The 288,358-nt window shown below is 41.8% G+C and overlaps 3 protein-coding genes across 6 annotated transcripts; 1 reads left to right on the top strand and 2 right to left on the bottom strand.

Annotated features, from left to right (window-relative positions):
* Window positions 1-24,495: 24,495 nt before the first annotated feature.
* On the bottom strand, window positions 24,496-107,166 carry dnajb6b (DnaJ heat shock protein family (Hsp40) member B6b). Of its 2 annotated transcripts, XM_078424899.1 has the most exons (11): window positions 106,983-107,166; window positions 92,857-92,954; window positions 75,337-75,446; window positions 73,405-73,467; window positions 69,652-69,756; window positions 67,632-67,751; window positions 65,538-65,679; window positions 63,552-63,622; window positions 39,944-40,156; window positions 33,661-33,750; window positions 24,496-25,971 (listed from the first exon to the last, which is right to left on the bottom strand). In XM_078424899.1, the coding sequence occupies exons 2-10, from the start codon at window positions 92,919-92,921 to the stop codon at window positions 33,668-33,670; spliced, it is 972 nt and encodes a 323-aa protein (XP_078281025.1). In that variant the 5' UTR covers window positions 92,922-92,954; window positions 106,983-107,166; the 3' UTR covers window positions 24,496-25,971; window positions 33,661-33,667. The 2 variants fall into 2 exon arrangements, with proteins under 2 accessions (XP_078281025.1, XP_078281034.1); XM_078424908.1 differs by lacking the exons at window positions 24,496-25,971; window positions 33,661-33,750; window positions 39,944-40,156 and having other exon boundaries at window positions 62,875-63,622; window positions 106,983-107,161.
* Window positions 107,167-129,377: 22,211 nt separating this feature from the next.
* On the bottom strand, window positions 129,378-247,343 carry ube3c (ubiquitin protein ligase E3C). 3 transcript variants are annotated; one of them, XM_078424867.1, is made up of 24 exons: window positions 247,268-247,343; window positions 244,822-244,922; window positions 237,951-238,004; window positions 233,252-233,326; window positions 232,671-232,817; window positions 230,997-231,112; window positions 228,627-228,784; window positions 225,292-225,454; window positions 223,682-223,914; window positions 223,184-223,338; window positions 221,843-222,030; window positions 204,543-204,629; window positions 199,945-200,105; window positions 197,107-197,339; window positions 189,219-189,323; window positions 186,377-186,464; window positions 183,042-183,139; window positions 179,587-179,719; window positions 172,704-172,951; window positions 155,806-156,018; window positions 150,128-150,316; window positions 145,587-145,653; window positions 140,547-140,677; window positions 129,378-130,699 (listed from the first exon to the last, which is right to left on the bottom strand). In XM_078424867.1, exons 2-24 carry the CDS (start codon window positions 244,885-244,887, stop codon window positions 130,529-130,531), a joined length of 3,279 nt encoding a protein of 1,092 aa, XP_078280993.1. In that variant the 5' UTR covers window positions 244,888-244,922; window positions 247,268-247,343; the 3' UTR covers window positions 129,378-130,528. The 3 variants fall into 3 exon arrangements, with proteins under 3 accessions (XP_078280993.1, XP_078281010.1, XP_078281002.1); XM_078424884.1 differs by having other exon boundaries at window positions 244,822-244,914; window positions 247,268-247,313; XM_078424876.1 differs by lacking the exon at window positions 247,268-247,343 and adding an exon at window positions 247,156-247,241.
* A 33,769-nt stretch (window positions 247,344-281,112) lies between these two features.
* Window positions 281,113-285,125, top strand: mnx1 (motor neuron and pancreas homeobox 1). The gene is made up of 3 exons (XM_078429440.1): window positions 281,113-281,587; window positions 284,296-284,456; window positions 284,841-285,125. The coding sequence occupies exons 1-3, from the start codon at window positions 281,113-281,115 to the stop codon at window positions 285,123-285,125; spliced, it is 921 nt and encodes a 306-aa protein (XP_078285566.1).
* The last annotated feature ends 3,233 nt before the right edge of the window (window positions 285,126-288,358 follow it).

Raw genomic sequence — 288,358 nt, 5'->3', positions numbered from 1 at the left:
AGTGAACACTACCAAATACAATGCTAATGAATGTAGTGTAAGAAAATAACCGCAGATGCTCGTACAAATCGAAGGTATTTATTTCACAAAATGCTGGAGTAACTCAGCAGGTCAGGCAGCATCTCAGGAGAGAAGGAATGCGTGATGTTTCGGGTCGAGACCCTTCTTCAGACTGAATGCTAATTAATGTATGTATAGCCCCTGAAATTGTTGGAAGAATTTTTGCACATTTCTTCTTTGGTATATATTTTTTACTCTGAATAAAGTTTATTTTGATTTAAAAAAAAGGCTGGGACGTTATTCGTTGGAGTGCAGGAGACTGAGCAGTAATGTTATAGAGGTGTATAAAACCATGAGCAGAAATGATAGGGTGAATGCACAGAGTCTTTTACCCAGGGTCGGGGAAATCAAGAACCAGAGGACACAGAATTAAGGTGAGAGGGGAAATATTTAATAGGAACCGAAGGGGTGACTTTTTCCACTCAGAAGGTGGGTGGGTATATGGAATGAGTTGTAAAAGGAGGTAAATGAGCCAGGTTCAATAATAATAATAATAATAATAATGCATTTTATTTATATAGCGCTTTTCATATACTCAAAGACGCTTTACAGAGATTTTGAGAACATAGGGAAATGAATAAATAGATAAATAAGTAAATAAATAAATGAACAGAGAAAGGAGACAGAAGGTGAGGTGACCTTCAGTGGTTGAAGGCAGTACTGAACAGGTGAGACTTCAGCGATGTTTTGAATGTGGTGAGTGTGGAGGAGTCTCTAACGGTTTGGGGTAGTGAGTTCCATAGGGTGGGAGCAGCGATGGAGAAAGCCCTGTCCCTCCAGGATTTGAGTTTGGTCCGGATGTGGGGGGATAGGAGATTGGCAGCGGCAGAGCGGAGGGTGCAGGTGGGAGTGTGCCTGTGGAGGAGGTCGGTCAGGTAGGATGGGGCCAGGTTATGGAGGGCTTTGTAGGTTATGAGGAGGATTTTGTACTGGATTATCTGGGGGATGGGAAGCCAGTGGAGTTTATAAAGGACGGGGGAGATATGGTCAAGGATCGAGGTGTGTGTGAGTAGACGGGCAGCGGAGTTTTGAATGTATTGAAGTTTATTGATGATTTTTGAGGGTGCGCCATAGAGGAGGCTGTTGCAGTAGTCCAGACGGGAGGTGATGAAAGCGTGGATGAGGGTTTCTGCAGCTGTGGAGGAGAGGGATGGACGGAGACGGGCAATGTTTTTGAGGTGGAAGAAGGCTGTCTTTGTGATGTGTTTGATGTGTTTGTCGAAGGAGAGGGTTTGATCAAGGATGATTCCAAGATTCCGGATGTGAGGTGAGGTGGATACTGGGAGACCATCAATGTTGAGGATGAAGTTTTGGGTGGATTTGGTGAGCGTTTTTGGACCAATGATGATGATTTCAGATTTGTTGCAATTGAGTTTGAGGAAGTTTGATTGAAGCCAAGATTTTATTTCAGTGATGCAGTTTGTCATTTAATAGCATTTAAAAGACAGTTGGACGGGTACATGGATAGGAAAGGTTAAATGAAATAAGGGCCAAACGCAGGCAAACAGGGCTAGTTTAGATGGGGTACCTTGGTTGGCATGGGCGAGTTCAGCTGAGAGGTCTGTTTTCATGCTGCATGACTCTATAACTATACTGATACCTTAAATTAAAGTTAATCGAATTGAAGACAAATTATTGACCCAGTTGAAGATTGGTTAGACAGGGGTAGGCGTAGAGTAAAAAGAGTATTACTCACATAGGAAGAAACTTACAAGGGATCAATGCTGGAGGCTTGAAATTTCATTATATTTATTAATGGCTTAGATAAGACAACAGGGAACCATATATATCTACATTTTCCAATGACACAAAAATTGGTGACATAATAAGTAGTGTAGATAAGAGCATAAAATTACAAAGAGACATTGATAGATTATGTACAGATAAAACAGTGGCAGATAGATTTCAGTGCAAGTGAGAAGAAGGCCATCTATTTGGATTAGAAAACATAGATGCAGGTATAATTAAATGGTAAATATCTGGAAAAAGTGACAGAATTTAGGGCTCTAGGTAAACAGATTATAAGGTATATTGTTCAGATGCAAAAAATAATCAAAAGGCAAATTGAATGATATCTTTTATGTCTGGAGGACTCGTGTGCAAAGGGAAGCTTTTCTACAACTACACAAAACTGAATTTGGTACCTTAATCATCTGAACAAGATAGTAAAAAAAAGATGTATTGACCTGGGAAAGAATGCAATAGCAGAACATTAACTGAGCTCCAAAGGTTAACTTATGAGAAACATTTGGATGAACTAAATGTAAAGGGTTAAGAAGTGATTTAACAGAGGTATTTTGCGATTTTCAAATAAATTGATCTCTCTGGATTGAGATAAATGTTTTCAACTGGTGTGAGTCTAGCACATGAGGGCAGAGCATTAAAATCAGTCAGATGAATCAAGGGGAATAGACAATAGACAATAGGCAATAGGTGCAGGAGTAGGCCATTCGGCCCTTCCAGCCAGCACCGCCATTCAATGCGATCATGGCTGATCATTCACAATCAGTACACCATTTCTGCCTTCTCCCCATACTCCCTGACTCCGCTATCTTTAAGAGCTCTATCTAGCGCTCTCATGAAAGCTTCCAGAGAATTGGCCTCCACTGCCTTCTGAGGCAGAGAATTCCACAGATTTACAACTCTCTGACTGAATTTTTTTTTCCTCATCTCCGTTCTAAATGGCCTACTCCTTATTCTTAAACTGTGGCCCCTGGTTCGGGACTCCCCCAGCATTGGGAACATGTTTCCTGCCTCTAATGCGTCCAATCCCTTAATAATCTTATATGTTTCAATAAGATCTCCTCTCATCCTTCTAAATTCCAGCATATACAAGCCTAGTCACTCCAGTCTTTCAACATACGACAGTCCCGCCATTCTGGGAATTAACCCAGTGAACCTACGCTGCACGCCCTCAATAGGCGAAAAGGAGAGTGAATTCAGAAAGGCATATGTTTGATAGTGTGAAGCAAGTTAATATTAAAAAAGTGAAGATGTTAGATATCTTGAAATGCATGTGTGGATAAATCACCACGGTCAGATGAGATTGCCAAATTTGAGGAAGGATATTCTTGCTATTGAGGGCGTGCAGCGTAGGTTTACTAGGTTAATTCCCGGAATGGCGGGACTGTCGTATGTTGAAAGACTGGAGCGACTAGACTTGTATACACTGGAATTTAGAAGGATGAGAGGGAATCTTATCGAAACATATATGATTATTAAGGGGTTGGACACGTTAGAGGCAGGAAACATGTTCCCAATGTTGAGGGAGTCCAGAACCAGGGGCCACAGTTTAAGAATAAGGGGTAGGCCATTTAGAACGGAGATGAGGAAAAACATTTTCACTCAGAGAGTTGTAAATCTGTGGAATTCTCTGCCTCAGAAGGCAGTGGAGGCCAATTCTCTGAATGCATTCAAGAGAGAGCTAGATAGAGCTCTTAAGGATAGCGGAGTCAGGGGGTATGGGGAGAAGGCAGGAACGGGGTACTGATTGAGAATGATCAGCCATGATCACATTGAATGGTGGTGCTGGCTCACAGGACCAAATGGCCTACTCCTGCACCTACTGTCGATTGTCTATTGAGATCTGTCTTGTTGCTATGGGAAACAAGAGAGGTGATTGCTGAAGTCCTGAAGGAAACTTTGCACCTTCGTTAGCCATGGGCACGAGGCCAGAGGACTGGAGGACACCTGATGTTGTTCATTTACTTAAGAAGGGCATCATAACGGATGGAGTATAATCTGAGCCAGTTTGAGGCATTGCATTTTGGGAGGTCAAATATAAGGAGAAGGTATACGGTTGATGACAAGACACTTAACAGCATTGATGTGCAGAGGGCTCTAGGGGTTCAGATCGCCAGCTCTTTGAAAGTGCCAACACAAGTAGATAGAGTAGTGATAGGATGTATGGTACGCTCACCTGTATTGGTCCGGGCATGAAGTATAAGAGTTTGAAAGTCGTGATGCAATTCTGTAAGACTTTGGTTGGGTCACATTCGGAGGATTGCATGCAGTTTTGGTCTTCCCACCACAGGAAGGATGTGGGGGCTTTGAAATGGGTGCAGAAGAGGTTTTACCAGAATGCTGCCTGGATTAAGTGGTATTAGCTACAAGGAGAGGTTGGACAAACTTGGATCGTTTATTGGGAATGTGGGAGGTTGAGTGAAGACCTAATAAAAGTATATCAAATTAAAAAGAGGCATGGATAGGGTAGACAATCAGAACCTTTTTTCCAAGGTAGAAATGTCAAAGACTAGAGGGAATAGTTTTAAGGCAAGATGCAAAGTTTAAAAGAGGGTAAATGTTTGACACAGAGATGGTGGGAGTCTGGAATATGGTGTCAGGGGTGGAGGTGGCGGTAGATACGATCATGGCATTTAAGAGGTTTTTAGATAGGCACATGGATGTGCAAGGGTTGGGAGAATATGGATCACATGCAGGCAGATAAGATTAGTTTATCTTGCAATCCCGTTCGGCATAGATGTTCTGGACCCATGCATGGGCTTATTCCTGTGCCGTTCTTTTCTATTGTTCTATAGTTAACCAAGGTAATCCTAGACATGTTCTCCATGGGGAAAAGGGATTTGCCTGCCTACCCTATCTACTTCTCACATAATTTATATATTTCAACCTCCAGTGTTCCAGAGAAAACAATCCAAGTTTGCTATTTAACATGATGACCACAGCGGATGCTTAGACATGATTTAACATGAGCTCAATGGATACTTTTGTGAACTTAAGCCTGTGTTCTTCAGAAAGACCTAGATATAAATGCAAAATGGTGGAGTAACTTATCAGCTCAGGCAGCATTTCTTTTCTCTTTTCTCTGGAGATGCTGCCTGACCCGCTGAGTTACTCCACCATTTTGTGTCTGTCTTTGGTATAAAACAGCATTTGCAGTTTCTGTTTATTACCGTCTAAATATATATGCGTTTGTCTGAAAATTCTTCTTGCATAAGGAAAAATCCCTCAACAGAGAAGTTCCAAAAAGCTCTACACCCACAAGGCCAATGTCCTCTTGTATTTCTTTGATGTCTTCATTACCTTTCCATGTGTGCAGGTGTCACAAGAGCCCAACATCATCCAAGTCGTTGTGTTTGAATGCTGTAAGATCTTGTGGCCTGGAGAGAGTAGATGCGGAGAGGATGTTTCCAGTTCTGGAAAGTCTAGGACCAAAGAGCATATCCTAAGAATAAAAGTAAGTACCTTTAGAAAGGAGATGAGGAGGAATTTCTTTAGTCAGAGGGTGATGAACCTATGGGATTCATTGCCACAAAAGGCTGTGGAGGCCAAGTCAATGGATATTTTTAAGGCGGAGATTGACAGATTCTTGATTAATATGGGTGTCAGGGGTTACGGGGAGAAGGCAAGAGAATTGGGTTGAGGGAGAAAAATAGATCAACCGTGATTGAATGGCGGAGTAGGTTTGATGGGCCAAATGGCTGAATTCTGCTGCTATAACATGAATTTATGAACTTGTGGATACCGTACAGCAGCAGAGGTAGCAGGAGTGGCCCCATGAAACCCTGAGGGTGAGGTACATGCCTTCAGGGTTTTGGTTGGTGGTGCTGCAGAAGAGACAGATGGCCCCTTTAAATAGCCACGTTACAAAGCAGCCACTTCAAGTAAAACATGGGCCTGCAGGGAGCAGGGAAAGTCTATCGCTAAAATCCGAGCGGCAGAACAACATGTTCCAGTATCTCTCGCATAAAATTCACAGCTCTGCAAAAAAGAACAGAACAGAGGCAAGAGTGTTGAAACATTATTAGACTCAGCATTCAGCATGATAGGAATGTCCAGGTTCTATAGCTGGTGTAGTGTTAGTCAGATTGACAACAGTTTGTTGACACCATTTTGTAATTTGCCGACCCACATTCACTTCACTGCTAAAAATGAAGTGTGACAGGATCCAAAAATTCCTTAAATTATAAGAAGGTGAATGATGTGAACATCTATTCGGGCTCAATTTATGAAGGCTTGGTTTGTGCCTCCGTTAAGTCATAGAGCTGAGAGAGGTGGAGGTGGAGATAGATGAACCCAACGTGCACAGGGCATGGGTTACACCAGAATATAAACACAATGTGTTGGAGTAACCCAGCAGGTCAGACAGCATCTGTGGAGGGAATGGACAGGCGACATTTCGGGCTGGGACCCTTCTTCAGACTGATTGTAGTAGGCGGGAGAAAGCTGGAAAATAGATGGGGGTGGGGCAAGCTTGGCAAGTGATAAGGGGATACAGATGAGAGAGGGTTCAATTGGCAGATGGGTGTACAAAGGCTGGAGATGAAAAGGAGATGAAAGGGTCTCAGATTAAGAAAGAGGAGATGAAAGGGTCTCAGATTAAGAATGAGGAGTGAAATGCAAAGCCAGAGGAAGTTACACCGGTTCCAGTTCGTGATGTGGGAATCACATTGTCCTCCAATAGGAAATGATGGGTTTTCATGTTATATGATGGCATCGAAGTATTTATTGACGGTGCCGAAGTAGAGATGGTTGAAAGCATCAAGTTCCTAGGAGGCCACAGTTTAAGAATAAGGGGTAGGCCATTTAGAACGGAGATGAGGAAAAACTTTTTCAGTCAGAGAGTTGTAAATCTGTGGAATTCTCTGCCTCAGAAGGCAGTGGAGGCCAAGTCTCTGAATGCATTCAAGAGAGAACTAGATAGAGCTCTTAAGGATAGCGGAGTCAGGGGGTATGGGGAGAAGGCAGGAACGGGGTACTGATTGAGAATGATCAGCCATGATCACATTGAATGGTGGTGCTGGCTCGAAGGGCCGAATGACCTACTCCTGCACCTATTGTCTATTGTCTATTGAGTAATTATCACCAGCATCTTGTCCTGGATGGGCCACATCAAAGCAATAGCCAAGAAAGCACACCAATGTCTGGTTACGTTCTAGTTCCTACGTCATACTTCCTTAGAAGGCTTTGGAAGTTCGGCATGTTCCCAACAACTCTCACCAACTTCTACAGATGTGCTGTAGAGAGCATTTTATCAGGATGCATCACAGCATGGTTTGGGACCAGCTCCATCCAAGATGGCAAGAAATTGCAGCGAATTGTGCACGCAGGACAGAGCTTCATGAAAAACCAACCTCCCTTCCATTGACTCGATCTACACTTCACACTGCCTCGGCAAGACCACCAGCATAATCAAAGATGAGACTCACCCCAGTCACTCCCTCTTCTCCCCTCTCCCATCTGGCAAGAGGTACAGAAATGTGAAAACGCATATCTTCAGATTCAGGGACAGTTTCTCCCCAGCTATAATCAGGCAGCTGAACCATCTTATCATCATCTAGAGAGCAGTCCTGACCCACCATCTACCTCATTGGAGACCCTCAACTATCTTTAATCAGTCCAGTAAAGACAGTTTGAAGGTCTCCAATGAGGCCCTCATGGCGCCAAGATTCGTTCTGGTAGGTCTTTCGGTCCAGGGAGTTAGAGAATCAACAGACCTGAGAGGAGATTAAGAAGAGCACGGTTAGAGTAAGAAATGCTGCTGTTGGAGTAGAGATATAAAACAGTGGAACGATTGTAATGAATTATTGCAGATCGACTTCTGGGATCAGCACACAAGGAGTCACCTGGCTTTGGCGCCATCTTAGGTGCATTACCAAGTTATTGGTAGGATTTCAAATAAATTGGGAACAGAAACAGAAGCCTGCTGAAGTGTCAAGCAAGAAATTAAAAGGCTTGTGAGCTGCATACAAAACCTTGGCAGTACAAACAGAAATGTGAGCTGGATGTCAAGTAAGACTATACATGGAAGAAGCTGATCCTGTTATAACCTCGCCTACATGTTGCAATGTTGGCAAAGCTGGGGATCTTCCATGCCAATGCTTTCTACAGACACAAACTCCTGAAATTTATGCTGCCCCCATCTGGCACACACCTCAAGATTCTTGGCTTCTTCCTAACATTCCCACTATCACGGAAACCAGTCTATTTCACTCCACATGATAGAAGAAGCTATAGAAGCAGGTGCAATTATGATTTTCAAAAGACATTTGGACTGGTATATGGATAGGAAAGGTTTAGAGAGCTATGGGCCAAATGCAGGCAAATGGAACTAGCCCAGAATGGCAACTTGGTCATCATGGACAGGTTAGACTCGGGGGCATGTTTCCATGCAATAGCGCTCTATGACTCTATATCAAGAAATGACTAAGAGCACTGGATGTAGTAACGTTGCAGGACCATACAACTGTGGTAGTCAACTCTGGCACACAGACCAGCTGTGCTGGTCAAGGCACATGCTCTTGAACTAGCTGTGCCTCGAACCAACTTGTACCAGGACAGTTATGACACTGATAATGTAAAAAAGGCCCCAGGTAGGTCCATTGTACAAAAAGCAGTGTAAATCCAAGCCAGCTAATTAATACAATCATCACTAAAGTGATAGAAGCCATAATCAACAGTACTACCAGTCAAAGATAGACACAAATAGCTGGAGTAACTCAGTGGGACAGGCAGCATCTCTGGAGAGAAGGAATGGGTGACGTTTCGGGCCGAGACCCTTCTTCAGACTGAAAGTCACGAGAAAGGAAAACGAGAGATAAAGACGATGACATAGAGAGATAAAGAACAATGAATGAAAGATATGTAAAAAAGTAACGATGATAAAGGAAACAGGCCATTGTTAGCTCATTTGTTGGACGAAAACGAGAAGCTGGTGCGATCAGTCAGCACACTCACTAATAACCGTACCTTTGTAGCATGGTTTAGATTTTGCCAAGACCATTCATCTCTAGACCTCATCACAGACAAAGAGTGATGCTGTGTGGAAGCAGGCCCTTCAGCTCATCTTAGCCACACCAACCAACATGCCCCATCTACACTCGTCCCACCTGCCTGCATTTGGCCCATATCCCTCTAAACCTTTCCTATCCATGGAACTGTCCAAATGTTTTTTAAATATTGTGATGGTACCTGCCTCAACTAACGCCTACAGCAGCTTGTTCCACATTCCTAGCACCCTTTGTGTAAAAAAGTTGCTCTTCAGGCTTCCTATTCTATCTTTCCCCCCTCACCTTTAAATTATGTCCCCTGGTCCAAATATGGACCAAATAGCTGAGTTCTAGAGTTGATGTGGGAGTGACTGCCCTCGACAGCAAGGTAATGATTAACTGTGTGGCATCAAGGTGTTCCAGTAAAAGTGAAGTTTAGAAGGATAAGGGGGACCTCATTGAAACTTACCGAATAGTGCAAGGCCTGGATAGAGTGGATGTGGAGAAGTTTCCACCAGTGGGAGAGTCTAGGAAGAGAGAGCATAGCCTTAGAATAAAAGGACGTACCTTTAGAAAGACGAGGAGGAATTTTGTTGGTCAGAGGGTGGTGAATCTGTGGACTTCATTGCCACAGACAGCTGTGGAGGCCAAAGCATTGGGTATTTTTAAGGTGGAGATTGACAGATACTTAATTGGTAAGGGTGTCAAAGGTTATGCAGGAGAATGGGGTTCAGAGGGAAAGATTAATCAGCCATGATTGAATGGTGGAGTAGACTCGATGGGCCGGATGAGCTACATCTGCTCCTATGACTTATGAACTTATGGAAGTGCATGGACATCAAAGTGAATGCACACCAAAGACTGAAAAAACATGGCAGATAAAGAACTAGAAATCAATCAGCACATTCCCAGATTATCACTGTTGGAGTTCTTCGGGACAGTGATCTCGGCCGAACTATCTTCTGCTGCCTCCTCAATCACCTTCGTTCTATCATAAGCAAAGTTCATCGATGACAAAAGGAAGTTTACTGACGAAACAACTGAAGATAGTTGGACCAAGGAAATTTTTCCTAAAGAGCACCTGTAATGATACCCTGGGATGGAGATGATTGACTGCCAACAACCTTTATGTCAGGTACAGTTCCAGACAATGGGGGCTTTTCTCCTTGTAGACCTCAGTTTTATCGCAGCTCCTTGATATAACACTCGCTTCACTTTGTGGAATTTGACATCTTAGTTCATATTTGGACCAAGATTGTAATAAGGTCCTGATGAAATCCATTCAGTAACCTAAACTGTCCTTCCAGGTGAGACAGAGATCCACCTGCACCTCCTTCCATTGCTTTTGTTGCTCTTGAAGTAGCCTCTTCTACATTGGTAAGACCAAACACAGATTGGGCAACTGTTTGCCGAGCACCTTTTCTCTGTCCACAGTGGCCATCTGGATCTCTCTGGTAGCCAGCCATCTTAACTCCCCTCGATAAACGCAAAGTGCCAGAGTAACTCAGCAGTCAGGCAGCATCTCCGGAGAAAAAGGATAGAGGAGCTTCAGGTTGGGACCATTCAGACTAGGGGGGGGGGGGAGGGGGTGAAGTACAAGATAAGACCAGGATTAATCAGGGCTGGCGACAAATGACCCCAGGCAGGGTGGTGTCCTGGTAGGCCTATTGTTGGCTTGGGTAGATGTGATCTCAAGAGGTTAAACAACTAGGGTAGAGGAAGAGGGCAAAGGGGAGGGGAGGGAAGTGTTAGTAGAAGTTACTGAAAATTAAAGAATTCAACGTTCATACCACTGGGTGGAAAGCTACCCAAGCAAAATGTGAGGTGTTGTTCCTCCAATTTTTTCATGTGGCTTTATGCTGGCAATGGAGGAGGCCCAGGACAGAAAGGGAATCCTTGCCATTGGGAAGAAGGTACAGGAGCCTGAAAACTTTAAAGTCCAGGTTCAGGAACAGCTTCTTCCCTACAGCCATTCGGCTATTAAACATTACAACCTCAAATAAGCTCTGAACTACATGGACTGTTATTGCACTATTATTTTTTTGGGGTTGTGTAATTTGAATGCCTGTTTAGCGCTTTTATTGTTGGACTGTGTTTTTGGGGGTTTTTGGGGTTGTGTGATTTGAATGCCTATTTAATGCTTTTATTGTTGGACTGTGTTTTTGGGGGTTTTTGGGGTTGGGTAATTTGGGTGCCTGTTTAGTGCTTTTATTGTTGGACTGTGTTTTTGGGGGTTTTTTTTGGGGGTGTAATTTTGATGCTTATTTAATGCTTTTGTTGTTGGACTGTGGGTGATTGAATTAACATTTTGTTCAAGATGGCCGCGCCGTTGTGTTTGGCTGCCTGCCACTGTATGTTTCTTTTTTTTTCCTAGTCAGATGTGCAGCACTTTGGTCAACGTGGGTTGTTTTTAAATGTGCTATACAAATAAATTGACTTGACTTGACTTGACTATTATCGGGGGGTTTTTGTGTGTACGTATGTGTGCGTGCATGTGTGTGTGTGTATATATATATATGTGCATTTGTGAGTATGTGTATATATACACACACTGAACTTTTTTTTCTCTCTTGTTTATTATATTGTTTACAGTGTACTATGTTTACATATTCTGTTGTGCTGCTGCAAGCAAGAATTTCATTGTTCTATCTGGGACATATGACAATAAAACATTCTTGACTCTTTTGAATGGTAAGGGTCCATTCTTGGCATAATCCAGTGCCAGTGTGAGGCCAAATGTAAACCAGAGGAACCACACCCTCAAGCAATCTACAACCCAATGGCATGAACATTGAATTCCCCAATTTCAGTTCACACACACCCGCTCTTGCCCCACTCTTTCCCCTCCTATCTGTCCTGGTCCTCTAACACACATTTTTCTTCCCACAATATCATTATGCTCCTTATCACCCTGTTCATTCATCATTGCTCAGCCAAAGCTGAAAGCTTAAGCTGTTTAATAAATGTCTAAAGCCAAGACAGAAGCAGATCATTTTAAGTTAAATGGAGCTGTCTGGACAAATATACAATGAGTATTTGTCCATTTTACGATCAATTATTTTTGCTGGTCTCAGTTCCTAGTGTGTAATTTTGTTGCGGCCCCTGCATTTATTTTATTTGAACTTTCTCTCTAGCTATAGGCTGGAGGGAAAGTTTAAATAAAACATTCTGCAGTCTAGTTATTTCTCTTTTGCCCCACAGTTGTACTATAGACAATAGGTGCAGGAGGAGGCCATTCGGCCCTTCGAGCCAGCACCGTCATTCAATGTGATCATGGCTGATCATTCTCAATCAGTACCCCGTTCCTGGCTTCTCCCCATACCCCCTGACTCCGCTATCCTTAAGAGCTCTATCCAGCTCTCAATGCATTCAGAGAATTGGCCTCCACTGCCTTCTAAGGCAGAGAATTCCACTCATGTAAGGTATGATTTGCCTGGATGGGACACAAAACAGGGTGTTTCATTGTATCTTGGTGCACATGACAATAAGAAACCAATGCTAAAATCATTGGGTGGCACTGTGGCGCTTACAGCGCTTTCGGCGCCAGAGACCCGGGCTCGATCCCGACTACGGGTGCTGTCTGTATGGAGTTTGTATGTTCTCCCCATGACCGCTTGTGTTTTCTCCAAGATCTTCGGTTTCCTCCCACAATCAAAGACGTAGAGGTTTGTAGGTTAATTGGCTTTCTATAAATATAAATTGTCCCTAGTGTGTGTAGAATAGTGTTCATGTGCGGGGATCGCTGGTCGGCATGGACTTGGTGGGCCGAAGGGTCTGTTTTAGCAGTGTATCTCTAAACTAAACTCAACTAAAACAAATCAAAATTGCGAAATGACATTCCGAGCAAAACTGTGGTAGTACCATCAATTCAAAGGCTGTAGCCTCTCAAGAAGATGACTCTCCATCTTCTCAGAACCATTAGGGATTAAATGTGAATTCTGTGAGTGAAAAATGAACTACCCATCTCAAGGAACATCAATAATTATGAAGCAGAAATGTAATGAGCCGGAAGACAAAAAATGTATTTCATTTAACGATTGATACAAATTCTAAACGTCACTTCCAGCATGGCTGCTGAGGCAGAAGAACTCATTTGAAAAGTATCTGGGTGAACATTGGAGACGTCATGACCTACAGGGTTATGGACCAGGAAGTGAGACTAACGTAAAATTATTTTTTGTCCAGCATAGACATGATGGGCTGAATGGCCTCCTTCTCTACGACAAATTGCCATGATTCTATAATTGATTGATTGAAAGATACAACATTGAGACAGGCCCTTTGGCCCACTGAGTCCATGCCAACCCGTTCACACTAGTTCAATGTTATCCCACATTTGCAACCTCTTCCTACACACTAGAGGCAAGTTACAGAGGCCGATTAACCTACAAACCCACATGTCTTTGAGATGTAGGAGGAAACCGGAGCAGACGGAAGAACCCCACGCGGTCACAGAGAGAACGTGCAAATTCCACACAGACAGCACCTGAGATCAAGATCGAACCCAGGTATCTAGTACTGTGAGACAACAGCTCTACCAGCAGCAATACTGTGCTGATATCATATCATATCATATCATATATATACAGCCGGAAACAGGCCTTTTCGGCCCTCCAAGTCCGTGCCGCCCAGTGATCCCCGCACATTAACACTATCCTACACCCACTAGGGACAATTTTTACATTTACCCAGCCAATTAACCTACATACCTGTACGATCTTATGAATTCAGTTAAAACTGACACTCTTTCCACCAAAAATAATTTAAAATGTGGTCTTCCATTTAAAAGATTGATGATTGGAAAATGTTTTTCATCAACGCGATGCATCCAGGTGATGGTCCTTCTAAACCTCCAGTTTAAATTCCCCACCTCCAGTTTAAATCCCATTTGGAATATTTTGGACCAAGAACCAAGACTCTCCAAGTGAGTTTGAAGCATTTGAAGGCTCTGGGCATGTACTTTCAGGAGTTTAGAAGGATGAGGGGGGATTTCATTGAAACCTGCCAAATAATTAAAGGCCTGGATAAAGTGGACATGGAGAGGATGTTTCCAGTAATGGGAGAATCTCAAGCTCGAGGGCACAGCCTCAGAATTAAAAGACATACCTTTAAAATGGACATGCGGAGAAATTTATTTAGCTAGAAAGTGATGAATCTGTGGAATTCATTGTCACAGACGGCTGTGGAGGCCAAGACATTCAATAATTTTAAAGTGGAGTTTGCTAGATTTTTGATTAGGAAGGGTGTCAAAGGTTAACGCAGAAGGCAGAAGAATGGGGTTGGCAAAGGAAAATAGATCAACCATGATTGAATGGTGGAGTAGACTAGATGGGCTAAATTGGCAAAATTCTGCTCCTACATCTTATAGTCTTGTGCTCTTATGGAGTTGTTATTTTAAGATCAGACCTGTGTCGGCAAACGTGGACTCTCCTCGCCATGGCTGAACACAATCAAACAACCTACATTTCATCCCCAGTCACGTAGGGCTGCAGGGCATTAAATTTGACAAGACAATTCAGAACTGGCTCAGTTGCGCTACCCCTGCTAAATTCATTCTAAAAACCTTCGCCATGATCACAGAACATTGCCAGAAAATCGATGCTTCTGGGAGACACTTCCCGCCCAGAGCGGGAGCTTCTGCATCTCGGAGACTGTTGGACTCTGTGAAGGAGTTAAACGGCTCGGTGACGCATCTCAGTATTTCACTCTTGATAAATGATACACACCTAACATGTCAGGATAATAGGGAAAATAAATTGTCAAGGGGAAGATGATGGATGTGAAAATAGGCACGGACAATGTGTACAGTGAATGGAGAGCTCCATTGGTGCACAATATAACTTTCCTTGCCTCACAGCTCAGCTCAAACTGATATAGTCATAGAGTCAGAGAGTCACACAGCACAGAAACAGGCTCTTCAGCCGAACTCCTCCATGCCGACCAAAATGGCTTATCTACACCAGTCATATTTACCTGTGTTGGGCCCATATCCCAATGTCGTTATAGGACCTGCCTCAACTACTTCCTCTGGCAGCTCGTTTCATATACCCACCATTCTCTGAGTGAAAAAGTTGCCCCTTAGGTTCCTATTAAATATTTCCCATCTGGCCTTAAACCTATATTCTCTGGTTCTTGGCTCTACCGCTGCACCAATGTGACACCCCTTATCATGTATCTATACACTGTAAATGGATCGATTGTAATCATGTATTGTCTTTCAGCTGACTGGTTAGCACGCAACAAAGGCTTTTCACTGTACGTCGGTACATGTGACAATAAATGAACTAAAGTTTACTGTTCATTCCTATTTACTCCAGGCTGCATGTGGTAGCAGCCCCTCCTACCCCCCCCCCCCCCCCCCCCCCCAGGCCCCAATACATTTTCCAATTTCTTCACTCTGAGCTGCTGTCTAGGTACATCTTGCTGTTTTACATTTTGAATTAATTAACTATGATTAAGCCAAACATTTAATCTTCTTTAAAGCCTTCCTTGTAATTCTGTTTAAGAAGACCATGCACAAGGGAGAAGCTGAGGGGTAGGATTCATACATTGAACCCAAAAAGCTGACAGGTAATAAGAGAAAACCTTCCACAGAGAGGGAACTGGAGCCCCTGCAGTTAATGTACACCAAGGGATTGACTGATAAAACTAATTTTTACCTCAGTAAAATGCTGTCATCTCCGTCCAGCACTCTAAGGAAACTGGTGATGGTGTCAAACGTTAGCTGTGCAGCTAACTGTTCATCAGACTCCTAGAAAAATGAATGATCCTGCCATAATTCTGGATCTCTGCATCAGTCACCTGGACAATGCACCTGAACAGGATGCTTTGAATAATTTTGCAGAAAACGCTTTCTGTTTTCCAGGACGAACCTTATAACAAAACCATAACTATTCCCACTCCAATTGTCACAGGCTGAGCAAATGGAACTCATGAGAATCTGAACAATCATACAGGACTCTGAGAGGGGGTTTGAAAGGGTGGCTATTTCCTCCATCTCGAAAGTCTAGAACCTGGAGACATTGTTGCAAATGGGCGAGCTACGTGTCTGGAGTATCCCGGAGCTGAGGCCAAGTCCTCCAGCAGGCCCAGGTCGCCCGCCCCCGGTCCGAGGATCCGTCAGGCAGGCCCAGCTCATTCACCCCGGACTCTGAACTTGGTCTACGGAACCTGCGCCACCGAGAGCGAGGAGGGACCTGCAAGCAATCGCCGAGAGCAAGGGGGGATCGTCGAGAATGAGGAGGGCCGCCAAGACAAGGAGGACCACTGAGAGCTACCTGGCAGGGGGGCCGCCGAGAACGAAGGGGGACCTGGTGGGCAGGCAGCCTTCTGTCACGTGCGGCGGTAAAAATCGTAAATTGTCCCCCGTGTTTGTGCTAGTATAATGGCGATCGCTGGTCGGTGCGGACCCGATAGGTCAAAGGGCCTGTTTCCGCGCTGCATCTCGAAACTAAACTAAAAAAAGGCTAGGGCTCCATTGCAAGATTAAGTCTAACCATTGGAACCTCTATTATGTATGTGCAAGAGAATGAAACTTATCTAGTGAACATGGCATTTGTGGTTCCTGTGATGTTTGAAAGTCATTGCTTTTAGCTTTGTGAATCCTAGATAATAGGATCTTGAACATCCGCCTAAAGTCCTAAGTGCTCATTGCTACCAGATGGCTCATAACAGTTTACTTGATAATGTTAGACAGTGCAAGCAGCTCGTGCTCGCCTTCTTCTAAGACAGTATTTCTGAATGCGATTACTGTCACAAAGTGTAAATGGGAGACTGAATTCAGATTATTTCTCGGTAAGTACATTGTATTGACATCACAGCCATTAATCCTCTTCTGCAACTGCCATTACGGATATTGGCAACTGCCATTACTGAATGCTGACAGCTGGCAACAGTATGAAACCCCGCCTAAAACAATACATGGTCCCCGATACACACATCACAAAACCATAACCTAGTGGGAATCTTGAACATTTATCTTAAATAATACTAAATAAGAGGGAGAGATTTAAAACTTCTAATGTAATCATGGGGCCCCCGGGATCATTGCAGGCAGTTCATCTTTTTCAGTTTATGATCTCCCTGAATCCTATTAAATCACTCCCACATATTTTTGGTTCTAAGCTGATCAGGTATTTCAGATCCTGCAATATGCTGCAAGGAACATGGGTTTTGTGTCCAATTTTCGTCACCCTGCTCCAGGAAAGCTGGAAAGAGTGCAGGGAAGATTAACAAGGATGTTGCCAGGACTCCATGCCCTGAATTACAGGGAGAGGTTGGGCAGGTTGGAACTTTATTCCTACAAGCGCTGGAGGCTGAGGGGTGATATTGTAGAGGTTTATTGAATCATGAGAGGTGGATCTTTTTGAGGCGTATAAAATCACACGGGCAATAGATAGGATGAATGCACAGAAACTGTTTCACAGGGTTCTAGGGGAATCAAGAATAGGTTTAGGTAAGAGGGGAAAGATTTAATAGGATCCTGAAGGGCAACGTTTTCACACAGAGGGTGGTAGGTAGATATATATATATATATATATATATATATATTGTAAGAAAATAACTGCAGGTGCTGGTACAAATTGTAGGTATTTATTCACAAAATGCTGGAGTAACTCAGCAGGTCAGGCAGCATCTCAGGAGAGAAGGAATGGGTGACGTTTCGGGTCGAGACCCTTCTTTATATATATAAATTTATATACAACAAACCGCCACAGGAAATAACCGAGGCAGGTACATTACCAGCATTTAAAAGACATTTGGACATACATGGATGGAAAAGATTTAGAGGTATAGGAGCCAATACAGTTGGTATGACTGTATGGCAAATCAAATTCCTTGTATGTTTTTACATACTTGGCTAATAAATTAATTACAATTACAGTACAATACAATAAAACATGGATAAATGAGACTAGCTTAGATGGGGCATCTTGGTCGGCATGGATGAGTTGGTCTGAAGTGCCTGTTTCTGTTCCGTGTGACTCCATGACAATCGTTATGACTCTATGCTATCTGCCTTCATTTCTTCCATTACGTGCTATTAGCTTAGGGAAAATGGATGTCTGGTAGAATGGTGATTTTATTTACCGGGTGAGTGATCCACAGAACTTCCTGATGTTCCAGAGTTGTGACCACAATTCTTGATGAGATGGAGGATCTAACATTGGTACTGGTTTATTGTTACTGGTACCCAGATAGAGTGAAACACTTTGTTTGCATGATATCCAGCTAAATCATACCATACATGAGTACAATTAAATCATACTTGAGTACAACAGGTGATGCAAAAAGAGAAAGGAAACAGCGCAGAAATTAGTGCTACAGCTATGGGTAAAGTGCGGATAAAAAAAGTACAAGGACTTTAACGAGGTAGATCGCAGGATCAAGAACATATCATTCGGTTATGAGAGGTCCATTCAAGACTCTGGTAACTGCGGGGAAGAAGTTATCCTTGAATCTGGTGGTACGTGCTTTCAAGCTTTTGTCCCTTCTGCCCATGGAAGAGGGGAAAAGAGGGAGTGACCGGGATGTGAGTAGTTCTTGGATGCTTTCCCAAGGTAGCACTAAATGAAAATAGAACCTATGGAGGGGGGTGGTGGGAAGTTGGTTTACATGATAAACTGGGCAATTTCCACAACTCTCTGCAATTTCTTGCCCAATAGGATGCATTCTATGATGCATCTATAGAAATCTACTAGACCAAGTGGACCCATTGGGCCCAAACCTCTCCTACATTGGTGCAGCACCCTCTCCTCTCTCACCCCCCTTCCCCTCCCCCCTACTCCATCCCCCTCAACCCCCCTTATCCTCCCTTTCCCCCCCTCCTCCCCCTCCCTCCCTAGGAGATAGATTTAAACTTTAAAATGAGAATAAAAAATATAACACCGATTTCAATGAAACTTCAATGAAATGGTGATTAAAGTGGGCCTAAAATTGTCACGCTATCGTGTACCGTTTTGGCTGTAGTTCAGGAACAAACAAACAAACAAGAGTTTTAGTATATAGTCATTAGAGCCATCCCAAATATCTATGGTCTTCTGAGGAAGTAGAGGTGTGCTTTCTTGCCTGTAGTGTCAATGAAATTGGACAGGGACAAATTATTGCTGATATTTACACCTGGGAACCCGAAGCTCCTGAGCATATCCACTTCAGCACTATTGGTGTAGACTGGTATTCCACCCTGCATTTGAAAATTGACAAACTAGCCCCTTCATTTTGCTGAAATTGAGGGAGAGGTTGATATAAGTGCTGGAGCAACTCAACGGGTCAGGCAGCATCTCTGGAGGAAAAGGACAGGTGATGTTTCAGGAATAAGTGCTGGTGTAACGCAACGGGTCAGGCAGCATCTCTGGCGGAAAAGGATTGGTGACATTTCGGGTCGTGACCCTTCTTCAGACTCTTCTGAAGTCTATAGTAGGGTATAAACCTGAAATTTCACCTATCCTATTCCTCCAGAGATGCTGCCTGACCCGCTGAGTTACGCCAGCACTGTATGTCTATATTTAGTAGAAACTAGCATCTGCAGTTCTTTGTTTCTACATTGAGGGAGAGGTTGTTGTCTTGGCACAATGTTACTAAGCTCCTTCCTATATGTCAACTCATCATTGTTCGAGATCCAGCTGTCATCTGCAAACTTGTAAATGGAGTTTGAGCAGAGTTTAACCACACAGTTGTGAGTGTACAGGTGGTTTTGTAGGTATATGAACACGGCCTTGTGGGGCTGCAGTAGAGGATTGCTATGGACAATGTTTTGTTGCTTATGAATTTGGATGGAATTATAGTGCTAAAAATGAAGATGTAGTCAATGAATAGAAGTGTCCTTTTTATCCAAATGTTCCAAGGATCAAAGTAGGATCAGGGAGAAGGCATCTATCATGGACCTGTTAGGATAGTAGGCAAACCACAATGGATCTAGGCTGTCTGGGAGGCTGGAGTTAATATGTGCCATGACCAGCCTCTTGAAGCATTTCACAACAGTGGATGTTGGAGCCACTGGACAGTATTCATTAAGGCCACTACCGTACTTTTCGTTGGCATTGGGGTGATAGTGGTCTTCTTAAAGCAGGTGGGAACCTCATAATAGAGTAAGCCACAGTTAAATATGTTTGCAAATACTCCTGCCAGTTGGTTCATGCAGTTGAGGACATGGCCGGGCCTTTATCTATGCATGTCACAACCTTTAAGCCACTTTTATATGTGTAAATGCCCTCACTTCAGACACTTTTCTCTCTCTAACATCCCTCATTACACCATTAAGCCTCTGCAACTTAACTCCAAGACACCCCTGGTCTCACTCTATCATAGATTTCCCTTTATATTATCTATCGCTTCTCCACCTCTCTGCAACTTAAAACCAACTTTTTTCATTTTCTCAGTTCTAACAAAGGGTTTTCAACCTGAAACATTAACTCTGCTTGTCTTTTTACAGATGAGGCTGACTGTGCCCAGCATTTTCTATTTTTATTTCAGATTTTCAGCACCTGCAGTATTTTCATCTTCAGTTCTTGCAGAGCAATTTTTCAATTTTCATGAAATATATTTTAGGTTTTGCACACAGCATTGCATTGGTTTCTAGACCAATCTGTTTTAATCTGAACTTTGTCACAAGAATGGGTTTACAGGCAGTGCTTGAAGCCCTCTGGTGGGCTATGAAGGAAATGCAGACATATAATGGGAAAACATAAAAAAGAAATGCAAGTTAATTAGAGATTTATGAATAAGACATTGGGTCTTCTTAACACATCTATCAAGATCGACCTCTTGCTATTCCTCTATTCTGCAACTAGTTTTTTCATAAATTGTTTTTTTTCCCCCTGATGTTCATCCCAAATATTCAGTTATTTATGAGATACAGTCTGAAGAAGGGTCCCAAGCAGAAACTTCATCTTGTCCATTTCCTCCACAGATGCTGCCTGGCCCACTGAGTTCCTCCAGTACTTTGTGTTTTGTTAAGTCATTTTATGCCTCAAGAAAAAATGTTTGCATTAGTCCAAGTTACATTGAAACTCTTTCCTCTTGGAACTTCTATGGGTTGTTTTTGGTTGTGCAAAGGACTTGGGGGTTTTTTTTGCACCATTGTTATGGTTATTGATTTATTGAATTTTTGTTTACTATATATTACCTATGTATATAGTGTTTATAGGCCTGTTATGCTGCTGTGAGTAAGCATTTCATTCTTCCTATTTGTCAGTACATACACTTAAACACTTGTCTCTTAATCAAGTAGATAAGGCCATTTGGCCTACTCTGGTATTCAATTAGATCACAGCTGACATTTTACCTGAGTATCATTTGCCTGCATTAACAAACTTTCCATAATTCCCTCACTATCTTGTCCTATGCCCACTGTTTAGTTTTAAATGTTTCTCAGAGCGAATTATTTTCATGTCATTTAATGTTATGATCTGTGAATTACCTTGCAGACAATTCTTCCCAGAAGCAAAGGCCAACTCTCCAGTCTGACACTTTAAGCCCTGCTCTGTCTCATCACTGTCCATCATGATTGCCCTCCCTCTACCTTTTGTTCCACTAAAGTGACTAAGTACCTCAGTGTCTGTCCAGTGGTCTGAAGAAGGGTCTCGACGCGAAACGCCACACATTCCTTCTCTCCTGAGATGCTGGCTGACCCGCTGCATTACTCCAGCATTTTGTATCTACCTTCGATTTAAACCAACATCTGCAGTTTTCTTTCCTACACCTGTGTTCTGTTGGCTTTATAAATAGGTTATCTGTTGGTTCCACGAAGACTGTTGGATTTCCATCTGTTTCATCCTTCAGGATCTCAGCACCAATGAAATATGTTGACTGCTTTTCCCTGATCAGACAACCTCTGGTGTACCTTGTCTTACTCCAGAATTGAAGTTTAGTCAGGCCCAGCATAACTCCATGCTGACGGTTCGCTAGGTTGTTCTATGGTGATCGCGTTTACCCTCAATATTTCATTTTCTTAGAATGTAAGAAATATTAATTAATTTATCATGGACTGTCAATTTATCACTTTTCACAAAAAAAATGTCAATCACCTGTTTCCTCCTTTGTGTCCACTGACGCCTTTATAATAATCATACGATAAACTTTATTCATCCCCAGAGGGAAATTGGTCTGCCAACTGTCACAACACACAAGGTACACAAAAACTTGAAATTAAAAGCGAAAACAAAAAGAAAGACAAGCAACTGTAGGCTGGCTGCCGTGTGCACAGCGCCTTCACCGGAACAAATAAACACAGGTTTATCCCCTGGGCAGAGGATTCTTAATTAAAGTGCCCGCCCCCCCGCGCGGTCCCCCTTAGTTCTCCCACCATCCCTCTTGGACGTCCGCCCATGCCGGGTCCTCCATTGTTCTTCACGGGGGTCCCGTCACGCTGGGTCGCCATTGTCTTCCCCTCCCCCCCCTCACCAATCATCAATCCTTTGTGAATTGACTCACTAGCTGTTCTAAAAATTCTAGGCCTAATAAATGTTTTGCCTGTGAGCTTGTTGATTTAAAACCCATTCAGTTCAGCAGGGACTTGCATCTCATTTCAATCAAATGCCTAGGGCCCAATATTTTGGGATGGCATGTACTTCAAGTCTAACTTTAAGATACTTTGAAAAAGCAAGTAGGCATTCAAAGCATTTCCTATCTTCTATCGATCAAGATTATTTGCACATTTTTTCTTACTATTTTCCTATCACTCCTCCTGTTACACTAGTAATGAAATAAATAATTTTGCGTATTGTTGTTATCTTTGTCACTCTTTTCTGCATGACATTGTGTTTATCCTATGAGCCTTTTCTCTCTGCAGGATTGACAGAGATCATATATCATTTCTGTTTCATTCTTAAAATGTCTGTTAATCTATTTCAGGTCAGACTTGTTTAGTCACTGCTCTCCGCATAGGCCGTGTGCGCAGTATTACTCTTTTAAAGACATTGCACTCATCGTCTCCTCAAATGTTGATCAACATTCTCTTGCAATCCATTTGTCTCAAACCCATTACTATTCAGACGCTGCTTTTGCCCGCAGTGCATAGAGCTGGCCTGGTGCCATCATCTGAGCTCGGCTCATTAACGTCTTATTAAACAGTTCTTGGCACACAGCATACCAGGGTCAGCTCATTAATGTAAAACTACTGTACTGCTGCTACAGAGCACACCAGGGTCAAGACTGCCGACTGACCCTTTGTTTGCAGCAGAAGAGAAATGATCCGAGCGACTCTTCTACCATTTTCACAGCTGTGGCTGCCATTGATTGGCATCTCCACCGAGACCAACCCAAAGCATTTGTGTCATTAAATGGCCTGATAAATCCAGCAGGTACTAAATTTTAGACCATGAGACTGCAGATCCTGGAGTCTTAAGGTTGATAAAAACATAGGGATGTAATGCTGAGGCTTTATAAGGCACTGTTCAGACTGCATTTGGAGTATTGTGAGCAATTTTCGGCCCCATTTCTGAAGAAGGATGTGCTGGCATTGGAGAGGGTCCAGAGGAGGTTGACAAGAATGTTCCCAGGAATAATTTGCTGGAGTTTAGAATGGACGAGAGGGGACTTCATTGAAACTTACCGAATAGTGAAAGGCCTGGATAGTTATCGGTCTTATTTCCCTCTCTGCTCTTATATCTGAGGTATTGACTGAAGTCTGTGAAATATGACCAACTCCAGTTAAACCTGGAAGATGACAAACATGAGACATGTGGCCTCTCCGTAATACTTAAATGGACGAAATACGTCCTAAAATAAGGCTATTTGTCTGAACCCTGTCCAATCCACACTTCACGCTGCCTCATGAAAGTGATCAACATAATCAAGGACACTCATGTCTGGGTCATTCTCTCTTCTCCCCTCTCCCATCGAGCAGAAGCTTGTTAACACGTACAAGCAGATTCTTCCCTGCTGTTTTCAAAGGTATGAACGGTTTTCTCTAAAACCTAAGGATACAGTCCCAATCTATCTTATTATGGCCCTTGCATTTTATTTTACCTGCACTTTCTCTTTTGCTGCAACACTGTATTCTGTTTCTCAATTTCCTTTCTATTTTTGCACTACCTGTTTTACTCATGTATGGTCTGATTATATGGTCTGAGGGCGGCACGGTAGCGCAGCGGTAGAGTTGCTGCTTTACAGCGAATGCAGCGCCGGAGACTCAGGTTCGATCCTGACTACGGGTGCTGCACTGTAAGGAGTTTGTACGTTCTCCCCGTGACCTGCGTGGGTTTTCTCCGAGATCTTCGGTTTCCTCCCACACTCCAAAGACGTACAGGTATGTAGGTTAATTGGCTGGGTATTGTAAAAATTGTAAAATTGTAAAAATTGTCCCTAGTGGGGTGTAGGATAGTGTTAATGTACGGGGATCACTGGGCGGCACGGACTTGGAGGGCCGAAAAGGCCTGTTTCCGGCTGTATATATATATGATATATGATATGATATATGATTCACCTGGATAGTACAGGAAACAAAGTTTTGCACTATATCTCACTACGAGTGACAAAAATCAACCAAACCAAAAACCAAACCCTGATAAAACCAAAAATGGTCAAGGTGGTCGTATCCATTTCAAGATACATAGATTTAAATTACAACAAATATTTTACTAAATCTTTGTCCTGGCATTGTAAAGTGGACACTTTTGTAGGGCCAAAATCTTAACCAGAACAAGTTTGAGATGAAATTTGCATGGCTTTGATTTTGTGGTGTATTTTTTTAAAAAAACATCAGAGACATTTTCAAGGTTTTAATTTCAGAACAATGGGACAGACCCCTCTTTACTGTACTTACAAGGATCTGCAATCCAAGTCTCCAGCAAGTATTCAGTACATTGATAAGCAGAAGGCACAGTCATACCAAATGCATAATAAAATCCAAAAGTGGAAACTAAATCAAAGCACAAGCTCCCTCTTGCAGCATTTCCAAACTGATATTTAACAGAGTGATTTTCTACATTTACATAATTTTACCTTCACCATGTGCAGCTCAAAGTGATACCAAAGTACCAGAGTTTTACCTAAAATGTCCCTGCAATAATGAAAATCTTAATTACTGGTGGTGTTTGCACAGGAACAAATCACTTCTCCAAGTGATTACCAAAAGCATTTTGATACACCAATAAAGTGATGGAGAAAGGCGTCAGCTCAATTAACAGTCGTGAAGTAACAAACGGTGGAGTAAAATAACATCATCTTTATAAGAATGTAAATAGAAAGTAACATTACACCATTAAAAATACTAGAGAAGCAAATCCAAACTATAAAGCTTATTCTTAAAACAGAAAGCATGCACGTATGCATTCCTGTGTGCAAAATTTTAATTTTACTTGTACTAAAGTTGAATTGGCGGCATTCAGTGAATCAAAATGTTATGGGATTAAGCTCCATTCTGGAAATAGATTAGTTACATTGTGCACAGTATTGAGGTGGTGCTAGGCTGTAGGAGTTGCAGACCTTTAGCGGAGGATATTAAATTTTAGCCCCAATTAATACTTAAACAGATAAAAACGATCCCATGGCACCATCTGAAGAGGAGCAGGTACCCTCATTACGATCAGAGAACAGATTTATAATTGGTTCTTGAATTGCTCTCTATGGGACCTTGTGCATAACTGGGCTATTGTTGGTTGGTCTTGATAATAAGCACATTTTGAAAGGACATATAATCATTGCAAACTGCTTCCTGGCTATTTGAAAAGAGTCTTTCATTGTTTTTCAAAATCTTGAATCTCTCTACACTGACAGCATCTTCATCGAATAGACAGCAACGGGGATTCACAGAGGTGGCCCACCACCATCTGTTTGTGGACAACCGGAGTTTCCAACGATGTCAATAGTACCCACATTCCAAGCATGATTTTTTTTTAAATGCACATTCCTTCTATTAAACTTGCACAAAACAGCATGCACAAGATCCGTCAGATATTCAACTCGAATTTCTACCATTCAATTTGTTTTGTCCTTCTCATACAATCTTTTCAAACACTGGGAACATTTACAGTATGATTAAAAATAAGGTAATAAGCAAAGGGTTACAGCACAAATAGACAAGAAGTCACCACACATCATTACTTAAAAGACGATCTATTTTTATCAACACTGCAATTTATTTATGATTCTTTTACTTTCCTTTAGAATATTTTTAGGGAGGCTTCTCTTGCACTTGTGGGAGCTTCAACCACATCACGATTTATTCCAAGTCTGCCTTGACCTATACGAAAACATTGTATGACAGGAAATTACATGATAGCTTGTGCAAAACTTTGCTTCTAAAGTTCTACTGGTTTAATCCTGAACCCTGAATCCTGAACTACTTTTCATACATTTTAGATTTCCCCAGGGCAACTTTGTGTGTGGGTGTATTTTGAAGATATATCTTAACTGAACCTGTGAACTATATGATGTGTATGGAGTAATGAAGAGAAGAGGAGGACTTGAGTGGAACACTGCTCTTACTTAGAAGTTGGAAGCAGTTTTACATGTTAACTGTGACGCGCCGTACAGAAAATCTGTTTTGAACTGATGCCAAAGCTGATAACTGAACACACAATACACTGGATTTATAACAGCATCCTTACACCATTGAAATGCCCTGAAGCATTTTATATCTGCTTTCAAAGGCACCTGTTGCCAAGCCACCAAAGGTGATTTTAAACGCTTTATCAAATATGTGGATTTTGTACCTCAGAAAAGATGGTAATGTAGATGGGCGGATACATTTAATGAAGGAATGCCAGAGGAAGCTACAATGCGATTGCCAGTATTGCAACCATTCAAATTGAGAATAATCAAGCTAGGATTAGAAAAGCACAAAGATCCTGAAATGTTCTGGAAAAGAGATGCCCTTGGTCTAACTTCTTTTTCACTTTTTGACAAAAATTTAGCTAGTCCCGCTTGCTTGCACCTGGCCCACATCCCTCCGAACCTTCCCAATCCATGTACCAGCCCAAGTGACTTAAATATTGCAGTTGTACCTGCCGCTACTCTTCCTCTGGCAACTTGTTCTATATATACACCACCCTCAGTGTGAAAAAGTTGTCCCTCACGTCCTTTTAAATCTTTCCCCTCTCATCTTAAACCTATGCCCCTAGTTTTAGACAATAGAACAGGAGTAGGCCATTCGGCCCTTTGAGCCAGCACCACCATTCAATATGATTTTAGACTGCCCTATCCTGGGGAAAAGACTGTGGTGGTATCGATATGGTCCTCATGGTCTTATATACCTCGCTAACGTCACCCCTCAGCCTACTATGCTCCAGGGACAGAAAATCATTATTTAGCTTTACTTATAACAAACTTTCCAGAGATAACACCTTTGTAAATCTTTGCTGTACCCTTTCCAGTTTAATGACATCCATCCTGCAGCAGGGAGACCAAAACTGTACACAGTAGTCCAAATGCGATCTTGCAAACATTTTGTACAACTGTAACATGACAGCCCAACTCCTACAGTTAACACCCTAACCGATGCAGGTAAACGTGCCAAATACCTTTTCCACCACCCTGTCTACCTTTGTGGGCACTTTCATGGAACAATGCAGCTGCACCCATGCGTCTCCATGTTCTGTCATGCTGACCAGGTCCCTACCATTCGTTGCCTAAGGCCTACCCAGGTTTGTCTTACTAAAATGCAACACTTCCCATTTATCTGGATTAAACTTCACCCTGCCCCATATTCCCAGTTGATGAGGATCCTGTTGTAATCATAATCACAATATCACCAATTGTAGTGTCTCTGAAAATTTACTAACCACGCCACCTCTATTCACATTTAAAACATTAATATAAATAATGAGCAATCGATCCCTGTGGCACACCACTTGTTACAGGACTCCAGTCTGAAAAACAGCCCTCTACCACCACCCTCTGTTTCCTCTGTTCAAGTCAATTTTGTATCAAATTGACTAGCCAGACCAAATAGTCTCCCATTCCTTCTCTCCAGAGATGCTGCCTGACCCGCTGAGTTACTCCAGCATTTTGTGTCTACCTTTGATTTAAACCAGCATCTGCAGTTTTCTTTCCTACAAATATTATTCAATAAACTTGCGGGCTAGCCCCAAATAAGATTGGTTCTTTACAAAAGATCGTAAAACCCACTAAGGGAGACTAATCTGACCTACACATGACTCCACCCCAAACACTGTCCAGTCACTCTACACCTCCATCCCCCATCAGGAAGGTCTTAAACCCCTCCGTTTCTTCCTCGACACAGAACCAGCCAATTTCCGCCAATTTAGCAGAGCTGGTCCTTACCCTCAACAACTTCTCCTTCGACTCCTCCCACTTCCTCCAAATCCAAGGCGTAGCTATGGGCACTCGCATGGGCCCTAGCTATTCCTGCCTCAGGGTACGTCGAACAATCATTGTTCTAGGCGTACACTGGCCCTAACCCCGAACTCTACCTCCGCTACATTGACGACTACCTCGGTGCTACCTAAAAAGGCAATACGGGGAGAAAAGATGAGGTACGAGGGTAAGCTAGCCAATAATATAATGGAGGATAGTAAAAGCTTTTTTAGGTATGTGAAGAGGAAAAAAATAGTCAAGGCAAATGTGGGTCCCTTGAAGACAGAAGCAGGGGAATTTATTATGGGGAACAAGGAAATGGCAGACGAGTTGAACTGGTACTTTGGATCTGTCTTCACTAAGGAAGATACAAACAATCTCCCAGATGTTCTAGTAGCCAGAGATCCTAGGGTGATGGAGGAACTGAAGGAAATCCACATTAGGCAGGAAATGGCGTTGGGTAGACTGATGGGGCTGAAGGCTGATAAATCCCCAGGGCCTGATGGTCTGCATCCCAGGGTATTTAAGGAGGTGGCTCTAGAAATTGTGGACGCATTGGTAATCATTTTCCAATGTTCTATAGATTCAGGATCAGTTCCTATGGATTGGAGGGTAGCTAATGTTATCCCACTTTTTAAGAAAGAAGGGAGTGAGAAAACGGGAAATTATAGACCAGTTAGTCTGACATCAGTGGTGAGGAAGATGCTGGAGTCAATAATAAAAGACGAGATTGCGGAGCATTTGGAAAGCAGTAACAGGATCGTTAAAGGCAGCATGGATTTACGAAGGGGAAATCATGCTTGACTAATCTTCTGGAATTTTTGGGGATGTAACTAGGAAAATTGACAGGGGAGAGTCAGTGGATGTGGTGTATCTCGACTTTCAGAATGCCTTCGACAAGGTCCCACATAGGAGATTAGTGGGCAAAATTAGAGCACATGGTATTGGGGGTGGGGTACTGACATGGATAGAAAATTGGTTGGCAGTCAGAAAGCAAAGAGTGGGGATAAATGGGTCCCTTTCAGAATGGCAGGCAGTGACTACTGGGGTACCGCAAGGCTCGGTGCTGGGACCGCAGCTATTTACAATATACATTAATGACGGATGAAGGGATTAAAAGTACCATTAGCAAATTTGCAGATGATACAAAGCTGGGTGGTAGTGTGAAATGTGAGGAAGATGCTATGAGGTTGCAGGGTGACTTGGACAGATTGTGTGAGTGGGTGGATGCATGGCAGGTGCAGTTTAATGTGGATAAGTGTGAGGTTATCCACTTAGGTGGTAAGAATAGGAAGGCAGATTATTATCTGAATGGTGTCAAGTTAGGAAAAGGGGACGCACAACGAGATCTGGGTGTCCTAGTGCATCAGTCACTGGAAGGAGGCATGCAGGTACAGCAGGCAGTGAAGAAAGCCAATGGAATGTTGGCCTTCATAACAAGAGGAGTTGAGTTTAGGAGCAAAGAGGTCCTTCAGCAGTTGTACAGGGCCCTAGTGAGACCGCACCTGGAGTACTGTGTGCAGTTTTGGTCTCCAAATTTTAAGAAGGATATTCTTGCTATTGAGGGCGTGCAGCGTAGGTTTACTAGGTTAATTCCCGGAATGGCGGGACTGTCATATGTTGAAAGACTGGAGCGACTAGGCTTGTATACACTGGAATTTAGAAGGATGGGGGGGGGGGGGATCTTTTTGAAACATATAAGATTATTAAGGGGTTGGACACGTTAGAGGCAGGAAAGATGTTCCCAATGTTGGGGGAGTCCAGAATCAGGGGCCACAGTTTAAGAATAAGGGGTAGGCCATTTAGAACAGAGATGAGGAAAAACCTTTTCAGTCAGAGAGTTGTGAATCTGTGGAATTCTCTGCCTCAGAGGGCAGTGGAGGCCTATTCTCTGAATGCATTCAAGAGAGAGCTAGATAGAGCTTTTAAGGATATCGGAGTCAGGGGGTATGGGGAGAAGGCAGGAACGGGGTATCGATTGTGAATGATCAGCCATGATCACATTGAATGGTGGCGCTGGCTTAAAGGGCTGAATGGCCTACTCCTGCACTTATTGTCTACCTCCTGCACCCATACAGAACTCACTGACTTCAACTTCCCAACCAATTTCCATCCTGCACTCAAATTCATTGGGCCTTCTCCCTAGTTTCTAGATCTCACCATCTGCATTACAGGAGACAGACTATGGACCGACATCTACTACAAACCCACTGACATCCATAGCTACCTAGACTACACTTCCTCCCACTCTGCGTCCTGTAACGACTGTATCCCCCACTCCCAATTCCTCCATCTATGCCGCATCTGCGCACAGGATGAGGTTTTCCATACCAGGGCATCGGAGATGTCCTCATTCTTTAGGAAAGGGGGGTCTTCCATTGTAGATGAGGCTCTCACTAGGGTCTCCTCGATATCCCGAAGCTCGGTTCTTGATTCCCCCTCCCCTCATTCGTAACGAGGATAGAGTCCTCATTGTCCTCACCTTCCACCCCATCAGCTGTCGCATACAACATAAAATCCTCCAACATTTTCACCACCTCCAACGGGATCCCACTACTGGCCACATCTTCCCATCTCCACCCCTTTCTACTTTCCGCAGAGACCATTCCCCCTGTAACTCTCTGGTCAACAAATCCCTTCCCACCCAAACCACCGCAGGAGATGCAACACCTGTCCCTTTAACCCCCCCCCAAGGACTCCGACAGTCTTTTCAGGGGAGGTAGAGGTTCACTTGCACCTCCTCCAACCTCATCTACTGTATCCACTGTTCCAGGTGTCAACTCCTGTACATCGGCGAAACCAAGCGCAGGCTCGGCAATTATTTCGTTGAACGCCTCCGCTCAGTCCGCCTTTACCTACCTGATCTCCCAGTTGCTCAGCACTTTAACTCCCCCTCCCATTCCCAATCTGACCTTTCTGTCCTGGGCCTCCTCCGTTGTTAGAGTGAGGCCCAGCGCAAATTGGAGGAACAGCACCTCTAATTTCGTTTAGGTAGCTTACACCCCAGTGGTATGAACATTGACTTCTCTAAATTCAAATAGCCCTTGCTTTCCCTCTCTCCATCTCCTCCCCCTTCCCAGTTCTCCCACCAGTCTTACTGTCTCCTACCACATTCTATCTTTGTCCCGCCCACTCCCCGACATCAGTCTGAAGAAGAGTCTCGACCTGAAACGTCACCCATTCCTTCTCTCCAGAAATGCTGCCTGTCCCGCTGAGTTACTCCAGCATTTTATGTCCGCCCCAAACAATATGGTTATCTCCTAATAAACCTCTCAGTCATGCAACTTCAGCGGGCCAGGCAGCATCTCAGGAGAGAAGGAATGGGTGACGTTTCGGGCCGAGACCCTTCTTCAGACTGATGGACTTCTTCAGCTGAACTTCTTTAAACAGCTGGTTTTGTTTGGGACAAAAATAACATAGCATTTGGCAAACTGACATTTCCCAGCCAAGAAATCCAAAGGACGAGAGAAAGGAAACAGTTTTCATTCGAGGACAAACATGAATACTACTTTCAACAGCTATGAATATTGAGAGCCGACAAGGGGAGGGACGAATATACAGATAGACAGGTAGTGGAATGCTTTCCCACAGAAGGCTGTAGAGGCCAAGTCAGTGGATATTTTTAAGGCAGAGATAGATTCTTGATTAGTACAGGTGTCAGAGGTTATGGGGACAAGGTAGGAGAATGGGGTTAGGTGGGAGAGATAGATCAGCCATGATTGAATAGACTTGATGGACCGAATGGCCTAATTCTACTCCTATTGCTTATGACACCTGGAGTAGGTCACAGGCAGGATGTTGTTTCGCATGTTACTTACCTATATTTTCATCAGGGAAAGTATGACACAGTAAGAGAAACTTCCATGGCAAAGATAAATATTTGCAACTTCTCTTACTGTATGCAACCCCCTTTCAGATACAGTTGTCCTGCTCATGCCAAAGACTGAATTTAAAAATGGCATGAACTGGCAAAAATCTGACCCAGTTCTGAAACTCTAATCAGTCAAATAACACAAAGAAGATTCCAGCTAATAGTAAAAGGAGGAAGCAAGCAAAGTATGCCAAAAAAAGATCTGTTGTGTCCACAGGCAGAAACATTAATGGATTATTGAAAACTAATCGTTTGATCAACCCAAAAGAGAAACAACAAGCTGCACAGAGGGAGGAATAACCCCTTTTAGTAATCCACTGGTTAGCCCATGCACACAAGATTTTTTTTTTAGTTTAACAGTTGGTCTTTCATTAAGCAGTTAAAAGAGTGCACAAAGACATTTTATAAACATATGCTAACATATGATAACCAGCATATTAAATATTGAGACAATATTAAATACGAGGTTATCAAATTCTGCAACATGTCACAATATTGAGACCTGGTGCTGCAATCTAGGCTCAGTACTCGAATATCCACATGTAATGGAATGGGGCACAGCTGCTTTCAATTTTGCACCTGCAAATGAGAAATGAATACAACATGCTCGATAGTTACTGTACTGAGGGAACAATTTAGTTTGCCCTGTTTCTAGCAGAATATATTCATGCGTGTTCCAGAATATCAAAGACTGGAGACTAAGTTGTGTGATCTTCGCATATATCTTTTAGGTTAAGGAGCCAGAAGGTCAATATTGCAGACCACAGAAGAAACATTTTTTCAGATGTTTGTAAAAAGTTCATTAGTTCCATCTAATCTTGGATGTTATTTATATTGATTATAAATATATATTGTTAGCTAACATATTTCTCCCTTTCCCAAAAGTCTTGCCCGTGATTCTCTCAGGAAGGCAGTGAAAAGCACTTTCCCCCCTTGTTAACCCCATTTAGAAGAGGGTGTCCTTGATAGAGCAAGATCCCTGTGTAAAGATATTTGAGCATGAAAGAAAGAACAAATTTACATTTATACAGCACCCTTCATATCTCAGTGTGTCCTAAAGCACTTAGATTGATTGAATAGTTTTGAAATGTGGTCAATGTTCTACTGTAGAAAATATGGTGGACATTGCAGGGCATGAGGTCATAATGAATTGATTATCCAATAATCTATTTTAATGCTATACACACAGCATTCAAGGTACCAAGGACAACTTTAGTCTATAAAATAGCTCTGAGGTCTTTTATGTCCATGAGAGGACATTCAGGGCCTTCGTTTGAATGCTCACCACAAAACGGCACCGCTGACAGAACAGAACTTCTGCCCACGAGTCAGAGTCATATAGCATGGGGCAGCATGGCTGGCATGGACAAGGTAGGCTGAAGGGCCCTTTTCTATGCTGTATGACTCCATGGTGTGGGTGCTATATAAATGTAATTTTTTTTTATGATCCGAGGAGAACTAGCAGAATTGCAAAATTTTTAAAAATGGTATAAAGTGGCTTGCTTGATCTTTAACCAAGCCATATGATTATGAGATCAGAAGGGAGATTCCATGAACTATTATTACCAATTGCAAGCACCGAATCAACACCTAAATGTCATCCCACCACTTTTGGAATCCACCCCAAAAACTCCCAACAAAAATAGAAAAACACTCATGCTCGGTTACTTTTAATTCACCTTTGGTAAAGTTAACAGGAAAAATAATTGCATTCTGCTGGAGTTCAGAGATCACCCACTGCACCTTATAATTAATGATTCACTTTTGTTGGCCGTTTCTTCTTCATCTCTTCCTTGTGCCGTTGCTTCCTTCTCTTCCCACCTTCTCTTTGGCCTGGGAAAACAACATTTTATTACCCAGCCAGTCAGACATTAAATTTGTATCACACAGACACAACAGAGGACTGTATCACAGATTACCAGAGAAATTTACCAGATAAGGTGGTCAAAAAGGCTTTTGGCACTTTGGCCTTCATCAGTCAGAGTATTGAGTATAGAAGTTGGGAGGTCATGTTGCCGTTGTATAAGACGTTGGTGAGATCGCATTTAGATTATTGTGCCCAGAACTGAACACAATGTTATAGGAAAGATATTGTCAAGCTTGATAGGGTTCATAAAAGATTTACGAGGATGTTGCCAGGACCAGAGGGTGTGAGCTATAGGGAAAGGTTGAGTAGCTTGTGTCTCTATTCCATGGAGCACAGGAGGATGAGGGGAGATCTTATAGAGGTATACAAAATCATGAGAGGAATAGATCGGGTAGAGTCTTTTGCCCAGAGTAGGGGATTCAAGGACCAGAGGACAAAGTTTCAAGGTGAAGGGAAAAAGATTTAATTTGAGGGGTAATTTTTTCACACAAAGGGTGGTGGGTGTACGGAACAAGCTGCCAGAGGAGGTAGTTGAGGCTGGGACTATCCCATCGTTTAAGAAACAGATGAAATATGTACATGGATAGGACAGATTTGGAGGGATATGGACCAAGCGCAGGCAAGTGGGACTAGTGTAGCTGGGACATTGTTGGCCGGTGTGGGCGAGAGGCGCCATTGTGTTTGGCTGCCTGCCACTGTATGTTTCTTTTTTTTTTTCCTAATCAGATGTGCAGCACTTTGGTCAACGTGGGTTGTTTTTAAATGTGCTATACAAATAAAATTGACTTGACTTGACTTGACTTGACTCTACGCTGGAAATATTTAGGTCAGACGGCTTCAGTGGTGACAGAAACAGAGTTAACATTTCAGCTTGTCTTTTAATCAGAATTCAGAAAAGTTAAAAGATTTTAGCATAGCTTTATATTGCCGAGAAAAAAGGGAAGGCTGGAGAGTTCAAAAGTGACTGTGTGCGAGAGTGGAAGCCTGAAGAAATTGAATGACACAGGAAGTGGTGATGTCATCTGAATAGACTGGCAAATAACAAAATGTATATCTGCGGGTGGTGAAAATAGATGAAAATCTGAAATTACCAGAAAGGAAAGGGAGAGAAGGAGCGAGACTAAGAGAAAAAGAGATAATAAACCTCAAGGAGATACAGGACTGGAATTAGTTATTAGCTCTAACTGTTGAATTCAGAAGACTGTTATATTCCAAGTAGGGGATAAAATACTGTTCCTCTGTTAGGACATTGTGCAAAGCCAAAGACACAGAATTGAGTGTGACAATAGACACAAAATGCTGGACTAACTCAGCGGGTCAGGCAGCATCTCTGGAGAAAAGCAATAGGTGATGTTTCGGGTCAAAACCCTTCTTCAGACTGGGAATCAGTGCGGAGGGAAACTAGAGGTATGAAAAGGTTCAGAACAAATCAGAGCTGGCTCCGATGACCAAGGAAAGATGGAGCCCACAATGGTCCATTGTTGGCTGTGGAAGAGGTGATATCGGATGCAAACAGTGGGTGATGGGGGAGGAGGGGGGGGGAGGGTATGTGTGTGTATGTGTGCAGTGGTCACTTGAAAATAAATAGAGTATTGACAGTGGACATGGATCGGAAAATTAAAGTGACAGGAACTGTAAATTCAGTCACCCTCACATAGTAAATGGAGGTGTTGTGCACAGCAATTACTCAATCTACGTTTGGTTTCAGTGTTTCCAGCATTTTCTGCTTTTTAATCCAGATGTCCAACAGTTGTAGCATTTTGTTTTGTAAATCTTTTCACACTCATTTTAAGTATCCTTTCCAGATGTGTCAGTGCAGGATAATTTACTAGTTCTGTTGTTCTACCCCTTTGCCTTTGGCCAAATTTTGTTTTGGATGTATGCATGGGAGGGTAGGAGATTGATCAAGTAGGCCAGTCAGCCAGCCAATTTGAACATGGCAGCTGATGGCAATGCATTTGCTTTTTAACCATCACCAAATGCCCGTGCATCAGCAGAGAAGGTACCCTGCTAAGTTGTGAAAAATCTTTATTTTTCACTTATCAATTCGAAGCCGAAAGGAAGGTGCGGCAGTACACTATAATCCTGTGTAGCTGATTTGGATTACACAGGGGCTGCACCATGGCACAGCAGTAGAGCAACAGCCTCACAGCGTCAGAGACCCGGGTTCCATCCTGACCACCATGTGCAGTTGAAGAGAAATATGCTTACATTGAGAATGGTTGGCTGGGGCTCCTTAAACTTAGGTTGATATTGCTGTAAAATATACAGTGCCCTCCATAATGTGTGGGACAAAGATCCATTATTTATTTATTTGCCTCTGTACTCCGCAATTGTGAGATTTGTAATCGAAAAAAATCACTTGTGATTAAAGTGCACATTGTCAGATTTTGGTTTGGTTTCACCTTGTAGAAATTACAGCTGTGTTTATACATAGTCCCCCCATTCAGGGAACTATGATGTTTGCTCAGGTGTGTTTAATTGCCTCCTTAATGCAGGTATAAAAGAGCTCTCAGCACCCAATCCTTCCTCCAGCCTTTCCATCACCTTTGGAAAGTTTTATTGCAGTTTATCAACATGAGGACTAAAGTTGTACCATTGAAAGTCAAAGAAGCCATTACGAGACTGAGAAACAAGAATAAAACTGTTAAGAGACATCAGCCAAACCATAAGCTTACCAAAATCAACTGTTTGGAACACCATTAAGAAGAAAGAGAGCACTGGTGAGCTTACTAATCACAAAGGGACTGGCAGGCCAAGGAAGACCTCCACAGCTGATGACAGACGAATTCTCTCTAAAATAAAGAAAAATCCCCAAACACCTGTCCGACAGATCAGAAACACTCTTCAGGAGCCAGGTGTGGATTTGTCAATGACCACTGTCCGCAGAAGGCTTCATGAACAGAAATACAGAGGCTACACTGCAAGATGCAAACCACTGGTTTGCCGCAAAAATAGGATGGCCGGGTTATAGTTTGCCAAGAAGTACTTAAAAGAGCAACTACAGTTCTGGAAAAAGGTCTTGTGGATAGATGATACGAAGATTAACTTATATCAGAATGATGGCAAGAACAAAGTATGGAGGAGAGAAGGAACAGCCTGAGATCCAAAGCATACCATCTCATCTGTGAAATGTGGTGGTCGGGGGGTGTTATGGCCTGGGCATGTATGGCTGCTGAAGGTACTGGCTCACTTATCTTCATTGATGACACAACTGCTGATGATAGTAGCATAATGAATTCTGAAGTGTATAGACACATCCTATCTGCTCAAAACATTGGCCGGCGGTTCATTCTACAGCAAGACATGATCCCAAACATACTGGTAAAGCACCAAAGGAGTTTTTCAAAGTTAAAAATTGTGAAATTTTGAGTGGCCAAGTCAATCACCCGATCTGAACCCAATTGAGCATGCCTTTTATATGCTGAAGAGAAAACTGAAGGGGACTAACCTCCAAAACAAGCATAAGCTAAAGATGGCTGAAATACAGGCCTGAGCATTACCAAAGAAGACACCCAGCAACTGGTGATGTCCATGAATTGCAGACTTCAAGCAGTCAGGGCGGCACGGTAGCACAGCGGTAGAGTTGCTGCTTTACAGCGAATGCAGCGCCGGAGACACAGGTTCGTTCCTGACTACGGGTGCTGCACTGTAAGGAGTTTGTACGTTCTCCCCGTGACCCGCGTGGGTTTTCTCCGAGATCTTCGGTTTCCTCCCACACTCCAAAGACGTACAGGTATGTAGGTTAATTGGCTGGGTAAATGTAAAAATTGTCCCTAGTGGGTGTAGGATAGTGTTAATGTGCGGGGATCGCTGGGTGGCACGGACTTGGAGGGCCGAAAAGGCCTGTTTCCGGCTGTATATATATGATGATATGATGATGATGATAAACATGACTACTTTCCATTACGTGACATTGCTGTGTCTCAAACATTATGGTGCCCTGAAATGGGGAGACCATGTATAAGCACTGTTGTAATTTCTACATGGTGAAACCAAAATGTATAAAAATGGCCTTTATTAAAATCTGATAATGTGCACTTTAACCACATGTGATTTTTTCTGTTACAAATCTCAAATAGTGGAGTACAGAGGCAAATAAATAAATAATGGGTCTTTGCCCCAAACATTATGGAGGGCACTGTATTTTTAAGTTGGCCAAATCTAATGGGCTTGCATAGGTATCTTCACACACACACACACACACACACACACACACACACACGTGCCCTCAGTCTCTCACACTTCTCTGGTATGCCCAAGTGTCCAAATGAGCCTCTCATGCTCTGTTTTCATCAACAACAAAAAAAAGTCTGTCCCTTTTCTCTTATATCACAGACTCACTGGTCCTGTGAGATAGAGGTAGATTTTTGAATCAGGGATTGCATTGCTTTAAGTCCCCACTGAAGCAGAAAGCTATTTTGAAAGCTGCAAAGGAAATTGTAAATTTAGGAGTAATCCTCATTTATGATTTTAAAATTCCCTTAATCACAGCAAGCTCATTTCTCTCAGCACAGCACACCTACCTGGCAAAAGCAAGGGCTTTGCATAAGATCAGTTCAACTAGGATTACATTAAATTAAGAGTACAGCATATTTTGCTTGGGCAGTTTACAACAGCAGTATGAATATTGATTTCTCTAACTTAAAGTAACCCTTTGCTCTATTTCCGTCCGTCCCCCATCCTAGTTTCACTGTCATCCTGTTGAGTTTCACTGTTTATATAACTCGTTATCACCTAGCCCACAGCCTACAACGGACCAATGGCTCCAGCTTTAATTTATCATTGTTACTTTTTGCATATCTTTCATTAATTTGTTCTATATCTCTCTATATCACCATCTATAATTCTTGTTGCCCTTTCACCTGATTTTCAGTGAGAAGGGTCTCGACCCGAAACGTCACCTATTTATTTTCTCCGAAGAAGTTGCTTGACTCGCTAAGTTACTCCAGCTTTGTGTGTCCATCTTCAGTTTAAACCAAAATCTAAATCTGCTGTTCCTTCCTTCACCACGAGTCAAGTAACTCAGGCAAGAAAACGGTCAACACAAAGGCTAGCGAGAAATATGAAATACACTCTCTCTATAGAGTGGGAATTCTGGAAACATTCGAGCTGTAAAGATTGAGATATATACACATTCTACTATTTCCAAATTTTTTAACTGGAAATTATATGCAAAGGATATACTCCTGAGGTTGCTACACCAATCTGACTTCCCAAAAATCAGCATTACAATGATTTTAGAATGGAAGCAGGAATTGAGAATACTGTAGCATTCCTGGAATCCAATAGGCACAATTAAATAAAACCTCAGGAGAGATTCAGATATAATTTTTCAGAAATGTGACTGATTTTCTGCAGAGTGCCTGTTATTGATTGGCCATTAAATCTTTATTTTTAAAGAAATAAATCCAGATTAAGTCAAATGATTTCAGTTCAATTAGTCATACATACAGCGTGGAGAAACAGGCCTTTCTGCCCAATGCCCACACCAATCAACATGCCCCATCTACACTAGTCCCACCTGCTTGCATTTGGCCCATATCCCTCAAAATCTATCCTATCCATGTACCTGTTTAAAGTTTCTTAAACATAGCGATAGTACCTGCCTCAACTACCTCATCCGGCAGCTCGTTCCATATAGCCACCACCCTTCATGTAAAAATGTTACCCCTCAAATTCCTATTAAATCTTTCCCCCCTCATCTTAAAACTATGTCTTCTGGTTCTCAATTCAAGAATTACGGAAACATTTGATAAGAATTGTAGAATTTATGACATCAAAGTCCATTCAGTGTGACCTGCCTCAGAACATCTTTGAATATCTGTGCTAGTCTCACATTTTGAAGATATTTCAGAGTGCTTTCTGCACCAGAAATTTCTCCAAGGTCTATTGTATTTCTTCCTACACTAGTACTTACCACACAACATTGAGATATTTTTGCGCACCGTTAGTTCAGTATCAGTGTTCTTTTCAGTTTAAATTAGGACTATCCATGGAATTGATGGCCTTGTTTGGTTACCAAAATAAAATAAGGCCAGAGGTAAATTTGCCTAGATGAAGGATAAAGATGCCGAACTTATCGAAGAAACTACTTTCCCATTTGATCCCAATTGCTCAATGTTTTTCTCTCCCACGCCCTCTCCCTTGCGTTCACACCTGCTGTGTTGGAACTGGCTGCTTCCTCTGGGATATTGTAGACCATTGTTGGTGACCCAACATGTTCATCCTCTACAACGTGATACTGGTAATTGTGTTTTGGGTATGACATGGAAAGCTGGCGTGCGGAGTGGCTGTAAGATGAATGACTTGGTAAGGCCTGCTGTCCTCGCTGTCTAAGTTCTGTGGCAAAGGCATGTTCATCTTCAACTCCTAAAAGAGAGAGCACAATGCAAATTCATCAACACAATTTTACTAATGTAGAATTATCAAGCACTTTCTAAAAGAATAAGTCATTTTGCATTTCTCCTTTGCCTTTGCAGCCGAGTAAAAATGTTAAGTGGTCAAATTTTATTCAAAGTTGATCACAAGATCTAGAGATAAGAAACAGCAGATGTTACAATAAAAAAAAGACAAAATGCTGGAGTAACTCAGCAGGTCATGCAGGATCTTTGGAGAACATGGATAGTGACATTTCATGTGGGACCCTTCTTTCAGACTGATTGCAGAGGGGAGTGGGGTGGGGAAGTTGGAAGGGTAAACTGGAGAAAGTAACTGCTGGGTGATCTCAGTGCGCTGAGCAACATCTGTGGAGGGAAAGAAATTGGGTCTTGACCAAAAGGTGCAAAGGATCCTTTGGCAATATTTGAAGAAGAGAAGTTTTCGAAGGGTCTTGCCAATATTTATTCCAAATTAAGATCACAAATAAATAATTAATCTGGCTATTATCTCGTTAGATTTTGTAGGGACCAGAGAATAAAGAAAGAGAGGTCAAGTACATGGATAGACAAGGTCAAATGCTGGCTAATGGAACTAGTGTAGATGAACATCTTGGTCAAAAAAGACACCATGATGGAGTAACTCAGCGGATCAGGCAGCATCTCTGGAGAACATGGATAGGTGACCTTTCAATTCAGGGCCCTCCTTCAATTTTTCAAACTGGTGATCGCTGAGTTACTCCAGCACTCTGTGTCTTCTTTATTGTAAAACCAGCATCTGCAGTTCCTTGTTTCGACATCCTGATCCAGTTGAGCGGATAGGCCCGTTTCCATGTTGTATGTCTCTATGAAAGATCTGAGTGTTTTGATTCCCAAAAAGAATATGATTATGAGAAATTGGAAAGAGTAGATGGAAGTAGATAGTGACGTTTCACGTGGGACCCTCACAAACTGATTCATTGTGTCCAGAGCTAAAAAGATACCTACACTTGAAATGAGGAGATTTCAGTAAGCAAGTGGTAAATCTACAAAACCCCCTCTAAGAGGACAGCAATTAGACAGCACTTTTTAGAAGATTAATTCTGGAATCCAGATTATGGTGTATCATACATGTGAGGAACTTAAGGTCCTTGGGTTTAGGTCTCTGGAGTTTTTCTTGTCTCATACCTGGATGTTACAGGCTTATTGAAAGAATTTGATGCCTTTGAAACATCAATAAAGTCATCATCATTACGTCTCTTGCAGCTAGCTAGATATTTCACTCATCCATCTCCATTACGAGCTACTCCCCTTCACATAGAACCATGCAATCCGTAGGAGATGCTTCATATGCCTAGTAACTCCTCCCCTTCCAGCCCTGAATGGACACAGACCAGATAAAGCAGCAATTCACTTGTACCCCTGTCAAACCATGTTCAGTGCTTACAATGTAGTGTCCTCCACTTTAGAGAAACCAAATAGAGATTGTGTGACCACTTTGAAGAACACCTTCGTTCAGATTTTAGCTGCCCATTACATTAATTCTCCACCCCATTTATTTTCTGGACTTCTCAATGTACATCACTGTTCCAATGAAGCACAACAGACATTACAACATTAACATTGCATCTTCTGATTTACATACTACAGCCACATGACAACAATAATTGAATTGATTGACAGTCATAGCATGGAAGCAAGCCTTTGACCTACTGAGTTCACGCTGACCATCAATCACCTGTTCACACTAGTTCCATGTTTTCCCACTTTTGCATCCACTCCCTCCATACTAGGGGCAATTTTATAGAGGCCAACTTGTCTTTGGGACATGGGAGAAAACCAGGGCTCTTGGAGGAAACCCAAGGAGGGTTTCAGGGTCACAGGGAGAACGTGCAAACTGTACATAGACAACACCTGAAATCAGGATTAAATGCGGGTCGCTTGCACCGAGGAAGCAGCTCTATCAGCTGCGCCACTGTGCCACCCTTAACAACTTCAACAATATCAGATTACTAGCCAGTTTCAACTTCAAGTTATCAACTAAAATATGAATATCCTTTCTTTTCCACAGATACTGCCCAATCTGATGTGTATTTCCGGCATTTTCTGCAACTTTCACATTTTGTGCAATTGTAGTGTTTTGTTTCCTCACCCAAGATTTTCAACGTTTTCCTTTTTTTTCTATCTCCTACTTTGTTAACATTCATTATCTTTAATTACATCTCCTCCTGGGACATTACCTGCAATTTACAAGGCATCACTACATGTGCCATCACTCCGACATTCCTTCACCAGTGAATTGCCCACCTTCGATGGCCATCAAGGCATTTCTGACATTTCCTTCAAATGAATCTCTATCCTCTTTTTGCTTAAGTGTTATAAATCTTCAAAACACAAAGTGTTGGAGTAACTCAGTGGGTCAGGCAGCATCTGTGGAGGGAATAGATTGAAGGAGTTTCAGGTTGGGACTCTTTTTCAGACCAACCACTTATTCCCTCCAGAGCAGCTGCCTGACCCGTTTAGTTACTCCAGCACTGTTGTTCAAAATTCCAGCACCTGCAGTTCCTTGCGTCTACAAAGTCTCCCCGTGTGATTTATCCTATCTTAAAGGAACTACATAACCATTGTTGGGTACATTCTCAAAATGCCAAATCCTGGTGTTTTATAGAGAGTGTCTGCACCCTAATGGTAAATGCTTGTTAGCTAAATGCCGTATGACGCTTGCTAGATCCTAGCAACCATTTGCAAGAAGAAAATACACACTAAATACACACAGACTTGCTGGTGGGATATGACAATGTACTAAACAAAACTCACTCCACTCTTCAGCCTAAAGAGAACACACAAAACAGAAAATGCTCCAAACACTAGGCAAGTCAGGCAGCGCCTGTGAGAGGAGCAAATGAGTTAACATTTCAAAGTCCCTCATCAGATCAAACTATTATGGGTCTCTGTTTAGAAACAAAGGAATAATAGTAGTCCATTCAGTCCACTAATCTTTAACTTGAATTGTGTTTCACTCTGTTATGCAAGTAAAAATTAAGTTATTTAAATACATTTGTATTTATCCACCTATTTAGGCTAGGGTAATCCACAATAATCTGGCCTAACCAAACCACTCATTAGTTCCCAGTGATTTATCAAATTTCAGTTCCAGTAATTTCCCGATAACATTTTATTTCCACTAATGCAATTTTTTTTCTGCTTGGGTAGCCTGCAAACCAACAGCATGAACATTGAATTCTCCAATTCAAATAAACCCCTGACCACACTTCTCATTTCCCGACCCAAACATCTTCTGTCCATTTTCCAAAACAATTGCTGCCTGACCTGCTAAATTCTTCGAGCACTTTATTTTTGGATGCTGAAGCATGTTGCCTGTAGTGGGGATGTCTATAATTTTTATGGAGCTTTTTGGTGGAGGGAGAAGAAAACCTTGTTCCAATCACATTCCAGCAACCCATGTCAGAAATACTTGTTATGTGAGTGAGCGAGGAGTCAACAATGGATGATAATAGGGGATGTAGGTGAAGATAAGATCAGGGTCAGTACAATACCCAAGGCTGAGAGTCATAACATAAAGACCACACGTGCAAGTTCGTAGATAGTCTCCGCGATCTGAACACTGCAGAGATTTACTTTCCCTTTGTTCCAAAACTGTGAAGGTTTTACAAAATAATGAAATGGAGAATCCTAACAGCCAAATCTATTGGGAAACTTGCTCTCATTAACTCTGCATCCTACCTATCAATACAGCAAGGACACGGAAAAGCTTTTAAAACCAAGTATCAGTACTGAGAAACAACAATTAAATCCTAACTCCACACTTTAGGGAAAGTGATGCTTATTTTGTGAAATCATCAGAATGAACTTTGCTCTCAGTAAATATAGAGAGATAATTTCTATGTGTTTCAAGTACTTCGTAACTGATGCATTGGATGAATATTACACATAATGAATTGATGTTGCTCTGGTGTCGAGAAAATATATGCAAATAAGGTACGAAATTGTCAGATATACTATTAAACAGGGTTGACTAGATTATGCATAAAACCCCACACAACCTTTGCATAGCAATGTACTACTAATTAACCTCGGAGACGTTGCTTTAACTTGAAAGGCAGCATGCTAATGAGATACGATTTCGTATCACTCAAAAATCTCAAGTAATAATTCAGTTGTCTATTAAAATTGCACTTGCATTCTTAGCAAAACAATAGCGACTTATCCTATGCCATACGACATTTAAATTAAAATATAGAGCACACAGAGAATATAAAGGCAATTTTGCATTTCTGAAAGGTGAGGGAGGACTATTATATACACAAATAATTAGTTTGGAGCTGTTCCAATCAAATTCCGAATGAAACACAGGGAAGGCACCACATTTATACATTTCCGATTTCAACTATAATGCAACCTAACAACTGGAACTTAATTGTTGTAATTCACAAAATGCTGGGGTAACTCAGCAGGTCAGGCAGCATCTCAGGAGAGAAGGAATGGGTGATGTTTCGGGTCTAGACCCTTCTTCAGACTGAATTGTTGTAATTTATGTTATTTATTCACCAGCCCTATTTGTATCTGGAAACTGCATATTGTGCATGAACCAATTTGTCTCATTGAACTGGTTGCTGTGAATTTTACAGATATTTGTTGGCTGACAAATTTTCTTTTTTTCATCTTGACTCTTTCCTCTGCTGAAGGCATTGGTTTCCCGTTGGATACTATTCTATGGGGACAGGCATCATCTACCGTGCCCTCCATAATGTTTGGGATAAAAACCCATCATTTATTTATTTGCCTCTGTACTACACAATTTGAGATTTGTAATAGAAAAAAAATCACATGTGGTTAAAGTGCATATTGTCAGAATTTAATAACGGCCATTTTTATACATTTTGGTTTCACCATGTAGAAATTACAGCAGTATTTATACATAGTCCCCTCATTTCAGGGCACCATAATGTTTGGGACACAGCAATGTCACGTAAATGAAAGTAGTCATGTTTAGTATTTTGTTGCATATCCTTTGCATGCAATGACTGCGATTCATGGACATCACCAGTTGCTGGGTGTCTTCTTTGGTAATGCTCAGGCCTGTATTGCAGCCATCTTTTGCTTATGCTTGTTTTGGGGGCTAGTCCCCCTCAGTTTTCTCTTCAGCATATAAAAGGCAAGCTCAATTGGGTTCAGAACGGGTGATTGACATGGCCATTCAAGAATTGACCATTTTTTTGCTTTGAAAAACTCCTTTGCTGCTTTAGCAGTATGTTTGGGATCATTGTCTTGCTGTAGAATGAACCACCGGCCAATGAGTTTTGAGGCATTTGTTTTTGAACCTGAGCAGATAGGATGTGTCTATACACTTCAGAATTCATTATACCACTACCATCAGCAGTTGTATCATCAATGAAGATAAGTGAGCCAGTACCTTCAGCAGCCATACATGGCCAGGCCATAACACCCCCCGACCACCACGTTTCACAGATGAGATGGTATGCTTTGGATCGCAGGCAGTTCCTTCTCTCCTCCATATTTTGTTTTTGCCATCATTCTGATATAAGTTAATCTTCGTGTCATCTATCCACAAGACCTTTTTCCAGAACTGTGGTTGCTCTTTTAAGTACTTCTTGGCAAACTGTAACCTGATCATCCTATTTTTGCAGGTAACCAGTGGTTTGAATCTTGCAGTGTAGCCTCTGTATTTCTGTTCATGAAGTCTTCTGCTGACAGTGGTCATTGACAAATCCACACCTGACTCCTGAAGAATGTTTCTGATCTGTCGTACAGGTGTTTGGGGATTTTTCTTTATTATAGGGAGAATTCTTCTGTCATCAGCTGTGGGGATCTTCCTTGGCATGCCAGTCCCTTTGCGATTAGTAAGCTCACCAGTGCTCTCTTTCTTCTGAATGATGTTCCAAACAGTTGATTTTGGTACACCTAAGGTTTGGCTGATATCTCTAACAGTTTTATTCTCGTTTCTCAGTCTCTTAATGGCTTCTTTGACTTTCATTGGCACAACTTTGGTCCTCATGTTGATAAACAGCAATAAAAGTTTCCAAAGGTGATGGAAAGACTAGGTGCTGAGAGCTCTCATATACCTGCATTAAGGAGGCAATTAAACACACCTGAGCAATTGCAAACACCTGTGAAGCGATGCGTCCCTCCAAACATTATGGACACTGTATATTGTCCATTTTACAAGGGTAATTCCATAAAGTTAGTTACCCACTACATTTCCATAGAAGCTAAACAATATGGACATTGTTAGTTTTCATCCTTCCTAACCCATCTTCAGCCTTTGATAGTGTTGGTCACAATCGACCTCCAATTGTCTAGTCATTAATATTGTCCATGTGTGCTAATGATGCTAGACAAGATAACCATTTTCTTCCTATACAATGGGATGAATTTGGAGCCAGAGCCAATCATAATTGTATAGGATGAATAAAGGTTAAATTTTGATGGGTATTTATGGAGTTCTCACTTTCTTTGTAAATGTAGTGCATTGATATAATGTTAATTACAGTGAAAACAGTGAGTGTCGGCAATAATTTCTCCCTACGTGGTCTATGAAAGGCTGCTCGGTATTTACTGCTAGTCATTCAAGCATACACTGCAGCAAATCTCACGCTAAACAAACATTTCCTTGGCAACCAACATGCCATCAATTGAAATGAGATCCACATTAACTAGTAAAAATTGTTCCTGCGGTTGCTGCCATTAAAATCACAGGAAGTGATTAATTTACAGGAAGTGATTAGGGGAGGGGGAAGGAGGGGATGTAAAAATTGTAATCTAGATAGTAGATTCTAAATTGATAATGCAGATTGTGGACTGCAATGGGCCCAGCACGGAGCTTTGTCAACAGCACTGCTATTCTTCTTCCACAGTGAAAAGCTGCACTTTACTCTCACCTACTGCATTATGTCTCAAAACCAGCTAGTAATTCATCTGATCCTTATTCCCTGCCTCCAGACAGTCAGGCAAATAAAAGTAAAGACAAATGTTTAAATGGGTATACAGGTTGAGCTGACATCTCACAGCAACAATTAATCAGGTATTTTCTATGCCAGTATTGCCAAACTTTACAGAATGGGGAGAAACAAGCTTGTAAAATACCGTGATTCCAAATCTGTCTCCACAAAACATGCCTGGTGTCCTTGGTGTTTCCAGTATTTTCTGGTTACATTAAAACATTAACTGGCTCAACAAATGCACCAGAGATTAGGGCTCATGTATTTATATTGTGGTCATGTGCACATCTCTGAAGTAAAGGGAGATAACCAACTCATGAATACTGAAAAAATATTCATTTAAACAATACATTCGCTAAGGGCTAAGGGCTTCTGAGTAAGGGCAGTAGAACATAAGTTTATGGGCTCCATTAGAACAATCACTGAAGTGCTAATGGAATTGTAATAGCTCTTGCATAAAAGCAGATAAAAGCGCATGCATATCCAAAGGTCCACTTGTGCCTCCACAGTTGGTATGGACACGTCAATGTAATACACTTCACATATATTTGGAAATTAGGACAGACTAAAATCTTACTCGTGTAATTTTTATACCGTAATGAGGTTTGTGAAGAAATACAGCATCAGGTAACATAAAATTTCAACCATACATATAGAGGTTGCATAATAATTCCTACAACTGGAATTGTCAGGACAGGTTCATTGTAACAATGCACATGGTTAAACACGATCAAAACCCTGCAATTTCTAAAGCAACTACTGCATTACATGTTGTCCTGATTTCAGTACTGTAACAGTGGCTGCCCTGAGAAAAGATTGTTGTCAAACTAAGTACATAATTCTGCAGCAGACTATGTTATTTACTTTTGAAGTTCTTGACCTCAAAGCTGTCTCACATTAATCTTTCCATAGCAACATGAAACAAAAAGCTAGTGGGATGGGAAATGTGCCAGGGGGAGGTGGAACGGCTTCAGAGGATAAAAAAAGAGATTTTCGCAGGTTTATTTTAGCAGATGACAGTGAAAATATGCAATGGCAAAAATGGAAGGTAACGATGGATGAAATGCCCTGGGACAAAAAAGTAAAATAAATGCAAATCTATGGAATAAAGGGATGTAAAATCTGATATAAATATTAATTAGCTTAAATTACAGTGCAAACAAGGGCTAGTCTGTGCTGATTTAATTTCATGTCAACAGTTCCAATGTTTTATGAAGCAAAGCAGGTACTTGGTTTTAGTGCGAAGGATCTTGACCCCATCTTTGCAAACACCATGCTATAACCATCCCAAGGGAAAGTTATTCCTCAGTGTTTCCCACAGCAACACAGATTAAAAAGTGATGACTTATCACTCACAGGTGCTCCAAAGCATAATTCCACTCAGCTGAACATAGGCACAATGACAAATATCATGTCAAATTGCCCACAATTATACCAAGCCAATTAACCTACAAACCTGTACGTCTTTGCAGTGTGGGAGAAAATCGAAGATCTCGGGGAAAACCCATGCAGTCACGGTGACAACATACAAACTCCATACAGGCAGCACCCGTCGTCAGGATCCAACCCGGGTATCCGGCGCTGCAAGTGCTATATGGCAGCAACTCTACCGCTGCGCCACAGTGATTAATAACTGGTGCCAAATACTTATCTTGCAAATTAAGTTTCAAATCATCGAGTCAGAATGGAATGTGTTATTTTGGATTTGAACATAGCTTGCATATGTACAAAGTGGTTCTGCTTTCACTTACAAAAAAATCACACTACGAAGGAGTTCACCAAATGCAAGTGATTTCTTGTATATAGAGTCAGAGTGAGACATTGCGGAAACAAGCCCTTCGGCCCAACTTGCCCAGACCGGCCAACATGTCCCAACTACACTAGTCCCACCTGACTGTGCTTGGTCCATATCCCTCCAAAACTGTCCTATCCATTACCTGTCTGTTTCTTAAACGTTGGGATAGTCCCAGCCTCAACTACCTCCTCTGGCAGCTCGTTCCATACACCCATCACCCTCTGTGTGAAAATGTTACCCCTCAGATTCCTATTAAATCTTTTCTCCTTCCCCTTGAACCTATGTCCTCTAGTCCTCAATTCCCCTACTATCTATCCGATCTATTCCCCTCATGTCTGTGACAGGTGATGCTGCAGTGCAGGAATAGAATTTGTATTGCTAGAAAGACATCCAAATCATCTGAACATTCCTTGGACACATCTAGTCAAGTGGCGAAGTCGCCACCTTTTGCGTTACCTTGGACTTGTTTTTGTAATTGTGTTTTGGCACTCATGTCTTGTTTTACACACTTTTCTTTTCACTGTATTGTATAATTTTGTGTGTAATTTTTATATGATGTTATGTTGTCTGAGGCACAAGCCTGAGATGCTGTGAAGCTTTCCATTGTACCTGTACTTCATCTATCTTGTGCATATAACAATAAATGCTACTTGACTCAAAAATCCCATCAATACTGCACTAAAGCAACAACTGTGATTTTTAAGGTCAAGTCTCAGGAATGCGACTTTAAACCAGCACCATTTATATTAAAGATTAAACTTACCAATGAGGCGCAGCAAACACGTCACAATTTCTGCTGTGATAAGTTTGCTATTAATTACTTGTTTTGAGAATGTAAGAGTTAAACACTGTGGCACCAATTTATGGTGAGGTCAAGTATAGCCCACTAAAGTAAATGCACGTGCTCTGTCCAAAACCTTTGCTGTGAGAATAAGCTTTTTCTGCTCTTTTACTCATAAACGTACAGCTTTGAAAAGGTCAGAACGTTCTGTGGAATTTCCTTAAATTCATTCATTAGGGAAAGGATTGAATATAATTTAATTTTCATTTGAGGTGTTTTCAACAGTAAGAAACATAACTATAACCTGGTACAGTTAATTCGAGTAATGATTACAATTACATCATATTTTAATCCTTTTGTTACAAGTAGAAAATCTTCCTGCCACTCTGTACACATGGGACCATAAAATGTAATAAGGTGTAATTTAAACAGAGCTAATGTATCGTTTTCAATAAAAATGTTCAAATGCTTAACTAAATAAACACATCCTATTGCAATCTGTGCTTGATTATGCTTACAATAAAGATGTGCTTATGATTAATTTCATTAAAAATAAATCCGATTTTTCCTGGTACACTTGCTGAGTCACAATAAAAATAGATTCAGTATGCTGCTGTTTAGAAGATTTTGCCGTCCACAAACTGACCAATGTACATGCCCCACAACACTTCAGAAGAATTAAATGTGTGAGGGTTCATTAAGACGTGCCCGCACTAGTTTTCTGGTTAGAACATGAACACAATTGTTTGCTTTCTGTAAACATTATTATCTATTGTATGACCCTGTCTTGTTTAGCGGAGTATTGTTGATACTTTGCCACCAAAAAGCCTAAAAAAAATTCAATGTCAAAGTGTAAATGAGTAATAAATCCATCTACAATATTACAATTCAAGTCATAGAGTCATATGCCAAAGGAACAGTATATGCTAACCTCAAGCACCCATTTACACTAATCCCTTTTGGTTTTGTTTTAATTTCTCCCCCAGTTTCATCAATTTTACCCAAATCCCACACCTCATCTACACATTAGGCTAATTTACAGAGGCCAATTAACCTGCCTAAGATTGCTGGAGCTGTGAGACAGCAGCTCTTCGAGCTGTGCCACTGTGCTGCCACAAACAGATAAAGGGAAATAATGGTGAGGTGAGGGTGAGTGCCCGAGACATTAAAGCAGCTTGTGACTGAGTGTGCAACACTCTATGTCTCTGTTAACAGCACATCTAAATGTACAGCTTACGTCATATATATTCAGATCTAAACTTAAAGATGTCAAAGTTTCAGCGAGGAGTTGACATCATAAGAGAGCACATAAACTATGTTTTATTAAATATAGAGTCAAGTCAATTTAGATCCAATGATGATGAAGGAATTGCAATATATTTTCAAGTCAGGATGGTATGCAACTTGGAAGGGAAACCTGCTGGTGGCGTTCTTGTACGTTCTGTTCTTTTGCAGAGCAATAGTTATAGGTTGTCGAGAATGACCTAGGTGAATAATTACAATGGTGATAATAAAAATGAATGTTGCCAATAGTACCAAACAAGCTGTCTGCTTTGTCCCGGATAGTCAAGCTTCTTGAGTGCTGGAGCTATACTCTTTCTCCCGATTTGTGCTTTGTAGATAATGGAAAGGCTTAGAGTCAAGATGCAAGTTACTGCAGGATCTTTTTACTTGTTTTTCATGTTCACCAGTTTTGCATCTAATTTCATATAGGAACACTTGGTGTTTCTCCAGCAAAACTGAAGATAAACAATTGCATCATTTAGGCTCCTGGAAAATGCATAATCTTTGGAAGTTTACTTATTTGCATGTTTTTTGCAGTGCCTAATTCACATGTTTGTTGCTGCTTAACTGAAATGGGAAGAAACTGAAAATAAAGATTAGAGTGCACTAGGCTTTTCACCAGAACAGAAAAATCTAGAAGCAGTGCATCCCCTGGTGGTGCATCCCCTATGTTTCTAGCTTAGACCTTTCTGTAGACAATTTTATCTTTCAGAGAAAAATGTAAACTTTAAAGACAAAGTTCAGGTATTTGTGGAGTATCAAAAGAATGGTATAACAATCCTTTGTTTAGAAAGGAATACTGTTGAGGCATAATAATTTCAGAGGCTTTGAGAGGAGAAAACAGAATTGATAAGTTGAAGATTAAAATTTATCCAGATGGTGTAAGTCATGTTATGGTCAAAGCCACAATTCAGAATATGGGAAGGCTTAAATGTTATGACATTTATCTTATGTTCATGGCCATTGGTACAAAACTATTACCACTGAACTATCTGGGGCATTTTACCCTCAAGATGATCCACTGTAAAACTAAGTAAACTATAGCATCCATGCACAAAACCTAAGAAAACTATGGATAGTTGTGGCTGCTTCCATAATGCTAAGAAATTGAAAATACGTTATTGAAATTGATAGCTAGTTTAGAGGTTCTTGATCATCACAACAGATGGACAATGTTTACTGCAGGAAAGATCCTGCAGACGTTGGGAAGACCCAAATAAAGTTTTTTAAATGGTAATCAAAAAGCAAAATACTGCAAACTTCTTAACATCTGAAATTTTTAAAAATCTGAAAATGCGGGAAATACTCTGTTCAGGTAGCATCTCTGGAGGGAGAAGCAGAGTTATTGATTCAGGGTAATGAACTTTCAGCATAACTGAAAAAAAGAACAGATGCTGCTGTACTGACCATCTCAAGCATTTTGTATTTTTATTTCAGGTTTTCAGCATCTCCATCTTATGCTTGGGCCCCTTCGCCCTACTAGATAATAATAATGATAGAAACAGCAAAGTGGGCATGAGTAGAGTAGGCCATTCAGCCCATCAAGCATTGAAGGCTGAGGGGTACATGTTTAAGGTGAGGAGCACCTTTTTCTACAGAGAATGGTGATTAGATGGAATAGGTTACCAGAGGTGTTAGAGGCAGATACATTTACAATGTTTAAAAACAGTTAGATAGGTACTTAGATAGGAACGGTACAGAGGAATACAAGCCTAATGTGGGATCAGCATAGGAAGGCATCTGCATGAAGACCCCATTGGGCTGAAGAGCCTTTTCCAACATTGTAAAGCTCTATGACATTCCACTACTTTTTTAAAATATTTCATCAGCCTGACAAGTATTTTCAGCTTTTTTTAAAATCTGAAGTATTTAAAATAATAATGTGATCAAGTCGTGTTAAAGTAGATTGCGTCTCTATGCCTTCCAATAACTTTCTTTTCAAAAGGATTGCTGTGTGTTGGTAAGAAAAAAATATTTTGCGCTTATGCAGAAACTGATGTTTTAATTCGTTCTACTTTGCATTACCATTACAGAATGATACAGATTTTCCAGTCAATTGATTTCATGCATTTCTAGGCTCTCCAATAAGAAGTCACCATTTAAAATCAGTTAGGTGACAATAGACAATAGACAATAGGTGCAGGAGTAGGCCATTCAGCCCTTCGAGCCAGCACCGCCATTCAATGCGATCATGGCTGATCACTCTCAATCAGTACCCCGTTCCTGCCTTCTCCTCATACCCCCTCACTCCGCTATCCTTAAGAGCTCTATCCAGCTCTCTCTTGAAAGCATCCAACGAACTGGCCTCCACTGCCTTCTGAGGCAGAGAGTTCCACACCTTCACCACTCTCTGACTGAAAAAGTTCTTCCTCATCTCCGTTCTAAATGGCCTACCCCTTATTCTTAATAAGAAGGGGCTAGGAGAAATATGGTTTGTTGGTGCATGAAATAAAGTACCAGAATGTTGAGGCAGTCAAATCATGAACTTTTGTTTAAAAGCTGGGCAATGGAAACTTTCAAGAACTATACAAAGCTGTAGAATGCATGGGAGGGAGACTTGGATTTCAACACAAAGAGTCAACAGATTATACAGTGCAAACTTGTTATCTCTACAATAACCTAATCTAAGTGCTATATTCTTAGCAAATAAAACTTTTTTTGTTCACATTAGACTGCAAGATATTCTTTGAAGATTTAATATTTGTACTGTGATGATTAAAGAGTTAAAATTTGTACATACAATAAACTGTTGCTTGAAATCAGTATTTAAGTGAATTTCATTTTTTAATAAAATGGTGTCATTTACAAAAAGTATGAAACCACAAATATTCTAATTAATCCATAATTCTATATGCTTCAATAAAGGCATTTAATTTCAAAAACCTTGTGTATATTTATAATTTCAGTACTGTATTGAAGGTAAATTGAAATTGGCCTATTATATACCACCAAAAAAAATGGATGAGGGTCAGAGACAATAGAACATTAAGTACATCCAAAGGCAGCTTCAGAATATACTTGCCAAAGAATTAAACCCATTGGCCTTTAAACTTATTTCCTGGTGACAAGAATACAATTCAACACTCAAGTCATTAATGGCAGGCAGATTTCTTTTAATTCTACTGTTCTCCAGGGTGTTGTTGTGGTTATGTTACTAAATGGTAACTCAATGGTCTAGATTAGTGATCCAGAGATACATTTAACAATAGCAACAAGGGAAATTCAATTAAAAAATGAAATTGCAAGCTTGTATCAGTAGTGATGACATGAACAAGCCATTTTCTCAAAGCTCACCTATTTCTCTACTTTCCTTTAAGGAACGGAAATTTGCGACACAGTAACACTGAAATAACTCAATTTATTCAAGCAATATCGGAAGAAAAAAGAAGTCAATGTTTTGGGGTCAGTGACCCTTTCTAGGTGCTTGGGCAAGTAAGGGAATTACAGCTTTCAAAGTAAAAGTGAGGAGCTATTCTCACCTCCTATGAATGAAATGTAAAGCTCAAGTAATTACACGAGAACACACGAAAATCGGAGCAGGAATAGCCCATCAGTACCTTCGCCTGTCCCACCATTTAATCTGATCACTGCTGATATAAGCTTCTCTCAACTCTTTTGTGCTATTTCTCCATGCCCCTCGATCTATCAAAGATTTATCTACTTCCACTTTAAATTCTTTTAATGATCCTACTTCCATTACCCACCAGGGCAGAGAATTCTAGAGATTCACCACCTGTTGCAAGAAGAAAATTCGACATACATTAATTTTAATATAACTGGCCATTTATCTTGTAGTTTCTCATGCTGTTGTGGACTCTCCCACGGGTGAACACACCCCAACATCTATCCTGTCAAGCTCCTTTGGATGTTATATGTTAGAATAAGGTCACCCCTTATTCTTCTGAAATCACAATCCACTCATATCAGGAATTAGCCTGGTTAATCTCCTTTGCACTGTCTTCAATTATACTTTTTGTTTTAAGAGGCCCAAAAGTGTACACTGTACTTTCAGGTTAGGCCTCGCCAACACCTTGTACCATCACAACAAAACCTCACTATTTTTAAACTCCAATCCTTTTGCAATAAAGGCCCAAATGCCATTGACTTTCTCAACTACTTATTGAACCAGCTTGTTAACTTTTGAGATTCATGCATTAGAAACACCTAGATCCCGCTTCACTCCACTCACTTGCAGTCTCTCCCCATTTGGATAATAATCTGCCGTTTGATTTCACTAACAGAAATGCATGAAATCACAATGCCCCACATTAAACTCCATTTGGCAATCTTATGCCCAGTCACTCAAATTTATATTCCATTGCCGAATCACAATTCTGACCACAATGTACTCTTCCATTTATTTTCACATTGTGGCATATTTGGGATCTTTACATACAGTTCCTTCCACCAGGTCATTGTGTACATAGCAAACAACTGTGATATTATTTCCGGCATGAAAATAACCCATTTATACCAACTCTATTTTCTATAAGATAGTCAGCTTTGAATCCTTCTAACACATTTTCTGATATTAATGCATTAAATGCATTAATTGTCAAATGCATTTGAAAATCTATGAATCTTTCATTAAACCATGTTGACTAGGTTTAATTACATTGGGCTTTCCTCAGATTATTGACTCTGCAACTAACACATGCATTGAACCAAATTTGGTACAGAACAGTTCAACATTTGTGAATAGTGCCCAATCGCAAAGAATGCCAATATGAATCTGCCTGAGAATATTTCAAAACCAAACTCAACCCCACTTCTGTGGGAACACAAAAGTTAACTTCATGGTAGGATTCAAGTTTCAGTTCCATCCAGCTCTATATTTTGTTCACGTGCAGTGGTTAGCGACAAAAAGGAACCGGTTGCTCAATTCCAGATAGACATTAAGACTCCAATGTTTACAGGGCTGGGTTGAGCACACACAGGTATGAGCAAGCTGCATCCTCATTCCTACTCTCCATATTACGAGGCAACTTAATATGTTAAATTCAAAATTTGTTTGAACTGCCTTCAATGCAAATTTTAACAATTTGTTTGCTTTTCCGCATTTATTTTACGAAATACCCCAAAGCACTTATTGAACCTAAATTAATGAAAGTGCCTATAAAGAATGGTTGTCAGTGGCATTACGATGGTCAAACTAAGCCCACCACAGTACAGGGTTGGTTTAAAGTACAAGATCTCGCCTCCTTGCACATAAAAGCAGAAGGGTCCCAACCCAACATGTTCACTGCCTCCGCCGATGCTGCCTGTCCCACAGAGTTCCTCCAGCACTTTGTTTTTTGTCTCCATTAAATAGTTTTCACAATATTGATTAGAATATTAAACAGTGGACAATTATCTGAAAGGTTTATAGATTGTACATTATTTTTGTTTCTAAAAGTTTATGCTGAAAAATTATCTATTGTTGTCTAATTTAGTTGATTGACCAAAAAAAATATTTCTAACTGCAGGAACATTTGGATTTCAAAAAACATTGCCTAAAATTCAGACATTTTTGGACAAATGGATCAATCCCAAGGTTGAGACAGCTATTGAATGTAAAAGTAAAACAAACTATTCAAATGCAAATCTTTTAAATGCAGATTATTGGTAATCCAAATTAAATTATCAATTTAAGCATGCACAAAAAGATGTCATGTAGTATTGATAGTCAATTACATAAACATTTGAGAATTGGAACCCAGAAAACATGCTCAACTCTTTAAATCAGCCAATACATCAGTATAAAGGAACAGCATGGATACCTGGATCTTGGAACTTCACTTATGCATACAAATGCACTTGTGCCAGGAAAATTCTTACATTGCACTACTGAGTGTGATAAGGGACTGCAATGTGCACCCATTGAATGCCACAAGAAATCACCCAAGGTGGCTGAAGGGAACTACCACATCAATACTCAAAAGTCACAAAAATTGCAACAATCATTTAATGTTATCGGGAAGAAAATAGTTTTGAGGTTATGGATTTCTTTACAGTTCCTTGCCATTGACAGACGTATAAAAACAACCTGGCTTCAGGAAATGCAGTCCTGTCATACCAATCTGGCGATTTCTTCCCCACTTGCTAAATCTGTTTAGCATGACCACGGATAGCATATCCCACTTGGACAGTGTATTTAGACATCAAAATGACGATAAAGTGTATCAAAATAAACTGTGGATTGGTGTGCGGATTAGTTAAAACTGGAATTTGTCATGATAGCTTCAAGTCAGTTGGATGTTAATCCAAGGAAGCAAGGGATGAACACAACAACCCTGTTCTCATCAATTGCTGTAGAGATGGTTGACTGCTTCAAGTTCCTCATCTTGGTATCACCTGCAACCTAATCTTAACTCTTCACACAGATACAGTAATCAAGAAAGCACATCAACGTATTACTTTCTTAGGCATCTCAGTAGATTTGTGGATTCCCTCGGATGCGCCACAGAAAATATTCTGACAGGACGTGTCTCGGCCTGGTTTGGCAACTGCTGTTCTATTGACTGTTTGAACATGCAGAGTGGTCAACACTGCTCAATCTATCAGAGGCTTGTCCTTTTATCACATCCAGTATTCAGCTGTGTATTGCACTTGGAAAGCTGGAAGTATCAAGAATGCCTATCACCTTGGCCACCCCCTTTTCTCTCTTCTAACTTCTAGAAGATACAGGTGCTTGAAAGCTCAGACATCCAATCTTAACAGCTTCTTCCATATTGCTATCACAAGCCTGAACCAATCACCTCGTCCACTTCTCAGATGTGCTGCCACTTACACTTACCTCTACACATTTGGATATTCTTTTTTGTACTTTAATATTTGCACCACAACCTTGCAATGTTATGATGGCTTGCACTATAATTAGGTACAGTTTACAGAGCTTCCTTTAAACACGGTATTTTAGGGCACCCTGGTGTATATGACAATCTAGTCTAAATCCTGTCAACAACAATGTTTTGATTGCCAAGCTTCACACGACAAAGGCAATGGTGATATTGTTCATAGCTTTCCAGATGGCTTCAAAATCTGTCAGTGTTGTTACTTTTTCTTTAAATTGCAACTCGAGTTGCACCTCAATCCGGTGACATTTAGCATGCAACTGACACTAGTTATTTATGCAAAAAATATTTGAAAAGGAAAGGAAGCGTGTGCAGTAATTCAGTGTGTCTAGGTCCACAAGTAGTGCTCAGGCTACCACAAAAGCAAATAGTTAATTAGGAAGCATAGCTAGGCTGTAGCAATACAAAACAGAGCATAACAGTGAACAAGATTTGGGTTATGATACATCACGGATACTGGAATTTAAATTCTCTTGAAAAAGTCAGATGGGTGGCAATTGTTAAATTTATACCGAGGTTACAATTCCCTGGTTATCATAGTGGATTCATAGATCATGATCTTTGACCTTTGGCCAAAAAGGTTAAATTATGAAGGACGCGTTATCCTAGAAACAATAGAAAATAGGTGCAGGAGGCCATTCGGCCCTTCGAGCCAGCACCACCATTCAATGTGATCATGGCTGATCATTCTCAATCAGTACCCCGTTCCTGCCTTCTCCCCATACCCCCTGACTCCGCTATCCTTAAGAGCTCTATCTAGCTCTCTCTTGAATGTATTCAGAGAATTGGCCTCCACTGCCCTCTGAGGCAGAGAATTCCAGATTCACAACTCTGACTAAAAAGGTTTTTCCTCATCTCTGTTCTAAATGGCCTACCCCATATTCTTAAACTGTGCCCCTGGTTCTGGACTCCCCCATCATTGGGAACACGTTTCCTGCCTCTAACGTGTTCAACCCCTTAATATTTTTATACGTTTCGATAAGATCCCCTCTCATCCTTCTAAATTCCAGTGTATACAAACCTAGTCGCTCCAGTCTTTCAACATATGACAGTCCCGCCATTCCGGGAATTAACCTAGTAAACCTACGCTGCACGCCCTCAATAGCAAGAATATCCTTCCTCAAATTTGGAGACCAAAACTGCACACAGTACTCCAGGTGCGGTCTCACTAGGGCCCTGTACAACTGCTGAAGGACCTCTTTGCTCCTATACTCAACTCCTCTTGTTATGAAGGCCAACATTCCATTGGCTTTCTTCACTGCCTGCTGTACCTGCATGCTTCCTTTCAGTGACTGATGCACTAAGACACCCAGATCACGTTGTACGTCCCCTTTTCCTAACTTGACACCATTCAGATAATAATCTGCCTTCCTATTCTTACCACCAAAGTGGATAACCTCACACTTATCTACATTAAACTGCATCTGCCATGCATCCGCCCACTCACACAACCTGTCCAAGTCATCCTGCAACCTCATAGCATCTTCCTCACAGTTCACACTGCCACCTAGCTTTGTATCATCGGCAAATTTGCTAATGGTACTTTTAATCCCTTCATCCAAGTCATTGATGTATATTGTAAATAGCTGCGGTCCCAACACCGAGCCTTGCGGTACCCCACTAGTCACTGCCTGCCATTCTGAAAGGGACCCATTTATCCCCACTCTTTGCTTTCTGTCTGTCAACCAACTTTCTATCCATGTCAGTACCCTACCTCCAATACCATGTGCTCTAATTTTGCCCACCAATCTCCTATGTGGGACCTTGTCGAAGGCTTTCTGAAAGTTGAGGTACACCACATCCACCGGCTCTCCCCTGTCAATTTTCCTAGTTACATCCTCAAAAAATTCCAGTAGATTAGTCAAGCACGATTTCCCCTTCGTAAATCCATGCTGACTCGGAACGATCCTGTTGCTGCGATCCAAATGCTCCGCAATTTCGTCTTTTATAATTGACTCCAGCATCTTCCCCACCACTGATGTCAGACTAACTGGTCTATAATTTCCCGTTTTCTCTCTCCCTCCTTTCTTAAAAAGTGGGATAACATTAGCTCCCCTCCAATCCACAGGAACTGACCCGGAATCTATAGAACATTGGAAAATAGTCACTAATGCGTCCACAATTTCTAGAGCCACCTCCTTAAGCACCCTGGGATGCAGACCATCAGGCCCTGGGGATTTATCAGCCTTGAGTCCCATCAGTCTACCCAAAACTTTTTCCTGCCTAATGTGGATTTCCTCCAGTTCCTCTGTCACCCTAGGATCTCTGGCCACTAGAACATCTGGGAGATTGTTTGTATCCTCCTTAGTGAAGACAGATCCAAAGTACCGGTTCAACTCGTCTGCCATTTCCTTGTTCCCCATAATAAATTCCCCTGCTACTGTCTTCAAAGGACCCAAATTTGCCTTGACAATTTTTTTCCTCTTCACATACCTAAAAAAGCTTTTACTATCCTCCTTTATATTATTGGCTAGTTTACCCTCGTACCTCATCTTTTCTCCCCGTATTGCCTTTTTAGTTATCTTCTGTTGCTCTTTAAAAGAGTCCCAATCCTCTGGCTTCCCACTCTTCTTTGCTATGTTATACTTCTTCCCTTTTATTTTTATGCTGTATTTCATCAGTAAAGGGTTAAGGGTTGATATTGAGCCTATCATTAAAGGAATAAAAATTAGGCAGAGGATTTGGGAAAGTTACTTCAGTAAAGGTGCAACATTAAAATGAGATGGGCCACAAATTGTGATGTGAGGAAGCACTCCTTTGCACACATACAATCTGGAAATTTTTCCATCGATTAAACTGTTCAGTTGGTAACAAGAATATTGATAACTGGAATAGGAAGGTGTAAACAGGTTGCACCTGAACAGGTGGAACCATATCCTTGCAGGGAGGTTGGTCTGTGCTACCTGGGAGGATTTAAACTAGTGATAGTGGGTTTGGAACCAGAGCAGCAGGTTCCAACGGAAGGACCCAACGGAAAGTAGAGGTTATGGCCAGTAAATCTGAAAGGGAGAGGTAATGAATATCATTAAGCTGATGGGCTGAAGTTCATCCACCGAGACATTATGGATAGAGCTCAAAAATAAGAAAGGTGCAATCACTCTAATGGGATTATACTTAGGCTTCCAAATAGCCAGCAGGAGGTCAAGGAACAGATATGTAGACAGACTACAGAGAGATGCAAAACCAACAGGTCTGTTGTAGTGGATGACTAATTTACCCAATATTGACAGGATTTGTTATGTGCATCCTTGAGTTTCTTGAAAGAATACATGGATAGTCAAACTCAAGAAAGGGCCATTATGGACCTTGATTGAGAAAATATAGGCTGGCCAGGTGACTGAGGTTTCAGTGGAAAAGCATTTGAGGATCAATAATCACAACTCTAAGTTTTAAGATAGCTATAAATTAGCACGTCTGCACGTGAGGAAATTAGTAAATTGGAGCAACATTACAACATTATTAGACAAGACCTGAAGAGAGTAAATTGGGAGCAGTTGTTAATGGGGAAATCCACATCAGTCTTTAAAAAGACCAGCTGATCAGAGTTGTTCGTATAAGAGAAAGAAGATATAATTCACAAAATTATATGCTGATGAGCCCCACTTCAGTGGTAGGGAAGTTATTAGAAGGGATTCGTCAGGATAGGATTTACTTGCATTTGGAAGAGAATGGAATAATTAGGGACAGTCAGCGGGGCTTTGTCCACAGCAGGTCTTATCTTACTAACGATTATTTTTTTGAAGAGGTGATGAAGGTGATTGAGGATGTGGCATGGATTTTGGGAAGACATTTGATAAAGTTCCTTATGGTAGGCTGACCACAAGATTAAGATGCATGGGATCCACGATGACTTTATTATTTGGATTCAGAACTGACTTACCCATAAGAGCGGTCAGTAGGAGAAAGATGTTATTTTAGCTGGAGGTCTGTGACCAATGATGCTCCGTGGGGATCTGTGCTGGGGCCTCTGTGATAAACGACTCGGACTCAAATGTAGATTAATTGCGGGAAGGATGGGGAGGGCGCATAACATGTTTAACCGGAATGCTGCCTGGACTAGAGGGTATGCTGTGCTGTTCTGGTTTTTATTCAAACACAAAACAAATGGCAAAATTTGTCATCTTCTATGGAACAAATTCCATAGAAGAAAGAAAGGCAGCAAAATATTTTGGTATTATTTGTCACTCATCTACTGAGACTATAAAGAATCAATTGAGTATTTTTAGTTGCTCACACAATTCAAGAGAACTATTAAAATTATCCAATATTCCAATAAAAGGGTTTTGTTTTAAAGCTTCATTCTGTGCCAGGAAATGGCACTTGCTGAACATGCTGTGATCACGATTGAAAGGGGATGAGTTTAAAGACAACCTGGTCATTTGTTTCACAAAATGCTGGAGTAACTCAGCAGGGCAGGCAGCATCTCAGGAGAGAAGGAATGGGTGACGTTTCGGGTCGAGACCCTTCTTCAGTTTTGTGAAATAAATACCTTCGATTTGTACCAGCATCTGCAGTTATTTTCTTACACTACCTGGTCATTTGTATTCAGCTCTGTTTATTGTCTTGCGACACTGAATTAACATTAGCCACAGCTACTGAAAGTGTTGCCCATTCAATACTCCAGATATTTGGACCTCATTTTATTATGCAGGAGACCAATTAATGGTTGTGCAAAGTAATACCTCCAATACATTTTCCATGTATATTAATATATCGCTTCCACGATTATTTAAATATTACACGGGAAGACCATTAATTACACAAGATACAAATGACATTAGTCATAACTACCTATTAAATCTTTATATTTGTTCAAATGTTATTTCATCTTTAATTCCTCAAATATACATTCCAATTTCAAACCCCCTCAACCGACATGGTTATTTTTCCATGTTCTGATAATTTAAAGAAATTAAAACATTTTGACAACAGTGGAAATTATTTTCTACAAGGCAATCAATTGTTCTTTTAAAATCACATTAGGTGATTGTAAGTACTGTACACTAAGACAGCTACAAATAAAATGTGCAAAAAACTGCAAATAAACCAAATCACCACATAGACACATTATATTTTTCCATGCCCTTTTAATGGTTGTGCCACAAACATTTTCATGTCATTTGTTAACAAATATCAAGATTTCATTTTGCCAGCATCAACATGTTAAGTTGTCAAGTGTGATCAAATTGTAACAGCTTAAATACTTAGAGTTCCCAAAACATTTTTGATGTGGCATACATGCAAACTAAAACCACAAAAAGATGCAATTTAAAGCAACAAAAAAAAACGCAAACTACGTCATTAAATATTCTTAATTATATTTACTGGCAAGTACAAAAGAGCGTTAGAAAATTTTAACAAGTCCACAAGTTAGACACTAAATTGCCTTAATTTAACTGGAAATATTTGGACTGGAGAAATCTTAGATTCACAAGGTAAATATGCTCAATGAAAACTGTTATACAGGAAAGTGCATCAATAAATTTGTAATACAAGACAACTCAAAAACCAAATGGTCCTATTCTGTGGTCCCGTCAAAGTAAACCGTCAAAAGTATGGCATAAACATCGGATTATTGGTGCCATGAGCAGCAGAACTAAATTTAACTAAATGTACACATAATGTAAAGTTCTTTCAAGGATATTCCCAAAACTCTTCCCCATGAAAGCTCATCCATTTTCATTTGTTAAATATGAGGAACATTTACTTGTTATCCAACCGCAGTAGCTGCTCCTTACCATTTATTTTTACAGATTTTAATTGGCCATCTTCCTCTTCTTCCACTCTTTCTTGGCCGTTTTCTATAATCCTAGAAGTTTAAAAAGTCAGGCATCATCAACTACAAAAATACATTTTGAAAATTCATTGATAAAAATAGGTAATAAGTACTTTAAAAAAATTGATATTCCCAAACACTCAATGAATAATGAGAGATTAACGTATGCAAATCCGCTTCGTAGAGGAAAATGTACATGAATCAACCAGATGGTCAGGTTACCAGATCAGTCAGATTATTTTAGATGCTTGTACAATAGGATTAATTGATAATTTTGAGGTACACTCAGAGACATGGTGACTTGGAATAAGAAGGCGGCTGAAACATAACCAAGACGTCAAAAATGAAATACCTTCCATTTAGAACAGGCGTCAAAGAGACGAAAAATGTAAAGTTAAATACGATTAAACTAAAGGTTTCAGAGAAGCTAAGGACACCAAAACACCTGCTCGACACTGCAAGATTCAAAACGACTTGGCACAGAATTCACACTAATTACAATCAAATAAAATCCCCTCGTTTTTGGAATGGCCCCAAGCCCTTTAAAATAAGCAAATATGAAACTGATATAGAAGAAAGGAAAAAAGTGCACTATGGACTAAGTTGGCCCGACATCAGTAATGATGAGAATTCTGAAATTCATTAGGAAAACATAAGCCATCAAGATGGTTTTGAGATGGAAATCATGATACATTTGGTTTTTGAGCATGTGATGAGGAACCAGTGGATCTAGTGTATTTACATTCCAAAACACATTGGATAAAGTGTCAAGCAAGATATTTCATCAATGGCAGAATTCACCAGAGTACAGATGTAATATACCAGTTGTTGAAGAATTGATGAATAGAACTGATTTATGGTAAAAAAAACAATCCAGTTACTTTTAAATAGCTGGCTGCAATTAATAGAATATTGCAATGATTAGTGGGCATGGTCTGCATTAATTATTTTGTTAAAGTGATGAACACATGGCCATGTTCTTTGGTGAAAAAGTCAAATAGGAAATCAAGCTGTGATAGGTAGTTGCCAAGAGATATCTATGAGTTAGGAATATGGCCATGGTGGTAGTGAGTGGAATAGGTAGTTAAATTCACTTTGGTAAGAATAATACTCAAGCAATTTTACTTTTCCTAAAAAATGGGGATCAACTATAGATTGTTCGAGCTTTTAATATCTCCTCAACCAAATGATAAAGTTAGCAAGGTAATGCGAAAGTGAGCATTGACCGTTACTATATGTAGAGCAATAAGTTATGATAAATTTACAATTGCAAATTGATTTGGTGTAGCTACACTTGGAATTCTGCTTAATGTTTTAGTCTCCTTGCCCCAAGAATACTCCTGCTTTACAGAAAGTGCAAAGATTCAAAGCTTAATTCTCAAATGGAGAGAACAGTGGAACAAGGCTACATTCTCTGGAGTTGAGGTTAAATAATTGACACACAAAGTTCTGAAGGAATTTGGCAGGGTGAAGGCGAGTGCAATTTCTTTTGGTGAAGAGCTTAGAATTGAGGTGCACAAGAAAGAAATCAGATATTTAAGGCACGAGTCTAGAGGAATTTCTTCACGCGGAGGAGTATGAAATTTTTGGAATTCTCTACCCAATAAGGCAAGGTTAATACATACTGGGAATACAGGGAAATGGAAGGAGGTCTAGTCAATTAAATGTTGCTTGCATGGAACCAATTATGTCACCTAATGGTGGAACAAACTCAAGGGGCTGCCTGGCCCACCTCTGCAATGTTCAATGCATTTATTTTCTAATGCAACTTCTTAAAATAACAGGCAAAAGATACTGTTTCTCTGGCCTATTGTTTTTACTGAAATCAAAACAAAGCAGGTTTGGAAGAGGAAAGATAGGCTTTGCAAAATAAATTTATTTCAGTAAATCTCATCAGAAAGTTCAGAAATTTAATTTTTCATATTCAATAACACAAGGTTTAAAATACCTCTTGGTGGTGACTTTCCTGCCATTAATAAATTTTGTCGATGTTGATACGGATCGGAAATTACCCATTCCACTACCTCCAAACGAAGAAGAGGAAAATGATGCTGTTCCAAGATTTCCAAATGAACCGAATGAAGTAAAACCTATAGAAACAAGCAGACAGTTATAACACTAAAGAACCATTTCATTAAATTGAAATGTTCTCTGCAAGTTAATGTCTTTGTTACAGGATAATAAAAAATGAAATTTAAATTCAGATCAAATGTGTCATTTAACAAAACGGTGCTCTGCCTCTTTTGCAGTATTATGTGCAATTTCAGTCTCTTTATCCGAAGAAAGATGCCCCTACCATGGAAACAGTGCAGCAAAGGCTCACCAAGCTATTCCCTCGAATAGCAGAATTGATAGAGATTGGGTCAACTTTGCTCCTATACATTAGTTTGGAAGGATGAAAGGGAATATCAGAAACCTAAATAATTCTAATAGGACTGGATAGTCCAGATGCAGGAAATGACAGGGAGTTAAAGTCTACATAAAAATTTAAGCCCAGGAAAAAAAGCCCTTCAGCACACAATATCTGCGCTGAACATTATGCCAAGATAAGCTAATTTCATCTGCCTTTACATGATCCATGGCACAAGATAAACTTATCTCAGATAGACAAAAAGCTGGAGTAACTCAGCGGGACAGGCAGCATGTCTGGAGAGAAGGAATGGGTGACGCTTTGGGTCAAGACCATTCTTCAGACTGGTTAGGGATAAGGGAAACGAGAGATTTCGACAGTATTTAAAGATTTTAAAAAATGTAAAGATGAGGGGTAAACCTTTTTTAGAGTGCCTTGAATACGCTGTCAGGAGTGAGTGTTGGAAGCAGATACAATAGTGGCTTTTAGATAATGCCGCTTTTCAAAACTTAAGGGAGAAGTTGTACTCCATTTTAAAAAGTTGCTGTCTTCTCACTGTTTGCCATTTGAATTAGACCTGTTCCACCAGTTAGTTTTAGCAGAGATAGACACAAAAATGCTGGAGTAACTCAGCGGGACAGGCAGCATGTCTGGACAGAAGGAATGGGCGACGTTTCAGGTTGAGACCCATCTTTAGAAACGTCGCCCATTCCTTCTCTCCACGGATACTGCCTGTCCCACTGAGTTACTCCAGTATTGTGTCTATCTTCGGTTTAGACCGAAGTTTGCAGTTCCTTTCTACACCGTTTTAATAAAGAGCCTGATTAAGAACTTAATTCCAAGAAAATAAGAGCAGTAATTAAAATAATCATTGGCCCAGTTTGTGTCCACATATTTTTCGTCAGCTAGGTCAGACACAATGAACAACTTAGGTGAAATATCCATTTCCGATCAAAAATATCTGATATGCAACAACTAAATTTGATTTTCTAAAAGCTGTCAGCATCAGCTTCAAAACTGAGAGAACTTTATGAAATAAAGGTCAGAACTACATAACTGGCTGCCAGTGGCTAGAAACATCAAAAATAGGTGCAGAAAGCCATTTGGCCCTTTGAGCAAGCACCACCATTCAATATTATCATGGCTGATCATCCTAAATCAGTACCCAGTTTCTGCTTTCTCCCCATATCCCTTGATTTTGTTAGCCCAAAGAGTTATATCTAACTACTCTCTCTTGAAAACATCCAGTGAATTGGCCTCCACTGCCTTCTGTGGCAGAGAATTCTACAGATTCACAACTCTCTGGGTGAAAATGTTTTTCCTCATCTCAGTCCTAAATGGCCTACCCCTTATTCTTAAACTGTGACCCCTGGTTCTGGACTCCCCCAACATCGGGAATGTTTTTCCTGCCTCTAGCCTGTCGAGACCCGTAGAATTTTCTATGTTTCTATAAGATCCCCTCACATCTTTTTCAAAGTTCCAGTGAATATAAGCCCAGTCGATCCACCCTTTCATCATGTCACATTAAGCAGTGAGAATTTGCTCTCAAATACAAATCCATGTGTATATTATACTTTGTGTTCTTCATTATGTAATTTTAAACATTGAAGAATTATATCAATAGCCAAATTTCATAGTTCCCAGTGTGTTTGCATTATAAGAATATTTATATTTTATATAATAAATATTTACCAGTATCAAACGCAGGAAATCCACCAAATGGAGAGAAGAAAGGCCCTCCGCCGCCCCTGTTTCGCTCGCATCCCCGTCGACCTCGCCTTGGTCCAAAGAAATTGTCAAAAGGATCGTCCACTATTACAAAATAGTAATTGACAAAATTACAAATTTGGTTTAAATATTTTACCATGTCTTGAATTATACAAAGTTTTTTTTAAAAAGCATAATATTTATTAAACAACTGCATCAGCATATTAAAAATCTTAATCCCATCCCGCCAAGATGGAGCAAAAAAAAACGGAGCCATTTGCTTCAGTTATGAGGGGCATAAATAGGGTAGAATCTTTTTCCTTCAGGGGGGAATCTTTTTCCTCCAGGGAGGAAATGTCCACTACTAGAGAGCATAACTTTAAGGTGACAGAGAGAAAGTTGAAGAAAATGGGCAGAGAGTTTTTAACAGAGTGGTAGGTGGAATGCACTGCCAGAGGTAGAGTTGAAAGCAGAAACAGTAGTGTTGTTAAGGAGGCTTTAAAATAGGTATGTGATTATGTATGGTATGGATCATGTGGAAGCACAAGGGATTAGTTTAATTGATATTATGTTCGGCACAAACATCATGGACCAAAGGGACCGTTCCTATTAAATTTTCTATTATTTGACATATTGAATTAACTTTTGGACAAAGCTAAAAAAATTATCACCTGGCCATAAATGCCCTCCATAAGAATGCAGTGAACTACCTCGAATTGTCAGTCCTATAGCCAAGGTTATATCAAAATGTAATTGGGCAAGGAATTATAGCCAAGGAATTATATCGAGCAGCAAGAGATAATAAATTTTCATTTCTGGATAGTGTATAATTTGATAGGACGAGGGGATAGCAAAGAATCACACTGTGTCTTAGATGACATCACAAATGAAAGGATGGCAGGTAGAGTACAAATATGGGGAACTGTTGCCCACTTCAGAAGGAAGAATATAAAGGCAATCAAGTGTGGCAAAGTTAATGAAACTTGGAGTTCAAGGTCCTTATAAAAGACAAAGTTGACAGCAAGTAAAATGGAAAAGAAAATGGAAAGTTGGCCTATTGCTTAAGGTCTTAGGAAGACTACACCTGAAGCACTGAAAATAGTTGCGTTATTAAGGATATACTTGTCGAGAAACCAGTGCAGAAAAGATAAATGAAAGTAATCTTATTGAAACAAAAGATCCTGAGGATAATGCGCAGGGTAGACATTTTGCTGGTGGGAGAATATGGGACAAGGGATTGAGACACAACATAACAATCACCTATCAACACTGAGAATGAATTTATTCCCTCAAAGGTTTGTGGAATTCTCTATAACATAGCTGGGTACTTTTTTGTCATAAATGAGAATTACAGCTGGGATAATGAGGGAATCGAGAAATTTGGGTCATCTATCCAGAGAGCAACCTAAAGTCAAGAACCAGAACAAAATGTATTGAATTCCATCCCAGGTTCACAGGACTGCATAACATACCAATGCTCCTATTTTTTAGGTAAAGAAAATGATGCTCGCACATCAGAAGATCATTACAAACCAGTTAGGCAATCCAGCTGTACAAAATACATTTGATAAAACTTTCAAGTATAGTTCCAAATGTTCCAATGAAAGTTACAAAAATTTCAAACACATTTAAACATGAACAAAATGAATAGAATTTATGCACAAATAGATAATCATTCATCAGTAAAATATTTTATCTGTTAAGCAAATTCCATGCACACGATCAGGTACCAGAATTGTCTACAATTAGAAATTAGTTAACTCATTCTAACACAAATCTTACAAATAATGCCAAGTCTAAAGGGCAAGAATTAGGTTAAGAATTACAAGTCATTCTTTTTAATTTAGAAAGAAGTTTTTCACCATTTTACAACTACTCTCTTAAGAGACTAAATAAAATACTCAACTTTAATCACTTACTCTGGGAAATCTTGCCCTCAATATTCAAATATATATGCACGTTGTAACACTTGCACTGCAAAGATTCATGCTGATAAATAACTTACTGAAGAAATCTGCAAAGGGATCTCTTCCTCCAAAGAATTCCCTGAAAACATCTTCAGGATTGCGGAATGTGAAGCCAAAGTCAAAGCCTTCACCATAGCGACCACCTGCATTATTTTTTAGGATAGAAGGTAAATGAAAGGATAGGAAATAGATTATATCACTTCATGTATTAAACATTAATCACTAACTATTTATATTGCTATTCTGTTCAATCGGTTAAATAACCATTTGAACTTAAATTTCAACGTTTTCATAGATTTAAAAAATATTGTTCTACTTCATGCATAGTTTTAAATATGATAAACCACAAGGAAAAAGGTTGAAATAGTTAATAAAACAGTACACTTCAGCATGAAGAAACATATCCAAAATACAACGATGTTTGGCTGATATTTGTGATTGGGCTTTCAAAAGGTGTTAAAAGCAAGCACTGGTTGGGAGAAAAGGTTTCAATTCTTTTTGCTTATGCTGGAGAGAAAACACAGCACATTAAGCAGCATTATTGTTAAAATAAAAGGAAAATGCTTTAAAAACAGCTTGATATCCAGCACAAAATGGCAGATAGCTGCAAGTTTAAAATTGCTTGTATTTATACTGGAGCACTTGGTCCCTAATCTTACAAGAGACCAACATAAAATTTAGTCTTTTCAGCAAAATGATGAACTTAAATAAAATCAATTCTTCAAATGCTGGCATATCCAAGTATCATGAAGCAAGACAAATAAGGGAAAAAAACACCCACAAAGCCTCAGTGTTTTTCAATTGCTAGCTGCAGGAGGATGTGTTCAGCATTGCTATAAACTGATTGAGTAAGCAGAACAAATCAGATTGACGAATTCTGACAAACTGCAAACTAGTATGTGAAAAAATAACATTATTTAGTCAAATCCAGATGATTGGGATATGCACCAGATCGATACAAAAGTTAAAGTTCGTAGTTTTTTAAATTTTAAGAAAATGTAAATTCTCAATCATCTTTTTTATTCAATATGTCAATATTTTACATTTTCTTTAATAACAATTGCACATGTAAGATTTGAGAAGTTTTCCCTCATTCTGCAATCAACACCAAACCAAAGAGCTGCAGTTTGGACATTTTAAACGGGAGACTGGGGCTGATAGCAGAGAAAGGCTGCGGTCAGTTTACCAAGGGATGTCACAATCTGTGGGTCCTAAGATGGCTGCAGGACCTCGTGACCAGCCACAAAAGTAAAAACCTTACAGCCCAGTCTCTAGGTTTCTGCAAAGCCACGGCCAGAACAATGGATGGGTATTGGCCATGCAGAAACCTGCGAAACCAGGTCGAATTCCAGACACTGGGGGGCTGACATCAGCATACTCACAATGCCCCAAGCCGACCTACACAGTTAATCTCGTTAAGGGGGCACAATAGCCCATAGAAAACTACCTGGTAGGTGATGGGAAACCAGTTAAACCCATCACCTCGCAACGAAATACCAATTAACACCGTCTGGCCATCCCCGGTACCCCCGGACATAAGCGCAGATCAGAGAGAAAACTCAATACATATCTTTTAAACAAAGAGATCCCGAGATCTGGCGGGAGATAGGACGGGTCAGAATAGTATAACTGGCCACGACTTTTGGGTTTTAAAGTCAAGAAGAAATACTGCAAGAAGAAATACGGCAAGAAGAAGCGAAGTGCAAGAGAGAGGAACCGGCACGCAACTCGAGAAGAAATACTGCAAGAAAACCTGCAAGGAACGCAAGAAACGGAAGGAAGAAACTCAGGGGACAAGCACGACCCTCACGGAAAGCAGCGGAGAAGCAGCACGAACAGCCAGTAACCCCAGTAATAGCCCCATGGTGAGCATGTACCCCGATCCTGCATATCCTGGACCTAGTTTATAGAGGGGAGGGTGGTTTGAATAAACGTGGGTGTGTAAAGGAATATGTGTTGGCCAATTTTGCGATGTGTCGTACGTTCCCCATCTTACAGCCAAGAAATGTCTAGTAGAACTGTGTCTAAGTATTCGTGTAGTGATGCATATGTCGTTTAGAACTGTGTCTAAGTATTCGTGTGGTTATGCATATGTCGTTTAGAACTGTGTCTAAGTATTCGTGTAGTTGTGCATATGCCTAATAGAACTGTGTATAAGTATTCATGGACAATAGTCCCAAGCGCTCAATAAAAGCCTTTTCCATTTAAACCCTGGTCTTCAAATCTGGTCTGGTTGAATTTTTCTGCACTATAAACGCTCCTGCATCTAAGTCCAGTGTCTAGAACCGTAGGGGGTGAGTGGGTCGAACCACTCACGGGAACCAGTGTGCGCGGCCTGGTCAAGGGATCAGAGCAAGGCACGGGGACCTTAGATCGGGCGAAAGCTCGGCGCAGAAACCCCTTACACACAAGCAGTATTGATGCAAAGTTGTTAAGATATTGGACCAGCCACAACTCAGTCATTGATTCAGGGATAAGAGTCTGAATCCCATCGATGCATCCAAGTATTTACATTTTCCCTAAATTTAAAAAAAGAGGTTCAAGAAGAGTGACACAAGATTAGCAAATTATTGTAAATTTCCTTACTAATTGACCTAAAGGGAAATAAATTTTCAATTCTCAATTGACCTGGCCTTTAAACAACTCCAAACCCACCAGTGCTTGATTTTTACCTGCCTCTCACCTTAGGAGCAATGCGGGAAATGCATTAAATGCTGCACTGTCAGCAACATTAACACCCATAAATAAAAATAACTCAACTGTTGATCCACCAATTCTGCTTCGGCTGCCGCAATTAAGACTGACAGCATTCGTTGCAGAGCAGCAAGAAACAACTTGATTCAACTTCAAGATACCTATACATAACTGTACGCTTAAGCATTCCAAAGATTCCTGGCAGAATTACTCCATTTTAGTGGTGAATGCCGACAAAAAATGAAAACTCTGGCCAATACCTTAAAAGTAGCTTGTATTTAGAGCCATTACTCAATGCACTCTAACTTCATCAGATTTATTGTTACAGTATCAAACTGAAATGGAAACTTTCCTTCTCTCAATCAAAATCTACAGTGATCTATGAAACGTGAAGAAACTATTACTAGTGATCTATTTAATTTGGAGCCAGGAAAGATCTAAAAACCATTTTTTAAAGTACTGTAATCTGTAAGATTCAGCCAATATCATTAAGATCAATTGCATAAATGTTTACTTATTGTTGGTTGCAGGGTTGGGGTTGGAGGGAGGTGACCGTTATCTCCAAATCAGTGTTGAACTCTCATGCATGACGCAAATAAAATAAATGGTAGGTTATGACACGGATGGTTACGCACTATCCTTGCTACCATCTCTTTTCCCGCTTTACTTTCCAACACGAATTGAAAAAAAAGTTCAAAAATGCCCATGAAGGCTTCAAATCATTGAACAACTGCACCATGGTTCAGTGGTTTCTGCACCAAAAATTAGTGCATCCCATCTGGAAGGAATACCAGCATTTACTTACCACGAGACCACAAAAATCTTACATTCAAGTAAATTAATTTTTAGACTAGAATTCAAATTAAAATGCAAGTGCAAACTCATTCTTTCATATTTGAATTGCAATAAGATTTAATTTCTACATTTATCCAACATTTTCCTCCCCCACTTTCAATTTCTGAAAATCCTGGCCAAGAATGAAGCTATTCCAACAGGACAAATAGCAACATTTTCAATACATACTGATTTCAGTACCATGTAAAACACCTGGCAACATAATGATTTGTTAATGATTTCAACTAGGGCTGCTGGCTTACCTCCACCACCGGAATTACTTAAGCCTTCTTTCCCATATCGATCATAGATATCACGTTTTGAAGCTGTGTTAAGAAAAATAGTTTTAGTATTGTAAATACAATGTTTTTAATTTATCAAAATTTTAAACAAGTGAATTTTTTTGCAAGCTGTCAATTATTGCTATATTATTACATTAACACTCATTGTATTTAAATGAAGCAACAGGCTTACTTTGCTGGCTGTAGCCAATGATTCTGCAAGAAACCACTGTTTAGGCATTCAAATGGGTCCCGTATTCACGCATGAATGTCGAGAACCTGGAACTTACTGATAGATGGTGCCACAACTGTCACAATGCTCTGCTGCAGGACATGTAGTCCATCAACGGGGTCTGGCATTGCTAAGATTTCACACTTTATGCTTGGGAAAATCACCACCCAGACACTATGCCAGCTTAAACCTGACAAAGGATCCGAGACCCTTTTAATTCATTGGGGACGCTTGGCCTGGAAAATAGGAGACAAATGGGAAGGTTTATGTTCAATTGTTTTGCTTTTTTTAAAAAAATGGTTTTAATTATTTGCAGATGTGGTTGCATGTTTTTGGTTTAATTAAAATTGAAGTTTCCAGTGTGTCTGGATGTCAGACCTTTAAAAACAACCCATAGTTGCCAAAGCTTCCCACCCCTCAATCTCCACCCCCACCAACATTCCATGGGCAGGCCTTCTAATTGCATTATTCAAGATCTTGTTGCTGTTCATGACCTTCACCCTGCCACTCGATTGTACAGAGAGCTAACAGGATTAGCCCTCTGCAACCAATTCAGTAAGAGGGACAATAGAAGACTAGCTTTGCATTGGACAAGATGTAGCAATATCTAGCCACAGTGGTATTTGGGTTCTGACATGCAGAAATATTCTAAGATCATGAAGAATAGGCCATTTGGGCCCTCACGTCATCTTCACAATTCAATGCAATCATGACTGATCCAACATTCCTCTTTTCTGCCTTTCCCCCCATAACTCGATTCCTTTACAGATTAGAAACCTATTTATGCCAGGACTCTGCCCCAAGGAGTCGTAAAACCCATCTCAACTGTCTTAATGGGTAACCCCATATTCTGATACAATGCTTTCTGATTCTAGACTCCCATTAAAGAAAACAAACTGAAAGAACATGTAATCACAGGCAACAATAATAGTCTATCAAAGATGAAGAAAGTTACCTGCGAAAGCTTGAAAATGCTGCACATTTCGACAGCGATACAAGGTATGGGTATAGTGGTCTTTTGGAGAGCTGCAAACTATGGTTGAAGTGACATTGCTGGCCAACTAATTGGTAGGAGCCACAATAGAAGGGACACCAGTCTTTGTTCATTTGGGAGCACAGACAAGCTTCTTTAAACATTGCAGAATATTGTTGTATCATGACATTCAAGATCAAAAATAATTTATCTTGCTGCCAAAGCTTTGAACATTTCCAAATGTTTTCATTTGAAATTCAGAAGATTTTACAGATGTTACTTTCATTCAAGGGTACAATATAATTTTTAAAAAAAACTAATTTTAACCACAAATAAATGGAATCCTTCCATGTTATTATTTGACCTTAAATCAAATATTTTCAATGACTCTCGTTAAAGCAGTGCTGGGGGTACACAGGGGGTCAGGTAGCATCTGTGGAGGCATGAACAGACAACATTTCGGGTCGGGACCCTTCATTAGACTGAACAGAGTTTAACATCTGCAGTTTCTTACTTTTCAACTTCTAATAAATCATAGTCCAAATTACACCACATTGTTCTTGGTTAAGTATTTCATTCTTAATAATGGAATGGAATACTTTATTGTCACATGGGACTAGGTACAGCAAAATTCTTTGCTGGCATATCCAATGTATACAAATAGAAGCCACCTGTGGCGTTGACAAAATTACAAAGCACTAAAACTTACAATCAGAAAGAACTTCATAGGCTTCTGAAAGTTGTTTAAATTTTGCTTCAGCCTCTTCCTTGTGGTCAAGATTCTTATCAGGGTGCCATTTCAGTGCCATTTTGCGATATCTATTGAAAAATGTGTGCAATTTTTAACTTTAAAAATACTAAACATTGTCATTAAGCGTCTACACAGTCTAAACATAATTTGTCGTAAAGGGTCTATGCATAATAGACTTTGCAGTCAACATACAACTTAACTAGTAGATAAATAAAATGCACCGCACACAATATTAGGACACAAATTTGTCTAAAACAGTAGAAAACCTGTATTAGTTGTCTTCTACTGCAATAGCGAATTCTTAGAATGCATTACACAATTTTCAGTTGGGAAATAAGCGAATGCTTAAATTCGCTAATGACTGAAATTACCATAACTCAAGTAGCTCAGCTGTTGCAATGAATAATTTCCAGTAAGGTAACTTGCATTGGTGACTCAGCAATGCAATTTTACTATACTGTTATTGCCACCTTTTATGACAGATGTTTACTAGAAAATCCAGCAATTTAGCAATACCCATTAGAATTTTGATTGCTCTAATCAACAATGCTGCTAAAGTAGATACAATGCCCATAATGTATGGGACAAAGACTCATCATTTATTAATTTGCCTCTGTACTCCACAATTTGAGATTTGTAATAGGAAAAAAAATCGCATGTGTTTAAAGTGCACATTGTCAGATTTTAATGGCCATTTTTATACATTTTGGTTTCATCATGTAGAAATTACATCAGTGTTGATTCCTAGTCCCCCCATTTCAGGGCACCATAATGTTTGGGACACAGCAATGTCATGGAAATGAAAGTAGTCATGTTTAGTATTTTGTTGTATATCCTTCGCATACAATGACTGCTTGAAGTCTGCGATTTATAGACATCACCAGTGGCTGGGTGTTCTCTCTGGTGATGCTCTGCCAGACCAGTATTGCAGCCATCTTTAGCTTATGCTTGTTTTGGGGCTAGTCCCCCTCAGTTTTCTCTTCAGCAAATAAAAGGCATGCTCAATTGGGTTCAAATCGGGTGATTGACTTGGCCACTCAAGAATTGACATTTTTTTAGCTTTAAAAACCCCTTTGCTGCTTTAGCAGTATGTTTAGGATCATTGTCTTGCTGTAGAATGAACCGCCGGACAATGAGTTTTGAGGCATTTGTTTGAACGAGCTGATAGGATGTGTCTATACACTTCAGAATTCATTATGCTACAACCATCAGCAGTTGTATCATTAATGAAGATAAATGATCCAGTACCTTCAGCAGCCATACATGCCCAGGCCATAACACCCCCACCACCATGTTTCACAGATGAGGTGTATTGCTTTGGATCTTCGGCAGTTCCTTCTTTCCTCCATACTTTGCTCTTGCCATCAATCTGATACAAGTTAATCTTCGTTCTATCCGTCCACAAGACCTTTTTACAGAACTGTGGTTGCTCTTTTATGTACTTCTTGGCAAACTGTAACCTGGCCATCCTATTTTTGCGGCTAACCAGTGGTTTGCATCTTGTCGTGTAGCCTCTGTATTTCTGTTCATGAAGTCTTCTGCGGACAGTGGTCATTGACAAATCCACACCCAACCCCTGAAGAGTGTTTCTGATCTGTCGGACAGGTGTCTGGGGATTTTTCTTTATTATAGAGAGATTTTTTCTGTCATCAGCTGTGGAGGTCTTCCTTGGCCTGCCAGTCCCTTTGCAATTAGTAAGCTCACCAGTGCACTCTTTTTTTCTTAATGATGTTCCAAACAGTTGATTTTGGTAAGCCTAAGCTTTGGCTGATGTTTTATTATTGTTTCTCAGTCTCATAATGGCTTATTTGAGTTTGATTGGCACAACTTTGGTCCTCACGTTAATAAACAGCAAAAAAAGTTTCCAAAGGTAATGGAAAGAGTGGAGGAAAGACTAGGTGCTGAGAGCTCTCTTCTACCTGCATTAAGAGGGCAATTAAACACACCTGAGCAATTATAAACACCCGTGAAGCCATGTGTCCCAAATTTTTCTGGTGCCCTGAAATGGGGGGGACGGGGACAAATCTCAAATTGTGGGGCACAGAAGCAAATAAATAAATTATGGGTCTTTGTCCCAAACATTATGGAGGGCATTGTATTTTGTTGCTGGATGGCACAGTTAATTGCAGTTGCATGTAGTACAACTCAGCAGAGTTGTTACATCTACCAATACTGTTACATCTACCAATCTGGTTTAACCAAAAGTACTCCGAATACCAAACTTGACAATGTTTGCTTTGGGGCTTTGGTCTGGCTGCAATAAAAAGGCGAATGAATAAATAGCAGTTCACAATGATTGGCAACGGAAACTAGTTAATAGTAAAAAACAACTCTAGTAAATTTAATTCTGCTTTGTGATAACATAAAAAATGCTAAGATTTCTACAACATGACAAAATGTTGGCCAGTTGCCCTGCACAAGACAAGACATGTCTTTCAAGTAAACCAAACACATAAAAGAATGGAATTCAGTGTATAGAGAAGCAGGACTAAAATAAGTACAATTTCTACATTTTTGAATGCAACAACCTGCTTTTATACTTTCAAGCAGAATCTCAGCAAATCTGAAAACCATAATCAGTTACAGGAGCAATACAAAGAGACTAATTACTCTAACAAGAACAGCCGGAAAGGAATGGGAACGACCAATGCTAGGTTGAGGGAAAGAAGAATGAGTCATTTGTTCTAATAAGAATTTTGATTGATGCTCCCTGTCAAAAGGGAATTGCAATGTTCGGCATGGCTCTTGCAGCTGGAGTAAATGGAATGTTACTTTGCAAGATCTAGATAACTAATATCACAATACAATTTGTTTTTCAATTATTATGGAAACTTAACCCCACTTCAGCAAAGTTCAATGATTTAAGGGAATTGACATTGGTAGAATGGAAATGTTGACAATGGGTTCTCTTAGAGAAAGGGAAGGTAGTTTACATTCTTGCACATTCAGGCACATTCTTGAAGGAAAAAAGGTTGGGGGGGAAAAGGTGAAACCCACCTTGCACATTTAGGCTTCAAATAGGTTCTCATCTCACTAGGCAAGAATAGATTCTGTTTTTATCACCAACCTACATATTCCAAATATTCTTCTCCAACTTCTGCCACCAACATGTCATCACCAGACATATCTTCCCTTTCAGCATTCTTGAAGACCTCCTCTACAATTTGTGTTTCTTCATTTGTTTATATCCACCAAAATTCCCTCACTTTCTCTTGGAGGTTTCACATGAGCTGCAGGAAATAGGGATATCACACCTATTACATCTTCACTTCCCCAGATATATAGGAGTCGACACCTGGAACAGCGGAGGTGGTGCAAGTGAACCTCTGCCTCACCTGAAAAGACGGTCGGGGTTCTTGGACGGAGTCGAGGGGGGAGGTAAAGGGACAGGTGTTGCATCTCCTGCGGTTGCAGGGGAAAGTACCTGCGGAGGGTGATGGTTTGGGTGGGAAGGGACGAGTTGACCAGGCAGTTGCGGAGGGAACGGTCTCTGGGGAAAGCAGAAAGGGGTGGAGATGGGAAGATGTGGCTAATAATGAGATCCCGTTGGAGGTGGCGAAAATGTCAGGATTATGTGCTGTATGCGACGGCTGATGGGGTGGAAGGTAGACAAGGGGATCTCTGTCCTCGTTACAAATGGGGGGAAGGGGCGCAAGAACGGAGCTGCGGGTTATCAAGGAGACCCTAGTGAGAGCCTCATCTATAATGGAAGAGGGGAACCCCCATTCCCTAAAGAATGAGAACATCTTCGATGACCTAGTATGGTCTACCATCAATTCAGGCAGAACGGCTGGGAATAACCACTGGAAAGATCATTTCAAAGACTCGCCTACCTTAGCCATGTCAAATTATGATGTTTGCACCCTGTACTGACTGTACAAATGATTAGTGAGTTGTACCTCACAAAAAAGAAACAAAAAACCTTGGGAACAATGATATCCCTACAGACATTCTAAAATTGAGCAGGGAAGTGCTCTCACCACAAATTCACACAGAATTTCATTGTCTACATCTGGGAAGACTATGATATGTCACGGTATAACACATTCAAGAAAGGAGACAAGTCTCATTGTGGCAACAATACACAAATCTCCCTACTGTTAGCCAGAGAAAAAGCATCACCAAGTCCTTATTAATACCAACATCCAACAGAAAAACAAATTCCCCTCAAATCTGGTTATCCACAGAATTTGCCACCACCTTTCACTTGTTTTCTGATGGCATGCAAGCAATGACCTTAATGAATTAGCCAAATAATAGTGCCAATCCCAAACAGGATTGCATGAATGGAGAAACAACAGAATGCAGATGTTGGTTTACAAAAAAAGACAAAGTGCCGGAGAACTCAGCGGGTTAAGTAGCATCTCTGGAGAAAATAGATGAATGACATATTGAGTGGGGATCCTTCTTCAGGCTGACTGTGGTGGGGAGAGAAAGCTGGAGAAGACAGGCAGGACAAAGCCTGGATACAGCTGAGGGAGATTTGCTGGTGGTTGGATGTCCAGAGATGAAAAGATAAAAAGGTGACAGACAAGGACAGAAGAGTTGAATATTATGAAGCCAGAGGGAGAAATATGGGTGAAAAGGAGAAATGGGTGAGTTTGTAGCTCAATTACCTAAAATTGGAGAATTCAAGGTTCATACTGTTGGGTGTAAGCTATCCAAGCGAAATACATAGTGGTAGACAGAAAGATAAGTATGGGAATGAGATGGGGAGTTAAAATGGTTAGCAACCAGAAGATGCAACAGGCCTCGACAAACCAAGCGCGTGTTCGGCGAAACTGTCACTAAATCTAAGCTTGATCTTGCTGATGTAAAGGAGGCCACATCAGGAACACCAAATGCAGCAGATGAAGTGGAAGGACACGTGTTCCATCTCCTAGAGTTGCAGGGGAAAGTAACTTGGGAGGGAGTGGTTTGTGTGTGAAGGGATGAATGAACCAAGCAGTTGCTGAAAGAGTGGTATCTGTTGAAGTGGGAAGGGGTGGTGATGGAAAGAGGTGTCTGGTCGTGGGATCACATTGAAAGTGGTGGAAATGTCAGAGAGTGAATATTAATGCCTCAGCTCATTTACAACCTCTCGTCACCTACAAAAATCCTGTGGGAGAGGAGCTACCACATAGACTAATGGGGAACAGGGAAAACTAAAAGCCAGAACTAAGTTCACCCAAATCTTAGTAGTCAAGCTGCAGTATGCAGATGATGTCTCTATTTGAATGCCTTCACAGATCTAACTCCAACAACAAAATATTGCTTCCTCATTGGTAAGAGAAAGCACGAACCAGCTGACCTAATTGCAGAGCATCTGAGCCATGTTCACAATGCAAAGCCCCAAGCCCCCAGGTGCATGCCATTTCAATTTCCTTTTCCACATCAACTTGTACCCTGTCCATCCTTAGCTTTCTTCAAAGTCAGGGTGACAACAAACTAGAGGAACAATATCTCGTATTCCACACAAGGCGTCAAAAACTCAAATAGTATGAAGACTGAATTTTCTAATTTCAGGTAATGCTCCCCTCCATTTGAAATGTTCTCTCTCCTTCCAATTCTCCACCAGTACTTTGACTTTTTTGTCCCCTTTGCCCTACTGGCTCCATAAGCCCACCATTCTACGCCTCCTTGGTTCACCAATCACCACTTCCATTCTCTTTCCACTAGTTACCTCCCCTCTCCACTCAGTCCTGACGCAGGGCTTTGACCATTCCTTTCTACCCACAGATGTTGCTTGACCCACTGAGTTTGTCCAATATTGTTTGTTGCTCCTATTTGAATCTATTCCTATTGTACAACAATAGCCACCAAATAATAAAGACGCAGCCCAAACCCCTGGAAACCATGGACTGCGTATAACATCTTAGAAGTCACTTTTCAGAGAAGGCAGGCACTATGAAATTCATTGCCTTCAATGAGCTAGTACAAATGAGGGAAAGGATATTTCTTCGACAAACACATCCTTCGACAAACACATCAAACACATCACCAAGACAGCCTTCCACCTCAAAAACATCGCCCGTCTCCGTCCATCCCTCTCCTCCACAGCTGCAGAAACCCTCATCCACGCCTTCATCACCTCCCGTCTGGACTACTGCAACAGCCTCCTCTATGGTTCACCCTCAAAAATCATCAATAAACTCCAATACATCCAAAACTCCGCTGCCCGTCTACTCACCCACTCCCCGATCCGTGACCATATCACCCCCGTCCTTTACAAGCTCCACTGGCTCCCCATCACCCAGAGAATCCAGTACAAAATCCTCCTCATGACCTACAAAGCCCTCCATAACCTGGCTCCATCCTACCTATTGTTGGACTGTTTTTGGGGGTTTTGGGGTTGTGTGATTTGAATGCCTATTTAATGCTTTTATTGTTGGACTGTGTTTTTGGGGGTTTTTGGGGTTGGGTAATTTGGGTGCCTGTTTAGTGCTTTTATTGTTGGACTGTTTTTTGGGGGTGTAATGCTTTTGTTGTTGGACTGTGGGTGATTGAATTAACATTTTGTTCAAGATGGCCACGCCGTTGTGTTTGGCTGCCTGCCACTGTATGTTTCTTTTTTTTCCTAGTCAGATGTGCAGCACTTTGGTCAACGTGGGTTGTTTTTAAATGTGCTATACAAATAAATTGACTTGACTTGACTACCTGACTGACCTCCTCCACAGACATACTCCCACCCGCACCCTCCGCTCTGCTGCTGCTAACCTCCTGTCCCCCCCATCCGGACCAAACTCAGATCCTGGGGGGACAGGGCTTTCTCCATCGCTGCTCCCACTCTGGAACTCACTACCCCAAACCGTCAGAGACTCCTCCTCACTCACCACATTCAAAACATCGCTGAAGTCTCACCTGTTCAGCACTGCCTTCAACCACTGACCATCACCTCACCTTCTTTTTCCTTTTCTGTTCGTTTACTTATTTATCTATTTATTTTCTTCTCTATGTTTTAGTAAACCCTGTAAAGCGTCTTTAAGTGTTAGAAAAGCGCTATATAAATGTAATGCATTATTATTATTATTATTTCAGACCACTGATGTGATACAAACCTCATGATCAACCAAACAGTAGTAATACCTACCCTACTGCACGCTTCTGAATTACCTATCGCAACCCCTTCAAGATACTCAAGATATTACCATTTTAACTCCATATGTCACATTACGTCCTTCAGCATATTAAAATTTTCCCTTCATCGTCATCCAGGAACTTCCGATGCTGGGAAATACGATACCCATTTACAATTTTACTTGCCAAGCTTAAAGACCAATTATCCAGTTTGATCCTCCCTCATCCACACAAGTTGGTCCGCTATGGAATTATATTTTGACAATGAGTATTAAGTGGAAGTGGATGGATTTCTCTCAAAATAGGCTCTCCCTTAGAAAGACATGGATCATCCAAGTAGAACCAGAATTGGCTTGCTCATTGAAGTTAATTGGATGACTTAAGTTATAGAGTGTGGAGAAAATGCAACTACAACACTAGGGATAAATCGTAACAACTGGTAGAGGCTGATAAAATGAAAATATTTAACTGAAAAAATGTGTAAGAAGGAACTGCAGATGCTGGTTTAAACCGAAGATAGACACAAAAAGCAGCAGTAACTCAGCGGGACAGGCAGCATCTCTGGAGAAGTTTCGGGTAGACCCTTCTTCAGACTGAATAAATGTCTTGGCTTTGGTTTAACGAAATACACTGATGAGCCAAAACATTATGACCATTACATTAGCAGCAGATCCTTCAAGTCCTGTAAGTTACGAGGTGGAGCCGCCGTGGATCTGACTCGTCAAAGCACATCCCACAGATGCTCAATCGTATTGAGATCTGGAGAATTGAGGCCAGGGCAACACCGTGAACACTTCATCATGTTCGTCAAACCATTCCCAAACAATGTGTGCAGTGTGGCAGGACACATTATCCTGCTGAAAGAGGCCACTGCCATTAGGGAATACCATTGCCATGAAGGGGTTACCTGGTCTGCAACGATGTTTAGGTAGATGACACGTGTCAAATTGACGTCCACATGAATGGCCGGACCTAGGGTTTCCCTGCAAACCATTGCCCAGAGCATCACACTCCCTCCACCGGCTTGTCTTCCCACAGTGCATCCTGGTGCCATCACTTCCCCAGGTAAATGGCGCACACGTACACGGCCATCCACGTGATCTAAAAGAAATCGGGATTCATCGGACCAGGCAACCTTATTCCACTGCTCCAAGGTCCAGATCCGACGCTCGCATGCCCAATGTTGGTGCTTTCGGCGGTGGACAGGGGTCATCATGGGCACTCTGACCAGTCTGCGGCTACGCAGCCCCATACGCAGCAGGGTGTGATGCACTGTGTATTTGACACATTCCTCCCGTGAAGGTTTCTGTGACATGTGCTGCAGTAGACCTTCTGTAAGTTCGGACCAGACAGGATAGCCTTCGTTCCCCTCGTGCATCGATGAGCCTTGGACGCCCAACACCCTGTCACCGGTTTGTGGTTTGTCCTCCTCGGACCACTGTCGGTAGGTACTCACCACCGCTGACCGGGAGCACCCCACAAGCCTTGCCATTTCAGAGATGCTGACCCAGTCGTCTGGCCATAACAATTTGGACCGTGTCAAAATCGCTCAGGTCTTTACTCCTGCCCATTTCTCCTGCATCCAACACATCAACCTCAAGAACTGACTGTTCACTTGCTGCCTAATACATCCCACCCCCTTGAAGGGTGCTATTGTAACAAGATAATCTATGTTATTCACTTCACCTGTCAGTGGTCATAATGTTTTGGCTCATCGGTGTATTGGAGCAAGCAATCTGAGCAAGAAATCTAAAGGGTAAGCAAGCAACGTTTTCACCTTGGCACAAAATGCTCTAGTAACCCAGCGGGTCAGGCAACATCCCTGGAGAAAAAGGAATAGGTGACGTTTCGGGTAGAGACCCTTTATCAGCCAGTCAGGGTGGGGACACTTGAGGCATCACTTTACCTCTAGCGTCCCCATCCCTGACACAGTCTGATGAAGAGTCTCGACCTGAAATGTCACCTATTCCTTTTTTTACCAGAGATGCTACCTGACCCGCTGAGTTACTCCAGCATATTGTTTCTATCTTCAGTGTAAACCAGCATCTGCAGTTCCTTCTTACATGTTTTCACTTAGCAGTCAGACTCTGTAGATCTATTTCAAAGACAAGATACGAAACCTTGCTGGACAGTTCCTGGTATACCTTCAGCCAACTGGCAGACCAAATAAAATCAATGGAGTTGTATGATGCACATGTAATTTTTTTTTAAAACACCATTCTAGTAACCAGAGAATCAAGTTTTATTAATGAAATGAAACTTATGAAAACAATATTTTGGATTTCACAGCACTTCGATGGGGTCTTGGCAAAATCCAATTTACAGGTAAAGGAGAAAACAAAAGACTAACACAGCCAAATGGGTTGATACAACTCAACTACCAAAGGAACTGCCTCACAGCAATCAGGGTAATCAGGGTTTAATTCTGACATCAGCGCTAACTGTGGATTTTGCACATTCCCCTGGACTCTGGGTTTCCTCCAGGTGCTCCAGTTTCCTTTCATATCTCAGAAATGTGATGTCTCATTAGTTAAACGCCACTCTAAATTACCCCTAGTGCAGGAAGGGTAGAATCTACATGGTAGTTTATGGGAGTGCAGGATAAATAAAATAGGTCAAGAATTAGCACAAATAACAGGAGGTTGATACGGACTCTGACCAGAGGGCCAGTTTCCATGCTGCACGTCTCTGAATCCAAACATAGATTCATATGGATTAACATGGCACAATACTGATTTCAGTCAATATGTGTCATCATGGTTAACATTAAGGTCACAATTGCTGCAGTAGAAAAATAACACTGTCCAGGGTCAGCTATACCGCTGAATGTTTTGTTTTTTATTCTTTCATGTTGCTGAAAGCTGATAATGTATCAAATGAAAAAAAGTACACCAGCACAAAATTCAGAGAAAGAAATGGAAGCAAATGGTTAGTAGCAAAAGACTGCTCTACCTGGTATAACACAATAATCAGTGCTGGGACCCTTGATGTTTGTGATGTGCTTTAACTTAGATAATATAATAGGTGTGATTGGTAAGTTTGCAGATAACATAAATTTATGTTGTTGTAGACAGTGAGAACACTCGACTGAGACTACAGTATGATATTGACATGGGCAATGATGCATTTGGGAAGGTAAAATAACTGTAGGAACGACAGTGAATTGCAGGCCCCTAAGAAAATGAACAGCAGGACCTTGAGCTTCATGTTCAGTCTCCTGAAGATGGCAGCAAGACGAAGGAGCTAGTTGTCGACTTTGGGAGTTTGTTGGAGTACATGCCCCAATCAGCATCAATGGTACCGAAGTGAAAATAGTTACAAGCCTCAGGTTCCTTGGTGTAAACATTACCAATGATCTGTCATGAATCAACCACATTGAAGCAACAGGCAAGACAGCTAACCAATGCCTTCATCTCCTCAGGAGACCGAAAAAAAATCAGCCTAGCTCCAATAACTTCTACAAGATCAGCATCTTCCTATCTTATCAGGCTTCTGAACTGTCCTTTCCATTTGCTAGGGTGTGGTCCAATTCTCCCAACCTCATTGCAGCCATTGGACTTTGGCTCTGGAACGATTGCGCTATAATGCTGATAATTTTATTCTGCATGCTATCCAAACAAATAAGATACAACAAATAAATATATTCAAACCAAACTCAAAATACAAAAGGTAGAGCAAAGGGAAAGATAAGGGTTTTCACTGTACCTTGGTACACATGACAATAAAACCTAACCATAAAGGTGGTAAAAATAGCACACGGCATGTCTGGCTTCATCAGCCGTGACAAAGAATACAAAACTTAAAACATTATTTTATAATTTTACCAAACATTCATCAGGTCACAACTGGGCATTAAGCAGTTTTGACCACCACACTAAAGGAAAATAGTGACTGCCCAAGAAGTGACAGAAGATTAAGAGGATGTAGCCTGGATTGGAGCATCTCTGTTTATAACAAGAAATTGAAAGAATGGGTTTATTTGCCTGCAGCAGAGGAAGCAAAGGAAACATAGAAAATAGGTGCAGAAGGAGGCCATTCAGCCCTTCGAGCCAGCACCGCCATTCATTGTGATCATGGCTGATCCTCCACAATCAGTAACTCGTGCCTGCCTTCTCCCCATATCCCTTGATTCCACTAACCCCTAGAGCACTATCCAGCTCTCTCTTCAATCCATCCAGTGATTTGGCCTCCACTGCCCTCTGTGGCAGTGAATTCCACAAATTCACAACTCTCTGGGTGAAAATGTTCCTTCTCACCTCAGTTTTAAATGGTCTCTCCTTTATTCTAAGACTGTGGCCCCTGGTTCTGGATCCCCCCAACATTGGGAACATTTTTCCTGCATCTAGCTTGTCCAGTCCTTTTATAATTTTATATGTCTCTATAAGATCCCCTCTCATCCTTCTAAACTCCAGTGAATACAAGCCCAGCCTTTTCAATCTTTCCTCATATGACAGTCCGCCATCCCAGGGATCAATCTCGTGAACCTACGCTGCACTGCCTCAATTACAAGGATGTCCTTCCTCAAATTAGGAGACCAAAACTGAACACAATACTCCAGATGTGGTCTTACCAGGGCCCTATACAACTGCAGAAGAACCTCTTTACTCCTATACTGAAATCCTCTGGTTATTAAGGTCAACACGCCATTAGCTTTCTTCACTGCCTGCTGTATCTGCACACCAACTTTCAGTGACTGGTGTACAAGGACACGCAGGTCTCTCTGCACTTCCCCCTTACCTAACCTGACACCATTGAGATAATAATCTGTAGCCTTGTTTTTGCCACCAGTGGGTAACTTCACATTTATCTACGTTATACCGCATCTGCCCACTCACTCAACCTGTCCAGGTCACCCTGCAACCTAACACACTCTTCACAGTTCACACTGCCACCCAGCGTTGTGTCATCTGCAAACTTGCTAGTGTTACTTCTAATTCCTTCATCCAAATCATTAATATATATGGTGAATATGGTGAATAGCCCCAACACTGAGCCTTGCGGCAGTCCACTCGCCACTGCCTGCCATTCATAAAGGACCCCTTTACTCCTACTCTTTGCTTACTGTCTGCCAACCAATTCTCTATCCATGTCAACACTCTACCCCCAATACTATGTGCTCCAATTTTGCTCACCAATCTCCCGTGCGGGACCTTATTAAAGGCTTTCTGAAAGTCTAGATACACTACATCCACTGGCTCCCCTTCATCCATTTTACTTGTCACATCCTCAAAAAAATCCAAAAGATTAGTCAAGCATGGTTTCCCTTTCATAAATCCATGCTGACTTGGACGTATCCTTTTACTGCTATCAAAATGCACCGTTATTACCTCTTTAATAATTGACTCCAGCATCTTCCCCACCACCAATCTCAGGCTAACTGGTCTGTAATTCCCCGTTTTCTCTCTCTGTCCTTTCTTGAAAAGCGGGATAACATTAGCTATCCTCCAATCTACAGGAACTGAACCTGAATCCATTGAACATTGGAAAATGATCACCAATGCGTCCACTATTTCTAGAGCCATCTCCCTGAGTACCCTGGGATGCAGACCATCAGGCCCTGGGGGTTTATCAACCTTCAGTCCCATCAGTCTACCCAATACTATTTCTCGCCAATGCAAATTTCTTTCAGTTCCTCTACCCCTCTAGATCCTCTGTCCTCTAGTACATCTGGGAGATTGTTTGTGTCTTCCTTAGTGAAGACAGATCCAAAGTACCTGTTCAACTCTTCTGCCATTTCCTTGTTAATAATAATAATTTCACCCGTGTCTGCCTTCAAGGGACCCACATTTGTCTTTGCTAATCTTTTTCTCTTAACATATCTAAAGAAGCTTTTACTGTCCTTTATATTCTTGGCTAGCTTCCCCTCGTACTTCATCTTTCCAGCCCGTATTGCCCGTTTTGTTACCTTCTTTTGTCCTTTGAAAGTTTCCCAATCCTCTGGCTTCCTGCTACTCTTTGCTGTGTTATACATCTTTTCTTTTAGTTTTACTCCATCCCTAACTTCCCATGTCAGCCACGGTTGCCTCTTACTCCCCTTAGAATCTTTCTTCCGCTTTGGAATGAAATGATCCTGCATCTTCCGGATTATGCCCAGAAATTCCTGCCATTGCTGTTCCACCGTCATTCCTGCTAGGACCCCTTTCCAGTGAACTTTGGCCAGCTCCTCTCTCATGCCTTCATAGTCCCCTTTGTTCAACTGCAACACTGATACTTACGATTTAACCTTCTCCCTCTCAAATTGCAGATTAAAACCAATCATATTATGATCATTACCTTTGTTACATGCCAGCTTTAGCTCCTGCTGCAACTTACACCCGGGCTACTATTTGGGGGTCTGTAGACAACTCCAATTAATGTCTTCTTACCTTTACAATTCCTCAACTCTATCCACAGTGACTCTACCTCATCAGTCCCTATGTCACCCTTCGCAAGGGACTGAATTTCGTCCTCACCTACAGAGCTACCCCACCTCCTCTGCCCACCTGTCTGTCCTTTCTACAGTATGTATAACCCTGAATATTAAGTACCCAGGCCCGATCCTCCTGCAGCCACTTCTCTGTAATCCCCACAATGTTATATCTACCAATCTCTAACTGAACCTCAAGGGCCTGTCCCACTTAGGCGATTTTAAGGCGACTGCCGGCGACTAGGCTGTCGCCGACAGTTCACCGGCCGGGGTGTCGCGGGCATGATCGTGAGGAGTCTTCCAAGAATCGTAGTGGATCTCAGGGCGTCGCTGAGAAATCATCTGGAGTGAAATTTCTCGGCGACAGCTGGCAAGTCGCCAGGTATCGTTGTTTATTGCAGGCGCTGTCACATGCCGTCCCCAGGTTTGTTAGTTTCTCTTAGATGCATTTAGAAGCACATAATACTAAAATAAGTAAAGTCATTTCAAGATACCATAAAATACTTGTGTTTAACCAATTTATTTACCATCAGGACATTTGACAGGTAGATTGGATGGTCAGGTAAGCGTAGGAATTTTTGTGATTTTTATGGCCATCAGCGATCACATTTAAAGTAGGCTCCCAACCCAGATATGCAACCCAGAAACCAGATATGCATCTCCCGTACATTTTCAAAGAATGCCCACACACGTTTCACAAAAATCCATTTAACCACTTTTTAAATTAAATTTCTTAATACTGCCATTAGTAAACTGGAAGTCAATCCAGTTTATGCCTTGTTACCGTGAAGCTTGGTTTTTAAGTAACCCATACAAGATGTTATAGTTCAAAACTCTCAAGTACTTACCGACTTGTCAGTGATTTCAGCGAAAATTAGGACACCGGAGAAGCATTGACAGCATGGGAATTTCGCGATGTTTCCAAAGACGGTGTAATCTCGACCTGACTCGGCATTGTCATGGTCATTGTCGCCGGGTAAAAGAAAATTTCGGCGATCTGCTACGACTTTGACAGTCGCCGGCAGTCACCTAAAAAAATCGCCTAAGTGGAACAGGCCCTTTAAGCTCATCTACTTTACTTCTTATACTTCGCGCATTCATATACAATACTTTTAATTCCTTACGCATCTCACCTTTCACATCGATTCCCATTACTTTTGGCCATACTCTCCTATCCCTTTGTGAGCTTTCTTTCCCGCTTATTCCAGGGTCATTAACTATCCCTTTACTCTTTCCTTTTAACTCCATCCTTGACTATCCCATTTTACACCCCCACCCTATTTAGTTTAAAACCACCAGTGTAGCAGTGGTAAACCTGCCTGCCAGAATGCTGGTCCCCCACCTGTTAAGGTGCAATCTGTCCCTTTTGTACAATTCCCCCTTACCCCAAAACAGATCCCAGTGGTCTAAGAATCTAAATCCCTGCCCCCCTGCACCAGCTACTCAGCCACACATTCAGGTCCCGTATCTCCCTGTTCCTGCCTTCACCAGGATGAGGAACAGGAAGCAAGCCGGAGATGACCACCCTGGAGGTCCTATAGAGGCATAAAAAATTAAGGGGGGAAATAAGTTGGTTTGTATGACATTTTCCCCTACAGAGGGAATGTTTAAAACAAGGCGGCACGGTAGCGCAGCGGTAGAGTTGCTGCTTTACAGCGAATGCAGCGCCGGAGACTCAGGTTCGATCCTGACTACGGGTGCTGCACTGTAAGGAGTTTGTACGTTCTCCCCGTGACCTGCGTGGGTTTTCTCCGAGATCTTCGGTTTCCTCCCACACTCCAAAGACGTACAGGTATGTAGGTTAATTGGCTGGGTAAATGTTTTTTTAAAAATTGTCCCTAGTGTGTGTAGGATAGTGTTAATGTACGGGGATCACTGGGCGGCACGGACTTGGAGGGCCGAAAAGGCCTGTTTCCAGCTGTATATATATGATATGATATGATAAGAGGACATGGGCTGGTGGCTAGAGGAGGATGGTCAGGTACAGATCTGAGAGGAAACTCCCCCCCACAGCACTTCAAATCTAGAATGTGCCATCCGCATGTATCTAGACAAGCACCTGAATCAAATGCAGGTAAATGAAACCAGTCTAGATAAGCACAGGCGAACCAAGAAAACATGTCTATATCGCACTTTTCCATAAAGCGAAACCACGCCATTTGCACATGTATCAAGAGTTGAAAAAAATTGGGACATTTACTTATTCTTCCCCCACAGATTCTGAGTTTGCAAACTTTTTGGCATTTCAATTTTTTTGGTGGCAATTAGTGATTTCTCCCAGATGTCTTTAACCTTAGGGTCACGTATACATTAGGTATCGCTGTACTGTACAAATGTGATTCTATGAAACTAGATGTCCAACTCATTTAATCAGAATGAAGAACCGCACGTCAAGTTAAGTTTATTGTCATATGCACAATTACAGCGAGTTACAGAAGCTATGAAAATCTTTGTGGCACAGAAATGGTGGTAACAATTAATGTGCTAACAAATAATTTATTATTTGACAATTGTTCTGTGGGGAGGTTGGAGGCATAACTTGCTCAGTATATTATAGAAAACTGTTGGGTGTATTTTGGAATTTGCACAGGGTAACACAAGTGGGATCATGAAAACATTGGCATGGATTGAAAATGAGTTAAAAAACAAGCAGATATTTAGCTCACTTTCAGGATGGCATTAAATTAACATCATCATATTACATAGAATAGTACAGCAAAGGAACAGACCCCTTGAGGACACAATATTTGCGCTGAACATGTCAAGTTGATCTTAACTCAAACTGAAAGTAGACACAAAATGTAGAGTAACTCAATGGCACAGGCAGCATCTCTGGAGAGAAGGAACGGGTGACGTTTGGGTCGAGACCCTACTTCAGGCAGAGAAAGGGAAAGAGAAACAACAGAGATAGTTGCTGATGTAGAGAGATATAGGACAAATCAATGAAAGATACGCAAAAAAGTAACTATGATAAAGGAAACAGGCCGAGGTGAAAACGAATATAGACAATGAGACTCAACAATATGACTGAAGTTAGTACAACTTGGGTGGGGGAGGTATGGAGAGAGGGGGATGCAAGGGTTACTCATCCCAAACTGATCTCACTCACATGTACACAATCCATATCCTTCTATTCCTTGCACTTCCATGTGCCTATCTAAAAGCCTCTTAAATGCCACAATATTAAGAAACAAATTGCCATTTCTATTTTTATATGTGCAAAATTAGACAATTGTATTCTAAAAAATTGCAATACCCTTTGTCTGAAAAAGATACTAAGTACAAATAATTAGAAAGTCAAATTATTTGTTAGCCTGTGCCATAAGAAACAGTATTTTCTACAGCAGATGCTCAAGGCTCTGAATCAACAAACAATCGTGTTTTGGCCTGCTTAACCAAAGAAATTTGCTTTCAAATGGGTATGTAAAAAGATAAGAAACCCAAAATACCATAAACATCCAATGAGAAAACAGTGGGTAGAGTCTTAATTCTGCAGTCCGATGAGAAGCCAGCTAGTATATTCTTAATTCTTAAGGCGACTTGTTGGAAGAACTGGGGAGTCCAGATATCAAAGATGCAGGGTAAGGAATTGCTCAATCAGAACTTGCTTGATGCTTACTTATCATGTAAATACTTGAAATTCAATGGTCCAGAAAGCTTTATGCTGTGATGGTATATTTAGATTTAGTTTTTTTTTAAGCATATGCCAAATCCATTGGGGGGGGGGGGGGGGGGGGGGGGAGACTTCAAAATGAAGCACAAGATTCAGAGAAATATACTAAATTGTGCAAGTAGCTTAACAAGGCAGCACCTGCTTCATTTGAAGAATGTATTTAGAATGAGACAAGTTTGTTTTAAAGCAAAAAAATAAAAAGGAAGAGGATAAAACAGAGTACAAAGTTAATTAAACACTTACACAAGGAACCATTTTTTTTTGCCTTCTAAAGACTTGCTTAAAATCAGTCCAAGATGCTTTAACAATGTTAATATAAAATTAGCGTACAGTGTAGACTTACGATTTTTTAATTTCTTCCGGAGAAGCATTTTTGGGTACGCCTAATACCTGGTAGTAGTCCACCATCTTTAACGACGTAGTTCTTTAAGATGGAAAACCCTACAATGATAGAATTTAAAGTTAGAAATTTTATTTCAGTAGTAATGTATTTTTTCATCAGAGAAATAGGTTGACAAATTCTTAGCTCTTTCCATATCATGCATTGATTCAAAAATCAGTGGCAAAACCTAAATGTCTGTACAATACCTGGTCATGTCAGCACAAATAACTGCTATCATTTTGAACTATTTCAAGATCAGCATTTACTATCTCTCAAGCTGTTACCAACTTTATATTATTAAATGCAATTTATAATATTCTACTGAACAAAGATTAAGAATTTGACATTGCATTGAAACAACTAATTCCAGTAATACTGAAATATCTTTAAGAAATTCCCAGACTGTTCACTTAGAAGGGAATTAGAGTACAGGTGTTCCCCAGCTTACGATGTCTCGACTTGCGATAGTGCAAATGGCAGCGACCCGTAGCTAACCGCCGCTCACTTCAGGCCACGTGATCGCGTGTATTACAATGCATTTCGACTTGCAATACTTTCGGTTTCCGATGGGTTTCTTGGAATGGAACCTTATTGGAAGCTGAGGAGCACCCGTAACATAAAATGCAGAAAGGAAGAGGAACAATCAACCTAAAGCATAATTTTACATTAAATTCTAATGCAAGACTAGAAAGGCAAGTTAAAGTTAGGTGCACTATTGAAGAAAATCTCTTGGGCAAAGTAGAAGCACTAATTAATTAAGCAGCACTCAATGTAATCAATAGACTACACAAAAGATGAAACACCAGCATTAAAAATTAGCCACTCAAATCATACCTCAGTTTAACTTGACACAAGGGGCCGTACGTTTTGTGATACAAATAATCGTCCTGTGGAATTTATTGAACGTCTGCTAATTAATCAACATCTGGTACAAGTGCTTATTACTTTTCAAATTTATTAACCTTGGTGAACTCTGAAGTCAGGTCAATTGCCAACAAATAATTATTTTTATTTGCATCAATTGTGAACAGCTCAAAATTTGACTTCCACTATTACAGGAAATACCAAATTTATTGTAAAGCAATAAGTTGTGTCACTGCACCTCAAAAGTAACTCAAAGATCAAAGTACTCGAGCATGATTATGCCTAATGTACAGCGAGATTGACGAAACTGCGTGCAAAAAGGAATTTCACTGTGCCTAGGCACGTGACAAAAAAGTACCACTGAATCACACCCTTGTGTAATTTCTCCAGCACTTTTCCAAAATAAGATCACCAAAACGGAACTGATTTGTTGTGCGTTGATCGTGAAAATGCTGGGCACAACTACCTATCTAACCAAGCAAAAATATGGAACCTTCCATCTAGAACGTTCAAAAAGATGGCACAATGCTCTTAAGTATTTTCTTTGAAAACCGATCAAAAAATTTAATGACAAGAATTATAACTATGATATCAAAATGTTAGGTGGAATGCCAGTATAAACTAGGGTGACTGGTTATGACGTTTTCTTCATGACCATAAGTCTATTTTTAAATGATTGCTATGAATGAGATCGTCATTGGATGATAAGAAAACTAAGTGCCAAGGATGAAATTAGAACCGCAAGATATCTTGTTCTATTTATAAAGAGTTTGCAAGAATTCAAGCATGTCAGATAACATTTTAGGGAAGTAAATGTACAAGAGACAAATGCAACAGAACTCTGCATACTGCATACATGTTATTGGCCAGGCCTATGTGATGAAGCTTTCAATATTTGGCTCACATGTTATGAGCTCCCAGTTGTATAGCCATTCAATAGTGTTAATTAAAGTGCTTGCCAAACAGCTTTTGCCAGCATTAACAAGTGACACAAGAATTTAACATAGCAAAGAAGAGTGGGAAGACAGAGGATTGGGACTCTTTTAAAGAGCAACAAAAGTTAACTAAAAAGGCAATACGGGGAGAAAAGATGAGGTACGAGCCAATAATATAAAGGAGGATAGCAAAAGTTTTTTTAGGTACGTGAAGAGGAAAAAAATAGTCAAGGCAAATGTGGGTCCCTTGAAGACAGAAGCAGGGGAATTTATTATGGGGAACAAAGAAATGGCAGACGAGTTAAACCGTTACTTTGGATCTGTCTTCACTGAGGAAGATACACACAATCTCCCAAATGTTCTAGGGGCCGGAGAACCTAGGGTGATGGAGGAACTGAAGGAAACACATTAGGCAGGAAATGGTTTTGGGTAGACTGATGGGACTGAAGGCTGATAAATCCCCAGGGCCTGATGGTCTGCATCCCAGAGTACTTAAGGAGGTGGCTCTAGAAATAGTGGAAGCATTGGAGATCATTTTTCAATGTTCTATAGATTCAGGATCAGTTCCTGTGGATTGGAGGATAGCAAATGTTATCCCACTTTTTAAGAAAGGAGGGAGAGAGAAAACGGGTAATTATAGACCAGTTAGTCTGACATCAGTGGTGGGGAAGATGCTGGAGTCAATTATAAAAGACGAAATTGCTGAGCATTTGGATAGCAGTAACGGGATCATTCCGAGTCAGCATGGATTTACGAAGGGGAAATCATGCTCGACAAATCTACTGGAATTTTTTGAGGATGTAACTAGGAAAATTGACAGGGGAGAGTCAGTGGATGTGGTGTACCTCGACTTTCAGAAAGCCTTCGACAAGGTCCCACATAGGAGATTAGTGGGCAAAATTAGGGCACATGGTATTGGGGGTAGGGTACTGACATGGATAGAAAATTGGTTGACAGACAGAAAGCAAAGAGTGGGGATAATTGGGTCCCTTTCGGAATGGCAGGCAGTGACCAGTGGGGTACCGCAAGGTTCGGTGCTGGGACCCCAGCTATTTACGATATACATTAATGACTTAGACGAAGGGATTAAAAGTACCATTAGCAAATTTGGGGGGTAGTGTGAATTGTGAGGAAGATGCAATAAGGCTGCAGGGTGACTTGGACAGGTTGTGTGAGTGGGCGGATACATGGCAGATGCAGTTTAATGTAGATAAGTGTGAGGTTATTCACTTTGGAAGTAAGAATAGAAAGGCAGATTATTATCTGAATGGTGTCAAGTTAGGAGGAGGGGGAGTTCAACGAGATCTGGGTGTCCTAGTGCATCAGTCAATGAAAGGAAGCATGCAGGTACAGCAGGCAGTGAAGAAAGCCAATGGAATGTTGGCCTTCGTAACAAGAGGAGTTGAGTATAGGAGCAAAGAGGTCCTTCTACAGTTGTACCGGGCCCTGGTGAGACCGCACCTGGAGTAGTGTGTGCAGTTTTGGTCTCCAAATTTGAGGAAGGATATTCTTGCTATGGAGGGCGTGCAGCGTAGGTTCACTAGGTTAATTCCCGGAATGGCGGGACTGTCGTATGTTGAAAGGCTGGAGCGATTGGGCTTGTATACACTGGAATTTAGAAGGATGAGGGGGGATCTTATTGAAACATAAGATAATTAGGGGATTGGACACATTAGAGGCAGATAACATGTTCCCAATGTTGGGGGAGTCCAGAACAAGGGGCCACAGTTTAAGAATAAGGGGTAGGCCATTTAGAACGGAGATGAGGAAGAACTTTTTCAGTCAGAGGGTGGTGAAGGTGTGGAATTCTCTGCCTCAGAAGGCAGTGGAGGCCAGTTCGTTGGATGCTTTCAAGAGAGAGCTGGATAGAGCTCTTAAGGATAGCGGAGTGAGGGGGTATGGGGAGAAGGCAGGAACGGGGTACTGATTGAGAGTGATCAGCCATGATCGCATTGAATGGCGGTGCTGGCTCGAAGGGCTGAATGGCCTACTCCTGCACCTATTGTCTATTGTCTATTTTACCCTTCGAATGGATAGGGTCTGGAATAAACGGTAGGAGTAGCCATGATAGCAGATTTAATTGTCCTGTTCTGAAAATGGATGGATACATTTTTGAAAGGAAGGATGTGGTGACAAGGGAGTTGAGTAATCAGCAGTCACAAACCTGATATTCAAGCAATTTTGTTTTATCTCCCTTGGCTTCATTTATGTGCAACGGTCAGTAATGTTCTGCAACCCTAAAGCTCCTTCTGGCTGTACCATTATTCAGCAACATTCACTATCACAATCACAATAAAACTTTATTAGCCAAGTATGTTTTGCAACATACAAGGAACTTAATTTGCCATACAGTCATAACAATAAAAAGCAACAGGACACACAAAATACATTTTAACATGAATATCCAGCACAGTGACTCCTCCACATTCCTCATAGTGATAAAAGGTGAAAAAAAGTTCAATCTCTCCCTTCTTTGTCCTCCAGTGGTCGGGGGCTCTAACCTTCCGTTGACGGGATGATCTTGACTCCTGTAGCCGGCGGCGAGCTTTCCTCGTCGGGGCGATCAAGCTCCTTCATCCGGGGGGGGGGGGAGGGGGGATCTCAGCTCCCCCGCGCCGGCAATCTACCCTGGGTCAGGACCAGTCGAGCCTCGTGCAGCTTTTGGAGCTCCCAACCGGTCTCAACCCGAGACTGAGCTCTGATGTTAAAGTCCGCAGGCCGCATTGAAGCTTCGATCCCAGGCAAGGGATCGCAGGCTCAGATGATAAGTCCACGCCCCCACGGGAACTCAAGGTCAGTCCCAGGCAAGACCTCCGGCTCCGTGATGTTAGGTCGCAGAGCGACCAGAGATACGATCCGGAAAACAATCGCATCTCCAGCAAGGTAAGAGATTGAAAAAAAGTTTTCCCCGACCCCCTCACATTAAAAAAAAACAGAGAACATTTACACAAACTTTTAAAACTTACCAAAAATAACAGAGTTTGAAAAGGACAGACAGACTGTAGGCGAAGCAGCCATCGTGCGGCGCCCCCTGGTGGTATCAAGTCAAGTGGAGTGGAGATCATATATACAACTATGGGGAGGTACCAGTACACAAATCTTGCACTCAGCAGCATGACATGCACATCGACTTAGACAACACAAAATCAAATAATACACAAATTCTGCAAGACAGTAAAAAAAAAAAAGAAAAACAAGACATTTGTGCAAAACACAATTAGAAAACCATGTAGTGCAAGAGATGGTCTGTCCTGTAACATTGATGAGACAATATGGGTTGTGTGGGTCAAATGTATGCAACTTCAGGCTTCTGTACCTTGATACCTGCGTTCTTGAGGCAGCACTTCATATAGATGCTTTAGATGGTGGGGTGGGCTGTGCCTGTGATGGACTGGATGGAGGCCAAACATCTTGCTTCAAAGAGGTTTAAATGCTTAAGCTCATGTTTTGGAAGGACTTGTGTTTACATTTGCCGATCTTTCTCATCCCGTTGTATTAATACAACACCAAGCAGAACAGCATATCGCAGAGGAGATAGTTATATTTTAGTTTCAAATTTTAGTTTGTTGCAGCAGATTGGAGAGAGAATTCAATCAATTGCCTCTTGATTCAAACACTCAAAATAAGATTTTATTTGGATAGTTTAATTCAAATTAGATTTCATCTTATGATAGAATTTCAAAGGAATCAAGTTTAATAATAAAATTGAATCACATAGCAGCCGATTCCAATTGCGATTGTACCAGTTGTAGATCCTATCGCCAATCCAAAACTAGACACAAAATGCCGGAGTGACTCAGCGGGTCAGGCAGCATCTTGGAAGAGAAGGAATAGGTGATATTTTGGGTCAAGACCCTTCAGACTGATGATGGGGAGGGGGCGGGACAAACGGATGTAGTCGGAGACAGGAAAACTAATGGGAGAACTGGGAAAGGGGAGGGGATAGAGAGGGGAAGCAGCGAGTACCTGAAGTTAGAGAAGTCAATGTTCATACCACAGGGGTGTAAACTGCCCAAGCAAAATATGAGGTGCTGTTCCTACAATTTGTGCTGGGCCTCACTCTGACAATGGAGGAGGCCCAGGACAGAAAGGTCAGATTGGGAATGGGAGGGGGAGTTGAAGTGCTGAGCCACCGGGAGATCAGGTTGGTTGAGTCGGAATGAGCAGAGGTGTTCAGCAAAACGGTCGCCGAGCCTGCGCTTGGTCTCACCGATGTAGGGAAGTTGACATCTGGAACAGCAGATACAATAGAGAAGGTTGGAGGAGGTGCAGGTGAACCTCTGCCTCACCTGGAAAGACTGTTTGGGTCCTTGGATGGAGTCGAGGGGGGAGGTAAAGGGGCAGGTGTTGCATCTCTTGCAATTGCAGGGGAAAGGGTGGTTTGGGTGGGAAGGGACGAGTGGACCAGGGAGTTTCGGAGGGAACGGTCTCTGCGGAAAGCAGAAAGGGATGGAGATGGGAAGATGTGGCCGGTAGTGGGATCCCATTAGAGGTGGCAGAAATGTTGGAGGATAATTTGTTTATGCGACGGCTGATGGGGTGGAAGGTGAGGACAAGGGGAACTCTATCCTTGTTACGGATGGGGGGAGGGGCAGCAAGAGCAGAGGTGCAGGGTATTGAGGAGACCCTAATGGAAGAGGAGAACCCCCGTTTCCAAAAGAATGAGGACATCTCCGATGCCCTTGTATGGAACACCTCATCCTGGGCGTAGACGGAGGAATTGGGAGCAGGACAGAGTTTTTACAGGAAACAGGGTGGAAAGAGGTGTAGTCAAGATAACTATGGGAGTCAGTGGGTTTGTAGTAGATGTCGGTCACTAGTCTGTCTCCTGCGATGGAAATGGTGAGATCCAGAAACGGTAGGGAGATGTCGGTGATGGTCCAAGTGTATTTAAGAGCAGGATGGAAATTAATGGTGAAATTGATGAAGTCAGTGAGTAGCACCAATGCAGTCATCAATGTAGCGGAAGTAGAGTTCGGGGATAGGGCCAGTGTACGCCTGGAACAGGGAATGTTCGACGTACCCTACAAAGAGGCGGGCATAGCTAGGGCCCATGCGAGGTCCCTAGCTTTTTTCCTACCAATCCAAAACTATGGTATGACTATGTTGCAGGATGGACCGCTTTACTACTTTGTACAGTAGATGCAGTCACAATCCTCGATCTGACTTATGTGCCTTTGAAGTAGCAGCCAGCCATTCGGCCACTGACGCCTCATCCACCTTTCATTTCGGTCGTATCTGATCTCAACTGCCAACTTATCTGTAGAACTTTCATGCACGAAACATAGAAATCAGAGATGGTGTCCCACACTACTGAAGCACAATTAAAATGTTTGCCCTCAATTTTCAGATTTAGATTAAACCAAACCTGTGAATACACAGGTAAAAATTGATGCCTCAAACATAAAAGGATGGAGAAAGGCAAGATAATAGCTGGTGACCAACACCACTGTTGATTCAAAGCAACGGTTTATGCTGGGTACGATATTTTGACCAGATATTCCCTACAATTAAAGTGACCAAATAAATCAGATTTCTAAAATAACAATTTATGGGGAAAATGAAAGTCATCTGAATTGGAATCAAAGCCAGAGAACAGATACTGGATTTCGGCCCAATTCAGCCACACCTGCAGACGGCCAAGTCCCTCTTAACATTTCCAAGCCACATAAATGTTGCAATTGTACCCATCTCAATCACTTTCTCCAGCTCAGCACATTCCACAATTCCACACCCTTGGTGTAGCAAAAACTGCCCTTCAGATACTCATATTCCACTGACTTTATGTTCATGTTGTTGCACTTATCTATGCCTTTCACGAGTTTACAAACCTCCATCATCCCTCAGCCTTCCTTTGCCCCAGGTAAAACAGTCCCAACCTGTCCAGTTCTCGCTCTAAATCAAGCCCTCCATACCTGGAATATTCTTGTGAATCATTTCCACAACCTCTAGCTTAATAATATCCCCCATATAGTAGAATGATAAAAACAGCACAATACTTCATTCAAGTGCTGTCAAACCAACATCTTGTATTCACTACCTGTTTACCCATGTTGTCACTTTCAAGGAACTACGTACTTGTACACGTAGGTCTCTGTTCCACAACACTTCCAAGGGCCCCACCATTCATTATGTCCTGCCCAGTCTTAGCTTACCAAAATTATAGTCCTTTCCCTCAACCAGTTGTGAAGCACTGTAGTCTTGTTCAGGAGTAAACACAAATGTAAAACACTACTTTGCTGCACGGACGCAAACATCTTTACCCTTCACTCATCGTCCCATAAAATTCTCATGAGTTTTTTCCAATTACAAGAACAAGTCAAACAGTGTCGCAGAATGCAGTGTCGTATTGCAGACACAAGGATTTTTGTGACCTCAATAATTGAAGCATAACCTCTATTAATTCCCCTCGGCATTAAGCAACATTCAATTCTTATTAATATTCCTTATTTTCCCTTACAACAATCAACTTCCCCCTCCACATTCCAATTCTCCCACCAGTCACATGGATCAGAGGTAAGGGGTTACAATAGGCACTTAGCCCTACAGCCAGCATACTTTGAGACACAGTGAGAACAGAAGCACCAGAGGGAACCCCATGCACACACAAGAATAATGTGCAAACTCCACATGAACAGCACCCGGAGTCAGGATTTAACCTGCGTCATGGGAGCTGGTAAATAGTTGCTCTGCCCAAACTGCATACAGTAGCTGATACTGATCTTTTGTGGTTCATACTCTAGGACAGCTAGATCCTTGGATCCCAAGAGTTCTGCAATGTCATTTTTTGCATTTATGGTTTTGCAAGGTTATACTCAAATTGCCAGATCTTTGCCCTTTCACTGAAGCTAACAATATTCCCATCTCGTCTCCTCACATCATCTTCATAAACTTACTTACTCCCTTTCCCATCTTTGTGTTATATCTAACAATACCTCAAAATAGGTCTAAATAGAGTCTCAAAATAAACTACAGGCTCGGGGCTGTATGATTAATGGCACCAGTATTAATGGGATTAGTAATTAGGGAGAAGCCTTGAAGTGGGCAAGCCCCAGCAGTCAGCTTCACTGTTGGTGCATGAAAAGACAACAACTGGAAAATGGGGGAGGTCCAAATTGAGAATGCAAGTGGATACCAGTCTTCTTCATTCTTACCTCAAACCTGAGACGATCTACAATTTCACTCCTCATATTCAAATGCACACTCTTTCAACAATCGTCCTTGGGCTCACGGATCTGGATTTTAAGATTTCAAGTTTGCAACCTCCAAGAAATGTGCACTCCTTCCATTTGGGAGTTTCAATGAGCCCAACAGAATTGCTCTTCCATTGAAGGCTTTACAATTTGATGCCAAATCTTTGAAATTTCTCCCTACAATTCTCCATTTCACTCTAAGACTAGCAATCTTTCCCTAACCAAGTCTCTGGCTATTGCACCCCCCCCCCCCCCCCCCCCCCTATGGTTTGATTGTTATGTTTGGTAGTGCAGGTGAATTGATTTTGGATGTTTTGGTAGGAAGGTATACAAAAGCAGCTGCAAGTTAGGGAGGACCAGGGCTAAACTTTAACATGTCCAAGTTAAACTGGTTGACACAAGGTGGCTCATTTCCCATACAAAACTTGAAACAGATGGCCACACTGTGTCCAAACACAGATGTGTGAAATTCCTTGAAAAGAGGAGCTAGGCCTCTAGTTGTAACAAATATTTTTGTACAGAAGGATAGTTACTGTATGACATTAATCAGGACCACAGCCGTTTCCCAAACTAATTAGGATTTCTTCATTCATCCTCTCCACACCATTCCAAAACTAGTTCAAGCTTCCAAAAAGTTATTTTTTTTAATCGCGGGATATTACAAAGTAACTAAAATGTATATTGTATATATCATAACACACAAAGCTTTAGAATGGGGAGGTGTCACCCTGAGAGGATGAAGTGCAATCTTCTACTTTGTAGAATTGTGGCTTTAACTAGGCTATTTTTTAGATTTATCATATCATATCATATCATATCTATACAGCCGGAAACAGGCCTTTTCGGCCCTCCAAGTCCGTGCCGCCCAGCGAATCCCGTACATTAACACTATCCTACACCCACTAGAGACAATTTTTTTAAAACTTTTGCCCAGCCAATTAACCTACACACCTGTACGTCTTTGGAGTGTGGGAGGAACCCGAAGATCTCAGAGAAAACCCACGCAGATCACGAGGAGAACGTGATTTGAATGCAACATCTCTAAGTTTGCGGATGACACGAAGCTGGGTGGCAGTGTTAGCTGCGAGGAGGATGCTAGGAGGCTGCAGAGTGACTTGGATAGATTAGGCGAGTGGGCAAATGCATGGCAGATGCAATATAATGTGGATAAATGTGAGGTTATCCACTTTGGCGGCAAGAACAGGAAAGCAGAGTATTACCTGAATGGTGACCGATTGGGAGAAGGGGAGATGCAACGTGACCTGGGTGTCATGGTGCACCAGTCATTGAAAGCAAGCATGCAGGTGCAGCAGGCAGTGAAGAAAGCGAATGGTATGTTGGCATTCATAGCAAGAGGATTTGAGTTTAGGAGCAGGGAGGTTCTGCTGCAGTTGTACAGGGCCTTGGTGAGACCGCACCTGGAGTATTGTGTGCAGTTTTGGTCTCCTAACCTGAGGAAAGACGTTCTTGCCTTAGAGGGAGTACAGAGAAGGTTCACCAGATTGATCCCTGGGATGGCGGGACTTACATATGAGGAAAGACTAGATAGACTGGGCTTGTACTCGCTGGAATTTAGAATACTGAGGGGGGATCTTATAGAAACATATAAAATTCTTAAGTGGTTGGAGAGGCTAGATGCGGGAAGATTGTTCCCAATGTTGGGGGAGTCCAGAACCAGGGGTCACAGCTTAAGGATAAGGGGGAAGTCTTTTAGGACCGAGATGAGAAAACATTTCTACACACAGAGAGTGGTGAGTGGTGCCACAGAAGGTAGTTGAGGCCAGTTCATTGGCTATATTTAAGAGGGAGTTAGATGTGGCCCTTTTTGCTAAAGGGATCAGGGGGTATGGAGAGAAGGCAGGTACAGGCTACTGAGCTGAATGATCAGCCATGATCATATTGAATGGCGGTGCAGGCTCGAAGGGCCGAATGGCCTACTCCTGCACCTATTTTCTATGTTTCTACAAACTCCGTACAGACAGCACCCGTAGTCAGGATCGAACCCGAGTCTCCGGCGCTGCATTCGCTGTAAGGTAGCAACTCTACCGCTGTGCCGCCCACCGTAACTGGCTTGGTAAAATTATAAATTGTCCCTAGAATGTGTAGGATAGTAGTGTGCGGAAATCGCTAGTCAATAGACAATAGACAATAGGTGCAGGAGTAGGCCATTCAGCCCTTCGAGCCAGCACCGCCATTCAATGCGATCATGGCTGATCACTATCAATCAGTACCCCGTTCCTGCCTTCTCCCCATACCCCCTCACTCCGCTATCCTTAAGAGCTCTATCCAGCTCTCTCTTGAAAGCATCCAACGAACTGGCCTCCACTGCCTTCTGAGGCAGAGAATTCCACACCTTCACCACCCTCTGACTGAAAAAGTTCTTCCTCATCTCTGTTCTAAATGGCCTACCCCTTATTCTCAAACTGTGGCCCCTTGTTCTGGACTCCCCCAACATTGGGAACATGTTATCTGCCTCTAATGTGTCCAATCCCCTAATTATCTTATATGTTTCAATAAGATCCCCCCTCATCCTTCTAAATTCCAGTGTATACAAGCCCAATCGCTCCAGCCTTTCAACATACGACAGTCCCGCCATTCCGGGAATTAATCTAGTGAACCTACGCTGCACGCCCTCCATAGCAAGAATATCCTTCCTCAAATTTGGAGACCAAAACTGCACACAGTACTCCAGGTGCGGTCTCACCAGGGCCCGGTACAACTGTAGAAGGACCTCTTTGCTCCTATACTCAACTCCTCTTGTTACGAAGGCCAACATTCCATTGGCTTTCTTCACTGCCTGCTGAACCTGCATGCTTCCTTTCATTGACTGATGCACTAGGACACCCAGATCTCGTTGAACTCCCCCTCCTCCTAACTTGACACCATTCAGATAATAATCTGCCTTTCTATTCTTACTTCCAAAGTGAATAACCTCACACTTATCTACATTAAACTGCATCTGCCATGTCTCCGCCCACTCACACAACCTGTCCAGGTCACCCTGCAGCCTTATTGCATCTTCCTCACAATTCACACTACCCCCCAACTTAGTATCATCTGCAAATTTGCTAATGGTACTTTTAATCCCTTCGTCTAAGTCATTAATGTATATCGTAAATAGCTGGGGTCCCAGCACCGAACCTTGCGGTACCCCACTGGTCACTGCCTGCCATTCCGAAAGGGACCCATTTATCCCCACTCTTTGCTTTCTGTCTGTTAACCAATTTTCTATCCATGTCAGTACCCTACCCCCAATACCATGTGCCCTAATTTTGCCCACTAATCTCCTATGTGGGACCTTGTCGAAGGCTTTCTGAAAGTCGAGGTACACCACATCCACTGACTCTCCCTTGTCAATTTTCCTAGTTACATCCTCAAAAAATTCCAGTAGATTTGTCAAGCATGATTTCCCCTTCGTAAATCCATGCTGAACCTGCCTGCAGTCGGTGGGCCAAAGTGCCTGTTTCTATGCTGTATCTCTAAACTAAATAAGTAATGAATTTTATGGCCCTCCTCTAAACCTTTCAGTCACAAATGAAGTGATGAAAATTGATTTTTATAATGCTAATATAACATGTTTTCTGCAAAGTAAAAATAAGTTTTTCCATACGCTATTACAATACGATAAATGTTGCCGCCAATTGGAGCAAATTCTCAGCTTTGGAATCATCAATTTGTATCGACGTGGCTAACTGAGACAGTGGGTTTAAGTAGACGTCCCTGGGTTTATAGGAAATATTCAGATAGCTTGTCTCCTGATGAAGACAGAGATCCCGAAAAAGGAGAAAAAGAAAAACTCACTGGCACCAATTCCAATACCTCTCCATGTTGCCTGGATATTTATTTCCATCTCTGGAGACAAAATATCTACTGACATTTACAATAAACCTACCAATTCCCACAGCCACCTTAGCTGCACCTCCTCCCAACCAGCTTCTTGAAAGGCCACCTTTGGTGGATGGGAAGGAGCGGGGGTGGGGGGTGTGAAAGGGGTGAGATGGAAGGGGTGGGGGGTGGAGGGGTGGGGATGCTGCACCAGTGCAGGAGGTTGTGGGCCCAACGGGTCCACTTGGTCTAGTTATGTAATAGAAACACATTGACTAGAAACACAGGATCACCAGAAACAAGGAAAACCCATGACTGATTACTCACATTGAACAGTACAGCACAGGAACCGGCTCTTCAGGCCAATGTCCAAACATGATGCCAAGTTAAATTAATCTCCTCTGAACGTGATCCATATCCATCTGCCTATCCAAAAGCCTCGTAAACGCTTCTCTGCCTCCACCACTACTCTTGGCTTCCACCACATCCACCACTCAGGGCAAAAACAAAAGCCCCGCATGTCTTTAAACTAAATTGAAGTTTTAAAAAAAATCTGAAGACGGTACAAAAAGAAAATCTAGTGAGCTAGGCCAGTGAGAAGCAAACCAAGCAGATGTGACCTTTTCAGTTCCTGTGCGCTGGTGAGAAGAGGGGAAGCAGAATGAATAGACTTGATGACATAAACAACCGCAGATGTTGGGATCTTGAGGAAGAACGCAGAGTGCTGGATTAACTCAGCAGGTAAGGAAGAATGGGAGGGAGGGGGAGTTAAATAGACAGACGACGTTTTAAACCGGGCCCCTTATTTAGATTTGGTGGGGTGGGGGGGGGGGGCAGTGATAACACAAAGAGAGTTTAATCACCAAAGTCACAACATGGTTGCAAAATGGCCGGGCTGGCGGGAGGCCCAGCCTGGCAATCCCGTAAAGCCGAGACTGCTGCGGACGGTGAAGAGAATCGGCCGCCACTCCGCAAGTTGGGTGGGAGGGAGGGAGGGAGGGGACAGACGGACGGACTCGTCGGTGTCCCGCCCCAGGCCTGGTGTTTGTAAGGGACGCCAGCAGCCCCCCCCCCCCTTCCCCTTCTGCCACGAAGGACAACAGCGAGGGGAGTAAAGGCTGGTCGTCCAACGCCGGGCGGCCTGAGTGCTGGCGCCTGGACCTTCCCTCTTCCTCCTTTCTCCCGCTCCCATTTTGTCGCCCGGGCTCCCATCGGTGCAACGGTTGGTGCCGCGACACCAGAGGGGGGAGGGAAGACTCCTCGCGCTCACCTCCCGAGTCCGCCGCCGCCGTCCTCTTCTTCTCAGCAGCGACACCGCCACCAACACACCGTTTTAGTCGCCGCTGGTAAACGCCACGGAACCGTCCAGAAGCATCCGCCGGCAGCCAACGGAAAGCGAGCGGGGGTGGGGGGGGAGCGGGCGATGGGGGCAGCGACGAGCTTCTGTCCTCACTTCCGCCCCTCTTATTGCGTCGGCGTGACGTCGCCAGTGTAGTCGTGACGTCACCCGGGTGGTCGTGACGTCGGACGGAATTTTCTGGAAAGAAGAAAAAAAACCGCGCGGGGAAGGAGCCGCAGATCGATGCTGGTTTCACACACCGAAGGTGGACACAAACACGCTGGAGTAACTCAGCGGGACAGGCAGCATCTCTGGAGAGAAGGAATGGGCGACATTTCGGGGTCGAGACCCTTCTTGCCTTCTGCCGCCAGTGGGGATGGAAGGAGTCGATGATCCTCCTCACCCCTCCCTCCATCGTAGGTATTCTGCATTAGTCTCCAGTCCACTGTTGTTGCTGTACTTTCCCCCCTTCTGTGACCAGGACGGTGATGACCATCAATACAAGGAACTGCAGGTGCTGGTTTTCAAAAAAAAGACACAAGGTGCTGGAGTAACTCATGGGAGGAGGGAGGTGGTCAGTCAGCATCTGTGGAGGACATGGATTGGTGATGCTTTTGGTTGGGACCATTCTTCAGACAATGCCTTGGGTTAAAACTGAAGACAAACACAAAAAAAAGCTGGAGTAACTCAGCAGAGATCGGACAGCAACTCTGGAGAAAAGGAATAGGCTCTGTTTTGGGTCGAGTTACTTCAGCTTTTTGTGTCTATGTTAGGTTTAAACCAGCATTTGCAGTTCCTACCAACATACAATGTCATGGTTTACCTCAGGCATTGGAGAGGTTGTTCCAGATGTAGTCCAATACACAAGGGTTTCATGGCATGCCTTGGCTATGGGAGATTCCCATGTCTCAGCAACCACCTCTCATCAAAGGCAGACCTTGATGATGAAATTCAGCACCTCCTTCATTCTGCCAGCACAGATAATTCTGGTTGATTACTGTGCAAACACCTCATGTGGTTATCTCAAGCAGGAAGAAAGAAAGATGTTTCAAGATCCAGTCCTCAGATTGGCCCAAAACACAAGGTCCAACACTTGGTAGAGATCTAGATGACATACAGAAAATGTCTCAAGGCACTGGAAAAATAACTACCAACACAGGCTGTGGAAAGTCCTCCCAATTCACTGGAAGAAGTGAACCAACATTCCTCTTCCAGGCCAACATGCCCGGGGTTGAGGCTCTCGTTACACTCCTTTGCTTCATTAGACTGGCCATGGTTCAGAAGAAGATACAAAGTGCTGGAGTCGCTCAGCAGGTCAGGCAGCATCTCAGGAGAACATGGATAGGTGAAGCGTGTAGGAAGGAACTGCAAATGCTGGTTTACACCGAAGACGGACACAAAATTGAATAATTTATTCACAAAATGTTGGAGTAACTCAGCAGGTCAGGCAGCATCTCGGGAGAGAAGGAATGGGTGACGTTTCGGGTCGAGACCCTTCTTCAGACCTGCTGAGTTACTCCAGCATTTTGTGAATAAATACCTTCGATTTGTACCAGCATCTGCAGTTATTTTCTTATACAAAATGGAATAACGCAGTGGGTCAGGCAGAAAAGGAATAGGTGGTGTTTTGAGTCGAGACCCTTCTTCAGACCCTGACAAAATGTGTAGGAAGGAACTGCTGATGCTGTTTTACACCGAAGACATGACAAAATGTAGTAAGGAACTGCTTCTGAAGAAGGGTCTCGACCTGAAACATCACCTACTCCTTTTGTCCAAAGATGCTGCCTGACCTGCTGAGTTACTCCAGCATTTTGTGTCTGTTTCAAGTTGGGATCCTCTTTAAGATCAAGGCTATGTAGTTCACCTGCCTTACATCAGACTCCCAAAAGATACACTCTATTCACAGGAAGAAATTACCTGACAGAGGAAAAGATTTGAGAATGTGCTTAAAGTTTCCATGAAAATATGTAATATCCCCTCTGACTCTTGTCCCATGTCTAGGTGGAGAAGGATTTGATGAGAACTTGCATCTATATTGTATAAGCATACAGAAGCCCTGCCTGGAAAGCACTTCACTGAACCACCCACCTAACACATGACGTCTTAACTTGCCCACTTCATTTAGATTTATGTGTATCTTCCAAAAGGAGAAGAGAGAAAAGGGAATGACCTGAATAACAGGCATACTTGATGACATGACCGGCCTTCTGGAAGCAACGCGTCATTTCGATCGACCAGGTGGAAGGAAATGATGAGCATGTGATGGACTGGGCTGTGTTCACCATCTCTCTGTGCTGGTTACATGGCCGCATAGTCATGCGTATATGGGGGTAGAGCAAGGGACTGAGCCTATACAACCCTGAGGTTCAGGGTTGTGGAAATCTTATGACCAATTATCTATATTTTATTAAAACTTTCATCTTGTTTGTATATATATTTGTCCGTTTGATCCCGAAATACAGCCAAAACGGTACACGATAGCGCGAGAATTTTTGGCTCACCTTACTCACCATAGCCCTGGGGTGTGCATTAGTGCAGTTTCATACAAATTGGCATTATATTTTTAAAGTTATTGACTTTATTAAAGCTATTAAAGTTAAAAAAAATCATTTTTCCATTTATCCTGGCCATCAGCCGCGTTCAGTGTCACAATGAAACCCGCCCGAGTGACGGGAGTGGCGGCCAAAGAGGGGGGGGCGGGACCCGCCAGAATGACAGGAGTGGTGGCCAATGGGGGGGGGGTTGATGCTGAACCGTCGAGCTGCTGCTGAGCCGTCGAGCTGAAACTTGAATAAATGCGCTCCCCCCCCCCCAGCCAGGAGGACCGGCGCCCGTCCTGGCGTTCCCTGTGCCTGACCTTCCACTAGTGGTGCAGAGCAGCAGCAGAGGGTAAAACAAGATTGCCATCGTCGCCGAGCTGCCGCTGCAGGAGAGGTTTCCACCCAACGGGTCCACGGCTCGCTCTGGCCAACACAATGGCCGCCCTGGGCCAAGGTGAGTGGCTCCCTCTCCCCTTTTCTCTCCCCCCTTGCCCGCCACGGCCCTGGGGGACATGGGTCCACAGGTCATCAGTTGCGGCAGGGTTGCCGGGCCCACAGGAGAGGTTTGCACTCAACGGGCCCGCAGCAGAGATTTGAACCCAATGGCTCCATGCCCATCTTGTAACCAATTAAAAGTCTGCCAGTCAGGAAGTCAAGAGGCCAGTTGCACCAGGAGTTTAGAGATTACTTTATTTGATATTTATGGTATTGAAGGCTATTGTTAATAATAGCATCCTGACAAAGGTGATCCAGAGCTGAATGTTGTGCAAGGGAGATGGCGGCCTCCATAGACCTATCTTATTGGTAGACAAATTGCAAGGTCTATAGATTGTCCAGAAGATGTGGGCTATTACCAATGTTAATAAGGCACAAACAAACAAAGATAAAAACTTTTAAATCAAGATAAAACACAGGGAAAATGGGTTAACAAATTAGTGTGTGATAAATGGGTTAACAAATTAGTGCGTGATGAGCAGAGTTGCAGAGTTTTAGTGGTCTTAAGTATATGGAGGATGGAATGTGTGAGGTCAGGAATAATTTCAAATAGCCAAGTCTCACGATCATAAAGGTGTGGAAGTGGGTTTCAGCTGCTGGTTAGCTGGGACAAGACCAGCATTCTTAGTAATGCAATTGATATATGGTGTGAAGATCAAAAGGATTATATCTTGTGGACACTGAGATTGTGAGACATTGGGTTCAGTTTCAGTCAGTCTCCAACAAGTCCGTGGCTGTACAATGGAATTTTCAATGGGAACCAATGACAGTGACTTCAGTCACTAGGTTAGGTTAGAGGATATTTTTCCTCAATCATTATTGCATGTCAGACAAGTAATATGATATATAACGGACAGTGGAGGGTCATGCTGCATAAATTGATCTGATTAATTTCAGAAGTGTTTGGCATTTGCTTTCTTTATAAATGTTTTTCAATATGTTATGTTATTTGGTGCCACCTGGTGGATTCTCGCAAAATACATTTATAAATTGACTTGATGTTGTTCTCTCCAACACTTTCTCCATTTAAAATAAATATCTTTATTGCAGTTTTGTTTTGTTTGTTTTTATGTTTTGTTTGCTCTGTAAAGCGTCTTTGAGTTTCCTGAAAAGCGCTATATAAATTAAATGTATTATTATTATTATTAGGCTGTGTTCTGCAGCTGCGGCTCACCGGCAGTCTCTCCGTTTTTTTTTTGTTTGTTTTTTTGTCATTGTCGTTGTTAAATGTACGTTTTGTTTTATTTTTAACTCTGTGTATGTGGGGGGGTGGTGGGGGGGGTTGGGGGAAACCTTTTTTCAAATCTCCTCCTCAACGGAGATGCGACCTTTTCCGTGTCGTATCTCCGTTCGCGCTACGGCCTAACATCGTGGAGTCGGCAGCCTCCAGCTGGGATCGACCTCGAAGACTCCGGTCGCAGGGCCTGGACTTACCATCTCGGAGGCTTCGGCCGTGGGCCCTGCAGACCGCAACATCGGGAGTTCGCAGGTCCCTGGCTGGCGACCGGCTTTTGGGAGCTCCAGCCGTAGCATCGGCTTTCATCGGCCTGCTCGGCTCGGCCCTGGGACTTTCCATCGCCCGGTGGGGGCTTCAAAAAGTTGGGAGCCTCGATCACCTCGTGGCACCACGGGAGAAGAATGAGGAGGAGATAAGACTTTGCCTTCCATCACAGTGAGGGTATGCCTAGAGCAATCACTGTGATGGCTGTTTTGTGTAAACAATTATATCTGTGTGTCTTGTGCTTTTTAATGTCTACTGCCGGACCCTGACGTGAGAGGACGCTGGCGTTGTGTATTCGCCGCTTTTCCGTCAGGATAGTTTGTCTGTTTGTTTCTATGTTAATTGTTTTTGTAAAGCGCTTTGAGCATGTGATAAGGCGCTATATAAAATAAATGGATTATTATTATTATTATTATTATTAAAAAATTCAACGAGAATATTACTCTTGTTTGTGAAATTTTATATTTAGTTCTTTATCTGCACAATTCAAAACGACATTTTGGAAGAGAAAGAGGAGTATGGATCATGTGGAGGGGGCGCTGCACGATGGCTGCCTCACCTACAGTCTGTCTGTCCTTTTCAAACTCTTTTGTTATTTTTGGTAAGTTTTAAAAGTTTGTAAATGTTCTCTGGTTTGTTTTATGTTAGGGGGTGGAAGAGGAGGTCGGGGGAAACTTTTTTTCAATCTCTTACCTTGCCGGAGATGCGATTGTTTTCCAGATCGTATCTCTGGTCGCTCTGCGGCCTAACCTCACGGAGCTGGAGGTCTTGCCTGGGACTGACCTTGAATCCCCGCGAGGGCGTGGACATCATCTGAGCCTGCGATGTCTTGCCTGGAATCGACGCTCCAATGCAGCCTGCGGACTTTAACATCAGGAGCTCACAGTCTCGGGTTGAGACCGGTTGGGAGCTCCAAAAGCTGCACGAGGTTCAACTGGTCCCGACCCGGGGTAGATTGCCGGTGCGCCCCGATGAGAAAGGCTCGCCGCCAGCTACAGGAGTCAAGATCATCCCGTCAACGGAAGGTTAGAGCCCCCGACCGCTGGAGGACAAAGAAGGGAGAGATTGAACCTTTTTTCACCTTCTATCACAATGAAGAATGTGGAGGAGTCACTGTGGTGGATGTTCATGTTAAAATGTATTTTGTGTGTCCTGTTGCTTTTTATTCTTATGACTGTATGGCAAATGAAGTTCCTCGTATGTTGCAAAACATACTTGGCTAATAAAGTTTTATTGTGATTGTGATGTGTAGGCGGATAAGGTTAATTTATAGTTGGATTATGTTCGGCACAGACATTGTGCTGGAAGGGCCTGTTCTTGTGCTGTACTTTTCTATGTTCTAAGAAATGGAATTCCTGTTAAAAGATTGTGTGAAATATTGTTTCTTTCAGTTGGGCTCTGGCGCAGCAATTAGGTCAACGTGAGAACTGCAGGCTCTTCCACAGATACGGGCAGTGATGTGGATTCACCCTCAGTACCACATGTATCTTTGGATGAAATCCTTATGAAATGTAGGACTCCTTCCATACATCATCCTCAAGTAGCATCCCTTCATTAATTCCCTCTTCTGGTATTTCATAAGATACATCTTACACAACTGCTTTGAGTCAATGGACTGGTCCATTTTCAGGGAGGGGAGATAGGAGTGGTGTAGGGAATTAAAGTGGTGTTGGACGAACTTCATGTGCTGCATCATTCTTCGATGGACATTTCCATGTCCGCTACATCCGGTGACCAGCTGACGTCCAAAATAGAGATTTTGGAGGATCAAAATGCTCGCCGCCAGCGACCCACCCGCCGTCACCGCCGACCAAGCCCAACTCGACGCAGTCGCCCTGAAACTGCCAACTTTCTGGACCGCCCAGCCGCGAGTATGGTTTCAACAGGCCGAGGCGCAGTTTTATCTTCGCGAGGTCATGACTGACGAGAACCCGCTACTATTACGTGGTCGGTGCGCTCGACCAAGAGACGGCTGATCGGGTACTTCCTTACCTGCAGAATCCACCGGCGGCCGGGAAATATGGGGGCCTCAAGACGCTGCTGCTCCGTACTTTCGGCCTCAGTCGTCTGGAACGAGCAGCCCGTATTTTCAACATGGGCGGGCTGGGCGACCGGAAGTCCTCGGTCCTAATGAGCGAGATGCTCTCGCTCATGGACGGCCACCAGCCCTGCATGTTATTTGAATACACCTTTTTGCAGCAGCTTTCGTATGATATTTGCCCGCTCGTCGCAGGGGTGAATTTCCAAGACCCTCTGGCTCTAGCGGAGCGTGCCGATGAGCTGTGGCTGGCCAGGCGGGAGGAAGTGGGTGGATCGGGTGTCCACAGTGCCCTCTGAGCCTGCCGAAGAAGCCTGTAAAGGAGCATGGTGTTTCTACCATCAGTGCTGGGGCTCAGCGGTCCACCAATGCTGTATGTTTCCGGGAAGCGCTGGGGCCGGCTGCCGGTGATCACCGTGACGGTCGGCAAGATTCACCACCTATACTCCTGGGTCCAGTGTTTGGGCCAAAGATTTCTAGTGGATACGGAGGCCGAAGTCAACGTTGTGCCCCCGTCTAGGATGGACACGCGTGCTGGTAAGCGGGGGCCCTCATTGACCGCCACTAAAGGCAGCCCCATACGGACGTATGGCGGCTGCACCATATCCCTGATCTTTGGCGCTTGCCACTTTTCCTGGCCATTTACTGTGGCGGACATATACCAGCCACTGTTGGGCGCGGATTTCCTCCGGGTGCAATCTCTGTTGGTGGACATGAGGGACAACGCCTTGTCCATGCTTCTACGCTTGAAGCAATCCACTTGCGTCCGCTGTGCCAGTCCGCAACCTAGTGGCGGCGGTGGATAACATCACCCAGATTTTGGCCGACTTCCCAGCAAAGCAATCCTGACCCCTCAATTCAACTCAACCAACCCGAAGCATGAGGTTCAACACCATATTCTCACTTCGGGACCACCGTTTCCCCCCTGCGCCTGCAGACTAGCCCCTGACAAACTCCAGATTGTGAAAGTGGAGTTTCGGAAGATGGAAGCCATGGGAATTGTTCGATGCTCAAACAGCCCATGGGCTTCCCCACTGCACATAGTGGTCAAGATCTCCGGCGGCTAGAGGCCTTGTGGCGACTACGGCTGCCTGGATGACGCCACAATTGCAGACCGTATCCCATCCCGCACATTCAGGACTTCTCTGCCCATCTGGCTGGGGCTAAGTTCTTTACTAAGATCGACTTGGTCAGGGGATCCCTGTGCGACCGGAGGATGTGCTGAAAACTGCCATCATCACCCCTTTCGGATTGTTCGAATTCCTGCATATGCCCTTTGGCCTTAACTCCACGCAGGCATTCCAACGCCTGATGGACTCCGTGAGGTGGGTGCTCGATTTCATCTTCATTTATATGGATGACATCCTGGTGGTGAGTCGTTCGCGGCAGGAGCATTGCGACCACCTCCGTCTGTTGTGCCAGCGCCTCAACGAATTCGGGCTTGTGATCAAGCCGGATATGTGCCGGTTCGGCATCCGAGCCGTCGATTTCCTGGGCCACCGTGTGACGCTGCACGGTGTGGTGCCCTTACCAGACAGGGTGGAGGCCATTCGTCGGTTTCCACGACCGTCTGCAGTGCAGGGCCTGCAGGAGTTTGTGGGCATGGTCCAATTTTACCACCAATGTGTGCTGGCGATGGCAAGAATACTGCAGCCCCTATTCCAGCTGTTGTCGGGTAAGCAACGGGACGTGCAGTGGACCGACGTTGCCGTGGCAGCTTTTGAAGGGGCGAAAGAAGCAGTGGCTCAGGCGATAATGTTAGTGCATTCGCGGGATGACGCCCCCAGAGCACTAACCATGGATACAATAGACAATAGGTGTAGGAGTAGGCCATTCGGCCCTTCGAGCCAGCACCGCCATTCAATGTGATCATGGCTGATCATTCTCAATCAGTACCCCGTTCCTGTCTTCTCCCCATACCCCCTGACTCCGCTATCCTTAAGAGCTCTACCTAGCTCTCTCTTGAATGCATTCAGAGAATTGACCTCCACTGCCTTCTGAGGCAGAGAATTCCACAGATTCACAACTCTCTGACTGAAAAAGTTTTTCCTCATCTCCATTCTAAATGGTCTACCCCTTATTCTTAAACTGTGGCCCCTTGTTCTGGACTCCCCCAACATTGGGAACATGTTTCCTGCCTCTAACGTGTCCAACCCCTTAATAATCTTATACGTTTCGATAAGATCCCCTCTCATCCTTCTAAATTCCAGTGTATACAAGCCTAGTCACTCCAGTCTTTCAACATATGACAGTCCCGCCATTCCGGGAATTAACCTAATAAACGCATGCTACACGCCCTCAATAGCAAGAATATCCTTCCTCAAATTTGGAGACCAAAACTGCACACAGTACTCCAGGTGCGGTCTCACTAGGGCCCTGTACAACTGCAGAAGGACCTCTTTGCTCCAATACTCAACTCTTGGTATGAAGGCCAACATTCCATTGGCTTTCTTCACTGCCTGCTGTACCTGCATGCTTCCTTTCAGTGACTGATGCACTAGGACACCCAGATCTCGTTGTACGTCCCCTTTTCCTAACTTGACACCATTCAGATAATACTCTACCTTCCTATTCTTACCACCAAAGTGGATAATCGCACACTTATCCACATTAAACTGCATGTGCTATGCATCTGCCCACTCACACAACCTGTCCAAGTCACCCTGCAACCTCATAGCATCTTCCTCACAGTTCACACTGCCACCCAGCTTTGTATCATCTGCAAAGATGACTTGGGCTCTGCGGTCGGCGGCGTGTTGGAGCTGCCAACTTAGCCCGGAGGAGCGCAAGTACAGCACATTCAACAGGGAGCTGCTCGCCTTACACCTGGCGGTTAGGCATTTTCAGTATTTTCTGGTGGGCCGAGACTTCATCGCCTCTACCGACCATAAATCCCTCGCCTTCGTCAAGGTTGCGGACCCTTGGTCAACTCACGACAATCTCGGAGTTTACCACTAACATCCGCCACATCGCCGGGAAAAGTAAACTGGTCGGGGAGGCCTTGTCCCGTCCGGCTGTGGTAGCCGTTCTCAACGTGGCCCCGGGAATTGATTATTCCCCTTTGGCGGTGGCGCAGCTGGCGGACGAGGAGATGAAGGCGTACCGAACTGCTATCACAGGTCTGGAGCTCGAGGACTTTCCTCTGGGTCCAGCCGGCATCACCGTCCTGTGTGACACCTCCCTGAGGCAGCCGCGGTATGTTGTTACGGCGGCCTGTCTTCGGGTTTTCGACGCCATTCACGGTTTGGCCCACCCGTCTATCCGGGCGACGATGTAGTTGGTTGCTGCAAAATTTGTGTGGCATGGGTCGCAGAAGCAGGTCAGTCATTGGGCCCGGACGTGCATTGCATGTCAAACATCGAAGGTTCAGTGGTACATATGGGCACCAGTTCAAGACTTTGCAGTGCCTCGCCGGCGTTTCGACCAGTCCACGTTGATATCGTGGGGCCACTGCCTCCGTCCCGCAGCATCTCACATCTGCTTATGGTGGTGGACCGTTTCATGCGGTGGCCGGAGGCCATCCCGCTCATCGACACCACGGCCCTGTCATGTGCACGTGCCCTGGTGGCCTATTGGATTGCCTGTTTCGGGGTACCGCTGGACATTTCGTCCGACCGGGGTGCCCAGTTTACGTCAGAGCTGTGGTCCACAATGGCTCGCCTGTTGGGGACTCAGCTCCAACACTCAATGGCTTACCACCCCCAGTCCAATGGGTTGGTGGAACGTTTCCACCGCCATCTTCAGGATGCTTTGAGGGCTCGCCTCACCGGTCCCAGCTGGATGGATGAGTTGCCATTGGTCCTGTTGGGGATTCGCACCGCCCCAAAGGAGGACTTGCAATCTTCATCAGAGGAATTGGTTTACGGCTTTCCGCTTACCGTGCCCGGGGAATTTATTCCATCCGTGGGCGACCCCCCAGGAGTCACTGTCATCCATGCTGGTCCGTCTGCGGGAGTGGCTCGGCGCCCTGTCTCCTATCCCAACGTCTCGGCATTGTGTCACTCCATCGTATGCGCCTCCAGCTCTCGCCGACAGCTCATATGTTTTCCTTCGCCACGATGCACACAGGTCGCCCTTGCAGCGCCCATATGAAGGTCCTTTTCGGGTTCTGTGACATGGGCCCATGACTTTTCAGGTTCTGTGCCATGGGCCCCGCGACATGGGGGGTCGGCAAGAGACTGTGTCGGTGGCTCGCTTGAAACGGGCCCATTTGGACGTGAGCGAGCCAGTACAGGAGGCCCAGTCTCGCCGTCGGGGGCGTCCGCTGTCTCGGGTCCAACCTAATTCATGCTTACAGGGCAGGCCCCTTTTGCACGGGGACGTACGGACAAGGTCCGGCCGCCTCATTCGGCAGCCCATCCGTTTTTGCGCATCTGGTTCTGGGGGGGGGGGGGGGTCATGTAGCGGCCCCTGGTGGTGAACCACGCACAGTACATAACCTTTGGCTCGGGAGAGGTCATGAGGTGCGGGGGGGGGGGGGGGGGTACAGGAAGCAGGTGCGCGGCAGAGAGGGGAGAGAGAAGTGGTGTAGGAATTAAAGTGGTGTTGGACGAACTTCGTGTGCTGTTTCATTCTTCAACGGACACCTCCGTGTCCGCTACAACCTAAGAAACCTTGTATTATAGAAAATCGTATTATAAAAACAATCGTATCAATGGGGAGAAAGGTGTTAGGGTTGAGGGAGTTGCAGTCTCGCAATAACAAAGTTATTTTTCCCACAGGATAAAAAAAAGGGCTTAATAACTATAAGCATATTTTACTTACTGCAAACTAAAAGTACTAAAGGCTGTGTGCTACATTGTGTAATAGAGTAATCCATCACAAATGTCAATAGAAGCAATTGCTTTTAAATTTCAATAACCTGTGGTGAAAGTAACAGTTTGTTCTTTGGAGACAGACAGTGTGTTTGATTATTCTGGGGGAGGTGACATGGACAATTTTTTCCCCAGGGCAGCTTTTTTTCTGTTTATCATTTTCCAAAATAACTTTTAAGTAGTTCTCCAGTTCCCAATCAAAACTGCATTATAACCAATTAGGTCCACATGACGCCAATAGCATTCCATAGTCATCAATTGTGTTATATGCAATTCACGTTGTGCAGAACTAGCTGTACTGAATCATTTTGTCCCTGCCCAAAAACCCGTACTGATGGAATTTGCTGCAATTATAATATTCCCTGTTATCCTTGTTGAATGTTATATCTTGCATGAATGTTGTAGCCTTTATCTATTCACTATGGATGGCTTGAATGTATTCATGAAAGTTCATTTCTCTGACTGGATAGCACGCAAACAAAGGCTTTTCACTGTACCTCAGTAAGTGTGACCGTAATAAACTAAACTAAACTATTCCTGCCTGGGTGCTATTTCTTCATTTTGTTTTCTTTCAAGTGCCTTCTCTGAACTATCTCCTTTAATGTTAGCATTGTCATCTCTTTCCTGTTTGATAGTTGAATCTGGAGTTGACTGGCATTTCAACTCTTGTGTCTTTCCATTGAAAATTGAAGGATGCAATTTGGTCCTTTGAGCATGTTCAACAAGAACATGCTAAGTCAGTGCCCTGTTCCTGCTTTTTTCCCCATATCACTAAATGTCTATTGATTAGAACAATCTCTATTCTAACCACTCCCCTAGCAAGGGTCTCTCTTTACATCCCCTATACAGGTTCTAGAGCATAAGAAAAGCTAATTGGTCCCTTTAATCCTGCTTCACTGTACAATAAAATCATGCAAGATCCAGTGCTGCCCATTTCCCCCCACTCCCCATACTCGCTGATGTTCAAATGTCTGTCAGCCTCCACATTGAATACGATAAACTCTCGTTATAACCGATCATATGGGGGGGGGGGGGTGTATGGTGTGCATTATTGTCGATTGTTCGCTATAACCAAGTAAGGTATTGTATGTTGAAACAAACAACAGCAATTGCTGGTAAAGACACAAAGTGCGTGGGTAACTCAGTAGGTCAGGCATCATCTCTGGAGAACATGGATAGGTGAGCATCGGGACCCTTTTCCAGACTGATCTGTCTACTGATTTACTCCAGCACTTTATGTCGTTTCACCTTAAAAATAAGCACTGATGTCATTGGTCTGCATCAGCGAGCCCTTCTTCACCAGCTGCTGCAGTCTGGTTGACGTGGCTCTTATTGTGGCTCACAGTGTAGCCCCTGGGGACAGCGTTTTCTCCAGTCCGGCGTTACCTACAGGATGAGCTCAGTCACTGTGGGGCTCCCTCCCTCTCACAGACGCTGACATCTTCCAAGGTGGAGTATGACGATGACTCCAGGAGAAGAAAGAAAAGACGGCAGTCGAGGGGGGAGGCGACAAAGCGATGGCCAACAGGAAGAAGCGACAACTGGTGAGAGGGGAGGGTGCTGTCGGTGGCAGCAGCCTCAATAAAGCCTTGTCCCCAGGGGCTACAACATGAGCCACAACACCAGCAGCATCAACCGGACCGTGAGGTGGAGGAAAGGCTCACTGGTGCAGCATGCGAGCTGGGGGTGGTGTCGGCAGGTCCATCTGCTATAACTGAAATCCGTTATAAAAGGGCTCATTAAAACCGGCTTTACTGTATCTTCAGTTACTCTGCCTCCATAGCTCTTTGGGGTAGAGAAATCCAGACATTCATGATCCTCTGAGAGAGAAAAATCTTCCAAAAATCTAAAATGGTTGATCTTATTTTCTAAAACCTTGACTCCTAGTTTCAGAAAGCTCTGTTTAGGAAAATGTCCTGTCATCATCCACATTTTCAATTTAAGTGTCGCATTTCAGGAAATTAAACTACAATAGCTAGTAATAAATGGGAAGATACAGAGTTCAGAATATAATTCACAGTATTGTAGCACATAGACAAAGTCCAATATCCATAATGGGGTAGAGGTGAATCCAACAATACCCTTGCTTATGGAAGGACCGTAGAAAGGCCTGCAAACTCCACACAGACAGCACCCGAGGTCAGAATTGAATCCAGGTCTCTTGCACTGTGAGGCAGCAACTCTACTGCTGCACCACTGTGTCGCCCTAATGTGCAAGCTATTGAGAACAAACTGGATGAATTTGGAGCTAGACTCTTACCTCAGAGTCCTGAAGGACTTCTGTGTGCTCTCTTTTTCAGAGATATGGCTCACCCTGTCTTACCTGACTGCCATTCAATGTGAGAGCTTTTCACTACACAGATGAACCGCATAACGTCCTTCAGCAAGGTTAAGAGTGGAGGAGTCCTACGTTAGACTGCTATTTATCGACTATAGCTCTGCCTTCAGCACCATAATCCCATCCCACAAAGGGGGACCCAGTGTGGGGGGGGGGGGGGGCTCCGATCTCAAAGTGGGACCCAGCTTGGGGTGGGGCACTGAGAACTAAGGGAGACCCGGCGTGAGGGGGCTGCCGAGAACTAAGGGGGATCCGGCGTGAGGGGGCTGCTGAGAACTATGGCAGACTCGACATGGGGAGGCCACCAAGAACAGAGGAGGACCCAGCATGGGGGGCAAAGGAGCCGTAAACTCAGGGGGACCCGGAGGAGGGGACGAAAAAAAGGTGAGTACTTTTTGTAACTTTGTCGGTGCCTTTGTCGACTCGTTTTGGGTACTTTGTATGCAAAAACAAAGAATCGTACTGCTAACTAGATATAAGTGAAAAAGAATCATCATCTTCAGCATGCAAACTCATCTCCAAACTCCTGGAAATAGCACCACACTCTACCATTGGATCCTCGACTTTCTGACACACAAACGACAATCGGTGAAGATAGGTGATAACACCGCCTCCACAATAATTCTCAAGGATGCGTTCTCAGTCCCCTACAATATCATATCATATCATCATCATATCATCATATATATACAGCCGGAAACAGGCCTTTTCGGCCCTCCAAGTCCGTGCCGCCCAGTGATCCCCGTACATTAACACTATCCTACACCCACTAGAGACAAAAAAAAATTAACATTTACCCAGCCAATTAACCTACATACCTGTACGTCTTTGGAGTGTGGGAGGAAACCGAAGATCTCGGAGAAAACCCACGCAGGTCACGGGGAGAACGTACAAACTCCTTACAGTGCAGCACCCGTAGTCAGGATCGAACCTGTGTCTCCGGCGCTGCATTCGCTGTAAAGCAGCAACTCTACCGCTGCGCTACCGTGCCGCCCTATACTCTATACTCTATACACTGATGACAGAATGGCCAAATTCAACTTCAATTCCACCATTGTGATGGGCCGGACACAAACAATGACGCGACTGAGTAGAGGAGAGATGAATAACTTAACAAAATTGTGTCAGGATAATAACCTCTCCGACAATGTCAGCAAGACGAGGAAGCTAGTGATTGTTTTCATGAAGGGTGGTGGAGTAAATGCCCAATCAGCATTAGCGGTGCTGAAGTGGAAATGTAGAGAGCTTCAAGTTCCTTCGCATTAATATCAACAATCTGACATGGTCAAACCACATTGATGCAACATCCAAGAAGACACAACAACACAACTTCCATTTAGAACGGAGATGAGGAAGAACTTTTTCAGTCAGAGGGTGGTGAAGGTGTGGAATTCTCTGCCTCAGAAGGCAGTGGAGGCCAGTTCGTTGGATGCTTTCAAGAGAGAGCTGGATAGAGCTCTTAAGGATAGCGGAGTGAGGGGGTATGGGGAGAAGGCAGGAACGGGGTACTGATTGATAGTGATCAGCCATGATCGCATTGAATGGCGGTGCTGGCTCGAAGGGCTGAATGGCCTACTCCTGCACCTATTGTCTATTGTCTATTGTCTAACACCTCTACTTCCTTAGGAGACTAAGGAAATTTGGTAAGTCTCCAATGACTCTTACAAACCTCTACAGATCCATTATAGAAAGCATACTGTCTCATTGCGACACAGCTTGGTTTGGGAACAGCTCTGCCCAACACCGTAAGAAATTGCAAAGAGTAGTCGATTTCACCCAGTCCATCACACAGACCAGACTTCCCACCATTGACTCCATCTACACTTCACACTGCCTCGGAAAATCAGCAAATGTAATTAAAGATTTGTCCCATTCCTTTTCCCTGCTCCCGTCTGGCAGAAGATACAGAAGCTTGAAAGCGTGCACCACCAGACTTAGGTACAGCTTCTCCCCCTCTGTTATCAGGCCTTTCTACGGTCCTTCCATAAGCAAAGGGTATTGTTGGATTCACCTCTACCCCATTGTGGATATTGGACTTTGTCTATGTGCTACAATACTGTGAATTATATTCTGAACTCTGTATCTTCCCATTTATTCCTAGCTATTGTAGTTGAATTTGGCATGACTGGATTTATGTATAGTATTGTCTGATTGAATACCATGCAAAACAAAGCTTTTCATTGTACCTCAGTACATGTGACAATAATAAACCTAAACTTAAACTTTACAGAAACGCATAACCTCACACTTGTCTGCTAAATCCAACTACCATTCCATGGCCACTTCCCTTGTTGATCCAGATTCTTTCGTAAACTTAACCTTCCTCATTGTTCAGTATACAACCACAAGTGGTTGTTTTTTTTGTCATTCACAAATTTGCCAACCACATTAACTACATTATCATCCAAATCTTTCAGATAGATGACAAACAACAGTGGGCCCAGCAATGATCCCTGTAGCATATTTGGCTTCTAATCGGAAAAACAATCCTCCAATTCCATCCTCCAACTCCTTCCAGCAAAGCCAATTTTGAATCCAGTTGACCAGCTCATCCTGGATTGTCAAAGGCCTTGCTAAAGTCCATATAGACAACATCCACTGATCTCCCCTTGGTGCCTGCTTCAAAAACAAACATCAAATTTGTGAGACATGATTTCCCCATGCACAAAACTGTGCTGATTATCTCTAATCAATCCTTACCTATTCAAATGCTGGTAGATCATCTACAAATTTCCTCCGAAATCCCCTTTATCAACAACCACCATTCATGTTAGGGTCACAGATCTGTAGTTGCCTGGCTTATTCTTACAGCTTTTTTAAATGAAGGTACAATTTTAGTCCTCCCCCATGGTTAAAGATGATGCAAATAATCCCAGCTATTTCTTTCTGCATAATGCACAAAGATACACAGTCAGGCCCTGGGGATTTATCCACCTTAATAGTCTTTAAGACTGGCATCTCTTTTGTAATTTGGATATTGTCCAACACATCACCCTTGATTTCCCTCAATTCCTTTGCTTCCATTACATTCTCGTCAGAAAATACAGATGAGAAGTATTCATTTAACACCTCGCCCATCTCCTGTGGCTCGACACATAGACAACCATGTTGATCCTTAAAGGGGGGGGGGGGGGGGGGAGAGAGTATTCTCTCTCTCCCTTGTTCCTCTTTTGCTCTAATTGAAGCTCAAAGGGCAGGTATGCTGTGGTGGGTCACTCACTTTCTATTTGATTGGATCAGTACATTACCAGCAACTTTCAAGGTGCTCGGAAGATCTGGAACAAAACAGCTCATTCAATTAACAGCATCAACCATGTTCAACATTCATTCCCTACACCAATAGCACATCATGTATGCAGTCTCTCACATAAGCTACTCCGCCAACATCGGGAACATATTTCCTGCCTCTAGCGAGTCCAATCTTGTATGTTTCAATAAGACTCCCTCATCCATCTAAATTCCAGTGTATACAAGCCCAGTCGCTCCATCCTTTCAACATATGACAGTCCCGCCATCCCGGGAATTAACCTCGTGAACCTACGCTGCACTCCCTCAATAGCAATAATGTCCTTCCTCAGATTTGGAGACCAAAACTGCACACAATACTCCAGATGTGGTCTCACTAGGGCACTATGCAACTGCAGAACTCCTCTTGTTATGAAGGCCAACATGCCATTAGCTTTCTTCACTGCCTGCTGTACCTGCATGCTTGCTTTCAGTGACTGATGAACAAAGATCTCATTGTACTTTCCCTTTTCTTAACTTGACACCATTCAAATAATCCGCCTTCCTGTTCTTGCCACTAAAATGGATAACCTCACATGTATCCACATTAAACTGCATCTACCAGGTATCTGCACACTCACCCAACCTGTCCAAGTCACCCTGCATCCTCGTAGCATCCTCCTCACTGTTCACACTGCCACCCAGCTTTATGTCATCTGCAAATTTGCTAATGTTACTTTTAATCCCTTCATCCGTCATTAATGTATATTGTAAATAGCTGCGGTCCCAGCACCGAGCCTTGCGGTACCTCACTATTCACTGCCTGCCATTATGAAAGGGAGCCGTTAAACCTTACTCTTTGTTTCCTACCAAATCTGCCAACCAATTTTCTATCCATGTCAGTACCCTACCCCCAATACCATGTGCTCTAGGTTTGCCCACGAATCTCCGATGTGGGACTTTATCGAAGTCTTTCTGAAAGTCCTGGTACACTACATCCACTGGCTCTCCCTTGTCCATTTTCCTAGTTACATCCTCAAAAAATTCCAGAAGATTAGTCAAGCATGATTTCCCCTTCGTAAATCCATGCTGACTCGGAACGATCCCGTTACTGCTATCCAAATGTGCCGTTATTTCATCTTTTATAATTGGCTCCAGCATCTTCCCAACCACCGATGTCAGGCTAAATGGTCTATAATTCCGTGTTTTCTCTCCCTCCTTTCTTAAAAAGTGGGATAACATTAGCTACCCTCCAATTCACAGGAACTGATCCTGAATCTATAGAACATTGGGCTCGATGGGCCGAATGGCATAATTCTGCTCCTATTACTTATATTATCAAGGGCCATTTAGGGATGGTAATAAAATCTGAGTTTGGAATGACTCACTGTTCCTGAAAATAAATATTTTTAAAAAGTTACTTTTTTGAGAGCGGTTACAAGTTTATTAGCAGTTTGAAAAACTGATGAATGAGTTCTGCTCCTGCAACAATATGAACATTAACATTTCGAAAGGTTTTGGAAATGAAGCCTGGCATTATGGCCGCTCAGGTATTGGAAATTCACCCTTGCAAAATTTGCAAATCACAACACAGAAATTTGAGACATTGTATACAATTTCTCAAATTATGTGAAAAAGGTAAATAAATAAGCACAACTACTTTTTTCAACTTGCTTGTATTAACGCTCAGATTATGTGATTTTGTGTTATGAAAAATAATAATATTGGCCTTTTTCTAGGAACATAACCCCCTCCTCCCCACACGAAATGCTGGATTCACCGTACAGTTTTGGTGGAACCAGGATTGCTAGCTCATTGTGAACTAAAGTTTTGGGAGTAATCACACCATACAGGTTCGGTGAAGGAACAGACAGTTAATTTCCTGTAGCTCCCAGCATATCTTGAAAGTACTGTACTCATAAAATGCTAGGATAGAGATTCTAGTCAGTTTATCTCAAGTTAAATGCAGTTTGTGGATAGTTTATGTAATAATAGTAACTGCACTTCAGGAAGTACATTGTTGCCCCAAAAACACATCTTCAGAATTTAGACTTTAGTGATACATGGAAACAGGCCCTTTGGCCCACCGAGTCCGCACTGACCAGCGATCACCCTGTACACTAACCTACGCATATTAGGGACAATTTTATAACTTTCTGAAGCCAATTAACCTACCATCCTGTATGTCATTAGAATATGGGAGGAATCCGGAACATCTGGAGAAAACCCACGTGGTCACGGGGAGGATGTACAAACTCCGTATAGGCAGCACCCGTAGTCGGGATCAAACCTGGGTCACTGGCACTCAGGCAGAATATTATATTGAAACAAAACTGTGATAGAATGTTTCAAAAGTGGGATAACATAGAACTAATGTGAACAAGACGATTGATGGTCAATATGGACATGAAGGGCCAAGAGGCCTGTTTCCTTGCTGTATTTCTAAACTTAACTGATGTATAAGATGTAGAAACAAAGAACTGGGAGAACTGAAGTGTGAAGAAGTGTTTCAACCCAAAACATCACCTATCCATGTTCTCCAGAGATGCTGCCTGACCTGCTGAGTTATTCCAGCAATTTGTGTCCTAATGTACAAGATTTATATCTTGTTATTTTTTTATGATAATCTGCAGATCCTGAAAGATGTTATTTTTAAACATTCACTTAAAAATTGAGATTTGGTATTAGATTTTCTTTTTAGGAATGTTTCCATTATTCTGGTAAATCCTTGATATTATTGGATTGAAATCGGAAATATTTTTCACTTTTGTGGAAATGATTTTCTGTCTTCATGACATTCACACCACTAGAGGGCAGACACGGCTAAAGTCTTCAAAAAGATGACGCCATCCTGGCTATGCTCGCTTCTACCACCGGGAAGTTACAGGCATCCTCACCTCCAGGTTGAACATCAAGCTCTTGAACCACACTGCACAACCCTATCTCACCAACAAACTCTCACGGACTTAGCAGAGATTTAGCGTCTTTTGCACTACATTCTTTCGCTTGCGCTATGATGATCTGGCTGCCTGGTATAAGTGATAATTGTTTGCATTGTTTATTGTATATTTATTTGTTTGTGTTCTAGTCCCTGTAAAGTTGCAGCATTTAATCAGAAAACATCACAGCTTAGTTTGGGAACAACTCCATCCAGGACCTTAAGAAATTGCAACGAATTGTGGACGCAGCCCTGGCCATCTAACACACCAACCTCCCTTTTATTGATTCCATTTATACCTCACGTTGCCTCGGCAAGACCAGCACTCAAGTAGTCACACCCTGGCCACTCCCTCTTCTCCCCTCTCCCATCAAGCAAAAGGTACAGAAGTGTGAAAATGCACACCACCAGATTCAGGGACAGTTTCTTCCCAGCTGTTATCAGGCAACTGAATCATCCTACCAACAACCAGAGAGCAGTGCTGAACTATCTACCTCAGATGTCCCTCAGACTATCCTTGACTGGAGTTACCTTGCACTATTCCCTTATCATGTATCCATACACTACAAATGGATTGATTGTAATCTTGTATTGTCTTTCTGCTGACTGGTTAGCATGCAACAAAAAGCTTTTCACTGTACCCTCGGTACACGTGATAATAAATTAAACTGAAGTAAGAATTTCATTTATGTTTTCCAGTGCAAATGACAATTAAACACTCTTGGCTTTGACTCTTGTTTAAATTTTAAAATAGTCATGGATGCAACATCTATCCCTATACTTCCTCCCTCATCTGTCCAGGGTCCCAGACAGTCCTTTCAGGTGAGTCAGAGGTTCACTTGCACCTCCTCCAACTTTATCTACTGCATCCCGTTCCAGGTCTGGTCTGCTATATATCGGCAAGACCAAACGCAGACTGGGCAATTGTTTCCCTGAACATCTTCGCTCAGCCTACGTGATCAGAGTGAAGCCAAAAGCAAATTGGAGGCACATTACCTCATATTTTGCTTGGGCAGCTTACAACCCATCGGTATATTAACCTCTAACTTCAAGCAACACTTGATTTCCCCCTCTCCCCCATCCTAGTTCTCTTACAAGTTTGACTGTCCTCCTGATTAAAGAAGCTGCCCGGCCCGCTGAGTTACTCCAGCTTTTTGTGTCTATCAGCGAATGGAAACAAAGCAGGCTTGGCAGTAGGAAACAATGGCTCATAGAGAATTGTGACCAGTGGTGTGCTGCAGGGATCTGTGCTGTCCTCTTGTTTTGGAAGACAATGGAGGTGGCATGATTAGTAAATTTACAGATGACCCCAAAATTTATGGTGCAGTGAAATGAAGTCGTCTGAAGAAGGGTCTCGACCCGAAACGTGACCCATTCCTTCCCTCCAGAGATGCTGCCTGTCCCGCTGAGTTACTCCAGCATTTTGGATGAATTTTCTGAAGAAGGTTCTCCAAGATTTTTACTGGATATTGATTAATTGATATTGAGAAAGTTGTCAAAGGGATGGCGGATTGGATTTAACTCTGACAAATGCAAAGTGATGCTTAAACCAGGGCAGAATATACACAATGAGTGGCAGGGCCCTGAAGGAGTGTTGCAGAGCAGAGAGACCTATGGGTACAAATACTCCCCTGGAAGTGACAACACAGCCCTCCACTGGCTGAGGCATGGAGTAGAAGAGTTGAGACATTATGTTTATAGTTGTACAAAACATGGATTAGGCCGCATTTGGAGTTTGGATAGTTCTAGTTGCCATGCTGTAGGAAGGAAGTGATGAAACTAGAGAGGGTCCAGAAAAGATTCATAGGGATGTTGTTTGGATTGGAGTACTTGCGTTATCAAGTGACAGAAACCGTAGCCTATGCTACAACTGTAGAGTCAAGTTATTTTGTCTTTGAACAAAAAGCTGTAAAATAGCCCTATCATTCTATGCACTTTGGTACCATTATTATTTGATTTCAGTGGTTCAGGCTAATTTATTGATTCCTCATGTCAAAATGACATTTTCTTCTAGCTGGCACCAAGCACTGTAATTAAAAGCAAATTCACAATAAGGTTCTAGCCGAGTCAAAGATTAGTTGCAAATTTACTGTGTAATTTTAAACTGGGTAGGGAAGCTCAAAAAAATTCTCATGATTTGATGTACATGAGCTAAGGTTTACAGAGTTCATTTTGCAAATATAATAATAACACGTGTTCTTGGTATATAATTAGAACATGATAAAATTGAGAAAAGTCGGACTATTGACTGACATTATAAACCTTTAATCGCTTTTGGTAAATAGTTTGTGTGTAAACGTTGGATTAATTTATCCATGAGCAACAAATAATCTTCAGCTCCATTCTTCAGAATGGTGGAGTATTGACAACAAAACTGTACCTTAGATTGGAACATTTTGGGCCATAAAATCTATTTATTGAATAAATCACAGGGTCAAAATTTATATAGGCATTGCTAATTAACAATAATTAGTGTTACGTGTTAGGCTCTGTTGTATTTCTTCATATTAATGGAAAACATTATCCAATGCAACATTATTAGTTTGAATCTTAGTTTTCCATGCTGTTTTCAGTAATAATTTTTAAACATTAGTTCCATTATTCAAATTTTGTTTAATACTTGTTAAAGTTATAACTCTTAACAATAAGGACCATTCTGATAGCACAGTTTAATACACAACAGAAAACTGTACATATACAGAACAAAAACAATAGTATTCACAGATGCAGATAAAACATGTATTCACATCTCTGTTTACAGAAACTGCTGACTAAATTCTGTCTCAAACACATTTACCATGGCCTAATGGAACTATTTGTATGAGCAAGCTGAATTCTATTGCAATCAAGTAATCTCCGATCCACATAATATCTCATCCACTTAATGCTTTTTATTCAGAACTCTCACCGCAGTTATGCAGAAGGGCCATATAATTAATATAATGTCACACCATACAATTTTAATCTAGGCTGTAAATTGCAACTATGTTTTATTGGGTTCCATATTGGGACATAATTGTGATTTAAAACAGATTGTAAGAAATGTGCAACTTGTTTAAAAAAAGTAAAATGCAGCAGTATTACATGGTTTATGTGCTCCCACCTAACCATGATATTAAATGCAAGTAACCAGTATGAAGTTTAAAAAAACATCAGCCACATATTGCCTTATGAAAATAGGCTTCTGATGAACGCAGGCCTCCTTTAAATGCAAATATCTTCCATTATTATGGCTTGCTTTATTGCCTGTTTTGACTAACATATGACATTGGCTGAATCTTTGGTTAACGCCACACAACACAGGCTGTTTTACTGTTAACGCCAAGTGATAATTTAATCATCACATCTTACAGGCCACTTGCCCAGAATATAGCCACAATCTTAACAGTAAAAGCTCCCAATATACCCATATGATCATACATCCATCTGAGCTACGAATATATAATTAGAAGCCTCATCTTTGCAGTTCACTTCATTAAACCCCCCTTGATTCTGCACAATTCAATCTGTCCCTGTTGTGAGAACTTTGATTGTTGGTACGTGTAAGCACCATCCATCATTCTCAATCTTCGGTGTCCCATTTTCACTTCAACTTAGCTCAAAGCCTGCTGCTGATTCAATTGCGTAAAGTAATTTACTCCTCATAAGACTTTCATCATAAAACTCTGGAAGTTTCAGAAGGTTCATGCAAGTACTGGCAGTTGGTAAACGTTCCAGATCTGTCCCTCCATTGTGTATACAAAAAGCTGGATATAATTCCTAAAAATAAATTTAAAATGGGGTTAGATTATTACTTCAAATAACAATTTTGTTAATTCACAAATAATTACATTTAAAATCAAAGTCAATTCTAAATTAGTTTCTTTGAGGATGTCATGGAAAACTCTCAATAAGCATAATCTGAATATAAATTAAAGTTATAATTTGAGTTTTAAGTCAGAAACATCCTGACGTTCTTAGGATCATTAAAAGATACAAACATTAAAATACAAGATTTTTGAATGATAAAATGTTAAATGTTCACCAAAATTGTACAGCAAGCAGCATTCTGGAGATTATTTTTATACATAGCTATCACACTTGTGAATGCTGTTAATTTAGAAAAATTCAATCTAGTCCTTCTTAGATAGTTGAAGCTGTGGAAGCTGGCAGCTTTATCCTTAAATTTGTTATGCCAGGTTGAGGGAAACCATCAGGTTGATTATAGTTATCGATTCTCAGATTCTGAGCCCAATACAAAAGCAAGATTATTCTTGATAACAGAATTGAAAATCTTAAAATATTGGAAATGTTCAGTGTATGGAGGGAGTGAAGGAGGGAAGGAAATAATTTTAAAAGAAGCCGATAATCTTGCTTCAGAACTGGTAACCAGTTGCAAACCAATATTCTCACCCCACCATAAATCTGGAAAAGCTCGAAATGATTCTTGGATTTTCGTTCCCATCCGTGGATGAAAAGTGTAACAGCAATTCCAACAGCTTTTGTTAATTCAGCAATGTTAATTTTTGTGCTCATAAGTTTATTACTTTACGAATGTAAGCTTTCCTCATTGTATACTTGTTAGGTACTTCCACGAGTTCAGTTCTTGGTTATCCTTCAAAGGCTTAAAGAAAAGCTGACTTCTGTTTGTTCTTCGGATAATGGGTATCTTTCACTCTGGCTTCCTTAATTGACTTACAAACTAGGTTTTGCTGTAAGTATTAATGAAGGCACTCTGACAAAAAGCTCACTGATTGTATTTATATAGAACATTTGACCTTTTTCTGAAAATTGTTTAAAATCACAGTATTTGGAGAAACAATGTGCACATCAGTTCTATTTCTCCTGTCAGACACAAATTTTTCCCTTCCAGAATTTCACCTCAGCACAATATCTTCACCTTGGATTTGCTTGTGCAGTAAGCATCTGAAGGATGGGCTCAGCTGAATTATCTGATGAGAGAAACGCTTAATTTACTAACTGGAGTTCCAGCTTGTGGTAAAAGAAAAATCACTTAAATAGAAATACAGTAGTTTTGGAGAACCATGAAGAACTGCTCCCTGATTAATAAGACACCAGAAAGTAGAAGCTTTGATGCTTCGTGATGAGATTGATGTTTACAGAAAAGTCATGCCATTGTCAGCCAACTGCCTTTTGCAAAGTATTATATAATTGAATCAATCTTCACAAACTGATTTCTCCACATCTTTAACATACGTTAACCTAATGACACCTTCGAATTCCAAGTACAGAGGATTAAAAAAAAAATGTTTTCAAATTTAAGCCATCTTTGCTCATGTATCTAATCTTCAATTGACAGTTGAGAAGAAAGATGACAAATGACAATCACGGGCAGTATTGATTAATATAATTAAACAAAAGTCGTGAATTACTTTACAATTTGTTTAAATGGAACCCTCAACCAAATACCATTTGTGGAAACGAGGAAAATGATGTCTCTACAAATGCCTTATTAGTTAGTTCATGGTTGCAACAGCCTAAAGTTGGTTACAATCTCATCAGGATTACCCAGAAGAATGAGACCATATCATTTTCATTAATTCATCAACAAATTCACAAGGATCATATGATTTCTAAATATTTTTAAATATTTCTAAAATATGTAACAAATATTTAAGAAAGCGAGCGCATCAATTTGAGATGGCTACATTCAGCACAAAAAAAGTAAATCCAAATTTGAAAATGAATAATGCCCATAGGCACCATGATTAAGAGATATGGATTATATATAAGATCTTGCAACACCGCAGCCTTTAACATTTCAAGTTACGGGAGCAGAATTAGGCCATTCGCCCCATCAAGTCTACTCCACCATTCATTCATGGCTGATCTCTCTTTCCCTCCCAACCCCATTTTCTTGCCTTCCCCCCATGACGCCTGACATCCGAGGTAATCAAGAATCTGTCAATCTCCACTTTCAAAATATTAATTGACTTGGCCTCCACAGTCTTCTGTGGCAATGAATTCCACAGATTCCCCACCCTCTGACTAATGACATTTCTCCTCATCTCCTTGCTAAAGGTACGTCCTTTTATTCTGAGACTATGGTCATTTACATGACTCCATCATAAATAGCATCATAGTTCTTGTAAAAAAAAATCTTAAAACCATTCAACAGTACAACTAGCCATTTGCCTGCCTATTGACTTAGTTAACTCTCATAGCTTGCATGATGCTTTATTCTGGAACATATGATTTTCTGAAAAAGATTTCCATCATCTTCTAAAATGGATTAGCATTGACAGTGCTATTTCTTTTCTAATGAATTTTTGGACATTTATTGCACTTAATTAAAGATAAGGCAGCATTAGTACAGGGCAAAGTCAAAGTGCAGCCTTTGAGCAGAATGCTTATCAAGCAATGAAATGGCTGGTGAAAATAAATGCAAAGTACTAACAGCTAAAAATGGATGGCCTAGAAGCTTTATATGCTTGGCAGATTGCATTCTGATTCACAACATATTACTCTGGGTGCTGCAGTCTCCCCTGTGCACATATAAATCTGTCTACTGAAACTACACATCTTTCTTGCAGACCCTTCTTGCATAGTCTGCTGATGCTACCTATTCATCTTGGAAGATACTTCTGTTAATTTGCTTCGGATTTGAGAACTGGTAAGAGATGCAAAATTATTACAGAAGCACAAACTGGAATAAAGCACTGAAGCCAGGTTTATCTTAGTTTCAATTTTGTTGCTTCTCGAATTCAAACAGTGGGAGAACAACTTTTATATCAATATCACTAATTCCTATATTCCAGTAGCAGAATTACTGACCCATTCACCTGCCATATAATCTAAACATCAAAAATAAAAACATGTAGATGGATGAGCAATATAAGCCAGAAAGTTTGATATCTGATGAATTAACTGATCTCACCTGGGATAGACTTAAAGGGAGTAATGGAATAAGAAAAAAATCATACTAGGTTTTGAATAACAGTCCTCGTTTCTGATCACGAGCAGATCCTGATGCAATTTTTTTGAATTTCCAATATGGAATAAGTCTTTCCCCATTTTACAAAAAAATCTGAATCTTTGGGTAATAATTTCACAGGACAAAGGTGCCAATTACCTGAATATTCTGATTTGTACATCATATTTGGGATGAGATTGAGTCTTGGGGAAACTTTTTGGAATGCAATTATTGAGCTGAAACAAACTTTTTACATTACTGGAGAAAGATTTTTCTGCAAACTTAATTCCAGAAGCAAATTACAAAAACAGCCTTATAAAAACAAATGGTTCATGTAAAAATGTATAACACATGCATATTACCTGAAAAATGGCTGTTTCCCATACTAACGTAAATCACAATATAATGTCAAGGTCAAGAAAAGTAAAGTCTAACAAGGATCAACTCAGTCAGCAGAATACACATTTTAGATAAGGACAATTTGGGCATTTTTATCTGGTAGTTATTTGGAAGAGATTAGTCAAATACTTTCTAATGCAACTATTTATTCTTCTCGAATTAAGAGATTACCATCTGGCAATTTTATCCCGTTTTATTGATTTGTGGTATTAATTATAAGATCTATAACAGAATGAGAGCAGGAAAGACTAACAGTCCAGTCTTAGGTTATCAGACGCTGGATAAATAATGAGAGAAAGATATGTGCAGCACTGCACTGCATTGTAAAAATATAAACATTCAAGAACAATTCCTGACAGGCATTTCAGACTGAAATTGCTTCACATCTTTTATCTATAATTTACTGAAAATTCTTCTAAAATCACTGGTCATATAATACCATAAGAACAAAGTAAATTTTTGATGCTCATTAATGACCATGATTTGGGTACAAAGGGTCCACAATTTCCTAACTTGTCCATTAGATGCACAGAGTCCACATTTACGACAGAACATCTGTCGATATCCATTAATAAGTGAAATCAAATGGTTTTGTTCATTTCCTTTCTTCAATGTTAGCTTAAAAATTCTTAAACATTGAAATATTTTAAATAACTGCATGTTTTAAATGTTTCTCAACATTTCCAACCATCAGTGATAATTTGAAACTGTAAAATGCCCAACAACATAAATTTTTAGATGGGCACGGGGATAATCCAGGATTCTCAGAGACCACTCCGTTTTACGCAAGGATCTCGGCTGTGACACCTTTAGGACGTGGGGAACTGCGCAACTGCCAAAGATTGGTGCAGCTTTAATGACCCCATTGGAGATGAAAAAAGGCGTTAAAATCATTAACCAAAATAGTTACTCATTGTTATGTTTCACGGGCAGGAAGGTTCAAGTACTAGAGAACATGTATAAGGTGACTGACCACAGCAAAGGTAACAAAAATAATTTGTTCACCCAATGAGTTGGACACAAATTTCATTGCCTCTCAGGGTTATCGAAACGGTCGATAAAAGCTTTCAGAAATGAATTCAACAAATAATTGGTGAAAATATTGCAGGATTATGTTTGGGGGAAGAGCCAGTGAGCTCTTTTGCAAACTCACTGCAGACTTATGAGAGACAAAAACTTATTTGTATTGCATAAAGGTGTACTTTAATTATCTTGCACAAGCGTGATAATCTAAACACATCTGTGATTCAAAAGACAAATATTTCAATTTGGGGATAAACACAAAATGCTGGAGTAACTCAGCGGGTCAGGCAGCATCTCAGAAGAGAGGGAATGGGTGATGTTTCGGGTCGAGTCCCTTCTTCAGACTGATGTCAGGGGAGGGGGCAGGACAAAGATAGGATGTAGTCGGAGAAAGGAAGACTAGTAGGAGAACTGGGAAGGGGATAGAGAGGGGAAGCAGGGACGACCTGAAGTGGGAGAAGTCAATGTTCAAACCGCTGGGGTGTAAACTGCCCAAGCAAAATATGAGGTGCTGTTCCTCCAATTTGCGCTGGGCCTCACTCTGACAATGGAGGAGGCCCAAGACAGAAAGGTCAGATTGGGAATGGGAGGGGAGGTTGAAGTGCTGAGCCACCGGGAGATTAGGTTGGTTGAGACGGACTGAGCAGAGGTATTCAGCTAAACGATCACCGAGCTTGCGCTTGGTCTCGCCGATGTAGAGAAGTTAATAACTGCAAACTACAGAGCGGAGGTGCAGAACCTGGCGGACTGGTGCTCAGATAACAACCTGTCCCTAAACACATCCAAGACCAAGGAGCTGATCATCAACTTCCGTAGATCACACAACGGGGAATACAGCTCAGCAGGACCGGTTCATAGCAGCTATGGCCCTGGGGATGAAGCTGTTCCTGAGTCTGGAGGTGCGGGCGTAGAAGGCCTTGAAGCGTCTGCCCGATAGTAGAATTTTGAACAGACTATTGCAGGGGTGTGAGGAGTCTTTGTGAATGCTGGTGGCTTTTCTGAGGCATCGTGTGTTGTAGATGCCCTCCAAGGCTGGTAGCTGTGTTCCGATAGTCTTCTGAGCTCTACTGAAGAAGGGTCTCGACCCGAAACATCACCCATTCCTTCTCTCCCAAGATGCTGCCTGACCTGCTGAGTTACTCCAGCATTTTGTGAATAAACAGACCTACTTGAACCTTATACTGTTTTAAAACTGTTTCTAATTTTGTTTCACTGGGTTGTATAAATTTATACTGATTAGCTAATCAATTTATTGCATCATATGGAAGGCGCATTCCCAATCTCGTTGTACCCCTGTACAATGTCAATAAAGATATATTGTATTGTATTGAATCTGGAACAGCGGATACAATAGATGAGGTTGGAGGAGGTGCAGGTGAACTTCTGCCTCACCTGGAAAGACTGTTTGGGTCCTTAGATGGAGTCGAGGGGAGAGGTAAAGGGACAGGTTGCAGGGGAAAGTACCTGGGGAGAGGGCGGTTTGGGTGGGAAGGGACAAGTGGACCAGGGAGTTTTGGAGGGAACGGTCTCTGCGGAAACCAGAAAGGGGTGGAGATGGGAAGATGTGGCCAGTGGTGGGATCCCGTTGGAAGTGGCGGAAATGTTGGAGAATAATTTGTTGTATGCGACGGCTGATGGGGTGGAAGGTGATGACAAGGCGGACTCTATCCTTGTTACGAATACGGGGAGGGGGAGCAAAAGCGGAGCTGCGGGATATTGAGGAGACCCTAGTGAGAGCCTCATCTATAATGGAAGAGGGGAACCCCCGTTTCCTAAAGAATGAGGACATCTCCGATGCCCTAGTATGGAACACCTCATCCTGGGCGCAGATGCGGCGTAGACGGAAGAATTGGGAGTAGGGGGATATAGTTTTTACAGGAAACAGGGTGGGAAGAAGTGTAGTCAAGATAGCTATGGGAGTCAGTAGGTTTGTAGATGTCTCCTGTGATGGAGATGGTGAGATCCAGAAACGGTAGGGAGATGTCAGAGATGGTCCAATATATTCAACAGGATGGAAATTAGTGGCGAAATATCAATTTGGGGATATCATGAACTATGTTTTCATCCTTTTAATCATCATGCCAACTAATCAGAATCCAATTTTCAGTGTATAGTCCCAAAACTACTGCAAGCCTTCTGAGAACCTTAACGAAGCAACCATTGCAAGGCTGGATATCTTGGCATGCTGGTCTGCCACGGATAAGATGTTGCGATCAGGTCTAAACTGCATCTTTACTTCTTGCAGAAAATAAAATCAGTTGATATTTTACATTTCATAGCTTGTGGATACATCCAGCAGCTGGACTAGCACATTATCTGCCTAGATTGTGATCAACAAACACAACTTTAAAAAAATATTAACCTTAGATCTCCTAACATATGCATTTTATTTGAGTAAATTCAATCCAGTGAGCTTTTCGAAATGCCACAATTTTTCCATCCATTTTGTTTCTCGAAAATTATCTGGGGTATTATTAACTTTATAGTTTTGTAAACTAAGCAGTCTTTGAATTGCAATTGATATTTCATCACTTGGGTGACACAGTAGCGCAGTGGTAGACTTGCAGCCTAACAGTGTCGGAGACCCAGGTTCGATCCGGACTACAGGTGCTGTCTGTTTGAAGTTTGTATGTTTTCCTGTGACCGCGTGGGTGATCCGGTTTCCTCTCACATTCCAAAGACGTACAAGTTTGTAGGTTAATTGGCTCCGTAAATTGTCCCTAATGTATAGGATGCAAAACTGGGATAACATAAAACTTGGGGACAGCTGATCGTTGATGGGCTGATCGCTTTCAGGCTGCATCTCAAAGCTACACTATACCTCTATCCTTGCAATGCACACAAACTCCATATTGAAACATCTTTTATTAACCTGGATTTACAATACATCATGTAATTTGATTGGATTGATATCCACACCAAATAGCATGATTCTATTGCCAATCTAGTGGGAGCAAAGTGGGATTGATAAAAAAGTACACAGTGGCATCATAAGTAAACATCATAAAATATCAGAACACACCTGATATTTATCACTTGACTGCAGTTATTAATAATAACTCCTACATACAGCCTGTAAGGATCTCCATTGCACGATTAGTGTTTCGCTCAGTTTATATACTGTGATGAGTATTAATGCTCTAAAGAAAAAAATCCTTCAACACAATACTTTTTATTTCCATAATGCTTTAGCTTCATCTTCTAAAATTGCTCCATTGCTGTCAAGAATCACTAATCAGTAACCACCTGATTGCTATATGGTTTACAAATTAAGTTGAACTGCTGCGCATTTTATCCACGGAAGTGGACTTTGCATAAAATCCTCACACTGCCTATTAATATTTATTGAAATCCCAATGTGAAAAAAAGGCCACCTGCAGCAAAGGTGGAATTATCAATATTTGTTATTCAATTAAATCTGTTAAACTAGGGATTATTCCTTCCTCTTAGGTAGCCCCTTGGGATCAAGGATAGCTTCAATTCCACTCCTGTTTTCTGCTTTCTGAGACGGCTAATACGGCCAATATAAGAACAGCAGACATCTCTGCCTGCCCGAAGACTGTGCTGGTCCATTGAAGGCAATCGTGAATGCATCATCGATGACTGAGAGGTGGTTCCCAAGATATGTTTTGCAGCGTCTCACCATGAACATTTACTGCCGGAGGGATGTGTAGTGCAGAAGGGCAGGTCAGCAGAGGATCATGGTCTGGTAGACATTATGGCCTATCCATCAGTGAATGAGTCATCATAGCTTGGAGCTCATTCTCCAAGCAAGTGCGATGCAAATGTTATCTGCTTATTGTAATTTGACTGTGGAGGATTGGATGACCTTGGCTTTAGAGTGTAGTGTCCTAGGTTGAACATTTCTCATTAGTTCTAAGGATGAGTTCACTGCTGCAAGAATTGTTGGAGGCAAGGAGCAGCATTGCAGTGAAAAAGCCCATTTGAACATTGCATGTTATCGGAGGTCTGCAAAGCTGCCCCTAAATGTTAGAACAGTCTAATATTCACGACATACACAAGTGCTTTATATTTTAAAAATACATGGCTATGTAGTTATATTTTCCCATAATTACAGTCCTGACAGTTAAAGTGAATGTGAACTGACACCATAAGAAGGTTATACTAATCTGCTGAAATGCTGTTACTGCAAATAACTGTCAAGTGATTCATGAAAAGGTAGAATCCAACTGGATATAGCAGAGTACAGATAATTGACTATGTGACACTTGATACATCTGAAAGAACTGACATGCACTTTATACAAAAAGGAAAGAAACAATTATTGTCAGCGCAGTATGGAATAACCAAGCTTTAATCAGTTCACGTCGACTTTAATGCTATTATACAGTACTTACTTCATAAAACAAAACAATGAGATTGGGTTTGACAAGTGTTATACTTACATCACGTACTTTAAAGAAAAAAATAAAAAATAAGTACAAGACCTTTGCAAAAGAAAAAATGATACAATAACAACATTTAAAAGACACTTGGTCAGGTGCATGGATAGAAAAGGTTTAGAGATATGGGCAAAATGCAGACAAAAAAAGACTAGCTTAGATGGGGCATCCTTGTCAGCATGCACATGTTGGGCCCAAGAGCCAGTTTCCATGCTCTATGACTCAACGTCTGAAGGAAAACTCTAGTTCATATCCTAAACTGCATACATTCAGCATGAAGTCCTCTTTATCCTAGTTTCCCCACATGGACAGAAACCTCTGTGGAATTCCTAGCCTATTTCAAAAGTGACTCAGGACTGCATTAAGATATTTCAGGGTCAGTAACATCCGCTTGCATTCATTTACACCTTAGCCCAGAAATAGGAGTTGCGCAACGTTTCTCCTATTGGGGAAAATCCAGAACTCAGCCAGTGCTTCAAAGTGAAGGGTGGTCCATTTAAGACAAATGCACAGAAGAATTTCTTCTCCAAGCTCATGAACCTATAATTTAAATAATTAAGGAAGGCAGGTTTTCCTCAAGGCAGAGACAGGCAGAGTTTAATTATTCATTTTGATGCAAAATCTCAATTGAGATTTTCTCTTAATGGGATGCCAAAACAGCTGTGTGGCAATTGTACTGACTTCCATTTCCTTGTCAACTATGCAAAAGAAATGTCATTGGAATGCAACATAAAAAATTGCAAAGAGACAAGTTCTATTCCTATTATATTGCTTTAAAGAATAAAACATGAGAACTGGACCCAATTTATGAAAAAGTCAATGTATTCCCTGCAAGTGTAGAATAGTCATAAAGGACTTCAATTGTTACCTTGAATCCCAGCAACGGTGGTCGAGAGCAACTTGTGACAAACTTCAGTAGTTTTCGCTTTTCATCATTTGTGAAATTTTCTACTACATTCCAGAATATTTTAATAACTGCATGGTCTGCTGAATAGCCACCTACAAAAAGGGAAAAAACAGACAGTCATTCTTATTGCACAATATTTTGATATCAGATATCAGATTGCATATTAGAACATCCCTTCCACAATCTCAGTAAACATAACAGCCAATGACAGTCGAAGTTTTCTTCTGGAAATTGTCAAAACAAATCTCAAGACATTGTTTGTGAAACGTCAGAAATTAGTTGCTGCTGGAAAACAAAACTACAGATGGCGGATTCTGAAACATAAGCAGAAATGCTGGAAGAACTCAACATGTCTGCAGCAGGGTAAACTGAGGTAGCCTTTGAATGGCAATGTTAAGTTGATGATTTAATATAATGTACAGTGTTTCCTATACACATCTTACTATAACCTAGACATAAACAAATTAAGTGGTTTTAAAAAACATGGAATATATCGGCATGATGCAATTATAGAATATAGGCACCAAAACAGTTATTTTTCACAACTAATCTCAGTCAGCAATTTTGATCCAATTGTGTCTCCTTCTAATGTAATAAAATTGTATCTCCTATTATTACCCATACCTCTACATATATTTATGCTGATCCTTGAGGCAAATCCATAACAATAAATATGACATTGTTGCAGATAGGAAAAATTTGAAAGTCTTGCTATGATACAACAGATTTATAGTTTCAAATCGGAAACAAAATACTGATCCAAATAGTTATATAAACAATTGGAGGTCGCAACCACAAGGCTCATGCTATATTTTTACTGTGGTATTCATCTTAAGCATGTAAAGAAAGATGATAAAACTGTCTATGCTCTAATTTATCGTATACAAATCAGGGTACCCACTGACCCTCAATGACAAGCCTGTGATGGAACACACCATGTTCTCCACTCTCTGCAAGTTTAGTCAGATGAGAGCAGAGCAGTTGCCATTCCAGATTGAGATGCATCCCGTCAGAATACCTTCTATAGCGTGACTCCTTATGGACATGTGAAATCTTTTCAGATGCCTAGCAAAGTAAGTTTGCTGATGTGCTTCCTTGACGTACAGGTATGTAGGTTAATTGGCTGGGTAAATGTAAAAATTGTCCCTAGTGGGTGTAGGATAGTGTTAATGTACGGGGATCACTGGGCGGCACGGACTTGGTGGGCCGAAAAGGCCTGTTTCCGGCTGTATATATATGATATGATGATATGATCACTGTATCAGTGTGAAAGGACTTAGAGCGGTTGCTCATGACAAGGATGATAAGAAACCCAAAGCGGTCAACCATCTGGCAACCTTAGATCAGCAAACAACTCTTTCATTTTGCTGATGTTAAACATGAAGCTGTGGTTCTGACACCATAATACAAGATTCTCAATCTCTTTCCTGTATTCTTTTTTCAGCATTGTTGTTGACCTGGCCGAGAACAGTGGTATTATGAGCAAACTTAAAGGTGGAGTTGGTGTCGTGCGGGTAAGATACCCTACCCTCTCACTCCAATGCTGTATCCATGCATTTTTCTAATTTATTTATTTTTGACAAGGCTATCACTGATTGCCCACCCTGAACTTACACCAAATAAGATGCAGTGAACCTCCATCTTGAACCTTTGTCATTCATGGTGGTGGAGAGTTTGGGAACAGCTCCGTCCAAGAATGCAAGAAGCTGCAGAGAATTGTGGATGCTGCCTGGACCTCACACAAACCAACCTCCTTTCCATTGACTCCATTTACACCTCACGCTGCCTCGGCAAGGCCACCAGCAAAAGAGATAAATTCCAAAGATGAATGATAGCGAATGGCCTATATAATGATGTTTGCGGGTAAAAACTAAAGTCATCCGGCATCAGGACCAAACCAGATCATTATCTCAAAGGTAATTGGGGATGAAAAATAAATACAGGCACTGCCAATGATGCCTTGATCCTGAAAATGGTTAATGACTTACTGGTTCCTCTCTAAATCACACACCATCCCGACTTGGAAACATACTCTTCTTCCATCACTGCTTGGCCTAAATCCTGGAACTCCCAAAATCAATTGCACTATGGAAGTACCTTCACCAGAAGGACTGTGGCAGTTTAAGGCAGCAGCTCACCATCACCTTACTATGGGCAATCAATTCAGGCCTGTCAGCCGTATCCAGAGCACAAGAAAATGAAAGAGGAAAGGAACAGAACATTCAACCATTTGACCCTGTTCAAACAGTCTAAGTGATCTGCACTTATTAACCATCCAAATATCTTACTATTTCATCAGTTTTCCAATTAAAAATGACCAAATTCCAGCTGATAAATTGACTAAAAAATAAATTTGATCTCATCCTAGCATAATAAATATCAAGGTAGCCAAACATAACCAAAGACGGTGTTGAATTTCTATTTCTTTAAAACAATATATAAATTTGTCAAATTCACATGACACCACTTCATTAATAATGCAGTTCTCGACTCACAAGAGCAGTAACACAAGATTATTCCGAGCAGGAGGAAATTAATCAATGCTTATCAACAAAATTTTGATTAATTAAAAAAAGTTTAGTTCTTCATTTTTTTGGAGAACGCGTTCTTTAAATTCTAACTGTACTGCAATTTCAAATTAAAGCTTAAACATTTGCAAACAGGTAAGGAAAGTTTTACTTTAAAAATGTGATGAAGCAATGGACCTGATGATTCAAATTATAATACTCCATGTATGGAGCTTAGCAGAGTAACGTAAATAATTCTTCCAAATTTAATTTCTGCAGTTCAGAAAATCAGTAAGCTCAAATGCTAACAGAAGGAAGGTCATGTGAATTTAAGAAGGTCTATGAAGTGCCTTTAATTGCAAATCAGATTAATGCATACAGATAACATATTTCAAAGTCAGAATGGACATGTTCTTGTTATGAACAGAGAGCACTTTGGTTTTAACAGGAAAAAAAAAAGTACAATTTACAACCAATGGAAAACTGAAAACAGAAACCATTAGTATCAGATAAATAGATGCTACTTTTCACCAGATTAAAGTATCTTGAAATGTTTCGACGATGCTAACCATCTCAAAAAACAGGCACTGCAGTCACCAGTGTAAATGCTGTTTCACTGAATGCTGTCAACAGATTAGTTGAACACCCCTCACTCATTTTCCTTCTTCATTCATCACACCAACACACAAAGTAGAAGTACATTGCACATTAATGATTGAAAACATTCTTGCAAACAAGACAAATTCTGTCCTTAGCTGACTAACAAACAAAACCTTCTCAGACATGCCATAAAAAAGATTTCAAAATGGTTAGTCTGGTTATTTTAACCCTGACACTTAATCCATACTCATCAATCAGAGGAAGGTTACTTCTGGTTTAATTTTCTGTTGAGTTAAGTGCTTGATAATATAAAGGAATTAAAAATCCAACAGCAAATTACCCCGCAGTCCAAATACAGAAACAAAATGTGCCTTGTAAAGCAAAATAACTGCAGATACTGTGAATCTGAAATAACTATTAAAAAATGCTGTAAATACTCTACAGTTCAGGCATCAATGATTCAATACCCTGCATTTCCTATTTTTTGCATTTCCTTTCTTTAATTCAGTTTTTCTGAATCAGCATACAGACTCTCTCCCCCTCTACCACCCCCACCATCCACACTCATCTGTACTGAATGCAAAAACCAAGTCAAGGACATCTTCATATTATTGTTGGAACTATATTATACATAATTAATGAAATGTGATAATTTGAAATTGTGTGCAGTTTCATAATGAACATTTTCTTTGTATTCAGAATGTGACCAATACTGAAAACAAGATTTATCGGACACTCCCAATTTTCCACTTGAATATGAGGATTCATAATGACAATTTAACTATATGTGGTTCACTGTATTCCTTCGTATATATGTTGCACCATTGATAATATCAACAGCAAATTACTTTATTGTGTTCCACTCTCCAAGTGTCCCCAACCTTGTGCCCATCCCAAGGAAGAAAAATGACTTCAAGTCATGAAATGCCCAGCCCTCCATTCTCCATTTGCTATCAATGCTCATGATTTGCACATTCGCTGCTTCATCATTACTATTGCCACATTGATCCAGTAAAATTTAGACCTCATATTCATATAATCAGAATAGTCCCATTCCACAAATCCAAATTTGTGCATATGTGGCTCACAAATAATGGATTCAGACTACTCTCAAGTCAGGCTGGACCAAATCAAACACGACCAAGACTTACCCCTTCCAAGCTGAATATGCTCAGCAATCTATGATTAACCAGAAAAAAACCCAGCCTTCTTGAGGTTAAGGGCAGTGCTGAGCTGTGCTGAGGGTCGGCACAGGGTAGCATTGCTGTTTTACAGCGCCAGAGACCCAGGTTTGATCCTGACTACAGGTGCTATCTGCATGGAGTCTGTACATTCTCCTTGTGACTGCATTGGTTTTCTCTGGGTGCTCTAGTTTCCTCCCACACTCCAAAGACGTGCAGGTTAATTGCCTTCTGTAAATTGTCCTTAGTGTATAGGATAGTGCAAGTCTACAGGGTAATCATTGGTGGGCATGGAGTCAGTGGGCCGAAGGGCCTGTTTCCATGCTATATCTCTAAAGTCTAGCTTTAACAACTATCTTCCTCATCTCTCGTCTCTGCTACATATCTTGCTTGAAGAGGACATGGAGATGTAGAACCATGTGTCAGAGAACATGTAAACATGTGCATTTGTTTGCCACATGCAAGAGTTGGAGACTCTGGCATGAGAAGACAACCCTCTTTGGAGTAAGGTAAAAACATTAACTTGCATTGCTTATATCTTCCAAACAAGCATCTTCCATATAAATGCTTCAAGCACAAAGTTTTACAAAAACCATACATTTCTTTTACACGTCACATTTGCTTCTTTTATGCATCCCAGGTTTGATATTGTTTGATTCATTACAAACAACAAAAATCAAGAACCCATGGGCCACGTTAAAAATAATTCATACCTGAATAATTGGTGAAATTTTTCAGATCCTCCAGGTCGATTGGTATTTGTGCTCCAGATATCAAAACCTGGTGACATGAAAAAAAACTGAGGATTAGAGAAATAGTTTGGATACTACAAAAAAATAATAGCTTTGTAATACTCATTAGGCTTTTCATTCCTTGCAATTTTGAAGAAAAAATTCAGTAGTAATATACTGCAATCATTTCATTACAGCATAAATTTCATTCCATAATTCTCCTTTCTCCCTCTAGTTCTTTTGTTACCATTTTAAGATATCCTGTCTTCTCCTGGCATTTTGCATGCTGGGAATATTTTACAAATATAGTTCCCCCCCCTCCCCCCCTCCTCCTGCTGAAGTTTCTAACTTTGGCACATGGGTGCAGAAAAATAAACTTTAAGCATTATGGACTTTCATAAAGTATTTGACAAGGTCATTTGAGGTAGGTTGATCTAGAAAATCAGTGGGATAGATGACATAGATTACTTTCTTTTGCAAAGCCAATTTTGAATCCTGAGGGTAATGATTGAGGGGTGTTAATCTGAGAGTCTGTGACCAGTAATGTTCCTCAGGGATCTGTGCTGGGAAGTTCGTGATTAATATATGATGACTTGACTAAAATGTAGTTGAGCTGATTAGCAAGTTTGCAGATGAAACAAAAGTGGGTGGTGTAATGGATAGTGAGGAAAGTTGTCAATTATACAGCAAGATAAAAGAGTAAAACAGCCAGATAAAACCTGCTTTAAAAGGGCATCAATAATAACAGTGTGCAAGAAGCGCAAGGTGACATGCCTCCATAACTACCGACCGGTGGCACTAACGTCCATGGTGCGTAGTCACCATGGCACTAACGTCCATGGTGATTATGGCGCATATCAACTACTACCTCAGCAAAACACTGGACCCGCTACAATTTGCCTACCGCCACAATAGATCAATGGGGTGCAATCTCGTTGGCTCTCCAGTCTGTACTGGACCTCTTGGACAATAAAAACATACATCAGGCTGTTGTTAATGGATTACAGCTCGGTATTCAACGCCATCATCCCACCCCAAACCTGTTACCAAGCTCAGGGAACTTGGTCTCTATGCATCCCTTTGCAACTGGATCCTCGACTTCCTCATCAACAGAACACAATGGGTGCGATTGGCAACAACACTTCCTTCTTGATAACCATTAACAAAGGGACACCGCAAGGCTGTGTGCTCAGTCCCCTGCTCTATTCATTCTAGAATCATAATTTGTAGCCGGACGCAGTTCTAACTCCATCTTTAAATTTGCAGATGACATCACCAATGTTGGATGAATTACAGATAATGATGAGTCAGAGTATACGAGGGAGATCGAACGTCTGAACAACTTTTCTCTCAACGTTAGTAAAGCCAAGGAGCTGATTGTTGACTTTAGAAGTGGAAGGCAGAGGATCCACAAACTTGTCTTTACTGGAAAGAGTCAACGTTCAAGGTTCTAGGCATACATATCTCTGAAGATCTGTCCTGGACCCAGCGCATCGAATCACACAGGAAACACATCAGCGCGTCTACTTCCATAGAAGATTAAGGAGATTGGGTATGTCGATGAATACTCCCCTGAACTTCAACAAGGTGTACAGTGGGGACTAGACTGACGGATTGCATCATGACCTGGTCTGCCAACGCAAATGCCCAGGACCCTATATTGGCTTTTTTATTTATTGAACTTTGATTTTTGTTTGTCACGTTATCTAGAATACTGTGCTTACAAACTTCTTATCATTCTCGTCACGTTCTCTGTCAGATTCTACAAGTATCTGCGAATCCTGCTACCACACCACACACTGTATCCATCTTATCCTGCTGCAATTAAGAATTCCATTGTTCTCTTTTGGTAAATATAACAATTAAACACTCTCTACTCTCTTGAGGATACAGATTAGTCGTAAAATATAAGCGGCGAATGGACAGATGGAATTTAGTCTAGATCAGTATGAGGCATGATTTCAAGGTCAGTTTATTGTCACATGTACCAATTAAGATACAGTGAAATTTGAATTACCATACAGCCATACTAAAAAAAGCAACAGGACACACAACTACATAAAAGTTAACATAAATATCCACCACAGCGGATTCCCCATGTTCCTCACTGTGATGGAAGGCAATAAAGTCTAACTTCTTCCTCTTTATTATCCTGTGGTCTGGGCAGTCGAACCATTGAGGTTCCTCCTAAATCCATCTCCTCTCAGTTGCTAAAAAGCTGCTCCTCAAATCATGATGTGGTTTCTGGCCATTCAGAGACACGCATGGTATTATCTGGGTCATAAGGAAAATCCAAGAAAAAGCACAGCACAATTTTCATCATCATAGCCTGACTCTATCAATGAGTACGTGACAGTAAATTGTACGGCAACTTATTGAATTCCTTTTGGAAGTCCAAATACTGGCCGGAAACAGGCTCTTCAACCCAACTTGTCTCTACTGATTATAGATGTTAAACTACCCAGATTATGCAATATAATGCTTTCTATCTCACTACTTTCTTCAACAGGGAATTGTATTTAGTTTCCAATTTGCTGGAACTTCACAAGCAACCCATCCACAGCCTCTGCTTTTCAACCTCTAGGATGCAGGTCATTAGGTCCAAGGGCCTTTGTCCCAGAAGATAGTGATGGTTTAATATTCCTCCCGACCTCTTGCCCCTGAAGTTTCGTATTTGGGTTCCTTTGGTGCATTGTTTCAAGAGGACAGATATAACATGTTTGTACAAAGTGTCTGCATTTCCCTTTTCTCTTTTATGAATTCCCTAGTGTCTGTATCTTCTTATAATACTTATATTATAATAGCTTTCACTACTTTATACTCCATATAGGCTTATTGACCTCTCAGTTATTCTTATAAGAAAATAACTGCAGATGCTGGTACAAATCGATTTATTCACAAAATGCTGGAGTAACTCAGCAGGTCAGGCAGCATCTCGGGAGAGAAGGAATGGGTGACGTTTCGGGTCGAGACCCCTCTCAGTTATTCTTTGCTGGTTTCCAAAATCTTCCCAAACTTCTGTACACCCTTCCTTTTAATCTGATACCATCTTAAATTCTCAGTTAGCCAGAGATCCTGGGTATTTTTTCCCCGATTGAATATATCTATTTATTGCCTTTCATCCTACCATTTACTTTATTTTCACATTCACAACAGCTAACTCTGCCTTTGTATCTTTCAAACTGTTTAAATAAATACGCTAGTTTTAGGCCAAATTACTCACATTCAAACTGATGAGAAAGAGCCTTTTCATCATTCGTCCCCAGGGAGTCCTTTAATTTAACCGTGTCTCATGAAGTCATACTATCCAGTCAATCCTACTTCCCCGTTCTTTTCAACAAGCCTTTTTTTTCCATTCAAGTAGTTTATCCAATTTCCGTTTGCAAGTGCTATATCTGTTTCCTTCAACCACTCGAGCAGGGCAGTAAAAACCGCAATTCACCCAGTAAAATAAAACATCTTTGGCTTCGCTACCACTGCTCCTTTTGCCTATCTTGTATCTTTGGGTTACCTGACACTTATGCCACTCAGAAAATGTTTCCTTATTCATTTCATAGTTTTAATTTCCTACCATCTCTGCTCTGTGAATAGTTTCTAGGAATTGATTAACGTTAGCAGTCAATGCTATTTTATGATGAATGTTGCTCAGAAACATTCAGCATTTGAATACAATGTTTGAATATCATTCATGAAGTTAGAAAAACAATTGTAGCAGAAGAAACCTGCATCAGTTTCTAGAAACAATTAAATCAGATTTCAATAAAGCAATTCTGAATCTGAATCTGAATTCTATTTATTTTTGTCCAACCAGTGATGTAAAGATGTACCTATGGTAAAATAGGCATTCATTTATTCCCATAAAAATAACATATTCCAGAATTAAATTATAACATTTGTATCAAGATGATTTAAAAAAAAATCTTTAATTTTCATTGAAATTTCAGTGTCATGGAGTATGGAAACAAAGCCTTTGGCCTAGCTTGTCCATGCCGACTATGATGTGCATCTAAGCTAATCCCATTTGCCCATATTTGACCAACCCATGTATCTATCCACATGTTTTACATGGTGTTATTGCACATGCCTCAACTACGTCCCCATGCAGCTTGATCCACATATGGATCACCCTCTGCATGAGAGAGCTGCCCCCCCAGGTTCCTGTTAATTTTTTTCCCCTCTCACCTTAAACCTATGGGCTCTATTTCTTGATCTCACAATCAGGGGGGAAAATGTGCATTCATCAGATCTATGCCCCTCATAATTGAATACTCCTCTATTAGCTCAACCCTCAGCCTCCTGCACTCCAAGGATAAAATCTTAGCATGCCTAACTTCTCCCGATAACCCAGTCTCTCATTCTAAAATGATAAAAAAATACACTAAGTTTCTTCTATCAGAAGCCAATAAAGATTTCTCATGATTCAGGCAAAAATAAATGATATAAAAGGTCAAGTATGGTTTACCTGAACTTCTTTCTCATGGTGCAGGCAAAAATAAATGATAGGAAGTTCAAGTATGGTTTACCTGAAGCTCTTGTTGGTCAAACATCCTCAGCCACTCCAAGTTCACAACATTTGCCACACCCTGTCTGAATGCAAGGCAGTGTGGTCGAATCTGCTTGTTAAGCCTGTAGTCAGCAACAAGATGGATGTAGGCTATCCTGTTGGCACTGTTCACAGGAATATCCTTTCCACCTAGTTTCAGTTCCACCACCTGCATGCAAAAGGATCACAGTTAAAATTATGGAGAAGTATTTTAGCATTCAGTATCCAAGTGCTGTACTACATTTCATTTGCCTTCTAGTTTGGGAATATATTTTCTCCTTCAGCAAATGTTTATGAAGCTTGTATTTTAAATGTAAAATTGATATTTCCAATTCTCTGTAATTGGCTTTTCTGTACCAAAGCCTTGTAAGACCATCTATCGTCAAAAAAGTGGTAGAAATATATTTAGTGTCAAAGAACTAATTGTACAGCGTAACAATAATGCTTTTATACCATGGAAGTTCTAGTTGGATAAAGAAATAGGATAATTTATTACGTGTGTCATTCACCCACTGCATTGGTTTCATCTGTCAGACCTGTTACAGGTCTTTAAGTAAACATCCAATACAAGAGTTCCTGCCTCTCCCAACATTTTAAGCTGTGCTGTCACTGAGTGAAGATTTATTTTGTCATCTCCTCCTCAGCCTTCTATCAATTATTATAAATGCATCGTAGATGGATTTGCCCTCAATGCATGGAAAACATTTTCTTATTTACTTTGTCTGTGCCATCACGTAATTTTACACACTTCAACTAAACCTCCACTCTGTCACCAGTTCCAAGCAAAATAAACCCAGCTTTTTTCAAACTTTCCTCTTGGCTAAAAACTTTTATTCCTGGCAACATTCCTATATATTTAATCTGTATCCTACAATCAAATTAATCACATCTTAGCTGTGAAATAGTGAGTGGACCTATAAGGGGTACTTACAATGTGTTTAGTCTAACTGGTGTCGTCTACTGTTCTTGCAAAAGATCCCCGTTATATTTTGTATGTCAACATATATAAGAAAACATCCCGAATGCCTTTTTAAAAATCAAGTTTGAAAAATATTTCACGTTGAGCATATGCTCTGCTATGTTCAAGATCCGTAAACATACGCTTCAAAGTGCCTTTGTTCCACACACAACTCAACAGCCATCCACTTGTATATTCCCTCATCTTGTTTCACTTTTGAACAGACTATCCCATACTTCTCAGGATAACATTTCATGTGCCACCTCTGCCCAACTGACCCGACCACCTTCTCCATCCTACACTCAAAGGTCTTCCTTACGGAACACCCACATGGCCGCTTATTGTATCACGTAAAAACATTTTCTTTATGTCCCTGCCTTTAAGTCTAATATATTAAAAAATGTAAGAGATCAAGTACGAAATCTTCTGGAACCACACTGGTGACAGCCTTCCCGTCACAGAAAACACATGCCAATCACTAGTAAGATCTGAAGAAACCCTTTGTTTCCTGCCACAGAGCCAATTTCAGATGCAATTTGGCACTCTCACTTGGATTTCATGGTCATTTACATTTTTGACCAGCCAGTCAGCCAGCCTTCATCAAAATCCATGTCAGGTATATCAAAGGCACTGCCTTCATCATTATTCCTTTCTTTGCTTAAAATAAATTAAATCCAGGACATTCCAAAAAGCCGGACACATTTCCTGAACAAATCTATTCGGAATGTCCTTGATAGATTTGCCTCTTTAAATTAAAATTTATTCTGGCCCCCGAGAATTGATTCAAATGATTTGCCAAAGTTGAACCAACTTTTCTGTAAATATTTCCTTTCCCTTCTTTAAAATAATGACACGATGCTGGTAACTCTCCAATTCCATTGGCATCATTAAAAGCCAGGAAGAATTGAAACATTGCACTTCATGCCACCATAACATACCACCCCGCTTCTTTTATTTGACTGAGCATTTCATCTGGATTTGGTTACAAATATGCTGGTCTGCAAAATCTTTTATGTCTATCCAGTAATTCATGTTCATTGACGAAGTGTAAAATCAGAATCATCCCCTCTTCTGTGAAGACAAAGACAATTTTTTCAAGAACGGACCCCTATCTTTGCCTCCACATTTAGGTTACCTTTTCAGTCCCTTACTCTTTCCTCAGTTGTCCCCTTGCTCTATGTACTTCAAAAACATCATTGGATCTTCTATGATTTAACTTGCCTTGATACCATTAACTTTCCTTATACCCATTATACCCAGCAGAATGGGTATAATTTATTTTTCTCATTCTGTTCCTACATTTTCTATACTTTTCTAGACTTTCTGCAACATGAAGTTCTGTCTGAGATGCTTTTTTCCCCCCCTGCAGCTTGCCATCTATGGTCCTTATTAAAGCAACCCCACATTTTTCTCCTTGAATACAAATACCTCTCATTGCTGCAAGACATATCTTAATTTGGATATATTTTCAAAAAGTTACCGCCAATGTGAATATGATTATGCAAATCTGGAAACCTGTACTCAATTTACTATGTTGACCTCAAATTTCAATATTTATGCATTAAGAGATATTTATCCATTTGAGGTTGGAAACATTTGTGGAAAAAAGGAAGCTCACCACAAGCCAAATTAACTTTGAATTATATGAATCAGAATTATTTTCAGTGCCATAAAGATAAAAATTAGCAGGCCATTCAGTCTTCAAATAGTTTTTTATATAGTTAATCTCCATCTCAAAACCTGCTCTCTCCATATATTTTACAGAATAATAACAATCAATTATTTAAACGATTCATCAGGTGGACAATGGGACCATCATTCTTGATAGAAATTAACCCTTGGCTCAATGGAGCAATATAATTAAAATTCAATGCACATATTTTTAGAGTTGACAGGTTTTCTCGATTTGTTAATACATAGATTAGTTAGCTCATCCCCAACCAGGGTACAAAAGTCCAATCTTGTTACACAAGTGTAAATTTTCAAGAATTAAAAAGTGATTTACTGGCATAGTTGATGCGAGGCTGCTATTCCAAGAGGAGAAATGGCTCTGGTATGGTGTTTAAAACCATGTAGTGTTTAGATAAGAGCACCAGAAAAGAAAATAATTTGCAAGGCAACAACTGAAGGGCTGTTATTGAGAAGGCACAGACACAAGTGATTGCGAATTGAACCAGAGATTTAACCAAGGAAACAATATTTTTAATGCCATCACTCGTTTATAATTAGAATGTAGATACAAACAACTGCAGATTCTAATTAATACACAAAAGAACACCTAGTGCTGGAGTAACTCAGTGAGTTAGGCAGTATCTCTGGAGAACTGAAATAGGTGATGTTCCAGATTGAGACCCTTCTTCAGTCTGAAGAGATGCTGTCTGACCCGCTGGGTAACTCCAGCTTTTTTGGGTCTTTCTTATGCTGAGTTACTCCAGCACTTTGGAATTGAAATGCGCTAGGTGTACTGCCTCCCTTGTACCAGCATCAAAGGATGTATAAAGAACACAAAAAAGGAGGAGATTAAGCAGCCGGAGGTCGTAATCCTTTTTGCTACTAACAAAATCAGTGAGAAGTGATAGGGCTCTGCAAAAGGAATTCAAGGAATTGGGTTGAAGTTGATATGCAGGATCTGTGAGGTTGTATGGAAAATAGCAGAAGAATGTTTGGCTAAAGAGCTCGGAGGGAGGACTACAGATTTTCAATCATTGGGATTTGGGGCAGGGGAGACCTGCACAAGGACGAGTTCCACATGAACTGGAGGACCAGCAACATCCTTTCAGGGAGGGGGTGGCAACTAGAATGACAATGCAGTCGGTAGAAGATAAAACAGGCAAGTCCAGTGGAAAAAGTAGGCAGATATAGGAATTGGAGCATGGAAGGGTCATCTGGAACAGTAGTTAAACTAGAGAAGTGTGGATTAGCACATGGGACTTCAATATTGTTGCAATGATGGAAACATGGTTGGGACAAAGGCAAGTCTGGCAGCACACTTGCCTTTTAGGCAATAAGGCAATATATAGAGTGGTTTCCAAAATTCTATTTGAGTATATATAGAGTGCAATATATAGAGTGGTTTCCAAAGGAGAAGGGTTTTTTGCAATGCTGAACAGAAAGAGCATTATGTCAGTACTCAGGAAGAATATCTGGAGGATTGGCCAGAGATTACACCAGTAGATTAAGAAAGAAGTGGTCATTTTAATGGGGTTATACTATAGGCCTCCCAATTGTCAATGGGCTTATGGTATGCTTGCCTTTGTAGGCCGAGACATTAAGTATAAGACTACACGCTTCTCTTGCACAAAATGTCAGTTTGACAACACGTAGTGTACAATTTTGGTTGTCATTCTACAGGAAGGAGGTGGTAGCAGAGAAATTGCAGATGACATTCACCAAGATGTTGTCTTGAATGAAGGCTGTAGTTATAAGGAGAGATGGGGTGGGTTTATTATCAGTGGAATGTAGGAAGCTGAAGGCTGACCTTGTAGAGGTTTATAATATTATGAAAGTATAGATAAGAAGATAATCAGAATCCTTTTGCCTGGGCAGAGGTCTAGAACTAGAGGACACAAGTTTAAGGTGAAAGGGGAGAAATTTGAAAGAAGATTTGAGGGATTTTTTCCCCCACAAATTCATGACTATATGGAATGAGTGGCCAGAGGTAGTGGTAGAGGCAGATACAATTGCAACAAGTAGAGGGAAAAATGCTTTAACATACAGGTTTAAAATTCCTGTCATTGTAGAGTAAAGCAATGGCATGATTTACACAGGTTAAAGAAAATACTGAATAGCAATCACATAGGTTTATTTCAATTTTAAGCGCAACAGGTAAAGTTTGTTTCAGGAATTATGCTTTCCGTCCAATGAAATACATTTTCATGAAAATTTTGCTTGAACTAATCTTTTACTCAATAAATTTCACTTGCACATTCTGAATTACCAATATCAAACATCAAAGGTCAAGGCCACCATAATTACAGGCCTATTCAAACACCAAAGCCTTGCCTTTTTGTTTTCAAACACTGTGTGTGGATACAAGCTGAAAGGTCAAATTCAAATTACTTAAAAGTCAAGAGTCATAAAGAGAGATAGCATGGAAACAGGCCTTTGTCTTGAGTTAGCACTGACCACTAACTATCCATTTACATGTCATTCAATATTAATCCCATTTAATATTCTCCAACATTGGCAGAAATCCCCCACCCCACAGGAAGAATGGGCAATCTCCAGACAGCAACAAAGATCAGAGTTGCAACCAGTTCATCGGCTCTGTGAGAATGCAGGTCTATTAGTTGCACTATTGTGCTGCCCACATATGAACAGATAAAAATAAAACAAAAAAAATAGGTATGGGAATTGCAAAAACTGTCTGCAGCCCATTAATATGGTTGGAGCTCAAATTGCCTGATATCTGACAGCGGAAAGGGATAGTAACAAGAAAACACAAATACCATTGATAGCAGTTAATTGTGTGCACAATTACAGTAGATGCAGCCCATTGTTTTATATAGATATATAGATGTGTGTGTGTGTGTGTGTGTGTGTGTGTGTGTATGTGTAATATATTACACATTTCACATTTATTAACGTTCAAAAAACCTCTGCCAAAGTGGTGGACAAAGCTGAGCGCCATGAAGCTACTCTGCATAATCTACCTTGCCATCAGTTTTTGAATGGTGATTGAGAACATTTCTCGAACCTACCTGGGCCTCCCCAAGTTCATTGTTTACCACAGTAAAATTGAGACCAAGTTCTTCGACATCACCTTCATAGCTCTTCAGAAAGAGCAGGTTTTTGTACATTTCAGGATCCAGTGAGGCAAGGTGATGGATGTCAACATCTGCACTGGTGCCCAAGAGTTTTGACAGAAAGAAACTGGCAAAAGGAAGCTCTACCAACATGTTTTCATATAGGGCCTGCAATAAATAAAGAAAAGGAATTAACAATTCAACATCCCTTTTGTAATAAATAGTATTACAGCAAATAAACGGGAAAAGGTTTACAATCTTAGACATTCGGACATGTTAAGAGTTCATGACTTAAATCGTTAATTCTTCCTATATCTGCACATGCTATTTGACCTGCTGGGCCTTTTCTCTATTTGGTGCAGGGTACTTCATCTTCAGGGGTTGGCAGCAGTGCCACTTTGACCCTTTTACTGAACTAGTTTCATTGCAGAAATTAGCGGAACACTTAAACAAGAATATCAGTGCTCCATGGAATGGTTCACGTTAAGAATTCCACCTTGATACCAGCCGTCGTGGATGGCCAAGTGGAGGATTTTATTTAAATCAGCAATGATTTTGGGAGTCTTTCCCGCTCCTAAAATTAACTTTGAAGCAGAGTACAGAGCAAAATCCAGAAAAAATGGGAAGGATCTTCAAAACAAATCCTAGAGCTGCCACACTGCCCGCAACCCACGTAGCTTCCCATAAGCTATTAATCTGCATTATTTACACCATTTTAAGCCCCATTCTCGTAACCTGTAGTAAGGTGAAGATGACATTTTATAGTGTCCACATACATTAAGAAGAATGGAGGAAAACGCGCAAGATTCATATGCAATCTTGGAAGTTCAAAGAAAAAGGAACTTTTATTGGAATTACAAACCAAGCATGTGAGTATGATCTAAAGAGGAAATTTCAGAAGAACAGGAGCTCGAGAAGATATCTCTTTGAAAAAGATGTCTTGGCAATGGCAAGTTCTGTTCAAATAGATGGTGACGAAATGGTTTCCCCACAGCAAGTACCATGGTTGGAAGAAGCCAGGTATCTACTATGTTGTGCACCTGTATCGTGTCATGAACAGCTATGTTGGAAGAAGTAACAAAGCCAAGTGCGTATCGAGGATAGGAGAAGGCACCATGCACAGACATGAATGGCAGACACCAAGAGCAGCTAAATGTACCATTTTAGTCTATGGAGAGATGCTTATCTTTTGGCAATATGGAAAATTCAACCCAAGTTTCCTTCAAGGATTCCCTGAAGCAATTAGCTTTTCGAGATTAATTTTACCGACAATTGGAATTTCTTGCAACAGCATATTTTCAAAGTAAATAATGAAATTCCTGTTGATCTGAATGCTGGATTCCTGTATAAAACACGGTCACGAATCTTCAGCAAACTAGTTTTAGGTTGATTGGTACATTTATTGAGGTACAATGAAAAGCTTTGTTTTGCATGCTATCCAAACAGATCAAATATACCATACACAGATACAATAAATTACAATATGATACAGTTAACAATCTGTTTAGACTGTTCAGCATTTGAAACAATGGAGTAATTGTACAAAGAGAGATAGATCAAGGAAAAATGCTAATACAAGGACAAATAGAAAATCAGCATCCTTCGATCAGATTATTCCCTGTATAGACAGGAGAAAGACTGAAAGAAACACACCAGAAATCATACCTTTGATGCAATCCATTAGACTAAAACCAAAAAGAGAAATTTACAAGATAGGAGCAGCCTGCTTATCATGAAAATACCATGAAAGCAGAACTTAGAAATAGGTAGGAAAATAACTGCAGGTGCTGGTTCAAATCGAAGGTGGACACAAAATGCTGGAGCAACCCAGCGGTTCAGGCAGCATCTTTGGAGAGAAGGAATGGGTGACGTTTCGGGTCGAGACCCTTCTTCACACTGATGTAAGGGGAGGGGGTGGGACAAACAAAGATAGGATGTAGTAGGAGACAGGAAGACAGGGGGAGAACTAGGAAGGGGGAGGGTGTAGATCCATGTCTGGGAAGGGGGAGGGTGTAGTTCCATGTCTCCTAATCTGAGGAAAGACGTTCTTGCCTTAGAGGGAGTACAGAGAAGGTTCACTAGATTGATCCCTGGGATGGCGGGACTTTCATATGAGGAAAGACTGGATAGACTAGGTTTGTACTCGCTGGAATTTAGAAGACTGAGGGGGGATCTTATAGAAACATATCAAATTCTTAAGGGGTTGGAGAGGCTAGATGCAGGAAGATTGTTCCCGATGTTGGGGGAGTCCAGAACCAGGGGTCACAGCTTAAGGATAAGGGGGAAGTCTTTTAGGACTGAGATGAGAAAACATTTCTTCACACAGAGAGTGGTGAGTCTGTGGAATTCTCTGCCACAGAAGGTAGTTGAGGCCAGTTCATTGGCTATATTTAAGAGGGAGTTAGATTTGGCCCTTTTTGCTAAAGGGATCAGGGGGTATGGAGAGAAGGCAGGTACAGGTTACTGAGCTGGATGATCAGCCATGATCATATTGAATGGCGGTGCAGGCTCGAAGGGCCGAATGGCCTACTCCTGCACCTAATTTCTATGTTTTCTATGTTTTCTACTGTTGTGCATCCGGTCCATAATCCAGGCCGGGTTTTGTACTGCGTTATCCTGCGTTATCCTGGTGTTAGTTAGGAGACTATCCTGAGGGCTGGAGGTAACGGTAGCCAGCATCTGTACTGCCAATGATCTGCTAATAAAGGACTTATATACACTGGAGTGCCTCTGAATATACCCACTCACAAACATGGTGTCAGAAGTGGCCGTAATTTAGCTTTTTGAGTCGCCACCATTTGTTTCCTCAAGACTTTTGACGTCTCTAACCATGGCTGAATCTTTTCAGAAACCTGATCTACTTGTCTTCGACAGCAACATCGGTGAACGTTGGCGCACCTTCGAGGAGGATTACGATGTATTCATGGCTGCTGCACACCATGACAAGACTCCCCACGTACAAGCATCCATTCTCCTCAATCCAGCATGTTTGGAAGCAATCCGTCGGGCAAAACTGTTTGTTTACACTGAGGCTGTGCTGGATGTGGCTGGTGCAGTTACCACACCTGCCGAGAAGATTCATGACCCTGTGTGGCTTAAGAATACATTTCGGCAGCTGTGATCCACAGACTAACCTTATCATGGAACAGCACAAATTCTTTGCATGTGCCCAGAAACCGGGTGAGTCGGTTGAAGCCTATATAAACTCTTTGAAACACGCCGCGTCGAGTTGCAGATCAAGTCAAGTCAAATTTATTTGTCACATACACATACTCGATACTCGATTTGGTGACCTCTGTGATGAACTCACAAGAGACAGGCTGGTGTGTGGTATCACCAATGACAAATTGAGAAGGGACCTTCTGCATGATTGCGATCTGACTCTAGCTAAAGCGATCAGCACCTGTCGGATTTATGAATTGACAGATGTCCACTCAAAAACTTTGAGTGTCGTGCCTCAGCCTGTTTTCCGCATTGACTCGACAGGACCATATATCAGAAAGGAACATCGACCGTTCAAAGTGACACTAGCCCAGCCTGGCAGGTCTGGCATAAGATTTGTTAACGATTGCACTAATTGTGGTTACTCTCATATAGCCAAACGGGAGAACTGCCCGGCTTTTGGACAGATTTGTCATGGTTGCAAACGAAGAAATCATTTCTGGAAATGCTGCAGAAGTTCCAATACGATTGAGACAAAACAAGCTGTACATCTGATACACCCGGAGCCTTCACACGACTTATCTGATAGTGATACTATAAACTTTCCAGAGAGTATGCTTTCAGTGGATGGAGTTCGCCTCAATACACACTTAACGCCAGTTAATTAAACACAAAGATTTTATGGTCACATTAAAGATAAACAATGTGCCTGTTGTTGTGAAGATAGACACAGGTGCGGCATGCAATGTCATATCTCATGCCGAGTTTTCAAGGCTTCGCAGAGCTGAAGAATGAAAAACATGCGACACAATCCTCACAGCATACGGGGGAACAAAGTGCTTCCTCTTGTTCCTCTTGGAGTGGTGGAGCTACAGTGCCACCTCGCGGCACAATCGTACAATTTGCAATTCTACGTCGTTGATCGCACAGTCGTGCCACTCCTTGGCATTGATGCATGTATCGACATGGGACTGGTTTCATTCGGCAAGGCCGTGCATCAGCTTGCGCCAGTCCCAGACTCCACATTACGTATCCTCACGGACTACAAGGATCTCTTCAGCGACGAACTGGGCAGGCTGCCTGTCATATACACAATGACTATTGACCCGGTTGTGAGACCCGTGGTCCGCCCTGCTCATCACATCCCAGTCGCCATGCGAGACCAGGTTAAGGCAGAGCTCGACAGGATGGAAGCTCTGGGAGTTATTACTCCTGTTACGGAGCCCACTGACTGGGTGTCCTCGATGGTGGCCGCCACCAAGAACAAGAAGCAGGAGATACATATATGCATCAACCCAAGGGATTGAAACACGACCTCAAGCGACCTTATCACCCGATGCGCACTGTGGAGGAGGTGGCCGCACACATGGGCAAGGCGACAATGTTCTCTGTTCTCGACGCCGACCTCGTTCTGGCAAATTACCCTGGACCACAAATCATCTCTGCTCACTACTTTCAGCACATCCTTCGGACGGTACAGATTCTTGCGGATGCCGTTCAGGATTAACGCGGCCAGTGAAGTGTTTCAAAGCTCTATGGAGCAGCTCTTCGACAGATACCCCTGTGCGATTGTTGTCGATGACATTATCTTGGTGGGTAAGAACATGCAGGAGCACGATGTTAACTTAAGGAAGGTACTCAATCGTGCCAGGGAGGTACATTTAAAACTCAACCCCAACAAGTGCAGGTTCCGTGTCAAGAAGGTGAACTATGTGGGACATGTTTTCACCAGTGAGGGCCTCAAGGCTGATCCTAAGACAGCAGCCATCAAGTGAGATGGCAGTACCGACTGACGTCACCAGCCTGCAGAGGTTCCTGGGCATGGTGAACTATCTTGACAAGTTTATTCCTCACTTTAGCGAACTCTCCGCTCCACTGCGAGTTTATTCACAAAGACATTGCATGGACGTGGCATGAGCAACAACAGCGAGCTTTTGACACTCTCAGACACCTGATGTCGTGTCCTCCCACCCTAGCATGTTTTGACGTCAATCGACCAGTTACGCTGACCTGTGACGCATCCCAGTACGGCCTCGGCACTGCGTGCCTGCAGGATGGCCAGCCCATTGCTTATGCCTCAAGAACCATGACCGGACGCGGAGACACGCTACGCACAAATCGAGAAAGAACTGTTGGCGGTTGTCTCCGCGTGCAAAAAGTTCAAAGACTACATTTTGGGCAAGACTGATCACCAACCACTGATTTCCATACTGAACAAACCACTCCATGCTGCCCCGGCGAGACTGCAATGGATGCTGCTGCGTCTCCAAAAATACGACATTGCACTCATTTACAAACCCGGCAAGGACATGCACCTGGCTGACACCTATAACGAGCATGCTGCCGAGAAGGATTGTTTTGACGTAATGATGGTCGATCATCTCCCCTCGTCTTGTCTGGACATGTTAGTGGCACACACGGCGGAGGACGACACGTTGCAGTCACTCGCGTCCGTCATTCGACACGGTTGGCCGAGCAAGTTACATATGTTACCGCTCTCTGTACAGCCGTATTTCCCCGTTAGAGACGAGCTGGTTATCGAGAAAGGGTCATTATGAAAGGCCACAAAGCGGTGATCCCTGCCTCACTACGGCAGCAGTACTTTGACGCAATACATAGGGGCCACCCTGGCACTGAGGCAACGGTTCAGCGAGCGCAAAGTATGTTTTTCTGGCCTGCTATGTCTGACTACCTGCACCAGAGGGTGCAATCAAGTGCAGTATGTAACAGCTTGGCCCCGCATCAGCAAATGGAACCGCTTTTGCACCCGGTTCCTGATTTACCCTGGTCCTCTGTTCCCACTGACATTTTTGAGTGGCGTGGCAATCAACATCTGGTCCTGGTAGATTCCTAGTGGTTTGAGATCGATTTGCTCCGCACAATTTCCTCAGCGGCGATAATTCAAAAACTGGCAAGACATTTCTCGGTCCATGGGTCTCCTCACACCCTAATGTCCGATAATGCTGGTCAATTTACCAGTTAGTGTTTCAAGGACTTTGCTACGCGCTGGGATTTTAAACACATCACCGGCAGCCCGGAGTATCCACAGTTGAACGGGCTAGCCGAGAGGGCTGTCCGTACTGCCAAACAGGTCATGGAGAGATCCAGAAGAGCCGGGTCCGATGTATTCCTGGACCTCCTCAATCTCCGTGGTGTTTCACCGGTGATGGGTTCGCCGGCCCAACGTTTGATGTCCAGACAAACGCGTACCACCCTTCCTGTTGCAAGACACCTGCTGCAGCCCCGTGTTCACGAGCCCCAATCTGTTCAGGCTCAGCTGCAACATAAACGGCAGATCCAGAAGGCGTATTACGACAGGTCTAGCCGACCTCTCCAGCCTTTGTCGGAGGGTCAGATGGTCCCTCTGCAGACCCAGAAGGGTCATGATCGCCTGGGCGTAGTTAGTGGGACCTGCTAGATGCCACGGTCCTATCTTGTCCAATCGGAAGGAGGAACCTACCGGGGGGACAGAAAACACCTTCTACCGGTGAATGAGCCGGTGCCATCTCATCCGCGTCCGCATGGCTACACGCAGATGGCAGGTTACAGACCGATGGAGGCTAGGCGTCGGCAGACCACAAACTGGTCTTTACACCAACAAAGGAGTCGCTGGTGCCGGTGATGGAATCACCCATAAAATCGCCTATACAGTCACCCGTGACATCACAGGTGCAGACTCCAGTGCAAAAGGCTGTTGCGAGACCAGTGCCGTTTGAACCATCACCTACGGTGCTGCCACCGACAATGGGTACGGCGGAGGGCCTGTATCATACTCGTGCAGGACAGGTCTGTTGGGAGGATAATTTGTTGTATACGACGGCTGATGGGGTGGAAGGCGAGGACAAGGGGGACTCTATCCTTGTTACGAATGGGGAGAGGGGGAACAAAAGCGGAGCTACGGGATAGAGAGGAGACCCTAGTGAGAGCCTTATTTTTAATGGAAGAGGGGAACCCTCGTTTCCTAAAGAAAGAGGACATCTCTGATGCCCTAGTATGAAACACCTCATCCTTGACACAGATGCGGTGTAGACAGAGGAATTGGGAGTAGGGGATAGACTTTTTACAGGAGACGGGGTGGGAAGAAGTGTAGTCAATATAGCTGTGGGAGTCAGCAGGTTTGTAGTAGATGTCGGTCACTAGTCTGTCTCCTGTGATGGAGATGGTGAGATGCAGAAACGGTAGGGAGATGTCGGAGATGGTCCAAGTATATTTAAGAGCAGGATGGAAATTAGTGGTGAAATAGGTTTTCAGAGCTCTGGTCAATCTTTTAACTATATCAATGTTCAGATCTGTTTACAATGCTTTTCGTGCCTAGTCCTACAGTTATGCATAGCTGATCCCGTTCATACCCATCAGCTGCGGCTGATTTCAAGCTTACTGGTGACAAATTAGCACGGGTTCGATCCTGAATACTGGTGCTTGTCTGTACAGAGTTTGTACGTTCTCCCCATGACATGCGTGGGTTTTCTACGGGTGCTCCGATTTCCTCCCACATTTCAAAGACATACAGGTTTATAGGTTAAATGGCTTGGTATAATTGTAAATTGTCCCAAGTGTGTGTAGGATAGTGTTAATGTACGGGATTGTTGGTCTAAGTGGGTCAAAGGGCCTTTTTCCGTGCTGTATCTCTAAGCTAAACTACAATTCCACTGCTGCCGAAGATAGACACAAAATGCTGGAGTAACCCTCCAGCATTTTGGGCCAATCTTCGGTGTTAATCAGCATCTGCAGTTCCTTCCTACACGTTCCACTACTGACAATGGCCCACCGCACCTCATCGATACACCAGTTGGAGTCGCTGAATCGACAACAATCTGCTTCACCTGGTATGTAATTACAACTTTGAGCATGATGGAGACTGGCTTAATTGCGGAAATGAGGCTATTACCGTCTCAAGGATAGGGCATCCTCCTATTGTTATGAGCTGGCTTCCTGTGCGTTGCCAGTTATCCATAATTACCTAGGGATGAATTTCCACCTGACTAATATGCAGGTTGGTCAGTTTCCACATACACTGTGTCTAATAATTCCCATCAATTGTGCACATAGTGCCTCTCAACCTTAAATTTTCTTCCCTTTATATCTCTGCTGCTAGGAAACTTGGAAAATAGTTTAAAAAAGAAAACCTGAAACTTGTCTTTTTAGATGCCGTCCAGTAACATTTCTTAATACCTTGCATGACATCTATGATGTTTTTAAATACTGACTACTCTTTAGTTGTTGAACTCCACAAGAGGACAAGTACAAATTAAGAATTGTTTCTCTGTTCAATTTTGCATTTATCTGTTTGTCTTTAGACTTCAGAGATACAGCGTGGAAACAGGCCCTGCGGCCCACCAGGTCCGTGCCATCCAGAGATCACCTCGTACATTAACACTATCCTACACATGAGGGACAATTTACAGTTTGACCAAAGCCAATTTGTGGGAGGAAACCAGAGCATCCGGATAAAACCCATGCATGCGGTCACAGGGAGAACGTACAAACTCCGTATGGATGGTGCCCGTAATCAGGATCGAACCTGGATCTCTGGCACTGTAAGGCAGCAACTCTACTGCTGCTCCACTGTGCCTCCAACTGTGGTCTTGTTTTCTCAGTGTCCCAGTAGCTTTCAGTTCTTCTGCAATATACATTCACAATGTTTGTTATTTTTCAATTCCCCTAACAACCTTCGACAGCTTCTCTTTTACACGTTATTTGAAATTCTTTTGAAGTAACTTGTTTCCAGTCCAGCAGTGGGCTCTGCCATGACTATCGCGAGACTTCTCACTTTATTGATGATCACAGACTGATGCTTCCAAATGAGAGACTTGTGGATTTGTCACAGTTGGTGGAGCAGGCAGATAGCTTGGCATAGACAATAGACAATAGGTGCAGGAGTAGGCCATTCAGCCCTTCGAGCCAGCACCGCCATTCAATGCGATCATGGCTGATCACTCTCATTCAGTACCCCGTTCCTGCCTTCTCCCCATACCCCCTCACTCCGCTATCCTTAAGAGCTCTATCCAGCTCTCTCTTGAAAGCATCCAACGAACTGGCCTCCACTGCCTTCTGAGGCAGAGAATTCCACACCTTCACCACTCTCTGACTGAAAAAGTTCTTCCTCATCTCCGTTCTAAATGGCCTACCCCTTATTCTTAAACTGTGGCCCCTTGTTCTGGACTCCCCCAACAGTGGGAACATGTTTCCTGCCTCTAATGTGTCCAATCCCCTAATTATCTTATATGTTTCAATAAGACCGCCCCTCATCCTTCTAAATTCCAGTGTATACAAGCCTAATTGCTCCAGCCTTTCAACATACGACAGTCCCGCCATTCCGGGAATTAACCTAGTGAACCTACGCTGCACGCCCTCAATAGCAAGAATATCCTTCCTCAAATTTGGAGACCAAAACTGCACACAGTACTCCAGGTGCGGTCTCACCAGGGCCCGGTACAACTGTAGAAAGACCTCTTTGCTCCTATACTCAACTCCTCTTGTTATGAAGGCCAACATTCCATTGGCTTTCTTCACTGCCTGCTGTACCTGCATGCTTCCTTTCAGTGACTGATGCACTAGGACACCCAGATCTCGTTGAACATCCCCTCTTCCTAACTTGACACCATTCAGATAATAATCTGCCTTTCTATTCTTACTTCCAAAGTGAATAACCTCACACTTATCTACATTAAACTGCATCTGCCATGTATCCGCCCACTCACACAACCTGTCCAAGTCACCATGCAGCCTTATTGCATCTTCCTCACAATTCACACTACCCCCCCAGCTTAGCTGTGCTCCTTCATTATCTACTGTCTACTTCTGCATGAATCCAATTCATGGACTACAAGTTCTCAATGTCATCCCAAATGCTCTTCATCTTCACTTTGGGAACCCTTGGCTCACAACCTCAAAGATTTGGGGGTGAGGGGGATGGGAGGGGACGAGAGGGACTGGCTGGTCACTTTTTCCAAAGATTTGAGAACATCTTTGAATAATTTCCTCTACTTGGTAATCTCTTACTGTGACAATCAATTTCACAAATTTGTTGCTAGGCAAGCAAATGATACAACTTTTCCAATGGAGCCAGCTGAGCGTTGGGCCCTCAGTGATGAAGAGGTTTCGAGAGGGCATGGATAGATTCACTTAGAGCATTTGGAGATAGTGTTAGTGCTTTGATGTGCTACATTAAATTATCCAGAGTCTCAAAAGCAGAGTGGGGCAGGGATCATTGCTGCCCTGTAGACCATGGGCGCTGTAGCAGGTTGGAAGTCTTGATCTTGCTTTACCCTTTCCTCAGACAGTCAATGGCTGTACTGGCATACTGAAGGTGTTGATGAATTGTATTAGTTTTTGCCTTCACTGAGGTGCAACTCCTGAGCAATGGGAGGTGGTCCATATTTTCAAGGGTCTTATCTTGGTCCTTTGCTGGAGGGCCATGTTGTACAGCAAGGTCAGGTTGTAGAATGCCTTTGTTTTGCAGATGTTCAGTTCCCATCCTGTCACCTAATTCAGGGAACAAGTCAACGATGGCTTGGAGCCTCAGAAAACAAGATGACACGGTTATCTGTATACCACCAAGGTTTCGCGACCATAGTTCTTGAGTGGAGGTGACATAGGTTAAATAAGATGCTTGAGATCAAAAATATAGCTCTGAATCTGAATCTGTACTTCCACCAGTAAGCAGTCTTTTATCTGTCTCGTTCCAATCTTCATTCATATCTGAATGATTATGGGATCGGGATCTGAAACATCACCAAAACATTCCCTCCAGTGATGCTGTTTGACCAGCTGAGTTACTCCAGCATCTGTAGTTCCTCGTGTCTTCATTCACATCCACCCACTTGCACCTCTTCCAGACAGTTTAATTACAATTAACAAGCTTTCACTATTCTTTCAGCTGACACCTAAACATGTCAGAAGAAGAGTCCCAACCCAAATGTTGTCTGCCCATTCCCTCCACAGATGTTGCCTGACCTGCTGAGTTCCTCCAGCACTGTGTGTTTTACTCAAGATTCGTGCGTCTGCATTTTCTTGTGTCACCAAGACCACGTGTGTCTTTGTTTTTTCCACTCCTTTCCTCTCTTGCAACTTAAAACTTGTTTTCTGACTTTTCCAAGTTCAGGTGAAAGGTTGTTGTCCTGAAATGTTAACTCAGTTTATTTCTCCACAAAAGGCTGCCTGATCTGCTGGGCACCTTCAGCACTTTTTTTTTTTACTTAATATTTTAAAACTCCAATTTTTTTCTTTAAGAAAAGTCCTTTAATGGCAATGTGATGGTCCAAGTTATAAAAGGTGCACAAAAAGCAAGTCCTATCCTTTATCACTATGTGGTTTTGATATCTGTCAAAGAGTCAATGGAATGCAAAAGTAAATAGAAATTTAAGGATTGCAACTTTATTAAAACCTGCTGACTAGGCATTAAAGGTGAGCCACATGTAAAGTGAATTGCATCTTACAAAATACAAGATAAATCAACCAAACTGACCTGAAGGTCTTTCTAACTGTGAAACAGATCAAAATGCCATTACCACATATTTTGACTGCTTATTTATGCTCTGTCCAGCTGCCTGATTTAAAGCCAACAAAATGCAATCGCTACACAAACAGAATCAAGAATCATCTCTTAATGGAAAGTTTAATTGAGAAGTGACCAGCGACATGAGGTAATCCCTTCTGTTAAGATGGCTATAAAGACCTCAGTGCACTGAATCACACTAAACAATCACTGCACATGCATTAAAGTAAATTTGAATTAATTATGCTCCAATAAATATAGGTAGCAAGAAATCAATAGCGCCCTAAAAGGCCGTTTTTGCACAGACATGGAACGGTCAGTATTTACAATCCACGTCTTGTTTTTAATTATCAAAATATAATTTGTTTAGTTATGGACTTTGTATCTGACGTAGCTTTAAAGTAAATACTTCAAACAACTTAATTTTCACGCACTAAACTCTGTGCCACTTGTTCCACCCAACTAATAAAGCACAAGCTCGTTGGCACGGAGACACATTGGAATTTTTTCTATTGGCCACCTTAATATATTGCATCTCAATATGCACTCGCCAAAAGAAAATGAAGCTTTTAGTATTATTAGTTTTGTGTGAGGTAGATCATGCCTTGTGAATTTGATTAGGTTTTGACAATAACAACATTTAAAAGACATTTGGACAGGCACATGGATAGGAAAGCTTCAGATGTTTATGGATCATTTGTGGGAAAATGGGCCGAGCTTGGATGTGGCACCTTGGTCGCAATAGATGAGTTGGGCTGAAGGGCCTGTTTCCATGCTGCATGACTCTATGACTTTGGTGGGGAAATACAGATTAACACAAAGCTTTATAACAAGCTTTGTTGGGCAGCAACAAACTTTATTGGTGGCGCAGTGGTAGAGTTGCTGCCTCACAGCGAATATCGCGCCGTAGTCCCGGGTTCCATCCCGACTACGGGTGCTATCTGTACAGAGTTTGTATGTTCTTCCCGTGACTTGCGTGGGTTTTCTCCGAGATCTTTGGTTTCCTCCCACACTCCAAAGACGTACAGGTTTGTAGGTTAATTGGCTTGGTAAATATTAAAATTGTCCCTAGAAGGGTATAGGGGATTGTCAATGTGTGGGGATCGCTGGTCGGCGCGGACCTGGTGGGCCAAAAGGGCCTGTTTCCACGCTGTACCTCTAAACAAACAAAAAAACTAAACCAAGGATGAGACACATCCATTAATGTATTTACCAGAAGTCGTGACTGTGCATCATTAGTTGAAAAACTTTAACTTTTTTCAACCAAGTTTGAGTTTTTGTGGAGGAGGAACTTGTTCAATTGTGACAAAAAAACAACCCGGCTAAAGTCGCAACATTTAAGCAAAGTTATCCAACCATTGTTATTGAGACGACAAAATCTTTGTGAATTTCACAACTGCTACCATCTAACTTTTCTTTTGCAAATTGTGGAGAGGAACTTGCTCTTCATTTCTGGAGTAAAACCAATACTACTAAACAGCACATTTACTACATCGGTTGTTTAATTATATATAACTTTCTATCGTACTGAATAATTCTGTGTTGTTTCCATTGTCCTCTTGGCCATCAAGGGGATATTTATCTCATTACAATTACAAACTTTATGTAAGAGTATGCTGCGCTTTAAGGTAATGAGAGGAGATGTAATATTACTAATATGGCTAATTTTCAAAAATGTATCACGAGATTAGGATTAGGATGGAATTTTTCATCCTGTATGTTGCGAATATGATCGCAGTTTGATTTGGAATCACTAGCGTCAGAAATTGGACTAATGTACCTGTTCAAAGACTACCTTGTATCTGGTTCAAAAACAATGCCATGCTATTGCAGAACCCTTTCAGTTTCCTTCGCTACAAAGAAAAAAAATCCCTGCTTATCCAAACTCTCCCTGTAACTCAAGCCTGCAAGCCCAGGTAACATCCTGGGAAATCTCTTCTACACCCTTTCCAACTTAATGGCATCCTTCCTCGGGTTGGGAGACCAGAGCTGCACGCTCTAGTCTGTGTAATGTTGCATAGACAAATTAAAGAAAAAATGATAAAGGGAAGGCAGGCTAAAATGGCTAGTCCTGAAGCAGAGGGAAAGAAAGAGTGGTCCACATTTAATAGTGCCTTGTAGGCTGCAACATGCCGAAAAAATAAGTTAAGGTCTTGTTCCTCGAGTTTCCATTAGACTTTGTTGTAATGTGCAGGAGACTATTGAAGAGATCGGTGGGAATGGAAGAGGGATGGCAAATTAGAAGGCCAGGCAACCGGAAACTCAGAGTCACTCCTGCAGACTGAATGCAGTGGTTCAATAAAGCAATCATCCCATCAGTGATTGATTTCGCCAATGTGGATGTAAATTTTGAAAACCAAATAGGGGTGGAACATGAAGACCAAGGGAATTCTGTTCTTTCTGGGAGGAGAGGGGTTGAGAGCAAATGTACAGGAAATAAGCAGGATGTGGTCAAGAGGCTCTGTCTACTATGGTAAAAGGGAATCTACAATAACTTAAGGAAGATATTTAAAAAATACCCAAGCAGAATATTATCAGATCAAATATGATGGAGATGGATGAACAGAGAAAATGAAATGGTCCTTACAAAAGGAAGAGTGGGAGGAGGTATGGAGAATGATTTTGGCTAGCCTATTACCTGAGATGGAGACAGAGATCCAGAAATGGAATTGAAGAATAATTTTCATGTTAGCAATTGTGAACAAATGGCAATGTAGTAGAGCTATTAACCAACACGGGGATAACTGTTACACCTTAAATGAGCAGAACTAAATATTTACTAGATTGTGCAAGTGGCCAAGTATGACACTGAAGGCAACAATACAAAAATCAAACATGCTGGTCAAATTGTAATGACTTACAATGTAGGAATTGAAAATCTTTGAAACATATCCTATCTAACTTTCACATTTCAAAACCAGACCAGAAGCAAAATATTTAATGTTCACTTCATAAATGACAAATATTTAGGACTTCTGGGTTTGGACCTCCCACACAAATATCTACTTGAACTAATTTTGAAATTCCTATGTTGCACAGGGTTAATTGGGCTGATTTTTACAATGTTGGAATACTTACATTCTGTGATCTTCAATTTAAAAATTGAATTTTGAAAAAATTAACCTTTTCAATTATCTAGCCATCTTTCATTGTTATTTCATTTTTTCTACCTTCCATCTTTTCATGCACTTTCACTTTAGCCCTTTGCTCCCTTTACCCCTTCTATTGCATTTTCAAATTTATTGTCTTCACCTTTTCAAAATTTGATGCACAATGTTAACACTATCTTTATTTCTGAAATCTGTTTATGTAAAATATTCAAGTCATCCTCAAAGAAATACTGGAAGAAAATAGTTTGTTTTGCAAAGTACAGCACAAAAATGAAAATTTCCATCAAGAATGTGAAGAATTTCCTTCCAGAGGAAAGATGACACATTGGTTTGTATTTCAGCCACAGCTACAGGAATTCACTGATTTAAAAGGGTCAATTGAGGATAAAATTGAAATTCCATACAAAACTTCTATTCCCTCCTTCTACCATTTTTTTTTATCATCCCCTCCTGCGACTACTGAGGGATAGATTCAAAGTGTCTGCCCCCTTCTTTTTTTTTTTAAGTACCTTATGAGCACTGAGTTTAGGGTGCAATCAAAATTGTCCATCACCCAATATCCACTTTCAAGAGGTCACCAATCAAGACTTAAATCAAGGGAGGAAACCGGAGCACCCAGAAGAACCTTACGCAGTCACAGGGAGAATCTGCAAAATCCACAGACAACACCCGAAGTCAGGATCGACCCAGAGGCTCACGTGGCTGTACCAGTTGCGCCACTGTGTCATCCCTTATTATAATTTTACTTTTAGAATTGGTACGTTTAACTAAATCATTGTTTTAGTTTAGATTCAAAAGCTTAATGCAGTGGCACCATTGTTTCCATAGCTGTGAAGAGCAAAAACATGTAGACTGTATCCAACAATTAATTTAAAGTCTAAATTGAGAGGAAGCTTTGTCACCAATTTCTAATGGAGAACAAATATAATAACTAGTTTAAAGGTTGTAACTATAAAGAAATAAAATGAAATGAAAGGCATCAAATTTGTTTGCAACCATACACCAATATATGTTTCGCCTTATTTTTGCAATGTTTTAGAAATAAAACCTTCAGCAGTTTTTGTTAGTATTCGGGTACAAAATTAACACGTTGAAAGTAGTAGTTGGCAGGAATATAATTGGAAAGGTTGAGAGAAAATATGAACTATATTCAGTATTGGCACTGCAAACAAATTGTATTCAGGTAGAAAATCATGTGGATAAAAAGAATAGAGACACGTTGAAACAGTATTGGACTTTAGTCTTTAGACATTAGAGATGCAGTGTGGAGACAGGCCCATTGGGCCACTGAGTCTGCGCTGACCAGCGATTACCCCATACACCATCACTATCCTACACACGAGGGACAATTTACAATTTTATCAAAGCCAATTAACCGACAAACCTGCACATCCTTGGAGTGGAGGAGGAAACCGGATCACCCGGAGAAAACGCACGTGGTCACAGGGAGAACGTACTAACTCCTTACAGACAACAGTTCTAAAAACAACAGTTTCCCCAAAGGATTTTCAAAAATAAATGCAATAAGTTTATTTTTATTACTGCAAGCTAAAAATACTAAAGACTATGTAACCAGCATGTTTATGGGGCATGGGACAAAATCAGAGCACTCGAGAAACTCAAGCAAAGGGAGAACATGCAAACTTCATACAGACAGCACTGGAGGTCAGAATCAAATCCAGGTTGCACTACCTGATGTAACATTGTGCCACCTGGCCCATGTCCCCCCATCCTCCCAACTTACCCCCAGGTTTAGCAGGAGATAACCAAAGGCAATGTGAGTGAAGCCAGAAATGTCCCAACTACATTATCCAATTAAAAAAGGAGTTGATCTGGAAGTACCTGTTAATCTGCCAATGGTATATTAATGGGTTGAGTTAATTAAGATAGTGATAGGACTTTCTAAAAGCAAACCTGAAAATTGAATGGACTCCAAATGAAACAGTACACGGCACAGCTATAATGTTCCTTTAAACAGTGCCTGAACAATCAGCTTACTCCCAATATGTACTTGCAGCTGATTCTCTCCACAAAAAAAACTTGATTTTGAAACACACTGTATATTTTAAGAATGCAATTCTCACCTTTCCTAACATTCGTCCGAGAAAATAGTAATGCCTGGTGAAGTGATCCCCAACCAGCATTTTAGCTGCAGGATTCGGATACAGTAGCCCTTCATTCGTTGTTTTGAAAAATCCCTGGTTTGGGTTAAACCCAGTCTTCAGCAGTTCATTAAGAAACTCTCTGAATATTCCTCCACCATCAATTCCAGCTTCATCCAAACCATGTGCGTTTAATAAGTGAACACGTATTCGTTTTCTCAGGTCAGATTCTGGAAAAAAGGGCAAAGAATGAGTTTTCAGTAGGTATTTCACTCTTTTAAATTTTCAACAAACGTATACTTTTGTTGAAGTCACGAGTACTTTGGTTACATTTAAAACAGCAAATACTAGAAATCAGCTGTTGCCTATTCAAAACATTTATGAAAAGCTGTTTTAAAATATAGTTTCATTGTTTAATGTATTCATTATTTTTTAAAGAACCTGAATAAAATTTAATCACATTACGGTCCTCCTTCCCAGTGTAGATGATTAAATTGTCTTTTTGGGGGAATTTATCTTGTAACATGGAGGACGGCACATATCTGAAACATGCCTGCAGTAAAAGAAAATTTAAAAAACTGCAAATGCTGGAAATCCTAAATAAAAACAAAATTCTGGAAATATGCCAGGTAGCATCTATGTGGAAAAACTAACAGCTAACGTTTCAGGAACTGTCCAAAGGTCGAGGCATATCTGCACTCATTGTTAAATGAGCATACCTTGGCATTCAAAACCGATTGATTGAATTGATTAAAAGATATAGCATAGAAACTGACCCTTCGACTAGCTGAGTCCAAAGCAACCATCAAACACACGTTCACACAAGCTCTATGTTATCCCACTTTTGCATCCACTCCCCACACACACGGGGTAATATATAGAGGCCAATTAACATACAAACACATGCTTTTTTGGGATGTGGTAGGAAACTGGTTAATATGCTCTCTACCATACACCCTGTTGATATATAGTTCATTACCTCCAAATGCTTCCACAATTACTTTGCCAATTGGTGACTGTTGTACTATTTGAGGTAGGGGGAGGATTGTGGAGTTCAAGAAACAATCCACATTTTGAGGAAATATTTTCAGCGTTCAATTTTTACTTTTATATTTAATTAGTGACAATATTGCATAACCGAACAGTGCATTTATAGATTGGCTCTTAAACTGAATATACAAAGATCAGTAACTTGTTTCAAATTAAAAATGAGCAAAATATCAGATTTCTAGCAGAACTTCAAGTGTCAAATTTTTGAACTGTGTTTGCAATTGCAACCTAGCAAGTTCCACATTCTTAACTTTTACCACATAGTTCTGTTGGAGCAGCTAACCTAGATGCATTAGGTTAAGTTCACAAACAGGGGGGAAGGAGTCGAGGAAATTGTTGATGCAGCTGGAATTGGGATGGGAGGAAGTTTATTGTTGACATCCACACAGATCTGTTGGGGCAAAAGGCCTTGTTTCAATAGACAATAGACAATAGGTGCAGGAGTAGGCCATTCAGCCCTTCGAGCCAGCACCGCCATTCAATGCGATCATGGCTGATCACTCTCAATCAGTACCCCGTTCCTGCCTTCTCCCCATACCCCCTCACTCCGCTATCCTTCAGAGCTCTATCCAGCTCTCTCTTGAAAGCATCCAACGAACTGGCCTCCACTGCCTTCTGAGGCAGAGAATTCCACACCTTCACCACTCTCTGACTGAAAAAATTCTTCGTCATCTCCGTTCTAAATGGCCTACCCCTTATTCTTAAACTGTGGCCCCTTGTTCTGGACTCCCCCAACATTGGGAACATGTTTCCTGCCTCTAATGTGTCCAATCCCCTAATTATCTTATATGTTTCAATAAGATCCCCCCTCATCCTTCTAAATTCCAGTGTATACAAGCCTAATTGCTCCAGCCTTTCAACATACGACAGTCCCGCCATTCCGGGAATTAACCTAGTGAACCTACGCTGCACGCCCTCAATAGCAAGAATATCCTTCCTCAAATTTGGAGACCAAAACTGCACACAGTACTCCAGGTGCGGTCTCACCAGGGCCCGGTACACCTGTAGAAGGGCCTCTTTGCTCCTATACTCAACTCCTCTTGTTACGAAGGCCAACATTCCATTGGCTTTCTTCACTGCCTGCTGTACCTGCCTGCTTCCTTTCAGTGACTGATGCACTAGGACACCCAGATCTCGTTGAACATCCCCTCTTCCTAACTTGACACCATTCAGATAATAATCTGCCTTTCTATTCTTACTTCCAAAGTGAATAACCTCACACTTATCTACATTAAACTGCATCTGCCATGTATCCGCCCACTCACACAACCTGTCCAAGTCACCCTGCAGCCTTATTGCATCTTCCTCACAATTCACACTACCCCCCAGCTTAGTATCATCTGCAAATTTGCTAATGGTACTTTTAATCCCTTCATCTAAGTCATTAATGTATATCGTAAATAGCTGGGGTCCCAGCACCGAGCCTTGCGGTACCCCACTGGTCACTGCCTGCCATTCCGAAAGGGATCCATTTATCCCCACTCTTTGCTTTCTGTCTGTCAACCAATTTTCTATCCATGTCAGTACCCTACCCCCAATACCATGTGCTCTAATTTTGCCCACTAATCTCCTATGTGGGACCTTGTCGCAGGCTTTCTGAAAGTCGAGGTACACCACATCCACCGACTCTCCCCTGTCAATTTTCCTAGTTACATCCTCAAAAAATTCCAGTAGATTTGTCAAGCATGATTTCCCCTTCGTAAATCCATGCTGACTCGGAATGATCCTGTTACTGCTATCCAAATGCTCAGCAATTTCGTCTTTTATAATTGACTCCAGCATCTTCCCCACCACTGATGTCAGACTAACTGGTCTATAATTACCCGTTTTCTCTCTCCCTCCTTTCTTAAAAAGTGGGATAACATTTGCTATCCTCCAATCCACAGGAACTGATCCTGAATCTATAGAACATTGAAAAATGATCTCCAATGCTTCCACTATTTCTAGAGCCACCTCCTTAAGTACCCTGGGATGCAGACCATCAGGCCCTGGGGATTTATCAGCCTTCAGTCCCATCAGTCTACCCAAAACCATTTCCTGCCGAATGTGGATTTCCTTCAGTTCCTCCATCACCCTAGATTCTCCGGCCCCTAGAACATTTGGGAGATTGTGTGTATCCTCCTCCGTAAACACAGATCCAAAGTAACGGTTTAACTCGTCTGCCATTTCTTTGTTCCCCATAATAAATTCCCCTGCTTCTGTCTTCAAGGGACCCACATTTGCCTTGACTATTTTTTTCCTCTTCACGTACCTAAAAAAACTTTTGCTATCCTCCTTTATATTATTGGCTAGTTTACCCTCGCACCTCATCTTTTCTCCCCGTATTGCCTTTTTAGTTAACTTTTGTTGCTCTTTAAAAGAGTCCCAATCCTCTGTCTTCCCACTCTTCTTTGCTATGTTATACTTCCTCTCCTTAATTTTTATGCTGTCCTTGACTTCCCTTGTCAGCCACAGGTGTCTCTTACTCCCCTTAGAGCCTTTCCGCCTCTTTGGGATAAATTGATCCTGCAACCTCTGCATTATTCCCAGGAATACCTGCCATTGCTGTTCTACCGTCTTCCCTGCTAGGGCCTCCTTCCAATCAATTTTGGCCAGCTCCCGCCTCATGCCTCTGTAATCCCCTTTGCTATACTGTAATACTGACACTTCCGATTTTCCCTTCTGCCTTTCCATTTGCAGAGTAAAACGTATCATGTTGTATTCATGCAATAAATTCCAAGTAGAATCATAGAATGACAACAGTGCCATTTGACCCATTTCCATGCTGGATATTTCAACTGAAATAGCAACGACTAGGAAAAAAAAGTTAAACAGAATTATTCCTCTTTTTTCTTTCTGGGGAAACTGTGTTCTACTCATAGATGACATGGTATAATAATAAAGTTAATGAAGCTCTTAAATTTAGTGCCTTTTGCTGCTTGTCATTGCATCTGTGGCTGTCGTTCCTACCATATTTGAAGTAAAGGGGCGGCACACTGGCACAGCGGTAGAGTTGCTTCCTTACAGCACAGAGACCCAGGTTCAATCCTGACTACAGGTGCTGTGTGTACGGAGTATGACCGCTGTATGTATAGAGTATGCACGGAGAATGACCGGTTTTCTCCGGGTGCTTCTGTTTCCACCCACGCTCCAAAGACGCACAGGTTTGTAGGTTAATTGGCTTTAGTGAAAATTGTAAATTGTCCCTGTTGTGTATGATAATGCTAGTGTACCAGGTGACCTGGTCAGCGCGGATTCAGTGGGTCTAGTAACTAAAGTTTTCAACTTTAGGTCTATTATTCCTTTCTATAATGCAAATGTGGAATGTGTTACAAAATGCATGATTTGTAGCAAGTTATTTCTTGGATTCATTCTGAAAACAGCACACCCGCAGTGTTTTTAATCAACATTTTCTTTGGTAGCAAAGCAGACCATGCATGTTGAGTAGAGAATAATGTAGTTTGTTAAGGAAACTGCTGCAAATAAAAATGTAATCACAAAGAATGTGATTTAAACAAAGAGTTTCTCTCTTTGGGAGCAATTTTACACCGCCAAACAAAAAAAGGGAGCCAGGGGGAAAAGTATGTGTCAAGTATTAAACCAAGGCAGCTTCTGGAGAATGTTATTTAACTTGCACTGAAAAGAAAAGATTATTAGGATGACCACTGTCAGAAAAACATAAAGGAAAAAACATACACATTGGCCCAGGAGAAACAAGGAGCAAGGGAAATGTTATGGAGTAATTTGCAGGTGCAATCATATTTGTATTGGAGGCAATAATCCGGAAGTGCACAGCAGTTTCCCAGAGTTCAATACAAGACCTACTGCCTTTCTTCATATAAACTAATGATTTTGACTTCGGACCACAGGGTACAATTTTCAAATTTGCTAATGGGCAGAAATTGGAGGCAATGTAAACTGCGAGGGAGAAGTATCAGATGTCAAAGAGAGATGGACAGTTTGGTGGAATAGGTAAATGGGTGACATAGAATTTTAAACTATGAAATGCAAAACATAAGAACATTAAAAAAATGTAGTAGTCACCAGTCCTTCAAGCCATTGCGTACGATCATAGCTGATCTATGCTGGCCTCAACTTCTCTAATATGCCAGTTTCCCATAACTCCGTATACCTCCTTAATTTTTCAAATATTTATCTATAGCCACCTTAAATATATCTAATTAAATATATATCTAATGCTCTGGCCTCCACCAACCTTGGGAGAAGAGATGTCCAGAGATTCACTATGCTCATTCATAAAATTTCCATACACCTCAGTTTTAAATGATTGGACCTTTATTTTGCAGGCCTGTCTCCTTGTTCATGACTCTCACAAGTAAAAAAAAATCTCAACTTCTGCCCAATCAAGCCCTGTTAGAATGTCACATTTGAATAAGGTCTCTCCTTATTCTTATCAATTCGGTGGAATACAGACCCCTCTTCGAAACCCCAAGGAATAGAGACAGGTTACGTTTTGGAAGGAAGAATGAGAAGAGGCAATTTAGTCTAGATGTAATTAGAAGCAGCAAGATATCACAACTGGAGGTGTACATGTATACATTATTAGAAATATCATGGCAGGCTAAGAAAGTAGTTTTAACAAGAAACAAATGGAATCATGTGCTTTACAGATGCTGAACAATGAGAGCAAGATAATCAAAGTGAACCATTATACAATACTGGTTTGGCTAAAACTGGAGTATTGTGTCTAGTTTTGAGCATTTCACTTCAGGAAAGACTGAAGGCTTTTAAGAGGGCACCAACGATCTTTACCAAAACTATTTCAGGGTTAAAGAACTTGTTATGTGAACAGAATGAAGCAACTAGGATATTTTTGTTGAAACAGAACATTACAAGAAGGTCCAGAGGTACTTAAAATCATGAAGAATGAAGACAGTATTGAGAAAATGGGTACTTTGGTGGAGTCAATGTCAAGGAGAAGAATAATTAAGCGCATTGGCAAAAGAACCAAAAACGGCAATGGATATTTTTAAGGCAGAGATAGATAGATTCTTGATTAGTACAGGTGTCAGAGGTTATGGGTAGAAGGCAGGTGAATGGGGTTAGGAGGGAGAGATAGATCAGCCATGATTGAATGGCAGAGTAGTCTTGATGGGCCGAATAGCCAAATTCGTCTCCTATCCCTTATGACCTTATGATAAGCCCAATGGAGTAATGGAGTTTATTTTACATGTGGTGATCACATCTGTTAAGTCCATTTTTATTGAAAAAGGATGTAATCATTTTACTGATCAACGTGCAAATAATGTCAATTGTCGCAAGGTGTGTCACAAAATTTATAGCTTGCATATACATTAGAATGGATTGAGGTGTAATGTTTTCACATATTTAATTAGATGGCTGGAATTCAAAATAATCCTGTCGTTAATAGCGGGATTACACCAGTGCTTTGCAGAATGAAATAGATTAGCAAGCCTCAAATCAGTTTCGAAGAAGGTCAAGATCAACAAACAAAGCAATCCATTATTTGGCAGTTTGAGGAGATGGTGATGCAGAGGATTGCAGTGTCATTGATCTGTTCTTCTGAGGTACTGACACAAAGTATTACACAGGGAACATCAAGCACAGAACACCTTCACCAGTGTGTCACTTTTAAAAACTGCAACCACAGCAAGAACATTAAACACATTTAAAACACCGCTTATGATAACATCCCCAAAATACCTTTGGCAATTTCATTATTGTTTTATTTAATGCAGTGTAAATTGTTTACCCAACATGGCGAATTGACAAGATTAACTTGGTTAAATTAACACCTTGTTTTTACGTAAAAAGTATTTGACAATAAGGTGCAACCCTTCAAGGTCTTACCTACCATTTTCTGGTGATAACTTGTCATATGCATCTTCATAGATATAATTGCGTCGAATTGTGACATTGATCCCGTCTAAAAATGGCCCATCTCCTTGAACTTCCTGCTTATCAGCAAAGATCAATCTTTGGAAGATCTTAAAAAGAAATCACTGCAGGTAAAGTTAAGGAAAATTGACAAAAATATGCCAAATAAATACATTTGTCTAATTTGGTTCTAAAATTCGACTTTAGTCAAAGTTAAGTGCCAACAGCACCAATTAAGCCTTTTGATCGGTCAACTAAAATCTTCTACATGTGCCTAAAATATGAATAAATGAGTAGGTATGGTCACACAGACCCTAGAGCACACTCCACCATTCAAAACTATGGCTGATCCGATTTCAAACTCAAACTTCACATTCCCACCTACCCCTGATAACCTTTCATTCCCTCAACCCCACCTGCTCCATCCAACTCAGCCTTATATCCCATTCTGCTTGAGGGAGTTCCAGATATTCACAACTCTCAAAGACAAAATTCTAACCAAATGCATCTTAAATGAGAAAACTTTGTTCTTACAAAAAGTGGATCGTAGTTCCAGAGTATCCATTGAGGAAACATCTTCACCACACCTGAGAATCTTACGTTCCAATCAAGTAAATTTTCTCGAAACTGCTTTCAATGCTAACATCCTTCTCTAAATAAGATGACCAAAACGGTACACTATGTATAACATCGACAATTTCTTCCCCATACCCTCCCCCCTCCACACAGATGCTGCTCAACCCAGAGTTCTTTCAGAAGTTTATTTTTGGTTTGTACATTTTCAAACATTATGAATTGTTTTGGCATGATGCAAACTTATGTCTTTAAAAGTACAATGGCAATAATTTTAACAAAAATTAGACAATGATGCAATAGACCATAATTTAGTGAAATTATTCGAAACAACACAATACCTTCAATTGAAGGGCTACTTCGAGTCATTGAGTCATAGTGATACAGTGTGGAAACAGGCCCTTCGGCCCAACTTGCCCACACCGGCCAACATGTCCCAGCTACAGGAGTCCCACCTGCCTGCGGATGGTCCATATCCCTCCAAACTTGTCCTATCCATGTACCTGTCCAACTGTTTCTTAAATGTTGGGATAGTTTAACCAACGTTTAAGCCTCAACTACCTCCTCTGGCAGCTTGTTCCATACACCCACCACCCTTTGCATGAACAAGTTACCCCCTCAGATTCCTATTAAATCGTTTCCCCTTCACCTTGAATCCATGTCCACTGGTCCTCGATTCCTACTCTAGGCAAGAGATTCTGTGCATCTACCCGATCTATTTCTCTCATGATTTTATACACCTCTACAAGATTACCCCTCATCCTCCTGCACTCCAAGGAACAGAGACCCAGACTGCTCAACCTCTCCCTACAGCTCAGACCCTTCAGTCCTGGCAACATCCTCGTAAATCTTCTCTGAATCTTTTCAAGCTTCACATTATCTTTCCTATAACATGGTGAACATTATGAATATTATCTTTAGTGATGTTCAAACAATCAGGCAACATGCCCCATGTTAGCGGCAGTGACATTGATGCAAGTGGGGCAAAAGTTTGTAGGCAGAATCTGAATGGTCAGGGCAATTAAAAATCAGGAGCAGTAATTCCCCCAATTACTCCTACCAAGCACCAGAAAGTACAGAATGAGGAGAGGGCTCTGGATTCCTGCAGTACTGGTATTCGTTCTGAGAATGGTGTGACTCAGAAATATAGAAAGCAATTCAACTCTTCAAAAGGAATGACAGCAGAAAGATATGTTTTTGTTGTTGTTCCTGCTGTCTCCCTCATATCTCTTGATCCCTTTCATGCTAACAACCATATCCAACTACTTTTTGAACACAGAGGCAAGAGACTGCAGATGTTGGAATCCTGAGTAAAAACTGCTCGAAGAACTCAGCAGACCAAGCAGCATTTGTGGAGTAAAATGAACACATGTTTAGGGTTGGAACTTTTTTTTGAGATGCAGCATGAAAACAAGCCCTTCAGCCTACCAAATCCATACCAACCATCAATCATGCCAGCTCTGTTATCCCACCTTCTCATCCACTCCCTACACACTGGGGGTAATTTTAGAGGCCAATTAAATTACAAACCTGCACATCTTTGGGATGTGGGAGGAAACTGGAGCACCCAGAGGAAACTCACATGGTCACAGGAAGAATGGGCAAACTCCACACAGACAGCATGATTTGTAAATCAACATTTGCAGTTCCTGCTGTCTACATTTAACCCAAATTACTCAAAGCACTGTACTGTAGAAAAGAGAAATTAGACTCAAACTGCATAAAACACTCATTCGGATCCAGCTTTATCAATGTGACAGCGGAAGAGAATAAATAGACGTTTAAAGGCCATTGTTGGGAACAATCAGCCAAAGCTTCCATTGATCTGTTAAATGGTATATAAACCATACTTTCTTTTGATAGGATAATGGGCAACTGAATCCAATATCCCACCTGCACTCGTCTGGGTGAAGAGCCCATGAACATTCAGCATGACGGAAAATGTGATCTGCAGCAAATGGCCTTTTATGTTATAAATCTCTATGATTTAAAGTCTGGATACTTGAAATTACTTGGGAACGTGAATGTGCTGTCATGGATAAATGAGGTAAACCACCAAGCAATTTGTATTCATTTTAAGTCAGCCTTTTCAAAACTCTTAGCACCAAATTACACTTCCCTTAGCTTATTTGTAGAACAAAAACACGGTCACCCAAGTTTGTTTAGCGTACACCCAACATGCTTTTACTGTCAAATGTCTAAACATTAATGCTGTAAATATCTTGTGTAATTTTGCTGAAAATAACCTAGATGAAACACAAAAATAATCATATCAATTTATAAAAATTAACTGTTACATTCCAATGAAGAACACAACTGGTGATGGGTCTTCACCTTGAACTCAAATCTTTGTCCGCAGATGTTGTCTGACCTGCTGAGTGTTTCCAGCACTTTCTGTCTTTGTTTCAGACTTCCAACATCTGCAGTTTCTTGTTTTTCCTTCAGCTCATTCTAACCAGTGTATTCTAAAATGTACATCTGTTTGTCATTCAAACTCAGCTGCAGACAATATATATTGGTGCAATGGATTTTTAAAAGACGGAATTAGGATGAGAATAACTATGACATTAATTTAACCCTGATAATCTTTGGAAACAAAATGATTAATTCAATGAGATTAATTATCTCAGCTTTGTTGAGACAAAAAGCAAACTTTGAAGTGGAAGTTATCAATAAAAAATCAGAGCGAATTTTACAGAACAAATTAGCAAATAAAAGAAACAAAAAACATTAACTTGAGTTTTACTTATATTTAATCAAACATGTCATTAAATTAGTTAAAATAAATAGTAACAAAACAGTCAGACAACATTCAGAAAAAATACTAGGATGTAAACTTTTCAGCAAAATGGCATTTACCTTTACTCTTTCTTCAAATGGAACGACAAAGGGGAGTTCAGTCAAAATGGCAAGATGACGTTCTTCCGTTACTGACAATTGAGCTGGCTCCTGCCCAACTAAGAAAAGACAAACGATACAAGATGAGTCATTGCACCTAAAAGTTTATATTGGCAAATTGCAAAACACCCGACATGGCACTGGCAAATATGCAGGAATAAGTCAATATTCTGATGCTACATAAAAAAATAATCACATACACAAACCTGACTGGCTGTAATGCATTTTTAGGCTTTATCAGAAGCAAAAATCAAAATAGAAAATGCTGGGCACAGGCAGAGTTCACTGTGCAGGTGCCACCGTGACACACCTCAGAGCCGATGCTGCCGATATAGACCCGGGTTCAATCCTGATTTTGGGTATGTCTGCGTGGAGATTCATGTGGTGAAACAGAGTGTGTCACGGATACATAAGTGGGTGCAATTGGAATTTAGCAACAAATGAGTTAGATACATCTGATTGTATGATCATTCTATTCTATCGCTCAGTGAGCAAAAGGCAATGTGTATTAAGATGCTGAAGTGATCACACCATTTCTCCTGCTGAGTTACTCCAGCATTTTGTGAATAAATACCTTCGATTTGTACCAGCATTTGCAGTTATTTTCTTATACACCATTTCTTCTTGGTCACCAGTGGAACAAGGTAGTTCTGCCCACAGAGTTCAAAAAATAATTTGTGGATGGGAGAAGAGCATATGGAGGAGGAGAAAGGACTAGAGTGACCAGGGTGATGGGAGATGGTGTCATCTTCCATTCCCGAGTCCCATATTCCCCTTTCACCCTCCCCTTTCCGTCACATACACCCTGACAAAGACTAAGTAAAACAAATTGTTTAGCAAACCCCAATGACTGGCCATGTAAAAAAATAACAAAATCGAAAGCATCAAGCTACTATTCTTCCTTAGCAAGTACATTTTCTAATTGGTGTTTTTTTTTGTTTATATGAAGCAAAATAAAGTGTTCACTATTTCCAACATTAAGGACAGCAATAAAATAAACTCTGGAGAAAGAGAAAAGTACAACACCAACAATGAGGAATGAATTAATACCAAGTTTGAACAAATTATTTTTAATTATTTGCATTACCTATCGAAGCATATAACATAGAAAAATTAAAAATAGGTACTGTTAAGTCAGCATTTATTAAATATTTTAAATAACGTCCATTGGTGTGGAAGGGACCCTATTAGTGGGGTGACAAAGGGAATTCCAGGACAAAGAAATAACAAAGGTTCATCACATTTCCACATCAGAATAATGAGATTCGGGAGGAAAATTTGCAAGTGATAGCATTCCCATCTGCCTACTTTGTTTATTGTTTAGATTCTAAAAATTACAATTTTGCGAGGTAGTGTTGAAATTTTACCTTAATTTAACACTTTCCACCATGCTTAAATAGAAATATCATATTATGAACAATGTAGACAAAAAATGGGAGAAAAATACTTCTCAGTGAAACCTTTTACAATAACTCGATGTTACTTGCTCATTCGTGCAGTATAAAAAGCATTCAAACAAAAACTGCCTGTGTAGCAAAGTTAAACCACTATCTTACCACCAGAGCTCAATTATTCTGGTCAATTAGTCAATTTTATCTGCATTTCTCCATCAAGTTTCTATCTTTCACGAGAAATATGTTCTCTGCTGATCAATGAAGTCTATTTATCATTCTAGTGGCTGCCACTTATGTAAATGAAAAAGGGCAAACAAACACAGCCATATGTGCTTCAACAGTACTTTCACACTAATTGAGTTTATTCCATGTGGAGTCAAGTGGCATTAAACAAATCATACACACATTGTTATCTGCTTGTTTCACACTGTACTCTTCGCTGAATTGCATTCAAAATTCAAGCCAAAATATAATCGCTTTAAAGAAAGTATTTCAGAACCTCAGGTAGACTTGAAAATTCGCCCAAACCTACTTAAAATGTCTGGGAACCAACGAAAAATAATGCCCATGATGTATGAATATCAGATAAACAATTTACATTGAGGCAAATAATTCCTGTCTCTATTAGATTTATTAGATTACAAATGGTAAAATTTAATTTCATACTTATTCTAATTTTCTATTGGACAACAACTCAAAAATGCTTTATTAACCTACATTCTATTAAATCATTAATTTAATCCAAATTGAAAAGCCTTCCAAACTGAACTACTCAGAGAAATTACTTCATAAACAATGATATTGAGTCTGAATATCTTTGATTCACTAAATAGATAAAGATTAAGGAGACCATGTGATTCATACAATCCATCTTTTCAGGGGAAATATTTTTCTACTCTTTGTTTTAAATGACACCAGGATTTTAATCTCCATTACCTTATCACTCCAATTTAAACAATGTTTAAACTAGTTTGTACTTAAACAGTACCTTTGATGCAGGAAAACATACTCTAATAGCTTCACATAGGAAATGGTGCCCAGCCCCCAAGAAAGGAGTTTGCAAGAATGGTTTGGTAAAGTGGATAATTTAAGGATGATTGTGGACGTGCATTGAGAGGAAACAGGAATAACCACTGGAGAGGAAAGAAAGTGGGTTGTGCAAGAGGCAAAGTCAAACATATAGCCACCATGCATCTGCAAATAAAGGAGTGATAGAACAGATTAGGAGTGATAAATAGACAAACAAGAAATATAACAGTGTAAGAAAATAACTGCAGATGCTTTTTAGAGGGAGAACTGGGAAGGGGGAGGGGAAGCCCCCCTGACATCTTCCTGTCTCCACCTATAACCTTCCTTTGTCCCGCCCTGACATCAGTCTGAATAAGGGTCTCGACCCGAAACGTCACCCATTCCTTCTCTCCTGAGATGCTGCCTGACCTGCTGAGTTACTCCAGCATTTTGTGAAAGAAATATAGCAGAATTACTAACGACGAAACAGTAGAACTGAGAACTGAAGAAAACCTTTTCAACTCTTTTCTAAAAAGAGTCGCTCTCTTGATTTTGCCCTGCACTGACAGCCTCAAAATCGTGAATGTTTGTCTCATAATTGTATACATCAAGGGATGTTTTTACAGGACAGTTCTTTATAATATTTTGTTCTCTTTAATTCTGTTTTGATAATACAATGCAGACTCATTATCAACTGATGTTTCATACCAATTAGACACATCTACCTAATCTCTGGATTCCTTTAACTTTAACCTACCTAGTTCATCATCATTCATACTTCACTCATTCTAAATGAATTTATCACGATGGAAGTGTTGATAGCAATTTATGCAAACATTTAATGCCACAAATACCACCAACATAAATTATCTATGCCGAGAGGCTGGCAATTACCGTCTAGCGTTGACTGCAATGGTCCTATCCTTCCCATTCGACGCATCCTCCAAACGTGCCTGGCTGAGGGCACATAGAGTTGTGTGACCTAGTATTAAAGAGATGCTGACACTAAGTAATTGTTAGTCTTAAAACAATAACTTTACAATTGATATCTTTACTTTAAATGCCTCACAGGAATTCAAATTAGTATTTCAATAAAACACAAAATGTCATGTCAAATAATCAATTCAGTATTGACAACTGTTGACCACAAAATGAAAGCAATTAAGCTAAGTAAAATACTGCAGATGCTGGAAATTAAAAGCAAAAATCTTATAATACTTGTCAAGCAATATAGTGGGGAGAGCACAGACTTAATGCCTCAGATTGATGATCTTTTAACAGAACTGGCAAAAGCTGGATTTGACAGACTTTAAACGTATAGAGAGAGGGAAATAAGATCGAGGCAAGGGCAAAAAAGGTCTGCGACTGGCAGATTAATTAGAAAAGGGATAATGGTACAAAGCAAAATAGAGTGGCAAAAAGACAAGTAACAGGTAAAGAGCTTGGAGAAGACGAAAGTACGAATTACCATCAGTGGCAATAACCACTATCCAAAGTGTTTTGATTTATTTCATATGAAGTTCACAACTTTTCAAATTTAATGAGTTCAATGATTTCAGCTCATCACCATATGCCCCATTTTTACAGACAATGGCTACAGGCAATGATCAGCCTATTTTTATTCTTGCTCTGGACACATTGCAACTGCACGGTCCTTCACAATTAAGAGAGAGGATAATGTTTCAATGATTAGAATTAGGGATTAAGTTCTGGGGCTACCTGTGGTCGCCTAGTATTTTTTTAAATTGGTTGCTCCAGAATTTCTCAAAACCCAAATCATGCATGTTACAGCTGTAGACGACGTTTGTAACATTGCACCTGGAACATTGCATGCAATTCTGGTCATCATAGTAGAAGAAGGATGTGATGCACAGAAATGATTCACAAGATTGTTACCAGGACTGGAGGGCTTGAATGAAAAGCCCTACATTTTATACGGAGAGACTGGAACTGCTCTACCTGGAGCATTGGCCGCTGTAGGGTGATCTTATAGAGGCATATAAAATGATGAAGCGCATAGATAAGGTGGATGATCACTTTTTTTTCCAGGGTGGGGGAAGTCTAAAACTGGAGGACATAGGTGTAAGGAGAGGAAAAGATTTAAAGGAGGCTCAAATGGCAACCTTTTCGCACAAGAGAGGGGGTAGGTACATGGAATGAACTGCAAAAGGAAGTGGTAGGAGGCAAGTACAATTACAAAGATCAGAATACATTTGTGCAGGTATGTGAATTGGAAAGGTTCAGAGAAATGTGGGGCAAATGTAGGCAAATTGAACTAGCTTAGGATAGTAGTTTGGTCAGCATGGACAAGTTGGACCAAAGGACCCGTTTTGAAACTGTTTCACTCAGATTCAATTAAAATTACAGTTGAGCAATAGAAAAAAACTTCAGAGGATGAAAACTAAAAGTGCCGAAAAAACTTAGCCAATCAAGCAGAATCTGTGGATAGAGAAACCAGTTAACTTTTCAGCCAGCAATTCTGTCTGTCAAAAGGTCACTGAACCAAAACATTAACCTGTTTCTCTTTCCACTCATGCTGTTTCACTGACTGAGTTCCTCCAGTATTTCTGTTTTGAATAGAAGATATGGGCATTTCATTGGAAGGGCAAAGATCACTGAAAAGCTAGCAAGCAGGTAAAAACGTCAAGGATTCACTAATGGCAAAGATTAACAAGTTGGTTAAGCCAGGGAGCTTATTTTGGTGTAATAATGTGTGTATTTCTGAGAAGATCGCATTGAATAAATAACTAACATCGGCCTAGTTATCAAGTCATGGATTTACAGGGTTATCAACAACTAGCAAGAAGACCTGCAGCACCTGAGTGACAGCTGCATTTTCAAAAGATGCTCTCAAAAGTTCCTTATAGACATGACATCCATGTCAACTAATTGGAACCCATAGTTTATGACTGAACAAAACAGGGGAACATCATCCATATTATAATATTTGCTGGGAGCATGTGGAAACCCAGCGAAAATAATGGGAAGTGTGCACCACCTCCCAAAGAACAAATCTACCCAACTTGTTTAGTTTAGAGGTACAGTTTAGCGATACAGTGCGGAAACAGGCCCTTCGGCCCACCGGGTCCATGCCGACCAGCTATCACCGCACATTAACACTATCCCCACACCCACTAGGGACAATTTTTACATTTACCAAGCCAATTAACCTACAAACCTGTCCGTCTTAGGAGTGTGGGAGGCAACCGAAGATCTCGGCAAAACCCATGCAGGTCACGGGGAGAATGTACAAACTCCATACAGACAGCACCCGTAGTCGGGATCGAACCCGGGTCTCCAGCGCTGCATTCGTTGTAAGGCAGCAACTCTACCGCTGCGCCACCGTGACCACCAAACACCTCGGCCAATTTGTGGTAGTCTACAGATTCCACTTTGATCTCATCACCTCAGTCAACAAAACTGGAGTGGAAGCATGTCACCCTTTATCCTGAGGATCTCCAAGAAGAAAAATGTCATGAGTGAGTTAGTGACCATTCAATTACTGACTTTCCTCCAGTTTCGCATCCAGGTGGTATCGTGGTTGAATACTACTGTACCACTGGATGTGATACTGGAAGAAAACACAAATTCTTGACTGTTTCCATGCTGTATCTCTAAACTAAATAAAAACAAAAAAAAATGCATGTTATTCATTATTAATATTCAAAGTAATGAAGGAATTTTAAATTATATTCCTTAAAGTCCCTTCATCTATCACCCAAATTAACACACACACCTTATCAGCTCTGATATTAACTTGATCAGAAAGCCAGTGATCAGGAGGACAAAATTGTCTTCTTGTGTCTCTTGACTTGAGCATTTTCACTAAATTGGAGATCACCTGTAAGCAAGAAATAAAAGAACTTTGATTATATAATTCTGCTATGATTTGTTTCCTTTCCAAGCAAATGTTTTATTTCATTTGCACACTTCTGGCTACTCAATGGCTACTGGTCTTCTCTAACATCTAGTATACAAAAAATGTTCTGAAGTGCAAGAGGAATTGTGAAATAACAATTTTAAAACATTGACCATGATTATTTAATGTTAACTACGCCAACATAATGCAAAACCACTTCATATTAAACTTTTGACAACCAATTATCTTCTGCTTTAAAAAATTCAAAGACTTGCCGGTTAATAATTTAACACTCACCAACAATATAGCGCTTTCACCAAAAGGTCATTATTTGTGTGGCAGCATGCCATCTTATTTTCTTCCACATCCTTCTCCCCCCAAAATTAACGTCAAAACCAAAGCACACCCCAAGCACTGAATACTCACATTCAAACTCTCAGAAACCAAAGGAAATCGCACTGCTCATTTAAGTATGGCTGAAGTTAACTATCATGCTCATTCTATCCTGAGATTCCTTAATGCTACTTTGAATGGATCTGGGATTTTGAAATGAGCCTTTAGTTTATTATCATGTCCTCTCGAGTCAATTCAGGGAAAATCTTTGAAAATTAATAAAACTTGAATTTTCTCCATGTAATTGTTAAGTGGTTTTCATGCTACAACCAAAAAGGTTGAGGTTAATAATTTGTTTCAGGAAGAATAACGACACCCTTCGCTGGATAACTAAGTGTAGATAATCAATGCAGCCATGCCAGAATCATCCACTCACCAAGAACAAATAAATTACCATTGGTAATGAATATCCATTGACCCCTGCTGTAAAGTTCAGGTGAGGACCATGATGTTACTCCCAATGGAGAATGTGCGGCCACACTACCTTCAAATATAACAAATGGCTAGATGGACTTTGAACTATATCAAGGGTGAAGAGCAATTAAAAAAACAGACAGAAATGAAACTGAATATTTGCAACAGTGATATGCACGTGAAAACAAACAACAAATATTTTCTAATACCATTTTGTCAAACTGATATTCATTATCAATGGAAAGTACCATGCCATCTACATGAACCAGAAAGGCATTTGTCACAGATTTGTGCTAACTGCAAAATAACGAAACTAAGAATAAATTTCAATGCATATTTGCTGTTCCAGTAAGTTCACAGCTTTGCAAAGAAAAATAGAAAGTACAGCACTTTGTGTGCGCATAATAATTTATGATGAACACTCAAAACCTCAATAACTAGTTCTTACTGCAATACCTGTATCAAAAATATGAAAAATACACAGAATGTTTCTATGTTTCTAATTAAATAGAATATAATAACCAATTTATTATATTTTCTACAAAAAGGTTTTAGTTAACTTCTAAGTTCCTATTACAGATAACAGATTTTGAATTTTGAACACTATAATCTGAAGAAAGGGCATAAATCCACATTGTTAACTGTTTTGCAATGAATGAACATGATCTGCTAAATACTTCCAGCTCTTTTTTTAAAAACAAATATAGGATTAAATGTTGGATTAAAAGTATGATACGTTGTACAAAGTAATTATGGTCTATCCAAGCATAAAGATTTATAAAAAACAATAATCTTCTTACACCTCAATTACTTTTGATTTGGATATTACCTTAACAGGCTGTCATTTAAACAATTTAAGTGACAAATGCCTCCAATTGTCTGCAAATGACTGACCATATCAATTAGCACATTGCTTGCAGCAAGCCTTAAAAAGGAACATGTATGTTCCACATTTACAGGAAGTACAAGGCAACTGTCCAAGTGATCTTTTCAAGCTCACTTGAATGATAACTACAAGTTAAAACAGCTGCCTGCTCTCAAGAACAAACCAGCATTAAATTCAGTCAGGCAATAAATCAAATTGAACTCCAACTTAATTACTACAAATAAATTGACTAAAATTAGTCAAAAAACAAGAAGTTATTTTACCAATGATTCACTGGCCCTCCTAATTATAATTTTAAATTTACTAATATATTAACACAGTATTCATCTCAATCAAAAGATCATCAGTTACTATCCCTGCCAGTCCTAACAGCTTTCTTTAAGTGCAATGCATTATAAAGAATAAGCTGATTGGTTTGAATAGCAGCTATCCCTGACTTGTAGAATGAATAAGCATTCCTTAATTAGCCTATCAGGTTAAGTGCAAGCATTAATGGGTGCCGGCAAAACTCCAGCATGACATCTCTTTCCAAACACCGCCAAGCAGAATCTTCCATTAGCAATATTAATACAAGCTTAGTTGATCATTTTCATTCAATTAACTTCTTTCAATTAAATAGATAGCTTTGTTCCGATTCAAAAAAAGCTGCGATAAAGGAACAGGAGATTTGGTTGATGGCTTCCGCTCCACATTAGCGTGTTATGGGTCACTGGGAAATAAAACTATAAATCTAATGTTCAATCTGTGAAATGCATTTCATTTTTGCAAACTTTAAAAATGAAAAGCATCAATTGACGATCGTGTTTCTTGTTCTATGACAGGGGTTCCCAACCTTTTTCGTCCCGTTTACCCCTGGCAACTTTTCGAAAGTAAATTTACCCCCACTCTTTTGTTCAGTAATTTCTACCATAATAAAGCAACCGACAATGGGGAAATTTGAAAATACTGTTTTTAACATTATTATGTTCAAATTTACCCCCTGGGTAGCCGAAATATACCCCAGGTTGGGAATCCTTGTTCTATGACAATACAATCTCCCCCTCCCCCCCCCCCCCATGAAGGTTCAGTTTATTTGTAACAATTATAGCCAACAATACAGGATACAGGATCCAATAATAAGGTGGGCCATTTATAATTTAACACTTAATTTCACTGTCACTATGAGCTCATCTTTTCTTGATTCCTATTACAAATAACCTGGCAACACTCGTTCGAATAAAACCAACGAAAAGTAGAGCCTCAATTACATCTTGCACTCTTGATTGAATGTGCGTATAAAGTCAAGGACTCTCATCAGAAACTTTACACAGGAAAGAAACCTCGGGAAAAAAAAATCATTCAACCCATCCATCACTACTTCTTTATCAAGGGCAACAGGGACCATTTTTCAATGAGTCTAAGATATTCAGGGCATGCTGTGATCTAATTAGTTTAGTCAGCACCTGCAGCATTGCATGTTTTACAAGAAGATAACTCAATGAAAACAATGGCCAAGCAAATTTAAGTAGAGAGTTTAGTTAATTTTGGAGGAACGGCATTCCATAAGATGAATTAAAATCAACAATTCTTTGCTTTAAAAAAAACAGGACCGGGACACAATCTGAACTGATATTTAATGCCAGCAGTAGTTCGCTTGGAGGGGTAATGGTCAGCAATCTCCTTTTGAGGAAGCTCTCTTAATACCCAATAACTTCTAGGATTTTGAAAAGATGAAGAACGGTGCTTCCAAGGAGGTCTCATTTGGAGGGAATTTTTGTAGCCTTCAATTAATCCCCATTCCCCTGGTCCATATAAAGGAGGATAGTAAAAGCTTTTTTAGGTATGTGAAGAGGAAAAAAATAGTCAAGGCAAATGTGGGTCCCTTGAAGACAGAAGCAGGGGAATTTATTATGGGGAACAAGGAAATGGCAGACGAGTTCAACCGGTACTTTGGATCTGTCTTCACTAAGGAAGATACAAACAATCTCCCAGATGTTCCAGTGGCCAGAGATCCTGGGGTGACGGAGGAACTGAAGGAAATTCACGTTAGGCAGGAAATGGTTGGGTAGACTGATGGGACTGAAGGCTGATAAATCCCCAGGGCCTGATGGTCTGCATCCCAGGGTACTTAAGAAGGTGGCTCTAGAAATTGTGGACGCATTGGTGATCATTTTCCAATGTTCTATAGATTCAGGATCAGTTCCTGTGGATTCGAGGGTAGCTAATGTTATCCCACTTTTTAAGAAAGGAGGGAGAGAGAAAACGGGAAATTATAGACCAGTTAGTCTGACATCAGTGGTGGGGAAGATGCTGGAGTCAATTATAAAATACGAAATTGCGGAGCATTTAGATAGCAATAACAAGATCGTTCCGAGTCAGATTGGATTTACGAATGGGAAATCATGCTCGACTAATCTTCTGGAATTTTTTGAGGATGTAACTAGGAAAATTGACAGGGGAGAGCCGGTGGATGTGGTGTACCTCGACTTTCAGAAAGCCTGCGACAAGGTCCCACATAGGAGATTAGTGGGCAAAATTAGAGCAATTGGTATTGGGGGTAGGGTACCGACATGGATAGAAAATTGGTTGGCAGACAGAAAGCAAAGAGTGGGGATAAATGGGTCCCTTTCAGAATGGCAGGCAGTGACTAGTGGGGTACCGCAAGGCTCGGTGCTGGGACCGCAGCCATTTACAATATACATTAATGACTTGGATGAAGGGATTAAAAGTACCATTAGCAAATTTGCAGATGATACAAAGCTGGGTGGCAGTGTGAACTGTGAGGAAGATCCTATGACATTGCAGGGTGACTTGGACAGGTTGTGTAAGTGGGCGGATGCATGGCAGATGCAGTTTAATGTGGATAAGTGTGAGGTTATCCACTTTGATGCTAAGAATAGGAAGGCAGATTATTATCTGAATGGTGTCAAGTTAGGAAAAGGGGAAGTACAACGAGATCTGGGTGTCCAAGTGCATCAGTCACTGAAAGGAAGCAGGCAGGTACAGCAGGCAGTGAAGAAAGCCAATGGAATGTTGGCCTTCATAACAAAAGGAGTTGAGTATAGGGGCAAAGAGGTCCTTCGGCAGTTGTACTGGGCCCTAGTGAGACCGCACCTGGAGTACTGTGTGCAGGATTGGTCTCCAAATTTGAGGAAGGATATTCTTGCTATTGAGGACGTGCAGCGTAGGTTTACTAGGTTAATTCCCGGAATGGCGGGACTGTCATATGTTGAAAGACTGGAGCGACTAGGCTTGTATACACTGGAATTTAGAAGGATGAGAGGGGATCATCGAAACATATAAGATTATTAAGGGGTTGGACACGTTAGAGGCAGGAAACATGTTCCCAATGTTGTGGGAGTCCAGAACCAGGGGCCACAGTTTAAGAATAAGAGGTAGGCCATTTAGAATGGAGATGAGGAAAAACCTTTCTCAGTCAGAGAGTTGTAAATCTATGGAATTCTCTGCCTCAGAAGGCAGTGGAGGCCAATTCTCTGAATGCATTCAAGAGAGAGCTAGATAGAGCTCTTAAGGATAGCGGAGTCAGGGGGTATGGGGAGAAGGCAGGAACGGGGTACTGATTGAGAATGATCAGCCATGATCACATTGAATGGTGGTGCTGGCTCGAAGGGTCGAATGGCCTACTCCTGCACCTATTGTCTATTGTCTCACCCCATCATGGATATGCTCATCATCCAAGCTATCCTTCCTCTACCCTTGCTACAACATAAAACTAGTTTCCTGCCTTTCCCAGTTCTGCCGAAGGGTCTTTGACCCCCATTATTAACCGCTTTTTCCACAGATCTGCCTGAGACTTAACAGAATATTATTTTTTTTTTAAAGTTCATAAATGCCAATACACATGCAGTGTATTCCCCAATGCAATAGTGGGGAAAAAATGAACAAAGATATATGTAAGCATTCTATCATATTCCGATACTTATATCATAAGATAAAAACAAATGGATTATTTTAAAACAGATATATATATATCTATGTTTTATATTATATATAACTAAAACTCTCATCTTGTATATTTGTGGGTTTGTGGATATATTTGTTCCTGAAATACAACCAAAACGTATCATGATAGCACAACAATTTCAGGCCCACCCTACTCACCATTCGCCTGCGGTCTCGATTGATCATGTTTTCTTACATTTTAAAAGCAATTAACTTAATAAACTTTAATAAATGCGCTCCCCCAGCGTGCCCCATGGCTGACCTTCCTCCCGTGGTGCAGCACTGCAGCAGAGGGTCAAGATGCCGCTGCAGGAGAGGTTTGCACCTAACGGATCCACTGGTTTCCTTTCCCCTTTCCTCTCACCCCTCGACTGCCCATGCCCCCAGGAGAAACTCCCCGGCCAGCAACGGGTCGTCAGTTGGGGGAGGGTTGCCGAGGTTTGGCCCCAACCGGTAGGTCCACGCCCGTCTTGTTTTAATTAAATCAAATGGCGCAAGAGTATCTGACTACATACAGAATACTTGTTTGAAGGAATCATTAAACAAAAGTGCTATGTGATTTTTTTTTTTAAAGCAACTGTTCTACTCCATAAAACATTGATGCCCCTTGCTATAAAGTGGATCCACTGTACAGATATAATAATAGCACTTATGAAAGCAATTTTAAATTCTTTTTTTTTTGTTGCAGGTTATGGCATCCAGATTTACAAGTAGTGTTAAGATACCAATTAGCCATCAGACCAAATGAAATAAAAAGCTCAAGTGATGGCATTGCCTTCTCCTGTTCTGAAAAACTTTGTACTACACTTAAGAACGTGGCTTCTTAATTGAGAAAATGTTCCTTTCAACAAATGGGTGAAGCCATCCTGCGGGTAACTCAGAAGATACATAAGATTAATTAACCTGAGCTTATAAGAAAGAACGGAGAATGTAACACAAGACCTTGAACCTTTTCTATTATCCCATAAAATCATACTATATCCTATTCAAACTCTTGATTCTGTTAAAATACAAAGATCTAGGCATCTCAGTTTCTGATATGTGCAATTACTGAGCGCCAATTACACTTCCAAGCACATACAACCAACCACAGAGAAACTCTACTAATTTAAGCATCAAGTGTCAAGTAAAGCTCATGGTACACAAACAGCAGGTAAAGAAGAAATCCAGAGAGGAAAAAACAGGTAACAGCCTTCGACATTCAATGGCATTACCTTCACTAAATCCACCCTACCCCTCCCACATCAACATCCTAAAGGTTACTATTAACAGGAACATAATTGAATAGATATGTTTACAAAGTGGCTACTAGGACAGGTCAGAGTCTCGGTGCTACAGCAAACAACTCATCTCCTAACTCCCCCAAACCTATCCACCATCTGCAAGGCTCCAGTCCGGACTGGGATTGAATACTCTCCACTTGCCTGAATGAGGGCAGCGTTATTTACACTCAAGAAGCTCAACACTATATAGGATATAACAGCCCACTTGACAGGTGCCCCATCCATAATTATTCATTCACTTCACCACCAAATCACAGGTATCAGCAGTTTGTAACATCTACAAGTTGAACTGCAGCAACTCACCAAGACTTCTTCGACAGTACCATCCTGACCACAACTTTACCGGCTGGAAAGATAAAAGGAGCAAAAGCTTTGGAAAACCATCACCTGGACGTTGTTCTCCAAGCCACGCACCACACTGACATCAAAATAAATCAACCTTCCTTCACTATAAAGATCCTTTCACTCCCCCAGGAACAGCATTGACTCAAGGACTCAAGCAATTCAAGATAGCAGCTCAAAGCCAGCTTCTCAAAAGCAATTAGGGATAGGCAATTGTGTTGGCTCAGCCTGAAAAGCCAACATCTCTAACTTTTTCATTATACGTTTTCAAACAGTAACCTTATGATAGATACAAAAAGCAATAAAAATAACATTTCAAAATACTTAGACCCAGATGCTGGAATCTTGAACAAAAAACAAAGTGTTTGAGTAACACTGGGTCAGGCTGCATTTCAAGCATACTGCCTATCCCGCTGAGTTACTCCAGCACTTACTATTTCAAAATATTTGTTGCATCTATGATTCAACTGAAAATGTGCAAGGAAGTTTACTTCTTCTACTGTACCTTAAAGAGTTGAATCCATCTTTTCCTCTCAGTCTCGATTCGTTCTTGCATTTCTGCATTGGTACGGACACCAATGCTCTTAAATGCCACAATGTACTCTTCACGAACTTCTGGTTTGGTTTCTGGATATGCCAAATGAATTATCCCAAGGCAAGCATCCCGGAGACAGCGGGATAATGTTACCAACTCTCTTAAAGTGAATGGCATCATTGTAACTGACTGTTGACCCACACCTAACGAGGCAAAATAGCAACATTACTGAGATTCATTGTCCATGTTTCAAATTATAGTTAAAAGTGCCTCTGTATATATAATTTATTTAAAATCGCTAACTACTTCATTTAATTTCATATTGACCCAATCAAGGAATTTTGCAGTAATGTTTTCCTCCATAGAACTGACAGAGGCAAGGGAAAGATTAAAGGTGATTAAAATCATGAATCATTCAGATAGAGTAAATAAAAACTAGTTCAATGGCTAAATACAGTAAAAATCGAATGGACATTTTTGCTGTTCAACAGTAATAAAACACAGTTTCCCATAAAAAAATGGAGCTGGGGAAACAAAACATGTCTAAAAGAGAGCATAAGAACAGGACATTGTGTTTAATAGGACTGCGGGAGTGAGGCCCCGGCGAATTTAATCAATGTGCCCAAAATGGAACCGGGTGAACCAGACGCTGAAACATCAGGATTTCCTAACAATAATATAACCAATTATCAGAGTTTTACAGTCACTGATATCACGAGGAGACAGAATAAATCCGAGTTTGGCAAGTGTCCACTTAATGTTTTGCTCAGGTTTACGAATTCAGTGATGACACATAAAACCAAAGGAAGTGTATGTTGAGCAATACCAAGTTGACATTGAGTGAAGAACTACCATCTCTGCATGCTTGTATTTGCACTTTTCTGACTGATAGTATTTGACTTGCAGAGAATTTCCGGCATTCTCCATTTGTTTTGAATTTACAACAATTGTATTTTAATTCCAGCCACCTGATAACCTGTGCATTGATTTTCTGTACCTCTTGTCTGATGAGAGAGGGGATGGGAGATGGGAGAGGGGAGTAAAGGGAGCCACCGGGGTGAGACTGGTCCTTGATTATGCTAGTAGCCTTGCCGAGGCAGCGTGAAGTGTAGGAAAGAACTGCAGATGCTGGATTAAATCAAAGGAAGACACAAAATGCTGGAGTAACTCAGCGGGACAGGCAGCATCTCTGAAGAGAAGGAATGGGTGACGTTTCGGGGTGAGACCATTCTTCAGAATGATGTCAGGGGAGCGGGGGGAGGCAGAGATATAATGTAGTAAGACTGGTGGGAGAACTGGGAAGGGGGGTGGGATGGAGAGATAGAGGGAAAGCAAAGGTTATTTGAAGTTAGTGAAGTCAATGTTCATACCACTGGGGTGTAAGCTACCCAAGCAAAATATGAGGTGCTGTTCCTCCAATTTGCACTGGGCCTCACTGTGACAATGGAGGCCCAGGACAGAAAGGTCAGATTGAGAATGGGAAGGGGAGTTAAAGTGCGGAGCAACTGGGAGATCAGATAGGTTAAGGCAGACTGAGGAGAGGTGTTCAGCGAAATGATCGCCGAGCCTGTGCTTGGTCTCGCCGATGTACAGGAGTTGACACCCAGAACAGCGAATACAGTAGATGAGGTTGGAGGAGGTGAAAATTAACCTCGGCCTCACCTGAAAAGACTGTCGGAGTCCTTGGATGGAGTCGAGGGGGGAAATTAAGGGACAGGTGTTGCATCTCCTGCGGTTGCAGGGGAAAGAACCTGAGGAGTAGGTGGTTTGGGTGGGAAGGGACGAGTTGACCAGGGAATTGCGGAGGGAACTATCTCTGTGGAAAGCAGAAAGGAGTGGAGATGGGAAGTTGTGGCCAGTAGTGGGATCCCGTTGGAGATGGCGAAAATGTTGGAAGATTATATGGTGTATGTGATGGCTGATGGGGTGGAAGGTGAGGACAAGGGGGACTCTACCCTTGTTACGAATGGGGGGAGGGGGAGCAAGAGCGGTGCTGCGGGATATCGAGGGGACCTTAGTGAGAGTCTCATCTATAATCGAAGAGGGAAACCCCCGTTTCCCTAAGAATGGGGACGTCTCCGATGCCCTGGTATAGAAAACCTCATCCTGTGCGCAGATGCGGCGTAGACGGAGGAATTGGGAATAGGGGATAGAGTCTTTACAGGAGGCAGGGTGGGAAGAAGTGTAGTCTAGATAGCTATGGGAGTCTATGAAGTGTAGATGGAGTCAATGGAAGAGAGGTTAGTTTGAGTGATGGTCTGGGCTACGTCCACAACTCTTTGCAATGACTTCCAAATGCTTCCAACATCCAATTTTTGGATTTTCATTTACATGGGGCTGAGGGTTGCAGGGAGGTAAAAACAGACAAGGTCCCTTAGAAATTATGTTTTGCTGCAAAGTATAACCAAGTAATCAAGAAATAACAAATCTTCCCAGAAAGGACATCAATAATTATGCAAAACAGTCGTGGTTAAAAATAACGGGTATATGACAATAATTTCAGTACAAAAGTCACGAAAAAATATTCTCTTCAGCTTCTTAACACTAAATCTGTGGAATTCTCTGCCTCAGAAGGCAGTAGAGGCCAATTCTCTGAATGCATTCAAGAGAGAGCCAGATAGAGCTCTTAAGGATAGCGGAGTCAGGGGGTATGGGGAGAAGGCATGAACGGGGTACTGATTGAGAATGATCAGCTATGATCACATTGAATGGTGATGCTGGCTCGAAGGGCCGAATGGCCTACTCCTGCACCGATTGTCTATTGTAAAGAACTAACTTAATCAATAATGTTCCAATTGTACGTGTTACCTCCTTGAGCTTGCTCTCCAAAGAATTCATTGTCATGTATTGAAATAAGAGAATGGCTGAAGAGGGAACTAAAGAGGTAAAAGAGAGGTATAATCCGATGAGAGTCTTCAAGTGACATCGGAGAGCCTCGTGAGATCAGATGAAGCAAAGGTATCATCGACCTTAAATACATAAAAACACAACATTAATCATGTTCCTGATAAATAAAATAAAAAACAATTCCACAAACAAAACAATCAAATCTACACAAATCTAATCAGGGAAAACGTGACTGAAAAATAATATGATTGTACCATAAATATTTTCTATAATTCCTACTAAAACAATGGTTTTGTTTCTTGCTCAAAGCAAGAACACATTGCCAATACTGGAAATCAATAAAAGGGATCATCTCCTTTTAGAAGATCGGTAAATAATTATTCAGTCTCCCAAATGCTATACTTGAAAAGTAAATTGGCTGCACAATTTTCCCAATGCCCAAGTCTACATGTGTCTCTTGAGGAAACACCTCTGAATAGAAAATGAATTACTGCAGGATGTCGTTTCTTTAAGCAGATGGTGCCTGTATCAAATGGGCACAAGGAAGACTCAAAAAGGTAATGTCATTTAAAGTACATGGGTCTTCTGACAAAGGGCCCAGTGGATTTATTAAGAACTATTTCACGGCTCTAAAAGTTTCAAGCATCTATTTTGTCCTCTTATAGAAACCAATCAAATGATGCTTTTTAAATGAAGTAACCAGTGACATTATATTTTAGGGTACATGTAGCAATATAAAATAATGGCTTAAAGCTTAGTTTACCACAACGTCATGTGTTTCAGAATAATTGATAGTGCGGGCAGAGCTCGGCTTAAAAGTGGATGTGGTCATCTCAGCATGTCCCATGTTAATACACAGATCTTTTTTTTTAAATGCTTCAGATACTTGGCAAATGATTCGGTGCCAGCAATACTTCTGAATGTTTTTGTGCCTAGAATGAGTTCATTTCATAGTATTTAAGCCTCATCAATTCTAAATAATTCACATTCAAACTCAAAATCTGAAAATTATTATTCATCAGCTTCCAAAACTGCTGTACTTCAGTAGTATGTTAAAAGTACAAAAAAAATAGGATCAGGAGTGGTTCTTACATCCTGCCTGAGCCTGCTCCGCCACTCAATAACATGTCTACTTTGATCTTTGGTTTCACCATCTCAAGGATTAACTCCTATTCCTTCTTACCCACCTTAAATAGGCAACCCTTTACTTGAGACCATGCCATCAGATTCTAAATCTGGTGAAATATTAATATCATGCTTTTCAGAATAATATTGGTGGATCACAGGGAATTCATTATGCAAAAGGTTAAACAAACTGCATGCAGCTCAAGAACAGCCAACAATGTCTGTGTCAGACATGATGCCAAAACCAACTCTTATCTGCCTGCATACAATCCATATTGTGGCAAGACCACATCTGGAGTATTGGGTACAGTTTTGGTCTCCCAATTTGAGGAAGGACATTCTTGTAATTGAGGCAGTGCAGGGTAGGTTCACGAGATTGATCCCTGGGATGGCAGGACTGACATATGAGGAAAGATTGAAAAGACGAGGCTTGTATTCACTGGAGTTTAGAAGGCTGAGAGGGGACCTTATAGAAACATATAAAATTATAAAAGGACTGGACAAGCTAGATGCAGGAAAAATGTTCCCAATGTTGGGTGAGTCCAGAACCAGGGGACACAGTCTTAGAAAAAAGGGGAGGCCATTTAAAACTGAGGTGAGAAAAAACTTTTTCACTCAGAGAGTTGTGAATTTGTGGAATTCTCTGCCACAGAGAGCAGTGGAAGCCAAATCACTGGATGGATTTAAGAGAGTTAGATAGAGCTCTAGGGGCTAGGGGAATCGAAGGATATGGGGAGAAGGCAGGCATGGGTTATTGATTGGGGACGATCAGCCATGATCATAATGAATGGTGGTGCTGGCTTGAAGGGCCGAATGGCCTCCTCCTGCACCTATTTTCTATGTTTCTATATTCATCCATATCCATATCCCTATCCAATCGGCTCTTAAATACCACTATCGTATGTAACTCAACCACCAACCCCAGCAGTATGTTACAGGCAATCACCACCCTCTGTAAAATAAAAACTTGCCCCGCACATCTCCATTAATCTTTGTCCCTCTTACCTCAAACCTATGCCTTCTAGTGTTTGATTTTTCCTTCCTGGGAAAAGGTTGTAATTGTCTACCCGATCTATGCCTCACATAATTGTTATTTCTATCAGGTCTCCCCGTCACCTTTGGCATTCCAGAGAAAACAATCTAAATCTGTCCAACCTCTCCTTGTACTTTATTACCCCCTAATCCAAGCATCATTCTTGTAAACCTCCTCTGCACCATCCCCAAAGCCTCCATGGCCTTCCTGTAATGTGGGGACCAGAACTGCATACAATACTTCAAATACAGCCTAACCAAAGTCCTATAAAGCTGTCTCATGACTTCCTGACTCTTACACTGAATGCCTGACCCATGAAAGAAAACATACCATATTACTTCTTTATCACTCTATTTACTTGTGTTACCACTTTCAGGGAGATGTGGACTTAAACCTCAAGATCCCTCTGTACTTCTCACTATTCATTAATTACCTTAAGTGAAGTCAAGTAAATGATGATAATATTTGAACGCCTTGTATAATGCGTACCTCTAGAGCTCTGCCCTTCTCTAAGCAGTTCCTCGGACGGGCTTAAGTCCTCTGCCTTAATTACTTCATAGATTCCAGTAGATTTGTTTCATTACCTACCATGCGATATTTTAAGTTATGATACCACTAACTGAAACCTCAGTTTCAAGTAGCTATGAAGGTTAATCAAAAAAGACTCACGTAGTTGTTAAAATCCTTTAAGTAAACAGTCTAATTTAGACAAGTTTGACGTGTTGCATTTTGGTAAATTAAACCAGGGCAGGACTGGCACAGTAAATGGCAGGGTCCTGGTGTGTGGTTTAGAACAGAGAGGTCTAGGGGCACAGATACACAATTCCATGGAAGTGGTGAAATTCATTGGACTGAGTACTGAGTGCAGGAGTTGGAATATCATTTTAGAACTGTACAAGTTGCTGGTGGGAGCATTGTGCACAGTTCTGGTCACCCAGTTATAGAAATTAAAGCTGGGGAGTATATAGAAAGGATTCACAGGATGTTACCAGAACTGGAGGGCTTGAGTTAAAAGATGAGAATGGATAGGCTGGGACTTTTTTTCTTTGGAGGGTAAGTGGTTCCAGGGTGAGCTCAGAGGTATATAAAATAAGAGGCATATAAAATAAGAGGCATAGATAAGGTGAATGGTCAATCATTTCCCAGGGTAGAGGACCCTAAAACTTGAGGGGGTAGATCTAAGGTGAGAGGTGAAAGGACTTGGGCAGCAACCTTTTCAGCGGCCAAAGAAAACTGTAGAGGGAGGTACAATTTCTATGTTTAAAAGACATTTACACAGATACATGGATATTAAAGGTCTAGCGGGATGTGGGCCAAACACAGGCAAATAGGACTAACTCAGGAAAACATTTTTGTCAGTATGAATGAGTTGGGCTGAGGGGTTGTTTCCCAGCTGCACAATTTTGATTTTGTTTATGAGTGGTCATTCATTAAATGTTTGAACCAGTCATGTGTACTCTAGAAATATTTGTAATTACATAGGAAAAGCTAATCCTTTTAAAAAATTTATCTGATGCATCTCAGCCAGATTTGATATTGCACAAATTTAATGAAATATATTGTATGGTTTCAACAGAATACTAAATGCAAAACAGACAAGGCCTTTGAGAAGCGGCATTAAATAGATGCAGGCAAAAATCAGATTATGTGGTCATTTTTGTAAGATCATACTTTTTTTTTTAAAGACAGTCCACTTAGCACTTGGAAAATTAAATGTAAACTCTGTAAAGTTATACCTTTAAATTGGTTAAAAAGTTCCTCCTTTAATACACATTCATCACGGAGCTAGGTTTGCTGAGAGGACATTCAGAATTTGGCTAGAAACTAGCCAGTGGACATTGCCCAATTATCCCAATTGATAAAAAATTATATCGCAGCAAATTACATTCATAATTTATATGTTAAAAAAGGCATCAATATTGAAAGTATCAATCTTTAGTTCAATGAATGTAGGAAGAGCACCTTGTGCGCCAAAACTGCTCTTCAGCATGATGGGCAGCATTACGTATTTAGCAACATTTAACAAGGTGTATTAATATCAAAGTGCATTACAGTAACTCAGCTTGGCTTTAGCAAAAACTACTCAAACCTGTGATCATTAGTATGCAAAAACACACAGGCAGCAAGCATAGGGGAATATCAAAACCTGCAAGTTGCAGCTCCAAGTCTGACATTTCTCTGACTTGGAAATAAAATACTATTCCTTCTTCATTCCTGGAACTCATCGTTAAATTTAGTATCTTTGCCAATCTGGCAGCAGCAGCTCAAGTCAAAAGCTCATCACTAGCTTTCAGGACATTTAGGATTGCGCATTATTTTGGTAAACCCTTTTCTGCAGTTCCCACATCTTAGAAATCAATGGAATATACAGAGTAGAACAAATGTATATCTTTCTTCTTACCCCGTTATCATTTTTGTTGTTACAGATGTGATCAAATTCCAAAGATGTCGCATGAATCTTGCATTGAATGCCAAACTGTATAGAAGTCTGAAAGAAACCACATTGATTGTTAGAACCATTTATGAATTAAAGATCTTATTGAATTTCTAAATTAAAAATTTTCTCCAGAATATAATCAAATCAATCCCTTGTTGTACACGATAAGTTACTACGGCAATTTTTTTTCTGATAACAAACAGTAAAGTACAATCAAAAGGCAATTGTTAAATAAAAATAACGTTAAGCAAAGTCCTATTTTTCTTACAAATAATGTTAATTATGGGACTGAGCGATATAAAATACACATTTTTAATCATTTGTGAAGCTCATTGCACATTACATTTGTTTATTTTGCTCCCTTTGTTCTTCAGACTGAATAGTTAAAATTGCTCAATATGTTATTGTGCAAGTGTATCAGCTTCACTTTGTTACCAGCAGAGCCAAATGACAATTCATCCTTGCATCATTACGTGAACTTTTTTCTCAGTTTTTATTCTCCATGATAAGTACATCTGTCAAATCTTGGAATATGCAAGATACAGATGTGTTCTCGTTTCAAGTATACATTTCAGTTCCTACTTTTCCTATGTTCATCCAAACAACCTATCACTTCAAATGGCAAAAAAGATTTTTGCAATATAGCAATTATAAGCAATTTCAATGGATGCAAAGGAAGGTTCTTGAAAGTGTCCAATCACCCATCCATAAACATTCTAATTTTACTGGAATCATTTTTTTATGATAAATTCATTTTTTACATCTAGGTAAATTAAATAAATCAGTAACACCAAATTCAAATTAGTAAAAGAGTTTATTTTCTAAATATATGTCAGTTTCTTACATGGAACTTAATTCAAAATAAAAAGGACTGAAAAAATAATGCAGTGAAGATCATGTACTATGATGACATCTAAGCTAAAGTTTACATCAGGAAAGATATTGGTAAAGTAGTACACAAGGATAAAAAACAATCACAAAGTTCCTTTTCCCTATGAACCAGTCGAAAAATCTGACAGTGAAACATAATTCTGACATTATGTTTGTAGCTAATGTGCGAAACCTTCCAAGCTTTCTTCCACACATTATCTCATGTCATTGACAAAGCCATTAATAAGTTTCATATGAATGTTCTACAAGCCAAAATTGGTTTTGGGTGATAGAATAAAACAGGCAATTGCATATATCCACAGAGTGAAAATTCAGACGGTGTGAAAAAATGTATTACTCATTCTATTACTCATTCTGAACTATTGCTTAAAAACAATTTCAGGCCATTTTAGTTTTACCACTTGTTTTGTAGCCATACTATAGCTATATGCAGCAAATTGCCCCTCGTGTGTAGGAAGCAAAACAGGGATAACATAGAACTAGTTGAATGGGTGCTGGATGGTCAGCAGGGGCTTGGTGGGCCAAAGTGGATGTTTCTAGTTTTATTTCAAAACTAAACACTTCCACCCAGGACTGTTGGAAAGAGCAGCGCACTTTCATTTATTTACTTAGGCTGTTGGCAAAATCAAATGCATTTCCTTTACTATCACAGACTATCACATAGTTTATTGTCATATACACCAATGCTCAATGAAATTCCGTGTGCACATGAAGCTCACAGAGCAGTCTACCTACTGTAATGAAAAATAGTGTAACAAAGAAATAAATTGATATGTACACGTGTTACCATGGCATGGTACTATATCAGTTACTGCTATTGCTCAGTGGACTTTTGCAGAGATCGGCAGGAGATGGTTGGCAGGTTCATTCAAATGTGTATTAAATAATTAAATTTCAGCAACACATCCTCCATTAATAGGAGTAATAACGTTTAATGATAGCTATCAGTTTTAAACAATACAATGTTGGCTTCAGAATTAACTACAAAACACCCACTTTTCTTTCATTTACTAATTAAAATATTGCCTATAATTAATCAAATTGATTTTACTTAACCTGTTTTAAAAAAGAACAATTGTACACGACTTAATGTGTTAAGTTAATTTGAGTTGGATGGTGGGTGGGAGGCCTATGTTGAATTATAGCAAAGATCGAACAGAATGGCAGAACACCTAAAAGGGGCTGACCAGCTCATTCCCTTGAGTCTCCATTACTTGGTCCTTAAATTAAAACCAATTTGATTAAATGGCTTATAGATTCTGATCCGTGATTAATATACTTGAATACGATTTTTTCTTTCAGCACCTCATCCACTTGGTCAGGCAATTATCTCTTACACAGAGTGTCTACGAAGCTCTTTTTATTTGGGAAGTATGAAGTTCCCAACTTAGTCTGTAACCTTCACACAGAGCATGCTAACAGATGTGCTGGACAAAATCAAAAGAGAAACATTTTAAAAGCCGTTTTCTGCTTGTAATCTGGACATTCACATTTCATGAAAAAATTGAATATGATACATTCCTGGCAGCTTTAAAAACAGAGTCAGAATCATACAGCATAGAAACAGGTCCCATGGCCCAACTCGTATCCCTCTAAATCTTTCCTACCTGCCTGAATGTCTTTTAGCACGGACTTGGTGGGCCGAAAAAAAGGCCTGTTTCCGGCTGTATATATATGATATGATATGAAATGTTATTATATCTGCTTCAACAACTTCCTTTGGCAGTTCATTCCATTTACTTATCATTCTCTGTGTGACCAAGTGGCTCTCAGGTTCCTATTAAATCTATTTTCCCTCGCCTTAAATTCACGCCCTCTTGATTCCCTTATCCTAAGAAAGACTGTGCATTCACCATACCTATTCCCCTCATGAAATACCACCTATCCATACTCTACAGAGATGCTGTCTGAGCCACTGAGTTACTCCAGCACTGTGTGTCTTTTTTGTCCCAACTTCTATATACAAATCCTGCTTTTGCCAGCATTTCAAATACCTTCACGACCCGATCTACCTGTGATGCCACTTTCAGGGATTATGTACTTGCACTCCAAGATTCCTCTGCTCTACAACAGACCCTAGGCCCCCACCGTTCACACGGAATGCCGTACCCTATTTTCCCCTCCCAAATTGCAACAGCTCACACCTAACTGAATTAAACTCCATTTGCCATTCCTTGGTTCACTTATCCAGCTGAGCAAAATCTTGCTGTAATTCTTGATAACCACTATTTACGTTACCACCTATTTTTGTGTCATCTACCAACTTCATTATGCCATGTACGTTCTCATCCAAATCGTTGATAGATGATCAACAGCAATGGGCCCAGCACCAATCCTCAATTCACACTAGTCATTGGCCTCTTGTCAGAAAAACAACCCTCCACCACCAGCTTGTGCTTTCCACCATTAAACCAATTCTGTATCCAGTTCCAGGATTCAGCTCTCCCTGGATTCCATGCAATCTAACCTTTCAGAGCAGCCCGCCATGGGAAACCTTAACACAGGCCTAGCCAAAGTCAATGAAGACCGTGAAGATATTACAAACGGGTTACTATTCCCCAGAACACAATGTACAGGTACTTTAGAGCAATAACTAAATCTTCAAAGCAGAATTACACAACATATTAAGAAGCCACACAAACATCTAAAGGAACACTAGAAATGGTGTTCAAGAAGCAGTGTGCCCAAATAAAGCAAGCTGACATTCATGATAATATTAATTCAATCGTCTGGGAAAATGGCAAGCATAAATAGGTGGCCATTACATTATGGGAAGGTATGTTGCTGGAAAATAGTCTAATAGTCCACAGTGCAACTTTCCATAATAGGAAGCCATAACATTTGCGTGTGCATCGAAGTGCAAGTTTTAAAAAAATGCAATTTCCCCCCACCTTCCACCGCAAATCATAAATTCAATGAGCAGGAAGATTGTGTAACTCAAATGGTTGGGTGCCGATTTTTGAATTCCATAGGGCGAATTTCTGTTACAAGATAGGCCCTCATGTAGGGGTTCTCTGCAGTACTTTTAATAAAAGCAAAATGTTCTGAGCCATCATGAAGACAAGCAATGGTGGGGAGTGCAGTGAATAAGTGCTCAATGAGTGTCCCTCAAGATGGAATGGACGTTGGTTAGGCAAAGGGGTTTATGCTGGGAGTGGGTCAGTAAACTTTCAAACATATTTTAACTTAGAAGATTACAGTTGGAAGATGAGGAAAATAATGTACACTGTATCACAATTATTAATTGCGTAAGAGGAAAAAAGTACTGAACATTCTGTATCTGTATATTTAAAAATTAGAAACAAATGGATCAAATCAAATCAGAAAATGGTGCAATCACGTGGGTCAGTGATCACCCACACAGAGAAAGGAAATTATCACTTTAGGTTCTGGCCTCCCTTCTAAGCTAAAAACTAGAAAATCAGAATTGAACAATTGCACACAATACATGTTCAATAAATGTGGTCTCCCCAAGTTTCCATTCTGATTATTCCAAACATTGACCAATTTGGGGATTAATGGCAGTTCTGATGAACAGAGGGATTTTGGGAACCGTCCATAGCACCCTGAAAATAGCAGCACAATTAGATGGAAGGTAAAGAAGGCCTATGGTATGCTTGCCTTTATTGGTCAGGGCATTGATAATAAAAGAGTGGAGGTCATGTTGCAGCTTTATAAAACTTGGGGAGACCACATTTATTGAACATGTATTGTATGCAATTGTTCAATTACATGAAGGGTGAAGAGGCATTGGAGAGGGTCCAGTAGAGGGTGCATGGATTAGAGGGTAATAGCTAAAAGGAAAAGTTGGACAACATTGGATTGATTTCATTGGAGCATTGGAGGCTGAGGGGAGTCATGATAAAAATGTATAACATTGAGGCATAGATTGACAGTCAGAATCTTTCTCCAACTGTGGAAATATCAAACATTAAAGGGTATAGCTTTAAGGTGAGAGGAGGATGGTTTAATGGAAATGTACAGGGAAAGTTTTTAAACAGAGTGGTAGGTGCTTAGAATATACTGATCGGGATGGTGATGGAAGCAGATTGGATAGTGGCATTTAAGAGGGCTTTAGATAGGTGCATGAATGTGCAGGGAAGGGGGGGGGTGATTTGACATCCAGGCAGAAGGGATTAGTTTAATTTGGCATCATTGTGGGCACAGACATTGTGGACCAAAGAACCTGTTCCTGCTGTGCCTCACTGGACTTTGTTCTATGATTAGTTAACAATCGGCTGCAAAACACCAGCTTAAAATGTAATTGTATGAAGAATTAGTGAAACCAAGTTTTCAATCAACTGTATTACAGCTTCCCTTTCATGGTAGAGCACGTAAATATTCAATTCCAGGCTTTGCGAGAAATGGCCTTTTGGGCTAGGTCATTTGGGAGACCCGACAGATATATGCAAAAGAAATGCACACCTTCCCCGCAGAATTAAAACATTAATACTGAACTAAGTTTTCTTTATTTTTTTTAAAACTTTGTTACTTTATGTTTAAAAAACATTAACATTTATTTTCTTAATCAAATACTGTCACATTTTCTTAATCAAACACAATCAAATGTAATAATTCTAATTCTGAACAATTACAGGAAAAGAGCAAACTACAGCGGAGGTAGAATTAGCCAATAAATACTGGCCTCATTTACCTTTGAGACACTAGATCCATGTGAAAATGCAAACAAAAGCTGTCACCTGCAGACAGGGTGATTAGACATTAACTACTACAGCCCTATTCAAATATTTTGAGTAAATCAAGTACACCATGCTTCGTTACACTGAAAATAAGTGGTAACATCTGATCACTACACTTTGAACAATGATCCAATAAATATATGCAAATATACTGAGTAATGTTATAGAAAAATGACAAGATTAAAGTGCAGTCTACATAAGCATAAGCAGTGTGCAACACTAATAAAACGTCTTTCAACATTTCAGCTCTTTTCATATGACAAAATTCACTACCTATCAGATACCACACAGTACAAACTGGAAAGTTAAATCACATGGGATCCAGACAAGCCAGCCAAATGAATATAGAATTGACTTGAAATTAGAAGAGGGTGGTGGCAGAGGTTTATTTTTTTTCAGACTGGTGGACTATAATGAGTGGTGTGTCACAGTGAAGGGTACTGAGTCCAGTGCTGTTCACTACATATATTAATGATTCAGATGTAGATATAGTTAGCATGGTTAATACTTGTGCAGATGAAACAACCCTTGGTGTCCTGGTGGACATTGTAGACGGTTATCTAAGGTTTTGATGGGATCTGGAACAACTGGGCCAATAGGCCAAGGAATTTGGTAAGTGTTGCATTTTGTAAGTGTTACATTTGGTAAAAGACAAGGGCAGGACTTGCACAGTATATTGTAGGGTCCTGGGGAGTGTTGTGGAACAGAGATAGTGGTGCAGGTACATGCTTCCCTAAAAGTGGCAAGTGGACAGAAACATGGTCAAGACCTGAATGAATGTACTTCAGTTGTCATTGGTTTAATTAAAAAATGCATTGGCAACTGCATTCTGCCAGAGTCAATTTTGATTTATCCCTATCCCTACAAGAAATCTTGGATGAACAGGAAGATTCACTCCCTGCTAAAGTCAAGTTCCATGATAGTCAAGATGATCCTGCACTGAACAAGAAAGCCAAGTACAACCTCCACCAGGCTGTCACGAGTGCCAAGAGAGAATTTCAAAATAAGGTGGAGACTCAGTTCAATCAAGCAGATGCCAAGCAATTGTGGCAGGGCCATAATACATTCATGGGCTACAACCCAAAATCAAGGGCAATCTCTGGTAACGACACATCTCCACCGGATGAGCTCAATGCCTCTATCTAATTTTGAACAGGGAAGCATGGTTCCACCTGGCCAAATCCCCATCGCCCACTGGCTCTGTCTCATATATATCAGCGGCAGAAGTCAAGTATGCTTCCATGAAATGCTCTGAAAGATCACTAATGACCCAAATCTACACCAGCCTTCCAGACAATCTAGACGCCTAGCAATTTGCATACAGGAAAAACAGGTACATTCAAGTCTGAATCACTGACTATAAAAATGGTAGTTATTGCTCAGACTTCAGCACCATTCCTTCCACTCCAGCTCTATGGATTCTGAGACAATAGATGTGGTCAATGTGGGAAATGCAGATGGGGCAGGTTGTGAGTGACAGAGCAAGCTAAAAGCATGAATGATGATATATTCCATTTACTGTTTACAGAGGTTGTGTTCTCAAGATGCATGGAGATAAAGTTTGCAATGCCATCCCAAGATCTCCTTTGCCACTTTGAGCAATCTTGAGCCAACAACTCCCAAATCATTAAGCAACTAAAGAGCAGATTCACAAGGTGGTTTTCAGCACATCCTTAAATCTATTCCTTTACCAATCCAATCATTCTTTCCTATGACAGAACTTGGAATAGTGTATGATGATGCCAATGCGAATAAGGCATACCCAATGGCGCAGAAGTAACTAGAATCTTCAGCAGTAGGGAGGTTAGCCTGGGAAAATTATAGCAAATTTGAAGATATCGTTAGTGGTATTTTTCCAGTATCTTGAGATGACCTCTACACACTGTCCAGGTCTCAGGTGCAAACAGGAGGGCTGGGATCACCACCATCAGGGATACCACAAGCATTATGATGGGCTGTCGTCTTTATCTTCAATTACCTCCTCCTTCAAGCGACCAAAGGTGTATCGATGGAAATAACAAATTTTGTCATCAATACCTTCGATGTTCTCCGAGAGGTGGCTTCAAAGACACAAACGGTCCACATTTTCCAGTGTCACCAAATCTTTATTGTTGGAAGCTGTGTTGTATGGCAGGGGAAGATTAGTGGAGAGCATTGGTGGATGTTAAGGGATGTTACGTGCCAGGTTGTCAAGCACAACCAAACACAACTGCAGTCTGCATATTGCAGTTTACTACTGAGGTTTGTGAGATCTTGGTTCTGATGTGTGGTTACTGTAGTTGAAGATTCCCATTAGTTCTGAAGTACAAGTTATATAGAAATACCTCTAGATGTACAAGCATGTTGTAGTGGGTCTGGACGCCACAGAAATCAGGCCAGACGCCAGGTAAGTAGGAACAACACTTTAATCCGCAACGAACACACACCCCGGGCACCGCCACAGGACCCCCCCCCCCCCAAGAACCGGAGGCACGAAACGGACAGGTGGACAGACAAAACGACCAGCCCGCGTGAGCACCACGGCGGGCGCAGGAACCGGAACCACCCCGCCAGGGGAAGGCACCCGTGGGAACTCTGGGTGTAAGGACCGGGACGCAGGACGACCCTGAGGGCAAGGCCGCGCCAGTAGAACCAGCTGGCTAACGTCCACGTGCGCCGGCTTCAGCCGCGAGAGAGAGACCGTCTCAGGACGACCCCCCATGTCCAAAACGAAAGTGGCAGAGCCCCGCTCAAGCACCTTGAACGGTCCCTCATACGGCCGCTGAAGGGGTGTCCGGTGGGCATCCCGGCGCAGGAAAACAAAAGGACAGTCCTGCAGGGCGGAAGGGACATGTGACCGCACCGAACCGTGGCGAGACGTCGGCATCGGCACCAGCGAGCCCACCGTCTCCCGAAGGCGTTGCAGGGCGGCCGAGGGCTGTTCTGCCTGACCCTGGGCGGAGGGAACGAACTCACCGGGCACTGTCAGCGGAGCCCCGTACACCAATTCAGCCGAGGAGGTGGCCGTCCTCCTTGGGGGCGGTGCGGACGCCCAGTAAAACCCACGGCAAAGCGTCGACCCAGTCCGGGCCAACGAGCCGGGCCTTCAGAACAGCCTTGAGCTGGCGGTGGAAACGCTCCACCAGGCCGTTCGCCTGCGGATGGTACGCTGTGGTGCGGTGCAGGTTAACCCCCAGTAGTTGAGCCATGGACGACCACAGCTCAGAGGTGAATTGCGACCCTCTGTCAGACGTGATGTCAAGCGGCACCCCAAACCTGGCAATCCAGTGAGCCGCCAAGGCACGGGCACAAGTAGAGGCAGAAGTGTCCGGCAGTGGAACCGCCTCCGGCCACCGCGTGAAACGGTCCACCATAGTCAGGAGGTAGGTGAAACCCCGAGAAGGCGGCAGCGGCCCCACGATGTCCACATGGATGTGGTCAAAACGGTGGCGAGGGACGGGGAACTCCTAGAGCGGCGCACGCACATGCCGCTGTACTTTTGCAGTTTGGCACGGGATACAGGTGCGCGCCCAATGTCCAACCTGCTTACGTAACCCGTACCAAACGAAACGGGAAGCCACGAGGGTCGTCGTCGCCCGAATGGAAGGGTGGGCCAGCCCGTGGTGCACCTCGAACACCCGGCACCGCCAGGCAACAGGAACGATTGGGCACGGCTGCCCGGTGGATACATCGCACAGATGATTACACAGAAAACACTACTCACATAGAAAATAAAATATGAAATAGTATTCTGTGTCATTCTAGGTCAACATAAAGACTGAGCCACACAACAGATATGAAATATCCATTCCTGAATTACATGCATTTAAAATTACTAATGCCTCCAGTAACGTCATTGATCCAAAACGTCAGCTGAACAACGATCACATCAGGATAAAATTAGACTTTTAATTAGCGCTTAATTGGACACTGCAGTTATCAGCATTGCTTGAACCTTCACACGCAAGTGTCAGAATGCATTGTAAAACTGGGCGTCTGCTTAAGATTCTAGTGAAAGTACATAACCAGAATATCAACCTACTTAATTATCACTTTCAACATATTGAATAACTATTTTAAAAGTCTGTAAATAGTGTCTGGGATTTAAAAGCAACATCCTATTTACAAACTCCAACTTGTTCAAGGTTTAACTAACTCTAGTATCAACCATTAGTGTATCAATAGGAATGCTAAAAGCTGACAGAACACTGGAGCCACTAAACCTACTACCACAAAATAATTGGTTGTAGATTTAAGTGCCCTGTTCATCTTGTTTTCTGCTTAATGCTGTTCACTGCAAAACAGTAATGTAAATAATGCACTGAAAGTCTATTAGCCACTATTTTAGTTTAGAAAGCTTTATAGCTGCCAGAGGAAGTAAGATGTCAGTGAAATTGTCAATGCTCGATTAGGATAATTAGCGTTTTATAGGTTAATTACATCAAGGCAGGATGTGAGGTTTCAAGAACATAGATGTTGCTGAATTCGGATGTTTGCATTTATTGCTGCAAATACCCTACCTCCCTGGGCAATAACTACTGATTTTAAATGCGTCTTCACTCTGGCCACGTTTACTGGTGAATTATCTCTAAAGATGCTCACTGAAGTGAAGAAAGCAAAGCTATGGCTGCAATTGTACCAGCACAGCTGCCATTTCCTGGGTGGAATACCCTGCTTTAAATCAGTTTTACTGAGAATCAGCATTGTGGAGTTCCTAAAATCATTAATTACCTATTTCTTTAAAGGCTTTAGATAATTGCTACCACTTCACAATTGTTTCAGGTATAGACAATCTTGCCTCTTTAGATTTCAAGATTTGTTAGTCTGTTACACAAAATTCTCACAACGCTTTAGCTTTGTTTAAATATTTGGGTCTAATAAATGCTTTGCTACACAAGTATCAATGTTTAATTCTCCTTTCATAAAAGGAAGTCAAATTTTGGGTGCATCTTTTTCCATATTGCACAAAATAAAGACGGATTTCTACGCTGCTACATAATTGGAAGGTTAATTGGATACTATAAATTATCTTGGTACGGTCAGATTGCTGGAAAATGAAGATAAAAATGTCAGGCATGCAAAAGAATAGTGTAGAGAATTAAATGGAACTGTTAGGAATACGGTGGGGGCGATGAACCAAATAACCTTCTATGTTCAAGAATATTGAGAGATATAATATGATAAGTCCCAGAGTCAAGTCTTATGCATCTTCTCTAAAACCAAAAGATTCCTATTTTTGTCTTTAATCATAGTTCAAGTATTTTTCAAGTAATCCATTCCTTTGCTTAACAATTTCCTACGGCTAAACATGTACAAATTGGATCAGCATTAAAATGCAATTTTGATGTTTAAAGTAAACTATAAATCACAGTACCTCTGACAGTCAAAAACCTCGAATTGCCCCTCTGCCTATGGAACTTACGAGAACACAATCCACGTTTGTCCAAATCTCCTCGCAGCTAATACACTACAATCCTGACAACATCCTGGTGAATGACATACAGTGCCCTCCATAATGTTTGGGACAAAGACCCATCATTTATTTAATTGCCTCTGTACTCCACAATTTGATATTTGTAATAGAAAACAAAAATCACACATGGTTAAAGTGTACATTATCAGATTTTATTAAAGGCCATTTTAATACATTTTGGTATCACCATGTAGAAATTACAGCTGTGTTTATACATAGTCCCCCCATTTCAGGGCACCATAATGTTTGGAACACATGGCTTCGCAGGCGTTTGTAATTGCTCAGGTGTGTTTAAATGCCTCCTTAATGGAGGTATAAGAGAGCTCTCAGCACCTCGTCTTTCCTCCAGTCTTTCCATCACCTTTGGAAACTTTTATTGCTGTTTATCAACATGAGGACCAAAGTTGGGCCAATGAAAGTCAAAGAAGCCATTATGAGACTAAGAAACAAGGATAAAACAGTTAGAGACAACAGCCAAACCTTAGGCTTACCAAAATCAACTGTTTGGAACATAATTAAGAAGAAAGAGAGCACTGGTGAGCTTACTAATCGCAAAGGGACTGGCAGGCCAAGGAAGATCCCCACAGCTGATGACAGAAGAATTCTCCCTATAATTAAAAAAAATCCCCAAACACCTATCCGACAGATCAGAGACACTTTTCAGGAGTCAGGTGTGGATTTGTCAATGACCACTGTCCGCAGACGACTTCATGAACAGAAATACAGAGGCTACACTGCAAGATGCAAACCACTGGTTAGCTGCAAAAATAGGATGGCCAGGTTACAGTTTGCCAAGAAGTACTTAAAAAAGCAACCACAGTTCTGGAAAAAGGTCTTGTGGACAGATGAGACGAAGATTAACTTCTGTCACAGTGATGGCAAGAGCAAAGTATGGAGAAGAGATGGAACTGCCCAAGATCCAAACCATACCACCTCATCTGTGAAACACGGTGGTGGGGATGTTGTGGCCTGGGCATGTATGGCTGCTGAAGGTTCACTGATCTTCATTGATGATACAAATGCTGATGGTAGTAGCATAATGGATTCTGAAGTGTACAGACACATCCTATCTGCTCAAGTTCAAACAAATGCCTCAAAACTCATTGGCCGGTGGTTCATTCTACAGCAAGACAATGATCCCAAACATACTGCTAAAGCAACAACGGAGTTTTTCAAAGCTTAAAAAATGGTAAATTCTTGAGTGGCCAAGTCAATCACCCGATCTGAACCCAATTGAGCATGCCTTTTATATGCTGAAGAGAAAACTGAAGGGGACTAGCCCCCATAACAAGCATAAGCTGAAGACGGTTGCATACAGGCCTGGCAAAGCATCACCATAGATGACACCCAGCAACTGGTGATGTCCATGAATCGCAGACTTCAAGCAGTCATTGCATGCAAAGGATATGCAACAAAATAATAAAAATAACTACTTTCATTTACATGAAATTGCTGTGTCCCAAACATTATGGTGCCCTGAAATGGGGGGACTATTTATAAACACAGCTGTAATTTCTACATGGTGAAACCAAAATGTATAAAAATACCCTTTATTAAAATCTGACAATGTGCACTTTAACCACATGTAATTTTTTTCTATTACAAATCTCAAATTGTGGAGTACAGAGGCAAATAAATAAATGATGGGTCTTTGTCCCAAACATTATGGAGGGCACTGTAGTAGATCACATTTGTTGTAGACTGAGATCACTGTATCAAGGAAGGTGGATGGAGAAAATGCAGTTTTTGAACCATTTTAACAGTTCGGTTTAGAGATACATCTTGGAAACACGAAGTCCGTGCCGATCACTGAACACCCATACACTACCACAGTGGCTCCATCTTTCCCCCCACACAACTACTGCAGTGGAACTAGCTTTCCTCTCAAATTGCTAAGACAAGGCCATTGTAACAGCGTGAGTTTCCCTGGGCACCCTGATCTTGCAATCCCCACCCAGGCGTCCGGCCCACAAGCTCCACCCCAAACACTAGGGACAACTCAGAGTGCACGATAGAACCAGTGCACCGGAACACGCAGAGGAAACCCACATGGCCAGAGTGCACCCGAGGCCAGGATCAAACCCAGGCCCCCGGCCCCACATGGCAGCGACTCCATGAGTGAGCGGCACAACCCACAGAAGCAAAACAAACCCGCACGTCTCTGCAACACGGGAGGCAACCTGAGTACCCAGAGGAAACCCACGCTGCCACCGGGAGCACCCAAGGTCATGGTTAGGCCCGGATCTCTGGCACTGTACGGTAGCGACTCTACCATGGCACCACAGGTATTGTGTATTTTGTACTGTGTTGTCCCAAGATAATAGATTGCCCACACAACATAATAAACACTGCAGTGTATGTTTATTGGCTGTTTTTCGATTAGTACTGTAGATATTAACCCCCCCTTACTCGGTTATAGCGGACAATCGGTAATAATGGACACCATCTCCCCATGTGGTCTGTTATAGCAAGCTGTTACTGTACACTAAAATGAGCCTTGAATCACTTATGAGTTGAAAACCACAATAACTCTGTTTTTGATGACACCATGGACACCAAAAGACAATTATATTGGCATGGATAAACAAAACTATGGCGCATAAATCTCCTTGTACCAGCCACATTGTCTACACTATATGATGTAGGAAATACTGGAAATTGGAAAAATTGCAGGTTTGGAAAATGTATAAACCAAGAGCATACATACTCGGGAAGCATGATAGGGAAAAATGCCACAAAGTGAAGGTAACATCGAGGTCATGTTGGGAGAAGCAATAGATAGTTCTAGGAGGTATTTAGACAATAAGTCATAACTAGTTAGACTGTTCTAAACTAAGCTAAGGACAATAAAACTAATCATGAAATAAGAAGAGTTCTTTATTACACCAAAATGGACAAATAGGAGGGTGTAAATAAATAAGTAAATAAATAAGTCACCCTCCTATTTAAGAGGAGAATTAATTAAGAGGAGACAAAAAGTTGAAGGTTACTCTAAGAGAAAACAAGGATGAATGATTACAAATAAACATTGATAACTGATGATGTTTCAACAATGTAATATCCACATGTAATCCACATGTAATCATTGAAACAGAACATAAGAGACTGGGTGCTGTGAATCTTTGAAACACTTTAGGTTCTCTCAGTGTGTCCCAATGTGTACTGTTAAGGCTTTGAACAAAACACTTTGTTTGAGAAATTCACCACTGCTTAAAGATGTGTTCTTTGTGCTCGCCCAATCTGAGCTATAATTAAGAGGGTGACTGGGCTCCACGTAAAAGCCAGATTCAAGGTACAGGTTAAACATACAATTCCCTCCGACGCCATGACAGAGTTAAACCTCAGCTATTTATGAACCTGAAGGAAAGCTCTGTTCCAACATACCCAACAAAAAAAATAATCAAGCCATATAATAGAATAATTAAGCCTTACTATTACCCTTAATGTACTGTTCAAGACCTCCTGCCTCAACATCACATTCTGCCCCAAGTTTTGACTGTATCAACATCACATTCCAGGAATCAATGGCACCAAGTTTCTTCAATGCGCAATATTCATCGGACGGTGCATGAAGCAATCACCTGCAAAAAGTGTTAACATTTGGCTAACCAGAGCAAAAGCCTGCAGCAGCAAGTCACTAAAATATGAATGCAGGAGGAATTGAAAATTAACTCTGATGAGTGCATGGGAGAGAATAGACCCCAAAGAGTCAAGACTTTTAATAATGTGAAATCTGCTCCAAAAACACCCAAGTGCCATCTTCCTGATTAATTCTTCCTATTGTACCACCCATGTACTATTGGCAATTTTACTTATGTAGTTCACATGATCAGCAATATATTGGCATCCATAGATTTAGGGTCTTTGTTTATTGAATTGTATAGGTTAAGTTCCAAACCAGGATTTTAACATACACAGTATTTGTGGCACAGTGCCAAAGACACAGGCTGGATCCTGATATCGGGTTCGTCCGTGCAGTTTGCACTTCCTCCCTGTGACCGTGTGGGTTCCTCCAGATGCTCCAGTTTCAATGGTGCTTTATTTCTCTTAATTGAACCATTGAAACTGGAGCACCTGTAGGCGTTTCCTCTCATATCCCGAAGATCTGTACGTTTGTAGGTTAATTGGCCGCTGTAAAATTGCAGGTAATGTGTAGGGGGTGGATGAGAAGGAGGGATTACATAGAATTAGTGTGAACGTGATCGATGATTGGCATGGATTTGATTTCTATACTGCATCTCAGAGGGGGGAGGGGGAAGAGGATGGGGAGGGGGGAAGGGGATGGGGGAGGGATGCTGCACCAATGCAGGAGAGGTTTGGATCCAGCGGGTCCACTTGGTCTAGTGAGTCACTAAAAGAACATTCAGTAAGAGCGAACAATTGGGAAGGCAAATGGTAATCTGGCCTTGATTGCAAGAGGATTGGAGTACAAGAATAAAAATGTCTTACTAAATTATAGAAGAGACCACATTTGGAATACATAACATTTCCTTACCCAAGAATGTATGTGTGATAGAAGTGCAATTAACTTTACAAGTTTGATTCCTGGGATGGTGGATTTGTTGTAGGCGAGAGTTAGTAAATTGGACCAATACGTTAGCAGCATTAGAAGAAGGAAGGTTCATCTTGTCAAAATTATTTTTTTGGTGCTTAACCAGGAAGATGCAATGGCTAAATTGTGTTCCTTTGGCTGGGGTGTCTGGAGTCCATGGTTAATAATCAGTCTTACATGACAGAAGAAGAGAGATTTTTATCACTCAGAGAGCAGTGAATTCTCTTTCCTTGATGAACACAGAGGCTCAGTTGGTGAGCACATTAAAGATCAATAGTATTTTGTATATTATGGGAATTAAGGGATGAGGTTAGTCCTGCGAAGTGTCACTTAAGTAATGGATGAGTCATGATCTCTGAGCAAACATAAAAGGATAAATGACATATATTTGCTTACAATTTTTGTACTTAATTCCAAGGATGAGCATTCAGCACAGGGCAATACTGCAAAGAAGCCATATCAGGTAGTATAAAGTGATGTTTGAAATGAACAATGCAGCAAAACGCAAACAAAAAGGTTTACATTTATAAGTCAATGTTCCTCGATCGACATTATCCCATAAAATCTAATTTAACAGGCTCTGCCAAAGTAGTTTTAAAACATGTCATATGATATGGAGAAGCAGCACAAAAAAAGTCTTTTTTTTTCCGCAGAAGGAAGTAAGGCCACCAGCGTAATCAAGGACGAGTCTCATCCTGGCCACTTCCTCTTCTCCCCTCTTCCATCAGGCAAGAGGTACTGAAATGTCTAAATGCATACCTCCAGATTCAGGAATAATTTCTTCCCAGCTGTGCCAGGCAACTGATCCATCCTATCACCAACTAGAGAGTGGTCTTGACTTACCATCATGAGCGACCCTCAGACTATCTTTAATTGGATTTTACTGGACTTTATCATGCACTAAATGCTATTCCCTTTATCCCGTATCGGTACACTGTGGACGGCTTGATTGTAATCATGTATAGGCGTTTTGCTGACTGGATAGCACACAACAAAAAGCTTTTCACTGTACCTCGGTATACGTGACAATAATAAACTAAACTAAAACTAAATTAAATTGGCCCCTGAAGTTCACACCAGAAGACTTGATTAGTTGAATGGTTTCTTCAGGCCATTATTGATTCAATGATTGCTGCAGACAATGAACTATTACGGTATATGAACTTCGATGATTTGAAATTAACCGAAGTGTGTGTCACAGTATTCGTACATCTCCATGTTGTTTCTGTGCGTAGGCACTACACTGCTAACAAAAGTTATGCCTCCAATTTTAATGTGCTTACAGATGATTAAATGGACTGTTTGCATCTCTTGTCTCCTTCGCTTTATTTTTAAAATCTTATCTCCATTTTTGTTCAATGTTCATCCATTAAAATTAGAATCTTACTACCTGCTGTTCAGATGATAACATGGAAGGAATACTTCGACGGAAACCTATTGCATTTATGAAGCTGAGAAACTTCCTCCACGGCAAAATTAAAATTGGGAGATCTCAATTTATTTTTAGTTCATGTCCATATCAAGGAAAATAGTCAATATTTTCAATACCTGCACGACTTCATTTTCAGAGCTTCTTTTGACAAGTTTTCAGAACAATTCAACCTCAAAACGTAACTTTCCCAAGTATAATTATCTAAGAAATGAAATCTTCTGTGGTAACCCCACCTACCTGATTTTTGGAACCATCATTCTGTGTTGTACCATCAGTGTGTGACAGATGGACGCCATCATAGTGAAAACATCTTCACTTACAGATTCCTTCCAAACCAGGTTTAGCAAGGCATTTGTTTGTTGTTTAGTGTCCAGCTTCTTGAGACACTCTGCAGTAATTAAATTCACCGAAATTCTACCATAGCCCTTTAAATAGAACAGAGTACAAGTTCAGGGCAGCACAGTGGAGGAGTTGCTGCCTACAGCGCCAGTGACCAGTGTTCGATTATGACTAGAGGCGCTGCCTGTACAGAGTTTATACGTTCTCCCTCTGACCGAGTGGGCAATTTCCGGCTGCTCTGGTTTCCTCCCACACTCCAAAGACACACAGGTTTGTAGATTAATTGGCTTCTGTAAATTGTCCCTGGTGTGCAGGATGGTGTAAGGGGTGGTCGCTGGTCGGCACAGATTCGGAGGTAGGAAGGGCCTGTTTCCATGCTGTATCTCTAAAGTCTAAACTATAAATTCACTGTGCACACATATTATGCAAAAGAATCAATTAATTTCTTTGTGAAGTATTTGAATAGCAGCACAATGACCAAAATAAACCACAATTTTTAAAGGGATAGTGCAAAAAACTTTGAAAGATTAGAAATAAAACTTGCCGATACACTAAAAGGGTGATAAAATACTGACATGAAAGTGACAGGCTTTATTGGAATAATGCTTAAAGGAGATGTGTGGGGCATGTCACTACCAGGGGGAGTGATGGAATCGGATATGATATTGGTTTTCAAGCGGCTTTAGATGGACATACGGTTTACAGGGAGGACGGAAGTGAATCACTTTTCAATTACACTCACTAACAAAGTTTGAGACCAAGAACAAGTTGCAGAATCAGAACTGACCATGATACAAATATCTGATTTGAAAAATTTTGAAACTAAGAACAGTCATTTTCATACCTACTTGAAATATAACCAAGGCATAATTAAAAATCTTATTAACTAATCACATTTTGCAATTGCACATGATCAGAGACTTTGGATAAGGTACCATGATGCATTAAGAGGGTTTGAATATCAATTCATTGATAAGACGAGAAAATGTTTTAATGAAAACAAATTGTTTTCTTCCAATTAGTTTGACCAAAGAAAATTCTCAAAAGCCTACAAGAAGTTACTGAACATTGCTTTTAATCTATAAAATGAGCACAACCCATAACATTAACACCAACAAGATCAAAGATATCCTACTAAAATGCTTTGCAAATTACTTTCAAGAAAATGTACACATTTAAAAGAAATAATTTTAAATGCAACTAAAATAAACAACAAAAGCAATTACATGTTTCTCTTACCTTGTTGGTTACCATCTTACGCTCCTCCTCCTCTTCGTTCTCCGAGTCGCTACCAATTTCTCTGCCATTTGACCCAGTCAAAGAGACGGGTAACTGTGGTAAAAGAATCTGCAGCATCCTCAGATAAACAAGCATGCCTTCCTCAGACAGAATTGCTAAATGAGGGAGTACATAAAATGCAAAATTGATGTACCTCAAACACCAAAAGTACATTAACACAGAATACCACGGCAAGTAGCAGAATGCTAAGACAGCAAAATCACACCCGATAGAGAAACAAAGATTTTCTGAGGAACAAGTACAAATAAAACAAGCAAAATATACTAAAGTCAGTTTACAGTTAAACACTATGATATAACAATGAGTAAAATACAGCACTCGCAATCAATTCCAAGAGAAAGATAAAAAATTCTTATCGCAAATCATCAACCGAGGTTATTCAAAGTACTAGAAGATGCAAATTCTATGTGCTAACAAAAAGGGCAACCGAAAACATACCTATCTGTGGTTCTCCAACAGCAAGAACGAAGTAAAGAAGCCAAGGTGCCATATCCCTGGTATAAGCGATTCCTACTGACGAGGTTGTCTTCGGTATTAACAGTGCGGTTAAGAAAGGTACATAAGGAAACGAAACCCTTGCAGCAGAAAGTGCCGGAACAAGGAAATTGAAGATCTGGTCTGTGAATGGTGCAGTGAAAAACTCTTTTGCCAATATAGCAAAAACCTGATGCCTGTGTGAACAAGTATACTCATGATTTTCAAATAAGAGCAAGTAAGCAGTTAATAGATTACACTACAAATTGCAAAAATTGTATGACATGAAAGTGCACATAATCCACCTTTTTATGAATTTAAAGGGCTCAAAAAAGACAACAAAAAAAATGCCCCTCACTCCTCCCAATCTATCTATCATTATAAAGCTAGAAAAAATACCATAAAGTCCTGCAGAGTGAACATCGGGAGTCAGGCAGATGGATAAAAAGCTGGACATTGAGGTTTACAAATTCTGGATTACTTCTATTGCCATGTGCCAGTGAAGGATGGTATTCGAGGATAGAGCAGATGAATGTGGCACTGATGAAACGATTAAGGTTTTTAGTCCATTGCTGTCTGTTCTGGGACTAAGGTGACCTGTATGTAAGGAACAGGTTGCACCTGAATCGGCGTGGGGACCAATATCTCGGTGGGGCGATTTGCTCGAGCTGCTAGGGAGGGATAACCTAGTCTATCGGGACGAGGGGGTTGGAAGCCAAGACTACTACAGTGTGGCAGATGAGAAAGTTGAGACAGATAAATAAAGTTTAAATGAGCATGTTCAGAAGGCAGCACAGGCAGGAGCAAAAGTCTGCCAGGCTAAACTACATTTAAAAAAAAAATAGAAGCTTAACATGCAAGGTAGATAAATTCAGAGCGTGGTCAGAATCAAATGTAATATTATAGTTTTTGCAGAACATAGGATTGGCAACTCAATCCCTTTTACAGAGGGATTGGCAGCTCAATGTTTCAGACTACACTGCAGATGTGTGTAGAACTGGGGGTAAGAGAGGACTTGTTCTTTTGATCATGGATGCCATTTAGGCAGCACTTATGCCTATAGAACGATCTAGAAATGCTATATGGGTGGAACACAGAAATAAGAATGGGGGTGATCACTTTGATAGGATTGCATGATAGAAAAAAAGATGTTTCCATGGTCAGAGCTTCCCAATCATAAAACAATCTTTTTCCATCATCCTCTGTCTTCCACCACCAACCCAATTTTGGATCCAATTTGCCAAACTATCATGAATTTCTTGTGTTTTTACCTTTTGAACCATCCTCACTAGTAGGACTTGTCAAAGGCCTTACTGAAGTCCATGTTGACTATCATCTACCCTCATCAACATGCTTAGTTACATGGTTAGGTTAGTTCATTGCTAGTAAACAATTAAAAAATGAACTTTACAAGAAAAAATATATATATGCATTTGACAGAAACTATGATATACTGCACTGCAGCAGCAACATGACACATTATAAACATGTCCAATACAACAGAAATTATTTGAATTTAAAAAGAATCGCAGTATCATCAATCAGTTAACCGTTATTTGATATTTTCCTCTCACCTTGAACCTTCTGGGCACGAGGCATATTGAAAGTGCAGTGGCTTCAGAAAATTCTCTAACAGTGTAATTGCAAGTGGAACACGTGAAGCCCGTGAAACATCAGAATATTCGAAACTTGATGGAAGCCTATGATTCATCAGCATGTAAAGTGATTTATAGTAACCTGCAAAAAAAATAATCTAAAGACAATGTAACATCTGGAAAAATAAATGGCGTTGAATTACACCAACACTGTTAAATTACTTGCCATTAACTACATACTTACCTTATATTCAACCTCCCAAAGTGCAACACCTCACATCTGCTCGGTTAAACTTCATCTGCAATTTCTGTACCTGATCTCTATCTCAGTGCATACTTTATCAACCTTCCTCACTGCATGCAACTCCACCAATCTTAGTTTCATCAGCAAACGTACTAACCAACAAATATATAAATGACATGCACGGAAATGTAGATATCACAGAGATCCCCGTGCAGATCTGTGTGAAACTTCACTGGTCGCTGACCTCCAGCCAGAATAGCACCCTTGCACCACAACCCTCTATGAGTAAGACAGTTCTGAATCCAAACAAACACGTCACCATAGATCCCATGTATCTTAATCTTATGGATTATCGTACCATGAGGGACTTTATCAAAAGTCCTATTAAAATCTATGTAGACAACATACGTTTCCATACTCTCATTGATCACCTTCGTACCTCCTCAAAAACTCAAATCAAGTTTGTAAGATAATGACCTACTCCAGGCAAAACCGTGCTGACTAGCCCCAATCAGTCCATTCTCTGCCAAATGAGGGGAATCCTATCCCAAATAATCTCCAATAGCAGCTGAACAAATGATGTGAGCCTCACTGACCTTTAATTTGCTGGGTTATTTCTACCTCCCATTTTAAACCAAGTAACAACATTGCCTGCTCTCCAGTCCTCCAGGACTTTGCCTCTACTTCTTGATTCCCCAATCCGTGGAGAAAAACGGATTTGTCCATTTTACACGTCCCTCAAGACTTTATACACCTTGATAAGATCATCCCTCAGTCTTCCGCAGTCCAAGGAATAAAGTCCTTCAGACAGCCCTAACTCTCCCATGAATTCTTTCCTGCAGCAGAGTGGACATAACATCCCGGTTTTAAATTCAATGCCATTATTCATTAAGGCCAGAGTGCCTAAAGCTGCCTCCAGCTCAGCGAAAGTTACAAAATGCTATAGTAACTCAGCAGGTCAGGCAGCATCTCAGGAGGAAATGGATAGGTGATGTTTCAGGCTGAGACTCTTCTACAGGCTGATTGTAGGAAGGGGTGAAACTGGAAGCAAGATAAAAACAGGACAAATCCGGGCCAGCAACAGATTACCTTACGCAAGGAGTTTCCCTGATAGGTTGACTGTTGGCTAGACAGGCATGAGCCCAAGCGGGACACTTTATTGCAAACTGTGGAACTGGTTAACTTTTAGCAGAGATGGGGGGCAGAGGGAGGGGAGGAGGGAGAGAGGGCGTTTGTAGAAGTTGACTAAAATTATCGAATTCAACGTTCATACCGCTGGGTTGTAACTACCCAAGCGAAATATGAGATGCTGTTGCTCCAATTTGAATGTGGCCTTACTCTGCCAATGGAGGTGGCCCAGGACAGAAAAGTCAGTAGGGGAAAGGGAAGGAGAGGCATATGGTTAGCATCCGGGAGATCCAGTAGTCCTTGGCGAACCAAGCGTAAATGTTCAACAAAACAGTAACCGACTCTACGCTTTGCCTCCACAATGTCCAGAAGCACACATCGGGAACACCAGATGAGGTTAGAATAGCTGCATGTGAACCTCCGTCTCATCTGGAAGGACTGCCGGGTTCCCTGAATAGAGTTGTGGGAGGAGGTATAAGGTGGTACATCTCCTGCAATTACAGGGGTAAGTAACTGTTGAGAGGGTAGTTTGGGTGGGAAGGGATAAGTGAACCAAGGAATTACGAAAGGAGCATTCTCTGCATAAAGCAGAAAGGGGTGGAGATGGGAAGATGTGATTAGCGGTAGGATCACGTTGGAAGCAACAAAAATGTTGGAGGATAATGTGTTGGATGCAGACTGGTGGTGAGCAACTCCCTCTACCTGTAAAACCACTTTCAGAAAATTATGCACTTTTACATCCTTCTGTTCGACAGCACTCACCAGGACCCTACTGTTCCCATAATGAAAGTCCTACCCGGGTTTGATTTCCCAAAGTGCAACACCTCGCACCTATCCAAATGAAACTTTATTTGCTATTCCATTTATCCAGCTGATCAAGATCCCATAGTAGTTTGTGATAACTAACTTCACAGTCCATGATACCACCTCTTTTAGTGTCATCTGCAAATCAATTCCCATCTTCGCAAATGCACACATACCTTATCACTCACAATCCTCTCTAGTAACTTTCTTCAATGCGGACAACCCCCAAAACATTCCCATTAACTTTCCCCAAGTTCCTTTGTCTTTATGACCATACCCCTAATCCCCCCATTCTTGCATATCCATGTGCCTATCTAATAGCCACTTGACACCACCTAGAAAGCCTCACCAGATGATTCCTCAGTAATTTCATCTCTGACCACTGCCATGGTGTTCTCCTACATCAAAAATGCAACTCTCCCTCCCCTCTCTCTTCCATCTCTTTCCTGCTGGTAGCACTCAAACCCTAGAACATTAAGCGGTCAGTACAGTCCCTCCTTTAGCCATGTTTTTCCAAGGGTTATCAAAACCAACCTAAATTTGGTTTCTCCAGTACAAACAAATTATTTTCCCCATTTTGAGCACGAAATGCTGTAAACTAGGTTGAAGTCTGTGGAATTCTCTGCCTCAGAAGGCAGTGGAGGCCAATTCTCTGGATGCTTTCAAGAGAGAGCTAGATAGAGCTCTTAAGGATAGCGGAGTCAGGGGGTATGGGGAGAAGGCAGGAATGGGGTACTGATTGAGAATGATCACCCATGATCACATTGAATGGTGGTGCTGGCTCGAAGGGCCGAATGGCCTACTCCTGCACTTATTGTCTATTGTCTATTGAAAGGAATGTAAATCACAGTTTACAAGTTGCCATTGAGAAATGAAAAATGGGTAAACCTGCACAAGGACAAATTAGAGCCTGAATTCAAACATGGATTTAAATGGTTAAAGCAACAAACTTTTCCCAGATGTAGCTGACACGATATGCTATATTCATGAATATTGAGACTTAAAATTGCATTGTAAGAACAGTAGTTGTTCCAATTTTCATTTTTATCTTGAGACCAAGCAATTAACTAAAAGGACCTCAAATGCCAACATTTAAAAATTATTGATGCATTTATCTTGATTATTAGAAGTTACTAACCTTTCTGAACCATGTAGTGCAAAATTTGTTCAACTATTGATGTTACACTGTTAACATCCTGTACAACGGGCAAATATGTTTTTTCTGAGGAAAAGATCTCCAACATCCGCAAAGGCACAGTAACATTCAAAGACTCATTGTTACAGCTCTTCAGTAATCTATAAAACCAGAATAGTACATTACTTGAAATGACATTTCATAATATCAGATTAAGAGATCCCCATCTATTCATCTTTGTCAATAATTGAGATCCAAACATAATTCTCTGTAAAACTACAAGCTGTATTGTACCAATAAACAGGCAGTGATTGAAATTGTCTGCTGCAAGTCAAACAATTTCCTAACCAATCAATAATTTGCCTTTTTTTGCCATCTGCTTCAACTTTAGCCAACAGTTGGTCATGAGGGACTTGTTAAATGTCCTCCATAAGTTCTCATAACATTTATAGACTTTCGGCGGTCTATTAAAGCAGATCTGCCAAGCAAAATCAACACTTTACAAAATAATGCGATTTTCTTAATAATGGTAGCATAGTGGCAACTGGTAGAATTGCTGCCTCACAGTGCCAAAGACCTATGTTAAAACATGACTTGTGCAGAATTTGCACGCTTTCTCTTTGACCATGTCACTGTAAATTATCCCTAATGTGTAAGAAAATAGGATATCATAAACTAGTGTAAAAGGGTGATTGATGGCTGACATAGGCTAGGTGGGCTAAAGGGCTGCTTCCTTGCTGTATATCTAAACTAAACTCTCTGATTAAGTGAAACTTAAAAGTGTTTGGCTTTCTAACCTCATGCCAAGTGTTCAATTTCATAGAATCTGTTTATAACTTCTTGATCTTCCTCTCACTTTCTTAAATAGTGCAGTGGTCTGCAATTTTCCAAATTAATGGAACAATTCCTTGATCAGCAGAACTTTAGGAGCTCACAGTTAGGGCACCATCAATAATTTCACGTACTTAATTTAGAAACAATATGAAATAAATTTGTTGCTAGGGGTTTGCCACCATAATTACATTACTTTCTAAAACAATTAATAAGAAAAAAATATTATCTGCATTATTAGTTACCATTTAAGTTGATAAGCTTTATAGTCAAAACATTTTGGAAACCTTGACTCAAATTATTTGTTTTGAAAAAAGCTTATTCCACTGTGGCTTTGATTCCTTGTTGCGACATAGATCCACAGACATCAACCATTCTTCAAGCAATAGCTATCATTCAAGGGCAAGTCTAGACATTATAAATAAACAGGCCATTCAAGTTATGGGAAACGTATAATCCTCTATGGTTTAATCTGAAACCAGTCTTTTCCATCTGAACTGAAGAAATTCTGAATGTGTAAGGGCCAAATTAGCTGGGTATAGACATACTACTGAACCAAACAAGGCAATAAAATAAATTAATCTTTGTAAAGAAATAGATTATGAGCAAAGCTACTGAACACCGGAAATTAATAAATCCTGAGGACTTAATAATCAAGAGCCCCAACGTTTGAAAGAACAAACAAAATGGATGCGTGTCATCATAGATTCTGGATGATTCCCACAGAATGGATGGTAGCAAATATGATCACTGTATTTAAGAAATCAAGAGAAAAAACAGGCAAGTGCAAATCTGTTATGGCATCAATGGTTGGAAAATGCTGGAATCTGTGACAAATATGACATCAAGAAACTTGGAATATGACAGATCAATGTGGATCTGTGACAGGGAAGTGACGTTTGACATTTATTGGAGTTCTTGAGACTTCACCTAACAGAATACATGAAAGGGGAAAAATCAGTAGATGAGGGGAAAAAAAAATCAGCAGATGAGGGGAAAAATAAATCAGTGCATGTGGTCCACTTGGATTTTGAACAGCTTTAAATAAAATCTCACAGAAGGATAAATATTAAAAGTTTCTCACTTTACTGATGCCACCTGACCAACTGAACATCTTCAGAATCATGAGTTTTTAAAATGTCTAGCAGCCGCAACTTTTGGCTTCTCAATGAGAATTAGCGATGGTGCTCGAGTGCCTAGATCACCTACTCATGTTTCAATTTCTTATGTGTCTTTACATGCATATTTTGTTTTGGAATTTGGTGCTTTAAACTTTCAGTTTGGGATCCAACGTCATTTATTTGGTGCTCAAGTTTCTAACTGCGCTTCAGTAAATGACACCTTAAAGCTTTTCAATTAAAATAGTTAAAAACAGGATAAAATGCTCAACATTTACCAACTGATACATAACACGAGATATTTTCTCAGAACACTTAATTCCCACTTATTCAATAGACATCATCGATAGCTTCCCATTCCCCAATAAAATCTCAGTTCGAATGATATTACAGCACTGGTAAAGATGTCATGAAAAAGGCTTACCTGCAACATAAACCCAATAAGCACTTTATTTGATATAAACATATTTGTTTATTAGAATCAATTAGCTGCTGCACATACAAATTACTGTGTTTAATCAAATTTTGACACATCCATGTCTGAAAGAGAGGAGAGAATTAGTCACTTTATATCATGTGTCGGACATACATCACATTCTGATAATGTACACATTAACCATCGCAAGATGTCACTGCCACTTGTCATGCCAGCATTTAACATACATTCTTAATATATCCACTAAATATATACTAATCATAAAGCTTACAAATATTGAGTGCATTTGCTACAAGATTTAAATTATCAGGTTTATTTCCACATACATTCCATGAGCTATAAATGTAATACATTTTAACTACATGCTCGAGCCCCTCAATCTGCAAGGTCAGTGGGAAACTGTGGACCTTCCTCACAGATTCTGCAGTGGCTGCACCAGTACATCCATAAACAGTCCTGGACTTAACCATGCAGTGGTCCATAATATTTAATTGCAGACAGCCCATTGTGCTGGAAGCCTAACATGGTTTGATCAGACGAAAGTGCATCCTTTACAGAGTTGATCATTTTGCTGCGGCAGTTGATGTTTGTCACGGCATGTATCCCTGGAACAAGCCCACAGAGCAGAATTGAGTTACACTGTTACAAGGACTAATACAAGTGGATGTTGACTGGTAGTCCTGGGGGTGTGGGCCTACGTGTCTGTTTCCATGCCGTATGACTCTGGCTACGACAAGCAACTGTATCATGGCATAACTGGTAGAGCTGCTGGTACAGTGCCAGAGACAGTGCTGCTGCCTCAAGGGCCAGTGTGCAATCCTGACCTCAAGTGCTATCTGTGTGGAGTTTATACATTCTCACTATGACCACGTGGGTTTCCTCCAGGTGCTCTGGTTTCCACCTACATCCCAAAGACATGCGGGTTGTAGGTTAATTGGCCACTGTAAATTGCCCCTAATATGCAGGGAGTGGATGCAAAAGTGCAAAAACATAGAACTAGTGTGAAAGGGTGACCAATGGTCAATGTAGACCTGGTAGGCCAGAGAGCCTGTACCAATGCCGCATCTATCAATCAAATGAATAAATACCCCAATTAATCCCATTACTCATTCAGTTTTATGCTCATTTCTATAAAGGTTTAGAAGATAATAAACTTTAAAGACCAACATTGAGGGATTGCTAGACAATATTGTCCTGGAAATTAAATTGTTGTTCTTTGTGCCACCAGCACTATGACTACTGATTTAAAATACAAAGTTTAGCAATGTAGGCTTATATGTTCGTGAAAGGCCTCTTGTACCATAAAAAGGAAAAGGCTGCAATTTAGAGAGGGTTCCCCGAGGGAATTACATACATTTGCAAGGCATGAATAACTATGCTATATAGCATAGGAAACTATGCTTCCTTCTGATTACTATATTTTTGAGTCTCCAACATTTATGTAAAATAAAATGTCTTGGATATCCGAAACGGTAACTTCCACCCGGATAGGACTGTACAACTGCCCATAGGTAACAGTGCGAGGATGGAGAGTTAAAGAGCCAAGAATGTGTATAAAAGTCAAGAAAATGTTTTTATTTTTAAATGAAACTAATTCTTGCTGCTTGCTTTGAAACTATACAATTCAAGCAGTTGATTGCAATGGGATATATTTTCTCTTACCAATCTATCCAAATCTTCATTTTGTTTGTAAAAAAATAAGAGCTTCCTTATTAAAACAGTCAAATTATATCCATCACTGATAGGAAAATTTCCGCCTGCTTGTGCAATGGAGACACAGTGATCAAATTCACTTTGTTGTATCGTATGCTGCAAACAAAATGTTAAAAATTAGAAATCAATTTACAGAAAAGAGAACCCACTATATACATGTTTCTATTCATTGCTTCATCTGATCTGTTGAAATTCAATTTTCCTTTTTTATGCCCACTTCAAATATTTAATCAGCCTCCCTATCTTCAGTAAAAACACTGACAGATTGGCAAATCATACAGTATACATTCTACCTACGGCCACAAAAATTAAAATGGCACACGTTACCGTTGGCACATCTTACTGAAAATTTATTCTATCCAAAAAACATACACTGCATTTCAAAACAGGTTAACCTTTTAAAAACTTGATCTATTTTTTTTAATTGCTTTTTACATAGCAAACAACAAATTGGTGATCTGACGGCGCCCTTTTATTGAACATTCAAATCTTTTCAAGCTGACTGGTATTTCATTAATTCTAGAACATACTTGTTCTTTTCGGTCTCTATATCCACGGAGGAAGGACTGAATGATAACTGCGTTCCTCTGCCTTCGTCTTTCTTCCTGAAGAGAAGGAAAAAAATTGACAAGGCCATCCTAATAATGTTACATAATTCAACAATTGCTTCTTCACAATGAGTGCAAAATTAACTCAACCTGCCCAAGAAATACACCAGAGCTGTCATACCATCACTAGCATATTGCAGGAAATATCATCCCAATATTTGGCTATAGAAATTGAAGACAGGCAAGTAATTCAGAGAATCTTTGCATGTAACTACAATTCTGCTTTCAACCCACGGTATTGCCAATGCTTTTTTTTTCTGGTACATGTGTCATTGAAGACAAATACTCTTTAATGAAGCAAATTTAGAAATAACACCCAAAAAGTACAATATGGCCATCACTGTTAAACGACATTGATGAATGTTGTAGGGGAAAAAAATGCAGATGCTGGTTTAAATCGAAGGTAGACACAAAAGGCTGGAGTAACTCAGCGGGTCAGGCAGCATCTCAGGAGAGAAGGAATGGGTGACGTTTCGGGTCGAGACCCTTCTTCAGAATGATAGTGGCTAAAATTACATTGTCAATGACCAATGATTACTGTATAAGTAAAAATGTCAAAGATCAGATATGTTAATCTATCAAAGACCCAAATGTTGTGAATGAAAATTACAGTTCAAATGCATCTACCTGAGTTAACTAAATATTGGACAGTTAAAACAAAGCAGGAAAGATAGACGGTTACATAGAAACAGAAAATAAGAGCAGGCCATTCAATCCAGACACGACTGAATTCATTTCACTACCTGACCCCCGACATTCTGCTGATATGTTCAATCTCCTTAAACATTAAAAAATATACCTACTTCCTTTCTGAATATATTTAAAGATATACCCTCCACTGTCTTCTTGGTAGAGAATTCTATGTTCACCACCATCTGTTGTGAATAACATGCCCCATATTCTAGGGCTGTGGCCCTGGTACTGGACTCACCCCCCACAGGGAACATTGTCCCTCTATGTGGTCTGTCTAATCCTATTATAATTGTGTATATTTATGAGATCCCCTCATGCATCTGTGCTGAACGCTGAAGTGCCTTCCTGGGCCCCCATAGCCCCCGATGGTATTACAATCACAGTCACAGAGGCCAAAGTCCGAAGAACCTTCTAGAGAGTGAACCCTTGGGAAAACGTCAGGACCTGATGGTGTACCTGGTCATGTTCTTAAAACCTGTGCAGACCAACTGGCTGGAGTTTCTGCAGACATCTTCAACCTCTCATTACTGAGGTCTGAGGTTCCCACCTGTTTTAAAAGGGCATCAATAACACGGGTGCCCAAGAAGAGTAAGGTGACATGCCTCAATGACTACTAACTGGTGGCACTAACATCCGTGGTGAAGAAGTGCTTTGAGAGGTCGTTATGGAGCTTATCAATGCCTACCTCAACGAGAACCTGGAGCCACTACAATTTGCCTACAGCCACAACCACATCAACAGAGGATTCGATCTCACTGGCTCTCCACTCTGCACTGGACCACTTAAACAATAAGTGACATCAGGCCGTTGTTCATAGACTACAGCTCGGTGTTCAACATCATCATCCCCTCTGAGCTGGTTACCAAGCTCACTGAACTGGGTCTATGCGCATCCCTCTGTAATGGGATCCTCGACTTCCTCATCAAGACAACAATCTGTACAATTGGCAGCAACATTTCCTCCTTGATAACTATCAGCGCAGGAGCATCTCAAGGCTGCCTGCTCAGCCCCCTGCTCTATTCATTCTGCACTCATGACTGTGTAGCCGGATACAGTTCCAACTTCATCTTCAAACTCGCCGACGACACCACCGTTGTTGAATGAATTACAGATAACGATGAGTCAGAGTAAAGGAGGGACTGACCAAATGGTGCCAGACCAACAGTCTTGCTCTCAGACATCAGTAAAATCTAGGAACTGATTGTTGTGTTTGGAAGCAGGTCGAAGGTCAACAAACCTGTCTTCTTTGACGGGACAGAGTGTGTCAAAAATTTCAAATTCCTGAGTGTGCATATTTTTGAAAATCTGTCCTGACCCAGCACATTAATGCAATCATAAAGAAAGTTCGTCAACTTCCAAGAAGCCTCTACTTCCTTAGTTTGAGGAGATTCAGTATGTATACAAATACTCTCTTGAACTTCTACAGGTGTAAAGTGGAGAGCATATTGAACGGTTGCATGATCGGTTCAGCAACTTAAATGCCCAGGAACGAAGAAGGTTGCAAAAAAGTGATGAACTGCCTAATCCATCACGGGTACTGATCTCCCCACATCAAAGGGATTTACATGAGTCGTTGCTTCAAAAAGGCAGCCAGCATCAAAGACCCACACCATCCTGGCCACACTCTCTGCCACCGGGAAGAAGGTATAGGAGTCTGAAAACTAATATTCAGGTTCAGGAGCAGCCTCGGCCCTGCAACCATCAGGCTATTAAACAAAACAACCTCTAAAAAGGCCTTGAACTACTATTTATTCAGATCTTCAGAGAAATGGACGTCCAGGAATTTGAACATTTTGACTCTCCGTTCCATCGATGTGGACCAGTAAGAATTTCATTATTCAGTTTCAGGACATATGACAATAAAACACTCTTGACTTGATTCTTGATTTGTTCTAGTGAATATAGGTTTAAAATATCCAAACTCCTTGCATATCAGTCCTTCATCACAGAAACAACCTTCATTGCACTCCTGCCATAGCAAAAGCATCAGGTAACAAGACAACTGCACACAAACCTCCAGATCTCGCCAAGACACTGCACAGATGCAGCAAGACATACTTGCGCCTGTACTTAAATCATCTCGCAAAATGTGACAAATATTTGCCTTCCTAATTACGTTGCACCTGAATGTTTTCTTTCAGTAAGTGGTGTACAAGGACATCCAAGTCTTACTGCATCTTGCCTTTCATCACAGTTATAATTCATATAATGTCTTCCTGCTTTTAGAACCAGCCCAGATAATGTTTGTGTATTAAAATGCTTATGTCATGCATTTTTCCTGGAGGAACTTCTGTGCCCTCCTCACAGGTCATATTTCCCCACCCTCAGTCCAAACCAGTCCATCCTTTTCCACAGCTTTGTCTCTTCTGCAAATTGAGAGATGCTACAAATTGTTTCCACATCCAAAATTGAGAATGGTTCGTACCAAAGACCGTTCGCTGCGGCACCTCACTAATCACTGCAGGTCACTCAGAAAAAGACCCATTTATTCCTACTCAATCTAACACACAAGTTATGTGCTCATGGATTAAAACAATCAGCAAATGTTTACATACATTTATACCAACAATTGTCATATATCAAGATATATAATAATTTATATTTGAGACTTTTCCAAGAATGGAGCCTATTTCATGAAATAGATTTGCTGACACTTCTGTATTGCGCTATTATAACTAGTCAGAAAAATGGGTTTGAAGCTAATCATGGTCATGAGGTTTTGAAAAAAATGATTAGAAGGCAAGGTAGACTCAAAATACTGGAATAACTCAGCGGTACAGGCAGCATCTCTGGAGAGAAGGAATGGGTGACGTTTCCGGTCGAGACCCTTCTTCAGGCAAATATCTATCTCAAAATCATTTTCATATTATAAGTACTGGGTTTCCACTGGGTACCTGTCTTTCAACTCATTAACATTAGAGGGATGATGCCATTATCAGTATTAAATGCCGACCCATATATTTACATTTTCTATTAATGCAAGACTTGGTCAACGCAATTTAATTTTGCTGAATGTTTGTACAGAAGACAAAACAGTGGAAGTTGGTTTTGAACACACAATAATGATTTTTTTTTCTCATCTATTAGCCTGAAATGTGTTCTACATTCTGAAGAGGAACTGCAACTCTTTATTGCTTTATCAAAGCCATAGGTCACTTCAGTAAACCATGGATAAACACTAATCGTGCCATAAAACTGCATTTTATTATGCTCAAGGCTAAAGCCTCTCAATGTTCATTTATTGCAAGTCTCTGACTGACCAGAGAGTATTTGGTGATTGCATGACAAGTCAAAAGTGGAAAGGCGTTGTGGTTACTTGCCCAGCACTGAAATGTCACTTCTCCTCCTGAAATGCCAGTATCGTAAAGTCATACATTTTCCCACTTTGTTATTTGTATAATCCAAAATTTCTAACACGTTTTTATTTTTTAAAATAGGCAGTTAAAATACTCAGTATTTTTCTAATTGTAACAAAATGGGCAGCACAGTGGCGCAACAGCAGAGTTGCTGCTTTGCAGCGGCAGAGACTCGGATTCGATCCCGACTATGGGTGCTGTCTGTACAGAGTTTGTACATTCCCCCTGTGACAGTGTGGGTTTTCTCCAGGTGCTCTGGTTTTCTCCCATATTCCAAAGGTGTGCAGATTTGTAGGTTAATTGGCTTCTGCAAATTGTTCCTATTGTATAGGATAAAACTAGTGTACAGGTGATCGCTGGTCGGCACTGACTCGGCAGGCCAAAGGGCCTGGTTGCACGTTGTATCTAAACTAAACCAAAAAGTTGATTAAAACCTGAAAAATGTGAAGTTAGAAAAACTTCATACTTGCAATTATTGTCAGATAGTACCACTGTGAAAGAGACCATTTTATCAAAAAGTTGATGTAACAATGTTTCCAAAAGCACAATATTTTTGATCAAAACATATTTACCTCTCGCTTTCGTCTTTCTTCCTGGGTTCGATGCAACAATGAAGCTTTTTCTTCCTTCAAATAAAAAAGATTTTCAACAGTTAATACCATTGTAAATAACTGTCCTTCAGTAGCTGGCAAATCTGTGTGGAATAAATAGGACTTTGGTAGCCTAAAACGGGAAGACAATTCAATTCAAATTATTTTCACACATTCCGATCGATTCTGATCTTGGGTGCACGTTAGCTCTGTGACTGCATGGGTTTGCCTTGAATCCTCCAGTTTCCTCCCACATCTCAACGATATACTGATTGGTGGATTAATTGGTTACAACCCAGGATCAGTGGGTAGTAAGACAATCAGGGTGGTCAACGCTGATGGACCACAGATTGATGGGAAAATGGGGACTGATAGGAATGCTCTGGGAGTCATGAGAATGAAAGAGGCAAAGAGGTGAATAGTCAAAGCCATTTGTTTTGCCAACATGGTCAATAATTAAGTGATATAGTTTTGGTAGAATGATGAGGTTAAGAAATTATTTTCTTACTCAATTGTTAGAAGTAGTTTGAATGGATAGAAATTGCACAAACCACCACATTTAAAAGTAGATGGACAATCACTTAATGATATGTAACTTACTGAGAAAAAATGCAAGAGCTCAGAGGTAGAGCAATTCAGTTTAATCTTATTTTCCAACACAAATTCACAACGAGCTGATTGATGCATTTCTGTGCAGAAAGTTACGATGACATTATGAGCTATTCAAATTATTTTCACACATTTTTGCAGACTGGCATTACAAGATATCTTAAGATGGAGAACAATTGAATTTTAAAAAGCACCAGGTAAATTATGCAGAAACTCCAGAAGGCAGATTATTATCTGAATGGTGTAGAAAGGCAGATTATTATCTGAATGGTGTCAAGTTAGGAAAAGGGGACATACAACGAGACCTTGGTGTCCAAGTGCATCAGTCACTGAAAGGAAGCATGCAGGTACAGCAGGCAGTGAAGAAAGCCATTGGAATGTTGGCCTTCATAACAAGAGGAGTTGAGTATAGGATCAAAGAGGTCCTTCTGAAGTTGAATAGAGCCCTATACAGTGAGACCGCACCTGGAGTACTTTGTGCAGTTTTGGTCTCCAAATTTGAGGAAGGATATTCTTGCTATTGAGGGCGTGCAGCGTAGGTTTACTAGGTTAATTCCCGGAATGGCAGGACTGTCGTATGTTGAAAGACTGGAACGGCTAGGCTTGTATACACTGGAATTCAGAAGGATGAGAGGGGATCTTCTCGAAACATATACTATTATTAAGGGGTTGGACACGTTAGAGGCAGGAAACATGTTCCCAATGTTGGGGGAGTCCAGAACCAGGGGCCACAGTTTAAGAATAAGGGGTAGGTCATTTAGAACGGAGATGAGGAAAAACTTTTTCAGTCAGAGAGTTGTAAATCTGTGGAATTCACTGCTTCAGAAGGCAGTGGAGGCCAAGTCTCTGAATGCATTCAAAAGAGAACTAGATAGAGCTCTTAAGGATAGCAGAGTCAGGGGGTATGGGGAGAAGGCAGGAACGGGGTACTGATTGAGAATGATCAGCCATGATCACATTGAATGGTGGTGCTGGCTCGAAGGGCCGAATGGCCTACTCCTGCACCTATTGTCTATTGTGATATTACTACAGAACTCATAAACGGTGCAGCAAACCAAGAGGTGGTCCTGCACTGGTGAACTATATTTTCATATTATGTAATAACAATTGGGTTCAGTGGTATAGTGGTTAAATTACTGGAATAGCCTCAACATCCTTGAACCAATGAATCTGTTTAAATTTTATGATGTCAAATGTGGTTTTTAAATTCAGTTAATTAAATCCTAGATTGTTAAGGTGGCCCATCTAATTTACTCATCGAGAAGAAAATGTTGCAATGTTCAGTCTGGCCTATACGAGATTACATTAGAACAAGAAAATAAGGACAGTCCCTCAAAACTGCCCTGTCATTTAATACGACCATGGCTGGTTAGCTCACGGCATCATTTCCTCTTCTGTCCTAGTTTCACCATAGCTGTCAATTCCCTGATTTAAAAAAAAATCTACTTCCTTTTTAAATACACCAAATGATCTTGCCCCCTCGACCCTCTAGTGTAAATAATTCCAGACAAATTATTTTGCAATATTTACAATACCTTGCAAAACGTTAATCTAACATATTAGTCACCACTATGTTATTAACTTTTACCACTCCTAGTTCGGCACAATAAAAGATGGACAAAAAATGGTGATGTGACAAATTATATCCACATCTCCTGGCAAAATAAATTAATGTAGACAACTAGAAGCAACCCTATGGATCAAGTGGGATTAGCTTGTATCACGCCCTTTCAACTGGCATGTACCGAATGCCCTCCCATGAAATCAATTTTTGTGATTGTTTAGTGTGATTTTCAGTAGTCTTAGTTATGTCAGGAGCAAAATAAATCGTAAGGGATTACAAATCCACATTTTTTTCTGTACACCAAGTCTCTTTTCAAATATACACTATAAAATCAAATGCAAATAAAAGCAGCAAGATGCATAAGAAAATGTTGAAAATTAAAAAATAACTATGAAATTGGACATGCAATTTATTTTTAGAATGGAAGGGAATAAGCAGAGGCATCCACTGATGACTTCACAATAACAAATACCATTCACATAATGTTAAGGAAAGAGTTGCTACACACAAGCAATAAAAACTCAAAGGCACCATGGCATGGGCCATGCACATGGAAAGCAACGATCATCATCAGTCAAAATGCTAACCATTTTACCTCAATGTTATCGACATTACCATTGATAGATCTCCCACCACTGACCCCTTCGGAGTCACCAATAACCAAAGGCTTAATTGGTCTATCTACAGTTCAGAAGCTGGGTATCACGCAGCAAGTCACGACGAGGGATTACCAAGAGGACAGAGGAAACGCATCAAGGATGTTTCACGGCCTCCTTGAAAAACAAACACCTTCTCAATTCATGGAAATCCGAGCATGTGATGATTCAAATATTGTAGTAGCATCAAGCACTGAGATTCTTACGTCTCTTTGTTGAGAGCATGTGTAAGCTCAGCTGAAAAGGCGACATCTCCCATTATATTTGCCTACTCTGCAAGTCCCACGTTGCTTTCTGAGGTGACTGATGAAGCTGAAGACTTGAATGAAAGCAAATCATCATCAAACCTAAGGAGTCACCTAAGATGATGATGATGTTGCAAATGGCACACCTCACAAATCCCGAGAGTTTTAGCAGGAGTGCAATGGAGTCTTCTCCATTTGTCGCGATGAGTACAACCGCAGCACTACTCAGGTTGCATCCAATCAACCATCCTAAACATTGATAACAACCAACAATGATACACTTTGGTTGCAATTTGTACCATGGTAAAACAGCAAAGCGGCAGTTTCCAAGGCCTTTACAACAGTAACTCTCATGCCCATACTGTGTACCAGCAGGAAACACCACAATCTACAGGTTCTTTTCTGAAGGCAAAGAAGTCAAAACTGGAGAATTGCTGATAAACAAAAGGACCTTGATTAAAATGAAAGGATTGGACACAATTCTGGTCTCTATGGCACAAAATAGCACAGGAGCACTAACAATGCTTAAAAACAATGTAATAAAGCAAAAACAGAAAATATAATTCTGTTAAGATATAATCAGCCAAGTTTACTTCCCTGAAAAGTGAAAATCTGAGCAGTAATCTAAAAGACCTATTATAAACAGATTTGATAGGGTAGCTATTTCCATGTAGTGGGGAATTTGTGCGAAAGCAATTCAAATCTTGGGTCCACAAAGATAAATACAATCAAGTTCAATCAATGCAAAACATATTTGTTTAGAGTGGTGAAAAATAGATTAATTTAAGGTCAAGCCATATATGAAGCACGATTGTTGGCATAGGTTTGCTTGGCTATAATGTTATTGGCTATAATGCCCAGCAAACTGCTGTGGCAGACGCTTCCCGGCAAGGTGTGGAGTGGCCGAAACCACGGCCGGCAGAGTCGGTGAGGCCGGAGTCCCCGTGGGTCAGAGCCAGCGCGCCGCGAGTTGACGGAGCCATGCGGCTGGTGCCTGGGTTGGCGCCACCGAGACATCCAGAGAGGACCCGCCAGCGATAGTGGAGAAATCAATGCAGAGGTTGACGATGGTGCCAATCGATGAACCACGTGGAGTGAGGATATCGCTGCCAAGGGAAGAAACAAAGGAGGACCCGGCGTGGGGGACCATTGTGAGGGAGGGGGAGAACAATGGACAATGGAGGACCCGGCATGGTGGGACCACCGTGAGGGGGGGGAGAATAAAGGGGGACCTTGTGCGTACACTGTGTATACTTTGTAACTTTGTCAGCGCCCTTATGTGACAACTATTTCACTGTGAACTTGTCACATGTGACAATAAAGTATTTATTCATTCAATATATATACGTATTTAGTTTTAGTTTAGTGCATTATTGTCACATGTACTGAGATACAGTGAAAAGCTTTTGTTTGTGTGCTATCCAATCAAAGAAAAGACTACATGAATACTATCAAGCCATTCACAGTTGAAGGATAAAGGGTACAACATTTAGTGCAAGATCTAATATTGAAGTCCAATATAGTCCAATTAAAGATAGTTCAAAGGTCTCCATTGAGGTAAATGGGAGGTCAGGACCAAACTCCAGTTGTTGGGTGGGCCGTTCAGTTGCCTGATAACAGCTGGGACGAAACTGTCCCTGAATCTGGAGGTATACATTTTCAAACTTTTGTGCCTCTTTCCTGATGGGAGAAGGGAGTGACCGGGGTGAGACAGGTCCTTGATTATGGTGGCGGTTTGCTCAAGCAACGTGAAGTGCAGATGGCAGCAATGGAAGGGAGTTTGGTGTGTGTGATGGTCTGGGCTACGTTCAGAACTCTCTACAACACCATAATTAAGATTTAATCATAATCCACAGGCCTGATCACTTGTTTGAAGAACCAGTGTTAGTAAGTGCTGACCACTTATCAAGTTAAGTGCAATAGCAGGTGCCAGCCAGCAGTACATCTGAATTCAGAGATGCCAAAATCTGGAAAGGGATTTAGAACCAAATATTAATCATTACACTCTGAAATACAGAAAAATATACACATCTCCATCCCATCAATGAAGGAGTAGCCATGTTCTTATTCCAAGCCATTCCTCATCCCACTTGCCCAGCTGATCAAGATCCCACTCTATTTCTTGATAAACATCTTCACTGTCCATGATCCTACCTATTTTACTGAAATCTGCAAACTTATTAGCCATGCCTTGCACATCCTCGTCCAAATTGTTGAAAGATGACGAACAACAATGGGTTCAGCACCAACCTGAGGCACAGCACTAGTCATGGACCAGTAGTCCTTTCAACAACCTCCCACGCAGTTGAGGCCCGTTGATCTAATACTTACGTAAGATGGCCGCCAGATTCGCGCGTGCGCTCAAAGCGTGCTGGTTGTCTGCTGGGGCTTCTTCCCGCTCAAAGCAACGGCCATCGCTGTCGTTGCAGGAGAGGTTTGCACCCAACGGGTCCACGGGTCGCTTTGGACGCCGCGATGGCCGCCCAGGGCCGGGTTCAGTGGCTCCCTCTCCCCTTTCCTCTCCCCCCTCGCCCGCCCCTGGGGGAGACCCACCTGCCGGCCACGGGTGCACGGGTCGTCAGTTGGGGGAGGGTTGCCGGGCCCGCAGGAGAGGTTTGGATGGAGGGTTGCCGGGCCCGCAGGAGAGGTATGGACCCAACGGGTCCACGCCCGTCTAGTAGGAAATAAAGGCAACATGCTACATTCTCAATGCTGAGAATACAAAGTACATGGCTAAAATTGTTGAATATCTGAATTGGCGTGATTGTTGAGTCTTGAAGAACATACTCTGACAAATTGCCCTTCCAGCTTACATTAAGCCCTCATGTAACATGTAAAGGAGGCCAAAGGCCACAGTTGAGTGAAAATTGAATGTAGACCAGGCAAGATGACAGTTTTTTGTAAAACAGGCACCAAAATAGCATTGTTTTCCACAAATCATACACTGAGTATACAATGTACCAGATACAAAGCTAATAATTTCCGACAACATCTGGAATCATTATTTGTGCGTCAATAACGTATGGCCAGAACCTAAAATATTTTAAATGCTCAAAAGTAGTACACTCCATCGATCTTTATGCTTTGCTATTGCATTAAAAATAAATGGCTTTAATAATATATTCCTTAGGAGAGTTGAGGAACTGGAATACACATTTGTTTTAAACCACAGTGCAAATTCTATATTTTCATTTTTTTAACCGAAGCCAATTAACCTGCAAACTTGTCTTTGGAGTGTGGGAGGAGACCTGGAGAAAACCCACGCCATCACAGGGAGAAAGTACAAACTCCGTACAGAGAGCACCCATAGTCAGGATCAAAGCCGGGTCCTTGGCACTGTAAGGCAGCAGCTCTACCGCTACACCTCTGTGCCACCCTTACATTGTTAAAAGATAGGAGGGCAGTGATTTAAAACTGAGATGTAGTTAAACTTTTTCTCCGAGGATGGTGAATCAATGGAATCTTCTACCCAGAAGGTTTGTGGTGTCAAGATCATTAGAGGTGCTTAAAGAGGAAGTGGTTACATCTTTGAAAGATCATGGAATTGAGGACAATGTGGAACTGACAGAAAATAGGGTACAAGGCGCAAGGCAGATCAGCCACGATCGTTTTGAATGGCACAGCAGGCATGGGGGAGAAAGTGGCCTATTTTATGTTCTTATGTACACCTCCTATCTTGTGCACTCACCACAATCTTAAGGTGTTGAACCTCAAGTACAAAATTGACTAACTCATTAATCGCACTTATTATACACTTTTCGTTAAAATTGATTACTAACCTTTCTGCTTGCTCCACCAAGAGAAACCTTGGGCCGTGTTTTGAAATCACCTTCAAAGCTGAACATGTCTGTATGTTATCCCATCTAGTTGAACTATAGTCCTAAAAAAGAGATCAAGTTGTCAATGAAGCAAACATTTAAACAGGTTACCCAAAGTGTAGCTCAAACTCGGTCGATTACTAAATCATACAAAATAGAACGTCTATGATCCTCCACAACCCTGCCAACTAAGTGTCTATCTACAAGTCCCATTTTCCAGCACTCAGCCCATAGCCTTCCTTGTTACGGGATTTTAAAAGTTCATCTAAACATTCAAATAGCGTAACAGTACTTGCCTCCACCATTTGTTCCTCAGACAATGTTCCCGATTTTAAATGCCCTCTGGGTAAAATTTCTTCCTTAATTTAACTCTTATGCTTTCTGTTTATGGATCCCTTTACCAAAACTATAACCCTCATTTTTTTGGACCCGACCCCTATCTTCTCTGCTCCAAAAACAAACCCAGCCTACCCAATCTCTCGTCATAGCTGAAACTCTTCACCACTGACAACATTGTGGTTGATCTCTCGCCCTTCCAGTGCATTTTCCCACTGAAGATTAAGTACACAATAGTGACAATGAACAAGCTAATACAAGAAAAAGATACAAAGTCATGGAGTAACTCAGTAGGTCAGGTAGCATCTCTGGAGAACTCAGATAGGTGACGTTTCAGGTCAGGACCCTTCTTCAGAAGATGTTTCCCAACCCGAAGATAGACACAAAATGTTGGAGTAACTCAGCGGGACAGGCAGCATCTCTTCAAACTAAAGTTCTTCAAACTGAAAAAGGGTCTTGACCCGAAACATCACCCATTCTTTCTCACCAGAGATGCTGCCTGTCCCGAGTCAGTCCAGCATTTTGTGCCTATTTTCGATTTAAACCAGCATCTGTAGTTCTTTCCAAGACATGTTTCCTAACCCGCTGAGTTATTCCAACAATGATTTTTTGTAAACCAGCTGGTTTATTAAAAAAAGTGTTGGAGTAACTCAGTGTTGGAGTAATTCACAGTTCATAAATCATAGGAGCTGAATTATGCCATTCGGCCCACCAAGACAACTCCGCCATTCAATCATGGCTGATCTAACTTTCCCTCTCGACACCATTCTCCTGCCTTCTCCCCATAACCCCTGGCACACTTATGAATCAAGAATCTGTCAATCTTCTCCTTAAAAATATCCATCTGTGGCAATTTCACAGAATCACTATCTCCTCTTCATCTCCTTTCCAAAAGTACCTCCTTTTATTCTGAGGCTATGGCCTCCGGTCCTAGATTCTCCCACTAGTGGAAACATCCTCTCCACATCCACTCTATCCAAGCCTTTCACTATTCAGGAAGTTTCAATGAGGTCCCCCTCATCCTTCTAAACTCCTAAACAATCCTTTGTTTCTCCAAGTTAATAAATAACAGGACTCCCCTCACAACTACAGGAAATAACCAATCGTTTAATCAGCCATTGAATAATTGCAACATGTTATGATATTTTTGATACACAAGTACGTTTCATCCAAAGCCATCCAAGAACATCCAATAGGAACATCACAATCACCACGTTATTCGCCTGATCAGCAAATACACTATATAACTTCAAACATTTTTTTTAAAAATCAGTCACAACATCCACAACATATTAAATTATTGCTTGCCACTAAAAAACGAAATCAGAGCATTGAGTCTCTTGTTGGGAGTCCATTACGACAGCGATTAGTTTCAACTCTACGTTGAAAGGGAATTGGTCTAAAATGATTCTTACACCCTTAAGACGTAGACAACAGAGCAAAGAGTTTTGCTGTGCTTTGTAAGCAAACAAATCTCCAGTTTCCTTCTCCCTGGCCCTGACTCTCAGACTGAAGAAGGGGGTCTCGACTCGAGACGTCGCCCATTCCTTCTCTCCAGAGATGCCGCCTGACCTGCTGAGTTACTCCAGCGTTTTGTGAATAAAAGTCCATTCCTTCTCTTCATGCAGAGATGCTGCCTGTCCCGCAGGGTTTCTCCAGCTTTTTGTGTACACCAGCCTCTGACTGCAGCTCCTTCCTACACAAGAAAGAAAGCCTCGCTGTTTCCGAACTGGGAACAGGCCGTGATGGCAGGGCCTGGCCTGGCCTGGCCTGGCCTGGCCGGCGGAGTGTATTGTCAGCCTGCTCTTGCTATTATTCCCCGCTCCTCATGACTCAGCGCAGCTGAATATTTCTCAATAGAAACAAGACAAGGGAGCTGCTGGAAGGGCAACGTCTGCCCAAAGGCAATGGCGAGCCAACCGGCTGTCACTTCGATGCGCTTTAAAACCTTCATCTTACATTTGTTTTTTTTAAAAAAGGGCACGCACGGCGGTTTATTTGCAAATAGTTAGAGGGTTGAGAGGTTGTTGGAGCCGCCCTGTCCCCGGTGCCCGGTGGCCGGTGCCTTTACCTGACTCGCACCCGCCGCCGCCGCCTGCAACCGAAACGCAGCCCCGCGGCCGGAAGCCGTCGCACCGTCGCCCCCCGCAACCGAGCCCACCGGATGTCCCGCCCCCAGCGCTGACCGCGCCTGGCCATTGGCTCAGCTTCGCGTCCGTCATGTGATCTTGATGGAGCGGATGAGTGAGGTAGAGTTTTAGTGAGTGACGAGGATGGAGTGAGAAGGGGGGTGAGTGAGGTGGGGGGGGTGAGTGAGGTGGGGGGGGTGAGGATGGAGTGAGTGAGGTGGGGGGGTGAGTGAGGTGGGGGGGTGAGGATGGAGTGAGTGAGGTGGGGGGGTGAGTGAGGTGGGGGGGTGAGTGAGGTGGGGGGGTGAGTGAGGTGGGGGGTGAGTGAGGGGGGGGTGAGTGAAGTGGGGGGGTGAGTGAGGTGGGGGGGTGAGGATGGAGTGAGTGAGGTGGGGGGGTGAGTGAGGGGGGGGGGTGAGTGAGGTGGGGGGGGTGAGTGAGGTGGGGGGGTGAGGATGGAGTGAGTGAGGTGGGGGGGTGAGTGAGGTGGGGGGATGAGTGAGGTGGGGGGGGTGAGTGAGGGGGGGGGTGAGTGAGGTGGGGGGGGTGAGTGAGGTGGGGGGGTGAGGATGGAGTGAGTGAGGTGGGGGGGTGAGTGAGGTGGGGGGGTGAGTGAGGTGGGGGGGTGAGTGAGGTGGGGGGTGAGTGAGGTGGGGGGGTGAGTGAGGTGGGGGGGGTCAGTGAGGTGGGGGGGTGAGTGAGGGGGGGTGAGTGAGGTGGGGGGGTGAGTGAGGTGGGGGGGTGAGTGAGGTGAGGGGGGTCAGTGAGGTGGGGGGGTCAGTGAGGTGGGGGGGTGAGTGAGGTGGGGGGGTGAGGTGGAGGGGTGAGTGAGGTGGGGGGGGTGAGTGAGGTGTGGGGGTGAGTGAGGGGGGGTTGAGTGAGGTGGAGGGGTGAGTGAGGTGGGGGGGGTCAGTGAGGTGGGGGGGTCAGTGAGGTGGGGGGGTGAGTGAGGTGAGGGGGGTCAGTGAGGTGGGGGGGTCAGTGAGGTGGGGGGGTGAGGTGGAGGGGTGAGTGAGGTGGGGGGGGTGAGTGAGGTGTGGGGGTGAGTGAGGGGGGGTTGAGTGAGGTGGGGGGGTCAGTGAGGTGGGGGGGGTCAGTGAGGTGGGGGTGAGGTGGAGGGGTGAGTGAGGTGGGGGGGGTGAGTGAGGTGGGGGGATGAGTGAGGTGGGGGGGGTGAGTGAGGTGGGGGGTGAGTGAGGGGGGGTTGAGTGAGGTGGAGGGGTGAGTGAGGTGGGGGGGTGAGGTGGAGGCGTGAGTGAGGTGGGGGGGTGAGTGAGGTGGGGGGGTAAGTGAGGTGGGGGGGTGAGTGAGGTGGGGAGGGTGAGTGAGGTGGGGGGGTGAGTGAGGTGGGGGGGTGAGTGAGGTGGGGGGTGTGTGAGGATGGAGTGAGTGAGGTGGGGGTGAGTGAGGTGGGGGGTGAGTGAGGTGGGGGGGTGAGTGAGGTGGGGGGGGGGTGAGTGAGGTGGGGGGGGTGAGAGAGGTGGGGGGGTGAGTGAGGTGGGGGGGTGAGTGAGGTGGGGGGGGTGAGTGAGGTGGGGGGGTGAGTGAGGTGGGGGGGGTCAGTGAGGTGGGGGGGTGAGTGAGGTGGGGGGGGTGAGGTGGAGGGGTGAGTGAGGTGGGGGGGGGTGAGTGAGGTGGGGGGGTCAGTGAGGTGGGGGGGTGAGTGAGGTGGGGGTGTGAGGTGGAGGGGTGAGTGAGGTGGGGGGGTGAGTGAGGTGGGGGGGGTCAGTGAGGTGGGGGGGTCAGTGAGGTGGGGGGTGAGTGAGGTGGGGGGGGTGAGTGAGGTGGGGGGTGTGTGAGGATGGAGTGAGTGAGGTGGGGGTGAGTGAGGTGGGGGGTGAGTGAGGTGGGGGGGTGAGTGAGGTGGGGGGGTGAGTGAGGTGGGGGGGTGAGTGAGGTGGGGGGGTGAGTGAGGTGGGGGGGTGAGTGAGGTGGGGGGGGTGAGTGAGGTGGGGGGGGGTCAGTGAGGTGGGGGGGTGAGTGAGGTGGGGGGGTGAGGTGGAGGGGTGAGTGAGGTGGGGGGGGGTGAGGTGGGGGGGTGAGTGAGGGGGGGTTGAGTGAGGTGGAGTGGTGAGTGAGGTGGGGGGGTGAGTGAGGTGGGCGGGGTCAGTGAGGTGGGGGGGTCAGTGAGGTGGGGGGTGAGGTGGAGGGGTGAGTGAGGTGGGGGGGTGAGTGAGGTGGGGGGGGTGAGTGAGGTGGGGGGGGTGAGTGAGGTGGGGGGGGTGAGTGAGGTGGGGGGGGTGAGTGAGGTGGGGGGGGGGGTGAGTGAGGTGGGGGGGGGGTGAGTGAGGTGGGGGGGTGAGTGAGGGGGGGGTGAGTAAGGTGGGGAGGTGAGTGAGGTGGGGGGGTGAGTGAGGGGGGGTGAGTGAGGTGGGGGGGTGAGTGAGGTGGGGGGGTGAGGTGGAGGGGTGAGTGAGGGGGGGGTGAGTGAGGTGGGGGGGGTGAGTGAGGTGGGGGGTGAGTGAGGTGGGGGGTGAGTGAGGTGGGGGGTGTGTGAGGATGGAGTGAGTGAGGTGGGGGGTGAGTGAGGTGGGGGGTGAGTGAGGTGGGGGGGTGAGTGAGGTGGGGGGGTCAGTGAGGTGGGGGGGTGAGTGAGGTGGGGGGGTGAGTGAGGGGGGGGTGAGTAAGGTGGGGAGGTGAGTGAGGTGGGGGGGTGAGTGAGGTGGGGGGGTGAGTGAGGGGGGGTGAGTGAGGTGGGGGGTGAGTGAGGTGGGGGGGTGGGTGAGGTGGGGGGGTGAGTGAGGTGGAGGGGTGAGTGAGGTGGGGGTGGTGAGTGAGGTGGGGGGGTGAGGGGTGAGTGAGGTGGAGGGGTGAGTGAGGTGGGGGGTGAGTGAGGTGGGGGGGTTAGGGGTGAGTGAGGTGGAGGGGTGAGTGAGGTGGGGGGTGAGGGGTAAGTGAGGTGAGGGGTGAGTGAGGTGGGGGGTTGTGAGGTGAGGGTTGTGAGATGGGGTGAGAGGGGTGAGTGAGGTGGGGGGCGTGAGGTGGAGGGGTGAGTGAGGTGGGAGGTTGAGTGAGGTGGGGGTTTGTGAGGTGAGGGTTGTGAGGAGGGGTGAGTGAGGTGAGTGGTGAGTGAGGTGGGGGGTGGGGGAGTGAGAGGGGTGAGTGAGGTGGGGGTGTGTGATGTGGAAGTGGTGAGTGAGGTCGGGGGTGGGAGGGTGAGAGGGGTGAGTGAAGTGGGGGGCGTGTGAGGTGGAGGGGTGAGTGAGGTGGAGGGGTAAGTGAGGTGGGGAGGGTGAGGGGTGAGTGAGGTGGGGGGAGATGGGTGAGTGAGGAGTGAGAGATGGGGGGGGTGAGTGAGGTGAGGGGGGGTGAGAGGGAGGTGGGGGGAGTGAGAGGGGTGGTGGGGTAGGGGTGGTGGGCTGGGTGAGGGATATGGGGGTGCTGGGTGGATGCAGGTCATGGGTGGTGAGAGGAGTGGGGGGGGGGAGTGGCGGGGTAGGGCGAGTGGCAGAGTAAGGGGCGCTAGGGGGGAGTGGGGAATGGAGGGGGTGTGGGGCAATGGAGTAGAGGGAGTGTTGGGGTGGTGAGCTTAGAAGCGCAGGGACTGAGACGGCTGTTGCTGAGGGGAAATGTTACTTCAGATGCATTTATCGAGGAGAACTTTTTTCTTTTTTTTAATTTAATTTTTTTTTTTTTTAATTTCGAACATGTTAAAAGACATCAATTAAAAAACAAAATAAACAAAAAAACAGAAGAAATACAAGGAATTTCATCCATTACTTAACATGTGCGAAAAGGAGTAGGAAGAAGTGTGAACTTATTTAATCCTACCCCCATTCCCTAATCAATATTTATCAAGTATCAGATATTAATACAAAAATACTCATACACCCTTATATGTTCATATAGATATACTTATTTAAATAATGATGAGTTATTATATGTAGACCCCTGGTGACTGTTAATCCCCCTCCTCACTGTACCTAGAAAAAATCATGTGTTTATATTTGTTTTTAAACTGGATGATGTTTGAACATTGTTTTAATTCCGCATTCATTCTGTTCCATAGCTTTACTCCACTGATTGATATAGAAAATCTTTTCATTCTTCAAAGGAGCCATATTTGAGCAGTGGAGTAGTAAAACACAAAACGCTGGCGTAACTCAGCGGGTCAGCGAGCATCTGTGGAAAAAATGGATAATAGGGTCCCGATCCAAAAGTCGCCTATCCAGGTCCTTCAGAAATGGTTCAGAGAAACGTTGGAGGGGGTTTCATTGTGCCAGAAAACATGATCGCCGGGCAGACCTTCGGGCAATTCTGAAGTGTCATGACATCTCCCTCTTGCATTCTTCTAGCCAATGTACAATCGTTGGAGAACAAGATGGAAGACCTAAGAGTAACACTGCTGCATCAGAGGAACATCAGCGACTGCTGTGTCCTCTGTTTCATAAAGACATGGCTCACCCCCACCTCTCCAGACACGTGGTCCAGCCAAAGGGGTTTTCCATCCACTGCATGGACCAGACAGCGGAGTCAGGAAAAGGAAGAGGCAGTGGTGTCTGTGTTGTGATCAACCCACTGTGGTACTCAGACATAAGAATCCTATCTCATTCCTGCTTCCTTGACCTTGAACTTCTGGCGGTTTAGAGCCAACCATTCTACCTACCAGTCTGAAGAAGGGTCTCGACCCGAAACGTCACCCATTCCTTTTGTCGTGAAATGCTGCCTGACCTGCTGAGTTACTCCAGCATTTTGTGAAATAAATACCTTCGATTTGTACCAGCATCTGCCGTTATTTTCTTACACTACCTACCGAGGGAGTTCTCCACCATCATCATGACAACAGTCTACATCCCACCCCAGGCAGAGGTCAAGCTGATACTTGGGTAATTGAGCGGTGAGATCAACATGCACGAAACAGCATCTGACGATATGTTCCACATCATTACTGGGGACTTCAACCAGAATAGTTTGAAGAAGTATCTGCTGAACTACCATTATCATATCACTTTCAATGCCAGTGGACACAACACATTCGACCACTGCTATACCATCTTCAGGAATGTTTATTACCCCATCCCTTGCCTGTACTTTGCAAAATCTGACTTCCTGACATTTTTCTTCCTACCTACAGACAGCAACAGAAGAGGACTATGAAGTACTGTATACATGGATCGTGCTGCCAGAGGAGATAGTGGAGGCAGGTACTATAATAACATTTAGACTTTAGAGATACAGCGTGAGACCAGGCTCAGCGAATCCCATACACTAACGCTACACATCAGGGACAATTTTATCCTACATGCAATTTTATCCTGTCCCTAGTGTGTATCCAACACACTAGGGACAATTTTACAATAACAATTTTACTAAAGCCAATTAACCTACAAACCTGTATGTCCTTGAAGTGTGGGAGAAAACCCACGTGGTCACAGGGAAAATGTAGAAACTCTGTACAGACAGCACCAGTAGTCAGGATCGAACCCAGATCTCTGGCGTTGTAAGACAGCAACTCTATCGCAGTGCCACTGTGCTGCCCTAAAAGACATTTGGATAGGTTAAGGAATAGGAAAGGTTTGAAGGGATATGGAGCAAACCAGGCAGGTGAGACTAATGTAGATGAGGTATTTTCTTCGGAATTAGCAAGTTGGCCTGAACGTCCTGTTTCAATGATGTATGACTGTGACTCTGCTGATCAGGTGAAGCAGAGGAGAGTTTATGAGATTCCTCCAAATTGGTGCACTGGGTGATGTTCAGGGATTTGCCAGGCAGATCTGAATGAATATGCCACAGTTGTGACCGACTTCATAAAGAAATGCGCGAATAACTGCACCTGCAAACACATCCCGAGTCTTCCCCAACCAGAATTCCTGGATGAACCTTGTGAGCTGCTGAAGGCTAAATCTGTGCCAGTTCTCCATCGTATAAAAATTCCAGGTGTGGCCTCCTGAATGCCACCAAGAGTGGACGCTCGACAGCTGTGGCAGGGGTGACAAGCTATCACCTCCTATAAGGCAAAACAGTAGAGCGTGACTGGCAATGCGACATCACTTCAAGGTGAGCTAAATGCATTTTTTTGCATGCTTTGAAAGGGAGAACAGTGGCACACCTAGACAAGCCCTCACTCCCTCTGAAGTCCCTGGGAACTCAGTCTCCGATGCCATCGGCAGAGCAGCCTTCAAGAAGATGTCCACCTAAAGCGTCCAGCCCAGACTGTGTACCTGGCCGTACGCTGAAAGCTTGTGCAAACCAACTGGCTGGAGTATTCAAGGACATCTTCAACCTGTCACTTCTGCTCCCTGAGGTTCCTACCTGTTTCAAAAGGACATCTTTCAAACTAGTTCCCGAGAAGAGCATGATGACCTACTTCAATAACTACTGTCTAGTAGCATTTACATCCACAGATCTAACATTCAGCAGACCACGGATCTCCTGGGATGGAATTACCATACCAGGTCACGATGAAACCAGTCAGAATATCTTCTACACATGGCACTGGAGAAAATATTCTGACTGGCTGCATCATGGTTTGATATGGTAATTCCAATACACAGGAAGGCAAGAGTCTGCAGAGAGTTGTGGTCTCAGCCTGGTCCATAACAGGCACAGCCCTCCCCACCATCGAGAGCATCGAGATCAGGTGCTGCTTCAAGAAGGTGGCATCAGTCATTAAGGATCCCCATCATCTGGGTAAGGCCCTCTTCTCACTGCTACAATTGGGCAGGATCTAGAGAAGCCTGAAGTCCCACACCACCAGAGTCCAAAAGAGCTACTTTAATACAATTATCAGGTGCTTGAATCAAGCTTTACCACCATAATCCTACCTCGGCAATGGAACACTACATATTACCATACATTGTCTTAGCCTGATCTAAAACCATACTATGTTATGGTCTCAGGCTAGTGTCCAAATGTAGTACTATCTCACTGATTTATTTGTACGAAATGGAAAAGCGTGCAAAAAAAAATGCATTCAGCTCATCTGGAAGTGATGCTGCATTGGCATTCATGCTCTACTGTTTTGCCTTATTTCTCCTTTTCTTTGCTACACCTCCTATGCCAAATGGGTTTGAGCAATAAAATAGTGGAAGTAGTTGGGGAATTTAATTTGCTTGTTCAGTGTCAATGATGGCAAGCAGCTTGGCAGTGTTAATCATCGAAAAGCATGATTTGCTGGGAACGCTTAGCAGGACAATTTACATCTATAAGAGAGGTTTGTGTTGAAATTCCTAATACTCATTGCTGTCAAAGGACCTGTCATTAGATATTATACGGCAAAGGGATCAGAAAAATCTATGGAGGCCTTCCTACTTTGGTAGCCTTCCAATAATTATTATCAGAGATTACACATGAAAAATTATAGTTCATTTGTTATCAGTCACCAGGAGCTGAAAACTATGAGAAATTGAAAAATAATTGATATTTTGCATTTCTATTTTACATTTATAATTGAAAACTAACACGAATTGAAGAGAATTTGCCCACCCTGCATAGTGATCAAAATAGGAGCATGGGAGAAGGCCATTTGGTACAGCAGGATACCAGCTCTCAGAAGGATGATCCTGGCAGTCCCACTTCTCTGATCTTTCGTAAGATACATGTGCTCTGCTGAATTATAGTTCTAAAATGGTGTTGGTACTCAAGCCGATCTGCTTATTCTATTTACATTATTCTTTTTGTGCATTATCTGTCAAATTAAATGACATGATTATTGCTGTAAATTTATTTAGATAACATTTTTATCTTGGATATCAAAAAAAAATATTTTTAGTTTCACAAAATGCTTTTTTATAGTTTACCTTCTACAATTTCCAACTGTACTTTTATTTAGTGGATTTACTCATTTTCATTGGAAATAATTAGGTGTGGATTAATAAAATGATTGGAAGGCTATCCTGTCTGAGAACTGAATTATCTCAGAGACTGTTTAATCTCCCTTTTTTTACTATTTCACTTCATGACATTTATGTATTTTCTTTGTTTAGGATCAGCAGTGATCCTTTCGCATTAATGTCGCTAATTCTAATAAATACATATAGGGACATAGCATTATGTTATACATTTACTTGTGTTCAACGTGAGCCATGTTTCTCTAGGGTTCTCTGTTTCCACATGTGTAATATGGACTTATTCCATCAGTATGTCGGCTAATTTACATTCTGCACATACCCGTAAACATCTGCCCAACTTCCCATATTCTCCTCACCATGAACCCAAAACTGATTGCAAAGAAGTGTTGGAGACTGCCCAGTTCATCACGGGTACTAACCTCCTCACCATTGAAGGGGTCTACAGGAGTCACTGCCTAAAAACGCAGCCAGCACCATCAGAGACCCACACCACCTTGGCCACGCTCTCATTTCATTCCTGCCAGTGGGATGAAGGTATAGATCTTCAGCGGGTAGTCCATAGAGCTCAGAGGACTATCGGAGACCAGCTACCAGCCTTGGAGGGCATCTATAACACACGAAGCCTCAGAAAAACCACCAGCATCCACAAAGACTCTTCACACCCCTGCAACAGACGATACAAGGCCTTCTACTCCCGCACCTCCAGACTCAGGAACAGCTTCATCCCCAGGGCCATAGCTGCTATGAACCGGTCCTGCTGAGCCGGATGTCACATCGCACAGTGAACCAGCACAGACCTACTTGCACTTTATTCTGTTTTAAAACTGTTCTAATTTGTTTCATTGGGTTGTTTAAATTAATACTGATTAGCTAATTAATTTATTGCATCGAATGGAAGTCGCATTCCCAATCTCGTTGTACCCCTGTACAATGACAATAAAGATATATTGTATTGTATTGCAGAAGCCTGAAAACAGTAACATCCAGGTTCAGGAGCAGCTTTTTACCAACAACCATCAGGCTACTAAACTCTACAATCTCCAACTAAGCTCCGAACTACATAAACTTGTGGGCATTGTTTTTGTCTTTGCACTATTATTGTTTGTTTTTTATATACTGGATTACTTTTTTATTCTTTGTTATGGTGTGTAGACAATAGCCAATAGGTGCAGGAGTAGGCCATTCGGCCCTTCGAGCCAGCACCGCCATTCAATGTGATCATGGCTGATCATTCATAATCAGTACCCCGTTCCTGCCCTCTCCCCATACCCCCTGACTCCACTATCGTTATGAGCTCTATCTAACTCTCTCTTGAAAGCATCCAAAGAATTGGCCACCACTGCCTTCTGAGGCAGAAAATTCCACAGATTTACAACTCTCTGAATTAAAAAGTTTTTCCTCATCTCCGTTCTAAATGGCCTACCCCTTATTCTTAAACTGTGGCCCCTGGTTCTGGACTCCCCCAATTTTGGGAACATGTTGCCTGCCTCTAGCGTGTCCAATCCCTTAATAATCTTCTATGTTTCAATAATATCCCCTCTCATCCTTCTAAATTCCAGTGTATACAAGCCCAGTCGCTCTTGTCTTTCAACATACGACAGTCCCGCCATTCCGGGAATTAACCTAGTGAACCTACGCTGCACTCCCTCAATAGCAAGAATGTCCTTACTCAAATTTGGAGACCAAAACTGCACACAGAACTCCAGGTGTGGTCTCACTAGGGCCCTGTACAACTGCAGAAGGACCTCTTTGCTTCTATACTCAACTCCTCTTGTCATGAAGGCCAACATGCTATTAGATTTATTCACTGCCTGCTGTACCTGCATGCTTACTTTCAGTGACTGATGAACAAGGACACTCAGATCTCTTTGTACTTCCCCTTTTCCTAACTTGACACCATTCAGATAATAATCTGTCTTCCTGTTCTTACCACCAAAGTGGATAACCTCACATTTATCCACATTAAACTGCATCTGCCCACTCACACAACCTGTCCAAGTCACCCTGCATCCACATAGTATCCACCTCACAGTTCACATTGCCACCCAGCTTTGTGTCATCAGCAAATTTGCTAATGTTACTTTTAATCCCTTCATCTAAGTCATCAATGTATATTGTAAATAGCTGCGGTCTGCCAACCAATTTTCTATCCATGTCAGTACCCTATCCTCAATACCATGTGTTCTAATTTTACCCGCTAATCTCGTATGTGGGACCTTATCAAAGGCTTTCTGAAAGTCCAGGTACACTACTTCCATGGGCTCTCCCTTGTCCATTTTCCCAGTTACATCCTCAAAAAATTCCAGAAGATTAGTCAAGCATGATTTCCCCTTTGTAAATCCATGCTGACTCAGAACGATCCTGTCACTGCTATCCAAATGTTTACTGAGTACTATGTTTACATACCTGTTGTGCTGCTGCAAGTAAGAATTTCACTGTTCTGTTTCGGGACATATGACAATAAACCACTCTTGTCTCTGGACTCTTGTCGCGGCTTTCTTCATCTTAATTTGCACCAGGTTCCATATTCTATATTCTATATTCCACACTTTGTATCTTCCCCATTGCTCTATCTATTACACTTGAGTTTGATTTGATTGTATGTATGTATGGTATATCTGATCTGCTAGGGCAGCATGCAAAACAGAGTGGCGGTATAAGTGACAATAATAACTGTATACCTAACGCCATTGTCGAAATTCCTATTTAAGCATTGGTTGAATTTTAAATTACACATCTTATTTTCAAACTTCCTCCCTGGCCTCGCCATTCTACATGTTATCTCCCAAATATTGACAACCCTTTGCAGCTAAAAATATGAGCTCTCTTGTTAACTGCTGCACCATTGATAGCTGTGCATTCTATTTCTTTCAGACACACACCTTTAAAAACTACATTTTGGTCATTCGCCTTTACAGTTTCATGACTATGTATAATCATTTATTTAATAAACCTGCAATTCATAGTATTAAAACAAAGACAGTTGTTTGGCTATTAGCCAGTTATCTCACCAGAGGTGAGTTATCTCAGCCTCAGGACATTGATGCAGGAGTTTGTCAGGCTCGTTTCCTCAGCTAAACCATCTTCATCACGTGTGCGGCCAAATTCAGCTGAAAATAAAGCAGCCTATGCCTGTACTCTGCAAGACAGGTAACATGCAAGGGCTGATGGGTGGCAGGTTACATTTGTGGCACGCAGGTATAACATAAACCACCTGTAGGAACAGCAAGTCCAGTCATCCACCTTTGACAATAAATTATTCATTTCTGCTTGTATCCTTGTATGCTAACATTGCTAGTAAATTTGCAGAAGGCACCAAAATTGATGGTATGGAGAACGGTGAGGCAGGATATCTACTTTTACAACCAGATCTAGATCAGCTGGGAAGATAGACCAAGGAATGGTAAATGGAAATTGTGGCAAATGGAAGTGTGAGGTTTTACTCTTTGGTTTATCAAACCAGGGCTGCACAGTAAATGGTAACACCCTGGAGAGTAATGGGGAACAGAGTACTGGTGCATGCTTCCCTAAAAAAGGTGAGTCAGGGGGGTGGTGTGGTGACAGTGGTGTTTGTCACACTTGCCTTCTTTGGGAAAGGTATTGAGTACAAAAAGTGGGACATCATGATGCGTCTATACATATCATTGGTGAGACCATATTTGGAGTACTTTGTGCAGTTCTGATCACTCAGTATAGAAAGAATGGAATTAAGTTGGAAAAGATGCAGAAGAGATTTGCCAGCATGTTACTTGGGCTTGAGGGCTTGGAATAGATGGAGATGGTGGATAGGCTTGTACTAGTTTCTTTGGAGCGTAGGAGGCTGAGGGGTGACCTTGTTCAGGCGTACAAAATTATGAAGGGCATGGATTAAGTCAATGTACACTGTCTTTTTCCCTGGGTAGAAGTATCTAAACTGAGAGGGCATAGGCTAAATGTGAGATGAGAGAGTTTTAAGAGGACCCTCAGAGGGTAGTCTGTATCTGGAATGAGCTGTCAGAGGAAGGTATAGAAGTGATACAATTACGACTTTTAACAACTATTTGGAGGGATATATGAATGGGAATGGTTTGGAAAGTGATGGGCCAAATGCAGGAAAATGGTACCAGCACAGTATGTCAACTTGGTCGGCATGGACGTGTTTCTGTGCTGTATAACTCTATGACTCTATAATGAATCCAAATATTAGTTCAAGCCACATGTTCCTTTGAGCAAATAATCTTGCCTCATAGATAGACACAAAATGTTGGAATAACTCAGCGGGTCATGCAGCATCCCTGGAGAGTCTGAATAAGGGTTCCAACCTGAAATGGCACCTATTCATTTTCTCCAGAGATGCTGCCTGACCCACTGAATTACTCCAACATTTTGTGTCTATCTTCGGTATACACCAGCATCTGCAGATCCTTCCAAAGCGATCTTGCCTCATACTCCACTGCAGTGCTTTTACTTAGATCATCCACAAAATTAAGGTCCATTAGGCCTCATATAATTAATGTAAAAGAGCCTATGACAAAATTCAAAAAAGATCACAAAAGTTTTCGTGGAATCCTGTCCAATGTTTATCCCTCCACCAATTGAACAAAAACATGGTGTAACTAATAAGGTTGGGAACTATAAAATAATCCCTCATCTTCCATCACTCCAGGGTAAAGAGTCCCAGCCTATTCAATCTCTCCTTATAACTCAAACACCTCCAATCATGGCAACATCCTTGTGAATCTTTTCTGCACCCTCTCTCGCTTAATCACATCCGACCTATAGCACGGTGACAATAACTGCACAATTATGGTGTCATCCACAAACGTACCAATCATTCCACCTACATTCTTGTCAAATCGTTAATATGTATGACAAACAAGAGGGGAATCAGCACTGATCCTTCTGGCATGCCACTGGTCAAAGGCCTCCAATCTGAAAAGTAACCCTCCACTATGACCCTGTGACTCCTACCACCGTCAATTTTGCATCTATATGGCTAGTTCACCCTGGATGCATGTGATCTAATCTTCTAGAATATAATATGGAAAAATTGAAGATCTTACTCCTTGGTAGAAAAATATTGATATGCAAAATATTTTTAAGTGGTTGAAGATTGAAAAGTGTTAGTGTTCAGAGATTTCTAGGTATACATGTACAAAATTCACTGAGACTCAAAGTGTAGAAATTGCAAGGAATTAGGAAGGGAAGCATATTGTCCCATATTGCAAAAGAATTTGAGTGGTGGTTGTAAAGTGAAAATTGATGGGATTAAAATATGGCAAATAGGTAGCTTGGCTTTAGACTCTCTTGAGTTTGGGACAATAAAATGTGATCCATAAAAACACAACGTTCAAATGGGTATTGATAGGTTAAATGTTTTCTATAGCTGCAATGTCTAGAACAAAGGGTCAGACTCTCCAAGTAAAGGGCTGGTCATCAAAATGGAGATGAGAAGAAATTTCTTCATCCAGAGGCATGTTCTTGTCTCTCCTTACATTATGTTCTCTCATCACTGAAGACAGATTATCAACTCCATGTTCACATTATTATTGTGGCTTGCCATGCACAAATTGTTGAAACAAAAAACTACAGATACCAGTTAATAGACAAAAGGACACAAAGGTGCTGGAGTAACTCGGCATGGTGGCGCCATGACAGAGTTGCTGCCTTACCTGGGTTACACTGTACCTGGGTTCAATCCTGATTACAGGTGCTGTCTGTACGGAATGTGTTCATTCTCCCCATAAATGCGTGCGTTTTCCCCGGGTGCTCGGTTTCTTCACGCACTCCAAAGACATGCACGTTTGTAGGTTAATTTGACTTCCGGAAATATTGTAAATTGTCCCTAATCTGTAAGATAGTGCTAGTAAACAGGGATCGCTGGACGGCACGGACTTGGTGGGACGAAGGGCATGTTTCCGTGCTGTACTAAACTAAACTCAGCAGGTCAGGCAGCATCTCAGGAAAACATGGATAGTTGATGTTTTGAGTCGAGACTGATTATGTGTGGTGGGGGCGGGGGGAAGGAGAAGAAAGCTAGAAAAGGGTAGCGACAGGACAAAGCGTGGCAGGTAAGATGTCGACAAAGGCGAGAGGGATTTTTTGACAGGCAGATAGTTGGAACAGAGGCCAGATATAAGAACAACAGGGGTAGAGATGGGCTCGAAGAGTTGTGGATTGTAAAACCAAGGGAAAGAAAGTAGCAGGAGGTCGGGAGGGGAAGAATAGGTGGGAGTCCAGGTGGGGCACAGGGGAAGGAAGGGAGAGAGAGGGAGGTGTGGAGGGAAAAATAGAGGAGGTTAGTGGAAGGTTACTTAACATTGATGAATTCAACATTCATACCATTGGGTTGTAAGCTACCAACTTGGAATATGGGGTGCTGTTCCTCCAGTTAGCGTGTTGCCTCACTCTGGCAATGGAGAAGCCCCAGGTCAGTGTGGGAATGGAAAAAGGAGTAAAAATTGTGAAAAACTGGGAGATCTAGTTGGTCTTGGTCGGCAAGAGTTGGGCGGCAAATTGTTCCACACAAATTGGTGTCTGTCTTCCTTGCACTTTGTTGACTTGGAGGCAACCTGAAGTTATGAAGGTTGCTATAAAAAATGCACCTATTTTTATTTTTGTGATATACTGTTCTAAAGTGACCAATTTAACAATCCATTTTTCATTTCTACGCCAGTTGGCACACGCACTGATAAACGGAGGATTAGTTTAGACAGCAGGTTGATTCTTTTAGCAGAATACAGCCTTATTCAAGTTTCACTACATAAACAGTAAAACTGGATTGATAGGTGGGATAGTAAATAAAGGCACTTCTTCCTAGTCTTACCAGTGTCAATTAATTACCCACATCATATCACTGTTGCATTTATCAAGTGTACCTAGCAGCATGTTCAAATAAGTGTTGGATTAAGTTTATAATAACATTGGTTTGTTATCTGAGTTTTTTTAAATTATTCTCACAGATAGGTTTGTTTGCAGTTACAACATATTGTTAAAGCCAGCTCAGTCCAAATGTTAGAACATCACATAATTTCCTGAATCCATGCAGGCAGGAAGATCATTTTGCCCTTTCCCTGGAGGTTTAGAGGAAAATATAAAAGGTCAAGAGTCATGACTGTTTTATGGTCATATGTTAGTCACAGGAGGTCCTTCTGCAGTTGTACAGGGCCCTGGCAAGACCACACCTGGAGTATTGTATGCAGTTTTGGTCTCCTAATTTGAGGAAGGACATTATTGCTACTGAGGGAGTGCAGCGTGGGTTCACCAGGTTAATTCCCGGGATGGTGATTCTGACATATGAGGAAAGAATGGGTCGACTAGGTTTGTATTCACTGAAATTTAGAAAGATGAGAGGGGATCTTATAGAAACAGAGAAAATTCTTAAGGGATTGGATAGGCAAGATGCAGGAAAAATGTTCCCCATGTTGGGGGAGTCCAGAACCAGGGGTCACTGTTTAAGAATCGGCCATCTAGGACTGAGATGAGGAAAAACCCTTTCACCCGGAGAGTTGTGAATCTGTGGAATTCTATGCGACAGAAGGCAGTGGAGGCCAATTCACTGGATGTTTTCAAGAGAGAGGTAGATTTAGCTCTGAGAGCTAACAGAATCAAGGGATATGAAGAAAAAGCATGAATGAGGTACTGATTTTGGATGATCAGCCATGATCTTATTGTATGGTGCTGGCTCGAAGGGCCAAATGGACTACTCCTGCATCTATTTTCTATGTTTCTAGTTAATTAGTATATTGTATTTTAGTATATTGTCATGTGTATTGAGGTGCAGTGAAAAGCTTTTGTTGCATGCTAACCAGACAGCGGAAAGGCAATACATGATTACAAACGAGCCATTCACAGTGCACAGATACATGGTAAGGGAATAACGTTTAGTGCAAGGTAAAGCCAGTAAAGTCCGATCAAAAATACTCTGAGAGTCCCCGATGAGGTAGATAGTAGTTCAGCACTGCTCTCTAGTTGTGGTAGGATGGATCAGTTGCCTGATAACAGCTAGGATGAAACTGTTGCTGAATCTGGAGGTGTGCATTTTCACACTTCTATACCTTTTGTCCGATGGGAGAGCAGAGAAGAGAGAGTGGACAGGGTGCGAGTCGTCCTTGATTATGCTGCTGGCCTTGCCGAGGCAGAGTGAAGTATAAAAATAATCAATGGAAGGGAGGTTTGTTTGTGTGATGGTCTGGGCTGCGTCTACAATTCGCTGCAATATCTTGCGGTCTTAGATCGAACTGTTCCCAAACCAATCTGTGATGTATTCTGATAAAATGCCTTCTACTGTGCATCTGTAGAAGATGGTAAGGGTTGCTGGGGACATGCCGAACTCCCTAAGCTTTCTAAGGAAGTTAAGGCTTTGGTGTGCTTTTTTGGTTATTGCTTCAATATGGGTGGTCCAGGAGAAGTCATTGGTGATATTTACTCCTAGGAATTTCTCTACTTTGGCGCTGTCAATGCAAACTGGACGATCACTTCCTGAAGCCGATCACTATCTCCTTCGTCTTGCTGACATTGAGAGAAAAGTTGTTGTCTCGTCACTAGAACACAAGGTTCTCAATCTCTTTCCTGTACTTCGACTCATCATTATTTGATATTCGGCCCACAATGATGGTATCGTCTGCAAATTTGTAAATTGAATTTGATTTGTGCAGGGTGTACAAGGTATAAAGAAGGGGGCTGAGAATGCATCCTTGTGGAGCACCAGTGTTGAGGATTATTGTAGAAGATGATTTGTCCCCTATCCTCACTGATTGGGGTCTATTGGTCATGATCCAGTTGCAGAGATGAGTGCTGACTCCAGTCCCACGGGTTTGGTGATGAGCTTGGATGGCATATTGGTGTTAAAGGCAGAGCAATAGTCGATAAATAGGAGTCTGACGTAGGTGTCTCTCTTATCCAGGTGTTCCAGGGATGAATGTAGGGCCATGACGATGGTAGTGGACCTGGTGTGGCAGTAGGCGAACTGCAGTGGGTCGAGGCCACTTGGTGGACCAGATTTAATGCGTTTCATAACTAGCCTCTCAAAACATTTCATGATGGTAGATATCAAGGCCACAGGACGGTAGTCGTTTAGGCATGAGATCTTGCTTTTCTTTGGCATCAGGATGATGGTGGTCTTCTTGAAGCAGGTGGATACCTCAGAACAGAATAGGGAGAAATTAAAGATGTCCACTAATACTACCGCTACCTGGTCCACGCAGCTACTAAGGACAGAGCCAGGAACTTCGTCTGCCCCAGTTGCTTTCTGTTGGTTCACCATCAGGAAGGCCGATCTAACCTCTGCAACAGTGACCCGGGGAAGAGGCACACTCGAGTCTGAAAGGCCTGGTATCACCGCCCTGTTGGCCTTCTGCTCAAAGCAAGCATAGAAAGCATTCAGTTCATCAGGAAGGGTCGCACTATCACCAACGATGTCACCTGACTTTCCTTGCAGCCAGTGGGCCTCCTCCAGTGCCATGGAGAGGCCCACCGGAAATTAGAGGAACAGCACCTCATATTTCGCCTGGGCAGCTTGCAGCCCAGTGGTATGAACATCGACTTCTCCAACTTTAGATAGTTCCTCTTTCCCTCTCTTCCCCTCCCCCTTCCCAGATCTCCCTCTATCTTCCTGTCTCCACCTATATCTTTCCTTTGTCGCGCCCCCCTGACATCAGTCTGAGGAAGGGTCTCGACCCGAAACGTCACCCATTCCTTCTCTCCTGAGATGCTGCCTGACCTGCTGAGTTACTCCAGCATTTTGTGAATAAATACCTTCGATTTGTACCAGCATCTGCAGTTATTTTCTTATACTTCCTTGCAGCCAGTTATCTTATTCAGATCTTGCCACCTTCTCCGTGTGTCTGAGTGATTACACTGGGATCCGGTATCGTTTCTTGGCATCCTTGATATTTTTGCGGACATCATAGCGGGCCTTCTTGTACCGCTCGGGATCGTTTGACTTGTATGCAGCGAACCTGGCCTTCACCTGTGAATGTTTCTGATTGGGGAATTGGGGAAGAATTGGATTGTCTTCGGTGGCACGCAGTCTTCCACATACTTGCTGATGAAGTCAGTCATGGCAGTGGCTTACTCATTCAGGTTAGTTACGGAATCCCTGAATATGAACCAGTGCACTGACTCAAAGCAGTCGCGGAAGATGTCATCCATGTCCCAAACAGAACAATGAAATTCTTACTTGTTGCAGCACAACTGAATATTTAAACTTAGTATTCTGTAAACAATATAGTAAACGAAAAGAAGTCGAGTATATATTTTTATATATAGGATGTGTAGGAAAGAACTGCCGATGCTGGTTTAAATCGAAGTGAGACACAAAATGCTGGAGTAAGTCAGTGGGACAGGCAGCATCTCTGGAGAGAAGGAATGTTTTGTGTTCTTGTTCTATGCCGGTATGAAACTTTGCGAGTCTTCAAGGTACAACAGAAGTCTTTATTACAGTAACTCAATGCTGGCAGCAAGACAACTAAAATGGCTGCAACCACACAATTCTGACTGCACACTCCACACTGTGTACAGCCAAGATAACTATGTACAAAACATCTCCCTTTGTCCTGTGCAGCGCCACCTGCTGCACGGGAGGAGCAACGGGTCCTCCCACCCCACAGGGTCAACCAAACATCACAGAATGGGTTGAGGGAAGGAGGAATCACAGAGGTCTGAAGAAGGGTCTGGTCCCAAAACGTCACCCACTCACGCTGAGTTACTCCAGCATTTTGTGTTTACCTTCTCTATATATATATATATATATATATATACATACAGTATATGAAGGAGCTGCAGATGCTGGTTTACACCAAAGATAGGCACAACATGCTGGAGTAACTCAGCCATACTGGCAGCATCTCTGGAGAAAAGGAATAGGTAACGTTTTTGGATCGAGACCCTTCTTCACACTGAGAGTCAGGGGAGTGGAAAACTAGAGGTATGCTCACACACACACACACACACACATTGCAGTCTGAAGAAGTGTCTCGACCCGAAACGTCACCCATTCCTTCTCTCCCGAGATGCTGCCTGACCTGCTGAGTTACTCCAGCATTTTGTGAATACACATTGCATATGTATATGCGTGTGTGTATATATACATACATAAAACAAACAATAAAAGTGCAAAAATATCAAAACCAATGCCCCCAAGTTTATATAGCTCAGAGCTTATTTGGAGGTTGTGGTGTTTAATAGCCTGATGGCTGTATGGAAGAAGCTGTTTGTGTAATGGATCGTGAGGTGAGAATTACGCTAGTGTCTGCTCATCCCATTGGTATATGTTTTTAGAAAAACGCAGGAAGGAATCTGGGCTAACCGACACAGATTGTGGCTGTCGAGAATGCTCCAGAGGTGTCTCCCGACTGTTTCTACATCCCTGTGTTTTCCCCCACAATGCATTGCCTAGCTGACCCACAAAATAGGAAGTTTTAAATTTATTTTAAGGCTTCCTTCCATCGAGCTTGCAACTCAAATGAAACCGAATGCCAAACAAAAAGGTTATATTTTGAGACGTGCCAGTTACAAATTGATCACTTTGTTGTGCGGAGATCATCAAGTTGGCAGGTACCCCAAGAACCTGTTAATTTACTATTAGCGCTCTGGTTCCAAGAACCTTTTTTTATATGACTCCTCTTAAACAACTTTAGGCATTTTTAAATTGCCTTCGACTGTATTATCAAATGTCATCGATATCGATTGACCTTCTTTAAGACTTACGAATTGGCTTGAGCCTATAAATGAGAGGAGACCGTTTGTCTAGCTCAAACATCACCACACAGAGGAGCGAATATTTTATATACCGTGCCCTTCTTTATTTAACACACGTATGCCCTGCCATACAACCTAAAGCATTAAAAAAAACACAGAGATATAATAATCAGCTCACGCTGATCATTTATCACTCCCGAGAATACAAAACTTGGTAAAAAATAAAGCCAACAAAATATTAATAGAAATTATTTCAGGAGTGGAGTCACATTTTGCTTCCAGGCTATACAAGGGTACTCCGTTCTGTGGGCTTTTGTCCCTGATATAAACCATTTATTATATTTCCATTGTGCAGGCGATTCCATTGAAGGGGTGTTGCTGTGCTCTGCCGTTTAACATTTGATCCTCGGAATTGAACCGCTGTCTAAATCTGACGCCGCGAATTAAAACAATGTATATTGCATGATTGATGTCACTCGTTTAATTATCGTTTCCTCTCTATAATCCCCCATCATCAGAAGCAATTTTCCTGAATTTTTTTCCGCGTACATATAAATTACGAATCAACTTCAATCTAATTTGTCCATTGCTCTTCGCTGCAGAATAATACATTTGGTGATTTTTCAAAAAACACAACGAGAACTAGGATTTTTAATCTCGTGACTGCGGATATATCTGTATTCTTATTCTGGGATATGACTTTGAGATCTGCCACTTGTATTTAAGGAACTGGTTGATACTTTGGCTGTGCATGACCCTTAAAGTAAATAAATGAATGGGAACGAAAAAGGTCTTGGATTTATTAACGTAGCTCAGGGAAGAAGACTGAAACCTATATGGCCGTCGCTGCCAAAGCCAGCATTTATTGCCTCTGCCAACACGACCTTGTGAAGATGACGACGAGCCGGACCCTTGAACCGCAACAATCCTTTCACTGAAGGACTCCCACAATGTTACTGGTGAGGCGGTTCTGGGATTGTGACAGCGACATTGAAGGAATGCTGATGTATTTTCTAGGCGGAACATTGTGTAACTAGAAAGGGGGAAATGATTTGCAATGGGCTGCAATGTTTACATGGAAAACGTACAAACTCCGTACAGACAGCACCCGTAGTCTGGACCTAACCCTGGTCTCTGGCGCTGTAAGGCAGCAACTCAGCCACTGCACCACTGTGCCGTCCTTACCATTTCTAAAGTAAAATCCAAATCCATTGATAATAGCCTCTGCAACAGACACCATTACAATTTTAGTCAGAGATTCATTCCAGAGGTCAGATGAAGTTGTCCGTCCTTAATAACAAAGCGGAATTTGATTAAGTTTTCCTAGAATTAGAGTCACAGTCATGCAGTGTGCAAACAGGCCCTTCGGCCCAACTTGCCCACACCGAACAATATGTCCCATCTACACTAGTCCCACTTGCCTGCGTTTGGCCCATATCCTTCTAAACCTATCCTATCCATGTACCTGTCTCAATGTGTCTTAAACATTGCGATAGTCCCTGCCTCAACTAACTCCTCCGGCAGTCGTTCCACACACCCACCACCCTTTGTGTGAAAAAGTTACCTTCAGATTCCTAAAAGAACCTTTCCCCTTCACCGTAAACCTTTGCCCTTTGGTTCTCGATTCCCCTGCTCTGAGCAAGAGACTCTGTATGTCTACCCGATCTATTCCTCTCATGATTTTATACACCTTTATAAGATCACCCCTAATTTTCCTGAAATCAGTGAAGTTCAATCTATTGTCCAGAGTCATGCAGAACATGGGGAATATGCCCCTGGTTGCTGAGGGTTCGTCATTGCACCACCTGATCTAAGTATTTAATTGTAATAAAACCAAAATATGTCATTTCATGAGAACCCACAGACATTAAATACGATCCAAAAATGGACAGATGTACTTACGACAAGTAAACATGATAATGGTTGATTGAAGGGGAGTGGAGCATATTAACAAACCTCCACGCCCATTTGCTAAACTATGTATAATCCCTAAAGAAAACCATCTGTATATGGAGGTTGTAATTTGGCATACAAGAAAAATAACAAATGATAATTGCTGTTTGAACATGCTGTACTAGATTCCACATTTATCTTTGCACCGCACGGGTATAAATTGGCCCAAAGTGTTTCTTCACACGGGATATTGTTGACAGGAGCCACAAGAGACTGCAGTGGCTAGAATCAAGAGGGATCCATTGGGTCAGACAACAGCTGTGGAAGTGGCTGAGGGGATAGTCGATGTTTCAGGTTAAGGCCCAGAATCAGGAATGAGAGTGTACAGGGGAGATAGGCAGTGATAGGCAGAGGGGGCGGGTTTGGCAGGAGCTGCGGGCGACAGGTGGAACTAATGGAAGAGGGAGATAATGGGCATATGGAGCCAGGTTGGGTGGGGGGCGAGGGGCACAGAGAGGAGATGGAGACAGATGCTGGAAGGCATAGGCAACAGAGGGCTGCCAGTTCCGGGAATGTGAAAGGAAGGAAGGCGATAAGTGGAACTAGATAAGGAAGGAATGATGGGCAAAAGGAACTGATGGGGAAGGGATAGGACACCTAGTGGGAAAAGTGTGTGGGTGAAAAGCAGATGGAAAGTGGTCTGGGTGCAGGAGTTGGAAAGAAATGAAGGTAGGGTGAGAGAACCTGGGTGAATCAGAAGGAGAGGGAAAGAGAAAGAGGGAGTTCTGGGTTACCTGAAAGTGGAACATTCATTGTTTGTATCATTGGGTCGTAGAATTTTTTTTTTCCAGCATTTTCTGTTTTTATTTCAGATTTCTAGTACCTGTAGGGTTTTTTTTATCCTTGCCACACTCCATCAATAGTCCTGACATCTGCTGACTTTTTCTCTCTTCATCCCCCACCCCACATACACTACTTGACCCTGATCTCTGCTACCATTCTCATTGCGTTGTCAGGCCTTCCTGCTCCTGCTAATGCAGGGGACATTTGGTCAATAGTCCCATACACACTGATAATTATCCATCGGACAGAAGCGCTAACTGCCACTGTAATGGCTCTGTGAATCTGTCAGTAAAGTAATTGAAATATTTTTTGCTGCTTCATTGGATTGAAAAAGAAAGACATATTAAAGATGATCAAAATCAAAAGTAAAATTAACAAAGCCTGGAATATAAACGCGACAGAAGAAGATGTAACCTGATGTATAACTAATGATTAGCGCAGAAGAGAAGAAGTGGGCTCAGATAGAGCAGCCATGATCTTATTGAATGGCAGAGAAGGCTTAAGGGTCAAGTTCCTGTTTTTATTGTATTCTTGTACTCTTATGATAGATATTTGGGAACTGATGGGATTAAGGAACACAGGGCGTGGACAGAAAAGTGTACTAGGTTTCCAATCAACCATAGGTCATAGAGTCATACAGCACGAAAACAGCCCCTTTGGCCTAACTCATCCATACTGACCAAGATGCCTTATCTAAGATAGTCCCAATGCTTGTGGTTGGCCCAAATCCCCCCAAATCTTTCATATCCATGTACCTCCCGAAGACCATGTAATCACAGGTACTATCGCAACTTTAAGAAACATTTAGACAGGTGCATGGATAGGGTTGGTTTAGAGGGATATGGACTAAACGCAGGCAGGAGGGACTAGTGTAGATTGGACATGTTGGTCAGTGCCCGCAAATTGGGCCAAAGGACCTGTTTCCACACTGTATGACTCTATGACTTCTGCAAATGAAGTGTACTTGGTCTAGAATCAACGATAACTTCGACGAATAGAGTGTAGTATGTATAAGATTGCTTTATGGGCCGAATAATCTTAATTTTCTGTCATAATTTCTTTGTATGACTCCTTACTTTCTATCTTGTTTCTTCCATGTACAATTCCAAACTGGCATGTACAGTGTCAATCTTATCATTATTGTTCAGTTTGTTGATTATGTAAAATTGTCCATGACTCCTTCCCCCTGTAATGTCCATTTAATCTTTCGGCAATCCCGCTCTATAAGATAAAACTATTTTTCACTTGGAATGCAGAGCATCAAATCCGTGTCAATTATGAAATAATGAATTCAGAACACCATGGCCATAAATATAGATAAGCAAATGTGAATGAGCTGAAAAATCATTTAATGCTCCATATTAGTTAGGCAAAGAAGGGGCATGTGGCGTTTCCCGAGTGAACTTTGTACACTAGGACATTAAATATATGAGCTAGGTCAACAGAGGAAATTGCAGAAAATATTAATTATTCTCAATGTAGGATGGAGTTGATTTAGTTCCAGGTAAATCCATTTTTGTCATTAAACTTACATTTACACCACGCAATGTATGATGGCTAATCTAATTGCATGGTTAGGCAGTGTGGCGATATAAAATGATGAGACTAAACGTAGCCTTTATTTCTTAAGCACATTTGTATCTTGGGTCTTGTTTGAGTGTGGGTTTCCTGTAATCAGCGTGTCCTCTTTCGTCTCCTTTATAAGGCCGCGCCTGCATCAAGCCGGAATGCTGCTTTTAAGGTTTTTATTTAATGGTTTTCTATTAGCGAGAAGCCATTAAAACAAAACGCCCCGTTATACCAGAGGTCGGCGGTGCATCACAGTTTCACATAACAAAGATCTGCATGCTTGTGACTGCCCGCGTTTCTGCGTGCAGACGAGACAGGGACGAACATGTTGCTACGTTTAAGATTCGCACAAGCCTTCAGGGCCTCTTTTGTGGTGTGGTGATCACATCTTACTTCCGAGTGACCATATTTTTCAGCGTTTTCAGGTATTAAAGTTGTCGGACTGCGCATTTAGCTACATCCAAGACTAGCGGTGAATTTCATTAGTGGGGAGGGGAGTCCAGTCCCGAACATAACAATTGACGTGATGTATGCACGATATGTCTCCTCTCTTTTTATTAACGGAGATGATGATAACTCGATAACTCGGGTGTGGAATCAGCGAGGGGTGGGGGGGGGGGGGGGGTATCAATGTCTATACCAATCACTTTGGGGAAAATCGATGTAATAAATCAGAATCTTAAAAGGTCGTCAATTAAAACAATGCAGAGGAAAATTGCATGTATTTGAACATATATTTGCTTCTCATCGCGGCGAATTTTTTTTTTCTGACCAGCCTCATTACAATAATCCCATAGCAATTGTGCAATGTATTCGTAGTATTTCAGAATTACACGAAATGAGGAATATTTGAGTGTCTTCTTAGCTCCCGCTGGGAATATGGGAATAATATTTTGACTCTCCTTCTTTCTGCCGCCTATGCGCAGATCTGCCGCCACTACGGCAGCTTACTCCGCAGAATTGCCTTCAGCAACTGTGCGAGATAACCTTGGGAAGCCCCCAAATCAGGAACCGGCGCCTCCAAATGTTCTGTTTGCAATTTCTTCATTTAAAAGAAATATTTCAGCTGATGACAAATAAAATCGCTGTTCACGTTATGTTTCAAAAAATAAAAATAAATAGATGACCCTAGAGAGACACAAAATGCTGGAGTAACTCAGCAGGACAGGCAGCATCTCTGGAGAGAAGGAATAGGCGACGTTTGGGGTCGAGACCCTTCTTTCAGAGTCGTTTCCCCATCTCATCCCAACCAAATCTCACATGGTTTTGAGGCAGCTCGGCAGCTATCATAGCATTTGCTTTTATTCCAGCTCGACGTTGGAATAAAGGTCCTTAAAAATAAATACATCAATAAATAAATAAATAAAATAACGGCTGCCGTTTTGAAACGCCCGATTCGACGAATTATTTATGTGGAAATAAGATAGGACGGGTGGCAGTGGGGACGAGGGGAGCCTCTGTAATGCGGCAAGCGAACATTTGTACAGATCAGCGGCGGGTGGAAGTCGAATGAGTATATCGACGTCCCACTAAATCACCGCGCAAAGCCTTGTCTTTTGGATGCATTTAAAGTAATCGTGTAATGATATTATGATTCGCTCATCATGTCTTTATTTTTGAGAAATAATTATATAAAAGATTTATAACGAAATGGTACATTTTAGGCTCTCGTTTCCCCGGGCTAATTTATTGCGGCAAAGAGAACGCTTGGAAAGGTCTCTCACCCTTTCGCTCTCTTTTCATAATGCATAAATTTAGAGTGGCTAATTAAATATAAACTGGGACCATTTGTCAGCATGATTTGTATTTTAGTTAATTGTGAAAGTAATTAGGAATACAAATTTACAGGATCCGGAAAAGGGCCCCAGTGTAAGGTTCCCCCTCCCCTCCCCTCCACCCCCTCCCCTCCCCTCCACCCCCTCCCCTCGTCTCTCCCTCTCCCCTCTTTTAACCCAAGTTGCACAGAAATTAATTTTCTCCCAGCTTTTTAATCTGGGCCAATAGCAGCACCACGCGTCGTAAATCAGGCTGATGGGCGGCGGCGGCGGCGCTAAATGGCTTCATATATCACTTGGTTTAATAGAAATAATCAGTGGCTGGTTAATGAAATTAAACTGAACAGAAGGTGTTAGGGCCCCTAAAGGGCGGAAGACTTTTTTTATACATCTAAAAGAGACAGCTTAGGTTGAAGGCAATCCGTGAAAAATAACCCCCACCCCAAGAAATGCCATTTATTTCCGAAGTGCTGCGTCTTGCATTTCCCCGTCCCCGAGTCCAGACAGCCGTGGTTTAACTGAGAGGGATTCTGATTCCTAAACAAAGGACAAAGTGCCGGAGAAATTCGGCGGGCCGGGCAGCATCTATGGAGGGAAATTGATACGCGCCGTTTCAGGTCGAGACCCTTCTTCAGGCTCATTGTAGTAAGAGGGAGAAAACTGGAGGGGAAAAAAAAGATTCCTACTCGCCCAATCCTCATGCTTTTAAAAAAAATTCCTTTCTTCGAAGTCATTTTGCACCATTAGCAAGCTGTAGAGTGAAGAGGTAAAGAGGAAATAAAGTCTAGAAGTATCAAGCAACCAGACTTCGACCCACCTCTTTATTACAGGCATTTTATGTTGGGGGATATTTAAATAGTCTATTCATTAGACACGTCGACTGATCCCAGATTGTCGGGAACATCTGCTTTATGTAGACTTAACTTGCTATCTGGCGTGATCCGCACTCCATCAGTAAATGAGGTGATTTCTGTTTGCCAACTCACAATTGGAGGTGATCTCAGCCTACAGGCCAGAAATTAACTGTTTCCCTGGCAGTTTATAATTCAATGTAGGCTTTATTCTCGTATTATTCTGCTCTATTTTTGTACTTCAAGTGTATTACGTTCAGCAACAAATCGCTGCCCACTCGACATTAGGTGAACACTCAGTTCCACATAACATTACCTTAAGAATATAATAATTTCATCTTCCGCGACAGCGATGGTAAGATTGAAATCTATCTATCTTGATCTTATTTGAAGAGTATTTGGGGAGTCAGCGCGCACCCTCTGTATGAGTTTCTACCCTGTGCACATGCTTTTATTTCTAATTCGCCTGGCAATCTTACTTTCCATTCCTACTGCCCATCGGTGACTCCGCTTTAGGCTTCAGTGTTCACCCTGAATGTTTGCCCCGTGTAGAATGTACGGCAGGGTCTCCCACGGATCACACCGAATGATGGGACACGCGTCAGGGACAATGGGTTTAATGAATCGACCTAAAATGTAAGCGGAGAGAAAGACGAATAAAGAAACTAACGTACGAAAATGACAAGGCCTTTAAGTTTGAGATGGATGTGAGAGAGTGCACATCCTTTTCAGCTTTACTGAAACACACAATCACAGCGCCGATACCCACAGTCCGGGCCATCCTCACTCTTTACCACCTAATTTCTGTGTTTTCTGAACTCAACCAGAGGCGCCGAGTGACCGTTTTAAACGTGTGCATTTGTGGTGTTGGGGGCGCGGTGAAATCTGTTGATAACCTTGAGATTTAATCATTTCACCGCTGACTACCGATACCCCCTGCCATTTGGTTTTATTTCGATGTGGTTAAGGTCACGTTTGAAGGCTTGTGGGGTGAAGCTGCCTTGAAACACTGTACTTTGGAACATATGGTACTGGTGATATTAAGCCTGTGTATTCTCCACAGTTCGATGTCGCTACAGACAAGATCGTCCCTTGCCCGGTTTTGCCTTGCATTGTGATCTTTCCTGAAATGTACCTATTTTCTCTGGTAGCTACCCAAACCAAATGCATTGGTTTATTTGAGGGAAATCTGCTAAATTCAATGTCCGTAATCTACAATTAATGATAAGAATACTTCGGGTGTTTTACCTTAGTGCTGTAGATAGCTCAGTTGGTGATGATCTTAACATCAGAGACTCATACAGCACAGAAATAGGTCCTGCGGCCCACCGTGTTCGTGCTGACCTATATTCGCTAATCTTATTTTCCCAGCAGCACATAGCCATCGGCATTGGCGTTTCAAATTCCCATCTAAGTCCTTCTTAAATGATGTGGGAGTGCTCACCTCCACCACTCTTCCGGAACGTGTGACCCTGGTTTCAAAATAAAATCCGCACGACGCTTTTAAAGCCCTATCCTTGTCCCTTAGTCAGAAGGTCGGGCCCACATTGGTACTATACTGAGGAGGGTTACTTTGTCAGAAGTTCTTGCTTGCAAGGCCCCTCAGTCTTCTCACGTAAACGCCACCATGACACTACTTGGTAGAAGTCATCCCTCGATATTGGGAGTTGCAGTATGTACTGTTTACTGTTTGTCGTGTTGTTACTTACCAGCGGAGCACCAAGGCAAATTCCTTGTATGAGTACATACTTGGCCAATATAAACTTATTCAATTCAATTCAATTCAATTCAATACACAAATGTTTGACCATACTTCCCATTTAACATGTAGGAAGGAACTGCAGATGCTGGTTTAAACCGAACATAGACACAAAACGCTGGAGTAGCTCAGCGGCGCAGGCAGCATCTGTGGAGAGAAGGAACGGGTGAAGTTTTCGGGTCGAAACCATTCTTCAGTCTTCAGTCTTCAGTCTGAAGGGTCACTCATTCCTTCTCTCCAGAGATGCTACCTGTCCCGCTGAGTTACTCCAGCGTTTTGTGTCTATCTTCCCATTTAATAGCCGTGACCGCAAGGCGAGGTGTTTGCTTGGACCTGAGGCACTGCAGGACATTCAGAAAGGGACATAGAAGGTGCTACAATTTAAAAAGTAAAATAAAACAACTTAGTAAATAGGTACCTTAATATGTGTCATTCCCTAAATTTGTGCATCTCAAAATACTGCAAGTTGGAACGTCTTCTGAAACAAACAGCCAAGAGTGAAACAGTCAAGAATCAAGAATGTTTCATTGTCATATGTAGCAACAGCGGAATAATGAATAGGAAGGAACTACAGATGCTGGTTTAAACTGAAGATAGACACAAAAAGCTGGAGGAAAGGTCACCTATTCATCTTTTTCTAGAGATGTTGGCTGACCCGCTGAGCTATTCCAGCTTTTTGTGTCTATCCTCAACGGAATAATGAAACTCTTACTTGCACCACCTTAACAGGCCCGTAAAGGCAATACAGTAATATAAAATAATACAAAAATCAATACATTAATAACCTAATGATAGTAACCGCAACAAAGGAATTCCGTAAGAGAGACAGGTCCATGTCCAATTTAGAAGAATTGAATACATCGCCAAATCCAAAAAAATTTTGTTGCAATTTCTTGTAATAATCAAAATGTTTCCTTGGATAGAAAACTCGCTACGTCGGTTAATCATTTCATAGCTCTTCAAACACTAATTTGTAACGTTCAAAATGATTCCAAAACACATCAATTTACAACAGCTGTTATCAACGGTCGCGATGCCTGTAAGTTACTGAAATTGGTATGTTTTATACTTCAAGCTGTTACTTTGAGACACAAGAGATTGCAGATGCTGGAATCTCGAGCAAAAAATCAAACTGTTGGAGGAACTTTACGAGCTGGGTCGCTTCTGTGGTGGGAAATGGATAGACGGCATTTGGTGTTGAGACCTTTCCTCTGAACTCTTACTCCAACGTTTTGTTGTCACGCATAAGCAATAGGGGTAAATTATTTTACTTAATATATTCTCAAGGGTACAACAAAGGGAAAATAATAAGAAACAAAGAACTGCAGATGCTGACTAATACTCAAAAGGACACACAGTGCTGGAGCAACTCAGCATGTCAGGCAGCATCTCCGGAGAACATGGAGAGGCGACGTTTCGTATCGGGATCCTTCTTCAGACCCTAAACGTCACTCATCCATCTCCTCCAGAGATGCAGCCTGGCCCTCTGAGTACTTTGTGGCCTTTTGAGAATAGTAAGAAGCCAAGTCTGTGGTTCATATTTCCTAACGTTACAGAGAAGGCCAGTAAATTAAACAGGCCAGAGGAGGAGAGGAAGGTAAAGAAGAGGGAGAGAGAGGGGAGGGGGGGGGGGGGGGGGGGGGTAGAAAGAGAGAGGCAGGGCAGTTGGCATCTCACATGTTCGTTGTTGTTGAACTTGACCCCTGATCGTTCTATCTTCACAAACCTGTGTGTTTCTATATGAACGAATCTAAACGAATCTATTGGAGTAATGTATTATTCCCCATTGAACACCTTCATCGCACACTTATAATGGTACTGCACAATAACACAGCAGTCTTGGTATTGTTTTCTTTTATATGAAGCTAATTAGTTTCGAATTGTACATGAGTGAAATGGGGTTGACAGTACGAGGGAAGGGTTGCAACTTTCGTCTGAAAACAAACTCACATTTACGCTGAGTTACTCCAGCATTTTGTGTCTATCTCACATTTACCCGCCTCGACCTCTTCAATCAGCGCCACAATAGGAGAGCCTTCTCGTTGATTGCCGCTGTGTATAGTCATTGGACCACGGAATTATTACAAATAACACATTCCTTCGCTATTTTCCATATTTATGACGAGAAAGGGGAAAGGATCGCTCGTTTATTTTAGCGTGGCACCAATTCCTCACGAAAGGAGACGGGATTATTCAACAGAACTCCATCAAAATGCCTGCCGCACAGGTTAAATCTCCATTTTTTTTAACAGCACGCTGTTCTTGAAAATAGAAGTATTTTCAATTTTGAAAAAATATTAACGATGCTTTTACAATTTAACTTACTTATGATTATTCTTTTTTCTAAAACAAAGCAAATAGAGAAGTCTATTTTATGAAAGAAGAAGGGTGTAAATTTCAGATCGGAGTTAGACAATATTTTTTTTAATTGATAAATTGGAACGAGACGGGCGATGGGAAACTAAAATTCCCACAAAGCGGCCACCGGGATAACTCGGCAAAGGTAATGGATTTGATCTGTGGCTTGTTGATTTCCCCTGAGCAAATAAGCCTTTGATGCAGTCACAGTGAGAGTGGTTAGCTGATGAATTGACAAAATGTAATCAGCTTTATTGGGAAACAGGTTACGGAGAGCTGGGTGTCAATAATTCCGATCATGACCCGTTCATCCATTAAATGGAGCTGTCTGATTAGGCCCATGAAGCTCCGGTGCATTTTGTAAAGAAATTGCTTTAATAAACTTACCATTATTACCCGTCTATGTAAGCTGCCTCCTCTGGGGTAAGACACAAGGGTCGTCATCCATCACCATCTTAATATATCACAATCTTGTTACTTAATGTCAAAATGTTACGGACAGTTTTGTGTCACAGATATGACCTACTGGCAATAGATGGGATCCTGATGTTTAGCTGACTATCAATGATTGCATCTCATCTTCCAGCGTCTTTTATAAATGCGTTTATTTACTACACAGTCAATTCATGCGGCGCTGCTGCACAAACCCAGAGGCAACCTTAGATGAAACGGGGAAAGGCGATATTGAACGCCCTCTCGGTGTCCGCCGTGCCCATGCGAATCACATCACACGGCGCAATACACATCCACCGAGTCTCGAGAACCACTTCGCAACCGAAAGCTTCGAAGCCGAAAACACGCTGAACTAATTTCCTGAATTTTTAAAAAAAATGCACAATTTTGTTTTTGCTAACAGGTTTGTCTTATCGGACTACAGCCGCGTCATATTAAAAGCAATATATCGCATCATACTTGCAGAACCCAATATATTGCAAACCGCCCTTGATTATCTTTAGAAGTTGTCGGAGAGTTTTATATTAAACCTTATCGTTCAAATTAAGGAACAGAGTCATAAAGAGTCATACAGCATGGAAACAGACCCTTCGGCCCAACTCATTGAAGATACCTCATCTAAGCTAGACGCATTTGCCCGCGTATGGCCCATATCCCTCTAAACGTTTCCAACCCATGTCTCTGAAGAAGGGTCTCGACCTGAAAAGTCACCTATTCCTTTTCTCCAGAGATGTTGTCTGACCCACTGTTACTCCAGCTTTTTTGTGTCTATTTTCCGTTTAAACCAGCATCTGCAGTCCCACGTCCACTCTTCTCACTGAATGCTAAAATTATAGTGGATACAATTTTTACAATATTTAGGCAATAGAGGTTAGCGCAGGAAAGTGACACAAAGGTAAAAGAACAGTCATGAGTATGTTAAATGGTGGACCAGGCGTAGTGGGGCCGAATGATCTGCTCCTGCTTTTATTTATTTCTACAACTGTACTCTAATATGTTGTATGATTACAAGTGGATGTATATCATAGAAGACGGAGAATCCCGTCTCGTTTCAATGGAACCACTGAAAATAATTCTAATAGTATGCCTTATCGTTTTTCACCCCCAGTTATCGCCGCGTCGTTCAAATTTGAGGGGGGCGGATGGAGTGCATTAGCGACCTGGGGGAGGGAGGGTGGATGGACACGATAATGCTGGTGGAAAGAGCAGCAAGGTGCGCAGAAACAGTCTATCATCAGGCTTCTGGAGAAAACTAGCTCGTGTAAATAACATTGAAACGTATTTCCAGGACTTTCAAATGAGTGATATCCACCGACGATTCGAGCGAACAGCACTGTTGCAATGCGGCAATTATTGCTAGTGATGATTATATTTTGATACTTGGAACTTGATACAGATAAATACTTGAAAAATGTTTCTCTTTAGTTATTTATTTTTCTAAATCTCTCTAGCCATAAACAATTCATAGTCCAGAACGATGCATTCAATTCACCAAATTATTTTTCATAATAATTAGAGCAAAACGATAGAACTACACTTTATAATTCATGGCGAGAAATCTTGAGAGTCTGGAAACTACACAGCCGTCTACAATGTGTTCTTTAAAAAAAAAGAGCACACAGTAGGTGTTTACTCGCGTTCTCACACCTCGTGTGTGTGTGTGTGTGTGTGTGTGTGTGTGTGTGTGTGCGAAGGGGGAGGGGGATTGGTGTTAGTGCGAGGGGGTTGGCTAACAAAAATATCTTCAGTCAACACAGGTGCACGAACTCATGTTAGGTGAACTGACCGCGGGCAAAAAATAAATGGTCAATTCGACCAGGATGGTTCACATCAGATTTCTCTACAAGTAAACTGTGGCGTAAGTGATACGCGCAGAATTAGGCCACTCGGCCCATCAAGTCTATTCCACCGTTCAATCATGGCTGATCTATCTCTCTCTCCTAACCCCTTTCTCCCCATAACCCTTGACATCCATACTAATCAAGAACCCCGTTCACTCGTGCGCTGATCAACTGGGGCAACTTACTTCAGGGAAGAAGAGTCTCGACCCGAAACGTCACCCATTCCTTCTCTCCCGAGATGCTGCCTGACCTGCTGAGTTACTCCAGCATTTTGTGAATAAATTACTTCAGTCTCAAGCGGAGAAACGTCAGGACAGGCGGGCACACCGCGTGGATCTTTTTGCTGTCTATTTCATGTTTCTCTATTAATCCACGGCTCAGGGGGGAAAAAATGCCTTGTTGTAATTTTCCCAATTTTTTAAAGTAGTTTCCCACCCTCAAGACGAGAGCTAAACCTCAAAGGGAGGAAAGTAGAATGAACACCTTTAATTGCTTTAATTAAGGAGATTATCTCCTCCAACAACAAACAGGGAATTCTTCCCTGATAATCCTGACGAGGGCGACGAATGGGCGAGCGAGGTGTCACCGACAGTGACGCCAGTACCATTGGCGTTGACCACAATTGGCCAGTCAGAAAGCCGAGTTGGCTGTTTCTCCCCCTGTTGACCAATGAGGACGGGGGAGCCGGAGATGGTGCGCACCCATTGAATGGCAGCAAAGGTTGAGCAAAGTGACCAATGGAGACTCAAGGTGGAAAGGCCCAGCCAATGAGCCAGAGTCCAGGATCACCAAGTGTGAAATAGTGAGGCAAGGTGCAAACTCGAGGCTTCTCTCCAGTAAACACAGTGCGACAACTAACTGGGTCTGCAGCAAGCGAGAAAGGACCATTGCGCCGCCTTCTTTCCAACCGCACCTCGCCTTCTTTATTTTATTTATTTTTTGTTTTTCCTTCCCCACGGTTTGGAATAAAAAGCCGATGGAAAAATCCAAAAATTTCCGAATCGACGCTCTCCTGGCCGTCGATCTCCCCAAACCTCCAATTTGCTCGCCTCTCCTCGCAACTTCACCCCCGTCCTCCGCAGCCAGCCCTTCAATGCTCGACCAGCACCCGGTCGTCTCCGACTGCCTGCGCACTGACAGCCCGTCGCCCCCGGGGCTTAGTCTCGGCAACCTGATGTCCAAGCCCGGCTTCCTGAGCGTCCAGCAGCACCCGGGCATGGTCGGCTTTCATCCTCACGGGGGGATCCCGGCTTCGGCTCTCTACGGCCACCCGCTGTACACTTACTCGGCCCTGACCGGTCAGCCCGGCGGCCTGCCGTACCATTACCCCCAGCTAACAGGCACCCATCACTCGGAGCCAGTCAAAGTAACGGCCGGGACCTTCCAGATAGACCAGTGGCTTCGAGCCTCGACAGCCGGGATAATGCTGCCTAAAATGCCGGATTTCAATGGTAAGCGTCCCCTTTTTATTGCCAGGAATAGAGGCAAAATGTTTAATGTATTTGCAAAACTTACTGTCTTGTACCTTCTGAAGTCATGGTCAGAAACTATAAAATTGGTTTAGATTTTAAACATTAAATGATGGGCCCATTTTAAAGGAAATAACAATACTGCCTAACCATTTTGCCCATATTAAACGCTGTTCAATCTTGCATTAGCAGGCCGCCATTGGAAGCGAGCCGTTCGTAAACAAGCTTACAGCTTGCACTTTACCTGCGTTGAAAAAGTAATTGAACAAGAAAATCACCGCCAAAAAAAACAACCAGTACTAACTGCACATTATTTTTAAACCGTATAAGTAAACCAACTCCAGCACTCACTGTCCAACTTGGGAAACAAAAACAGCAGCAAGGTTTTGGTTTATTGAACCTGGCTAATTGAAAAGTATTCCTCTTTAAGATTTTTTTTTCCTGGCGCTTTCTATTATGAAGTTCACGTTCCCTTTTTACCCCTCGTGTGGTCATGTTGGTACTTAATGCTCATTGTGGAAAGTGGGTTCATATGCATTGGTTTACATGTAAATAACCGCTCGTAACACAAGAGTGTGCTGATATCAGGAGCACTTAAAAATAAGTAGTTATTGGGATTTCAGGGTTTCTCTTTTGTCTGGTCATGTGTGGCTAAAAAAAAGATCTTGAGAGGGGGGGAAAAAACGAATTAGACGAGGAGTGAAAATACCCGAAATGTAAATCTCAAACAAAGGTTTCACTGGTGATTAAATAAGGAAAAGGGAAGCGAAATGGCTGGATAATAGGCGGCTGGAAAGTGGCAAGGTGGTGTTAAAATCTCAACGCTGTTGCTGTTTGCAGAAGAGAGACTGGGCTTTTTGTTTCTGTCCATTCGAGCAGATTTGTTCAAGATGAAGCACTAAATAGCGCCTTTTCTTTTCACCGTTTGCTGTGAATGGCGGGCTCTATGCAAACCCAGCAACAATGAGCTGACAAATCCAACATGTGGTTTATTTATTAGTCTTTGCAAACTATTCTCTATTCGACCTGATTTTAGTACCCTGTGACACGAATTCTTTCTACGTGTTAGGATCCTTTCTCCGGCCTCAGGTAAAATAAGCACATTCCTTTAGGTTAAAAAAACGCCCGATTGCTCACTGGCCTTTAAAACATCAACAATCTAAACGCCCACAGACCATTTCAATAGTAATATGAAATTGTCAACGATTTTTTAAAATTGTCAGCGTGTGGTTTTATTTGTCGATTGAGCGTGTTGGAATGAATCCGTGTGTATCTCCACTTTGGGGGTTAGCCAAACGCTTTATTCAATTCCCGTTGATTAGTTTAATTAAAGGATTGTCCACTTTATACCGGGATCCAGAGGGGATGCCGATAAACGGTGGGCGTTCTCACTAAACAGAGCCAATCAACTTTCCCTGGGGAGCTGAAGCCAATTTGACCCCTCTTCTATTGCATCTTTTATTGTCCGCACGCATGTTAGCCCTGTGGGAAATCAGCGTAATTTTAAAGAAACTACAGTATTTGAAATCGCCAGCGAATATAACATTTTAATACACCAGAAAGCCAGTTATGTCCATTTAAAAGGTTGCAAATGGCGATCACATTTAACAGATGAGCCGGTGCTAAGCGACCAACAAATATGAATTGTTATCTTAGGATAGGCCTCAAAAATTATATGCATTACATTTCCAATCTTTGAATTGGACCGCACAATTGACAAGTAGGACCGTAATCACAGTAGAAAATAGGGAATTCAGCGTTTCAAGATATTATTCAATTTTTAAAAAACGGAGTACGGATTATATTTTCCCGAAGATCAGTGCAATAATCAATGGGGAAAAAAACACTGTGGAAGCTGGAAGTTACAGTCAAAGCTTGCAACACTATCAAATCTCACCCTTTTCTATTCCGATTTGACATGTCAGCAGACTGATCAAAATGTGTGATCGTTATTTTGTGAGGGGAAGGTTTAAAATAACAAAACATAATTTGGAGATATAAGGAATTGCAGATATTGGTTTACAAAACATAATCCACAAAGTGCTGGAGTAACTCAGCGTCTCTGGATGGGCGACATTTCGGATCGGGACCCTTCTTCTGACTCAAACAAACTCAGTTACCATTTGACAAACCAGTTTGTTAATTCGCATATTTAATTTTATAGAGCGTGTGTTTTTTCTCCCAACGCGGTCTTTTAGGAAAGAATCAACAACAAAAAGTGTTAGCACAGAAAATCACATAAACAATCTTCTCAAACCGCAAGCGGATAAACTGATAAGAATGTAAAGCAAATACAAGAAACCTTTAGTTTCCCTCTCCCCTGACACTCAGTCTGAAGAAATGACGCCAGACCCGCTGAGTTACTGCAGCTTTTTTTTGTGTTTATCTTCAGTGTAAACCAGCATCTACAGTTCCTTCCTACACAAGAGGCCCGTCGCACACTGTGGCTGTGGTAGGAATGTTTAAGGTGTAGGAAGGAACTGCAGATGCTGGTTTAAACCGAAGATAAACTCAACATGATGGAGTAACTCAGCGGGACAAAAATGCTGGAGTAACATCACCCATTCCTTCTCTCCACAGATGCTGCCTGTCCCGCTGAGTTACTCCAGCGTTCTGTGTCGATCGTAGCAAAGTTTAAATTGTGTAAGGATGTGCATTTGACATGTGGCTGCTTAACTCCTGTTCCGCAGCACACACACAGTCCAGCATGCTGGGAAAGTGCCGTAGGCCGCGAACGGCTTTTACCAGCCAACAACTCTTGGAACTGGAACATCAATTCAAACTGAACAAGTACCTCTCCCGCCCCAAACGCTTCGAAGTGGCCACGTCTTTGATGCTAACAGAGACACAGGTAGGATTCGCCAGCGCAGTCATTTAATATAAACCCGTCGGCAACGTTTAAGCTTCCAGCTATTAAAAAAATCAGAACTGCGTTTGTTTAACGTTATGGGGATTGGTTTCCAAGTCAATGGATATTTTTAAGGCGGAGATTGACAGATTCTTGATTAGTACGGATGTCAGGGGTTATCGGGATAAGGCAGGAGAATGGGGTTGAGAGGGAAAGATAGATTAATCATGATCGAATGGCGGAGTAGACTTGATGGGCCGAATGGTCTAATTCCGCTCCTACAACTTGTAAAACCGTTTCTTGAGTTCCATGCATTTGTTACCTGCGCGCTTAAAATTTTGTTTAAAAATAAATCTGGGTCTGCTTCGCTCTTTTTAAACCCCAAAGGTTAAAATATGGTTTCAAAACAGACGGATGAAATGGAAACGGAGCAAAAAGGCCAAAGAACAGGCGGCCCAGGACTCGGTGAAACAGAAAGGGAAATCCACCGAGCACACGTCCAACGACTCGCAGGAGAAAGCTGACATTACCAAAAGCCAGCAGATCAAACGTTCCAGGTTAAGGAGCGGTCGGGGCAGCGACGAGGAAGGCGGAAGTTTAACGTGTCCTTCGTCCGAATGCTCTTCAGACGAGGAACCCGCTCAGGGTCAGACGTCCATGAAAATTAAATAGGTTTTATCGGGTTCCCCCCTCCGCGACTAGATCACGCCCTCAGACAAACAGCTCGACTTGTGCAGGCTGTGGACTGGCAGGTGTCTCTGAAAACCAACAGGTTTGTTTCTGTTTTGCTCCATCGGCATTTCTAACCAGTTTGCCATAACTTACAGGCCCGTGTATCGCCGAACGTTAAAGAACAAGTGGAAAATTGCAAGACTGTACCGTCTTTATTTTTGTATTGTATTTATAAGAACTGGCCCATAGTTATGCATGCTAAGTCATTGTTTAGCTAGTGTGCTGTTACGTTCCCCTTCCCCCAATATATTGCAAGATGCTGCTGTATATATAATGCACAATAAAAGTTTTGTATGGAACGGCGTTGCGCGTTATTTGAGTGGATTTTAAACAGCTAGCTTCTACTGCTTCGCATCGAGGGCGGCAAGGTGGCGCCAGGGACCCGGGTTCGATCCTGACTACTGGTACTGTCTGTACGGAGTCTGCACGTTCTCCCCGTGACCGTGTGGGGTTTCTCCGGGTGCTCCGGTTTCCTCCCGTGCAGGTTTGTAGGGGTTAACTGGCTTGGTTAAATTGGAAAATTGGCGGTAGCTGGACGGCCTGTTTCAAAGAGACCCGAAGGGCATCTTTCCGCCATGTGTCTCTATACTAAAGGTGGAAAAACATGGAGTATGTTCAATATCGCTGACCTAAATAAACTTAATGCTACACTGCAGCATGTTAAATCCATGCACAACAGTTCTCCCCAATATCAAAACCGCCTGAGCCGAAACCCGAGCACATTGTGCGTGGAAGTTATCTGGGGTGAATCAGGCGAGCAAGGCATACTCGCGTTACGTGCGCTTCTAACCGCCTGTTCTTTATTCTGCGGGCGAGGCCGTTGGTCCCGGTAGATGTTGGCATCTCTCCTCCAGTCAAGGGCGGTCAGTAATGACCTTGTCGAATCTGTGCGAGCGTGCCTTTCGGCAAACATTAGGACCGAGTAAAACTGCGGAAACATTTCACACCCGATCTGAAATGGTTCCATTTTAATAAAGCTTCATCAATCACCGCCGTAAAACGAGGAGAGTTTGTTCTCCGCTCTGGCGTAGGAATCGGTCCGTGGGCCATATGCTCTGCAGATAAATCAAACATTTATCGCCTTCCCCTTCGTTGCATGTATTGATTTTTTTTTCAAACTTTCAAATATTTGCAAATAAAATTATAAGAGAAGGAGGCAGCGATAACATCATTGAATTTTCGACAGTCGACTGCAGGATTACGTGAGAAATAAATCCCATTCCTCCCCTCAATGTCAACCCAATTAAAGAGAGGAGAAATGAATTAATTTTAAATTTCTATCATTTTTCCCCCCTCAAAGACAGGATTTGCTTTTTACCGTCGTTTCGGTTTCAGTAGTTGTGTAATTTACCGGGCTGGTGAATGGGGTGTGAAATCTCAGCACTGAACGACTGCCTCGCCGTCAGTGAGTTCGTGAAACAGAGTGCTCGCTGTCCAATGTCGCTCTGTTTTTTTACCCGAGCAAGTGTCGTTTGTTGCGGATGTAAAGGATGCACTCCACCCTTTCTTCCCCAGGACCTTCCCGTTTGGCGCAACGTAGCAGCGAATTGGAGGTTGGTTTGGGGTTCAGTTTGATTTCGCTTGTTCGCGAATAGCCCCCAATACTCTCGGCTTTCTGTGAATTTTTGCCGCGACCCCCGTGAGTTCAAACTACGCGAATGAGCGTTATTCCAATTAGTAAGCCTATTTCCAGAGATTCCGTAAACGGGGCCTCTTATTCACCCGAATGTCAAAGGGAAACAAGTCATAAAGTCTTCTTAAAAGCTGTAAGTTACAGGAACTGCAGATGCTGCAATCGTGAGTAAAACACAAAGTAGTGGAGGAACTCAGCGGGTCAGGTAGCATCCGTGGAGAACATGGACAGTGGCCGTTTCGGATCGGGACTCTCCTTCAGGCAAGTGTTTGACGTGGAGGAAGGACTTCGATGTCTACGAGTCCTTGGTATATTAGAATTCAACGGCTTATAGTCTGATAGAAAATATGAATTTATGAAAATCCGACGTAATTACATTCTTACCAAAACTTACCGAATAGTGAAAGGCTTGGATAGAGTGGATGTGGAGATGATGTTTCCACTAGTGGGAGAGTCTAGGACGAGAGGTCATAGCCTTAGAATTAAAGGACGTTTCTTTAAGAAGATGAGGAGAAATTTCTTTAGTCAGAGGGTTTAAATCGAAGGTAGCCACAAAATGCTGGAGTAACTCAGCGGGGCAGGCAGCATTCCTTCCCTTCAGAGATGCTGCCAGTCCCTATAATGCCCTCCTCCTGCACCTATTGTCTATTGTCTATTTGGTGCCTTACAGCGCCAGAGACTCGAGTTCGACCCTGACTACGGGTGCCGTCTGTACGGAGTTTGTTGGTTCTCCCTGTGACCGCGTGGGTTTTCTTCGGGATCTCCGGTTTCCTCCCACACTCCAAAGACGTACAGGGTTGTGGGTTAATTGGCTTCTGTAAATTGTAAACTGTCCCTAGTGTGTAGGATAATGTTGGTCGCTGGTCGGTGCAACTCGGTGGGCCGAAGGGCCCGCTTCTGCGTTGTCTCTCTAAAGTCTAATTCTTCAAAGAAACGGGCGAGGATAGATTTAAATAATTGAAAAATGGTGAAATATGAATGAATACTACATTGATTTGGGGTTGAATCGTTGAAGACATGGTGAACACAGAGAACATTTCACAGGTGTTTGCGGCGGCTGTATCTTCCGTACAATTCGCCACAGCAAGAATATCCTGAGACGCTCTCCAGCGATTACATTTGCGAGGAAGTAATTATCGTTTTGAAGCTTTTTTTTCAGGATATATTGCTACACTAAATATTTTGCTCATCTACCTCCATGTACATTTACCACCGATTAGTTTTTAATCCTACAGCACACTCAAGTTCCATCAGTACCTTTTTGATTACAAAGATAAAGTCAAGCCTAAATTCAATTTAAAATACAGTGTGCTTGGATCTGGCAAATGTTCAAAGCATTTTATACATAAACGAAAAAAAAGTTTCGATTACAAGGCTCTGCTACTCCGAACAAGACATGAGCGCTTCCATTATTGATTAATGATATAATTTAGTTCACCGGTTCACATTTCCAAAACATATCACCTTTTAAGGTGCACTCACAAACTACCTCTAACGATCAGCGAACCCAATTGACTAATTCGAGCCGTGGAATGGCTTT

This window comes from Rhinoraja longicauda, chromosome 2 (genome assembly GCF_053455715.1).
Source record: "Rhinoraja longicauda isolate Sanriku21f chromosome 2, sRhiLon1.1, whole genome shotgun sequence".
In the NCBI taxonomy this organism is placed as follows: domain Eukaryota; kingdom Metazoa; phylum Chordata; class Chondrichthyes; order Rajiformes; family Arhynchobatidae; genus Rhinoraja; species Rhinoraja longicauda.
The sequence above is the reverse complement of the archived record's forward strand: the minus strand, read 5'-3'. Positions and strand labels throughout refer to the sequence as shown.

Excerpts from the sequence above, each read along its gene's own strand:
- ube3c (XM_078424867.1), bottom strand. The coding sequence starts at position 244,887 with ATGTTCAGCTTTGAAGGTGATTTCAAAACACGGCCCAAGGTTTCTCTT. Across the intron at positions 238,005-244,821 it reads TTGGTGGAGCAAGCAGAAAG|GAAGAAAAAGCTTCATTGTT; the intron begins GTTAGTAATCAA and ends TTTTATTTGAAG. Across the intron at positions 222,031-223,183 it reads GTAAGATGGTAACCAACAAG|GGCTATGGTAGAATTTCGGT; the intron begins GTAAGAGAAACA and ends TTCTATTTAAAG.
- mnx1 (XM_078429440.1), top strand. The coding sequence starts at position 281,113 with ATGGAAAAATCCAAAAATTTCCGAATCGACGCTCTCCTGGCCGTCGAT. Across the intron at positions 281,588-284,295 it reads TAAAATGCCGGATTTCAATG|CACACACACAGTCCAGCATG; the intron begins GTAAGCGTCCCC and ends CCTGTTCCGCAG. Across the intron at positions 284,457-284,840 it reads TGATGCTAACAGAGACACAG|GTTAAAATATGGTTTCAAAA; the intron begins GTAGGATTCGCC and ends TAAACCCCAAAG.
- dnajb6b (XM_078424899.1), bottom strand. The coding sequence starts at position 92,921 with ATGGTGGACTACTACCAGGTATTAGGCGTACCCAAAAATGCTTCTCCG. Across the intron at positions 69,757-73,404 it reads AAGTAATTCCGGTGGTGGAG|GTGGTCGCTATGGTGAAGGC; the intron begins GTAAGCCAGCAG and ends AAAATAATGCAG. Across the intron at positions 33,751-39,943 it reads AGCCAGTTCCAACACAGCAG|GCCAAAGAGAAGGTGGGAAG; the intron begins GTGTGAACGCAA and ends TTGTTTTCCCAG.